General features: G+C 37.4%; 11 protein-coding genes across 14 annotated transcripts; 7 read left to right on the top strand and 4 right to left on the bottom strand.

The window, feature by feature from the left end:
- The first annotated feature begins 427 nt into the window (after window positions 1-427).
- On the top strand, window positions 428-45256 carry LOC116710396 (uncharacterized). Its single transcript, XM_032549418.1, is given in 48 exon segments — window positions 428-574; window positions 2423-2583; window positions 2689-2793; window positions 2942-3104; window positions 3181-3219; window positions 3221-3292; window positions 3885-4013; window positions 4143-4259; window positions 4371-4539; window positions 4620-4730; window positions 5413-5543; window positions 5545-5595; window positions 5694-5807; window positions 5809-5874; window positions 5976-6097; window positions 7647-7837; window positions 8364-8427; window positions 8704-8765; window positions 12867-13035; window positions 13354-13502; window positions 13650-13734; window positions 14889-15039; window positions 15692-15852; window positions 16001-16105; window positions 16235-16397; window positions 16484-16588; window positions 24635-24763; window positions 24897-25013; window positions 25127-25295; window positions 25503-25613; window positions 26803-26984; window positions 27091-27270; window positions 27349-27473; window positions 28213-28379; window positions 30145-30168; window positions 30995-31033; window positions 32272-32295; window positions 33122-33160; window positions 35293-35316; window positions 35873-35926; window positions 36302-36340; window positions 37352-37381; window positions 39364-39831; window positions 42006-42113; window positions 42260-42428; window positions 43848-43996; window positions 44181-44277; window positions 44362-45256. Coding segments are annotated over 48 exon segments (5589 nt in total). The 5' UTR covers window positions 428-490; the 3' UTR covers window positions 44468-45256.
- A 5750-nt stretch (window positions 45257-51006) lies between these two features.
- On the top strand, window positions 51007-58098 carry LOC116710797 (uncharacterized). Its single transcript, XM_032550039.1, is given in 17 exon segments — window positions 51007-51334; window positions 51629-51958; window positions 52229-52454; window positions 53854-53960; window positions 54053-54143; window positions 54356-54400; window positions 54857-54883; window positions 54886-54971; window positions 55626-55682; window positions 55778-55810; window positions 55812-55839; window positions 55937-56145; window positions 56474-56527; window positions 56628-56679; window positions 56815-56910; window positions 57324-57362; window positions 57452-58098. Coding segments are annotated over 16 exon segments (1818 nt in total). The 5' UTR covers window positions 51007-51334; window positions 51629-51850; the 3' UTR covers window positions 58012-58098.
- A 3028-nt stretch (window positions 58099-61126) lies between these two features.
- On the top strand, window positions 61127-64971 carry LOC116710116 (protein disulfide isomerase CRELD1). The gene is given in 7 exon segments (XM_075074311.1): window positions 61127-61502; window positions 61504-61537; window positions 61642-61725; window positions 62354-62449; window positions 63363-63433; window positions 63435-63504; window positions 63577-64971. Coding segments are annotated over 7 exon segments (717 nt in total). The 5' UTR covers window positions 61127-61361; the 3' UTR covers window positions 63798-64971.
- Window positions 64972-67013: 2042 nt separating this feature from the next.
- On the bottom strand, window positions 67014-118269 carry erc2 (ELKS/RAB6-interacting/CAST family member 2). The gene is given in 22 exon segments (XM_032548944.1): window positions 67014-69097; window positions 70328-70566; window positions 70667-70728; window positions 71066-71693; window positions 73474-73621; window positions 74204-74364; window positions 75429-75552; window positions 75843-75854; window positions 78415-78537; window positions 80195-80400; window positions 84582-84722; window positions 84939-85079; window positions 86009-86146; window positions 89147-89314; window positions 91651-91818; window positions 93967-94122; window positions 98446-98520; window positions 98775-99050; window positions 99052-99210; window positions 110739-111230; window positions 111232-111554; window positions 118115-118269. Coding segments are annotated over 19 exon segments (3501 nt in total). The 5' UTR covers window positions 111412-111554; window positions 118115-118269; the 3' UTR covers window positions 67014-69097; window positions 70328-70566; window positions 70667-70723.
- A 7436-nt stretch (window positions 118270-125705) lies between these two features.
- On the bottom strand, window positions 125706-221942 carry bsnb (bassoon (presynaptic cytomatrix protein) b). The gene is given in 18 exon segments (XM_032548882.1): window positions 125706-128847; window positions 130530-130665; window positions 131043-131156; window positions 132713-132768; window positions 132898-133047; window positions 133972-134083; window positions 135217-136079; window positions 136445-136502; window positions 136504-138522; window positions 140356-141210; window positions 141212-141556; window positions 141558-143114; window positions 143116-143343; window positions 143345-146656; window positions 148973-149758; window positions 184539-185378; window positions 208170-208560; window positions 221611-221942. Coding segments are annotated over 15 exon segments (11736 nt in total). The 5' UTR covers window positions 221790-221942; the 3' UTR covers window positions 125706-128847; window positions 130530-130665; window positions 131043-131156; window positions 132713-132727.
- Window positions 221943-223762: 1820 nt separating this feature from the next.
- Window positions 223763-233708, bottom strand: bap1 (BRCA1 associated deubiquitinase 1). The gene is given in 18 exon segments (XM_032550233.1): window positions 223763-224536; window positions 225494-225566; window positions 225662-225754; window positions 225924-226150; window positions 226254-226717; window positions 227435-227568; window positions 227937-228101; window positions 228103-228113; window positions 228746-228842; window positions 229021-229144; window positions 229244-229322; window positions 230278-230422; window positions 230576-230635; window positions 231575-231694; window positions 232832-232964; window positions 233103-233157; window positions 233275-233304; window positions 233516-233708. Coding segments are annotated over 18 exon segments (2184 nt in total). The 5' UTR covers window positions 233556-233708; the 3' UTR covers window positions 223763-224402.
- Window positions 233709-235496: 1788 nt separating this feature from the next.
- rad54l2 (RAD54 like 2) lies at window positions 235497-253047 on the top strand. The gene is given in 30 exon segments (XM_032549018.1): window positions 235497-235641; window positions 237741-237940; window positions 238192-238471; window positions 238565-238688; window positions 238690-238702; window positions 238791-238931; window positions 239424-239542; window positions 239544-239657; window positions 239750-239932; window positions 240025-240158; window positions 240242-240438; window positions 241324-241346; window positions 241348-241667; window positions 241752-241929; window positions 242012-242236; window positions 242331-242449; window positions 243452-243570; window positions 243813-243912; window positions 243982-244060; window positions 244062-244188; window positions 244301-244476; window positions 245605-245801; window positions 245946-246130; window positions 246266-246355; window positions 246435-246527; window positions 247464-247804; window positions 247806-247970; window positions 247972-248154; window positions 248156-248365; window positions 248367-253047. Coding segments are annotated over 29 exon segments (4464 nt in total). The 5' UTR covers window positions 235497-235641; window positions 237741-237789; the 3' UTR covers window positions 248445-253047.
- A 1041-nt stretch (window positions 253048-254088) lies between these two features.
- cyb561d2 (cytochrome b561 family, member D2) lies at window positions 254089-256393 on the bottom strand. Its single transcript, XM_032549023.1, is given in 4 exon segments — window positions 254089-254588; window positions 254590-254760; window positions 255621-255658; window positions 255751-256393. Coding segments are annotated over 4 exon segments (675 nt in total). The 5' UTR covers window positions 255884-256393; the 3' UTR covers window positions 254089-254255.
- Window positions 256394-266367: 9974 nt separating this feature from the next.
- LOC116710158 (uncharacterized) lies at window positions 266368-270710 on the top strand. Of its 4 annotated transcripts, none has more exons than XR_004337054.1 (4): window positions 266368-267736; window positions 267846-268057; window positions 268128-268231; window positions 269361-270710. XR_004337054.1 is itself a non-coding variant. In XM_032549020.1 (2 exons), exons 1-2 carry the CDS (start codon window positions 268685-268687, stop codon window positions 270431-270433), a joined length of 1152 nt encoding a protein of 383 aa, XP_032404911.1. In that variant the 5' UTR covers window positions 268539-268684; the 3' UTR covers window positions 270434-270710. The 4 variants fall into 4 exon arrangements, 2 of the variants coding, with proteins under 2 accessions (XP_032404911.1, XP_032404912.1); XR_004337053.1 differs by lacking the exon at window positions 269361-270710 and adding an exon at window positions 268377-268455; XM_032549020.1 differs by lacking the exons at window positions 266368-267736; window positions 267846-268057; window positions 268128-268231 and having other exon boundaries at window positions 268539-269512; window positions 270110-270710.
- Window positions 270711-272962: 2252 nt separating this feature from the next.
- Window positions 272963-278906, top strand: rassf1 (Ras association domain family member 1). Its single transcript, XM_032549022.1, has 8 exons — window positions 272963-273058; window positions 274776-274846; window positions 274935-275245; window positions 275897-276021; window positions 277452-277556; window positions 277892-278180; window positions 278257-278372; window positions 278464-278906. Exons 2-8 carry the CDS (start codon window positions 274839-274841, stop codon window positions 278611-278613), a joined length of 1104 nt encoding a protein of 367 aa, XP_032404913.1. The 5' UTR covers window positions 272963-273058; window positions 274776-274838; the 3' UTR covers window positions 278614-278906.
- Window positions 278907-280917: 2011 nt separating this feature from the next.
- On the top strand, window positions 280918-284732 carry tusc2b (tumor suppressor 2, mitochondrial calcium regulator b). The gene is made up of 4 exons (XM_032550524.1): window positions 280918-281098; window positions 283013-283259; window positions 283590-283710; window positions 284024-284732. The coding sequence occupies exons 2-4, from the start codon at window positions 283111-283113 to the stop codon at window positions 284087-284089; spliced, it is 336 nt and encodes a 111-aa protein (XP_032406415.1). The 5' UTR covers window positions 280918-281098; window positions 283013-283110; the 3' UTR covers window positions 284090-284732.
- The last annotated feature ends 3626 nt before the right edge of the window (window positions 284733-288358 follow it).

Genomic DNA, 288358 nt, shown 5'->3' with positions numbered 1-288358 from the left:
CATAATCGAAAGATCTAAAATACACAGAGGGAATAACTAAAAAGCCAAACACAGACAAATAAACTTATGGCAAGACGCTAATTACAATAGTGAGCAAAGATAAACGAACAGAACATGACGAGTGCCTGTAATAAAGGACTAAATGACAGAACCTCTAAACCATAACAAAGAAATCAGAACACAAACAAATGAAAATCGAAGCCCAGTCATTAAAGGTAAATTTTCAGACAGTTGCCTTACTTTCTCGATAGCATAGATTACACCCACACAAAACATTTACTATTGGATTTTACTTTGGGGGAGGGAAAAGGTGGAACTGATATGGTGGGTGGATTTATCCATGTGACTGTTTTTTTTTATATAATTTCAAACAAAGAGGAATAGGAGGGAGGAGACTAAGGAAAAATGTTCTATAAAATGTTTTCAAATAAAGTGTGTACTGTGCATTTTGACTCTGTTGGGAGTTCAGAAGACGGCTGCTTCTGTTTGAATGCGGTCCATCATGAGGAGAGGAGTGGTGCAACTCACCCTTTTTGGGGTTCTGGTGACTCTAGCTGCTGCACAACCAAAAAAGGTACAGTCTGAGGGAAGGATGACCACAAGAAAGGCAACAGAATAAATAAATGTATATATTTTATTACTGGATAATTTTTTTTACAAATTAATGAAACAGACTTATTGTTTGTTCAATTACCTCTTTTGTTCTAAGAGTTTGAATTCTGCTTCAGATAGGTAGAAAAAACCGAGTGAAGAGCCTTGTCTCTTTGAACCCTTAAGGTTGTTTTGGACTGATTGATCATCCACTGTGTGCATTGTTTGTTTATGTGAAATGAAACCATTGTATTGTAGTAGAGAACAATTAAATAGTTAATAGTTATGAGTAGAAGGATAATAATGTGCATTATGATATGATTAAAATGAAAATTCATTGCAGATTTTGCTAAAACAAAATCATAAAACTATTACAAAACGAACTGTTGTGGAAAAATCAAGACAACAGTAGATTCATTTTCATGCCTCCACTGCAAATCTTTTACTTGTTTATTGAAACAACAAAAAGAGCAGGAATAAATTCACAAGTGAAGCCAACTCTTTATATGTGACATAAAGAAACAAAAACATAACATATAAATGTCCCAATGACAAGTCACCTCCATGTTTATCACTATGATTCTTTTATTTCCAAGCTTCTTTAAGCTGTGAATATGTTCCACTGTCTTTGAATATAAACTCATAAATGTATATAAATAAAATATGAAAAGCCTTAACATAAAATGAAATACAATTTGCTAGTGTTACATTAAATAAAACATTGTTGGTAAACATTTAGCACAAGGACAAATGTGCTTGTGCTAAATGCTATTATTTTCTTGTTAAATCCCACATGTTCAATATAAATATTCACGAAAATGTATTTCCTTAAATAGTGAGAATTTACTATGTGATTATTAGAACTTAATATGGGGGACATTATTCAGTGAAGAATAAAAAAACGTCATCATTTTGATTGTATGTTTTAAGCTTCTATCTCTAGGCTTCCTTTCTAAACAGATGTTCAAAGAGCAGATCAGAGTTCGAATGTGTTTTTAACTTCACCATAAAGAAGAATTTTTATCTGTTTTTAACTTCACCAACAAATGTGGAGCGTTTATACTTGTATGTCTGAGATTTTGTGGACAAAAATGTTTTTTAAGTAACATGACGTCTATGTCTGCAATTATTGAGGCTGAGACAATGAGAAAAATAGATTTGGATGATACTATTTAAAATGACGAGTGTCACTGTTTAAATTTAAATTGAATTAAATTGTGTTTTTTGTCACAAGCAACTATTTATTTGCACTAGTTGCTAGTTGTGACTTTATAAAATGAAACTGCCCAGTTTATTCACATTAAAATGAGTCATTATGCATGTATTTATGGAAAACTTGCCCATATTTATTTATGTTTGTGTGAATATGTAGATTGTGAAGAAAAAAGTAACATTTGCTGAAGGATGTACATCATTTTGTCAAAGAAGAAGAAACGAGTTTAGAAAACTAGCTTGGCTTTATAAAAGAAAAAAAGGATTAGGGATGTTACAAAAATGTAGAATTTGTTCTCTTTTCCAGATTGTTTTGTCTCTTTAGTTGTGCAAATATTTTTCTTCTAAGTCAATTTGTATTGAGTTACTCATTAATTTTAGGTCAACCTCATTTTGAACACAAAGTACAGAGTAGCGTATCAAGTGACAAAGGTCTGTAAAACACTATTTGTATGTTTGCCATTAGGACTTGTGTATGTAGAAAATATGAACTATTAGATAATAAAGTCATAAAAATAGAGTTTGTCCACAGGAGATAAGACTTCATCCATCAATGCAGAAAAAATGAATAGTTTCTCAGTTGGGTGTCTGCTCCTGAGTTGCTGTCTGTGTTTAACAGGACGACTGGGACATTTACAGCTTTCACATCAACTCCACTGTGACCAGCCGATATGCCACCACCATCATCACAAGCCGTGTTGTGAATCGCATGAATGAATCGAAAGAAATTGAATTCCACGTTCAGATTCCCAAAAATGCCTTCATCAGTAAATTCAGGATGTGAGTGGAAGGAAAGCTTGTGACAGCGCCTGATATTTTTACATAATTATTATTTTGTGATAAATTCTTGTTAAGTTTCAAGCTATTTGTTTCTTACCTCTTTAGGCTTATTGATGGTCAAATGTACGATGGAGTTGTGAAAACTAAGGAGCAGGCTCAGCAACAGTACACTCAGGCTGTGTCTCGTGGTCAGAGTGCTGGGATTGTCAGGTAACTCAATCCCAATTCCCTCAGATAAATGTTTTTCTGGTGTCCCATACTTTCTCCATGCATGTTTTTGTATATCTGCAGCCAAAAATATTTAAGATCGATACTTATAACATTTTGCAATAATTACAGTTTCTGCTTTTGTTTTCAGCTCTGTTGGGAGAACCATGGAGGAATTTAAAACCTCTGTAACTGTGGCGGCCCACAAAAAGGTCACCTTTGAACTCACCTATGAGGAGCTGCTGAAGCGAACCCACGGCAAATACGAGCTGCAGATCCACGCTCGACCCATGCAGCCCGTCAAAGACTTCAAGGTTTTTCAATTATGGTGAAAATAACATCAGTTGTGGTGAGAAATGCTTCTAATTGCGTTTTTGTTCCCACAATAAGGCTGATGTGCACATTCACGAGAAAGCCGGCATCAGTTTCAGTTGATGTGAAAGGAGGGCTGAGCACCAACGCCTTGGCTAATGCTATCACTAAAACACATGCAGATAAACAGGTACTGTTGGTTCTAAGGCTATTTTCTCTTTTATCTTCAGCATAGCAGTTAGCTTGAAATCATAAGTAGTGAATTATGTTTTGTTTTTCTTCATTACATACATGTTACTCATGATGTGCACAATTATTTATCTTAAATTTGTAAAATTGTTAATGTATGCTATGGCACAAGAAATGAATGTCATTTTGTTTCCAGTTCTTAAAACAATTTAGAATACTGAACTCACTGGACTGACACTTTGAAAAGAAACACTACATTTCACTGTTAGATATACTGTCTTCAAGATTGTATCCTTTACCTGATAAAGTTTTGTTCTGATTATGTCCTAATCTTATTTTGAAGGAAGAACTTTGCAGTATTTCAAGGACTTTGATTTATCGGGTTTTCTTTCTCTTCTGACTGGCTCTGAAAATAAGCAAATTATGTAGTTAATTAATGAATACAAAGTCTATCACTTGCAGTAATTTAAATGATTTCCCTTTATATCATCACTTAACTATACAAAGCACTTCAAATAAATACACACATTTAACACGGTAGCACCAAGCTTCCTGTGTGACATAAGAAACATAATTCTTTTATATTGTTTCAGGCATGGGTGTATTTTTATCCTACGGTGGACCAACAGAAAACTTGTGACAGCTGTGGAGAGTGGGGTCTGAGTGGAGATTTGATTGTTGTTTATGATGTAAATCGAGTCAATGGACTGGGCGACTTCAAGGTAAAACACTCCTGAAAACAATTACTAATACAGATGTAGATATGAAGATGTGTGTAGCTTAAAACATGACCAAAAAGTTGAAATATCTTTCACTCTTTCACTCATTTACATGTTCTTACTTCTTCTAAGACTTCGGACGGATACTTTGTCCATCACTTTGCTCCATCAAACCTTCTCCGAATACCAAAGAACGTTGTCTTTGTTATAGATCGAAGTGGCTCAATGCACGGCAGAAAAATACAACAGGTAAATTATTTCAAAGGTTTGTTACAATTAAACAAACAGTGTGTGATTCACCCAAAACAAATGTTGATTAATTGTTTCTTACCTTATTTCTTATGTGTGTCTCTTCCACAGACCAGAACTGCTTTAATCCATATATTGAATGACCTGGCAGAAGATGACTACTTAGGTCTTGTCAGTTTTGATAGCGAAATATCTCACTGGAGAAGAGAACTTGTTCAGGCCACTAGAGCAAATCTAGAGGATGCCAAGAGATTTGCGTATGGTATTACTGACAGAGGAAGTGAGATTTCTCAGTACACAGGAATTCAAACATCTTGCAGCAGGATGGCAATTAATTAATTTTATTTTTACTTCTTTCAGCTACAGACATCAATGCAGCCGTGTTGGAAGGGACACGCATGCTGAATGCACATCCTAGAAAAAGTTCAGCTTCCATTCTAATACTTCTCACAGATGGAGACCCAACATCAGGTTAATTTAAAACACACTCACATGCACTAGAGCAAACACCTTCAAAATGTTAATTTAATAATGAGATATTTACTCTGTTGGTACTTAAGTCATTTTTTCATAGAATCATGGTGCACAATAAAAAAAATCCCTCTGGTAGTTCTATAGTTTTGTAAGATTACATAATTTAGTCAACAAAAAGTTCTAAAATGATCTACAGTATGTCTACATTACATCATGAAAAACCACATTACATGTTGCACTGTGTCATTATATTTAATTTTAACAAACTACAAAGTAAAACAGAAACTTAAGTGAGCCCAACAAACCAGATAAGTGTTGGATTTTGGTTAAACTGGTGAAATTGAAGTCATGAATGTGCAGCAGTTCATCAGAAATAGAATCAGTAGATGAGTTAAAAACCACAGAGCCGTGTTGTGATGCGTCAAGCTTTCATAAATTTGTAACTGATCTACACTGTTGACAGATAAGTCAACCACAAACAAATCTCCATTGGGTTTCAGTACAGTTTAGCTTTTTTAAAACTACACTTTACATTCACAGTATATCACCATTCTGTTAAAATTAGGAGTATGTTAAAAGTTTTAATCATATATTTCTGTATGTAGTCTTTTGACAGCTGATAGCTGTCTGGTTTTATTTCTGTTGGAAATATTTCTAGCAGTTTCTTGTGTCGTTCTAGGAGTGACAAATCTCGAACAAATACAATCAAATGTAAAACAGGCGATTGCAGGAAAGTTTCCTCTCTACTGTCTTGGTTTTGGATTTGATGTCAATTTTGAGTTTTTGGAGAAGATGTCTTTGGGGAACAGCTGGTGCAGCAAGACGGATCTATGAAGACTCTGATGCTGATTTGCAGCTCAAGGTATCCTTGTCCATTTCACCAATACTCTTCTTATCAATTTCCAACACTTTTATGCAGAAAACATGTCATCATCACTGCATAAATCTATACATCAACAGGGCTTTTATGAAGAAGTGGCCACTCCGCTGTTAACAGATATCGCAATGACCTATGTCGGTGGAACCAATCTAACCCAGACTAATTTCAGTCATTATTATGACGGCTCTGAGATTCGTGGTGGCCGGTGAGATCATCGACAACAACATTGAAAACTTTGTGCCAGAAGTTGTTGCCATTTCAGTAAGGATCAATCTACAATGTCTAAGTATTAAGACTTTTTTCTAGATTATTTTTAAAAGTTCTTGTGTACTGACTTTAAAATTGTTGTTGCATTATGACAGAGTAAACAAAAAGTGAAATTTTCTAAAACAAATGAGTTTGTGGATTCATCTACTGGAATTGCTGATGGACTTCTTCAAAGGGTTTGGGCCTACCTCACTGTGAAACAACTTCTGGAGAAAGAGTAAGTGGTACAATATGTCACAGTTCATTTTTTGTTTCTATTTTATTTAGGATTCAGTTTGCAGTTTTCCACTACAATTTCAATCGATGGACACAAATGGATTTTCAGTGTGAAGTTGTATTTTACACCAGAGTTAGACTATAAACATCAATGAACTAATTTGAGACTTTGTTCTTCTGCATCACAATGTTGACCCAAAACAAGATAAAGCAAATCCAATGCAGTCATTTCTGATTTCATTGGACACTTGCAGTAGTCAGACAATGGCTTTCATTACTGTTCATATATCAATTCTCATAAAATGACTTTACAGCAACCTGTATTGTTTGTTCTTTGTAACATCATTGCACTAAAGATTACAGTACAGTTAAGCCCAACATTATTCACAGCCCTGGTAGATTCGGGCTTAAAATAATCTTTTAATGAAACACAAATGCTTCTTTACTGGAAATAATATTTTTAAGTGGCTCAGTCACAGTCTTAAATTGAATCTGGCTTGAATCAAAGACTTGGAGCCCATAGCCAAAGACAATTTGTCAAAAAACCACAGAAAACATTTTAAAGGCTGACATGTAATTATTATTAGGTTTTCTGGCTGTAATACCAAGATTTTTCCATTGATTATGAAGGTGGATATAAATAATTTTCTACATACAATTTTTATTACAATGCAAACAAGAAAAGACAACTTAGTTTTTTTTCTTTCAAAATTGACATTATTTTCTTGTTGAATTACATTTTAAGTAATGCCTGTCTCATTTGACGTCAGAAATAAACTTCTTGGTTGAAAATAAATCTAAATCTACCAGGACTAAAACAAACTCGGATTGTCAGTCCATCATAAACATAATTTTAGCAAAGTTGAATTGCTCAAGTAAAATGATTGATTAGGCCCACTTCACACACACTTTTGGAATATTAGTCATGTAAACAACATCTGCTTATTAATGGTAAAAGCTTTCCCTAATGATCCACATTTCACATGAATCTGAAATATCAAGTCAGGATTTAAAGAGCAGCCATAGATCATCATAATGAATGTACTAAAACTGCACAGCAGCAGTAAAAATCAACCAAATCATAGAAACTGTTTGCATAGTTTTACAAAGGTCATCAAAGGTCTTTATATTGGACACTACGGATCTCAGTTGTTGTATCAAACACAATTCATAGCACAATTCCTATGTCTTTTTCTGAGTTTTTGTCCAAAAAAAGATAACTCAGATTATATTGTGTGAAAAATTATTTGATATACAGTTAAATTTTTTAGCAGCACTAGAAACAGACTACTGTATGGTCACCAGTGAAGAGGAGAACTCCTATGTCTGTTGCAGACACTGGTCCAGTGTGAGCAGCCACCTGCTAACCAACAGGGGGTTTATGAACTCTAGAGTTTTACATTTTAAGAGAAGCTTTCAGACAGTAATATAACATCTGAATGATAATGTTCACGATGTTGTATGAAAAGCACAAACATTCAAAGTGTAAAAGTGCCCAATGTTTTGCTGCTGTTTATCTCAGTTGTCACATTGTAGTTGTCACAATGCAGGCTGCTGGTATCTGGACCTGAGAAAGAGAAAGTGAAGAACGATACTTTGAAGTTGTCCCTGAAGTACAGCTTTGTGACCCCACTCACCTCCATGGTGGTCACCAAGCCGCAGGGGGAGGACATGGATGTCCTTCACAAACCCAAAGAGGGGGGAGTAGTTCGGTCCGACAGTCATGCCACACCAGCCAACAGTAAATATCTCCTTCCCTGCCATCTTTTTTATGGATTCAATGACAGTAAGATGCATCATAATGAAATGATGATAAAGCATTATTTTTATTTTTTAAATAATCATTGAGCTTAGATGTCCATTTGTGAATAATTGTACACACAACAGGGTAAACGTGTACCCTTTCATTTGCAAGATTAGCCAAATGTAAAACGAACATTTTTTCTGAGTCTTTGTCCAAAAAAAGATAACTCAGATTATATTGTGTGAGAAATAACTGGATATACAGTTCAATTTAACAAAATTCATCAAAAGCAAACTTCCATGATTGAACAAAGTTAAAATTTTCTTGCAGAATTTTGGATGGAATTGTATTTATGTATATTTCTACAGCAACGCAAGTAGCAGGAAATGAAATATTAAAAGTGTTAAACCCATATCACTTTGGAATAATTTGCATATCCTTGTCTACAGTTTATGTGTGTGCAGAATAAAACCTTCTCAATATAATTTTTAAATGAACATTATCTTCTCTTTGTTTTGAATAGGACATCATTGGGCTCGCTGGTCTTCCTGGACTACCTGGTCTTCCTGGACAACCTGGTTCACATGGTATAGTAGGCCACACACTGTCATGAGAAGCATTGCATAAAATCAGCGCTCTTGAGAAAGATCAGTTTGGTCGCACATGACACCTAATTTCTCAAAAGTCTGCCTAAGCAAATCAATCACTCGAGGAAAGAAAAAAGTTTCCGTGGAAGGTTAGGATTATCAGATAAAAGCAGTGAACGTAGCACACATTTTGAGATTATTAGAAATTATATCAATATAATTTTGAAATTAACGGATGCATGTGATTTAACGTTATCACCTCTTTGTTTTGAACAGGACGCTTTGGACCTCTTGGTATTCCTTCTTCATCTGGTATAAAGGCCACACACAGATTTTATGTAACGCATGAGAGCTAATTTCTCAATAAAGTGTCTAAATAAACCTTATGTGGCACCAGTGCAACCAATCACTCAAGGAAAGAAAGAAAAAAGTCTTTGCGACATGTTATGTTAATCAGAGTGAATGCAGCACAGATAAGGAGGGGAGAAATGTAGAAAAGTTGAAGCCTGAACCATTTGAAAATCATTATAATGCTCTGACATGGAGCTTTCGACCGCTGAGGTTACGGCTACTTTCACACAGCAGGTCTTGATACTCAATTCGGATTTTTGCCGAGATCTGATTCTTTGTTTTGTACAGTCACTTATACTGCTAGTAATTGTAACTAGGGCAAACCATTCACTTCTGTGTGAATAGTTAACAATCTCACAGCGACAGAGAAGAAGAAAGTAGATGTCATACAGCAGCACACTGTTTACGTAAGTAATAGTGGATGCCACCATTGATTGATTTTAAAGTTGATGAGTAATGGAGTCCGACTGATATTGTCACGAGATCATAACAAGACGAAGTAAGCTAATGAAAGGAAAGCACTATCAGTAATCGCAATGGCTTTTTGAGCATTGACATTAACCTTATATAGAAATCTGTTTGGATGCGTAGTCGGAACCAGGAGTTGTGAGTTTGTGATGTGATTCCTCACTGGAACAGACTTCTTTCATGATTTGTCTCGATTTAGGATCTAGATGCGTATCTCACATGAGTGACGTTAAAGTCAGATAAAATGCGACACTGCCATTCAGACGGCAGACAAAGCTCTCAAATACAATTTAGTATCACATTTTTGGGGGGTGAAAGATCAGAATTGGGCCATTCAGACCATCATGAAAATTTTGGAAAAAGTCACCAGCTGGCAAAAAAAATTAATTTGGGTTGTATCTCCTGCTGTGTTTGAACTGGAGACATGTTGTGCCAAAAAGTGATGGTCTACCAAATATAGATAATTGTTTTTATCTTAAATTGTGTTGCACTCCATATCTCACAGTGGTTCCATGTTGTTTTTAGAATTAGCAAGGTTACAGCATAAACACAATCAGCTCTTACCACAAAAAACATTTAGTATTTTGTACATGTAGCAGTTTTTGTTAAACTCTATACACTTCCAACAAGCTTTCTGGGAATGGCTGTATCAATTAAGGGAGACAAACCTCTGCCTAAGTCTCTGATAGACAAATCTGTGTTGTAGCAATAATATAGTTTGACCAAATTTTTAACTGCAACCCCTTCAAGTTATTTGAAACAACACAGTTATCAAGCTGTTTGCATTCCCACAGCACGCGATCCATTTATGGCAGATTATCACATTTTGGCACACCAGCAAATTTCATTAAATCACTTAAAGCACTTTTTTCAGTGTCTGGTACAATTCTGCTTCAAAAAAGAGCCGTGTTTACTGAATTGATTAATTATTTACAAATCCATATTGCTTTCATTGACAGTTAATTTAAAAAAGTGAAAAGGTAAAATATTTTTATAATTATCTACTACTTATTGTTCTAATGGTTATTGTTACTTTTGAAAATCTGATAAATGACTGTGCATAATTTCAATATTATTATCTCTTTCTTTTCAGGCTTTTACTTTGGTTCAAGTGATTTGGTTTCTTACGACTACCCTGGTATGACACATCACACAAAAGTTCTGCTATAAGCAGCATTGCAAAAAACATTTCTTGATATCGTCAATGACAAAATCAAGGTTTTCCAATTCATTAGACGAAATGTCTTTATTTTTTAAATTTCATTTGGCACCTTTAGATATTTTCTGTACATGAATTGCATGCAAAATAATACAACATGTTACATGGGCGACTCGTTTAGGGTCATGCCCCAGCAGTTTAATCAAATTCAAGTCAAAATTTTAACAAGGCCACTCCAAAACCTTGATTTTGTACTTTTTAGCAAGTCAGAGGGGGTTTTGCTGGTGTGCTGTGAATGAACTAAACTAAATTAATAGATAATAAATAATAAATGAGGTAATAAGTTTTTAGAGGGATTTTTTTTAGTTCACTTATGTTATATTTCACTGATAGTAGAATTTGTTTGTTCTGAAACCTAATTGTGACAAAAGATGGAGAAGAAAATGTGTTAACCGGCAAATACTTTTTCATATACTAAATACTAAACTGGTTAAAGCATCTCCTCTTCTCTGAGATTAAGCTTTCAATAGATCAAACTTTCTTTACAGATTACATCAGTAGTGGAAGGAGTGCTCAACCGACGGACACAGGGACACTGACACGTAAATAATTAATATATATTTTTACAGCCTACATAACTTGAGAAAACTGATTATTTTTTCCAGCTGACTGGTAGAGCAATTGGTAACCCTGTTGAAGAAATACTTTTAGACAGCTCTGTTTTATTTCATAATATTTAGCAAGCCCAAATTCAGATCCAATTCACAGTTAAAATGTCAGGTTACAGCACCTTTAATAATTATGTCTCCTCATAATTCATCAAAACTAATATTCAAGGATTAGTGCATAAGTACAGAATGGTGTGTTAACAGCTAAAGAATAGAAATAGTAATAGGAATAAAATGGCAAGAAGTTTATTAAATAGAGGGAGAAATTAGCATAAGGACAAATTGATGTGAAACTGATCATTTACTGCTGGCGAAAACAGATCCGGCAAAAACCTGGAAGGCAACACTAAAAGGAAAACACAGCACCTTCGCTTACCTCATGTTATCAGGCAGGTTCTAGTTACATGATGATTTGATTCTAGAAATCTGCCTGTAATCAGACTTGAGCACAATCAGTGAAATTAAATACACAAGCTATAAATTGGTTATTATTTAATGTCTAAACTAAATTAATAAATAATAAATGAGGTAATAAGTTTTTAAAGGATTTTTTTTTAGTTCACTTATGTTATATTTCACCAATAGTAGAATTTGTTTGTTCTGAAACCTAATTGTGACAGAAAATGGAGAAAAAACGTGTTAACCGGCAAATACTTTTTCATATACTAAATAATGAACTGGTTAAAGCATCTCCTTTTCTCTGAGATTAAGCTTTCAATACATCAATCTTTGTTTACAGGTGATTTCATAAGTATGATGGTTGAACCACCGGCCACAGAGATGACAACACTTGGTAATGAATGAAGAAATATTTTTACAGCCTACATAACTTGAGAAAAGTGATTATTTTTTCCAGCTGACTGGTAGAGCAATTGGTAACCCTGTTGAAGAAATACTTTTAGACAGCTCTGTTTTATTTCATAATATTTAGCAAGCCCAAATTCAGATCCAATTCACAGTTAAAATGTCAGGTTACAGCACCTTTAATAATTATGCCTCCTCATAATTCACCAGAACTAATATTCAAGGATTAGTGCATAAGTACAGAATGGTGTGTTAACAGCTAAAGAATAGAAATAGTAATAGAATAAAATGGCAAGAAGTTTATTAAATAGAGGGAGAAATTAGCATAAGGACAAATTGATGTGAAACTGATCATTTACTGCTGGCGAAAACAGATCAGGCAAAAACATGGAATGCAACACTAAAAGGAAAACACACAATAAATTATACAGTAAGTCATACTGTATTGAGTTTTTCCTTTTCAGTATTGAAAAAATAGAATAGCTGATCTGTCTTAAATAAATAGTTTAGAAGTAATTTAAGGAAGTTTATCCAATTTTAGTTAAATAAACAAATCTATGTAACTCAGTTACTTGTGATCAATTGAAGCTATTTATTTAAGTTAGAGCTGCATTCTATTTTATAGGAATTATAATAATAATCATCAAATTTCCATAAATGAAACTCAGATTATTTCAGCTGTAGCTGAAATGAATGACTGTGTCGGTTTATGACATCTGTTTTTTACACAAACCCTTTCTCTCCATCCAGCTCCTCCTGTTTCTCACAGATTTTTGCGGAAAGCTGAAAATCAACCTGTTCCTCTTTGCTTTGATGTCAGTAAAGCTGCCATTTTCAAACTACTTCACCATCCAAGCAAGGGTTTCGTAATATTTCTCTTTGTGCCATTTCAAGCTGAGGTGTTTCATTTTCAAAAGTTCTCAGTAAAAGTCTCAGATATTTCCATGTTAAGATGGTCTCCTCCTTTATTTGATATTCTTGGATATCAGCGGTGTTTGTAAATGGTGAGCTGGACTCACTAACAAATGGAGGCTTCGCTAAGATCGTTATTCACATCAGCGCTGACCAGCACATTGAGGTTGATCCAGAGGGAATCAGTCTTCGACAGGGACAGTCCACGACACGGCACACTGGACAGGATCTTATCACAGTTGGACGGTGACCTTCTTCATTTACAACTTATAACTTCCTTCTACTGAAGAAACAACAATTATCTTCAAATTTAATACTGGGCTTTTTGCAATAGATTTTTAAATTATAATTAGTTTCCGAATTAGAGTATGCAAAGGAACTTGATTAAAATACTACTTATTGGTACTTCTGGTGTAATTGTCATGATAAAATGACACAATAAAATGATACAATTTCCAGTCCATGAATACTCCTAAAGAGAGGTGGACCTTCTTACCAGAGCGAATGTGATTTTCTAAAGGCTTGAAAACAGAAGTTAATCTTAGGCTGTGTGCATTTTTCTAGTCTTACAGTGATCATTCGTGCCAAAGAAATAGATGTTGCGGTGGAGGATGTGCGTTTGGTTATCTTAGTGCATGAGAAGGACAGGAACAAATTCCTTTGGCCTGTTTTGCGGCAGACGCCATCTGCCGACGACATTGAAGGATTTTTAGGTGAGTAAAAAGTCAACTTATTTTTTTTCCAACTGTGAACGTTTGGAAAAGATGCATTAACTGTAGCTTGCAGCGCATCCAAACACAGTATCTCAAGATTATTCTGTGCCACCTTTTTAACACTAAGTCCTGCATTTTTGAGTGCAGCTTTAAAACCAGCAGACTATCAGGCGCTTCTGCAACAATCTGATGCGAAACTGAAGCTCAAAGACAGAGAGACTCCTGCTTCCAGGTATATTTTGTATTCCTGTTGTTTATTATAAATTTTTTTGGGCAACAAAAACAGAGTTGTTTAATTTTTTTTTCAGCTCCACTGCAACTGACTACAGCAATGCCAATCCTGTGCTAATGACCTGTTGGCTTGTGGGAGCCGACTTTGCCCTGGAGAGGACTTTGAATGATTACTTTGTTGCACAACTTTAACTGGAAGCTGTAATGAGTAACCAAATGCACATTTAAAACAAAATTACACAGCTTGATATCAGCATTCAAATGAATATTAGTCAAGATCGGTGAAAAAATTATACCTTTTTAAAGTATGTTTAAAGAAAATTAAATATAAATAAAAAAACATTCAAACCTCTAAAGGAGGTGAAAGGGGTAAAAACTAAACCCATTAATGTTCAATAACCTTACCAAACACTGTTTTAATGCATATAGATCCTGAAAGATTTTTTTCTGTTGTTATTGATTGCTGTTTATATAATTCTGATTGTGTATTAATAAAGAAATGCAGATATTTTTGGCTCATACATCCTTTCTTCCTCTGTCTTGCAAAGCTACACTTCAAAGTGATTTATCTATGTTTGATTTTATGAAATAGTATTTTGCCCATATCTTGTCTTATCAACATCGTCAAAAAGCCTTGCTTTTGCTCTTGCTTTTTTTTAACAAAAAGAAAACGTAGAAAAATACAGCTTTACGTCGACTTCTTCAGTAGTGTTCAAGTATTAGCAGGATTGAAGTAGCGCTGGAAAGTAGTCTGCTAGGTTCAAGCGAAGAAAGAAGTTCCGCTTCAAACACTGTTGAAGCAAGAACTCCTTGAGGCTTTGTTCCCCGTTGAAAATATTTTAAAGTCATTAATAAATTTTAACTTTAAAACAGTTTATCTCAGTGCCATACCTGTTTGCTTAATAAAGCTTGTGTCCTGAGTAAAGTCAAACTGTCTCAGTTATATAATTTTTGTATGTTTTCAAATGAGTGGGATGGCTGTTCACCAAACATACATGAACAAAGTCCAGAAGATGGACATTCAGAATCGATCGTAAAGGTTATGCACATAACAGGATTACGTCAAATTTCTGTTGACTGAGTGGAGGAGGGGTAGAGTTTTTATGTGTGGGTATGTTTAATTTATTTTTTTCTTTCTAGATGATTTGGCTTTTAAAACGTGCACAAACAAGAACTCACTTTGAGTTTATCGGAAAGATCCAGCTGGTTGTGTTTGAATCTGCTCCGAGATACTATGGGGAGCGCTGTGGAGCGGCTCGTCCTCTTTGGGTTTCTGCTGGCTTTGGCTGCTGCACAACCAGCGAAGGTATAGTAACCACAGGACAGAGAAACACACCGCAAAATAGCAGAATGTATGGATTACCTGTTTAAATACTATTTGTTTTTGTAGAAATTAACTGTGGGTCATGATCTCTTCCTTAGACAAACAACAACAACAGATCAACTTAGGGAATGTTTTCTCTGTGGTTAATGTTATTGTGATTTGTATTTTTGCTTTGTTCTGTGTATATGTTTGTTCATAATTTATTTAGTTATCATTGCACTGAAATGTGTTATTGCTCATGAAACCTTAAGTATTAGAGGATATCTGAACACCTTTTGAAATTGTCTGGTTAATTGTATCAGTAAATGAGAAAAAATGCAAATATATGGTACTTTATTTTGCAGTTAAGTATTAGTTCAGTAATTCAATACACAAAGTGATTACACATAGACTGTGATGAAAACTCAACATAAAATTATTTTGTATTTAGCTTAGTACCTGCTTAATCTGTTATGCAGGTAATTTGTTTAAACAATTATATTTGACCTATTAATGCTTTGATTTATGATCAGTGCTTGACTGGCAATAAGCCACATGAAATCTGAATTGTATTATTATTATTATTATTATTATTATTATTATTATTATTATTATTATTATTATTATTATTATTATGCTCTCTGGGTTCATGCAGGATGACTGGGACATTTACAGCTTTCACATCAACTCCACCGTTAGCAGTCGATATGCCACCACCGTCATCACCAGCCGTGTGGCCAACCGTATGGATCAGTCAAAAGAAATTGCCTTCCATGTTCAGATTCCCAAGAATGCCTTCATCAGTAAATTCAGAATGTAAGTTAATGGAATCTTAATACGTCAACATCTAATAATGTATTTGTTTTACTATAGCTTCAATGTTAGATAAAGCATTTTATGCAGGATTTAAGACAGAAGTGTGCAGAACTTAAGCAAAGTAAGCAAAGCTTTTTGGTGTCTGCAGGATGATGGACGGGGAAGTGTTTGATGGAGTTGTGAAAACTAAGGAACGAGCTCAGCAGCAGTACACTCAGGCTGTGCTTCTTGGACAAAGTGCTGGAATTGTCAGGTATGAGCTAGTTGATTGATTTACTTGCAGGTCTAAATTAGATGCCATTTTTGTCTTTTCCAGCTTCCACAACTGAAAACGTTAAATTGAAATTTTCGAAACTTCATGTGCTGATTATTTTTTTATTAGCTCTGTTGGGAGAACCATGGAGGAATTTAAAACCTCTGTAACTGTGGCGGCCCACAAAAAGGTCACCTTTGAACTCACCTATGAGGAGCTGCTGAAGCGAACCCACGGCAAATACGAGCTGCAGATCCACGCTCGCCCCATGCAGCCCGTCAAAGACTTCAAGGTTTGTTCATTATCCATTATAACTTTCCCTGGTAACTACAGTTTCCTTTGTATGGTCTTCTGTATTCTTATTTTTCTGACATCTAGGTGGATGTGCACATTCATGAGAAAGCTGGGATCAGATTCATTGATGTGAAGGGAGGACTGAGCACCCTGGCTAATGCTGTCACCAAAACACATGCAGACAAACAGGTACAGCTGGTTCTGATGGTATGTGTAAATGTATCCACAGTCTAGAAGTTCGGGAAAGTTAAAAAATAAATACAAAGTGTTCCCTAAAATGCTTATTGCAGATGTACAACCAGGGCCGCAACTACATATTTTTGAGGTGGATGCGAACATCATCATTGTAGGCTAGCTTAAGCTAACCTGAATATTTACAACTCTCTTGCTGATACACTGACATTTCTTACCTTCTGTCTTTCAACCACTTTGAAAAGCTTTTCTTCGTCTCTCCAACATCTTTATCCTTCCCCCTCTTCCGTTTTCTGTTTTGGGCCCCGGAGTTTTTTCTGCGCCCCATCTTTAGCTCCCTGTTGTCGAGGCATTACTACAAATTTAAAAGAAAACAAAACGCGCCTCAAGCCGCTGCCCAAGCTGCCTGTACGGGAGGGGGGCGCCTAATCAGTGCTGTTCCTCTGTTATTGATCATTTCATACACAAACAGCTGTTAAGTACATAAAATGCTGACTATATAAAAAATAAATTCCCCACATCGTTTTTGCGCCCCCTCTAGTGCAGCGCCCCTATGCGTTGCATACACTGCATAGCCACCTTTTGCGCCACTGACTGTGGAATAAACTTCACACTGGACTTCAAGCACGGTCGATTCTGTGCCTCCTACACTTTTCCTTTAGGTTCTGGGACCTTAATTCCCAAATTAAAGTCAAAATGTATTTTCATCTTTAAAGGCAACTGGGCAACTTTATATCCCAAGTATGACGCTCATGATGTTGTCAGGATTACTTTACGACTAAGAGTCGTGGCTATTATTAGCCTTTTCATGCATAGTGGTCACTACAGTGGACAGCTATCTAAAAGCCATTTTCTTGTGCTTCCTGTGGATTTTTATGTTATTAATGCACACAGACCACTGAAGTGGACACTAATGCATCATAAAATATACCATCAACTACTGGCCATCAGCTGCAAATGCAAGAAATTATTTTTGTTAAATACAATATGGCCGACAGACAAAAAAGCATGAGAACCGACCCGGTCCCTCCTTCTACTGTAGACGAGTCTTGCAAGTAAAAAAAATATTGTTACATCAGATAACCCCTAAGGAACAATACTACTGATGTATTTTTCAAATATTTGGACAAAATTACAATTGATCACATAAAAAAAAAATATATATTTTAACAAAAACAATTCCTACCTTTTAAATGCCTTAAGAAAAAAATTTAAAAAAATGGAAAAAGAATTCTGAGACAAAGGATCATAATTTATGCATGAAAGGGTTAGACTTAATAATAGCCACCTGCAAGTTGTCGGGAGGTTCGGCGTGCAAGCCAGCATGTGGAGGGGTTTAAATAAATTAGAAGATTGTCTAAAAGTTTTATTTGAATACTTGAGTTAGAAAAAGTAAACTCATTTATATATTTGATTTATGTAATACGTTATTTTTATTATCTTGACAATTATGCAGAAAAATGTTGAAGAGTTCGCCACAAAGCTCTGTATGCAAGCGTGTTAATGGAAAGTTGAGTGGAAGAAAGAAAGTGTGGTAGGACAATGTGCACATCTGTCTAGGACAATCACAGTTTTGTCAGGATTGTGAAACGAAGCCCAGTAAAGAATTTGGGAGAGATTCAGAAGGTGTAGACAACCACTGGAGTCTCAAGAGACATACAAAGTTAAATTCAATTTGAATTCAAGAATACATTATTGATCCTAAAATTAAGTAAAATATGGTTAAATATCATGTTATTCAAGGTTCTTCAAATGGTTGTTAGGAAGGATCTCTTGTAGCAGTCTGCATTACAGCAAACTTGATGAAGCCTCTGACTGAAGACTCTTAGTCGTAAAGTAATCTGACAACATCATGAGCGTCATACTTGGGATATAAAGTTGCCCAGTTGCCTTTATAGATGAAAATACATTTTGACTTTAATTTGGGAATTAAGGTCCCAGAACCTAAAGGAAAAGTGTGGAGGCACAGAATCGACCGTGCTTGAAGTCCAGTGTGAAGTTTATTCCACAGTCAGAGAGGATTTGGACAGCAACGCCATCCTGCTGTTCATGTCCACTTTGTTTTTATCAAATATAAAGTCAGCAAAGCCATCTACCAGGAATTTACTGCACTGCTGTCAGCTTAGTCCACATTATAATTCAACCAGGTCAAATTCATCCAAACCAGTTTTTGTCTGGTTTGGTCTAAATTCAGTTTAAATCAATTCAATTCATTTGAACAAAAAATACGTAGATTCAGATCCAGTCACAATTTTAGTTCATCACTGTTACAAACTGATTAGTGGATATAAATTAAGCCCATCTGATTATTGATTAACCAACAATTTCTACATCTAAAGCACGGGGCGACTGTGGTGGAGAACAACTCCCTTTCAACAGGAAGGAACAGCAGTATGAGCGTTGTGACTGTACTGTGATCGGCTGAGGGTTGAGAGGACAGAGCAGACAGAAGCACAGGTCCAGGATTACAGTCAGAGCCGTAGGCGTAGGAACCGGGGAGAACTGGAGGGGACATTATAGTACCCTAGACCGTTACTTGGTCTCTAACATTAACGACAATAAACGCAGGTAATATACTTGAAAACAAGGTAAAAACATTGTCCGTTAGAATGGATGAAAAATGTTTAGATACTTAAATAGCACATTTTTACAAGAAAAATGTCTAGCATAAGCTAAAGCTAATGTTAGCCACAAAGTTTAAAGGAAGTAAAACTCACCTTCGTATCTGTGTATAACGAGGCGAACATGTTAAAACCTTTCTCCAGCTTATTGTCGGGGCTTCGGATCGATGTACATCATTAATTGTTACCTTGGACAAGCCCTGCAGACGCCCAGTGTAAAGAGCCTTTTTCAATAGATCGGAAAAGATTGAGCCGCTTTGCCCCGAACGCGGAAGCTGAGGTGCAAAGAGCCCAACAGTTCAGAGTTTCTCATAAATCCTCTATTGTCACTATTTAAATATCATATTCATTGTTCCAGGTAGGGGAAGCCATGCTTTGCTGCATTTTACAATGAACTTAAGTTTTATATCCAGACTATCAAAGACAGAAAATAGCTATTAAAACAATTGAACTCTGTACTGCTTTGAATGAACAGTTGGGAACCGAAGCCCCGTAGCTTTTTCTTCATCTTGAATATATTTATCTGTATTTGTTTTTGTTCTGGAGGCAGAACAAATGTTTCACTCTGTCATTGTACAGTGTGTCTGTGAATAAAGTTTTAAAAAAAAACATCCCCCCCTCCCCCACACCCAACAGACTTCTTGTGGCTTTGATGTCATAGTGATGTCACTCATCCTGTCTATGACATCACTGGCGGCTGCCTTTGTATTCCCAGATTCCACAGAGAAATTCATTTGCAGTTTGAACCAGAGAGCAAAGATGGAAGAGGATAATTTTTTGTTGACAAAAATAAACAATTTACAGAAGAACCGCAGCAAGCTGCAGGAGGAGAACAAAGAGCTTCAGAAAACCGTAGAAAGTCTGAAGATTAAACTAGAGAGACTAAACAGAACGGACAAGACACACAACTGGCATGAGGAAAATAGCTTACTTCTAAAATCAAATGCATTTTACAAAAAACAAATCAGAAAAATTAATCTGGACCTGGAGGAAGAAAATGCAACTATATGCCAACTAAGATGTGATAACGAAGCCAAATTAAGAATAAAACATAAACTGGAAGAGGAACGGATAAAACAGAGAAACACTGCAGCGGACAAATTAAGAGCAAAAACAGAAAAACTCGAGTGGCTAGAGAGAGAAAATGAGGAGTTAAATAAAGAGATTGTATCTCTAAAGATTAAAAATGATAGGATCAAATCCAGGCTGGCGGAAAAAAGCAAAGATGTCCAGCAAAGGGAAGAAACACTCAGGGTACATGTCCAGGAAGAGGAACTTTCAGTATGTCAGAAAGCAGGGAGAATTTTTATGCATATGTATGATTCCACGTTGGCGTATTGGGTGCCACCCTGGGTTTTTTTTTAACAGTAAAGGATATTTTGGGTTGCTGGAAACAGGATGTTTGTGGGATAGTGATGCGTTTAAATTAATTACAAATATAAATACTCTTGTTTGCTTTTGGAATTTGTGCCTAGTGAGAGATGCTTGCAGGAAGACATCTAAACGGGTCAAATTGGAAGCTGACACCAGATGGTCTGCAGCAAGAGTGATGACTGACGGATGATTAAGGGTCGAAGTTTATGAACCAGAAACAGAGGAACTGTACATGAGACAGGGATGCACAAGACACCTCCTTGTTCTGTGGGTTCATCAGTTCCTGCACCGTTTCTACAGAAGGAAATAAACAAGAACTCTGAATTTTGCATTCTACATTACGGCAGCTTGCAGGTGCAACACACCTGTGACTCAAGAGAACAGAAGAAGCAGCTGCTATGTGATTAACTCAAGATAACCAAATCCAGGGGTCTCAAACTCCAGGCCTCGAGGGCCGCAGTCCTGCAGTTTTTAGATGTGCCACAGGTACAAAACACTGGATTGAAATGACTTAATGACCTCCTCCTTGTGTAGATCAGTTTTCCAGAGCCTTAATGACCTCATTATTCTGTTCAGGTGTGGTGCAGCAGAGGCACATCTAAAAGTTGCAGGACTGCGGCCCTCGAGAACTGGAGTTTGAGACCCCTGAATAGGCTCTGTAACTAGGACCGCCCTAAGGAAATAAAAAGAAAGTCTCTGGGAGGAGCTGTTTTAGAGCGGGTAGATTGTATCTAAAGCACGCTGCTGTCCGTTCTCCTTGCAAGTAAATCTAAAACTCACTTGTCTCTCTCTTCTTTTTCAGTTTGAGAATGCTTAGGTAGATGAACCTGACATTAATTTGGTCCTTCGAAGCCGGATCCCAAGATCCTGAAGGATTCCAGCGGGTGAGACCGAATCCAGAAGGACCGTGCGCATTGCTAAACTCTTCAGAATGAGTTTAGATCTTTTTCCGGGACTGGTATTTGGTTTACCAGCTGGAATCTGACGCTTGACGGGACTCCGTTTACTGAGAGTAAATTGTCTTTTAAAAGAAAAGCGTGAATGAGTTGATGGCGTTCGCGTTAAAAGAAATCCTGTGTAAGAAACGCTGTGAATCCTGGGCTCTAACAGCTGAAACTAAACGGCTTTAACTTTATGCTGTTGTGGTGATAATTGGATGGCGGAGTCCAGCGAGCAGCCGCTGAAATCCGTCTTAAAAGTTTCATTCCGTAAAAAAACAGGGCGGCGGAGTCCTGCGTGAAGACGCTTCAGCTCCGGAACTGAAGTGTGATTGGAGGTATAAACACCTTTAGGTATTTTATCTCATTTAAAGTAGCGGGTTTGGAAGGAGCAAACCAATTGTGGATGCAGAGGCAAGAATCCTCCACTCGTAAGAGTCCAAGAAAGGATTACCACAATTGGTATTTTTAATTGTTACCCACTATAAAAAAGAAACCAGTTTTTAGAACAGCCTAGGTGTTGACAAACTGGTCTAAATTGTTTAAAATGGGTAAAAATAGCAGGAAGTGGAGAGAAGTGTTTCAATATGTGTTCGTTTAATTTCTTTTATAAATGAATTCATTTAAATTGTCCGGAATGGTAGAAAAATAACTGCAGTACTGGAGAATACACAGCAGATGGCGGCATAGCAAACTCGCCATTAACAACCATTGAACGAATTACTGCTTTATATTTCAACAGTAAATGTAAATCAAAAGATTAACAGCAGTGAAAATATTGGGAGTGTGTTGAAGGGCAGGACCCTGATAAAATACAAAATATCTGAATAAATGGATAGTAAAGTACAGGTTAAAAGGTTAATTAAATACTAAAATAGAACTAGAACTATAGGATAAAATAAAAAACTAAAGAAAGAGCCAAGAAATTAAGGAAACAGAAGATTGTGATAACTGTGTTGGCAAATAAATAGATGACTAAATGAAACACTAACTAAATGAATACAGGAATAAGTAGATGAATATAATAAATAAAAAAATATCTGAAAACTGGAACAAAAGTCATAAAGGAAAACAAGTAACAGACAGGAATGTGAAACACAAGAAAGGGGAATATGAAAGTTTTTTTAAGAAGGAAAAGGATGAGGAAACTTTAAACAGTTAAAGTTTCATAGAAAGAAAAATAATGATGAAAACTACTAGCTCATGGTTTGCAGGAATTAATAAACTGAGTAGTTTGGTAAGTAGGCATATGTGGTGATTTAGAAATAAGGAGAAAGGCAAGGAGCAAGTGAGTTAAAGTAAGAGAATGGAAAGATGATTTGAAAAAATATCAAATTAAAATGATCGTTGTGTTCAAGTTGCTCTCATAGCAGTTTGGAAGAACTTAATAACTGGAAATAGAAAATAGACCTTATAGAGAAACAGCTAAAATGCTTTGCATGGTCCAAAGGATGTTTATAAAAATCTGAGTAATAATTATGTAGAATTATAAGAATTAAAATATTAGATAAGAATGTTAATTATTCTTTGCGCAGATTAAAAAAAAACAAGCTGCAGCTGATTCTGGACATCTTAACATTCTTTTAATAATGAACAAAACTTTATTAAGATAGAGAAATATTAAATCTACAGGACTTACTTTTAATTGATTCAGTGAAACTAAAACTAACTCTCTTATTAAATAGTAATTGATCAAACAGAGGAACACATAGCCTTCATGGATTTCAAATGCACCATTAGCTCTGCTCCTAAAACCTTTATTTTTATTGCCAATATAAAACAAAAACAAATGTTTGCAGTCCACTTTAAAGAATCCAAAACAGATTACAGTTTCTCTGGCTACAAGATCAATGTACCAATGGGCTCTTTGCACCTGCTGCGCTGACGTCACATCCTCATTCATCCGACACATTATCAGAGTCAAACTGTGTTTGCTGCAGCCAGGGCAGCAACTACATATTTTTGAGGTGGATGCGAACATCATCATTGTAGGCTAGCTTAAGCTAACCTGAATATTTACAACTCTCTTGCTGATACACGGACATTTCTTACCTTCTGTCTTTCAACCACTTTGAAAAGCTTTTCTTCGTCTCTCCAACATCTTTATCCTTCCCCCTCTTCCGTTTTCTGTTTTGGGCCCCGGAGTTTTTTCTGCGCCCCATCTTTAGCTCCCTGTTGTTCGAGGCATTACTTACAAATTTAAAAGAAAACAAAACGCGCCTCAGCCGCTGCCCAAGCTGCCTGTATGGGAGGGGGGCGCCTAATCAGTGCTGTTCCTCTGTTATTGATCATTTCATACACAAACAGCTGTTAAGTACATAAAATGCTGACTATATAAAAAATAAATTCCCCACATCGTTTTTGCGCCCCCTCTAGTGCAGCGCCCCTATGCGTTGCATACACTGCATAGCCACCTTTTGCGCCACTGTGTACAACGTGACTTTTATGTCAACCCTACACACATCAACAAAAGTACAATCATGTATGCAAGCATGGCTTCAAGAAAATTGGTAATATTTCATTTAGAAACTACCGTCAATCAAAGCAAACAACAAAACCCAGAGACCATGAAATTCAGTGTAAATCTAAAGATTTCCAATATTCATAAGAATACATTTGGCTTCTCTTTGACTAGGAAATACATATTTTCAAACAGGAAAGAACAACTTTATTTCACTGCTTGAACTTATTGAACTCCAGACAGGGTTGGTGTCCTTCAACTGTTAGACGGTTCTCTGTTTAATCATACCATATCCTGAATTAGGTCACAAGCTCTGTTGAACTTGATTTAAAGCTGACGAGGCGTTTCTACACTCTAACTGGAGGTGATTTGGACGAGGGCCTCACCTAAAAGTTGCAGGACGCTGGCCTTCAAGAACTGAAGTGTGACACACTTTTAGCTGCTATCAAACCTCTGACAAAAACATTTCACCTTTCATAGTAAAAGAAAATTAACTTTTGTGTGATTGTGGTTCAGTAATTATGATGCTTATTTTAAATGAACTGATAAATCAACAATTTAAATAAAACAGAAGTAGAAATATAATTAAATTAAAATCATAATGTTTAGAGTGTGCAACACCAGATTTATCAGTTTGTTTTTTTTCCAGGCGTCGGTGTACTTCTATCCGACTGTGGACCAACAGAAAACTTGTGAGAGGTGTGGAGAGCAAGGATTGAATGGAGATCTGGTCATTGTTTATGATGTCAACCAAGACAACGGACTGGGAGACATCAGGGTAAAATTTTATCCACAAAATTATTTTTTATTGCATTTTACATCCGACGCTATTCGGTATATGAGTCAGCTTCTTATTCTTTTTTTTTCATCAAACATACTGTTTTGCTTTTCCAAACTTTACTTACTATTAGATTTCAGACGGTTACTTTGTCCATCACTTTGCTCCATCTAATCTTCCCCGAATACCGAAGAATGTCGTCTTTGTTATCGATAGAAGTGGCTCAATGCACGGCAGAAAAATAGAGCAGGTAAAGTATTTATACATCTCTTTTTTATGTGATTTATCTCTTTCCTCCCACTTGAAGAAAAGGCTTAAGAAGACCCCAAAGTAAATAATATTTTGAATGCGCCTCTGTCACAGACCCGAGGGGCTTTAATCCACATTTTAAATGACCTGACAGAAGACGACTTCTTTGGTATCATCTGTTTTGATCAAGACATATTTCACTGGAAAAGAGAACTTGTTCCAGCCACTGCTTCAAATGTGGAGAGGGCTAAAGAGTTTGCACAGAGTATTTTTGAAAGAGGAGGTATGACCTTTCAGTAAATATGAATAATGCAAGGCTGTACAGTTGTGCAGTTGGTAGCACAGCTGCTTTTCTGCAAAAAATGTCCTGGGAAAAACCCCAGCCTGAGGTGGGTGAGTGGGATAGATGGATCCACTTAATGAGGTGATGGATGGATAATGTGACATTTTGCTTGATGATGGCAGAGAAACATCATTTCTTCTTTCTCAGCTACAAACATCAATGGAGCGGTGATGGAAGGAGCTTCGATGCTGAATGCACAAAGCAGGGAAGGCTCGGCTTCCATCCTGTTATTTCTCACAGATGGAGACCCAACAGCAGGTTAGACAAAAATAACACAAAGTAAAACAATTAGTTCTTCAAAAAAAGAATCCAAAGCAAAGCATTTCCAATGACCCCTTTTGAAAACAGAGTTTGGCCATTTTTATTGAAAGATTTGAATGATATTTTGAGTTTTTTGTGAATGACTTATGAGTTATAGACAATATGTTAAGTATTAATGTTTGTGTATAGCTACTTTGTATTAATAATAATAATAATAATTTCTTAGTGCAGCACCTGGGACTTAAAACAATAATTAGGAATAATTTCATTAGTGACCTGTATCTGCACAGGCATGATAAATCAAAGACAGATTAGAAAAAGTTTAAGTTTTGAACCAGCAGCTTTCAGTGTGTTAATGCTAATGATGACAAACCAACTCCCTCAAAGAGAATAATAGTTTTAATTATTGTTCTAATAAAGTTAGAACAATAATTAAAATCAGTTGTCTTAACAGAACAATTATGTCCTACCCACTGTGAACATTGTAGTAGAGTGGGTGTGTGATCTCTACATCAGGGCAGTAGGTGGTGGTGATTTATAGATCAGTGTCATAATTAGATGACTACAAACAGGGTCTTTGGTTATTTTAACAATCAGGAATAAGAACAGCTGCAGTATTTATTCCTACATCATTCTCTTTTCATAGGTTAAAAGTGAAAGTATATGAACATTTCTCTGGAAAGAACTAAATAATTTTAGGGGTGTCCTCATTTTTTTACTATATTATATCATATTTTGTTATTTATGCAATTTATTTGTCTTTCCTAAAACAATTAAAACTCAGTTCTAAATTGATCCCAGACTTAGATTTCCCAGTTCTTTTACATATTTTACTGCATCTTGCATTTTCACCTTGCAGCTTGATCTGTCATAACATTCTTTAACTTAAATGCAAAGTTTATAACATTACTCATGTCTAATCTTTGTCAAATAATAAAATAGTAATTATTTCTTACAATCATTTCCTTGTTGATGTTTGTGTGAGTTCAGTCCCCCTGTAATTATTATTACAATGTTGTTTACAAGGTTTTACATAACTATTTATTTAAAACCTATATATACATATATATATATTTGTATTATAGGTATATTACGTATACCTATATATTTATACCCTACCTTCAGATGCTAACTCTGCTGGTTCAGAGAATTTGAGCCTAACTTGCCCTGATTTCTGTCCTTTCAGGAGAAATTAACTTAGATAAAATACAGTCAAATGTCAGAGAAGCTATTGCAGAAAAATTTCCTCTCTACTGTCTTGGCTTCGGCTCTGATGTCAATTTTGAGTTTTTGGAGAAAATGTCGCTACAGAATAATGGTGTGGCAAGACGGATTTATGAAGACTCTGATGCCGATTTACAGCTCAAGGTATCCTCCTCCATTTCACCCGTTATCCTTACACCAACTCATTTACTAGGTTTTTACACTTAAAATTCATTCTGTATTAATTCCACACCACACTGTGTATCAACAGGGTTTCTATGAAGAAGTGGCCACTCCTTTGTTAACAGATGTGACAATGATCTATGTGGGTGGATCCAATCTAACCCAGACTAATTTCAGTCAGTACTACAACGGTTCTGAGATTGTTGTGGCCGGTGAGATCACTGACAACAACATTGAAACCTTCACTCCCCAAGTCGTGGCTTACTCAGTAAGGATCAATCCATAGTACACAATAACACTGTCCTACAAAGCTAAGACGACCATTAATAATTAATATTTTTGACAGGTCAACAGAACAGTGACATTTTCTAACACAAGTGGTTCTACGGACCATCCCAGTGAAACAGTGACCGAAAACCTTCTGCAGAGGGCTTGGGCCTACCTCACAGTTAAACAGCTTCTGGAGAGAGAGTAAGTGAGACATGGCTTCTCTTCTGTCCTTATTTTGGTTATTTGTTCTAATATTGGAATCAGGATTTAGTTTCAGTTTATTTAAGGGTTTACTGCCAAGACTGTTAAAGAGGTGAATGATAAAAATAACTAAATGAGAAAATAAATAAATGACGGTGAAATTGTAATTGACTGAAATTGTGTAAAATAATCTATTTTTTTAAATATAACACAGTTGCTTTAAGCATTGTCTATGAGACTAAGAAACCAGTATGAGATACAAATGGATTGACAGATGCTTTACAGTAGATGAATTGTATTTATTGCTGATTGATGCTACAAATACATTGAGAATAGAAAATCAGTGGTTTTATTTCATGGGAAGGCAAAATGTCATTTAACTTGTAATTCAAAATTAACTGATAAGTGGTAAAATATTTCTTTTTACATTACACACACAAAGAATAAACATTAGCTCCTATTATACTAATGTGTGAAAGTCAATAAGCTCTGAAATTTTTATCGTTGTCATCTCTTAAGCACAAACCAAAAATATTTTCAAAGGGAAAACGTTTTTATTTCAGTGTAAGGAAATGTATATATTGTTTAATAACAAAACAAAACATGAAAAAATTTGTTGTGAGGACCTTTACTCTTTGTTACTCTGTTCAACCTTTAATTTAATTTCATAAAAGTGGCCTCTGATTTTTTTGCTGGACTTTATAATGTTGTCTAATTATGACAAGATGCTGTGATACAGGCTGCTGTTATCTGGACCTGAGAAAGAGAAAGTGAATAAAGAGGCGTTGGAGCTGTCCCTGAAGTACAGCTTCGTGACCCCGCTCACATCCATGGTGGTCACCAAGCCTCAGGGGGAGAAATCCGTCCTCCACAAACCCAAAGAGGGGGTAACACCACTGTCCCAAGGTCGTGCATTGTATCAGAATCTAAACGAGTATAGTTCTTTTTCTGTTATCTTTTAGTAATCTTTTTTATGTTTTTGCCAGATATGGCAAGGGAGAGCTTGCAATGTTTGACACAGTCATTGACTAACAGTGAGCTGATAATCTGGAGTCCAAACCAATTGAGTAGACTCATCTGAATGCAGTGAAGCAGCATCTTTACTCCAAACTCACCTTAGATATGACTGTGCTTTTATATTGTGCCAATATCAGGAATATTGTTATTTTGGACATTGACAGGTTTGGGTTAAAGCCACAAGGAGTTTAATATTTAAAGTCTTCTTGGATACAAAAAACAGTAGCTACACAAACATTATTGCAGGTAACACCCCAATCTGTTTAGGTATCTCCCAGTATGTCATTCTATGTTGCATGAACAAGCCATCAAAAATGAAGTAAAATCTTTTAATTTATTTTTTACTTGAAACAGGTAAAAATATTTAGAAAAATCCAAATTGAAAGCCAGTAATAATGCTGCTGTAAAACAGCAACAGCTGCTAGTGAACCTTTTAATTAAAAACATTATTTGTGTCTATACAACATTATGAACATAAACATAAAACATCACCTAGTGCAATAAAAGTGCTCACCTAAATAATTACGATCATGTGATAACAGCAAACTGCTGAAATAAACCAAAGAAATTACATTTCAAACATGAATGTAAAAGGGCCTAATTTAGTGAGTAAATATTTTTGACTAAAAGGTTTCACAGGTGGAATAAAACTATTTATTGTGGAGTCCTCATGCGTATTTGCGCAATATAGTCCAGAAATATTTTGATTATCAGGTCAGCCGAACCGGGGTCTGGGACAAGATTAGACAGACGCCAATTCATGGCACTTTGTAGCTAGTGGAAAATTAATTAACATATTTACCTTGTAAAACTGAGTATTGCTGCATTCTGTCTCCTTTTTTCTCATTCCAGTTTCTCTCTTCCTTTCCTTTTTCTCATTTTCTCTTCCTGTCGGCTTCTTACTTTTGATTTTTGTTTTCCTCTTTAGAATAGGTTTTCAATTACATTCCTGACACTGGTTTTCCAAATCAAAAAATTATTAAATACTAATTATCTCTAAGAACTTCTTTAACAGAAGAGACTGGGGTTCTGTTTAGGACCTCTTCTGCAGGTTTGTGGTTAAACACGACAAATATTTAAGAATTGTTACAAGCAAAGCTACAATGTTGTTACTGTTATAAGGGTTGGGGTTATAAATGTGATAAAAACAAACTGTGTTGAAATAAACCAAACAAATTACATTTCAAACATAAATGTAAAAGGACCTAATTTAAGTAAATATGTGTGTCTAAGATGTTTTACAGTTAGAATAAAACTATGTATCATGAATTCTTCATGTGTATTTGCTCAACACAGTCCAAATATCATATTACTGGCTTTCAGGTCAGCTGATAGCCTATCTGGGGCCCAGGGCAAGATCCTCTTAAATGGACCCCCATTCAAGGCACTTTGTATCCAGTGGAAAATTAGTTAATGTTTACCTTGTAAAACGGATTATTGCTGCATTCTGTCTCAGTTCTTCTCATTCCAGTTTCTCTCGTACTTTCCTCTTCTCCTGTCGGCTCTTTACTTTTGATTTTTTTTTGTTTTCCTCCTTAGAACAGGTTTTCGATTGTATTTCTAACACTGGTTTTCCAAATCCAAAAATTATTAAATACTAATTATTTCTAAGAACTTTGCTTTATTCTAATATCATCTTCATTTTCTTTAACAGGAATTGCTGTGTCCTTACCTGCAGGTTTGTGGCTAAACACGACACATATTTAAGAATTGTTACAAGCAAAACCACAATGTTGTTACTGTTTACAAACAAAATCAATGTTCAAACCACTGAGAAAAATCAAGATTGATCTTTTCTGTTAACTCAAACAATGGAGAAGATTTTACTCAAATTATCATGAGGTGTTTTTTATCCTGTGTTGAAATAACAGACGTACAAGTTAAAATCATCTAGGAATCTGGATTTTATACAATATACTTTCAGACGTCGTATTGCAGAAGCTTAAAGGATGCACACAACCAGAACTACCATGAGCAGGTGTTGGCAACCTAGAACTATTGTTTTTTTTTGCCTGAGATCAGTCTAGTCTACAGAAAGTCTGTTCAGGCTAAACCGATTTCTGATTTGATTCAAATAACAAATTCATTCCTCTCATCTGTGAGAGGAATGAATTTATGAGAGATAATGACTGCTTTAAAAGCAGTCATTCTAAAACCACCCCTGAAACAGAACAATCTGGAAAAGTTGCTACTGGAGAAATTTAAGCCAATCTCCAACTTTCCATTCATCAGCAAAGTTATTGAATAAGCTGATTAGCTTCTGAACAATGACCAATCACTTTGACATCTTTCAGTCCAGTGCTGTCCTCTCACTGTACTGGAAGACCCACAGTGCTGCTGCTGTTGCACCTCAGCGCAGACACTGCTGACCGTGACATGTTATTGAAGATTTGTTGTTCTCAGTCTTCATTCTTTTCCAGTTTTTTTTTGGTCACTATGGTACGATAGTTCCTAATAGATATAAATGAAAATCATTTTAATATTCTTATCCATTTCTTTCACAGGAGCTATAGGATCTCTTCCCAATTTTTCTCCTAATCCTGGTAGGTTAAGTACAGTATGTGAATGTTGTTTTGGAATTAAAACACAGAACTTTATTATCAGCTAAAAGATCAAATTTAGGTTTAAATCAGTCGAACTGTGATGAAGAGTTTAAACATGATTTGAACAACTGGAAATGATCCAATTTACTTTTGTTTAAATTTATATAGTCAGCTTCCCTGTTTTGTATTTTTTTTCATGTGTATTTTGATTTTATGTCCCCATTACCAGATAAAATGTTTAAGTTTTTAATTCTGAAAATATGTTTCAATGTTAAGTAAAGGGGTATCAATTATCAAAAGTATTTATATTTCTTACTTCAATTATAAAAGCAAATTTTCATAAACATTAGGAGAAAAGATCATATTTTGCTTTTTCACTCTTCTAAAGAGATGTTGTGTGCGAAATGATGCAATAGCAAAATTATACACTACCTCTCAAATGTTTGGAGTCACTTTTTAATCGCCTTATTATTTGTGGCATATTTGTAAATATACTATATTTTCAATAAATGTAAATGAATTGTGACCAATAAGATCAACGGGCTAGTTTTCACAGAAGGTAAGTGCGACTCATGAAGGAGCAGACAGACTAGAAGGTTGCAGTTGTGAGTGCCTTGTAATTATAGTGTGAAAAAAAATTATATACATATTAACAGTGGAAGCATCCAAATATCTTCATGGGTGTGCAATATGGGCGCAATATAAGGGTTGGGGTTATAAATGTGATAAAAACAAACTGTGTTGAAATAAACCAAACAAATTACATATTAAACATAAATGTAAAAGGACCTAATTTAAGTAAATATTTTTGACTAAGATGTTTTACAGTTAGAATAAAACTATGTATCATGAATTCTTCATGTGTATTTGCTCAACACAGTCCAAATATCATACTACTGACTTTCAGGTCAGCTGATAGCCTATCTGGGGCCCAGGGCAAGATCCTCTTAAATGGACCCCCATTCAAGGCACTTTGTACTCAGTGGAAAATTAGTTAATGTTCACCTTGTAAAACGGATTATTGCTGCATTCTGTCTCAGTTCTTCTCATTTCAGTTTCTCTCGTACTTTCCTCTTCTCCTGTCGGCTCTTTACTTTTGATTTTTTTTTGTTTTCCTCCTTAGAACATTTTTTCGATTGTATTTCTAACACTGGTTTTCCAAATCCAAAAATTATTAAATACTAATTATTTCTAAGAACTTTGCTTTATTCTAAAATCATCTTCATTTTCTTTAACAGGAATTGCTGGGTCCTTATCTGCAGGTTTGTGGCTAAACACGACACATATTTAAGAATTGTTACAATCAAAACCACAATGTTGTTACTGTTTACAAACAAAATCAATGTTCAAACCACTGAGAAAAATCAAGATTGATCTTTTCTGTTAACTCAAACAATGGAGAAGATTTTACTCAAATTATCATGAGGTGTTTTTTATCCTGTGTTGAAATAACAGACGTACAAGTTAAAATCATCTAGGAATCTGGATTTTATACAATATACTTTCAGATGTCGTATTGCAGAAGCTTAAAGGATGCACACAACCAGAACTACCATGAGCAGGTGTTGGCAACCTAGAACTATTGTTTTTTTTTTGCCTGAGATCAGTCTAGTCTACAGAAAGTCTGTTCAGGCTAAACCGATTTCTGATTTGATTCAAATAACAAATTCATTCCTCTCATCTGTGAGAGAAATGAATTTATGAGAGATAATGACTGCTTTAAAAGCAGTCATTCTAAAACCACCCCTGAAACAGAACAATCTGGAAAAGTTGCTACTGGAGAAATTTAGCCAATCTCCAACTTTCCATTCATCAGCAAAGTTATTAAATAAGCTGAGTAGCTTCTGAACAATGACCAATCACTTTGACATCTTTCAGTCCAGTGCTGTCCTCTCACTGTACTGGAAGACCCACAGTGCTGCTGCTGTTGCACCTCAGTGCAGACACTGCTGACCGTGACATGTTATTGAAGATCTGTTGTTCTCAGTCTTCATTCTTTTCCAGTTTTTTTTTGGTCACTATGGTACGATAGTTCCTAATAGATATAAATGAAAATCATTTTAATATTCTTATCCATTTCTTTCACAGGAGCTATAGGATCTCTTCCCAATTTTTCTCCTAATCCTGGTAGGTTAAGTACAGTATGTGAATGTTGTTTTGGAATTAAAACACAGAACTTTATTATCAGCTAAAAGATCAAATTTAGGTTTAAATCAGTCGAACTGTGATGAAGAGTTTAAACATGATTTGAACAACTGGAAATGATCCAATTTACTTTTATTTAAATTTATATAGTCAGCTTCCCTGTTTTGTATTTTTTTCATTTGTATTTTGATTTTATGTCCCCATTACCAGATAAAATGTTTAAGTTTTTAATTCTGAAAATATGTTTCAATGCAAAAGTATTTATATTTCTTACTTCAATTATAAAAGCAAATTTTCATAAACATTAGGAGAAAAGATCATCTTTTGCTTTTTCACTCTTCTAAAGAGATGTTGTGTACGAAATGATGCAATAGCAAAAATATACACTACCTCTCAAACGTTTTAGTCACTTTTTAATCGCCTTATTATTTGTGGCATATTTGTAAATATACTATATTTTCATTAAATGTAAATGAATTGTGACCAATAAGATCAATGGGCTAGTTTTCACAGAAGGTAAGTGCGACTCATGAAGGAGCAGACAGACTAGAAGGTTGCAGTTGTGAGTGCCTTGTAATTATAGTGTGAAAAAAAATTATATACATATTAACAGTGGAAGCATCCAAATATCTTCATGGGTGTGCAATATGGGCGCAATATAAGGGTTGGGGTTATAAATGTGATAAAAACAAACTATGTTGAAACAAACCAAACAAATTACATATTAAACATAAATGTAAAAGGACCTAATTTAAGTAAATATGTGTGTCTAAGATGTTTTACAGTTAGAATAAAACTATGTATCATGAATTCTTCATGTGTATTTGCTCAACACAGTCCAAATATCATATTACTGACTTTCAGGTCAGCTGATAGCCTATCTGGGGCCCAGGGCAAGATCCTCTTAAATGGACCCCCATTCAAGGCACTTTGTACCCAGTGGAAAATTAGTTAATGTTCACCTTGTAAAACGGATTATTGCTGCATTCTGTCTCAGTTCTTCTCATTCCAGTTTCTCTCGTACTTTCCTCTTCTCCTGTCGGCTCTTTACTTTTGATTTTTTTTTGTTTTCCTCCTTAGAACAGGTTTTCGATTGTATTTCTAACACTGGTTTTCCAAATCCAAAAATTATTAAATGCTAATTATTTCTAAGAACTTTGTTTATTCTAATATCATCTTCATTTTCTTTAACAGGAATTGCTGGGTCCTTATCTGCAGGTTTGTGGCTAAACACGACACATATTTAAGAATTGTTACAATCAAAACCACAATGTTGTTACTGTTTACAAATAAAATCAATGTTCAAACCACTGAGAAAAATCAAGATTGATCTTTTCTGTTAACTCAAACAATGGAGAAGATTTTACTCAAATTATCATGAGGTGTTTTTTATCCTGTGTTGAAATAACAGACGTACAAGTTAAAATCATCTAGGAATCTAGATTTTATACAATATACTTTCAGACGTCGTATTGCAGAAGCTTAAAGGATGCACACAACCAGAACTACCATGAGCAGGTGTTGGCAACCTAGAACTATTGTTTTTTTTTGCCTGAGATCAGTCTAGTCTACAGAAAGTCTGTTCAGGCTAAACCGATTTCTGATTTGATTCAAATAACAATTTCATTCCTCTCATCTGTGAGAGAAATGAATTTATGAGAGATAATGACTGCTTTAAAAGCAGTCATTCTAAAACCACCCCTGAAACAGAACAATCTGGAAAAGTTGCTACTGGAGAAATTTAGCCAATCTCCAGCTTTCAGGAACAGATCATCGCTTTCAGGTCAGCTGATAGCCTATCTGGGGCCCAGGGCAAGATCCTCTTAAATGGACCCCCATTCAAGGCACTTTGTACCCAGTGGAAAATTAGTTAATGTTTACCTTGTAAAACGGATTATTGCTGCATTCTGTCTCAGTTCTTCTCATTCCAGTTTCTCTCGTACTTTCCTCTTCTCCTGTCGGCTCTTTACTTTTGATTTTTTTTTGTTTTCCTCCTTAGAACTGGTTTTCGATTGTATTTCTAACACTGGTTTTCCAAATCCAAAAATTATTAAATAGTTATTATTTCTAAGAACTTTGCTTTATTCTAATACCATCTTCATTTTCTTTAACAGGAAGGGCTAGGTCCATTTCTGCAGGTTTGTGGCTAAACACGACACATATTTAAGAATTGTTACAAGCAAAACCACAATGTTGTTACTGTTTACAAACAAAATCAATGTTCAAACCAATGAGAAATATCAAGATTGATCTTTTCTGTTAACCTAGACAACAAAGGCGATTTTACTCAAATTATCATCAGCTGTTTATTGTCCTGTTCAATGACTGTTGGAAAATAATTATTATAATGTATAATAATATAATAATAATTATATTATATTAAATTATATTATTGTATAATAATAATATAATAATGTCTATAATTAGATTTTGTACAAGGTACTTTCAAAAGTCATACTGTAGAAGCTTAAAGGATGTACACAACTAGAACTAACTTGAGCAAGTGTTGATAACCTAGAACTACTTTTTGTTTTTGTCCGAGACCAGTCTAGTCTATAGAAAGTCTGAAAGAACAATCTGAAAACGTAGTTACAGGAGAATTACAGCCAATCTCCAATTTTAAATTCATCATTAAAGTGATTGCATAAGCTATTCAACAGTCAACTTACTGACCTTTGCTATTATTTGGAGTAGGTTCGATATCAGGATATCCAATTTTGGTTGACCACCGGACGACAAGCATAGTAGGTACGATTTTGATAAATGTCTGCAACTGAATTGGACATTTGGATCAAAGTTCAAGTATTTTTTCAAATATGTTTTACCACAACAAAAAGCATATTAGTCCATTGAAAAAATATGCTACTGATGTTTGAAAGAAATGGTAGAAATTAAAGCAACACGGTTACTGTGTATAGTGTAAATACTTTGCTGTACTGCAACCTTTCTTTTTTAGCTGCTCCATTATTTTAAACATGGTCTTTTCTGTTAATGCTAAGAACGTTTTGTAAAGAAACTGCCAACTTTCACATTTTCTTGAAATTGAGGTGTGTAACCTTTATTTTAAAAATGGTGATTTTTACATATATTTTTCAAAATTGTCTCTTTGTTGTAACCCACCAGCAGTATCAAGAGATCAAGGAAGACAATTGTCAGCAGATGGTAAGAGTTTGAGAAGATGTGTGACCTTAAATACAGGGAAATTCAGACTTATGGCATGAGACAGATAATCTGTGAAAATGTCAGGCCTCTTCCCTTCCCTCCCAGTGATTCTATTGCCATCTGCAGAAATTCACCTCTCCTAGTCAAAAACAACTGATCAGAGCCATGAGGAAGGTCTAGCATTGTCAATCACTCACTGTTCAATGCGGTCATAGCAGAGGAAAATCTCACCGTTACAGGAAAACTGTTTATCTGCCATCTGCTGTCTGAAAGAAAACATTTAAGATTCAACTTAAACATTTTCTTTAACATTAAAGTTAACTGTTAAAGACAATGTTTCACTTAAACATTTTCTCATTTTACCATTGCAAAACTCCTATGCTTCTTCCAAGTCCATCCAAACAGCACCAACTTCTTATCAGGATGGTTTTTAGTGGTAGTTTTCTTCCCACTTTGCGTAATTTGGCCATGGTTCCTGCAGTGCAAATGTAAGGAAGAGAAAAAAAACTACCCTGGTGTCTATTAAATCAGTGAAAATTGTACCTTTATTACAGTCAAATCAATGTTGAAACTATACAATGTCAATTTAACATTAATCTTTTCTGTTAACTCAACAATAGATAAGATTTTACTCAAATTATCACCAGGTTTTTAATATTCTGCCTTGAAATAAGTAAAACCATCAAGGAAGCTAAGATTTTTAGAAATGTCAAGATCAAAATATCTTGATGGTAATGGAAAAATAATTGATGTTAGTTAATTTCTATGTAGCATTGTCTTTTAAATGCAATAGGATGTCAACAACAAACAGAAAAACACAGTCGCATAAACATTTAAAATACATCTGCATGACATGGTAAAGACCGGATGTATTCTTTTATTATGTCCAGATAAGTAGGCTCTAGATCAAGTGATTTCCCTCTACCGAGAGCATATTTTGTAACATGCAAAAAAATGTTGTCTTTCTCTGTAAGTTCTCTTTTAACACTGTTTTTCTTTCTTTAATGTAAGTTCCTGCTGTTGCTGCCCTTCCTGGCTCTGGTATGACCCTATCAAACACACAAGCACTAAGCTAAACACAAATAAATGTTTTTAATTGTTTGGACATAAAATCAATATTAGACCCAAAGATTATTCTGAGGTTCCTTCTATTCATTCCAACTCTTAAAGCTACAGTATGTAACTTTTATTAAAAAAATATATGCTTTTCCATATGTGTTAAAGCTGTCACTATGACAGTATGGTATGAGGCAAATAATCTGTGAAAAAAAAATTAAACTTTTCTGCCTTCTCCCAGTGTTCCCAGTACTAACTGCAGTAATACATAGCTCGGTCAGAAACAACCAGTCATATCCAGGAGGAGGGTCTTAGCGCTGTCAATCAGTCTCCTGTGCGCACCACTCAGCCTTTGCCTGGATCTCTGCTATGCTACAACATCCAACCAAAAATCTTGTTTTAGGTCAGTTAGAATTAAGCAGTGTATTTCTATTTGTTGAATGCCAGAATTATTGGAGCTGTACATCAGTTTAATTTTCCAAGTATTCTATGAAGCATGCACAAAATTAGTTAGAACGTGGCTAAATGGCAGCAAAGTCAATAATGCTTTGCTTATAGTACCAGAGAAAATCTGTGAGTAGAGCTAAAGGAGTGTGAATGCAAGGCAATCTACAAACCTGATTGAGCCACACCAATATCTCAACCCCAATGGGCCAAAGTCTCACCAAACTATTGTAAGAGCTTCTTGATGGATTCCCAAAACAATTGTCCCAAGTCATATAGTTTAAAAGACAACTGTACCAAATGCTAAGAAAATGTATTCAATCTTCTGAATTTGAAGAAAGTCATGGAAATTTCTCCCAAAGAATATTATTATTTTGGCTTTCAACAAATAGAAATCTTTTTCCTTTTGGATTTTTCCTTTAGGGTTGGCCACAGAAAGTCATCTGTCTCCATCTAACCCTGTCTTCATTGACTTCTCTCATACCACTTTCCTTAATGTCTTACATCCATAACTCTCCTCTTAGGTCTACCTCTTGACCACCTGCTTGGCATTTCCCTCCTCCGCATCTTTCTACTGTTAAATTCACCACTTTCTGTGCATGTCCAAGCCATCTGAGGCTGGGTTCTCTGACTTTATCTCCTACACATCTGACATGAACTGTTCCTCTGTTGTATTCATTCCTGATCTTATCCAGCCTTGTCATTCCCAAAGAAGTCTTCAACATCTTCCTCTGTGCTACCTGCCTCTGTTTCCTGTCTCTTTGTCATTGCCACTGTCTCTAAACCAAAGAACATTGCTGGTCTCACCACCATCTTGTACACCTTTTCTTTCATTCTCAACTCTTTTTATCACACATCACATCTATCACTTTTCTCTATCCGCTGCAACCTGCTTGGATACGTTTCATCACTTTTCCACATTTGCCATTGCTCTGGACTATTGACCATAAGTGCTGCTTTCTCTAGATCTATAAAAACACAATGCAGCTCCTCCCTCTTACATTATCTGTTCCTCTCTATCAAAGCAAAGACTGCATCTGTAGAGCATTTTATTGGCATGAAACCAGATGCTCACTTCTAGCTTCAGTCTGCTTCAACATCTCATCCACAACTTCATTGAATGACCCATTAACTTCATTCCTCTGTAGTTGCCACAACTTTGTTCATCTCTATTCTTCAAAATTGGCATCAGCACACCTCTCCTCCACTCTTCTGGCATTTTCTATCAAGAAATATACATAATTTTGGTAATCCTAACTGACTTAAAATAGGAAGGGTGAAGTGTGGTTTAACATACAACTGGTTTCTATTATTATTATTATTATTATTATTATTATTACAGGCAAATATTATTCATTTGACTGTATAATGTACCTTTTAATACTTTATAATGCTTTTTAATTTCATTTGTGTCTGTGTACAACAGTACACTTCATAAACATTTATTTTAGATTTTGTTTTACAAAACTTTATAGATCCACAAGGACTGTGCTTTATTTTTGATGCATTTATTTGTATGATAGGTTTTGGAGGTTTAGGAGTTTCCGCAATTTCCGATCATGCTGGTCCTCCAAGTCCTGCTGGTTTTGGTCCTCCAGTTTCTGCTGGTTATGGTCCTCCAAGTCCTGCTGGTTATGGTCCTCCAAGTTCTGCTGGTTATGGTCCTCCAAGTTCTGCTGGTTATGGTCCTCCAGGTTCTGCTGGTTTTGGTCCTCCAAGTCCTGCTGGTTTTGGTCCTCCAGGTCCTCCTGGTTTTGGTCCTCCAGGTCCTCCTGGTTTTGGTCCTCCAGGTCCTCCTGGTTTTGGTCCTCCAAGTCCTGCTGGTTTTGGTCCTCCAGGTTCTGCTGGTTATGGTCCTCCAGGTTCTGCTGGTTATGGTCCTCCAGGTTCTGCTGGTTATGGTCCTCCAAGTCCTGCTGGTTTTGGTCCTCCAAGTCATGCTGGTTATACTCCTTCAGGTCCTCCTGCTTTTGGTCATCCAGGTCCTCCTGGTGGGTATGGTATGAATGCCATGAAGTTAAAATTTTTTTGTTATGATCGACATTATTTAGAATGTCTTCAATAGTTTCCAGCTAAAACAACAATAAAATCATGACAGAAAATACAAGCAAACCAAATCCCAACATGTGGAAGAAAAACAAGAAAACAGTTTGCTTCCAACTTTTTGATTTTGATCATCACCAAGTCATTAGGTTCCTTGGAAAAGAAAATCATCAATTGCTGATGATCGTACTGCCAAAAGTTGAATTTTCTGGTTTTCCTAGCGGTATGCATGTCACATACAGTATATTAGCTCTGTTTTAAACACCAAACAAAATGTTCTACTGTTTACTGATAAACTTAATTTTAGCATCTGTAGTTGTATCTTCTGAACAGAAAAGTGCACCAATCAGACAAACAAAAGGCAAATGATACTTTTCTTGTGTAGCAAGTTTTTTGCATTTTTACAGAATTTCACTTTGTAAGAACTTGATCAATGTACTGTCCACAAAATGACATTTACATTATGACATTTAGGAACATTCCCGTCACTATTTCCACAGAACATATTGCTCCAAAAGACCTTATCAATGTGTATTACATTATGATGTAGATAATGACATTCAGTATAGAGAAATGGTTAAAAAATATACTTATAGTCAGTTGTCCAAAAATAAGAAAGCATGTAGAAATAGTTTATGTGTATAGAATAGAATAGAAGTACTTTATTCATCCCAGCAGGGGATAATTACTTCGCAGTTACAGCATAGAGAAAAGACAAGACAAGAGACAAGACACAATAACAACGTCCGGGTGTTGAGTCTGGAGTTTGGCTGCGGTAGAGCTGATGACGTCACAGGCCACCGCTGCATCAGCCGATGGGGGAATGCAATCAGCGATCAAAATGGCGGACGTAAACTCCCTCTGCAAATAATACAGCCTCATTCCCACAGCCAGAAGTTCAATGTCTGGGCTACAAATCTGTTCCTTCATGTTAACATGACCGGGATTACACCACCTCTCACTCACATAAAGTGCAATCCCGCCGCCCCTCTTCTTCCGACTCTTGGAAAGGAAAATCCAGAATAAGGAAAATCCTTATTCCGCTGCAGTCCGGAATAAGCGAGTGTAGCCAGGTTTCCGTGAAGCAGAAGATACGTGCACTCCATGTACTCCTTCTGGGTCCTAACCAGCGCCGTGAGTTCATCTGTCCTATTCCCCAAAGACCTCACGCTCCCCACAACAATCGCCGGTACCGCTGGTTTGTGCCGTCTCCTCTTCTACCTCCGTTAAACTCCAGACCTGCAGCCCCGTCGTCCCCTCCGCAACCCCTCTGGGACCACAGGCCTGCCCCCGGGCAACAGCAGAGGCCCACACAGCTCAATCAGCCGTTCACGACAGCAAACAATGCCGCCACTCCGTTCGGTGAGGTTCTCTGCAACAAAGAGCAGAAAAAGCAGCAGAAGAGCACGGAGAACAGCAACAGAACCACATCCAGCCACTGCGGAAAGCACAACCGACGATCCATGGGTTCTTTAAGCACGGATCCTTAATCGGTTACAGCAAATATACACAGATTAACACACACGACGGGAGCTGCGTCTGCAAGCAGCCAGCTGTGCCGGCGCCATCTTGAAAAAAAAAAAAAAAAAAAAAGCTTGAGCGTGAATATGCTGAAAATTACCTTTCAGCTTTTTGTTAAACTACTTGTAAGATGCCATAAACCTACGTGAGGATGTGGTAGAGCCACAGAAATGCAACACAAGTATGAAGTGAAAAAAAAATTACAAATAAATTGGGCAGGAAGAAGGTTGTGGAGATGCTTAAAGAAGTGTTAGGTTATAACACAATGTCTAAAGTTTGAGCTATTGAGCCAAGTGGAATTGGCAAAAAATTCACTCTACATGTGCAATTCTAGTAGAAACATTTACTCAGATATTCCTGGAAAAGCATCAACTTAGACAGAGCTAAATATGAAGGAGCATCACAATTTCATATTTGCAAAATAAATAAATAGAAAGTCATTTATGAATTTTCTTTCACCTCACAGTCATGTATGAAGCTGTGAGAAAATATCACTTCAGATCACAAAGCACCTTGAGGAATGTGGCTGTAATGTGACAAAATGTGGAAAAGTTTGGGAAGCCCACAGTTTTGTTTAATGTTGTCTCTGTCTCCCTATCAGTCCATATCAGTCACCGATTTCTGGTTAAAACTGAGAACCACTCTGCTTCCCTTTGCTTTGATGTGCCTGGATCTCATGTTCTTAAACTTCTTCATCATCCCAGCAAGGGTGAGTGTCATTTATTTTTGCCATCATGCAGTTGAATCGGTACTCAAACTGTTTTTAATCTTTAACTGTCTCTGAGATTTGATTTTTCATTTTGTTGCTGGTCTTGTGATTTAGTGTTAACTTTCAGGTTATTTCTTTCAAATCAGGGATGTACATGAATGGCGAGCTTAATCCAGTGACAAATGGGGGCTTCAAAAAAATTTTCATCCAAGTTCAAGGTGACCATTATGTTGACATCGACCCAGAGGGAATCAGGGTCCTGCAGGGAACGTCTATGACCCGGCTCACTGGACAGAATCCCATCCAAGCTGGAAGGTGACCATGAATTGTGATTATTGTAAAAGTTTACAAGTTTAAATGTTTTTAGAACCACAACTTGTGGTGTCCTTGAAATTAGCACAGCATTGTTTATGACTGATCCGGATCTTATTAAAGGCATATCTGGTTTTTGCCCAAAACTCAACAATTGAATACTGTATTTCAGATAATTATGTATATATTTTTATCACATAGCTGCAGACTGATGAGTTTATTGTTGTTAGCCCAGATTGGTCCAACTTACTGGTTATTAGCTGAAGCATCAGAACTTAATTTGGTAACTAAGATCCTAAGATAACATGTTTATTATAATACAGGATGTAGCTGGAAATGTCTCAGTCAAAGGGGAATCTTTTAATATGAGGTGAGAAAAAGGACAAGTAGTGAGCAGGCCAAATAATAACAATAAAACTGCAGGATGAGATCAGTGAAGGATGTCGCTGGTTTTTGAAGATGATTTGTTAGGAGCCAGGGATGAGAGAGCAGTCCGAGTGTTGGACTATGTAGTACAGGGTAAACAGTCTAGCATCATAGGGTGGAGGACTAGAGGAAATGAGAAGCCTTATAGTCTGGGAGATTTTTGCATGAGGAGGCTTTCATTGACAAACATAAGGAGAAAGAGCCAGGAAGTTACTCAAGACGTAACGTAGAGCCAGATTACAAGGTTAATATAAGGCTAGGAGGAACACTAGGACACTCTACAAAGAGACACAGCTGACTAAACGCCACTTCAGTTGCATTCAGGTGCTGAATGACTGGCAACCAGCTCCTCTTAAGCTCCTGTTGAAGGACTGATTAGAAGCAGCTGTGTGAGCGATCACTGCTCAGCCCTGCCACAGAAACACAACACATGCAACCAGATCCCTGACATACAGCTAATAAATAATTCTTCTACAGAATTATTTGATACATATAAAGATATTAAGACCCCAGCAGTCAAAATGCAATAAAAACTATTGTACATTTTATGTCTCTCTGAGTGAGCTCTCTGTTGTTTTGTGTTTTTGTCATGGATATGAATCATGCTTGCAGCTTTATCAGATAATCTTAATTCATTTATCTATATTGTTCTCAACTACAAATTTAAAGCAATAAAGTTTTTATTGGTAATTCTGATTTAAAAATAAGATAAAGTATAAGAGATTAAGATCCCTGATCAAACTAAACTATGAATGAACTTTTGTTGGTATACATAAACATACATAACACTTACATAACCACATTTCCATACCAGACAATATAAAAACCTTCTTTCATTGGTTGTTATATTTCATATCAGATATATGGAAAACATGCATGCCTTGGGTTTCATCCCCACTGTTACTGAGGCAGAACTGTCTTGGGATTAAAGGTGTAGGAAGGAAAAGCACCCAAACGTAAGAGCTGGTTGTGATTTTTTTTTTTTTTGTCTTCTAGTCTTACAGTGACTGCTCGAGGTCAAGAAACAGAGGTTACAGCAGAAGACTTGCACATTGTCATCTTAGTTCATCAGAGGGACGGCAACAAATTCCTTTGGCCTGTTTTAAAGAAGAGACCGACTGCCAGCAACATTGATGGGATTCTAGGTGAGTATGTTCACCCTTCTGTGTAAAATACTGATTTTTCTTTTGTTTAATAATATTTTTTTTTCAGCAGTGTTATTTTATAAATGTTCCCTGCCATTTGGCTCTTTGAAATTACACCCATGTAAAATTTTCATGATGCTTAAAGTGCCAAAGTTTTGACAAGCTTGTGTTGTTTTTGTTCGAGTTTTTATAGCTTCAACGCCAGCTAATTTTACGGTGGAACCAAAACCATACCTCACATTACTGAAGATCCCAGGCATACCTGATAGTGTAGTGTTCAAGTAAGTTTTTTTTTGTTTTTTTTTTTAAATTTGTCTATTAGAGCAACAATCAGACTGTGTTTAAACTCCTGTTTTGTTTTTCAGTTCATTTGCAACCGACTACAGTGTGACCTCTCCTGTGACTGCGCAGTGCTGGCTCACAATGAATCCCTTTGTCCTAGGAAAACCTCTGTATTTTTATGTTGTATAACTGCTCAATAATTCAATTCAAATCAGCTTATTTTATGAAATAATGTTGAAAATTATTTTAGAAATAACCAAGGCGTGAAGTAAAAAGTACCAAAAAGATTACAATCTTCTTTTTTATTGGTCAGACAGTGCAATTAAGAATAGTGAACACATTTGTGTTTTTATCTACCCCATAAACGACGAAAAGAAATGTAAACATGAACAACTTTCTAACAAACGACTTAAATGTAAAGGTTGATCGGGTCTGGTGGTGTGAGGTCTGGTGACAATCCAACAGTGTGAGTTATTCTTTGATAGTTTGATATCCTGTAATTATGTTTCAGCCTCTTATTTTGAAGTACAAAGGAAGTAGTCCTTAATTTGCTGTTTAATGTTGAAAGAATCCACTAAGTAAGACTTTTTACTAATTGGCAGTAAACAGGTTTCATTCATTTATTTGAAATGATCTGTAAAGAAAAACTAAACACAGAGAGAAAAGATACAAGGATTTGTTGGCACTGTGAGATAATGTGCCTGGCTAACCAATAAAGATGCTAAAATTAGCTTATGTTTCAAAGGCTCTTGAAGTTCTTAAAGACTGTTTTTTACAAGTCTTTAATGCTTTTGATAATCAGTTCAAAAGCTGTAATTCTTACACATAAAAAATAAGACCTTGATAAGTCAGAACATAAAAACAGTTCACAATTTTGTTCTGTGATCTACAGTATGTTTATGTTGATTTTTTTTGGCATCACAACCACTTGATAATTTGATGAGCATGACATCTGCTTTATTAAATCTGAAAAATAATTTTATTGTGTGTGTCTAAGTCACTTTTAACACACTTTGTTCATATTTGGTGAAACAAAACAAATATGGTTATACTTAGTTTTCAGTCTCGTCTTGTTTCAACTATCCATTCACGCCTACTCAAAGAGGTGAGTAAAACAGACACTCAACTAAACTATTGACAAATCAAAACCACTGACCCGACAACACGAAATGGAGAAACTTAAATATTGGTTGATTAGGGCTTTCATCCACATTTCTTTCTCTGGAACAGAGGATACAATCCTCTGTCAGAGGATAAAATAAAATATGAGATTGATAGAATTATTTGGGCAGAAAAAAATTGTTATATAAGAAAAATGCCAAATTGTGAAGTCAGTGTGAAACCAAAGCATATGCATTTTTTTAAATTTATTTCTTCTGTCTCGTCTTTACCTACTCCTCCTGTAGGTGGCATCATGGCTCTGTTTATATATATCAGTATATAATGCCTTTATAGAAGAATTAAATAATTTTATAAAAGTATATATAGTGGAGAGAAAATGGATAGATATTACTATATGCAATATATATTACGATATTATTATCGTGATAACCTATTTTTTATATTTATGTAAATTAAATAAATTAAATATAAATAAAATAAAAATAAACCTTTTTCCTCTACAGTCAACAGAGTCCCATCATTTTGCCTCTTGATGCCCATGTTTGAGTTTTGCATATTCATGCCCAGATTTGTGAATTTGAATTTTGACTTTTATTTGGTCCTTTGGTGCTAGAGTTTTTAATCGGCCAGTGAACTGGATTTAGTAACAATCAGTGGTTTAAAAGGACTGCAATGCAGAACAAACTAACATGTTTAGATTGTCACACAGAGGACAGATTATCATGGATTTACAGCATCCATTCACTGCCTGGAGGCAACCAGTTTGACTTTGTTAATTACTGTGCAGGATCCTCATGTGAAGCTTTGTTTCGTCATTCAGTCGGGGCACTCAGATGACACGTGAACAACAAACATTCCTTAACACGAAAACAACCCTCAGCAGTAGCTCTAACTACACAACATGACAGAGAAGCAACAAGTGTAATGCCTGAAAGGTCTTAATTTAAAATATCTATTGATTCAATTTTAACTCTTCTGAAATTCCAAAATCTTGCAAACGTTTCCACTGAATCTTGCACAACAAAGAAACACTCGTAGACTGAAAGGAGGCTTCTTACGTAAAATCTGACTGCACAGGTCTGAGCTGTAATTCAGTCTGGGAGAATGTGAAACACCCATTTCAGTTACTGACATCAGTCACCACAGAGATTATTCCTGTGAAAGAGGATTGACTCAGAAAACTTTGTTCTCTCATTACACCAGCTAATAAAGCTTTTATTATGCTGAGTTACCGTAAAGTTGAGGTGGTTCTGGCACCTGGTCAGGCTAATAGAACATTTGGACCCTGTGGATTATAATAGGTGGCCATTGTCCTATTTAACTTGAAATCAAAAAAAGTAATTAATGTTTTTTTTGGCACTTTCTGGTAATTTCTGTTTGGTACAGGCTTTTTATTTCATTTTTATGCGAGAGTGTAAATGATTATTAAAGAACTATTTCAACAATATCAACCTTGTGCATTTCATAATATTTGTTACCAACTCCATGCTGCAGGAGATCTTGTTTCTGTTTATAGCTTAAAAGGAATTGAATAACCTAATAACATAATTTGCTTGTGTCACCTCTTGCAGAAGGTGTAACTGCTTTTCTATGTTTTTCATTGTTCAATGTAAGCAGCTATATATTAATTTCACATTTTGTGTTGTTGGACTGAATCCAGATTCCAGATTTAAAGTGGGCAGATAATGAAGAAAATCAGTACCAAACTAAAGATTATAGAAAGAATTTGTTTTGATGTATTGAACTTTGGTTTACTTTTGTCACTTTGGGTTTTAGATAATCTAACGGCTTGTTGTTGTTTTTTCAAAGATGTGTAACTTCTGTTTACTTTTGTGCTTAGTCAGGTTCTGCTTTGTCATTGTGTCCCTTCTTTTGCGTTTCTTCTGTCTTGCTAGTAGGGCCTCCACAACTGTGTCCTACCTCCTCAGGTTATGAGTCTATCCTGTTTCTTGTTTTATCAATCAAGCTATCATTATGAATACATTTGTTATAGAAATTTTGTTGAAGAAATGCCACGTAAGAAAGGAATTATTTGATGAGGAGAATTACTTTTGCATCTTTCAGGAATTGTGCTTATGCCCTCAGTTTCAACGAAAGTGTTACAGTATTACTGTATATATTTTAATCAAGTAGCTGTTTTCCCTTCAATTGTTGAAAAACTTAAAAAAATGTTACTTCCTGATTTACCACCTTAGGTTGGGCCTTTGCCTCTTTTAAAACTCCTGCTCTTTGTGAAACTGCACCTTGAGGAAGTCATTACGACATCTATTAACTTGTTAACAACATTTTTACCAGATTTACACTGAGAAGTAGCTTATGCCATAAGCTCAGCAGATACACAGGTCCACCAGTTGTTTGCCATTTGCTGCCTGCTAGTCTGAAGGAGCTAGCCAGCAGCTCCTTCAGGAGGCTTGGAAACTGCAGCTCAGATGAGGAGCTGCACCTCAAAAGCGGTGCAGGATCCACCCAGATATTTTACACACAGCTAAATGGTTGCTAGGTGAAATTAAAGGATTTCTCAAACATGCATGAAAGAATCAAGGCAACACTCCATGTATGTTTTTTGATGAGGGGATAACATTATAGCATGATTTAAAGCTAAAAAAAGTCAATTTTACGCTTCAGCATAACAAGACATTTTGAACAATTTCATGCTCCCAACCACATGGGAGCATGAAATTTGGGTGGAAAAATTTAACTGGCCTGTATATTGTTGAATTTCAATCAGAGTGAAGCCATGGCCTCTCATCCAACATCACTGTCTGACCTCACAAATTGGTTTCAGGAAGAACGGTCAGAAATTCCCATTCATAAACTACAACAGAAGAGTTGATTCTACTGCAGCTCAAAGGTGGGCCAACAACATTTAAACACTTTTGATAAATAAGATTATTTCTGAAGTCCACATGTGCTTTGTTTCAATTTTCTTGTGTCCCTGCAGTCTTGCAACTGGTTCATCATTAAATTAACCAGATGCAAGAGCACAAACATTCAGAGTTTAGTAACGTTTTACTGAACTTTACAAGAGATAAAGTTCAGTAAAACTTTACCTCTTGTTCATGCTTGAGTTCTCCACAGCAATTTACATTTATATTTTGTACATTTTAAAAGTATTTTGCATGTTGATTGAAAGTAAATGTACCCTTTCCTCATTCTCTTGTGACTCACCTGTCACTGACTACAGTGTTGCCACTTGGAAGGACATCCCTGAATGATTTCCCCATTGTTCTGTTTGTTCTGTTTGCATAGATCAAAATAAACAGGAAATGTCCAAATAACATGTGGCAAAGTATTTTTTTGCGAATTACCTGAAGAACTTGTAGAAATTTAAAGCCATAGAAGAATAAACAGCGTAACAAACAGCTCAAACAAGACTATTACTGCAGAAAGCCTTGACAAAGTCATACATACAAGTAGCATTGAGGCTTTTGTGTAATTTAGACTGATTATTGCCCAGGTGCTGAGCTTCGCAATCTTTAAAGAATGCAGGAAATGCAACCTTGAACTACAAGCAGCAAACAAGTTGTCAATCCACAATCAAAAGTGAAAGCAAAGGCAAGTTTCTGAGAATAATATGATGTTTGTTCTGAATTGCAATGCCTTCAGGCACATCTCTTTATGTCTAACAGAAATTTAAACAATATAACGTTTGAACAGTGCCTCATGCAGCTTCTCAATAGTGTTTTAGTTTGTTCTCCACTGTTAGCTCTAAGGTAATAAAACATCCTAAATGTACAGAGTACGGAGTACTTGGAAAAGTACTCATACCTCCCAAACCAGTTTTTACAATTTCTTTCAGTCACAAACTTAAACTCTTATTAATCTGAGATTTTAAGCAAAAGAACAACAGATACATTTATCTTGTATGATGTATGCTACATGTAAGTGTAGTTTTGTACGTGAAGGAAAACAACACATGATTTTTAAGGGTTTTTTTTACAAAACAAACTGAAATGTGTGTTGTATTTTTCCACTTTAGTTTGACACTGAAATAAAAAGCAGTATAGGATTTAATCTTGGTATTAGTACAAATGTTCTATGAAGGTGTTAGACGTTTGTTATAAATATCAATAAACAAACAGCATCATGAAGACCAAAGAGCACAGCAGACAGATTAAGGGATTATGTTATTAAACAAAATTTCAAGCTTGGAACATATGAAGTAGCACCATTGAATCCATCATCTGTAGGTGGAATAAGTCTGATCCTTATGGAGAAGTTGCACAAAAAAACACATCTATTGAAAAAAGGGCAAAAGAGATCATGTTTGCAGGTGGACATAAACCAGCTATGTGATGGAGTAAACATGTGGAAAAAAGGGCTTTGGTGTAAGACCAAAATCTGAATTTCTGACAAACAATATGTAATATGTTGCTGAAAACTAACACATCAGCCTGAAATGCCACAATGGCCTGAACTTATAGATCTCTAAATCAAGTCTGAGGTCTCCAAAACACTTCACACTACATTCAGACATTCATCCATTCATGCACACATCCATACACTGATGGCAGTAATCTACAATGTATCCACAGATTCCCTGGTTTAGACCGACAGAAGGGTTGGCTGCCATGCGCCGGAGCCAATTAAAACCAAATAAACACAGCAAATGTAAAATTAAAACATGCAAATTACTCACAAAATAACCCACACATATCATTTTTTATATGTACATCTATATATATGTATATATACTGTATATAGATGTGAAAATTGAAGTGGCTTGAACAAACTATTATGCAAATAAAGGAATAAAGAGGAATAAAGGGCCTTTTGTTAACCCTCTATGGCATGGCGTTGCCCTCAGGCAACAAACCACATATCTGTACCTCACATTGCTCCTTTATTTTATTTTTTGGGGGGCATGATTTTTGACATATTTTTGTCCAAAAAAAAGTTTTTTCATGAATATAGTTTTTGTTTGATTTGTATTTCATTTCTCATAATCAGTGTAGAAAATCTTGGTGTTCTAGACCAATGTTACCCTGAGGCAACAAACCCAAATCTGGTTCCAGGAGGTGTCAGAGTCCGATTTTATGATTGACATGTAATTAGGGACCACCAAGCTCCCAAAGAATGCAGGAAAATATTTTTTCCCCCCAAAAATAAAAAGTCATGCCATAGAGGGTTAAGATCTCTCAAACTGTAGGAGGAGCTTGTTATGCTACATTTCATATTTAGTCATGGTTGACTAAACAAAGTAAATATCTAACCTATAAGTTAGAAATTACAGTAGTCATTTAAAAATCTGTAACCCCCTGCACCCTGGCTGCACTGTATTAAAAAATCTCCATCTCCTAAAAGTGACATATCCAGACACCATCAAAACTAAACATTAAGTATTTACATGGTCATTTCCATAGAGGAGAATATTATTTTGCATTTGATTCAAAGTGGTCAGACCAGTTGAGCTCCTACAGAAGGCAGGTGCTCCTGAGCAACCTCTGGCACACTCCCCAGTCAACAAACCGCCTCATAGTTAGGCTCAAAGGTATGTGCTTTCTTAAGAATGAGGACGATAAACTTGTTTGTCAGGAGACAGATTACCAAGTGAAGAGGAAACAGACTACCCACTGTTCACAAACCCCATATGAGACGCCGATTACTAGAACACACACAAAAAAACAGACAAATTAACCCATTTTTGTACTTGTGGACTTTAACCCTTATGAATCTGTAAGAATAAAGACAGACAAACAGGAAGTTCCAGGATAAGGTGACGCTTAATCAGAAACAGGATCATGAAAAGAGAGTGAAGGGAGAAAGAGAGGTGAGAGAGAAAAGAGGTGGGGCATATTCTGAGTCAGAAGAGCGACATGTTCTGTGGCGCACATTTCTTATGAGTCATTAACTTGCTAGTTTCTTGTTGGAGCTGCAAGGAGTTTGACAGACTGTGGAAATATAAATCTCATTTATCATGGATTTCTAAACAAAGTAAGTAAGAGATATTTAAACAAGATAACTTTCCTGATTTGATTTCAAGTGTTAAACTCACATTGACTCGTTACTTATTTCTTTTTTTGTTTTTCCCAATCACATAGATTATTTGCTGGAATTTTCTATATGAGTTTTAAGTGGATAAATGGCCTTAGATGGATAACTTGTAAACTTAATAAGTGACAAAGTTTTAGTCGTAGAACACATAGGTTTTCTGTTCAATATATTGCTGTGTGTGTTCAAGAAAAATAAACAAAGTAGCCTAATATGTGTCTCTTTATTCTTTCTCAGGTTGTAAACAGAGTTGAAACCCAGGACACGGCCTCAGTCTGTTTGTCTCGGTTCACTGCTTCCATAGCAACTTCTGCCAGGACTATTGCAAGTTAATTTATTACCAAAAAAAAAAAAAAAACATCACAAGGAGAGCAACAATGCACCTGCCAGACTAGGCTGCTGGAAAACAGTTTGTACAGAAATATGCTATAGGCCTCATATATGGAGCTTTGATGCAAAATGTTTCTTTTCAAATTTTCCCTCTGGTGCATCGTCTTCAGCCTGTGTTCGTCAGCCTGCGGCTTGGAGTTCATAGAATATGACAGGGATGCAGTTATTTGCCAACAGGTATTTTGTGAAGTAGCGCTTGGATGACAGTCAAGATGACACTTTTTAATTTCCTTTTACTGTCGGCATAGCTGCCTTCGACTTTTAATTTCCCTTGTCACAGATAAACTGTTTCATTAAAAAAAGTAATCAAAAACTGATAGCGAGATATAACCATCTGCTAGCATGTTGCCCTACATCAGTGTTATTAACAGAACAAACAAAATTTGCTGTCTGTTTAGTTTTATTGACTAAACATACATCTCTTCCTCTCAATTGTCTCTTTTCAAGGCATTTTCTGACTGCACCATCAGAAACGGTCTTTATGAACAAAAGGACAACCATGTTCAGTTTGAAGCATCTTTCAAGCTCTGCTGTAAGGCCGAAAGAAACTGTGCACTTTGTCTTGTGCTAGAGACAGAAATCAGCAACATCCCTATGGATAAAGATGTGGAAAACGACAACCACTCTGGCACTGATGAGGAAGATGACAATGAGGACACAACACTTGAGAGATGTAAGGTTTTATTTAACCCCTTTGCTACTCCTTAGTCTGATCTGCAAACATGTTCAATTTGTCCTTGAGTAACAATAATATACCAATCTCTATTCTTGGATTAAAATAACAATAATAATAATTGCTGCTTTTTATTTCACAACAACTCGATAAGAAAGGGTTAACTTAGATTGCAATGTGGCAAATGCTTTTAAGGTTGGCTACAAGTTTTAAACACATCAAAAGAACCTTTTTCAGTAACATTTTATTTGACGGGTTGTGAATAAGACATGTCAAGACAGTCATAAACATGACATAACACCTGTCATGAACATGAGTAAGTCTTCATGAATATTTATGACTGTTGTCATAAAGTGTCATTCGGTAAATCATGACACTTTTAATACAAAGTTGACATTATTCAAAATGTTTTTGTTATGACAACTTGTCATTAATCAAGAAATCATGACCTGACATAAATTTGTTATAAACGTATTACTGATTAAACTTTAAGCAGATCAACATAAAATACAGGCAGAAATATAGCTAAGTTAACTAATCAACACACAGTACAACAATACAACACTACAACAATGTTAAAAATGGATAAACAGGTAAATTAAAAACATAAAAATTATTTAAAACCAAGATGGTCTCGGTCTGGGACTGTGGTGGTTTGAGAATGAGATTACTACGAAATTATTAACAGGCCTAGAGGGTATTCTGAGGACCTAATATAATAATTTCAATCAGGTGAACGGGAACAGAGACAAATCTGAACATGAGGGACATCATGGAGAACCACTGACACATCTTGTAAAAGTTAATTAGTAATATCTTCCACTTTTATTGTAAGAGATCTGCAACTCCAGGACAAGCAGTCGGTAAATCATTAAAAGAAACTGGTAATTGTCATTTCCAGTGAGGCAATTTTCAGCTAATTGTCAAAGACAACACCTAAAGTGTAAGATGACTATTTTTGAGATCAGTTCTGGAGTCAAGTGGCATGCAAAACATTTGCTGATTGCAAACTGGATTTTTCAAATCCAGGTGGCAACCAGTCAAATAATCAAGTATAATTATAATATTTACATTTGGATAGAGACAAAGTTAATGACTCTCAGAGAGTTTAAATCTGGTTTTCAAAGAGAAATTACATAAAATGGGCCCTCTCTATGTGTCAACTCTCAAACTGAGTGAATTGATGTTTGAAAATGATAGATCAGAATGATTGAGTTACAGCATGTCAGCAAATAAAAAAAAGATAACTTTACTTTTGTTCTTATATTCATTTTCCACATATTAGACAAACAAAAGAAAAACAAAAAGCAGAAGTTGTTTATTGAGATATCAGTTGTTTCACTGCTGTCTCAGTCCTTTCATTGCCTCACCTTCGCTGTGGTTTTTTCTGTTGCAATAGCTTCTGTGATGGCATGTTACCATGATCCAGCCAGCACCATACCCAGATGCAAGAAGGTGGAGTTTACAGTTAATTACACCACTCTTGCTCACCAGAACAATAGCAAGGTACTGTAAATTTCCACGCAGTTTGTACGGCTGAAGAGTTTAAACTTAGGCACCTCGTTCACAGATTTTTTGTACATGTGTGATCTTGACAGATAACCATTGTGATCACAGACAAGTTTCATTTCGGAAGCCAAATAACCGTTTACCCCAACATACGACTTGATGCACCTTCGGAACAGAATGGTACAGTGTTAAACACTTAATACTTTATTTTATTATTATTTCAGTTTATGTCAAAATGTAAGCTGAAATAAACAGTTAGTATGTAGCAATACTTATGAGGGCACTGTTTCACCACCAAGTTTCAATTGCATAACAAGGAACCGGATGATTTCCTTTGAGCAACAGGTCAAAACATGTTCAGCAATATGATACACGTTTCTCTTTGTCCACAGTGTGTTCCCAGGAATCCTTCCAGCAACGCATACCCATGTGTCCAGGTAAACAAAACAGAAAAATCAAACATTAACTGAAATTAAGTTTTTATTTTTTGTACAACATATACAGCTTTGGAGAAAAATGAAGAGACCCCATTGAAAACCTCATGGTTGTTCCCCCAAATATTGATTTCTGAACTCTTCCTGAGTTAAAACATTAGTGTTGTTGTTTCTAAATTAATATGAATTGGTTTTCTTTGCATTATTTAAGGTCTGAAAGCACTGCATCTTTTTTGTTATTTTGACCAATTCTCATATTCTGTAAATAAATCCAAAATCTTTTGCTTGTAACTTCAGACATGTTGTCAGTAGTTCATAGAATTAAATAATAATGTTAATTTTACTCAAACATTTACCTATAAAGAGTGAATTCAGAGAAACTGATCATTTTAAGAGGCCTCTTATTTTTTTTCCAGAGCATGTTTGAAAACATGACAATATTTACTTTCAATGTTTCAGTGCCAAAGTTCCGCATCGAACCAGTTTTCAAGAAAATTATGTTGAGCTGCAGATTGTGGGCAACAATTCCCGTCCCTCACTCTGCATCAAATACGAGGAGAACGGACGCTGTCTGGTTAGTGTTACCTTTATGAATGGGTTCAGTTACAGGATGGGATTGGGACTATAGGTGTAAAGTCTTAAGGAAAATTGTCAAAGTAATGTTTAGGAAATATTAGTAATAATATATCCAAAAAATAAAAATAGTCAGATTTATTCATTCATAATTCATTTAGGCTTGTTGAACAAAAAGCAGAATAACAAAGCTGGAGTACATTTTAGACATTTTAACCAAAGCAATTAGAAAAAATAATTACTTTGGTTATTATTTGGTTTTCAGTTTTGTGCTTAGTGTCAATTCTGATAAACATGTTGTTTTTGAAGACTAAACTTTTCAACCTTTTCACATTTTGTCATTTTGTTCAATTTTTATTTTTAACTATGACATGGAAAAAAAAACAGAATATATATATATATATTTACAAATATCCTCTAAAAAGACTCTAGAGCATCTGTCTACTACCAGGGTGTAATCTAGACTTGAAAGCTCAGGAACTGTCAAACTGGATGGACAGCTTCTGTGTTGATTTGTTTTAAGTCCCCCAAATGCTGTGTGAATAATATGAATAGTTGCAAAAATGAATCAGCAAATTCAACGTTTGGTGTAGCCCAGACTACAATACCGGCTCTCATTAACACTGTGATGTTGTTTATTTCTGTTCCTGAATAGAGTCTGGCCCAGACCACCATCCCCATTCATTCTGTGGCACCTTGCATGTGCATACAGGTTCTCTTATTATTTTGCCTAAACCATGAGATATCAATAGTTACTCTTGTTTTTACTAATTTAATGACATGCTTTGGTGTATTTGTGATCTTTAGGTATGGGATAAAGATGATGAGGGAGCTGTGCGCTTCTCAATTATGCCACTTTGACAAAATAGGTAACATTGTCTCTTTGAAATGTTTCTCATCCTTTTCACAACATTAAGCAGAGGAGGGTAAATCATTTGTAACAATGTCTTTTTTTGTCATTTAAAGGATCGCCACCTCCTTTACAACACTTAAAGTCGAAAAACGTCTCGGTGAATGTGCGCCTGAGCAAAATGGGTGACAGAAACACAGTGCTTTTATGGAACCTTACTGCCCCCTGCAGGCTGGATGGTGAAGTGTCGCTTTGTCTCAAACCGAGCAGCAGCGAAAATCTTGCTGGTGTGAGCAAGTGGAAACAAAACAGTATGGGACTTTGGGTAAGAACAGCATTAAGTACATGAACAGTGTTGTATTTCTTTGTCTTTCTTTAAAAAGCAAAATATATCATCACCAGTTTTTGGCCTAATTAAATTATTTTTTTCCCCTGTATCATTCTTGCTCATTTCTTATTTGAATTCATTAAATACTTTTAGTGCTTAAATTTGTACAAAATTCTAACAATAACATTGCAAACATCATGAGCGCCATTATTTGCATACCTCCTGGAAATTCAAATCTGAAATAACTAGTGATATTGTAAACAAAGCTCTGGAACATTGTCAAATGCAAAGTATGACTAATACTTTACTTTTGTGTACCCTTCAGGTAAAACAAGGAGCATTTGAAAACGTTGATGAAAGCATTTCCCAGTGTGTGATGGTAAATATTTACACAAGCCCTCCAGTCAAATATCTGCATAAAGCAAACATGCTCAGTTAGCAGTGTTTAATAACTCAACTATTTTTAATTATTTGTGAAGGTGAAAATAAACAGAACACATCAGGAATTTGGTCCATTTTGCACGTCTGACAGTAAGTTTGAAAAGTTTAGCTGCTAATTCTGGTAGCAGGATGGTGTTTTTTTTCCTTTCTTTTACAATTCAGCCACAACTTTTTTTATTTGAAAATTTTGTAAAAACGTTATTTTTGAACCTGTTTCTATTGCAGCTAGCAGATGGCGCTGGACTCTCCTGATTGTCAGTGTTTTGCTGGTTGGTTGTCTGACAGCATTAATGATTCATTTCCTGCGTGATTATGTGAAGAGTAAGTTTTATTTTTTATATTTTATTTAAACCTTCCAGGATTTCTCTTTAGAAGCTTGAATTACCAAAACAAATTAACTTCTTGAGGTCATTCTTTTTTTTTTTTTTAAATGCACATGCTTAAAAATCCATTTGAAGAAATACGCACAAAAAAGAAAGTGCATAGTCCAACTTACCCACAGTATAATTTATAACTTTATGATAAAGCATTGAGTGTTTGTGTTGGAATTTGCCCCCAGCACATCTGTCAAAAGCTCCTTTCATTTGCCCTATAAACCACGCCATGTTTATTAGATTTTAAAACCTCTTTGCGTCATACTTTTTGAAGCATCAAATATAAGAAATATAGATATTCAATCAGCAGCTCTGCTAAATCTTGAAGTATATTTATCTTATTTACTCTGACTTTTGCAGAATGGGTGTGGAGCTGGCGGCACGGTGGATTCGTAAGGAGTAAGTGTTTTTTTTTTTTTTCTATGTGAAATCCTTTTGTTAATAATCATGCAGCACATCTCTGAATTTAGTTTTCTTTTTCTCTCTAGTTGGCAGGAAGGGCCATGTGGTTCTGCTGAGCCCCCCAGATTTGGATGACACTGTTTCAGAGTCAGTTTGTCTGCTGGGTTCCCAGCTCTGTAGCCAGGGCTTCAGTGTGTCTGTGGATCAGTGGTGCAGGAAGGATCAATGCACAATGGGACCTCTGCCATGGCTCTACTCCCAACTCCAGAAGCTGGACAACATGGGTGGTCGGGTTTTGCTGGTTCTCACCCAGAAAGCCTTAGAAAAAACTGAAGAGTGGACCCTCTTGAACAACAACGGAGAAGGAAGGGATCAGCAACAGATGAAGTCACCTTATTCTGATCTATTTACGGCCTCGTTGTTCATCATTCAGGCCCACAAGAGGCTGGGCAGGGTGGCCGAGCGCTTTGTTCTGGTGAAAATCGACTCCCACCAAACACAGAGTCACAGCAGCGACGGGAGACTTCCAGAGCTGCTTCAAGGGCTTCCTCTGTTTCTGCTTCCCTCTCAGAGCCAGTCGCTCACAGCTGAACTGATTGTAGAAGAGGCAGAAACGACAAGGATAGGCTGGAGGAGGAATATCTGAAGCAAGTGGAGGTTATCAAAACCATTTTGTTAAAACACCGTGGATGAATTTACAAAAAGACGTCATATAAAAAATACTGCTGCAGAATCAACATGAAGGATATGCTTATCTGGACTGAACATAACGGAGAAGAAGGGGGGCTACAAACACTGAGTCTTTGGTTTGTAAAGAAGTAGTCCTGAATTTTAAAAGTGAGGTTCTGGTGCCAGGTTTTAGGCAGTTATCTTAGATATCTTAGAGTTGCATCAGACAACTATTTTGGGTTCTTTATTTAGTATACAGCCAGGTTAGTTTGTTCTATTGACCAAATCTAAAGACTTGATTGACAGAGACCAAATCCATAACAGAATTTGGCCATCTTAAAAGAACTAAAATCTTTAAACCACTAGATCAATTTAGGTTATTTCTGTTTCATGAATCTTTTAAATTGTCCTCATGTTGTACTGGCCTGTTATTTATAGAGAAGGTGATGGTTATCTAACCAGGAAGTGAAGGTTGTAGGTAGTGTGCCTCAAATGATGTTCCTGTGTGAAGTTAGTACAGAGAAAAAAGCTAAACACATTTTTTTCAGTCAAAGTAGTTTCTTAATTGTGTAAAAAGTGAAATGTGTAAACATTTAAGTACTTAAACAGCTATAGTACTATTACTTTTAGTCTACTTTTATAGATGACAGCTACTCTGACTGAAAATGCTTTCATGTTCCATTTTTTGTACTTTTCACACAGGATGGTCATTGGTGGCACACTGTCTCTTACCTTCACTTTCTGTGTAATTAAAAACCAGCTTTTGTGTAAATAACCCACCAACTGCAAACATAGTGATGGTCTAAGCCTAACAAAATAGCGTTCCCTCAAAATGTTACGACACTTTGAGATTAAATTTGTTGCAGGATCTTGTGCTTTGCTACTGGCCCTTCTTTAAGGGGCTTGCTTCATCCTCCAGGACCAACTATTTTGGATTTATACTAAACTGACTACTACGATTTTCTACAAGTATAATAACTGCTTACAACCTTTTCACAGAACCTCATTTCAATTACACAACCAGTGCTATAATAATGTTATAATGTAATATTCTTTCTTTAAAGAAAGACTGTGTTTTGGTCTTCTCTCAGTCCTTTGCTGAAAATCTGAAATATGTTCCTGAAGCAGGTGACGTGCAGCGTCATGAATAAATCTGAAGGGCAATAAGCACATAAATATGTAGACAGGTAAATTGTAATTTATGGCTTCTATTTTTATTGTAAATAAATTGTAAATAGGGATTTTTTTTTTACTCATCTATGAATACTAGCTTCAAAGCTATAACATAACCTAATTGTAAATTTTTCAAATTGTAAATAATAATCAAATTACTATTATGTAATATAATAGAAACAGTCTTTATTGTCCTGCAAAGGGGAAATTGAAGTGTTTACACAAAAAAGTTCTTAAAGTGTTTAAAACGATATATAAAGATTGATAATAATAAAAATAATAATAATAATAATAATAATAATAATAATAATAATAATAATAATAATGACACACTGTACAAGACTATAACAGAAAGCTTCACGTCTTTTAACTTAAACAAAATAAAACTACTGGTCATGGCGCAGTATATGAGCCAGTCACACTTAGCTAAAAATAAACTTACGACCTAAAAGCGCTTAACCAGTTGCAGAGGATCTTATTGGTTCAGAGCAGTGTCCGTTTACCAAAGCAGGGATGCGTTTGTGAAGAGTTTTTATGACGTTCCGGGAGGGCGGTGTTAGGAGATATAAGTGATAACAACGAGCCCCGCTCCCTTCGGTGGTTTGGATGTAATTCGCAGTCAAATAGTCAGAGTAGCAAGTCAAAAGCGTCTCGTTTGGATTGTGTGCTTGACTTGTGTAAGGAGGAGGTAAAAATACCTCTGTTGTGCTTAAAGTGTTTTCTTAAATTCACTTTCTGTTGACTGTGTGTGTTGTTTAGCTATCAGTTTGGCAGAAAGTTAATATTTGTCTTTATTTTGAGATTTTAATTGTAGGCACTGTTTTTTTATTTATATATTTCATGCAATTTCTGAAAAGCCAAAGGCAATTGTGTTATATTGCGCAACTCTATTGTTTACAAGTACTGTTATAAATACTATTGCTGTATTGAAGATCTATTTCTTAAATAAAAAAGGGGAGCCCGGAATGTCTAGGAGTATTTAAATGTCTTACTTCGTGTTGGTGCTGATGGAAGTCATGTATTTTAAAATCTACAATCAAAAAGACAGTACAACTTCTGGCCAGACATTATAGTAGTATTCAATAAATTAAAATATTATTGGAAATTGAATCTTTCTTTCAAGAACTCAAATTGCTAATATATGTAGCTAATGACAGACTCATATTTTCAAGCCTTTGTTTCTGTTTGTTATGATGATTTTTCTGATTAAAGCTAATATAAACATGACACTTAGGATTTGAATAATTACACCAGACCAATAAAATAAAGAGTGAAGGTTATTTTAAGAAAGTACTTTTAATCTGACAAACAGCATGTCAAATAGAAAGGGCTGAAAATGGGTGACAGTTGTATTTACAGTAATGGTTATTTACTTATGCACATCTCTGGGTAAAAGCAGGACACCAAACATAAACACATTTTTGTTTCTATGTCGCTCAGTTTAAAAAAAAAAATTCTACCTTCATAGATTGTCCAATTAGTCTTGCTGATATGTGTTATATATTATCACCCTAAATAGTCTAAAAAAAAAGAAGCCCATTGTGAGCTAGGGTACTTTGTACCCAAAATGTACTCGGTGGCTGGGTGGTAAGTTTGAGGGTTTTATGCTGAAATTGCCTAGACATACTTTATTTTTACATGACTGGATACACAACTTTGAAATGGAAAAATAACTACAGATGGAAAAAAATGCAGGAAAATGTTAACATTACTTTCCTCTAGAACACGGGTGTCAAACTCCAGTCCTCGAGGGTCGCTGTCCTACAGTTTTTAAATGTGCCACAGGTACAAAACACTGGAATGAAATGGCTTAATTACCTCCTCCTTGTGTAGGTCAGTTCTCCAGAGCCTTGCTAACTGACCTAATTATTCCATTCAGCTGTGGTGCAGCAGAGGCACATCTAAAAGTTGCAGGACAGAGGCCCTCGAGGACTGGAGTTTGACACCCCTGCTCTAGAATAACTGTGAACATCAAGTATAATACAAAAATTGCCACATGATCCTACGTGAACCTTGACATTTTGACAGGCATTTGCTTACTTTTGACATTGTTTCTGTTCTGCTGTCCACTTGATGGAGATGTGATCAGTCCAGGATGTCAGGGCCTTTCTCCTAATAACAGATGTTACACTGACAGGTTTATCTCTTGCTCAGATGGAAGAGAAGTGGCTACAGAGAACGCTGCTGCCAGCTGTGTGGCTGTGCAGCGTGCTGGCTGCTCATCAGGTCAACAGCTGCCCGCATGCTTGTAGCAAATGTTTAGGACAAGAAAATGACCTTTGCAAAGAGTGCAAGTCCTGGATGGGCTCTCTATAATTTCACATGTGTAGGTAATACATACCAAGCTTTTTGTATAAATATGAGCATCATTTCTTTTAGAGTATCTGTCAACACCTCAGGTGGTTAAGCGTCTTTCTGTTTTGGTCGGTTTCAGACATCGATGAGTGTGGCACTGAGCTGGGTTCCTGCTCTCCAAACAGTTACTGCTTCAATATAGAAGGCTCCTTTGAGTGCAGAGGTCAGTTCTTTATCAGGATTTATTTTATTTACTGAATGGGTGCAAGTATCCATTCAGCAAATTAGAATATCAGTCAGATATAGAACTTTATGTTTTTAGTGAAACATATTGTATACAGGGTGGGCCATAAGTTTCCATACATAGAAAAAAAATAAACATTTTATATTGGACAACGCTTTTTTAAATATAATGTGCTCTATATGATTACCATTGTTTTGAATACACATATTAATATGTGGACCACTTCATGGCTGATCTGCAACATTTCCAGTTTTCTGAAACTTGCAAATATATTTTGCCACAGTGTTGTGTGTGACGCTCGTTCCATGTTTTCTGTTAGTTTTGTGAGAGTGCAGCATGTTAGTAATTATTTTTAAAAACAAATGTTTTGAATATCTGCTAAAGGTTACTTTCGAAGGTAATTTTATTCTGACAAGAGAGGTTAAATTACTCTAATTTACTGAAAATGAATATATGCCAAGAGTAGCCAACACATTTTTTTTTACTGCTTCTAAAGTCTTTACCTCAAAACTCATCCTATTAATTTAAGTTTTAGAATGTCGTCACTCATTTACTGTGTTTGTAACCTCTCAGAATGCAGTGGGATGAAAGGTTTTTGTATTTGCAGGCTGTGATGTGGCCTGTGTTGGCTGTATGGGTGGTGGAGCAGCTCGCTGCAGAAAATGTGCTCCTGGGTACAGACTGATGGGCTCCAAGTGTTTAGGTCAGTGCGAATAACAGAAGTAACTGCCTCTGATAAATATGCAAAAAATGCTCTTTAATCATACCTTCAATTCAAGTAGATTTATTCTTTGACAAAAAAAAAAAACATGTTAATGAAAAGTCCCACAGTATGATATGATTACCATGCTTACAGTGCGCATGATGTGCTTTGCCACAGATTTGATGGTTCTAGTTGAAGTACAGTATTATTATTTGCCAGGCACAGCATGCCATTCGATAGCACAATCAAATAACTATGTTAACTTCAGTTGTTAAACTATGCTATATGTATTCAAATATGACTTAAAGAAATTTGACTTTGTAATTGAGTTTCTGTCACTTTAAAAGCTCTTGCTCTTTCTGAAACTCCTCCTTCAGGAAGTTATCACAACATCACATCTATATTAACCTTTTAACAGCATTTCACTGAGAAGTGGCTCACATATGAGCTCAGCAGATGCACAGTTCCACCAAGTGCTTTGCAAATGTTGCTGGCTAGTCTGAAGGAGCTGAGAGGGGGATGTCTAGGGAGGGCTGCTCTGAGAGGCAGACGCTTGGAAACTGAAGCTCCAAAAAGGAGCGGCAGTAGGTCCACCCAGGCATTTTGCACAGCTGAATATTTGCCACGGGGGATTAAAGGATTTCTCAAACATGCATGAAATAATGAAAGCAGCACTCCAGGTATGTTTTTGATGAGGGAATCACATTGTAACATGACAGAAAGCTAAAAAATGGTGATTTTACTTCCCCTTTAAAGTAGCATTTCACAAACTTCACAGTGTATGATTTTACTGAGTATTTTCCTGAGCTTTAAAAATGTATTTACCTCCTTTTCCAGCATCCTCACATGGAGTTTTAGCAAGATTAACGCAAAACCATGCAAATAAATGAGCAAAATGTTTTTGTTTGCTCAGATATAGACGAATGTGGTGACAGAGTACTTGCCTGTCATGGTCTGGACGAGATCTGTGTCAACACAGAAGGCTTCTTTCCGCTGTCAGTGTGCTGAAGGCTTCTTCAGGAAGGACAGTGTTTGTTTGAGGAAGCAGCTGCCCAGTGAGTCTAATGTTGATTTTTTTATGCTCAAACACAGAAAATGAAGCTTACAACCCTCTTTCTCTCCTGCAGATGCTCAAGAGAAAGGCCTCTTTGACGATCTCCAAGACGATGAAGTGGAGGTGCTGCAGCAGATGTTTTTGGGGGTGTTGCTTTGTGCTTTGGCCACACTGGCAGCCAAAGGAGATCTGGTCTACACATCGATATTCATGGGAGCAGCAGCAGCCATGGCAGGTTACTGGCTCTCAGACAGGGGTGGTAGTGTCTTAAACAACATCCTAAAAGGGCGCTAATGCTCCAAATCGTTATAAAAAGGACACATTCAGCCTCAGATATGAAAATAAATCCATTTGGTTGAAACAACTGCTATATATTCTGGAAAACAAGCCACAGAAACACTTCAATGTTCTGATGAGCCTCATTAATCTGATTAAAAACACCTTTTGTAAACAAGCTTTAAGAAAACAGTTTTTAATTATTTCTGGATTAATGATTTCATTGGATCTAATGTAATATTGTATGTACTTGATTTATATAATGTGTTTCAGTTAGAGAATTTAGTTACTGAAATAAATGAAGTTTACAATAATATTGTTTATTTGAGATATACCCCTACATTATTGTACATAACTATTTACATTAAACATTTTTTATTTTGTATTCAAATCATCCTGAAGGCAGCCATTCAGCTTCATGGTGTGTACATTTTTCAGAGATACATTCTTAAAATATGCATTAGGTCTTTCACATCGATGAGATATTTTATGCGTTTTTAAATACACTCTGTGATGTGGTGTACTTGTCATTCACTAACTCACCCAGCACAATGACTCTTATGCCAGTGTTTGCAGGGCTGACAGTGGTTTGAAGACATAGAAAATGGCTACTGGGCTAGTGATGTAAATGCACTATTCTGTTATTGCTGTATTTATAGAAATGTAAATTTTTTTTATCTCCATGGTTTGTAAAATAGTCTATATGCAGCCATTGCTTTTGTGGGCAGCAATGGCTGCATACAAAATGAGGCACGCTGATTTTAAATCAGAGTATTAAATCACCAACAAAGACAGAAAGAAAGTCACCTTTATTTGATGGATATAAACAAGCTGGCCAACACTCAATAGTATTATTCTGATACAGCACAGACAATAGCAAACTGGGGCACTATGGACAGCCTCCTATTGTTAAAAAAAGCAAACAAACAAAACATTACATAGTATCCATGCGTCATTCGAAACTTGCCCACTTCTTTTCTTTAGCGACTGGCTGATAAAGTTCTCTTTTTTTTAAATAAATTAGTCTCTTTTGCATTGATAACACTTACACACATTCTGTTATCTGCACTCACACACGCACGTTGCTCTCTTTTTCTGAATACATTTATACCAGCAACACCCCCACACCTGGAAAAAAAAACAAAAAAACATGCTGCGCTCTCACAAAACTGCACAGGCTGTCTACTAAGGGGACACAGTAAGTGAGACACACATCACTCTCCAACACAACATCACACAGTCACAATGCACAATGCAGATGCAAGAAATGGATGAGGACTGATGCTGCATCAGCTCACGTTCACACCAGTGATCATTCAGCATGCTGGACACTCATGGAGTTTTGTTCCTAGGTCTGTTACTGTACAGCTCAAAATATTTACCATTACAAATAGTACTGTCTCGAACTGGTATTCTTAAGTAAGCATAAATGATAGAAAAAATAAAACTCAACTTAAATACAAAACTGAATGAATAAAAAAGTAAAAACTCGACATTTGCTTTGTTAAATAATAATTAAAAAAATCTGCCATTGGTCACAGTGATTTGTTCAATCAAACAGTTTCATCAACGAAATAATAAAATAAAGACTATTGCAGCAAAGAAAGAAAAAATATGGTTGGCTTTCTGTAGTTCTTTCAAAGGCCTTAAAAAATGACTGGTGAATCTACGCAGCTGCTAGGCACGGATAAAGAATCGCCTGTTAGTCTTTAGTCTGAGCACAGGAAACAATCTCCCAATCTCCGGCTTCTCCTCAGCTTTCAATGATTATATTTTTAGATAATTATTTTTTTTTTTTGACACGACAATAGAGCAATCACTGCATAGAGTACAGTAGATTATCCATACACCATCACCTTCAATTGGCACGTAATGTAAAAATCAGCATGCATGGGCACAATTAAAATGTTCCATGTTGTCTATCGTTTAAATAATGTATGCTATATCATGGTAGGAAAACTCCCTACTTCAAGTATTCAGTAGATAAGGACCTGAAAATGGAGGATTAGTACCCCCTGATGGTGAAGTGAGGATTTATGCTCCTCTGTCTGTTTGCGCTGTCTCTCTAACAATAAAAAAGGCCTTTATATCAAGATTTGTAAACAAAAACGAACAAACAACGTCTTGTACAACCTGTTGGTTTTTGTTCAATGGTGGGAGCTGCTTCTGTGGGAATGACACATGTAAAAAAAAATGAAGATTGGATCACCTTGGTTTGAGAAGATTTGGGTGAAATGGAGAGACATTTGTTTACAATAACCAACACTTGACACACAGACACCGGGAGGGTCGAGGAAGGAGGAGGGCATTAGTAACAGTCAGCTTCATTTTCTCATAATACTGTAACAACGTGATGGTTCTTCTACCTAAATCAGCTGTCACGGTCACACACACATCACCACTTCAGTTCACATGACGACAACAACAAATACACATAGGAGAAATGCATCCAGACAGAGTCACTGAAACCTCTCCTTGGAGGATATTGTGATAGTCTTCATTTACAAGTGCAAGCTTCTGCTTGCAGCAGAAGTAATCTCACTGCTACCTGTGAGAGCTACAAAACAAAATAAAAAATACTTTTCTCTGTTTAAAGTTGTCACCACAGGCTAAGTGGTCTTCAACTGAGTTGATTAAGTGTTAAAGACATAGTTAGGGATTTTTCAAAGTGGAATTCTGGGCGTTTGTTATCAGCAGTCGGAAGTTGCTTATATCCTTTTACAAATTACCGTTGTTTTTGTTTTCTATCATGTTAATGTTTTAGATCATTAATAAATCTCAATAACAAATAAAGGCAACTTTAATTTATACAAAATGCAGTTTTCAAATGATGATTTCATATACAAAGGCAAAAAAAGCTGTCCAAACAAATTAATAGGTATTGACAGACAAGTGAAAAAAGACAACATACTTAAAATAAATAAAAGTGGCATCTCTATTTGAAAAACATTAGTACTGGTTCATGAAAACACCATTTTAAAAACGTCACATTCCCTGACATGATGTGAAAACTATTTAGTACTGAAGTTGTGAATATCCTTTTCCAAATGCCTCTTGCACAGGTATATTATCCTAATCTTTATTGTGTGTAACATTAGTTTCAGTTTTACATAGAACATCCATAGAAAACTCATCTTATATCACATATAAAATAATGCAGCGTAAAAAGATTAATAAAATAGCATTCACTTGAGCCACTTATTGGTTTTGCCTAAATTTCTTAAACAGTTTATTTGTTTGTTTGCATTTTAACAAACATAATTGCAATGTCATCATTAATGAACCTCAGGGAAACAGAGCTCGCTGTATATATACCAAAAAACGTTCATGTAAACTATTGTCCCATATCTACTATAAAAGCAATGTTAATGCAAAGATTGATAAGAAAGTGCACAGATTGATAAGAAAGTGCACATACTGCTGAAAGTTAATTTGAGAGAGCAGAACAGGTTCTATGGAACTGGATCCAATCTGATCTGTTGTCATCTTGACTCTACAGTGGGAAATAATTTCCTTTCATCTAAACTGAAATTGTTCAGTAAACTACATTTGAAGCAAAATGTCCAACTGCTGATATAAATCACACAGAACCCCTCCTCAAAAACTCCCAACTATCCCTTTAAAGGAATGTAATATTGGCATCTTTTCTAGACAGCTAGATAAATTTGGACACACTTTCCCATAAACTGCCGCTCTGAACCTTATTTAATATATTTTATGTTTTTTCTTTGTCTGGATTGGTCTGTATTTTCAGACAGGGAATGTTAAGTTGCTGAAGGGTTTTATCACAGCGTACAAATCTGAGGAAAATTTCATCCATCAGCACTCTTAAATAAAGTATCTCTGACCTCGAGCCAGTTAGAAAAATAACCATAAAGGAAAAAAAAACAAACCCATATACTATATCTTATTAGTTTTAAACATTTTTGATCACATATAGACACACTCTATAGATTTCTCTCTATATGTATAATATATGCATATCTATTTTTTGTGTACAGATTTTACGAGGCACAGGCCACCTTGTTGAGTAGGAGAAAACAAGTCACTATGTGTGGGGAGGTCACACAGGCTACTGCTGGAAGATTATGAAGGAGAGGGGAGAGGACTCATCGAGAAACTGGGGTGTCACTGGAACCACTTAGATCTGCAGAGAAAACGTCTACTTAGCGTCACAGTCTCTTCTGAGGCTAATGGCAGCCAGTAGATTTGGAGAAAATGTTTAATCGTTGTTCACAAAGGACCCCTCACCCCCAAATTTTAACCAGTATATATACAAAGCAGTCTTGTACTGTTGCTTATGAAGCCCATTGTGGGACCAAGTCCCTCTACTGTAAAAGGACTAAAAGATGCTCTGATTAGCTCTTCTGACACCATTTAGTTTGAGCACCAGCAGAAGCACCATTAGTGAAAGTTCCTGCCAACACAGAGGAGGTGCATAGTCGCAGAAAATCAAAAGAATCTAATGAATATCTTCTGACCACTCTCTTGGCAGCTCTGATTGGTCAAATACTATTAGAATTAATTCAAACATACATGGAAAAAATAAAAATGCATTATCTCTATGTTGATATCTGCATAGACTGATTTTTCTTTTACTATCTCTGACTAAAATGAGGTAATGCGAAGAAAAAAAAAATGCTGAGGAGAGCCACTACTTTGAGGCAAAAATGAGACCCCAAAACCAGAGGTTTGTGCAGCAAAGGAAACACTGCAGGAAAGTACACTCAAGGCGCTCCATAGGTGAACAAAAAGTGCTTCCTTGTGCCAACAAAAAATGGCAACAGAAAACCTAAAGTGACTTAAATGTGTTGATGACATGCTAGTCAAGATAGACATCATAATAGGAAGAAATGCGTAACACGAGACCTCGAAGATAAATACAACTTGTCTGGATGTAAAAGATACCAGAAGACGCTCCGAGGATTGTTAGCGATACGTGGAGGGGTCAGATGTCACTAGGTGAGTCAGGAGGGCAGTGAGGATGAGCGTCAGGCCTAGAAGCCAGTCAGAGCTTGACTTTAACAGTCAACAAAATAACAACCATTTTAAAACAAATGATGTGGTTTGATGAAAAAAAAAACTTTACTGGCAGAATCAAAAATTCTCTGTTATGAGGATGAAGAGGGGTTATTCAGCAGGTGACAGACAGGTGAGGTGACTTCTGTGACACCTCTGCTGCAGGGTTACTGTGGTAGTCATGTCCGTTAAAGCAGCAATTTGTCTTCTGTGTCTCCATCAGCGCATCATTTTAGATGATTTGTGAACACTGTGGAGGATGGTCTTCCTATTCACGCAAAGCGAAGCCCTCACCTCACCTTGTGAGGAACATAAAAACAAAGTATGGTTGGAAATGTGATATTTATGCTAACACAGCAAGAGAAATAAGTACTGAACATGGCAATGTTTTTATCACACTATGGTGGTGACACATACAACAAAAATAAGATTTAGTCACTAAATTAAGTTGTGTGGGTTGAACACTGGGGAGTCACATGAAAGAAATGATTGCAAAGACAGTCAAGAAATGGCTGAAAATGTACAGTAACCGTTCAATATCAGTGTAAATAATTCACAGCTGGTTTAGTCCTGCAAAGGGGTTTCTCATTACAAAGGTAACACAGCAGGAGCATTTCATACAGAGAAAAAGCAAGAAGATATCCTTAAACCTTTACAGCCACATTGTTACAAAATGCACTGATGCCATTAGATGTGGCCATATTTCTAAACTTCTGAATGTTTCAGCAAATACAATTATGATCATAATCCAGAAGTGGAAAAAACATAAGACACTGTCACAACATTTCTGACAAGGAGTCACTACAATAAACAGAACTGGAATTAGCAGAATAATTTGACTACAACAAAACAAAAGGCAATGCACTAAGCCTAATGGTCTCTAAACACACTCACTGCACAACGCTCCACTGCTGAAAAAAAGCATAATGAGGCTTGTTTGAGGCTTGCTGCAGAGCATTTAGATTAGCCTGTGAAATACTTGGGTATTCTGGTCAGATGAGACCAAAATGTCTCATCTGACATTTTGTGTATGTCAAAATGTAACTCCTTGTGTATAGTAGCACAGGTTAAGTTTGACTGTCAGCACAGTCAGACATAGTTCAGAAGTCTATGTCTGAACTTAGTCTATGTCTAAGTTCAGACATAGACTTCATATAACTAATGAAAGGATAGATTGACTAGAACATTCTTGATGAGAATCTAAATATTTTCAACAAGAAAATGATGCCAACCACACTGCCAAAAAACTGTCAGATGATTTAGAGAAATAAAGTCTGCAGACGATGGCTAAGACCTACTGCATGTACGATTGAAACTGAAGATCAGAGTACATAGAAGACGACTCCTTGAATGTTCAGGGTTTATAGAGAGGTTGTGATAAAGAATGTGTCACCATCACATCTAACTGGGATGTTACCAACCTCTGTTTCATCGTCATATTTTTGAGCAAAACATTGACATGTTCAGTACTTATTGTCTCCTCTCTATGTGTTTTTATTTTCAAGTGTGCAGAAGCACATTTTAATTACCTGCTCAGCTGCCAGTCTTCATGCAGGACCTGAAAACCTGAGTACCGCCTCCTGTTCCTCAGAAAGAAATGTGCAAAACTTAACAGAACAAAAGACAAAAGTAAAAAACAAACAAAAAAACAAACAAATAAAGGTCCCACTGCTCAGAAGTACTGATTCACTGAAGGTGATAAATGTTTATTTGGGTGGTGTTTCAACATCTTGGGATGGCCATGCTCCTCCAGTAGTGACTGAATCTCCTACATGAGAGGAAATAATCAGGTATGACAGTAAAAAACACATCATTGTTCAGTTTTTGCTATATACAATGTAAACAGCTTCAGAAAGGTCTTAACTTACCCCTCAAAACAACATTAGAGCTTTGGTTGTCTCAGCTATGCCCAAATGCCCTCCTCGTCATCCTGTTGTGCAAGAGAAAATACTTAGAGACCAGATTTATTTCCTACAATGTTAGTTCTGCTGACTGATTTTACTCTACCACAAATTACACCATCACTTATGTCTTATATGATAACCTCAGTGAAAGAGCAGCATGTTTTTGCTTTAAATGCTGTTTTGCCCCCACATTAACTTTAGTCGTGTACAGTGTCTTCCAGAATGACTGTTTTTTTATGGGATGTCCGTTGGTCCTGTGTTTCACCCTGGAAAACACTTTTGATCTAAAAAGTGTTGCTCATCATTGTATGAAAGATGTGCAATTTTATTATTTTGTCATTTGCACAGTATGTGTTCACTGACCTGGTCTGGAGAGGGACGGTGACCTGCATGTGGCGGTCCACGGGCCGGCCCTCCACGATGATGAGGTGAGGGGTGACGAGGATGCTGGGCGTGGTGTGGATGTTGGGGATGTTGAGGGTGCTGAGGGATGCTGCGGGTGGGAATGCTGTGGGTGAGGTCCTTGGGGGGGAGGGCCATGTGGGTGTTGGGGGTGAGGGTGCTGTGGAGCCGGATGTCCATGTGGGTGCTGCTGCACATGCTGTGGGTGCTGTTGGTGCGGGTGCTGTGGCTGTGGGGGACGTGGATGCTGTTGGTGCTGAGGAAGTGGTTGAGAGTGCTGAGGATGCTGAGAGTGCTGAGGATGCTGAGGGTGTTGTGGGTGCTGCGGGTGTTGTGTGTGTTGAGGATACTGGGGCTGCGGTTGCTGTGGATGCGGGTGCTGTGCCGGGGCTTGTGGGTGTTGCAAGTGCTGTGGGTGTTGGGGGTGTGTGGCGTGTGGATAAGGAGACTGCTGAGCATGGGGAGGATGGGGGTATTGGGGCTGAGGCTGAGTCTGGGCATGTGGAGGCTGCGGCTGGTGGTGAGGAGCATGTGGATGATACTGCTCATCCTCATAGTTGTCAGCTATCAGCTTCATTCTGCTTTGTGTCTGCGAGAAGAAAATTATTACATCATGATTTGTTGTTTCAAGCTACCATCTCGTCACACTAACCAATGGACAACAAGCACAAAACCTTAGAATATGCTGAGGTTTTTAACATCTATCCAACTAATTAAAATTTACACTCATTTTAACTTTTTCTTTAGCAAAATGTTCTATAATCTATTATCAATCCAGCAAACACTATCATATGTTTTTCTTATTGCTTTCTACTTGTGAGGATATTACACATTTTATGATAAACATAAAATAACTTAGAGGAGTATTTTCTTCAAAAATATAAAGCACATCTCTTTTCGATGATAAAAAAGCCCAAAAGATTTGAATGTACTGTGATGCTCCGAAAGTGCCTTACAAAATTCAAACCAATTAAACCTTTTTACTTTTTCTCACATTTTCTGAAATTTTATGTGACACACCAATGTCACTCAAAGAAGTGAAAGGAAAATGGTACAGATGTCCAATTTAAAAAAAATAAAAATAAAAAAAACAGGACGTACATTCGTATTTAGTTTTCCCAAAGTTGGTTAGTAGATTTATCTTTCACTGTACTTAAAGCTGCAATTCTTTTAGGGCATCTCTCTACCAACTTTGCAGATGTAGACACTGACAATTTTGTCCATTATTTACAGTGATTTACAGTAAAAAAAAATAATGAAGAATGCAATATGTAATTTGTTGAGTGAATATCATTTCCAGGCAGAGCAGGTCAACTTGTATTATTGACAATCAGAAAACATACAGACATTAAATTTGTTTTTCTATGTTCAGACAATAACAATATGTCATAAATGATTAAAAACATGATTAATTTTGTGTTAATAATTCAAGTCAATTGATCAAAAAGTATTTACACTTCACATATAATTTTGTCGACTAAACTCGCAGCTTTAATCAACTAAAATTTTAGCATAGTTAGTGAACTAAAACTAGACTAAAACTATTTTGATGACTAAATTATGACTGAAACTAGTCAATAGATTAAGTTTATAACTAAATAAAAGTTTACTCTCAATATTAAGACATGATTCACATGGAAGTAGCTCAGACTTAGTCAAATAAAAAAATACTTGCCAGAGTGTTCAAATTTTCTTTTTAAGAATTTTTTTCTAAAATATACTTAAAACTATGTAACCTTGTTGTTTCATCTAACAATTATGTGATACTTTGTGTTGGTTTCAATTGCAATCCATATGCAATTGAAACGTAAAAGGCTAAAATTTATGGTGCAAGTGCTTACATCAGTTTAGGTCAGTGTCACTAGAGCAGACGCAAATTGAACTGAGCAACTTTTCTGTTTATTTGGACTCAGAAATCCTACATTTTCTCCAGAAAATGGACAAGCTAGAAGTTAGAAATCCTTGCAGAAATCTCTTGTATTGAAAGACATAATAAATACACATTTAAATGATCCAACTAGTCATCAGCACACATTAGGCGGAGTTAAAACACTGTAATCACAGGCCTGGATAATAACAAATGAAACACAAAAGAAAGAACAAGGTTTGCTCTTAACCTTCTCCTGGTCTTTAGAGACGGTGTCATTTAGACCCCAGGAGTTTTTTTTACTCTGTGCGCACGTTGTCACATTGACCCTGTGTGCACTTTTATGATTTTTAACAGTCTAACGGGACAACCACACTCTTCCCCACTGTCCGAACCGTGACATTTGCTGCACTCCACCGGAGCTGCAGGAGGGTCAAAAGAACTTGCGTGGCAATTTACTTCTTCTTTTTTTTTTTTTTACAATGCTTGAAATGGCACTAACGTGTTGTTTGAGTTGGTGCATCAGTTTGTCCCGCTCTCTTTTCAGGGCCAGCACCTCCTCCTGGGTCTTCTTTTTATTGGAGGCAGATAGTTCGAGTAATGCTATGTTAGCGTCTTTTTCACTGATGGCTGCCAGCAGAGCTTGTTGTCTGAAAACAAATCAAGACAAAAAAAAATGCATCACCCACACATATAAAAATTGTAGAACCTTTATCAATTCTAAAACCTGCACTGAATCTCTGCCAAATACAGTTCATATTCAAGTCTACTTCACAACTACCTGTGGGCAGAATATAATCCTGTAACAGTTCTTTAAAATTAGAAGGGATGAAGTCTATTTAAAGCACTGCTTAGTAAATTTGTAGTTTAAGTATTTGTAGCCAAGGTGTTTAACTTAACACACTTATGCAAAGAGTTGGAGGGTGAAATCAGCCAAGTTTGGTAAACCTCTAAAGATTTGACATAAATCAAGTAGTTTATGTATATTAATGTGCACATGGCAATGCATAGTGTCTTTGTATGTAGTATTAACCCTAATTTAAACCCTAAAGAGAGGACAACATACACAATAAACATCTTTATTAATGAAGTTTTGGGACTTCTGCTTTTTGATACAAAGGCTGTTTTAGAGGCATATTCTGCAATGTCTTGTCAAATAACAATATAAAATTGATACTACATATGAAATTAATTGGACAAAGTGAAACTGTCAAGTTTGCAGCAATACTGACTTCATTTCCAGGATCTCCTCCAGCTGCTTCCTGCGCTCTTGTCTCATGTTAGTAAGATGGGTGTCCCTCTCCTGTAAAGACTGCTGTGTGGAGGAGAGACGTTGCTTGGTGGCATCCAGCTCCTGTCTTGTCCTTTCCAACGTGCTCATCAGTTCCTCCAGCTGACAGACAGCACAATGAACAAAGCAGAAAACACAGTGACTCAGTGCAAACATATGAAAGTGCTGCTCAGAAGTTCAAATACGCTTATCATGGGCATGAATGTCATCTGAATTTTGAGCTTCTAGAACTAGAAGTTGGTGCATGGTTTTGAATTTAATGTGAAAGTCCTATGATTCTCACAGGGTCACAATTACACATACTGTCCCTGATGTGTATACATACACTCCTATTTATATGGGAGTGTATATACACTCCCATATAAATATACGTAAAAGTATATAAATATACTTTTATATGTATACTTTGTTTTTTAGAGAAAAAAAACACCAAAAAATGATTTTATTTCTCAACTAGTTCCTGGCACAGTTTATTTAAATTGGTTTGTTAACTGGTGTTGACCGCACTTTTAATGATCAAGGTTCTCAATATCAACGTCATTTCAGAAGCTTAATGTTAGTGTGGTTCATCATTCAAAAATACTTTTAATGGATATGTTTGGGGTGATTGTCTTGTTGGAACACCCACCATATTCAGTCATTAAAACATTTGGAGAAATGTTTTAACATACCCTTTTCACACAAATATGTTCATGTTGCACATGATCTTAATTTTAAAACTTTAAAGTTTGAACGGTGGGATTTTTAAAAAAAATAATGACCTTTAAGTGTGCTCAGTTAATCATGACGCAATTTAAACCACTTAGAGGAAAGATGTATGATGGATTTTTCTGAAAAAGAAAAAAAAAGTTGGCATTTTCTGCAAAAACTTATGCTAAAAAAAGATAAGTTCTCCGAAGTTTCTTCAGGGTATTTTTCCCAAATATTAGTAGGGTGCGTGTATATATATATAAACTTCAATTGATGAGAATAATTTCACAATAGATTCAAACTTGTGCACATTCATTTTACTATTTAAAATCATCAAGTTGTTTATTACATCATCAATGCACCTTAAAAGATGGATATTGTTTACTGAATGTATTTAAATTTATAAATGGCACTTCAGGTATTTAAACATGCATAATCAGAGCTTATTATTTATGAAAGATAAGTTAAATCCTCACCTTTAAGTGGTGACCACTTTCTAAAGAGCCTTCCTTGCGAGGATCTTGCCCTAAGCCTTTCTTGTCCCCTTGTAGTCCCAGTTTGATGTTGGAACCCTTCTTGATCTGATCTTTACCTCCTTGCCTGTAAAATTACACCACTTCTAAAACTTGTTCATACCACAACAGTAATTAAGTCAAATCTAAAGGAGCTAAGGTGTGAGAAGGGCACAATGCAAACCCATAAAAAGACAAGGAACCATAATGAGTACAAATGGAAGAAACTGTGTCAGTCATGATCTCAGTAACAAAGCATGAGCATCCCATCTGAACTGACCCTCATGTCATTGTTGGGAGGGCTGAAAGGTTTCAGTGCAGGAGTTTGGATCAACCTCAGTAGAGTTGGACTATGAGAGTTGCAGGGAAATGTCTTACCTTGGAGCTAAACTGCAGACAGGTAGATTTAAAGGTAGAAGACAATAGGATGAAGGACACGTGAAGAAAACATTGGAAGCAGGAAAAAACACACAGAAGAAAAGCAAAAATAAAAATGTAAAGAAAGTTTTCGAACCAAAATGTAAAACAAATTTTAAAAAAACACCTTGGGGATATCACACTGTGCTATAATCTTCCAACAACACTTGAGATTACAGACAAGCCTGTGACAGTCTGACACAGCTTTTGCAGGATGCACTTTCTCTGAACAACATGGAGCGCTGTGCATCTGCTGCCAAGCCTGGGAGTGGCAGACATGCAGTCAGACAGGCAAAACATTAGCCGGGCAAAAGATGAGGACGCGGAACAGGGGCAAGGAAGGAAGGAAGGAAGGTAGGAAGGAAGGAAGGAAGGAAGGGAAACTAACAGTATTTTAATTGAGTGGGAGACAAAGGGAGAAGGGCATTAGTTGAAAATGCAGGGGATTCATTAATAGAGCAGACTCGATAGGACTCCTATCCAGATCCGACAAAATACAGCATCCCCAACCTGATGGTGCACAGATTAGGAGCACAGCAGCTTTAGTCATGCAGATAATTTTTTCTCAGTATTTCCTTCAGTGTCTGTTAGGGTTAGCTAAGAAGACATCTGGAGCAGACTGGGAGGTAGAGACTGGGAAAGAGAGAAGATGCGAAGTGAGGATGTAGAAAGGAAAATGTCAATCAGAAATGCAAGTGTCACCGACAGAAAGAAATGAGGCGGATAGATGGGTGGAATGAAAAGGAGTGAAATGTGCCCATAGGAGACGGAGGTCTAACAGCTGGGGACTGATACTTTTTACAAAAGCTTTAACAAACAGCCCATAAAACAACATATAATCAGAAATGTCCTGTGTGCGGGTGGGCGTGTGTGTAATGAGTGAAAATATGCTGCTGTCCACGCTGTTTCAACTTGGTAGGAACAACGTGTGCAGTAAAATCTACTCAAACAAATAAAAAAGGAGCAGAAAGAATCACATCAAGGTCTCACAGAAAATTATTCACTTTCAAATGTATTCAGACCCCATAACAGTTTTCTGATTTTGTCAAATTACCACCACAAACTTCAATACATTCTCATTTGGGTTTCATGTGATTGAACATAGGCAAAAAATACTATGGAGAGGCACCAGAATGTACCTCTCTATGCGCTAAGCTTTTAGAGACGAAATCCAAAGGAATCAAACTCAGAGCGCTGAATTCAAATATATATTCATGGACGTTTCACAATCATGTACAACTTAGTGTTGGTTTAAGCAGATAAAATGTCCATACAATCCGTTCAAGTTTGTGGTTTCTAAGTGACAAAATGTGAAAAAGTTCAAGGCGTATCAATATTTTTTCAAGGCACAACAATAATGGGCTCAAATTGAACAGCAGCATTTTTGATAAACACCTGAATAATTGCTGGTGCCATAAATTGTAAAATGTGGTATCCTTGATGTGCAATCATTGCACTTTACACTTCATCATTGCATACGCAAGCAAAAAAGAAACAGAAATATTAAGTACTTGTTGTTACTCAGTAAAGAAAATGAACCCCACAACATGTGCAATATTTAAAATGTCACAGTCCTGTGCAAAGGTTTTCAGTCATCCATCTTTTTTAGCTGTTTCACAAGGAGACAGACTTTCTGTATTTGATAAAATTAAGTTCAACAGCTCTTCAGGCTTTCTGAAGGTCTATAATTTTCTGTCCAATAACAGATAACAAAAGTAAATTTTTAGTGAAGGTATGTTTGTTGCTCCATTTGTTAAATTAAAGAGCCCTTTAATTCTTCCTCTTTCACTGTTTTTGTATTCAGGCGTAAAAAGGGTCCTAAGCTCAAGGCAAAAACTAATGTTGTGTTCAAAGATAGCAGACAACTATGTAAAGACCCAAACTCAAATTGGATCCTTATGCACTTTGCTAGAAGCAGCCAGTCACAATGCTTTCATTTGTTATCATTTCATAGTTTGAGAAGCAGAACTGAAACTGATAAAAAGTAGCCAGACCCTATGAAAAACAGTGGATAGACCACCTAAAGCTTCGAAGAACATTGGCTGGGGGTCTCACTTACAAAAATAAAAATAAAATAAAATAAAAAATACAAGAAATTCTGGTCCTTGAGAAGAAAATATGAATAAATAAGAAACGGTTTAAAACCTTTGCACAGATAAATGTATGTTTAGTCATTATTTTTTTAGAAAACTAACATGCAACAGTTCATATGTCATGCATACGTCAAACACACACATGCTCTCCAACTAATGCCCAAGCTGAAAGAAATGCATTCATGGAGCACATGCAGACAGTCACTGAGAAAGAAGCAAAAAGAAAAACTGAATCCAGGAGTCTTTGTATCATGTGTAGAAGTAAGTAATGAAAACACAGACAAACAAAAACTGCCACTGCAATGCAAAGATCTGTGCGTTCTACAGAGAGCAGGCAGACCAGGCACACAGGTGAAACCAGATGCAGTTGCAGCAGTTGCGGTCCAAGATTTAAAATCAGGAAGCCGAGCTGAGCTGAAGTGCCAGGGCAGAGCACTCACTTTCCCAGGAAATCCCAGACCATGCCCCCTATCTGCTGAGGGGCGGCAGACACAGAAGGGAGTGGGTCAGGGGGAGCTCTGCCTCCAGAACGAGGAGTATGGCGAGGGGCAGTGGATGGGGGGCTTTTTAAAATTTAGTGCAGAAGGAAGGGCGTTTCAAAGAAGATGAAGGACAGATTGAAGATTCAGAATCCAATTTGAGAAAGAAAAAGGAGGAAATGAACAGAGGTCAAGGTTGACCAATGGTTGGGGTTAAAGAAGGGGACAAAAGACAGAAGGGATACAAAATGAAAAAAGTGGATAAGGATGGCAAAAAAAGGACAAGAAAACTCAATTAATCACATTTGGTGAAAGACTTAACAAATAACTCAACTGAGTGGGCACTATCACTGACATCTAACTTGTATCTGTGCTGAAAGGAGAGTATGTGACAGGAGAGAAGAAGAAGTCACAGTAAATCTATGTTGGGCTCAGACAATTTCGACCAATGCTTAGGTCAGTTTAGCGATCCACTTCATCAGCTGAACCAAAACTAAACAACAATTTCAGAGTCGAGTATCTGGATTAAATGTCACATAAATACAAGAATGAAAGAAGCACATTTACAGAAATCAATTGCTCTTTTCTAACATCATTTGAGATGAAGATTTCTGTTTTTTTCCAAAGAATGACTTTGAGAAATCCACAACAAATCAGCTTGTGAGGAAAATCAATCCATTTTACACTTGACACTTAATGCTGACTGGTGAATCATCAGTTGAAGCCTAAAAAACCTTCTTATTTCTGGACCAATAAATGGAAGGCAGGTCGTGGTATCATCTCTCTTTGATGTGGAAGTTGTTAAGGAGGAAAATGTCCATGTAAACTGTTTTCAGACTTTGTGAAGGATTTAATGATATGGTTAAAGTGTGGCTCTGTTTACGGAAATGAACAGAGACACTAACGTTTTGGTTAGTAATGTTTATCACAGCAACTGTAATGTAAAAATATCGATTTCAAAATCAGTTCATCAGAACTTGACAAAATCTCAATCGGTCCCAAAAGTGGTGTATCTCAAATTTAAGACAAAGTATTAAAATTCCTGGCAGATGAAATATCTATCATTCAGACATTGATGAGTTTTAATAAGAACTTCCCAGTACAGCGATGAAGCCAACTAAATACACAAACCATGGTGGTCAAGTCACTGACCAGCAAATAAAAGAAACTGTCCTGAACATCAAGTATGGAAAGCAAGAGTCCATAGGCTTTATCAGGCCTTCAAACAAACTGACTCCACACAGACTCCATCCAAGAAATAAATAGCTACGCTTGAGCAAAAAGCTGGAAGTTAAGCATAGACAAGTAGAAACAAGTAATTTATAACTTGATATCGAAACCACATCCAACATCAACAGAAACAAACTCGTCTGTGTCACGGAAACCAATGTGTTGCAAAAAATAGCTGTAACCATAATGTCTAACTCAGCCAGATTAGAATAACAAACAAGAGCATTGAGAAAGAATGGGTAACAATCAGAAACTAAGATATTAAAACACAAGCAGAAAAACAGTAAAACTGGAAAAGAGGACAAAACGTAACTGAAACCGAAGGCATACTTTGTTTTCTTTAAATAAGTTGACATAAAACTAAAACCATCTTTGATGACAGCTTGCTTTTCTTAGTACAAGACATTTATTTAGAGGTACAGATAAGAATATTTATATATTATTTTTTACAAAATCCCGAATAATTGGTAGAAGAAATTAGCCAGCATCTTCAGTCGGAAGTTTCACTCACCTTTCCAGCTCAGCAATCTTTTTGTCCTTGTCATTCTTCTCGGTCTCCACCTCTCTCAGGATGTCCAGAAGCCTCTCCACTTCCGACTGAGACTTGCTTGCCTCGTCTTTGTAATAGCTCACTTCCTTTTCCAGAAGCTTTACTCGGTCCACGTACTCTGGGTTTCCTCGGGGGCCCGAGTGCTGCTGCTCCACCTCATGAGCTTTCTGCATCCATGTACCAAGGAAAGATGCACAGAGTCAGTTCACATTGATGAGCCGAAAGAGCCATGGAGAGCAGCTCACAATATTTTACTGTGCTTTAAGGTTTTGTGGTAGATTTGTCTCTGTCTCTCTGTCTGTCTCTGTGAATGCAATATAGTGAAGAGTAGAGTAAACATTGTGAACCAGGCCATCATTACTGGTGCTGGCTCATTAGCTTTAACAGAGCTATTATTTAGCTCAATTTAAATGTCCCTCTGAGTCTCACAGTCATCTGTCACTTGGTTAGTATGCAGAGTGCATTACAGTGTGCATGTTTGTCCTACGTGGACAGAAAAAACCTGGTAAAATCTATTAAATATTCAGAAAAACAAGATGATCACAAATAACCAAAACCAAGACTCAATTTTGGTCACGTTCGACAAATCTCATCACCACTATGATTGAATTTTCAATTAAATTTACTACAAAGGTACACATCACCCTTGGGAAGCAAACAAACCCACGTATGGTGCAAAGTTTTACAGAGCCATCCGCCAAAACACAGCAGCAATCTCCACCCACGGCTCGTACAAACGCTACCAGCACCACACTGAGATAAACGAGAAGCGCTGCAACAATAACAACATGCAACGAATCATGCAAACCCAACAGAGCTGAAACAGTGTTTGCATCTATAAACTGACTGTGTGCAGACAAAGAAGTTGGAGCAATTTATAGTTAATATTTTTAGCATGTGGAACAACATTACAGGGGGATAAAAACATAATTATGTCATTGCTCATCTGCTACAATCTTTAAGTAAATTGAGATTATGCAAAAGTATTTATTGTTAATGTTTAACCCCATTTTGTCTCATTATAATGACAAACTTTAGTTCATTTTTGTGTGATTTTATGTAATAAACCAACACAAAGCAGTGGAGAATTATGTGTCTCCTGGAGGGTCTCAGGTCTCAGTTGTTTGAGGCGTCTTAACAAGTTGTCCCTCCAGGATTGGTCTGTATTTACATCCACCCATCTTCTACTTTCATCAGCTTCCTAGTCCCTTCTAAAGATAAACCCCACAGCATGATGCTGCCACTACCATGCTGCTACTATTGGGATGTTGTAGTTTTCCAGAAAGTTCAAGTCTCATGTGAGATGTATCAACAAGAAGTTTTTAAAAACCCATCCAAAACACCCTTACAAAGTTTAACATTAGTAAAGATTTTATGTGCAGGTGGATTGTATTAGAAGCAGATGGAAAATCTGAACATAGCAAGAGTTCATGAAAGCTGAGGTCATAGGTGTGTTTACAAAGGCATTGTAAACACAAAGATAGCAAAGATAGCAAAGTTTACAAATGCATTGTAAACTTTGCTATCTTTATGCAAACTGTAAAGGATCTGACTTGTCCTTGAATGCTCAAATTAATTGTGATCAATTTTTAAAAAAAATTTACAACCAGGAAAATTACAGCCATAGGTCTCACATTTGTTGTTGCTGAACCTAATTTTTTAGGCACAACATCATTAAGACCAACTAAAAATGTGCTTAAAAAAAAAACATCTTTAAAATGTTTGCTGTGCCTCCTATGTGGCTTGTGGCAAGTTGCAAACTTATGAAGAATTATTTTTGAACAAGATAATTTTTGCCACTCTTACATAAGCACATTCTTCCACCTGAGCTGTAAATCTCTGCAGCGCCTCCAGAGCTGAAGCCATCATGGTACAGCTAGTTTAATACTGAGATTAACTTACATGGACTCTATTTAGTGTAGGTGAACTCTGAAGGCAGTAGTTTGCACTACGTTTTTGTTTATGGGTTATCGCATGATGATGGTGTTATTCGTACAAAAAAAACTAAATTGTATCAATTTGCCTCCACCTTGCAATTATTTTCTACTTTATGTTGGTCAGTCGCATAAAGTCACAACAAATATTTTGTTGTGGTTGCAATGTGAAAATATCAATCAATCAATGGTGTGGATAATTTTCTGATGCAGCGTGTGACACTTAAAGCTACAGGAAACCAGACAGTCAGAGAAAGAACTCATAAATAACTGATATACTGTACATCCCTCTTAAAAACTTTAGTATATTGAGCCTGTTTTTCTTTTCATTATTTTGCATATACAGTATGTAACACAAAGGATTAAATGTGTTTTTTCCCCTCTGACTTAAAATTGCATATTTTAATGGTTATCTGGATAATTTAAGCATCCTGTTTTGACTTGTACTGAAAACTTTATAAGTACAAATAGAATTCTGCTGAAGGGTAATGTTGTTGGAATAATGAAAGATTAAAATATTAGCGTTACCTAAAACAATACCTGAGTTTGAATAAAAACTAAAGAAATAAATCCTTAGAAATGTTATTGAGTAAGGTGGGAATTGTGCTAATTTCAGGTGACAATAAATACAACAGAACAAAAAGAAAACAACTTTGACTGTGTAACACTATTTTCACACACACACCCCCACAGACATCAATCACTGTAAGAGGACATTGCACAGGACTCTTGTTCAGTTTGAAGCTTGTAATACCTGCACAGTGCAATGGGCAACATGCATGTCGATGGGGGAAAGCAGTGCCTGTGCTGGGACTCGCCATGATCACCATCTAGCATTTTTCAAATAACTTCTCAGTGTCCTCATGCTTTCAATGTGCGCCTCACAGACCTCAAGAGAGGGACTTACAGGATTGTTCATGTGACTGAATAGCTGCTCAGCTTGCTACATTGCCAACAGAGGGGGGTTGAGGAAGGGACGTTAGAAAGGAGGGGTGGGAGGGTTCAGGGAAAGTTAAGTGTTAGGGCTTAGTTTGAGCCAGAGGAGATAACAGTAGGATCAGACATAATACACGTTGATTGCAAAGTAACACAGTTTCAGCACTGAACGTGTTGTTAAAGGTTTACAGCAGTAAAACACTGATGACGACAGACGGACAGACGCTGGGACGGTCTGTGGATTATGGAGACAAAGAAGATGGAGGGACTCCTTGTTCTGCGTAGCATTGTGACAAAGTACAGCAGCTTGCAGCAGAGGAGGGAAAGTGATGGCAGCCAGGATCCTAAAGAGCTGTGATTTATGTAACGCTGGATCAAGATTCTTGTTCAGACAAGCTTTCAGTGACATCTTCCTACTCCCAAAACAGAATTAACAAATCAAACAACAGAGTTTTAAAATGTTGAACAGTTTGTAAAACAACAGTGAAAACAAAATCAAAGTACAATTTCCTGGTTTATTTAAATTTTGTTCATTTAGGGTTCTCCAAAAATTGAACAAACTTTTTTCACACTTTCTCTAATTCCATTCATTTTTCAATAAATTCAGGTCAGATGCAAAACAAGCATTATCACCAGCCCATGTGGCACAGTAGGGATGGCATGTTCATTATAATGTGCAATGTTAGTTTTCCTATATATGTAAACAAGACTTCTTGATACTATCTTATAACAATGGTTTTCTTCTTGCCTAGTTTGTCTGTTTAGGTAAGGATACTGAACAGTTTTTTATTAAGTGTTCAAAGTAGGAGTCCACCAACAAATCAGCTCCACTTTCCTTAACTTTGGGAGATCAGCGATTAGTCAATACTGACATATGAAACTGATCATGTCCACCAATCTTATCTACATTTAGATTTTATTTGTAAAAATCATGTGTCATTACTTAGCTTCACCATTATACACTACTTTGTGGTGATCTATCACACAAAGTAGAATAAAACACATTGAAGTTTGTGACAAAATGAAGGAGTAAATTTTTTGAAATGTTCATTTTATTAAGCTAACTGCACATATCTGTTTGATTATACTTAATCCTTCCATGTTCTGGCACTAGAGGACTTCACTGAACAGTTTGAAAGGAAAGAGGGTGAAGACAGAAGGAAAAGACATGCGCCAAATATTCAGACACCGCTAATTGAAGACTCCAGCTTCTGCACACGGTGCGCCCTTTCTACCAACTGAGCCACCAAGCACTCAAATCCTTTCTTTGCAAGTTTTCAAAATAGCATGTGCCAGAGGATGGTAGAGCTTCAGTTAGTGCATCTGGTGGCTTTTTCTTCCAAAAATGAGATATTTTGCATCTCAGGAAACATATGACATATGAACTGGTACTTACTGGTTTCATTAATCAGATCAACATTATCACCTAAAAACATGTTGATGAGTGAGCTTTCACTAAGATAAGGACAAACACCTACCTTTTGCAACTGCGTCTCCAACTTACTACACTCCTCTTTTTTCTGCTCGATGGCGATTTCCAGGGACTTGAGCTTTGAGTCCTTCTTGAGGCCAGAAGATGCCAGGGATGATGCATGTTCTTTGAGATCGATGAGACTAGACTGAAGGTAGAGACGTTGAAAGCACGTTTAAATCCAGCAGCCTTGCCTTGTCAGCAGGTGTGAAAGGTCACAGAATCAGAGGAGACAGCTGCTGAAAGAGACACTTAGTAGATGCACTACAGTGCTTACACAGAGGAGAGCTGGATGTTCTACAAAGCACAGAGAGAGGCATGTGGATTCACCCTGACACCCTCGCACAGACGATCTCACACCTACCTCCTTCTCTGTTAACTCTATCTGCAGGTTGTTGACCTTCTCCTTCAGCTCTTTGTTCTCCTTCTTATAGGAATCCACTTCTTCCAGACGTTCTCTGTCTTCTCTCTCTCTTTGGTCCTTTAATCGCTCAATAATTCTCTCCTAACAAAATGAAACAAAAACATAAATGCACACTAGTTAATATGATTCTAAAATAATCAGTAAAGGCAGCTTTTCAAACACTAAAGTTTGCAGTCGATCTTGTAACGATATAAAAAAATATAAAATTATGTTTTAAAATTGCTCTGAAAAGATGACAAGATAGTTACATGTTTGTTTTAAATTAAATGACTGAAACACAATCTGTCATATCTCAAAGGCCATAAATATATCATTATAAAATGATTGTGTCTTGAAATGTTCCTAACATTTTTATTTTTATTTTACTTTGACAAAGAAAATCAATGAAAGCCTGAAGCTTCGCAATTAAAGTTCTTCTATGCAAGGAAAATTTTGAATGATTATCCAACACAGTTCACAATTTTAAGCCACTTGATTCATCAGTAATTCAGTTATACAGCTCTGAAAAAAGACAACATAAGATCATCAGTTTCTCTGATTTTACTCTTTATAGGTAAATGTTTGTGTAAAATGAACACTGTTCTTTTATTCTATGAACTACTGACAACATGTCTCTGAAATTCCAAGCAAAAATGTTTATATTTATTAACAGAAAATGAAAAATGGTCAAAATAATGGAAAAAAAATGCAGTGCTTTCAGACCTCAAGTAATGCAAAGAAAAGAAGATCATATTCATTTAGCGATAGCAATGCTAATGTTTTAACTCAGAAGAGTTCAGAAATCAATATTTGGTGGAAAAACCAGGAGGTTTTCAATGTGGTTCATTTTTCCAGAGTTGAAGCTTCTGAATGTTGAACCTCAAACGAGAAAGTTTCATGTTTCCCAATATTTGCGTTTCTTGTCATAATTTCTGTGTTTACATTATGTGATCATACTGATGTGCAAGACTGCAACACAAAGAGACGTAAAAAAACCACAATAAAAAAAAAATCAGATCTCAATGTTGCACCTTCTCTGAGAGCGCCTCCTCCAGGGTGGCCAGGGCAGTGTCTGTGTTACTGGAGTCGGTCTGCAGAGACTTGATTCTGTCCTTCAGGTTTCCCAGCTGCTTCTCTTTGTCTCTCAGCTGCTCCTGCAGGTTCTCAATCTGTTTCATTCAAATAGAACAGAACTGCATTAAGTATAATATCACAATTGCACAAAGCATTATTTAAGATTGAAGTAGCTATATGTATTCAAAAAGACAATAAAAAAGCCAGGACTTTTACAATATGGCTTTTTTGGTTTAAGGGTATATATAAGCATGCTGCAAACAGGCACTTGCTACATGAATAAAACAGTACTAACAAGTATATATTAGACTTATGCTTCTGATAATGCTTTTAATAAACCTAAGGTTTGTGAAATTATGTCAAATTCAACTGGAAATAAAACTGTTGTGGTCAGTGGGTTTTAATTTTGGCCTTTGCTTTCATATCTAGCGTGCAGGTTAGTTTATTTCCAGGTTGTTTTTATAGAATTATAAACTTTTTGTTCTTTTTTTTCTTGTTTTCAGTTTCCAGTTTTTATTTGAACCAAATGTCCAAATCAATCATTGCTGCTGGTCTGGTCTTAGTCCTAAATCACGACTATTACTGCAACTTCCAATATGCTGATTGATCCCTTTCTGGTTATATTACTAAATATGCTAACATCCTTTTACGTTTTTAGTCAAGGTCATTGTTTGTGTTTGAGCTTTCTGCTTATATTTGAGAATATGTTTGATATTAATCATATGTTGGATGTTTTGGATTCCACATTCAACATTTATTGGGCCTCCATTCTTATACTGTCTCTTGACATGCAAAGAAAATATATTTTCCAGCAAATGATGTTGGAAAGAGAGAGTCTGTGAATTTGATACTTGCAACGTTTTTCCAAAAAGCAGGGACAGAATTTCTTTTTTCTCTTGTGCAAACAAAGTTATCACTATGTTACATCAGGTTATGTTAAACAATCCTGGCCACATCCAGGATGTGAGGAGACAAACCAGTTTGAATAAAGAAAGCTTTCATTTTCTTGCTAATATAGGCAAGGCAGGTTTATTCATATACTGTAGCTCCATTCGTAAGTGAGGTTATCCAAAGTGCTTTGCAGGATAACAACAACAACAAAAGACGAAAGCAAAAACAATTAGTTTTTTCTCTTCAAACAGAGCTCAGTATGCCAGCACTGAAAAGCATTTTTAAAATGTAGATTTAACAGGCTAATTTAAATCCAAATCTATTTGCTAATATAACAGCTCAATCAATAATCAGTGATCCAGCAAACAGTTCATTAGTCAGAATCTTTGGCCATGGCCTTTGAAAACAGGAAGCCAGTGCTGTGATTTAAAAACTTGTCTAATATGAGTGAGTTTGCTTGTGGCAGACAAAACTCTGGCTGTGGCATTTTGGATGAGCTGCAGCTGTCAGACCAGCAAAGATATTGTTTCTGTAATCTAACCTACTGAAAATAAACGAATCACAACGTTTTCCTGTCGTGTTTTCACAGGAAATTATTTATTGTTGTTTTGTGAAAATTTACATCTGTATCCTTTATTGGCATATTTTTAAAGTAGTTAAAACATCTGGGATGTTGTCATGTTAAAGCAAATTTCTGTTTGATTATTTTTTTTATTTGATTTGTTAAATTTCAGTTTAATTGACATATTTTTTTATTTAATCTGAATCTCTAAGATAAGAAACTGTAAACATACGTAGGTAACAGGAGACACTCAAACAGACAGGCACATAAGTGGCTGCATTTGCTTAAGGAGGGAGGAACAAAGTGTGCATAGGAATTTGATTCTTAAAACTCAAGCAAAGACAGATATACTGTTTAAACAATACTGCCAACCACAATGAAGGTCTTTGTGATAACACAGTTAGCCTGATAATTTAAATGACAAATTACAGGAATTGTGCAAGATCGTTGGTGGTACACAAACAGTGAAAAATTATTGTTGAAATGAAGTATTTTGTGAAAGCTGGGGGTAATTCACATAGATCCAGAAAAAGAGAAACAAAAACAAAAAAACACACAATTGCCCTTGTGGCTTTACTTCCTTTTCTGTTCCAGTGTGTATAGAGGGATTTGCAAATGTAAAACAATGCCCTGAAATTGTATTATTGGTAAGGTTTTCTCTATACAGATGCTGCTTGCCTTGCAAATTTCAACAAACATAACTCAAATGAATTATTGAGCAGTACAAAATCATTTTTATGTCTCTATTAGCAAAAAAATGTAACAGGATGTAATAATGGACTAGAAAGCGCCACAAGTTTTTCTTTTTTGTTTGATATTATGTAACAATGGCATTACATTCACTCTGTATGCAATAGCTGTGAATATATGAAATTTTTTCAGAGTCAGTCACTTCAAAATCTGATAAATTTCAGTCAGTTCTCAGTAGTTGCACTTTTAAACCGTCTTCAACATCTAACAATTTAAAAATACCTTCTTAAAAGTTATAGTGCAATGTTACTAAAGATTTAATGCCTCAATCTTGTTAGGGTTTTGGGCTGGTTATAAAAAGTATTTCCTGTCTCTTCTTCACACTTTTGTACTTGTTGTGGTAGAAAGACATCGAAAATAGTACAGCAAAGAAGTAAGAGGAGGGAGCAAATAGTGGAAGAAAAGTTTATCTAAAACCCTGGCTTTGTGAACTCTTCAGAACTTATAATAAGTTAGATAATAATAATAAGTTAAATAAGAAGTTAACATTTTAGACACAACTAGACTAATAAAAAAGTCAATTAGTGATCATGTTATCACAATTAGACACATCTTAAAGGTAAGCAGTTGAAGTAAATTTCTTGTTTTTTTCTTTTTTCTGGATACTAAGACCTCTCAGATAAACTCCCACTCATCTCGGAGAGAGTAAACACTCTGCTTTGTGTTTTCAGTGAGTGACTGCAGTCCAGGAAACAGTAATCTGATAAAACATCCCATTGCATCACTGTTTTTGTTTGAAATTTCAGATGACTCCTAGAGTAATACTACAATGTTACACCCACACGCCTCAGTGTGGTCAGAGTTTTCTATAGCAAAATAATATAATAGATTCAGCTATTTTTCCTCAACTTCAACTTTTAAACAGGGTGACTTTTTTCTTTGCTCCTCTCACCTTTTTCTGTAGGACATTAATCTTCCTTTCTTTAACCTCCAGCATGTCCTTCATGTCCCTGATCTCTCCAGCGAGAGTTCCCTTCTCCTCTGTCAGGTCCTGCAGCTGCTTAGTTTTCTTGTTCAGAAAGGACTCTTTTTCCTCCAGACGCAGACGTAGAGCATCGACCTAAAGAATGGCACACACTCAAATAGCTTAGAAAAAGTTACAGTGATTATTGTATTGTTTTTATCAAATGATCTTTTCAGTGCCGTTCATATTTTAGAAGAACTGTTCCAATTCATCCAGCTTTTAAATGATACTGTAAATAGAGAGTTTCTAGGGAGAGATATTTCACCTTGAAGTCAGAAAACAACTCCTGGGTTATTTCTTTAAATCAAATGTTGAGGTTGTGGTGCTAGTAAAGATGTTCAGTCAAACATTTGGTCAAAAATTATTTCCCAACAACTTTTATCTAGCAAACTGTGATCCACTGCATATTTCGACATCCTTTTTATCAGGATCAGTAATAACGTCTCCAGCAAATTGAGTTTCTATTTGTTGGATCAGACCTACGGCAGGCCAGCCTTCTCTCCCCGCATGCATTAATGAACCGTGGCCACCCTTGGCCACATTGTTGCTTTCTTGGACAAGTGTTGATTGATACTGATAGCTGCAGGACCTGGAAGACACGAACTGCTGCAGACATGAGCTGCAGTTTGGAGATGCTGTGACCCAATCACTGCTTGGTTCTTGTTCAATTTGCTTAAATCCTTGTGGTTACCAATTTTTTCCTCTTCATGCATCGACAATGAGGAAAAAACTGTTCAGTAGCTGCCAAATATATCTAACCTGCTGACAGATGTCATGATGGAGCGATAACAAGTGCTCCTCACTCCACCTGTTGCAATGTTTTGCCTGACTGGGGTATAATGAGTATGAATTTAGTTATTTTTGTTCACACACATTTTGTGACCTTGCAATGACAGGGCAGGTACAGAACCTTAGCAAGACAGAAAAGCATTAATTTGAACCCATAAATAATATTTGAGCACTAAACTAAATTTTCTTATCAACCAGTGGTTTTGTTGGCAATTTGTGGAATTATACTCACTGCACAAAGTGAGCCCAGGTCTTGGTTTCCTGGCCCAGTAAAGTATTGGAGGGACAAATGTGAGAAACCCTTTCGATCTGACTCCAACATTTGTCTCTGGTCAATTATACCATTTGTCTCAGGGATAATTATACCCACAACAAAGCAGCAGATGATGTCTTTTCTATGTAAGAAACTGGACATTTCAGATTAAAAGTTCATGTTTTTAATACAAGTAATAAAGGGCCTAATTCACTGCATATTATTTGTGTTTTATTTGTTTTTTTTTAGTATAAAACTGTAAAATGCATCAGTTACAGCTATTTGTTTGTGAATTTAGAAACACAAATACAAAACATATTACCATATCAAATTTAAGGTACTTAAAGCAAATGTAAATACTTTACCCTTGTAAGATATTTACAAATGTAAGGTATTTACAGATAGTAAAAAGTTACCTAATTATGGTTCAATCCACCAAATCTTTCTTTCAACAGCCTCTTTAAATTCCTTCATTTGTGATTCAGTTTTAGTCTCAGTTGGTCACAGCAGATTGACTCTCCGACAGTCATTATCTGAAGCGTCCATCTGAAGGTGTCTTCCTGTCAAAATGGGATTGTTCCTTCCCACTGTTGCCTGTATGCATACTCAGTTTTGGGGAAAAGCTCCAAACTCAATGGCTCAATGCAAAATGGGCTGAGTTTCCTTAAATTATAAACTTTTTACCGATCAAATTGGAATCTATATGCTTGAATATGTATCTGCCTGTAGACAAGGGGTAGGATTAAATTGGTGTTCTCTTCTAACTACTCCTTTTCAAACAGAAAAGTAGTAGTAAACAATTGATTTTGTTCTTGGTTATGTATACACTTGTTTGTCATTGTCTTACTGATTTCTTGTTCTCTTGTTTTTAGAAACCTGTTTGAAACAAATAAATCAAATCAAGAAAATAATGGATTGATTTGATTTGATATTAGTGTATATAAATTGCATTTGCATTTCTTGTATAGTGCCTTGAGGCAAGATTTACTTGGAATAGGAAAATAAACTAATTTAAAAGTTTTTTGTGAGCTTGTAAAACACTTTATTTAGGGTAAACAGCTTTCTATCTGATTACTCAAGTTACTTGTTTGCAAAAAAAAGGTTGTACTAAAGCATCAGCAGAAAAAAAACACCATTCATTCAAACTGCTTATTCGACTTTTCCTCATTGACCTGAATCTTACAACACGTATAAGCAAGACAGCAGTCTTAATACAGCCACCGTTATTTAGCTTATTTTTTTGTATAGCATGTCCTGACACGGTACAAGGTGCAACGACCGTCACCTGCATGAAATGTTTCATGTTTCATTTTAAAATTTCCCGAGGAGGAAATGGGAATGTTTGTGTTTTGTGTAGTTGGCAAACAAGTGAGGGATTTTTTTGTACTACCTCTGTTTGGAGAATGGCAGCACGTTGCTCTTTGGCAGTGAGAGACTCTTTAAGCACTTCGATATGCTGTTTGCAGTCCGAGTTCTGGTTGTTGAGGGTCTCCAGCTTTGTTTGCAGAGCCAGCAGCTCCGACTCTTTCTTTGACAGCTCCTGCTTCAGTTGGTCAATCTGTTCAACACACAATAAAAATACTTTTAGCTTGCTGACTGAACCAAGACATCAGCAATGTGACGTTTTTACCAATGACCACGTGTGTGTGTACGTCTGAGAAAAAAACTTCTGGTTGAGCAGTGAGCTATACATTGCAGTTGGACTACTATCTTCATCAACACAGTTTTCTCTCATTAAAAATGCATTTTGGGCTGACTCCCCACCATTTGTCCATATATTATACATTGTCCCTATTCATGATTGATGAAAAGAGGTTTAAAAATAGACCAACAAAACTGTGGCTGCTCTGTGACTAGTTCTGTTTTATGGGGTGCTCTTTGTAAACACAATCTGAAACCTCTAAACCAGCACTGTGCTGCCCACAGTGCTGGTCATTTAACTCCATCATTTTTTACCTGTATATTTTTGAAAACATCGAAATGGGTCCTTCTATCTAACTAACAAGTTGTCTATAATAGAATTTATTATGCTTCACCTGTTATGTAAATGTGGTTTTAAAACTTGAAAAATAGTAATCTACCACCTGGAGGTTGATTGGAGTTATTTTGGTTTGATCAGTGGGTCATATTTAATAAAAGTCAGCAATTTTATAAACGGTTAATAACCAACATGGATTAAAGAAAAAAATACAGTGGAAAAATACAATTTTCAGTTAATATTATACAATTAAATATCAGGATTTGAGCAGTTCTGGGTTGTATGGTGGCCTTGCAGCAAGAAAGTCAAGAATTAAAGTCACAACTTCTTTTTTTGCCAGAAGTTTCCATGTTGTCCTTGTGCATGTATGGGCTCTCTTTGAGTACTCCACCCTCTTCCTACAGTCCAAGAACATGACATAAAGCATGACATAAAAAAATTTAAAAGATAAAGCAAAGCAAAATACAAAAGAAAACACATGACTGGTGGGCTAAGTGGTCTCTTTAAGTTACCTTACAGGTGAGTGTGTTCACATTTGTTTGTCCTGTGTGTTTCTGTGTTGCCCTCTGATGAACTGGCGATCTATCATGGGTGATCCCCATTTCTCGTGCAAAGACTGCTGGAAAATAAGCACTAACAGATGGATTTAAGCAATTTATGACTAACTTCATAATTGATGAAAAACACCAGAGAAAAATAAGTTCATGCTCAATGATTTCATTATATTAGTACAATGTTTTCTGTTCAGAGGTATGAAGTGCAAGTAGAAAGGAAAGTTACTGTAATTATGTGGTAATGAAACGAGGACATGAATTGGCAGGAAGATAAATTGACTTGGATAAATCATCAATTCCTGCAACTGCTTCTTATATTGCACAACTGATATATAAACACTTGCAAGATTTGACAATATAGAGTGGCTTCAAAAGTGTACATACCATCTTATAATCTTGTGTCAATACTTTTGAGCAAAAAGATAAAAAAGGTCCAGATCATAATGGTGTCAAGCATCCTCTTTCACTCCAGGTGTGATTTTCTTTTAGTGAAATGTTGTTTTTTTTCTCTGTGTGAAAAATATTTGGAATCATTGCAGAGAAGCTTTCGTTTTCTTCATCATACCATAACACATTTTATCAAAAGTGTTTGGATGTTTTCCTCAAAAGAAATTAATTGTGAACTGAATCAAAACCAACACTTCAACAAAGTGTTAGTTTGAGGCTGCCCACATTTTTTTCTATCATTGTAATTTTTCTATTTCTTACATGTTTTCTCCAAAAGAAAATACTTTTCAACTAAATCATGCAGAACATGTCTTATCTTTAGAAAAAGTTTAGAAAACATGAAAGATTTCTTTGTAAATATCATTAAAATCTTGCATTGTAACTGGGATGTGTGCAGTTTTAAAGAGACCCTGCATTAATTTAAGCATGTGTTTTGAAGTTAGGTGACAGTCATAATCAGCTCTTTAAGGGGCTTTTCAGCACCTTTTGTTTGTTTCCTCTTGGATTTGTTGTGATCAGTTATTGAATTAAATTGTGCAAATAAAAAGAACAAAATGACGTGTACAAAAGTTTCCATCATAAAAAGTCAAGAGTTTGTGTTCCTCTCCTAAACCTCCAACAATAGATAAGCAAAGTTTGTGAGCAAATGAGGATCATCATCTCAGCTGAAAAAAACTGAGATTAAAGAGCAATCCTGTTTCTGAACCCGCATGCACATGGCCTCTACCTTAGTCTTCATAAACTTGGAGTGGTTCTTGTAGACCTCCATCTGTTTGATTTCCTCCTCTCGATCCTCTGTGTTTAGTAAGCTGTTTGCCTTCAGCATCTGGATCTCATCCTCCAGATCTCGAATGTTGCGCTCCAGAGAGGCAATTTTGGTATCCTGCACACAAACACGCGAAAGAGACACACCTCAAAACCGAGACCAGCATTTCCACTAGCCGAGTACTGCAAAAATAATCAGAACTACAGACAAGAGTCCACGAATAAATGTAAAGACTGAAAGCAACCTGCAACGATTTGGACAGACAGAGAGACAGAAGAGAGGTAAAAGGGGGAGATGCAGAGAGATAAAGAGTGAATGGAAGAAGCTCTCTGGTTTGGCTCAGAACAACTGCAGTATCTGTCGGGGAAATCAAAAGCTTTCTACCCAGCTCTTTGCAGCGGCTCAAAGGATTAATCACCATTGGGAAATATTGAGTGCACATCCAGCACAACCTGATCCTTCAGGAACAGAGAGAGGCATACAAAAATAAAAAGGAAAAAGTAACAAGCTCTAGCTTCAGTTGTGGAGGCTTGCAGATAAATGCAGAATCAAGTCTCTGGACTGCGACTGAGAGACCAGCTTTAGCTTCACGGCTTTTTAAATAAATAATACTACGTCTTTAAGATTAGCCATGGTTCATCTCCCTCTCCAGCAGAGCATAGAGCAACCTTGCTTCTTCCTGCCTTTCTCTCTTTTTTAATATCGTCCTTCCTTCCTCTTTGTGAACTTGTGAACTTATAGCCATTTGCAGGGTCAGCCACAGCCTGCTGAACAACATGGGTGATGAGTTGTAATGAGAAATGAATGATTGGGAGTTTAATGTCAATGCGTAGAGCGCCGCTAGTGTGCATGCACTTCGCCCAGCTGCTGCATCTCACCTTACAAGAAGAACATCAATGAAGTGACAATTCTGCAACAGACATGAGGCGCCGTACCTTCAGAGAAGAGTGATTTTATCCCACGGACCTGGTCAGTGAATTGTGCTCGTTATCTGTCCCTGCATCTGTACATCCCTCTGTCTCTCCATATCCCTGCATACTGGCCTCTCACTGTCATAAACAACCACACCTGTTTCCATGGCAGCAGCAGGCAGGCTATATACGGTGCACCGTCTCTGGTGAGTGAGGAAGAAGAGAAGGCGGGAGGGAGGGATGGAGATGAGGGGGAAGGAGGGAAGGAGGTAGGATTATTTGCGCTTCCATCAGCATCAACAGAGAACAGGAGAGAGGAGAGAAGCAGGGTCTTCCTCCACAGCTAAAGGAGAAGGAGGAGGGGGCGGGACTTCCCTCGCCCGGTATGATAATCAACAGGGTACAGAGCGCCCTGAAGTCACATGACCAGGCTGTGGGAGGCTGGGCCGGTGCAGCCAAGCGAGAGGGGCTGTGTCAGCTCGGCGATGATGTCATGATTTATTTTGAGGAAGTGATGTCAGGCCTCTGCAGTGAGGCAGGGGGTGTCTACAGCAGCTCAGTAGCTGGATGTTCCTGATATTCTCCACTGTCACAGTGATATTGAATGCCCTTTTTATTAGCTACATCCTTTTCTCCATCTGTGTTTAGTAGTCTAAAACAGATTAACGAAATAGTATGAACATGAGCTTAAATATAAGATTTGTTGTGGGTAGACTCCTGAAACTCTGATGTTTTCCTATGTTGAATAACATGTTTACATTCACTCCTATAATTAGTTTAAAAGCTTTACTACAGTGTGTTGAGCTTTTTCATATTTTGTTTTGCTGCAAACAAAAAGTTCAATTTCTTTTTAATAAGATTTTATTTGAATGAAACAATGTGGTACATAACTGTAAAGCGAAAGGAAAGTGATCTATATTTTCAAATTTAAAAAAAATAAAATTCTAAAGGTGTGGCATACTTCTGCATTCAGCTCTCCTGAGTCAATATTTTCACATCAGTCTTTTGCTGCAATTAAGGCTACACATTTTTTGAGAAATATGACTCTTCCAGCTTTGCAGATCTACAGACTGAAGTATTTGCTCATTCTGGTTTGATAACTCAGGCTATGCCAGGTTGGATGGAATGCACTGGTGAACATGAATTTTCATATCAGGTTCTCATTTTGATAAGGGTCAGGATCTTGTATTCAGCACATTGTGACTGTGTTGAGCGTATATTTGTTGTATCTTTATTTTTTGAATAGGTTTCTCTTTGCCACTTTGAAGCTCATCTGCCAAATACGGCTCCTAGATAAGGAGCAGTCAGGTCTCACAACAGTCTGTTGCCAGCTCTCACAGCCAGGCCTCATAGCTTTTTTGTTGCTTGTCCTGTTCTTGGGTAAAGAGACACGACACTCTGAGAGTCTGAACTCGAGTGCAGATGGTCCATGTTCAGTTTTTGCTCTGCTTTTGAACAAGATATTTTAATATGTGATTTTCACTTGGATAATCTTATTTTTTCATCACAATCTAAACCATCCCTTGTAGCTCTGCTAGCATGGCCATTGCTTTCCTATGCTATTCCACTTGATTCAAAACTCACTTCACTTCACAGTCTGGGCTTTCTGGGCTTGGATTCATCCATCCATCTATCCATTTTCTGTACACCCTTGTCCCTAGTGGGGTCAGGAGGGCTGCTGGTGTCTATCTCCAGCTAATCGGGCGAGAGGCAGGGTCACCCTGGACAGGTCGCCAGTCTGTCAGCAGGGCAACACAGAGACAGACAGGACAAACAACCATGCATACTCACACTCACACATAGGGAGAATTTTGAGAGACCAATTAACCTGACAGTCATGTTTTTGGACTGCAGGAGGAAGCCACAGTCCAAAAACCAGAAGCCAGAGTGCCTGGAGAGAACCCACGCATGCACAGGGAAAACATGCAAACTCCATGCAGAAAGACCCCGGGCCAGGAATCGAACCCAGGACCTTCTTGCTGCAAGGCAACAGTGTGCCACTGTGCAGCTTTCACTTGGATTCCTCTGGTAAAATTTCAACTGGGCCAATAAGAGAACTGAAGGAGAAGTTATTGTTCATGTCGGTTTTCTGCTCCATTTTAGTCTGCCTGTAGTTTTGGTAATGGCAGTGGAGGAAGTGAACGAGGACATCCAGTCCACATTGGTCATGCTTCCAAACACTGAATTAACAGCCACCTGGTTCAGCTTAGCACTTCTCTCTTTAAAGTGGAGGATGTTTACAGTGCAGTTAATTTCCGGTAAGCTTCATAGCTTCAGACTGCCACATTAAATACAGCACGGACAAGTGTTAGGGACTGGGTAAAATTTTAAACTTTAATAGAGTTCGCACCTCCAGGAAGCAATCATAATTTCTCAATAGCTAAGAGCCCAGACCCTCCGTACAAAGCAAAGTGTAGAACAAGAGGATACCAGGTTATAACTTTGTCCCTGTGTCAACGTTTTTGTAGCCTTTGAAAACCTTTCATAACATAATGCTGCCACCATTGTGTTTCACTGTCTAAAGTGTGCTCAGGGTCATACGCAGCATGACATTAAGCTGAACTAATTTATACTTTCTTTCAACAATAACCTTTGTTTTGTCAGTGTTTTGTGAAGGCAATACCCATTAAGAGAACAACTAAAATTTGCCCATTTGGTAATTTTTCTAAATAGGCAAAATTTCTTGGACTTCATCATCATATTTGGTCATTAATGTCCTTTACAAACCCTCTACTATTATTAAACAGCTGTACTTGGTGGACTCCATTCATGAAATGGGCTACTTCTGCAGGCAATTGGTAGTTGACTGTTATTAGTAAAAACTTTTGAAAATCATTTGTCCTTCTTGCTTTACTTCACAAATTACCTTGTGTTGATCTGTGCCAATAAAATACTTTTTTCTGACTGTAAGCTTACAAAAAGTGAAATAGTTCACCAGATATTACTAGGTTTGCAAGCGCTTTAATTCTAGTGATTCACTGAGTCCTTCTAGAGCAACATTACTTCCAAACTGTTCATTCCTGAGCTTTAATTTCAGATATGCATGATCAGAAAACGCACTAAAGAACCTCTATGCATCCTCCAAAAAAATCTTGATGGAAAATTTTATATAAACCTCCAGAGCTCTTGCAGAATCAAAGTCTGCTCAGTGTTTGCAGTCAGCGATGTGAGGAGTTGACTGTAAAAGAATCACATTGGCTGTCACAAACCTTTTCTTGTTTCAGTTTGACGCAAACCTCTTCAACAAACCAAACAGGATGAAATGTTGACTCTCGTTCAAGTTAGCACAAAAGCCCTGAAAGCTGATACAGCACCGTTCCATGTGTGAGAATGAGAGAGAGAGAGAGATGTCATGCCAGGCTGGTGATTGACTCAGCTGCAGCAAATTGCAGTGACAACAATAGATTCAGCAGAACACACATCAGCCTCTATGGGAAACGCAATGAAAGGCTTGAGAATGGGAGCATATGAACACACAACATTTGCTTTCACACAAATGCGGAGCTACTGTGTGTAGTCAAGTTCTTACTTTCATCTCTATGATGGTCTGCAAGGCCTTGGTTTTGCTTGGATCCTGATGAAGCTGATTTCTTCTGTGTAGTTCCTTTGGAAAACAAAAATAATTTCTAACTTTTTCTACACAAGAGCAAAGGATAAATAAAAATACAATGCAAACCATATGTGTCTGTTCTGTTCACGGTGACACATTTACAAAAGTGCTCCACAGTTTTTGTACATATTACATAATCAATGTATCACAAGGAGCAGACAGGAGTGCACTGAATTTATGATGCTGAGCACTGCCATCTAGTGACAAAGACACATACTAAATGTCAAATACTGTTTGTTACATTCTACCTCTCGCAGATGGATGTTTTCCTTCTCCTTCTGATCCAGAATTACTTCCAGGTGTCCGAGTTGGGCCTCGGCCTCAGCAATGCGCCTGGCTCTTTCCTGCTCTTCCTCTTCGGTCACCCTGCCCGGCCCAGGAGGCAGCCCTTTACTCTGCAGCATCTCCAGCAGCTTCTTAATGGACTCGTCCCTGGCACCGAGTGTTTGTTTCTGGGTCTCTATTCTTAGCTCCATCTCCTCCAGGGTTTTTCTAAGCAGGAAGAGCTCCTTGGCCTGCCTGTCAGTGCTCGGCTTGCAGCCGGCGGAAGTTCTCCTCTGTCAGCTCGATGGTGGTGAAATGCTCCGAGCCAGATCGGTTTCCGCTCTCCTGCTGAAGCAGGTGGTTGAGGTCTCGCTGTGTGCGTAGCTCATCCTGCAGAGCCTGGATGGTCATTTGGAGATGCTGCAGGAGACGTGGACAGACATGGACGTGTACACACACACAAAGACCCGAGTTGTTTAGGAATAAAACAGAATCCAATTTCATTTGTTTTAATCAAAACTAACATCAGTGACGAAATGTATAATACTGGGAAGGTCTAACCTATGACACACCAGCACTTACATTACAGCAGTCTTTAAAAACTAATTCTAGAGAATTAGCACTGTTTGACACAACAATTAACATTCTTTGAATGCCAGGAAGGGGGAGAATTTCTTGCTTTACCATTAGATACTAAGGGACAGAAATGATGTGATTCTAACCTCTAAAAGCAGGTCTCAGTTCTCAGTTCAAAACATTCTGCTAGACATGTCTGTCTAGTCTGGATATGGAAAGGACTAAAAACTAAATATAAACTTCCCATAAGTTACAACGTCTTGAAAATGTCTTGGATGTTAATTTTAGTGAAAATATCTCTTCAGGACTAAAGATCACAAAAATAAAGAAAGGAATGAATATAATAAGAGCAGAGGCAGGACTAAAATTTATCCATTAAGTTTCAGTCATGATTTTAGTTGTTTGTATTTAAATGACACAAAGAAAAACAGTATTGGTGCATCTGATAGCAGGAGCTTCAGGAACAATCAACCAACTAGTAAAACATGTAAAATAACATTCAGGGAAAGAGGTTAGTTTTCTTTTGATAAAAACTTTGATCAACAATGATCAGTTAATACAATAATTGCAATGCAAGAACTTTTCTAAAGTGATTAAGATAGTCTTTTAATAAACAGTAAGATCACAATCAATAGAAAAAATATATTTGTTGAATTTAATTGAACCAATAACTGGTAAAATGAGGGCATGATATATACTCACTGCTAATTATTAAATACACCTTGCTAGTATTGGAATCATGTGTGCCTTTAGATGTGGCTTATTTCTTTGAGGCAAGTTGTCAGAAACTTTCTTCAAGAAGTTTGGCTCACATTGACGTCATGTTGACATGCAGTTGTTGCAGATTTGTCAGCTGCATATTCATGTTGTGAATCTCATATTCATCACATCCCTGTGGTTCTCTCTTGAATAGAGATCTGGTGATTGTGGAGGTCGTTGACGTAGAGTGACCTTACTGTCATTTTCATTTCATGGTGCAATGTCCAGCTAGAAGTAGCCATAGAAAATAGGAACTGGGAATTGTAGCCTCAGTATCTTGTTTTAAACTGGCAGGAGTGAAAATCCAGAGTGGTTTTGTGCAACACTGAGGCTCCTCTATACACAATTTACCACTGCGCCACCACTGCCATCCCTGAAAGATTTACTTTTATAAACCTGTATGTACATAAGAGATTATTTTGTAATTCAACTTAAGTGATCAAATAGCCACTGGCTTACACCGTGTTCCAAATTATTATGCAAGTGATATTTTTTCCAGATTTTCTTAAATGGTCAATGCAGATGATGATCAGTATAATTTTCAAATCATGAACTATTACAGTATAAATCTAATTTTACTGAACAATGCTCCCCATGAGAACAGTATTTTTTTCAAAAATAAAAAAACTCAAAATGCACTGTTCCAAATTATTATGCACAGCAGATTTTCTAAACATTTTATGGATTATAAAGAACTGCAAACGGTCATTCTGTGAATGTGCAGCATTAAGTGGTCACATGTACTAAAATCAAAAGCTATTTCAATCAAAAACATCTTAACAGACCGAGTTACATGTTAACATAGGATCCCTTCTTTGATATCACCTGCACAATTATTGCATCCATTGAACTTGTGAGTTTGTGGAAAGTTTCTGCTTGAATTTATTTGCAAGATGTCAGAATATCTTCCCAGAGCTGCTGGTTTGATATGAACTGCATTCCACCCTCAGATCTTCTGCTTGAGGAAATGCCAAAGGTTCTCAATGGGGTTGAGGTCAGAGGAGGATGGTGACCACACCATGAGTTTCTCCCCTTTCATGCCCATAGCAGCCAATGACACAGTGGTATTCCTTGCAGCATGAGATGATTTTGCTACTGAAGGTACGGCTCTTCTTTTTGAATCATGAAAGAGAGTGATCAGTCAGAAAGTCCATATACTTTGCTGATGTCATTTTCACACCTTCAGGGACTCTGAAGGGGCCGACTAGCTTTCGTCCCATGATTTCGGCCCAAAAAATGACTCCACCACCTCTTTGCTGACGTCACAGCCGTGTTGGGACGTAGTGGCCATCCACCACCAATCCACTACTGCGTCCATCTGGACCATCCAGGGCTGCACAGCAGTCATCAGTGAGCAAGTCTGAATTAATCTTCATGTACGGCTGGGCCCACTGGACCGTTTCTGCTTGTGAGCTCTGGTTATGGGTGGCCGAATAGTTCATGCACAGCAAACCTCTGGATGAGCCTCCAGCTTGAGGTTCCAGAGGCATCAGCAGCTTCAAATAACTGTTTGCTGCTTTGTAAGGGCATTTTAACAGCTGCTCTCTTAATCCGATGAATTTGTCTAACAGAAACCTTATTCATTATGCCTTTATCTGTACAAACCCATCTTTGTTCTGAATCAGCCACAAATCTCTTCAGTACAATAACGCTTCAGTTTTTGTTAAATATCTAATGTTTTCATACCTTGTCATAAAGCACTACACTATCTGATGATTTTCGTCAGCAGAGATCCTTTCTCTTTCCCATACTGCTTGAAACCTGTGGCCTGCTTAATAATGTGGAACATCCTTCTTAAGTAGATTTCCTTTAATTGAGCTCATTAGACAAACTAATCAACCCAGCTCTCTGAAATTAATTATAGTGATTCAAAGAGCCCTGACACACAATACCATCTATAAATTTAATAGCACAACAAAAAATGTTACCTTTATGACTCAAATCCAATTTGCATAATAATTTGGAACACGGTGTAATTAATGGTTAATATATTAACTAGATTAAACTCAGCACCAGTTCCCCTAAGAGTGAGATTTGAAGAATATATTTTATGTTGTCCTGTAGCCATTGTCTGAAAAATCAAAACACGTTCTTTATTCAGAAGATGTTCTTTTGTTTTTTCTATTTGGAAATAGGGCTGGACAATAAACCAATAACAATATACATTGTGGTAGACACATGATTCATATCAATAGATAATATGTCGGATAGAATATTCAATAATTTCTATGAACTCCAATCCAGAACCGCACGGCATTCTGGGGGATGTAGGTAGAGGAAGGGTTTAGTCGCTCAACCTCTCACGGTCTGCTAACCAAGGCTGGTGGCATCAACTAATTCACTCACTATTCGGTTACCTAGCAACTCACTCACTCTTTGGTTACCTAGCAACTACCTGTTGAGTAACTTAGCAGCAGTTTAAGGTTTTGCCACCAAGCCTCATACGTGCTTAAAAATAAACAACGGTGTGGAGTGAAAGGATCAAATGAGGACAACAAATCGAGGGGATATTGTGGATAAAAGAGGAAAGGTCACACCACCAGCTTGGTAATACTTCAGATATCTAAAACAAAAAACTAATTGATAATTATCAATATCGAATGAATAAGCATTCAATTTTCAGCCATGTCGTCCAGCCCTATTTTCATGGGTGGAAAACGTCACCAGTGACTTTGTTACAACATTTATTTCCTTATGTGGATTTTGTACTCTACCAAACTAATGTTGTAGGATTGATATTGTAACTTTGACACTTTATGTTGTTACCATTTTCATGACATTTTTCACCCATGTGTATAATATTGTCTGTAAGGATATTTGTACCATGTTTCTGACAAAAGGTTTAGTTTTGCTAGAAGTATAACTTTCCTCCAACAAAGAAGTAGAGAAACAAAGATCCATCCATTTATTGAAAATGGTCCAGTTAGGTCCTTAGAGAACAGAAACAGCTTTTTCTCCTGAAATCATTCACCTTACAAATGCATGGTTTGAATTCTTAGTGGCATGGGGCAGTAACATGACTTTCTGTTTTCCAGGTCTTTGTGTTGAAACATCAGGATTCAAGGGGCAAGAAGGACAGCAAAATTGAGGGAATGAGGGGATATCATTCAGTTCTTCACGGAGGTTAAAGGGTTAGGAGAAAAAGGGATTATCGGGTATCTGGAAAAAAATACACGGCACACGAAAGGTGACTCTATGTTGTGCACACGACACGGTGCAAACATAGGGACAAACCTTGGTTCTCCTGGCATCCAGCAGCTGCAGAGCATGAACAGAATGAACAGAAAAACAGATGTGTGGTGAAAACAGAGCGTCAGAGCTTGATGCAATAGAAACGGATGATCAACATAAAGCAGAAAAGTCTTAAATGAGAGCTGCTGGTTTATCACTCTTGCAGTCAGTAAAGCAAATTTACAACAAAACTTTTTGATAGCAAACTTTTTATCTTGTTATAAGAAAAAGGACAGAATATTATGCTTTTTTAAACTATTAGCCCAATTAGTTTCAAGAAAGCCAGATTAAAGGATGTGCATAGTTTTAATAGAGCTGAACATAGACATTTTTTCTTTATAACAAGTAAAAATATCTGCCAGAAAATAGATTTTTCATTTACAAACTAAATTTTACTTAGACTGGATTACCTTTCTGGAAAGACATTTTAAAAATGGGTTGAAGTGGGTTTAGAATTTTTTCCAATAAACTGTTAAAATATATTTACTAATGATAAAATTTGTAATGAGAAGCATTAATAGTCAAGTTAAAAGTAAAAGGAACAACTGAGAACTTCTTTTTTTTTGCTGTACGATTCTAAAATCTAGCAAATACATTAATAGAAAATTAACATGGTCTATTCACATTTGCTCTACAGATTTACAGTATGCAAAAGGGTCCTATAAGTCCTACAGGGTCCTATAAGTATACAACCAACAGGAAAATTAGCAGGAGAAAAATAAAGACTAGTAAAATTCTGACCTAAAGACACAAGATTATCATTTTACATTTCCCAAGTGTTTGTTTAACCACCAGGGGACAGTGTTTGCATTTCCAGTAAAAGCTCCTGAATTTTCTGCTGACTGCTGCCATGACAGGTTGTTTCAGTCAAACACCCTCTCTCTGAGTCATTGGCCTTTGGTAGAGCAACAGAAATAATGCAGTATGAAGATGCTAAAGTATAATTTTAACATTGAGCATATTCTGCTCTTACTCTCATCTTAGAGTAATACATGAGAGTGGAAAGGAAGGATTCCTGGACAAAAACCTTAAAGTAAAAAAAAAATATTATATATATATATATATATATATATATATATATATATATATATATATATATATATATATATATATATATATATATAAACATAATTCCAAAATTTACAGAAAATATTTTGCAGGTGCATAAAAATACAAGAATATAAGTTTTTTTTACGGCAAACAAATGATGCTACTGTAGTTAGATTTGGAGTAAAAGCGTGCCCACACTGAGAAGAAACCCCAAATGTTTTCATCTTTTTTCAGAACTATCCTTCTCATTTCTGATCGTTCCTCCTCACTAATCAATAAACGTCCTGCCTTGGAAACCAAAATGCAGAAAATAATCCAGTGACTGCATCTGCATAATTGAACTGTGACTTAAAATCACTATACAGCCTTCCTGTCCGGTTTCTCCACGTCAGCCACAGCTGAGGTGTAGCTGTTTGGGTGAACTTGTCAAGACTCAGGTTATACTGGTGCTGTGGTCACGAGGGTTTTTCTTTCTGTTAGTGAACACCTTGACGGTGAGATCCCAGAGAGTTTCCCAGCACTAAACAGAGACGCTGAGCTGCTGTGCCTCCTTATCGTACTGACACCTGGGCCAGCCGGGGGTAACTGGCTGTCATAAATCTTGTGGTGCAGAAACAGGGAATCCTTTTGAGGACAACATCACACACTGACTCAGGTTCTGGCTTCTGCCATATAAATGCCTTAACAAAGCGTTGTGGTAATTTAGCAGAGGGGTTACTCTGTCTGACTTGTAGGGGGCAGTTTTACCTTTGCCAGTGTTGAGCTTCTGAGTTCCACCAAGTCAATTGCCACTGAAGATTGAAGAGGGAAAAAACAACTAAGTTAAAAACAAAAAGAATGAATGGGCACTGAAATATTTAAATTATAAATTGAGCACCAGGGCAGCATTTGACACCAGTTTTGGTTGCTTTGGTGTTTCTCATACCATCTTTACAGTGTAACATGGTGGTGGTTGCATAATACTGTGGGGTGCTTTAATTAATAGGTGCCTTTACAGAGTTTATGACAAGATGGATGGGGCTAAAAGAAAGTAAATAAAAAAAAACAACTGTGAAAATAGATAAAGGTGCGAATACTGAAGCACCAAATGCCAGAGGTCCACTGTACAGCCAGAGAGACAGTGGATTATTTTAGATCAAAGCATCAAAAATAATCCATTAGAATGATCTAGTCAAAGTCCGTACCTAAATGAAATTAGAATATGTGACAAGACTTGATAATTGATGCTCACAGGCACTCTCCATTCTAAGTTTGAACTGTTTAGCAACTAAAAAGCTGGTAAAGATATCCTCAAAGACTTGCAGATGTAATGCAATGAGACATCTTTCTACAAAGTATTGATTCAGGGAGGCTGAAAATAAATATGCAGCACAATCTTTGTATTCGTAGTTGTAAAAGAAAATAAACCATGTCTTACTATCTTTCTAATTAATAATGATGTGCTTCTTTCTTGTTGGTTTACCACAATAACTTACTCAATTCAGTAAATTATATTCCAGTTTGTGGAAAACTGGAATATAATGTGAAAAAATGTGACAAAAGCTTGAGAGGAATTAACTTTTGGATTGCACTGTACGGTGAGCAGCATTTCATGGCATTAATGCTGCCTAATTTCAAAATCTCTTATCAGGTTTTTTTTTTTTTTAATTCTTTTCTTATCTTATTTTGCATTCATCATAATTTTAGCCATTTCTGCTTTTATTCACAGATAAAAGATATTCACTGAAATTAAAGAAAAAGTGTAATTTTCTTTAACAAATATAAACTGTTAGATGTCACAGAACATCCCATCTACTTACTTCAGCCATAATTTAAATGCTTCACACAAACAGGCCATTGATACAAACATGCCTAATAAAAGGCTGGCTCCTGCACTGTGTGCCTTAAAATATTATTTTGGCCCCTTAAGCAATTAGAAGATGACCCCTGCTCCAGAATGAACCACCTGGTGACACAGGAACCAGCTGCTCTGCATGTAATGCTCTATATACATGGAAGGTAGTGTTTTTGTCAGAGTAAATGAGCAACTCCAAAGCTCTTGAGCTGCAGCAGCCTACTGTTCACACCGTTCCTAATCTCTGTGTAGTGTGTCGTGATAGCTGACAATACACAATTACACCCACACCACACAAGCAAATGCTGCATTTCATCACCTCCCCCCAGTTAGCACAAAGTTACAAGAGGGGTGCCTGCAGAAATCTGACAGTCTGAGACGTTAAAAAAAATGCCACACTGTGCACAGAAATAAACCATCTTTAAAGACGTCTTTTATATTTTTTGTCTTAAACAAATCTTATTAAAATGCTTGAACTTGAGGAAGCTGTTTATTGTATAATTACGCAGCTTTAGCAGCACTTGATAGGGGTTGCTTTGTAGGTTAGCATGAGGCCAGATGGTTCATGCAACCGCTTGGCAATCATAAGAGCCATACTGGAACCAGTTTGTATTCGATACCACCCACACACTTTGCTAGGGTTCTGCTTGTCATGAAAGACCACACCAAGAGACGACTGTCATAATGTGAAACAATCAATAAAGAACTCTGTGATTCTACACAAGTATTGATCCTGATACAACTCCCTGTGTCCTCCCATACAGTGTCTCGACTAGTGGCATCTCCAAAACTCTGGGTCCACAGTCCCATTATAGGCGGCAGCTCAAGTGGCAACATGTAGACACTGGCTGATGAAACTAGGTTCTGCATGACCACAGGTAACCACTGTGAGTGCTGGTGGCACAAAACATATCAATAGTGCTATTTTTCTTTCCTTAAGTTGTGGGTACAGATAAACTATGACTTCAGGTTTTTTCTAGTGGCCAGGTTTCCTTTGCATGATCTTAACCATCTCTGTTGTTTCCCCAACACGTGTAGATGGGTCCCCGTCTTTGATTGTGGCAACCTGCATATGGGCTTTTTTGGGGCGAGATCATCAACTCAACAATTTTGGTACTCTTGGCAGCCAGATATTTGAAGTGCTTGACTAACAGTTGTCCTGTCAACAGATTCACAACCTTAATCTCTGCAGTTTGTCCTGGATTACCATGGGCCTCTTACTGTTTGTCTGATTAATGACCCTCTTGCCTACTTGTCAGGAATTATAAACTGCCATGTTTTGGAAGAATTATATCTGTGCCATATTCATTTTTTGTTTGTTTGTTTTTTCTTGCATGTTCACTAGATGCAAATGATATTATTTGGGGATAAAACAGTAAGAAATGAATGAAAACAAATGCAAGACTCTTTTCAGGTTATTAGTAGCAAGACACCATATATTGTTTTTCTTCCACTTCACCATTATTCACAATTTAGTTTTTATCTATTGCATACAATCTCAATAAAGTACATGAAGGTTTCAACTGTTACATTACAATTGTGAACTATTTTTGTTCTAAAGGGCTGTAAGAGATACCAAAAGCTTAGGGTTGTTACGTGACAAAGCGTCATCATGTGACTGCTGTAGCTTAGAAGTTAAGTTAAGTCAACTTCCTGCACTGATATGCAGTACCTGGTTGGCACAGCTGAATTGTAAAACATGCATGTAAACAAATAATTGTGAGTTCACCTCTCACACATGAGCGGTGCACTGCTCTGTTTGATTACAGGGCTACACCAGGGAAATTACCTCTAATTAAATTTTCACTCGTCACACACCATGTATTATATAACACTCAAATGGACACAAGCGTAAATGCTTATTCGTGTTGATGATGTTACGTTATGTCTATAAATCTAGAATTTGGGTGGATACAGAATGATTTACTTTAAGTCTTGCATGCATGTGCAGAAGGCGCAAAGCGGGATCTATTTTTGTGAGAACCGTTGATCAGGGCTGACTAGGGCAGCTGAGCAGCAGTGGTCATGACTCAGTCAGATGTGGTATGCTCTAGCTCACACACTCGCCTCCAGCAGCTCTCATGCAGCTTCGGCATGACAACAAAAATTCTGCTCAATTCAATGAAAACAAAACCAGTTGCTCTTCACAATAAAAATCTACCACACAAAACGGTCTCACGCTAATCATCACTGCTAGTCATTATCTTCACTGTTTCTGATTGAGGCTCTGCAGGCTGTGGGTGGTATTTAAACAGAAAAAAACGTCCATGCTTCAGAAAGTGAATGTTATTTCAGGAGATTTTGCAAACAGAAGCCCATACACCCTGATTCTGATTATCTCATGATAAATGATGCATGGTATTTGCTGAAACTAACTGGGGCCTAAGGCACCTGATGCAATTGTAAAAAGTGGTTCTAGAAGACAGATGCAATGACTGGCTTGAAATTTCTCCATTATTAATGAGGCAATTTGCTCCTCAGTCAGCCTCTCAGTAAGCCCAGTAGGTGTGACCAAACCATCCCACTGTAAATATACACTTATGTAAGCATGCTTCGGAGCCCAGAAATCAAGTTAGAATATACCAATTATAGAAACAAGGCACATCTGCCTTTTATTAGCTGCCACACTACATTAATGAATCCTATCAGGAGGAATATAAATATCACTTGACATAAGGGGAGAGCAACACTGAGTCCTCTCTTTGATTCAAGGATGATGCCATGGAAACCCGTCAGTGAACAGCTTTCGTAATCTGCAGGACACATTCAGCTCCTAAACTCTATGAGTTCCAACAAAAAATATCACAATGAGGATTTAACAATTCTTTATAAAGAAATGTGAAAAGCTGAGTTGCTTTGGTTCTGTCGGTGACACAGCTGATTCAGCTTTAACACAGACTCAGATTTTTGCAAATCATAATGATGTAAAATACTTCTGGTCTTGCATAATTGACTGGTAGTTGGTCTAAAGTGCCTGGCAAAAGTATTCATACCTTTTAAACACTTTTTCAAGACTAACACAAAGCAGCACAAATTTGGAATGAGGAGGAAAAATTATATAAAGAAAAAAAATCTCCATGCTTTTATAATTCAACAATTTTACTGCATTTTTATATATAGATATGGGTGGATTGATACTGAGATTATATTGATTAAAAATGCACATCACACATTTTGTATATTCATCTATATAAGACGTTGAATTATTTTTCTTTCACTTCACAATTATCCATAGCTTTGTGTTGTTGCATCACATAAAATATCCTCAAAATGCACAAAAAGTACAAAAAATACTATTAGGTTAATGAAATATTGAAATTTTCAAAGGGTATGAATACTTTAGCAATGTGCAGAGACAAAACCCCATCTTTTATAAGAAGATCAACAAGTCCTGTGTGGAAAAACCCACTGATGGTATTACACAGGGACCTTTCAGGGTAGAGTAATGACTAATTGTGTCTCTTCAGTGTACGAAAACAGAGCTGGAGCAGAAACAAAGCCCTGCACAAAGAGCGAGCCAAACTCAGCCTCTAAACTGCTCAAAGCATTGCTCAGAATGCTGCATCATGAACTCAACCTTTTCTTTCTGAAAATGCATTTATACTGAAAATCTCAATCTGTATTCACAATTTACACAATATCAGAGTGTCATACATTTCCACTTGCAGCTGACAGAACCCACTAAGCCAGTGGCTATGCAATTCGCTCGCGCCAACTGCTAGCCAACTATTAATAATCCTGCAGGTGAGGTCTGACATTAATGAAAGTGATCCAGCTATTTTTTATGTAAAGACAATCACTTAAAATAGACAGAAAGATGATAAATCTTTTGTAGAAACAACTATATGAACCAAAGTAAACACTGTGAGATGATGCAGGTCAGAGCATATGAAGAGAAGGCAAAGGAAGACAGACGGGGAGTGTTTAAGTGTCCTTGACATTTGTCTCTGGGCCCTGTGCCTGCTCCTGTCAGTAAGTGATTTAACTGGGCCATGACTACACCCCCACACTGAGGTAAGCAGAAAAAAACCTTTTGACATCTCTTCCCCTGGGGCCAATCTGCTGAACCTGTGAAAATAAACCAAAATTAAGCGATATCGGGACCAGACTGCATTCAATACACCTGTCGGCAGTGTCATCATACTTTTCACTGAGCCACAAATAACTGAACTGTTCAGATTTCTGCTCTACTCTTTTTTAGTTGAAGTGCCTGCATTTTCTGTGGCTGAAGTCTTATAGATTTTTCACTGGATGAAGAGATATTTATGTCAATAAAAGAACATCTTTCCAGAAAGGTTTTACAAATCTGTAAAAAACAGAATTGACTGCTTTAATTTTCTACAGTATATATAAGAGAGGATGGCTGTGATTATTTGCAAAAGACAGCATGGCGAAAGCAGAGATCAAAGCAGAGCAAAATGGGCAGACAAATAGGCAGCGAGTGAAATTCACTGCAGCAATAAGTGGATTATGACAGCTCAGAGAGGAGTGGTCTCACCTGATTCTCCTCATGAGTGACTCTCATCTGCTCTTTCAGAATGGACGTTCGAGCCGCCTCCTCTTTCCTCATGATCCTCTCCTTCTTCAGCTCTGGGCTCCAGAAGCTCTTGATGCTGTTGGTGGAAGATCCCAACTTACTCTCCTTCAGGTCAAGCTCTCGCCGCAGAATCTCATTCTCCCTCTGCATCTCCCTGAGCTGGGCCTGCATCTCCAGCAGCTCGCCACCACTGCCCCGCACGGCCTGCCTGAGCAGAGCCGAGGGCACCCCCTGGTGGTGGTGGGCGTGCAGCATGGAGAGGGAGCCCAGGTCACTGTAAGACAGAAGGTCAGCATGAGGCAGCCCCACTGAAGCAATATTGGGGCTGCTGCCCATGGCTGTGACGCGACCCCCGTACATGGCCCGGCTGGTGGCGCGACCCAGAGTCATGGTTCCCTTTGGGTAGGTGGCAGTGGAGCCCACGCCCTCGTGGTCACTCAGGTACATGGGCCCCTGAAGTAGCATAGGCAGCGTTGAGTGATTGGATGTTCTCCATGGAGAGGGTCTTGCCCCCTGCACTACCCCCGCTCCCACTGTGTGCCCTTCGATGGCCCAGTCTGGGGGACCTTGGAAGGCGCGGGGACCGTACAGGGCTGCTCTCTACATGACCTACAGCTCTGGCACTGCCGTACATGTCCCTGTGATTCAGAGGAGTAGCCACCAGAGGGTCCTTTAACAGGGGCGTGCTCAAATGAGACTGCTCTGACTTTTTTCAACCAAACATGGATGACTTATTTCATGTCTGAATGGGTGGGTTAGGTCACATCAATGTCAGATCTGAGGAAACAGGGGAGAAGCATTTGTCAGACATATAGCATTTCAGAAAAAAAAACAAAAAAAACAGTATATTCCAGTCAAAAATCTAAGCTCTAGACGGAAAAGGAAATTTTATATTAGCTCTAAGATTTGTATTAGTCAGCTGTAGGCGACAAGCTGTCCCAATTTACGAGGCTCTATTTTCAAATGGCCTGCAGGAATTTCACAACATCATCCCAGATGTCTCACAGGCTAACATTTATCTATAGTAGATCTCAGTTACTGATTAAAATATAACCTTACAGTCTCACATTTCTCTGACCTGAATCATGATAGGCATCATTTCATCAGAGTAAACAAAGATAACCATAGAGAGCATTTTAGATGTTGAGGAACATGTTCTACAAAACATCAGTACATTTTTAATCACTTAGAATCCATCTGATTATTAATTATCTTTGTTTTCAAGCACAGATTTAGTACAACATGCCGTACATTACAGATCCAATTAGCAGTTTAGTGTGTGATATCAAGCTCATCATCATCTCCTGAGAAGTGTTGTTTCTTAAGGCACTTTGTTAATTAGCTATCATATAAATGATCAAGCAAATTTATTGGCACCCCCGGTAAAGACGTGGAGAAAGCTTTAAAACAAATCAGCTTTTGTTGCAGTAGCAATCTAAAAAACTGGGAGATGAGTGGAAACTTTTTAATAAGTCACTCATAACTTAATTTTTCCGCTGGTTATAAATATGACACAGTTTCTATTAGCCAACCCTCAAAATTGCAAAGATAATCGAACATGCAATTAAAGAAAGGCAGATTGTTGTTGATCTTTAAGGAAATGGCTACAAAGAAACAAATTCTTGTCTAAAAATTTATTGCATGTATAATCCAGGGAATAATATAAAACTTTAACAGTGTGATTAAATCTTATTGCTATCATGCACAGTCAGCATGGAAGCAAGGATGATGAAGTCTAAAATGAATAGTAAAAATAAAATAGTGTATTTCCCCCACTGACAGAATGTGTTCAAACTGAAGTTTCAGTATGAGATTATGCCACTGTAATAAACACATTTATTTTAAGCCTTTAAATAGTCCCCAGAGGTGCTGGTGCTCTGTGTGTGTCTGCACATAGAAATACAAGAAAGAAAAGTAGGGAAGAAAGACCAATAATTCTGACAAATAAAGACATACTGGACAAGAAATAAAGCAACATTTCTGCAGCACTGTCTTGCCTCATAAGCTAACTGATAAATATTTACTGACAGAGTGCAGCTCGTCACAGTATGACTGTAAGAACTGGACCCAACATGTCTTTTATCTGAGACTTATACTAGAAAGAAAAATATCAGAAACCACCACATATGTCACGCATACATTCCTTTAATGATAAAGGCCTATTCATCTTGTTATGTTCAAAAGATTAATAATATGGCAAAAATGTACAAGTTTTAAAATAAAGCTCTTCCTCCTGGGTAACAAGAAAAATAATATGATACAGGAGACTTAATTTTTAATCATGTAATAATAGCTGGGCTATTTAATGTTGTCCTTTGGCTTTAATACATTTCTAGATTCATCACGGGCTGCGATTTATTTAATATGAAGGCATCATTATTTTAGTGTGGTCGATATTTTTAGGGTATAAACTGAATGCCATTAAACACAAATGTCAAGACAAAGACACTAACCAGGGTTTTTAATTTCCCCAGCTGTCTAAGAATGAAAGATACCTATATGTCTAAGCGGTTGAAAAAGGTGGTTAATCATACACGTGTAGACTTTTTCATCTTTCTCTCCTCCTGGTGACAGTTCTCAGATTCGGTTGCCATGGTGTTTCTGTCTGGGCTAGCGCAGACAAATCACCTGTCGTCATCACATGAAGGTGGAAGAAATCTTCAAAATATCAATCAAAGAAACTGTGGCTGAATACAGCAATAGTGACAAGGGGAAGGTTTGTTTTTTTCTGCTTTTTAAGTAATTCCTGTATATCTTTAATTTAAAGGACAGATGAAGAGATTATTCATAAAAAGAGGAATCCATGTGTCAACAGGTTCCTCCGATATACAAAAGTCACTAAAATTTCCCATGACAGGCGCTTTACATGAAATTCAGAAAGTCATTCCCATCTGTAAGATAAAGTTATGCGAGCGTAGACATAGAAATGCTAAATATAAGTCAGTTGAACAACAAATTTTAATTTGCAATGAGAAAATGTTCTGATTTTTATGTTCAGAAAATTTGCATCAGAGATGCATCAGAAAAGGCCCACAGACTGGCATTTACCTTGATCTGTACTCATCTGTGATCGGTTTGTGAAAAATCTGATCATTCCTCCACTAAATGCATCAAAATTAAGAACTATTAGTATTTTAATACTATAAATACCTCAAAAATATTCTCCAATGTGTTTATTTATTTATTTTTTTAATCATATAAAGGCTGGCAACATTTGCTTTGATGCAAGGGAATAATATTCCCTTCCTGTTAGATTCATAATTACTAGAATTTACAAAGAATTTGCAGAACATTTCTTTTTGTTCTCCTTAAAATATATATCAGAAACAGTAGACCAGAGTTCAAAAATGCAGCCAGATCAGATCAGTGAGGTCTGGTGGGTAAATATATCAGTGGGAAAAGCAGGATATAGCAGGGGTTCAGACAAAACGGCATCCAGCATAAGTTCCAGCCAGCTTGCTGCACACTTCTGAGGACGATGAACACGTGTTTGCTTCTTTGATCCACCGGTAGTGTAGATAAATCAGTTCATGTGTTGGGCTGCATCTCCTGTGACGCATCTTTGAGTCAGTGTTTGTCAGCTTTTGTGTACCTCACCACTGATGGGGCAGTTGATTAAGGGAGTCACTCTGCCATTGTTGTTTTTTTTTTCTTTTTCTTTTTGCCTTTCAACCGTTCCTTTCCTTATCACAAACTATGTCAATTCCAGACTGCGCAATATATCCAACATTTTTAATGCTGTCTTGGCTATTAGTTACATAAGTGGAACAGGATTTTCAGGAAAACTGTAACTATATGGGGAAATTATGTGAGCAGAGCAGGACTCCTGAGCTAATAATCTGGGATGTGATGACGACACTTTCACTTATACTCCACTGCATGTCTTTCTCCTATTGATATTAATTTTACACTGCCTGTCAGTTTGCCTGAAACATGCAGCAACCTCCACATTTACTGACACTAATTTGAAAATTCCTTAAAGTAAATTAATTTAAAGGGTTTATTGTCGATTTCCACAAGAAATCTAGAAAAATGTTGCAGTATGAAAATCGTGGGTTTTGTAAAGTAAACAAAAGGCTTATCTTCAGGGCCTGGCCTATAACTGACTTTAACAAATTAAATATTTAGTCCTAATTCAACCTTATTTCAGTTGAATTGTGTCAGAAGTTTAATTGCACATGTACTCTGACTTTGTGTTGATTTAAAATCCTTTCATTTACTCTACTTTTTTTTAATTTAATGTTATGATTAAGTTATGTTTATAACAGCTGCTTGAACTAAGATTAGATTTTAATTAATTAATTATTTGTTCCTCTTTCCTTTTTTAAATTTTATTTATCATCCTCCTCACTGTGCTTTACAACCAGATAAACTTCCTTTCAACTAAATTTCTGATACCTTTTGATTTATGAGACTAACAAAATCTGCCTAACTTTAAATGCAATGGTTTTTTGTATTCCCCATGAAGGAGTGTGGAACAGAAATGTGCCTCCATGTTAAATCTGCTCATTTCCCCCTACTATTACTTATGAAAATGCACACAAAATTATGATCTACCTCACAGGCGTCAAACTCAAGGCCCGGGGGCCAAATGTGGCCCACCGCAGCTTTTTATGTGGCCCTTTAGACTCTAAATTACATCAATAAGTCCTTCCAGTTTTTCACAAATCTGCAAAATTCACACAAAATCAACAAATTTCGATTTTACTGCAAACTTTCTTAAAATTGGCCAAAAACATTGAATCCGTAACTGATATGGCAGGTGATAAAGAGTATCATTTAATATCATACATTACCACAAATATTGTAAAAATTCCTTACAAACATTTCTAAATGTTCACCACAAATCTGTCATTTTGATTGTAAAAAAAACCCCTAAAATGATCACAAAATTCCAGAGGAACAGCTATTTATTGATATTTTCACAGTTTCATTGGTTTTATCAATATATTCTGGCACAACCAGCCCTTTAAGAACATTCCAATTTTTGATATGGCCCAAAATGAAAGTGAGTTTGATGCCCCTGATCTACCTAAAAAAAATATATATTTAAAAAAATGCTTCAGTTACATTTGTTTAATAGGAATTGCTATGGGTGATGCTTTTGTGAGAAAATATTATTTCTTATGCAGGATTTCTTCCCCACTGAATGAATGAATTCAAATTAAAGCTTATGATTTATTTATTTTTGTTATTTTTGGGGGTTTTTTTCATAAAATGAATGAGAATCTGTTTCTGCAATAGACTAAACTATTTCAAGGCTTTTTACATATTGTCACTTCAATTGATGTGGAGAGTGCTGTAGTCCACAAGTGGTTTACTTTTGGTTCTTTTCATAAAACAACTTCATGATGATAACCTCTATAGCGCCCAAAGCCTCACTTTACAAAGCCAGGATGAAGATAGACTTCCTTTTATGATCCCTTTTCAACTTTAGCGATTAGAATATTGAGGGTTTTTTCAATGGTTCACAGTGTTACACACTCCTATCAATTTCCCACTTAAGAGTAAGGGGATTTTTATATAAATAATCAGCCAATGTGGTTATTACTGCTAACAGAGCAGAGGAGCGGGTATCTATTGTAAAATAATGTTTTAATTCTCTAATTTACAGCTTTGATTTGAAATAGGTAGCAATATTGTGTTTTACTTTGACTTCTCAGCATTTCATTCTGTTGTTTTTCTACTTTATTCCAAGCAATAGAACTGCACAAGGAAATGTAATTATCTTTGCAAGCAGTAACTAGACATTGTGGCTGAATTTGCTGTAAACCTATTTGTCAAATATTTGTCTAATGAAATTTATCACTTTTATCAATATAATAATATAAAATGCAGAGCTATAAAATGGCTAGTTACCAAATGTACAAATGCTTGTCAAAACACCAGTGAAATAAGTTGGGGATTGAATGATTTGGTTTAGGCGTCCACTTGCTGATAAGACAACAAATATTCGATGACTCTATTAACACGGCTCTGAAAATGTGAAAATATATCAGCTATTCCAATTGAACATATTAAAAACACAGCCAATTCTGAAACAAGGCCTCTGTCAAACTTGTATGGGATGCCCAAAAGTGCTACCCTGGGTTAAGGGCCACATTGACTTTAAAACTTTCTAACACACCCACAAGACAGTGCTGCCCTGCATAGTGATTTAAATTGTCCTGTAAATTGCTATGAAGTACACACAAGACTGCGGCAACCAGGGCAATGAGCTATATTGTCTTGTAACCTTGCATGCTGCACCCACAAGACTCTGCCGCCCAGAGTAATGGGCCATATCACCCATTTGTTGACTCATTTCTTCAGTTTTATGAATCTTTGAAAGCACAGTTTTGAGCGTGACTAGTTTTTTGACCTGGATCACAATGTTCTTTTTTTTTTTTTTTTTGCTCCCCACTTTCTGTATTGGAGGTGGGAGATCTGCAGTACATACATGTACATGTGATCAGCAAATGCCAGAGTGAAGGCAACGTGGAAATGAATCTGGCTGTGCGGTGGTGCAGAAACAGCAGAGAGGATACAGATGTCCTGAAACAAAGATTTTTCCACAGGCACTGCCTTTGGAGAAAGAAGCCGGTTGTTCAATGAGGCAGTCATGACATTTAAAAAGCCATCATACAAATAACGCCATGTGTGGAGTTATATGGCATTGGGGAATATATAACATGTAGGGGAATCATGTTGATATTTCAATGAAAGAGCAGCTGCAACACATCCAGCCTCCTCATCAGGCATTCTACTACAGAGCCTGACGCCTCCATGCCTCCTCCAGACTCAAACGCTTGGTGGACTGGATGAGATGTTAATGCCTCCAAATTGGCCCGTGCACTCACGTCACCAAATGCCAGCGTTAGCAGACTTTGCTGCTCAGAAATAGCTCCTATAAATTAAAATATGTCGCCAGCTTTGATCTGAAGGTGGAATTGATGGAGACTAGCAGGGCACGACCGAGCAATTGACAGCACACCGGGCCTACATGCTCGCCTGAAATATAACACTCTAACCTGTCTGTGGGGGAAATCTTTATTTTTAGGAACAACGGCGCTCTCTCATCGCCTTTTCGCGACTATAACGTAATATTAATCTCCAGGAACCGGCTGGCTTATATTGTCTCGTTTAATTAAGCGAGTAGGAACGATTTGGTTAAATGGACACAGCCTTTTCTCTTTTTTTTTTCTTTTTTTTTTTTTTTTTAGCCCGGTGTGTCGCTCATATAAACGCGCACAAAAAACGCGAGCGAACACGTTACGTATTTCAGGCGTCATTGTTTCTAACATTAAAATAGTACATACTAGTTTTTAGTGGTAAAATATCAACAGATACGGGCATACCTTTTCAGTTGTCAATTGGTCTCCTTGGTCGCTCTGGACGGCATCTTGTCGCCTCCATTCAAGCCGAACAGCCTCTCTCAGCATCCTGCGCTGTCATTGGGCAGCGGGCAGCCTCTCTCTCCACCTCCACACGGCCGCGAGCAGCATCACTGCGATACGGCAAGTGGCAGCTGGCAGGAAGGGATGGGCGGATCACATGCAGGGGGAGGAGAGAGAAAGAGCACGGGAGAGCGGCCTGCAACTCGGCTTCACGTAGGTGCTGCCGATGATAATATTCAGAGTTAGGATGCTCATCTTTCACAGATGTTTAGTCTAGGATCAACTCATACAGGTGACCCGAATTATTCGGCTTTAAAACCTGTTTTATTTAATTACAATGCTCCGCAGGAGTGTTAATACCCCTTGAACTTTAGTCCCAATTTTTATCTGTTTTTATGTAATATATGATCTCAATCTAGAGGATAACTGAACTGAAAGAAAAAGGATGGATGTTTTTTTACTGACAAAACTCTGAAAAGTGTGGTGTGTATTTATTTACAAGCCCTCTGACTCTATGGTTTGTGGAAACTCATTTATCTGCAATTACAGCTGTAACTCTTATGACATTGATGCCTACATATGGAAAATGTTGCCAGTACTTTGCAAAAACTCTCAAACTGAATCAGAGCTGATGGAAAACATTTGTGAAAATGTTTCCGTATTTGTCCAAGATTCCTATGTGAGTTTATGTTTTGATTTGAATGAACTGTAATGTATTTCCCCTTTGGGAACCATATATTTTTGAACTGAATTGTTCTGTTGTAGTTTGGTCAGTATATCACAGGACGTCCATCCCATTTTCAAGTTTCTTGCAGCCTTACACAGTGTTTTCTACCAGGATTACCCTGCATTGAACTAGCTCCATTTTCCCGTCCGATTCTGTTCCTGTTGAATAAAAGGATCCACAAAGAATGATGCTGCCACTACCATGTTGTACAGTAGGGATGTACACAGTGTTACTTTTCATTCTGCTTACTCTAATGGTTTGGAAAAGTGCAACTGAAGCTTCTAGTGACTTTATTTCAATGGTAGATTTCATAAAGCCAGTTCTCCTGAAATGTCAGAATTATGGGATTGTTTTCCGATCCATTTCACACTTATGCTACTACTTTGTGTAGTCTATCACAAGAAATCCTAACGGAAAAAAAGAAAAAAAATGTCATTTTGTGGTTGTAGCATAAAATATGTGAAGGTTCAAGGGCTATGAATACGTTTGCAAACCACTGTAAAACAAGTAAATGAGTACATATTTGTCATTGTGTTTTTTAACAATGAGTGCAACTGCATTTCAATGTTCTTTGAGGATACTGTGTTCTTTTTTCTAACAAATGAAAAAAAAAACCTACCGTCAGATACCGTCACTGAAACCGAGAGTTTTGGTTTCAGAAATAGCGAACGATGATATGAGATGTTGGGGAGCATGCAAAGGTATTTAAAACAAAGTTAAGGGACCTTTAGGTTTTGTCACTCCCTTTGCCTGAGAAAAGAAAACAGTACAGCACAGCCTGAAGAGGATATAGGACATTAAACTTTTTTATTCAGATGCACCATAGCCTATAATTCATTTTGAATTAGTATTATTTGAATTGTTTCATTTTGAGGATAAATCACAGTAGTACACTACCAGTGTACTACTCAGTGGGTACTCAGTCAGTCAGTGCTCAGTCCTGGTTGAGCAATGAAATGTATGAGCACAAATTTAGACAAATCTAAAGACTGAAGAGGCAAAGTAGTAAAATGTATCATGATAATGTATAAAATATCTTTCTTTCCAATGTTTCATGAGAATTAAAAAAATATTTTTTAATATTTCTTCTTCTTCATGTAACAGATTAGTTTGGTTTTCAGTTCAGTTGAGTAGGATTTTAGTACAATGAAGTTGGAAAAAGCTCAGAAATGATTTATTGTGGTCTCACACTTCTGTATCCCACAAACAAGGATTTTTCTCAGGGGTGGCAAAGTTTTGAGAGCCACTGAATGAAGGTGTGATGCAACCCAGAAAGCCTAGAAACTGAAGAATATTTACAGATTTTCCAACATTTCATGACTTTGACATTGTAGACTAATTTTCTCTTTTGACAGTCATGGCAAAAGATGCTATGAAAAATATTATCAACCAAGTATCTAAGCCTTGAAATGTGAGAACAAGGCTATGCGTTTTAAAATGAAACAACTGTCGTGACATTCTATCTGCTAAAGCTCCGGCATATTCCTGTAGTATTCAGGCTGCCCTGAGGATACAATAACTGTCTGCAAATCCCCTGAGCACTTTTCTGTTGTAACATAAATCTGTCTGATCTCATGACATCATAACTGCCATCATGAGAGGTGAGAGTGTCCTCTATAAATGTGTGAAGAGACAGCCCGGTACGCATTTTCAAAGCAGAACAACCCTCCTGGCTGCAGCGCTGGCTGCGATCTTCCTCCTTCCTTCAGGCAAAATGAAATTATAGGTACTCTGTGCCGTTTTATAAACACTGACTGTAAGTACAGCTGACAGGACCTAAAGGACAGACATCAGCATTTCTGAACAAACACCAGCTCTCTGCTTTTCTCTGTCAAACTCTTGTGTCATGGACACAAGCAGTGAAGGTGTGAAAGGAGTACGGTATGAACAAACGTATTCACAGTTTGACAAAGAAACTCTCTGGCCTTTGTTACTCTTGGCTTTCAATTAATACAGAGTTAGGTTAAGTTTTATATATCGTCAGCCTAATAGCATAATTGCTTAAGTCATATTTTAACATTTTCGGAAAACAAGAAAAAAATATTTTTTTAGCAAACACATTGGAATTTTGTATTGATATTCTGACAGAAATTTCAACCAGATGTGTGAACAAGTTTCCAAAGAAAGTAAGACAAACATTGCATTGACTTAGGTAATTCTGCTCTTACAGATAAACACAAGAATAACCTAACAAGTGTTGTTTTACTCTCCTAAACATAACCAAGTTGAGTTACTTTCCTTCATATTGTGGTGTATTTGCTGTCTGCGCTATTAAAATTGGCAATGAGAGTTTTTAAAAGGATCTAAAGTATTTAAAGATTTCATCATATATATATATATATATATATAAAGTTAAGCTATTAGGGAAGTTTTAAGTTGTGAAAAATAGCTGGCTTGTTTACAGAAATATATAAAAGAGGAGAGACTCGGTGAAACAAATTACCATTAAACACCATTTTTCAATTCAGCCTTACTCACTGCCATCACATCACTCAGCATGTGTGCTCGTTATTTTCTCTCCCAACAAAATCTTTACTCACTTTACCTATCCATGTCCTGCAGTTATTTTTCTTGCCCTGGTTGTTTGTGATGGTTGTCAGTAAACACATGGATGAGTGACAGGTGAGACTGGAAAACCTGAGCTGGCAGCTCTCCTTCAGCCACATTAGCTCCATCATCCACTCCACAGCCTGCAGGATTCAGGGCTGATTGGGTTATGGATCTGCTTACTGTGGCATGCTTAAGCCTTTTTAAGTGGATTCTTAATCACTTGTGTGATTTATTAGTTTATCCCTTAGATTTTAAGGAGCACAAAAGCTTGTAGTTACATCATAAAATAATGGTACAAGCTGGTGCTCGTCATCCAATGAATCCAATTCATTTTGATCCCCAATTATAGTTATCCATGTTAGTACTTTGACTGTAACAATGACAAATATCTAATTTGCAGGATAACTATTCAGCCTCAAGTTCCTGTACTTCCCATCACTTACCCATGAGTCATGAAGTTCTTCTCGGAGGTCACTGCCGATGTTAATAAGTGGTTAATCTTCAGAGGCACAGGCTCTTGTCACGGCTTTCAAGAAATGGATGAATGCAGGCACCCCAATTACAGCTTAATGACTTTACATTTATGCCTTTGATCTGAGGACACTGAGGTCAAGCAATCTAGATGATAACTGGAGACTGCTAATATATACAATCGGCTGTATATAAGCAGAAGGTTCTACCCATACAGAAATGTCTAAGAAAACTATCCTTCATGTTTTATGTTAAAGGGTCACATTTTCTCAGTGGTTTGAGATTAAATGCAAAATACAAATGTGCATTATGAATTTGGCAAATATTTAAACAGTGCAAGCTTTTTAAATGTGGGACCTGAAGAGAACTCAAGGAAAGAAAGAAGGAAATGAAGGACGGAAAATAGAACAAAACTAACAGAGGAAGAAAGGACACAAGGAAGGAAAACGAAAGGAGAGAAACAAAAACAGTAAAAAGAGGGACAGAAGGTAAAAACGGATTTGTATTGTAAAGGTTTAAAATTACACATACAATCACAAATATACAAACACCCTTAATAAGTGGTCAAATAGGCCTTGGCAAATTATACCTCAAACATTTTCATGACTAACAACAAGTTCCTGGCATGGCTGCTTCTGCATGTTTGATCACTGTTTTCAGTAGAAGAGGTGGATCCTGTTTAAATTGGGTGGATCCTGTTTAAATTGGTTGGATCCTGTTTAAATTGGTTGGATCCTGTTTAAATTGGTTGGGTTCTTGTCAGAGAGCTGATGTTAAAGCATAGTCTATACATTTTCAATAAAGTTCAGCTTTATCCCAGCTAAAAGCAGCATGATTAAGTGTTCAGGATCATAGTCATGTTAGGAAACACAATTATGCCCAAATTTGAACCATTTGCCCCAAAGAGTAAAGAACATTGATCATGTTGTTCAGGAACAATCCAGGAATCACAAAGACTCGAGTTTCATTATATTTTGGGAGATACTACACCAGTGTCATCGTCCACACCAGTTTAACATCACCATGAACAGAGTGGGTGCTGACCAATAATCCGATCTTTCACATCTCCACCAGGACGATAATCCCAAACAACTGTTTGTAGAATAGATAAATCAAACTAGCATAAAACATCTGGAACAACCTTTCTAAAGGCCCCTTCCAATCATTTAAATCACAAATCAGCACAACCAAAATACAACACAATTTAAATGCAGAACTCAAGGTGCATAGAAGAAAACAAAACAGTGAAAACAGCAATTACTAAAATATTAAACACTCAGGAATCCAATAAATACACTATATAGTTGCTACATAGTTCACACAGAGTTTTGTGCACTTATGGCTCTGGGGTGGAAACATTCTTTAGTATTTTTGTTTTGGTTTTATGTGTTTTGTACCATCTGAAAAAAGCTCAAACAGATGATGTCCAGGGTGGGAGGGGTCTCTGGCCATGTTTACTGCCTTCCTCAGGAAGTGACAGGCGTACAGTTCTTCTAGTGAAATCAGGGACAGCAGGTAATCTTCTGGGCTGTGGCGATGACCTGCTGGAGGGTTTTGCTGTTGGCAGCCATGCAGCTGGAAGGTCAGAATGCTCTGTGGGTCAAAGCTGCTGATATAACGCTATCAACAGTTTCGATTTCTCCTTATCTCATTATGTGTACCATCAGCACATAATAATTATTTTAGAAATATTTTTAATTATCCTACATTTGGAAATCGCACAATATGTTTTTTGACTTTGTGCCTTCAGTTCTGTTCTAGTCCAGTAGAGGGCAGTCTTCTTCTGCAGATGGGATTGCTGGCCACGCAAGGCATCTCAAAAGTCCTGTTATTATAGTCAAGCCAATTTGTTTTTCTACCAAAAGTGTAATGATATATTTAAACCTTGCTAGAGTAGATACAATATCAGCACTGGAACATGTTTAGTGTGGAGCAGTGTGGATGTACATCAGGTAAGGAACAACAAACAGAAAACGTCAGTGAAAATAATCCTAATATGAATCCTTTATGCATAAAGTCTTCTGACTGACAGATTATATGGCTGGATTTTATGTAGGCAGATATACTCATGTATGAAGGTAATTGTGCCCAAAACTGAGAAATAAAAAACTGAGAAATATTTTAAAGACAAAGAACAAAGAAAAGCAAAAAGAAAATAAGTGCAGTAAAAATTGTATGTACACCCATAGCATGACTACCGTATACCAGATATACACCAGAAGCTGAAATACTGCAAACAAGAAATGAACCCAGCTAAATCAGGTTTTGCATTAATTTCTCATCAATGAAACATGAATGGAACATCAAACATGGCAGCAGCAAAGATTTGACAGAAATAATGGCAATAATCCAATAGGGGACTGGGAGGGTTAACAGTTGTCTGACTGCTTTCTGATGGGGGGTGCTAGATCTCCTACACTTTAAAATCTTTTATCTAAAGGTTTCAGGTATTCTTTAAGGTTGTTGTCCTGAAGGTGAAGCTCCACTCAGCTCTTTGTTGCTCCTAACTGGTTTCTTTAAACCTTCAGTGTTTGACTCACTCCATCTTCCCCATCTCTCCTGGGAAAAAAGGCATCTTCCTGTCATGATGCTGTCACCACCATGTTTCACCACAGGGTGGGTTGGCATTCAGATGCAAAATGGTTTTTGTACTTTGGTCGAAGAGTTCACTCTTGGTTTCATTTGACCAGAGAACTTTCTTGCACCCCCTACATGGGTTGAGCAAACTGTCAACTGGAGTTCAAATGGCTCTTTCAGCAAAAACATTCTTGTTGTCACTCTATCATAAGGGCCAGATTTGTGGAGTCATGACTACTGGTTGTCCTGATATTCTCTGCACGCCCCAACCATGGACTCTATTTACTAAAGAATTTATATAGCAATTGTTGGACATCTACCAGCATGACTGCTAAGCCATGTCAACAAAAAGATGATCTGATGTCAAAGTCTCTGCTCTCATATTGTCTGTCTGCATTCTCACAATCTCAAAGGCCTGGACTGATGATAGAAAGCGGCATTCTTTAATTTGCAGCTCCATCCTCCTGGAATTAGCTCCAGAATGTGTTTTGAGGATATGGAAATATGCAGATGTTTTTATGGTTTACCCAACCTTGATTGTATTTGACAATATTAAAAATTATGTATTAAACCTTTTCCTTGACCCTTTTCCATGACCCTACTGAAAAGGGATTTTGAATCTCAATGTAGTATTTCCTGAAATGATAAAAGTGAACTAAAACTTACTAATTAGGTGACTTATGGAGGCTTATAACTCAGAGAAAAGGGGGGTGAATACATCAGCATTCCAAACATTTCTGATTTAAAGTATTGAGTGGCTACATTTTCATTATGCAATTGCCCACACCAAAGTTTGCAGTGGCAATGTTATAAAATAGTGAACAACTTCAAATACGTAGTTTTGTACCCCGTTGTTGCATTTTTACACAACAAAAACAACATAGTAATAGCACTCTCCTGAATTTTGCATTTACAAATCCACAAGCAACAGACGGAAGAGTCTGATTTCTCTTTCTTGCACAGAATCATCCTCACACCTCCATCTCTCCCAGCACATTGCCAAGCATGGCTCTTCACACTTCTCACTTTCTCTACCACCCACACTAGGATAAATCATCACCACCTCTGCAAGCAAAGCCCTCTCTTATCCGAACAGTCTCATAACTGTCGAGGTCTTATTCTTGATCTCTCTTCTGCATCAGCAGTAAGCCTTGAACAAAACTTACCTTGCTACAACCAAGCGCGAACCACACACACCCACCTTGACATAGAGTCTGCACACAATAGTCACAATAAACTTTTTTCTTTTTATTTGTTTCTCCGTTTGGAAATTGCAGGGTCAATATTTTCACATTACTTGACATGATGCACCAAAATGTACTCTATCTGTTTACAGGAATACACTGAATAGAACACAAGGGTTTCACAATGGATACACGACTGACATTTTGCCCATTGCACTTACAACAGTGAATGACATTTTCCAGATTTCTTTTTTTTTCCCCCTCGTCTCACCTCGGAGATCATATCCATCAAAACTGATAACCTTCTGTTAGCCTGACAAAGGCTTCTTGATATGATACGTAGAGAAACTCTACACACACTGGATGGGTGGATATGTGCACGAGTTTTGTTCCACTGTTGTAAAGACTCAGTACAAGTCAGTCACATACACTAGGCTTATGCAATAATAATAATCATCATCATCATTATTATTAGTTTCATCATCATTATCGTGGTCATAATAAATATTTTTTATACATAAAAGTTGGCAGCAAATACGGCATGGGGATGCACATGACAGCCGTACTCCAAACTGAAAAGCTGTACAGAGGAATGAGGTTGTATTTACAGTAAGGAATGTGAGAATGTGTCCGTCTGCCTCCCTGCTTATCCGCGTGGCTGCACTGAAGGCTGTTTTCATCGCGTATCGACCACACTGCACCTCCGCTTTGTTCTGCCGCACATCTTAACAGAGGCGCTGTTACGCAACCTCTGTTTCTGCACTCTGCCGAGCTCCACCAGTCAGGCTTGTGCTTTCCAAATGACATGCCCTGATTTGTGAATGACTGGCTGAACATTTCAACTCACTGATATTATCATCATTGGCCAGTTAGAGTCAAGGTTTGTGAGGCAAACCTTCTTAAAATCATGCTTGACTTCTCTTTTTTTAATTATTTCGACTATGACGTTCAAGAATAATCTAATCATGCACTTTTCAAATGGCTTGGCTGCTGTGTGGGTTGAGTCAACAATGACGTATATCCAATATAAACATTCCATTCACCCCACAGGTTATACTGACACCCAATATGTACACTGACACGAATTGATGAGAAGTGCTCGACCATCTGCAGTACAGGTTCATAGCAGCACAGACAGTCACTGCAAGCCAAACAGGTCAGCCAAAATGCACGACGACTGAATGAGGGATTACAAAAACAAAACAAAACCAAAAAAAACCCCATAAACAACAACCAGATGAAGCCAAGCAAAACCCCATGCTTCAAAAGCAACATGATGGTGGACATTCATAAAACTGACAGTCTACACAAGTTTACCCTTTGGCAACAAGTCCCCACCATTCCCCATTTTTTAGGGAGAGTGAGGAGGGTTAAGAACATGCCACGAAAATAAAAACAAGTCTAGATCAATACTCAGTATTCAAATTCATACAGACAAGATTCCAGGTAAAAACATTTTCATTTCACTTATTTATTTTTTTTATACCTTTTTTTCTTCATGATTCTAATATTTTGTTGTGAGTACAGCGACGGTGCTAAACTGCTTTAGAGTGAGTCACTTCCACGTTTCAAAATGAGTCATTGCATAGAACGTTTGACTTTGATAATTGCTTTTTGTCCTCTCCTGTGTCTGTGTTGTTCGGTGTGTGTCTTGCAGAAACAGAGGCAGTGGGCCCAGCTTGTTAGTGGATTGGTAACCTCATTAATCATCAAGAGGTTAACAAGTCTATTTGGTGAAAACTCAATTAGCCTTGGCTCTGAAGTGGAACTGGGATTGCAAAGTGTTGGGTGTGTGTATGAGCTTGTAACAGACATATATATAGAGAGTGTGTCGGCCTTTCTGCATGCTCTTACGCATCCAAACATTATCATGCATGTCTGTACATGTGGTGCTGTGGCTGTAAACCCTCTGACAGATTTTTATTACTGATTTTTGTTTGATATTCCCCCATCACTGATTGAGAAAAAAAAACAAAAAAAACATTTATACCATTGTGCTATATACCATTTGCTGCATGCTATTGCTTTTAAAAACCAAGAAGCAAATTATTTGATGCAATAACAGAATCAAACAAATACAAAGTGAAAATATAAACTTTTACAAAAAAAGAAAACACATAGCAACAACAACAAAAAAAAGAAATTCACCGGAGAGTGACTCATTAAATACACAAATGACAATTTACATCATAGATCTCTGATTTGTTTTATATACATACAATAGTATACAGTGTAAAAAGAAATTCATAATGATATGGACATCTTAAAACATGAGGTATACAAGTAAAAACATAAGTGAATAAGGCTCTTCCATTCTTTATCAGGCAAAAGAACAAGAAAACAAAATAAATAATAAAAGATGAGACAAATCAATAAAAAAGGATGTCCATAACGATGGCTTAGCGATGGCTGATAAAGAGCCGTGGCCACTCTTTCATTTGGTCCTCTCATCTGTGTGATTCTCACACGTATGGGCACGCTGGTAGTAAGTCCCTTCCTTTAAAAAACCAACACCTAATGAGTAGCGGCATCTTATATAAGTGGTGAAAAAAAGAACTGATATGGGCTTATTTTTTCCAGATTTTTTTTCCTTTTTTTTCCATTTGTGCGTGCATTCTTGTGTCCACATTTACACAATGCATTCTGTAGACACAGTAACAAAGAGACGATAAATTAAAAACACATTCAGAGAACGGGTCAAGCTCCCTATACTGGAATGTACTGTGGAGAAGCCAGGGTTCCAGGGTTTTGAAGGAATCTCCAAGTTGGTTTGTTGTTGCTGTCAAAAGCTTTGTCGTTTCCAGGTACATGTTGTCATTGTCGGGTAAGACTGGTTCCTTTGAGACGAGGAAAACCTACGCAATACAATCATTTTTTATTTTTTAGAATGCTCCCAAAGCATCAATTTAGAATCTGGAGTCCTTGTGCAACCTACATTCCTCAGAGGCGAGTGGTGTTACCATTAAAACTCTGCAGAGGGCGCTGTGAGGCTCCTTTTTGCTGAGCTGAATCAGAGGCGACATGCATGGACAGTTTGTCCAATATACCCCTACCCTTGCTTCTGTTAGTGAAGATTGTACTGCTTTCTCACAGAGTCCATGCTGGAGCATTCCTCTGCAGGATGAAAGAAATGAAGAAAGAAGCGCTGCTTTCTCCCAGAACTTCACCACTTCCTTATTACTCACCTGGAAATAAAAAACAAAATCAAATCAAAAATAACTGGAATGTGAATGTTGGCTGTAATCAATAAACTTCTAGCACAGAAGAAACATAAATTACAGTTTTCTTATATTGAAATGTGGTTAAACTAATATTTATATGATTAAAATTATTTCTAGATGAATTTGGGCAGTGAACCTCATCTTCACCCAACGCACTATTGAATTATTAATGGTGCATGCACAGTTCAATAAAGAATTCAGCTTGATCAAATGAAAACAAGTCGATATAAGCCAGCAGCTAATTCTGGTGCAGGAAAAAGAAAACAAACAAAAAAGATTCTTTCTAAAAAAATATATGGCAATTTCAAATTTAAGAAAAATTCAGTCTGGTTAAAATTTCAGAATGTGCTATAAACAATTTTGGCTACTCAAATTATAAGGGAAAATCCTCAAAAGAAATTAGCAGACAGTCACAGAAAGGTTTTGAACTTTTGTCATTAAAATGAGATTAATCTTGGTACACATGTTCCTAAATAAGACAACTCAAAATCAGAACGATTGATAAAGGAAGTCCATTGCGAAGCTCATCCATAGCACCTGATCTGGTTTACACAAAATTCAATTAATTAATTTATTACAACTATGTTTTTTTCATTTGATAGACCAAGAAGGACATACTTGTAATGTGGCAGGAAAATGACTCATGGTTTTCATAATTTTTACTAAAACATTCTGAACAGTGCATCGATTTTTATTCATACCACTTTGCTCTGATACCAGATAAAATCCAGCAAGATGCACTTCTTTCAGAAGTCAGCTATAAATAATTACTTGGGTTATGTAATTTTCACCTAAATTCAGCTGTGAAAATCTAGCAGCATGGTGGTGGCATCATGCTATGGGATGCCTTTATTCAGAAGGGGCAACAAAGCCAGAGTTGCCCCACATATTTTAACTAAAGTGAATAAAACAGAAGGGCAACATTTTGGCCCAAAACCTTGTCCCAAATTTTGTAAATGACCCGTTTTGGGCCTTGGGAAAGCCATCACCATGCTTGGACTCAAACATGGTTCTCCACACAATACACTACTTGTGTAAACTATGATTGTTGATTTTAATCTTAATCAACAAAACTGAAGCCAAATAAGATTCTCAACTGACTCAGCCTTGGCTTCATATATAAAATGCACGAGACGTGTTTTGATAAAAGCTAAATACGGAGAATTTAAATTAGCTTTATCTGCACGTCTGCTGCTCTGCTCAGCAGAGCAGAAATTGTTCAATCTACTATGTAATGAATGATGCGTACCATGTGTCATGATTCAAAGAAGCCACGCATTCTGTAGATTGTGCCTTTGCGTGTGTTGACATTAAAGCCAAGACGTGTTTAGCTTTCTGAGGCTGATTCCAGCACGCTTTGCTTGGTCCAGATTATTGCAGGTGTGCAGAGTGAGATGCTGTTGACTCACTCTCTTCAGGCTTTGGCCTTTCCCCTCTGCAGCCACTAGTTCCAAGCAGAGTGTAACTTTATTTTCCGGGGTTAATATAACTCTAAACTCCATAGAAACCATAAAAAAATCTAAGTAAATCTGTGTTGGGGAATGCAGATGCACACTCAGAAACATCTGCAGGTATCTTTTAGCAACTTAACATTGTTCTAATGATGCCTCAGACATCTCCACAGCTCTTTCAAAGCCTCCACTTACTTTCAGGGCTCTTCAGTCCTCCTCTCATGTCTTGCAACAGCCTGCTGACAAAGCGATCCCCCTTATTTAATTCACTTCAATCGGGAGCCCATGTCTGGGGAATTCAGTGCTGACAAGGCATCCTTTGATTCCAGCTCTGTTTGGTAATTTGGGGTAAGGAGAAAGGTGCAGAGAGTCACAGCTTTAATGAGTCATCACTTCACCTGAGTCTTCTCATTATGCAGACATAAACTATGCTAATCTATGTAAATACACATACGATAAAGCGCTAAGCTATTAATCCAAATGTAACATGATTATTTTTTTTTGGAGAACCAGATTAAACAACTTAATCTTGATTGAAGGAAAAAAATATAAAAGTACCAATATTCACCATTTTTTTTAGTCCATTGTTAAATTTTGCACAAATTAAATACAATTTTAAATTTGTAAAGTATTTTCTATATCATCATGTTTTCACCTGCTTAATGGTATAAGGAACAAAAAAAGAATAATAAAAACATCCATACTGACTGATGCATTAAGGATCATTCTTCTTTTTCATGGTGGATTTAAATATATATTTAAGATGGTGTCGTAGGTTTTCCAGCACAAAGAAACCAGTCCATCTCATTGTATTTGTGTTCTCTAAAAGAAAAAAAAACACAGTGAAGCAAGAAACCATTGTATCATTATTCCACATGCATATCATACATTATGTTCTCTGTGATGTTTGGCATCTCACAGGAAATGTATGCTTCACCCAATTCTTTTATTCCTAGTCACTTGCACATTTTGTCATGATACAATAAGAAACATCAATGTACTTTTTTGAGATTTTATGTGTTGTAGCAACAAAGTACCACATGATTGTAAAATTGGAAGGAAAAGATGGTTTTCAGCATTTTTTACAAAAATAAAAATTTTATGAAAGTGTCGTGCATTTAAATTCAGAGCACTCTTTGTTGTGAGTCTGCTGGGATATGTCTCTATTAGCTTTGCACATCTAAAGAATGACATTTTTACCCCTTTTCTTGCTCCAGCCCAGTAGGATTAAATGGAAATTATCTGTGAACATCAATTTGCAAATCTTGCCCCAAACACTCAATTGGATTTAGGTCTGATGTTTTATTGGGTGATTCTAATACATTTGGAGTGGTTATCATGACTAGAAAAGGACTATATACATTCAGTCCATTTACCAATTGATGTAAACCATTCCATCTTAGCTCTATCTCCATGTTTAGACTCATTTTCTTGCTAGAAGGTGAACCTCAGCCCCAGTCTTAAGTCCACTGCAACCTCAAACAGATTTTCATCCAGGATTGCCCCAGAGGAAATCATGTCTTACAATCATAACTTTGCCGCCCCTGCTGGGATGTTGAGTTTGGGCTGAAGTTCAGTTGCATTTTTCCACATGTAGCATTTTGGAACTAGGCCAAAAAGTTACATTTTGGTCTCATCCGACCAAAACACCTTCTGCCACATGTTAGTTGCATCTCCTATGTGGTTTTGGGCAAAGCACAAACAAGACCTTCTATTATTGTGTTTCAATAATGGCATTCAACTTGCCTTTCTTCCATAAATCACATATCGGTGGAATTCATGATTAACATTTTGCAGTTTTCCAATCAACAGATTATATAATCTGATCTCCTCAAGAGTTACAGTGTGTTAATATTTTAGATTAAGGCTGGACCCAAATGCAAGTAGATTGAGGCAAGAAATAGTTGGTGAAAGTTTTACTGAAAAAATAATAATACAAGAACTAACAAGGAGATAACAGGGAACAAAAGCGTGATATTATTGTTTTATCTCAACTATGCTATCGACAAACCTCTGAGGCTTTCACTGAACAGATGAATTTATACTGAGATGAAATCAGACACAAATGGACTCAAGTTACCATTGAAATTAGATCAATTTCAGTGGTAGGTCGAACTTTTATTTAGGGGGTTCAGAGTCAAATGCCACTCACACTTTTTAAATACTCATCTATGACAAAAATAAAAATTACAGTATGTATAAAAGTTTTAACCTTTTCTCTAAATAAAATACATTCAAGTTTGTGGTTATAACATGAGAACATGTTAAGAAGATCAAAAGGTCTAGAATCTTTTCCAAGGCACTGAAAGAAGTCTAAAGGAATTTAAGGTGTACATTGTGATCAATTTGTGTGAGAACAAAAGCTGCAATGTACTTACTCAACTCCTAGTATTTCACCAGAATGAGGTGAACTTTTTCCCAAGGCCAGACAGAGCTGCCAGATTGACAAAAGAGATTTAGAAGTACATACTTTACAGAACTACATGCAAAAAAAGTTGTGTTTTTTGCCCTAGTAATATTAAAAGACTAGTTCTAAAACAAAAGTTAAAAGAAATAATCATACCATCTCCCAGTTTTCCTGCCTGTTCGGCTGCTCCTCCCTGCAGGATTTTGGTTAGAACATTTTCCCCTTCAGGACCTGGGGGCTGACCAGCTGCAGCGCTTCCTATGCCTACAGGCTTGCTACCGATTCCAACAGGAGCTGCCTTGGAGCCTGGAAATATAACAAAATGATTTCCAACCCTACACTGTGGCTTTAAGTTATGTTCATTTGCTGACACATTAAAGAAAATAAAGAAAAACTGGTGAGCATTGGTGAAAGCGAAGTGTTGAAAGCTATATGTAGGCTTTAGTATGCTTTGAAGATGATTAAGCCTTTTTCGCAGCAAAATCATATTTATTATTGAGAAGTGAAGTGTGTTTTTTTTTTTTTTTTTCAAAATGTGGTACTGTTCATTATTGCCAGAAATCTTTCCTTTGGAGTCCAAAGTTTGGCATCATATAATGCAAGACGTTCTGGAGGTCCTGCGGTTCGTTAAAATGCAACATTGCAAAAGCAAGTTTGCTGCCGTATTACTTTCAGTAAGGAGTCTTTCTTTCAGTACAACTTCTAAGCAAGCCATATTGACGTGAACTGTAACATTTAAAATGCTAACTGAGGCATATTTAGTCTGAGATGGAGTTCATACATTTTTTTGTAATTTCTCTGAGCACTGGATGGTCTGAGCTTGAGGGAAATCTGCTCGGACTACCACTCTTCGATAGACTTACAACTGCCTTAAATGTACTTCACTCAAATAATGTTCCAATAACCCTTCTGAGATGGATAAACAGCAGAGCAATGACTATTTTTATGATAGTTGTTGATCTCTTTCCTCCTTGCAATCATGACCTTTCTCTGTAAAAGGAATCATGGCAGAAAATATAAAGAGTTTTTTCAAAACTAACTTTTCTTCTATACATCACCTCAAATCACTGCTATTTAATAACACACATGAAAAGGTTGCATATAAATAAATATCTTATAAAATTTGAAAGGTAATTTAGAGAGTAGAATAACTAATGATTAATTATCAAGTGAAAAAGCACACACAACAAGTGAAATATCTTTGGAAAAAAAAGAAGGATTTAACCTTACCGATGCCAGTTAGCGGTGGTGTGGCTATTTTGGTAGGCTGAGGTGGTGCTGCGATTCCTGCTGCAGGTTTCATTCCCGGACTAGCAGCAGTAGGGGGAGCCTCCATTTTTCCCTGCATAATGTTAAGTAGACATAAAAATGTTTAGGTGTTTTTTTGTTCTTCTTGAAAATTTGGGATTAGTGAATAATAATATAACAATGTAATTTCTTAAAACATAAGTGAATGTTTCAAGAAATTACTCATGTTTATGTTTTAATAACACAAAACAAAAACATGAGTTAGAGTAGAACAAGCCCACCCAAATTAAATTCCAATAAATATTTTTTTACTTGTATAACAACAGTATAAAAAAGTGTACAGAAATAAAGATTGTATTCACTTCTGGATCTGTTTGTCACAGTAACTGAGGTTTATTTTTTAAAGTTGTGCACTTCCTGATTATGCAGATTTCCATGTTGTTATAAAGTTCTAAGGCGGTTTTACATTGCAACATGGTACTTTTTTACACTTCCTATATTAAATACACTCTTTCTGGCATTAAAAGATGTTGAGTAACAAACAGGCTTAATTTCTAATGGACTGGTTTTAATAAATATTATTATGATGAATTACTGATAACTAAAGCCAAAGAAAAAAACAAACTTTTTATTTTTCTGAAATCAGAATTTCTAAATGGCCGCTGTTGTAATCCAGATTCTGTTGAATTCCAAAATAAGTCAGCATTCATACTGTAATGAGTAAGTTGTCAGTAAGTTGTAACCTTAACCCCTCAGCAATGTGAAAGTGTCAAAGATCATACAAAGAACATAAAAGCTGTCACTTAAGTATATGAGCTACTCTACCAAATATTGACCTACTGTGCTCTTGCTATGCTAAATCTGAATAGTTTTAGCATAGCAAGAGCACAGTAGGTGCTACTGTATGTTAACATAGCAACATAGCAATAGATGGTAAAAATCATTGTTCTTTACATTCAGTTCTTTGCATTATTTGAGGTCTGAAAACAGTATTTTTGTTATTGTTACGACTTGCCATTTTCTGCAACTAAAGTCTCAAACTAAATATTGTCAGTAAACTGTAGAATAAAATGAAAGTGTTCATTTTTAAAAAAACACATACTGCTAAATCTAAAACTACATTTGTTTTCTGCAATGGTCTTAATGTTTTCCAAAACTGGTCCTGAAAAAAATGTCACAACAAAGAAAATTAATTGATGCAGGTAAAGTAGAACCAGATCTACTTACCACTGTTGCTGGCTGCCCTGCTGCAGACCCCACTCCTGGTTGGCGTCCCTGTGATGCAACTTGTCCAGGTTTGGCTTGCTGCTGCTGCTGCTGCTGCTGCTGGTGCTGCTGTTCTGGTCCACTTCCAGTGTTTGTTACTGGATGGCTACTCTGTGGAGTCTGACTGTGCTGTGGCGGCTGCTGCTGTTGTTGCACATTCTGTTGTTGCACACTCTGTTGTTGATGCTGCTGCTGCTGCTGCTGCTGAGCCTGTTGGCTACCATCAAGTTGTTCAGAACCTGAATGTCTTCCAGTCTGCCCCTGACCCCCTGATCGCTGCTGCCCTGTGTGGCCCTGGGGTGGCTGCTGGTTCTGTGGCTTAGAAGGGTCTTGTCTCCTGCCCATTGTGCGGTCACCTTGAGATCTCTGACTCCGTCCCCCAGTGCCATGGTGATGACCAGAGACTGGCTCACGAGAGAAGTCTCCTGAGTTGCGAGGGCTATCGTGGGCAGACCGAGAGTCTGTACCGCTCCTTCTTTGTGTGGATGAGGAGGTCCTGCTATCAGTGCGACCAGATGGGTCTTTGGGGTGTGTCCTGGAAGAGCGTGAAGACTTGGGGTCCTCTGAGGAGTGACGAGAGGAACTGTGTCTGGCAGAGCTGGTGCCATGATGGCGGTGGTCCCGTGACGAAGAGGAAGGGTGACGCTGGTTGTACTCATCCTGTTGACTGTATTCCTCCGGAGGCTCATCATAGTCATGGTAAGTATGTTTATTACGTCTTCCTGTGGATGAGTGACCTCCACTCCCATGATGTCTTGAGCGATCAGAGCGGGCCTCCCGTGGTTTCTCAAACCAATCAGTCTCCTCTTGACCCAAATGATAGGCTTTTTGAAAAGCAATACACATATTATCAATTAATTGCTTTAATATGGGGATTGGAGTAGCATGCAGATTCATGTGGAAGTGAGAAAACATGCTCCACAGTCCAGAGCCATGCAGATTCCAACAAAAAAATTAAATATAAAAACAGAAAAAAAAGCAAAGACCACAACTCACCAAAAACTTAAAAGCCATGCACGCAAAACTTATGTTCAAAATATTTTGGCTTTTCATATGAATAAGACAAGAAAGAGACAAGAGAACAAAAATAATGGAGTTCTCCTTCAGAGTTCACATGCAGTTTTTTCATCACACCTGAAGGGTGGTAAAAAAAAATATATCACAGAAGAATTAATTCAGCACCAGTTACCTTCGCTATCAGAAACAGCACAGTGCATGTCGTCTACGAGATAAGGATCATCTGGCTTTATAGACGTGACTTCTGGGAAGGTCCTTCTTGTGGTGATCTTGCACATCTGGCAGCGAATGGCTGGAACCATACTGGTTTCTCACATCGTGGGCCTCTGACATGGCAGAACTTCTTCCCATACCTACAGGCTTCCCTACAGGACTAAGTGGGCTCTCCTCTTCTGAATTCTGAGTTCGCATTGGAGGACGTCCACTGCGGCTACTTCGGTGAGATCGCTCCATAGCATCTCTCTCGTAGGATTTGCTGCGGTGGCCTGTAGTGTCTCTGGAGGAAATCTTATCCATACCATATCCTGTAGATCTGGACCTTCCGGAGCTGTACATGCGGTCATCCTCTTCAAGACCCTCATGACTCGTGCCATAATATTTCTGTTGATCATATGCATTTTTCTTCATGCCGTAGGTGACATCATCTTGAAGCTTCTTAGATCTTGACCCTACTGGACAGGTGCCTGCAGTTGATGTTGTCATTGTGTAAGAAGCAAGGTCTGACTCCACATCCCTAGCTTCCTCAATAGGTGAGAATTTAGAAATCTTCTGCTCCATTCCCTGTTTTCTGTGCTTACTTCGTTTAGAGGAGACTACAGCAGGAGCAAGATTTTTGGAGGAAATTTTGTGGCCACCAGAGCGAGAAGAATGCTTATAATCATCATAGTAGTAAGATGAGCCTCCGCTCACTGTGGTGCTGGTTCGACTGTCAACTGTGCTTTGGTAACCAGCTGATCCTGTAGGTCTTCCATAAGCATCAACAGGCTCCTCATATCCAGTTACTCGCGCAGAGCCATTCTCACTGCGATACCGCCCTCCCACAGGATGACCAAGAGCATCAGTGGGCTGTCCAGTGTTGTCTTTTGTCAACTCACTGATGTCATCAATCATCACATAATTTCTTGGAATATTCTGCTCCAGGTTGGATGTGTAAAGACCATCTGAAGTGTATGCAGAGGTGGGACTGTCCACAGAGTGAGTTAGCCCAGGCTCAGGGGGGCGGTATTGTCCATATGCATTACTGTAAGCTGGTCCAAAGTTGGTATCTGGAGCAGAAGTGGCCACTGAGACTGTTGGGTTGCTAATGACTTCATAATTTGTAGGGAGTTTCTGTTCAAGTTCAGCCAAAGAAGTTTGCCTCGGTCTTTGATGGACAGTAAGAATTTCTGCTTGTGGCTGGTAGGTGAGGCCAGGCTGGTAGGAACTGTGACTAGGATAAGGAAGGCTCTGTCCTGGCATAGGCTGACCAGGTGAATGAAAGCCCTGGTGACCATGCTGCTGCATGGTGAAGTCAGTTTGATAGGACGACTGGCCATACATGCGGGAGGAATAAGTTCCCTGGTTCTGGTACCCAGGGACTGTTGGAGGATGAGGCTGGAATGTTCCAGGCTGAGGTGCAGAAGATGAAGGGTATTGAGGAGTTTGGAAACCTATTGGCTGGTAAGTAGAACCAGGCTGATGTGTAGATGGTTGAGTTTGAGGGTATGGATAGGGCATATAAGATGAGGTTGAGGGATACTGGGATGTTGCATTGAGGTCATTAGTAAACTGACTCAGTGGAGCAGTACTAGGTCTTGTCAGTAAACCATTAGCATCATATGTTCCAGTTCCCACACCCATCCTGAGGTTATTGAGCTCACTGTCTGACATGTAGTCTCGAGGATCACCCATACATCGCAGATAGGCTAACTCTCTCCTCTCCCTCTCCTTCACCATGGTTTCCTTACGCTGAGTGATGCCCAGTTCCAAATACCGCAGCTTGGCATCAATCTCTTTTTCTTCTTCCTCCAGTTCAGCCTGCTGTTTGCGTAGCTTTGATGACTCTTGCTCCACTGCTTTTAATTCGCTTAACAGACCTGCCTTGGTGACTCCTTGAGCTGGTCTTGGGAGCACCCTCTGAGGCATGCCAGGGGAGCTGTACATTTGTGCTGGAGTAACAATGGGGAGCGGAGCTTCCTCTGGAGGGGGGCTGGGAAGAGTCCTCTTTACTTTCCTCATCAGAGAGTTCTGCTGCTGCTGCAGGGAGGCCATCTGCCATGAGAGCCAGACACACAACAGCAAACACTCAGCTACAAACAATAATGCATTTATGTAAATTAAATTTCTTACTATTTAACTGATATTTGGAGAGGCCAGCACACTTTGTATCTCAAAAACAAATAAAAATCAGTCTGCAGTGTTGTCAAAAATACTTGCTGTTAAATGTCCAATGCATCAATATTTCTAATACAGTTTATTATTGTTCAAAATAAGATGAAATTGCTCTGTAATGCTTTAATTTATATCCGTTGCATTTAGGTCTATTGTAAATGTAAATCAGTTGAACTCCACATTTAAAAGTAAAAATAAATTCAATCACAATAATGTAATATATTCTATAAAGATAATTGTCCTATAAATACAAGCTATTTTTATAATACTACATCTGAGTAGTTTGGAAAGTGTTAACTGAAGCCCAAGAAATCTGACAAATTAACAGGTATATGACAACAAGAAAAAAATTATTCTCCTAAGATTTAATTCTATCGGTTAATTTCCCCTCTGGTCTTGTGATTAAATATCCTTAGTATTTAGTCTGCTACATAAATATTTGAAAACTGCATGCAGGCAAGAATTAATCAAACAATCAATATGAAAATATAATAATCCAAAAGAAATATATGGTATTGTATTACTTACAAAATATCAATGTTAGGTAGATCCATGATGATTTTATCAAGCATTCTCCATATGAGCCTTGTATTAAATACTAAGAGTCCAGATTGTAAGTACAAATGTGAAGACTAATTTCGGTCTAAGTGCAAAGCAGTATTAATTGACTTTGCCCAGCTGCTAACAATCACACAGAGAGCAAAGCAGCACCAGAATTTCTTCACATTGTGTGTCCTCTTGGCAGCACTTTAGGGGTTTTCCAGATATAGAAGGCACTGCATGAACACAGTGTGTGAGAGAGAAACAGACTGAGAAAGTATAGGGGGAAGATGAGGGAGGAGATACAGCAGAGAGGCTTTAACGGCATGGCCAGATGCTCATGTGAGAACATTCTGTTTCCTCCTTTCTTATATGCCAGATCTGGTATGATCATCAATATACATCAATGAATCTATATGAATGCCATTTAAGCTGTATGTTTGCCCATTTATCTTTACACAGTTAAATTGTAAAGATAAATTTACAGAGTACTGTACCCCATGGGAAGATGGGTTCCCATAATCCCATTTCTTAATGCTACTTTTACAAACTAGAATGTCTCTTAAAGCAATTTTATAGGACAGAACATCACAAAGCGGGGGAAAATTCGAAAGTGGAAGAAAAGTTACATTTGCTGTTTATTGTGTTGCAAATGAAATGCACTGTATTTAGCTTAATTTATCAAATTTGTTTAGCTTACTGGCCTTTTCTAATCAAATACATTAAAGTTTTGGGTCATAATGGGACAGAATGTGAAAGGAGTGAGTTCTTGAGGTATACCTACAGCTATTTATGTATTAGGGCCTTAACATCTTTCTGTTTCTGCTATAAATCTGAATATAAGTCTTAATGTAACTCAACCAAAAAAAGAAAAACATTTGTATATACATTATTCTAAAACAGGAATCCTCAAATCCAGGCCTTGCTGGCCAGTGTCCTGCAACTTTTAGATGCATCCTTGATTCAACAGACCTCAATCAAATGACTGAATTACCTACTCAGTATGCAGTCAATCTGTCCAGGATCCTGCTAATGACCTGAGTATATGACTCTGGTGTATTGAAGCAGAGACACATTTAAAACCTTCAGGATACTGACCCTCAAGGCCTGGATTTGAGGATCCCTGTCCTGGAATATATGCTTCTTATCAGACAAAACAATTTTATACTGTACCTGGCTATTGGACAGCACTTGATGATAGGGAGAGAACCGATTCTTTGTGGGATCCTCTGATGTTGGGCTGAGAGGTTTAGGATCCGACATAGAGCGTTGCACACTTTTAATGGGCCTTGGCAGCGTCTGATGGCGTTGTGGAGATTCAGCAGTGAAGGATTTCTGCTGGGGTGTAACATGGGCCTTGTTAAGCTTCTCCTGAGAGGCAAAGGTTGTCTCCAACATCCGATGAGGAGACAATGGAGAAACTGGGGAGTACAGTACTTGGGGAGATTTTGGGGGTTGGCGAGATGAAGACTCATTTTGTTGATGATGATAGCCTATTTCCAGAGGATCTGGTTTTCTCCTTTCAAACTTAGCTACTCCTTGGAGTCTGGGAGAGGCTGTGTCAGATGTATTTCCACCTACTATATGGAGACTTGTAGAGTATGGGCTAATAGTTGTAGGGACACTCAGCTGAGGGGCGACTATTCCCTGAGAATGTGATTCTGGTTCTGTCTGGCATGCTAAACTCTCACCTTTGTGAGTTCTTTCTGGAGCTGCTATGTAATGCAATAGGTCAACTTTTGAGGTCTCGGCCATAGTAATGTGGATTGCAGGTGAAACTCTGCCAAGTAGGTCTGACTCTGTTTGACATGATGAGTCATTAGTGGTCTGAATAGCTATACTTGCTGAAATTACCTTGGAAGAACCATCAGATTTAGCCTCACCACTAGATTCAGAGTGCTTGGACACACGAGATCGTCTGCGCCTTACTGGCTGTTGGTCCCATTCTCCCTGGTCTTCCTCATCAGTCTGTACACTGCAGTCTGCAATTCGTCTTGTTCTCCTACGCCTATTCATGTACCTTTCTTCAGCCATCCTCATCATCTGTTTGCACACAGCTGTCTGTAATTCTTTTGACAGAGTCCTCCTCTGAACCATCCCTCAACCGAGGCATGGAATTCTGCTTTTTCATCATCTTAGAATCACCCTGCTTGTCACTGCTTCTCAAAGACATTTCAGAGGTGGAGCTATGAATGGGTCGAGCAGCCACTACTGCTTGAACAACTTGTCCATCCTGCCAAAATTGCACACTCTGCCCATCTTGCTGAAGGACTCTACCAGTCTGATCACAGATTATAAATCCTTGAGGGGCCCCTGCTCCAACAACTACTCCTTGGATGGCACTCTGGGCTGATGTTGCTGCAGCCACTGCTGCAGGCTGATGCAGCAGCCGCCTCAGCAGCTGCGGCTGCTGCTGCTGCTTCAACTGCTGCTGTCTTTTGCCTTTTCTGCTCCTCCAATTGCTGCTGAAGCTGCTGCTGCAGGGTCTGAATTTGCTCAAGCTGCATTCTTTGCTGGGCCAACTGCTCTCTTTGCATTATAAGTTGTGTCTCTCTCTCGGCTTGCTGTTGTTGTAGGACTTGCTGTTTTATTGTCTGCAGTTCGTGGATCTCACGTTGAACAAGAAGTTGTTCTTTTTCTCTGTGACGCTGAAGCTCCATACGATCCCTCTCTAGCTCCTCTTGCAGGCGCAACTGCCTCAGCTTTTCTAATTCAACCCGTTCTCTCTCTAGCTGCAGCAGTTGTTCTTGTTGCTGATTGAGTTTCTCATCTTCCTTGTTCTTTTGTGCATCAATGGGAGGGGACAGTTTGGAACTTGATGCCTGGGTAGTTTCAGCTTGTGTCTGTCCCTGAGAGAGAACTACTGGTTGAGGCTGACTGGCGGGTTGTGTTTGAGGTTGGGTTTGAGTCAAAGATAAGGGTTCTGTCTGTGCAGGTAATTGTTGCGGCTGCATTTGAGCCTGGACTTGAGCCTGCACTTGTTGGACAGATGAAGGTTGGCCTTGAACTTGAGAGAAAGATGCAATACTTTGTGAAGTAAATTGAGATCTGTCTATTTGTTGTTCTGAGGTGATTTGTATACCAGCTCCAGGTACGTTTTGTGTTCCTGAGTGCGCTGCAGGTGGTGTCGGGGGAATGGTGGAAGCTGTTGGTCCAGATATTGTTGTTGACAGCTTCCCGAGGTATACTGGAATTTCTTGGTGAGAGCTGCTTACTACAACACTACTTCCTGTTGGTGTGACAGACAAAGGATACTGGTTTGGAGAAGGATAGGAATATGCTCCTTGTGTGGAAAGAGGCATTCTGGGAGTCATTTGAGGCAATCTGGTAAGACTAGCCAAAGGTACAGCAGTTACACCTGTAGGGTAGGGTCTGTAAATTCCTCGGGGCATGGGACGAATTACTGGGGCAGGCTGTGTAGTAATTGGTAAGGTGGAAGCTATGGGAGTGTTTATGGTGGAATATATCATGCCATCACCACCTCTCATAGCAGTAGGGTATAAGGCTCGTATACTTGCTTGCCTCGCATTGATTAAATTGGTTAAGGCTTGGCCATTCACAGCTTGTCTACTATCTGGACCATAAAGCAAATTTGCCCTTATTGATGCTAGGCTTTGTTGAAGATTTAATCTGGCTAAAGGCCCACCTCTTCCAGCACCATATGCTGCCAATTCAGGGTTATTTCCAAAACGGCTTCCTAACTGGTCGACAGTGTTAAGGGCTGCACACATGCGACTTATCTCCCTAGCAGTAGTTGCACTGTACTGAGCCAAATTGGAATCCTGTGAGCCCGTAAGATCACGTGAAGCACTGGTGTACTCAGAGTTGATATTTGACATGGAGCCATACCGACGAAGGGGTAATGAAGGGCCTGTAAAATCTCCCTGATGACGCAAATCTGTGTAAGATCCATACTGTGCTCCCATGTCCAGGGTATCCACCATCATAACCTTGATTCATACTGCTGAGATCTACAGCCAGTCCTCCCTGGAGAGGATTCTGATAGGACCCAGCATCACTCATCGAAGGCAGATTAGTGTCAGACATAGAAGGCTGTAATCTCCCTGCAGAAGCTATAGCTGGTGGATATAGCTTGTGTTCGTCAGGTAGTCCTTGTGTAATTTGAGGCTGGAGTTGTGGCTGTTGTTGCTGGAATTGGGGCTGGCTGAGGAGGGTGGGCTGCTTGAGACATTTCGGTGGTGGGACTTTTATCTGAGGACACTGTAGCCGGCTTCTGAGAGAATGTCCCTGAACAGGTACCAGCAAAGGGCAATTTGTAAACAACATCACAACAAGCCACTTGGTTTTCTTGTTTAAGCTGTCCAGTTAGATCCAAAACCTGAGGAGGAGGTGGTGGTGCAGGGGGATGCTCTTCTCGTTTTACCAGCTGAGTCACTGTGCCACTTTTGGATGTGTTATTCTCATCAAGTTGTACCATCATAACATGGGGTTTTACTGTTGACAAGTTTATAACAGTTGGCTTGTTTTTTAGCTCTAAGGCAACTCCACCATACATTTCACGGGGTACATTAGAAGTAAGGGCCACAGATGCTGATGGTGGAGCAAGAGGAGACACTCTAGGAATGGCATTAGCAGTCACCGCAGCATTGGTCAGGTGCTGCTGACCAGTGCTCGTCTGACTTACTACAAGGTCTTTTTTTATCAGCAGTGGTTGTACCTGATTGGCTAAATTATAGCGAGCAAAAGAAGACTGCTGCTGATGCTGCTGAAGCTGCTGTTCTAGAAGCTGTTGCTGCTGCAGGAGCTTCTGCTGTTGTAACTGCAGTTGCTGTTGTTGTATGCCAAGATTTTCCAGACAGGCATCAATTTTGGGTATAGTTGGATCAGTAATTGGGACTTTGCTTTGGGTTAAACAAACAGCTGATCCAACTCCCTGACCCAGATCCACACGGTTCTGCAATGGGTCTCCATATATGACAGGTTGTTTGGGTTGAGACATGAAGGTTGACACAGCAACTGTGACACTTACTGTTGTTGGAGTTGAAACAGAAATATGTGGTTGCTCTTGTGCATTGAGGTTCATAATAAGAGGCTGCACTGCTGTGTGTCTACTCGATGACTGCTCTGCTCCTAATGAATATCTTCTTGTGTCAGAAGCAAGTGATGTTAGATCCATTCCTTGATCTGTCATAATAATTGGAGCTGGTCTCATTGGAGCTCTCAGATCTACAACATTTGTGCTTTGCTGTATTTGACTTTGTCCCACAACCTTTGAAGCACGAGTTTGCGTACTTGTGGCCCCTGCACTGATACCAACATTTACTTTTTCAATATTGTGCCCCATTTGTGAAGAATGTTTAAGCTGCTGAGAGGAATGCATTTGAGGTGATGTTGGCGAACTTGTTGAAGGGGGCTGTGAGCTATATAAGGTTTTACAACTGCCCTGTGTTGGTGATGATAAGGGGGAAGTGGATGAGTTTACAGTAATTGGCTTGGCAGGGCTTGACTTTTCAGAGCCTAGTGTTATGACCATCACAGGTGAATCTTGGGATGACTGCTGTCGTACAAGACGAGGTGACATTGTCCTTTGAGGTGCTCCAGTATGGGATACTGGAGCTGTTGTTACTCCAGAAGGCAAAGATGGTAGCTGCCTGCCACTACCACTAGTGGGTCGAACAGATGGTGAATGTGTTGGACTTTTTGTTGGAGAAGTAGTGGGTGAGACTGGAGGACTAGGTCCTTTGAACATTGAAAAGACTTTGGAGGTCAAAGATGATGATCCAGGGTCAGGTGTTGCTTGTGTTGACCTCTGGGGCGCTGCTCTGTTGCCAACAGGCACTGCATTTCCTGCCTGCCGAGCTGAGGCTGCCTGACTAAGTTGAGCTTTGGTAGTGGCAACTCCAACAACTCCTTCAATTTTGGCACTCTGTGTCATCATTCTGTTTTGTGTTTCTTTTGATAAATGCTGTGCAGCATGCATGCTGCCTGATGTGGAGAAGGACATGGGTGCAGTTACTTGAGTTGGGCTAGAGCCAGGGGTTAGGGAGGTTCCAGTATCAAGATGATGGCCACTGTCTGGCTGAGAGGCACCTTTTTGGCCCTGCTTCTGCATGAGTTGTGCTTTCCTCATCATCTCTTCATATACCTCTTCTGCACTTTTTAAGGTTTTATCAGATGGCAACATTGCTGATGTCTTCTCTGTTGGTGAATAGAGTGATGTGTAGGTTGGAAGATTAAATTCATTTCCTGATTTGTAAAGCTTTCCACCTATCATCTCAAAACCTTCTGCTTCTGAGTCCATAGAAGGTGAGTATTCAGAACATGATGATCTATGAAGCTCCTCCATCTCTGCAGCCTGTCTCAGCTCCTCTGTTGGTGATGCATCCTCAATAGGGGAAAGATTACTGGGGGGAGTTTTGGATCGTTCTCTGCGCCTTTGTGCCCGAAGTTCTTCTTTATCTCTTTTTGTTTTCCGAGCAGTACTTCGAATCCTCTGTTGCTCCAGATCTCTCATCTGCTCCTGTTCTCTTAGTAGTTCTTCTTCTTCTCTGAGCTCATCCTCCTCAGAGGAGTCTTCAATTGTAGGGAGGAGAGGCCCATGAGACCGATGTCGAGCTTTCCTTTGCTGCTTTGCCTCTTCAAGTCGTGCTCTTCTACTAGGACTGCTGTCACTGTCATCCTCCATAGATGATACTGATGTGGGTGATGTTCCAGAAGTGTAGCTGGGAGTGGTGGCCGGTAGGGTGGATGAATAATCGCCCTTAGATCGCTCCTCTGGTGAACCAGTCAGACTTTCCATTTCGAGTTCTGGCTCTCGAAGGTCATGTTCATTACTGAGCTCAATGTCTCGGTTGTAGCTGTTGGTATTATTCAACTCAATCGTTTTAAAACGCCGAAGTCCTCCAGCCATAACAACGTCTTCCTCTTCATTTGCCTTGTAAGCACCCTCAGATACTTTTTTGTCTTCTTCAAAACTATTTGACTGATGAGAGAGTCGCCTTCTCTCTTTGCCCGACTCTCCACTGGTTTTATGAGTCTTCTTGGTTTTCTGGTTTCCATATTCTTCTAATTCTTCTTCATCAGCACTCATCTCCATAATCTGCCTCCTCATGTATTCTTCATCTGTTAAGTCTTTATGGGACTTCTTTTGTCTTATTGGCAATGGCGAGAGACCACTTTCACTGCTGTCTTCCACATAATCATGGCGAAGTTTACAACTGAGTTCATCTTCTGATTCATCCCTTCCTGCTTCTTCATCAGGATTGTAGTCTCGTTCTTGCCCCACAGAAAGTGAATGCGGCCTATGCTTTGGGTCTGAGGCAGTCTTTGATTCGAGCAGAGGTTTCATAGAGCTCTCTAATTTGTTGATGTCTGAAGGGATGGAAGCACCTCTTTCATTAAGCTTGATTCCCTCTTCCCGGATCTGACCTGTAATCTCCCCTTGTGAGCTGGAGATCCCATCTGAAGAGTATCCAGTGTCACTTAAGCTCTGCGTACTTGATTTATTGGAGTCCTAAAGAAAGAGAGAAAAAAGGGATGTCAGAATCTAGAAAAGGCCTTCATAATTACTCATACAAGGTACATTACAAGTTTCACTGCATATTTCATGTCGCACTATTTCATCCAGTTCATCAGTATTGACATTTTTATGCATATTGTCAGGTGATTGTACTGTAGGTAACACAATTTATTTGCAATTATTACAGATGAAATAGTCTCTAATAGTAAGATATTAGAGAATAATTACATTGGAAATATCTAACAAGGTACTTTAACACTTTAGGATAAAATCAACCCAAATATTTACTTTTGTAACATTTAAATTTTCAAATAATTAAAAAAATACAAACAAATGATATTAAATTACCTGGATATGAATAACTTTCATTACAAAATTAGGATAATATTCCATTAATTCAAATTGATTTTATCCTTCAGTGTGTTGTGCACACAGATGGAAAAATTGACACTGACAGAGAGTGAACATAAACAGTTGGACATACAAACATCTACAGACAAATGTCATTTGGTTACATGCTTGTTTGCCATCTTTGTCGCATTCTCCATTGCATTCTTCGACCCATTGAAGAATAAAGAACATGCTCGGAATGCTTAAAATGTCATCACAAAGTGTCACATTACACAAAAGCTTGTGATTTGTTTAACAAATAAAAGAACAAAAAGCTTTTCAAAAACAAAACGAAGAAATGGTTAAGTGGACAAGAAATGAAAATTAGCCTCTAAGGCAATGATAAAAAACTAAAGTACAAAAAAGCAGATGGTTTTGATGTTGATTGTGATGATGACTGTTTTAAAAAAAGATTGTAATAATGAGAAAGTTAGAATGTCAAAGACATCTGCATTAGTGGGATTATGTTTGGATAAAAGTTTGGTTTATGTTATGATAAACTAAAACATCTGATTATTATTATTTATGGATATGGCCAATATTAAAAGTAATTAAACAATTGGCCATTAAAGTAAAAATTGATACACTTTGGCTATTATAAATCTAAAGACCATAAACATATATTGAACGTTCCTTTTTGGTCACGGATTTGAAGTATTACAGCATTTTTTACCATATGTATGCGTACTCAGATCTTTCGTTTTCACCATGTGACTGCAATCCTATTAGTTATTGAATCAATGTATCAATAATGATGTAAAGCACTTTGAAATGCCTTGCTGCTGAAATGTGCTATACAAATAAAATTTGATTGATTGATTGATTGATTGATTGATCGATTGATAATGTATCAGAATTTTCAACAACTTAACAGAGAATGCCTTTATTCAGATCTCAAAATTCATGATTAGAAATTGACATAATGAGGACAAAACCAAAGAGCATGCAAGATACTTATGAATTGTTGTGGACTCAGACCTCCATTTTAACAGTTGTGAGAAATACTAATGATTCATCGTACTACCATTTCAAAAACATTGCCAGAATAAAGCGTTTCATACACACAGATAAATTGGTGCATGATTTCTTTTCTGAAGGTTATTGTAATTGTGTCTTTACTGGTCTTCATAAAATTCAATAAGGTAGCAACAGTTCATTAAAAAATCTGCTACATGAGTTTTGCAAAATACAATCCGTTCCTGTTCGTGTCACTATAAAATTTAAAGTCTTGTTATTGGTCTTTAAGGTGCTGAATGATTTTAGGCAGACACACGTCAAAGTTAGTGTGTCACTTATGAACTATCTACACTCCGCTGAACATTAGACACTCTTTCACACAGTGTTTTGGGGACCCGAACTAAACAAGGCAGAGTGTCTATGTTCCTCAGCTCTGGAGTCACTTTACTGAATAGTTAAGAAGTATATAAACTGTTCTTTTAAATTATCACTGAAATCATTATTGATTACTTCATAAAGGTCAACCATTATTTCATCCTTTTAGTTTTGTATTTTTTACTAGCTTTTCATTTGTCCTAAATGTACCGTTTAACATTTTTTCTTCTTTATGTGATGCATGCATTTCACCATTATACTTTGGATGTATTGCAATAGCTTTTTTATCTCTCTTCCTTCATTTTTACACTGATGACTTAATTGTCTTGCATATAAATATTGCAATTTGAATAAAATTTCCTCGGCCAAAAATGATGATGGTATAGTAGGAAGAATGACTGTGATAAAAAGTGTTTAAAATACAAAAAGAATAGTTTTGATGAGCTCAAAAAAATATATATATAAAAAAATAAACATTATGATTTAAAAAAAATGTTTCCAGTTATTTAAATGGAGCAAAGCAAAATAAAATGGTGAATCAAGTAACAGGAGTAACAGGTGAAGGCGAAGAGGTTGCAGGTAGCTCACTTCATGGTGTCTTGACTTCTTTTCTTCCTCAGTTATCTTGATCTCGTGTGGGGAAGTCACAGTCTCTGACAAAGCCTTCTTGGGTAAGACTTTGGCATCTTCTTTTAGAGATTTAGATGCAACTTTCATCTTCTCCTGGCTTTGTGGGGTCTGTTGTTTGCGGGTCTGGTTGTTACCTGTGGGTTTAGACTGAGTAGGAACTGGTTTTGCAGGTGTGGAAACCTTGTTATGGTTAGGAGCAGCTTTACTAGAGCTAGATGAAGCCTTGGCACCAGAAGGATGAGAAGGACCCTTAGTCTGAGCAGAGGGCTGAACAGATCCTTTTGTCTGAGTCGGCCCTTTTGCCTGACTTGGGCCCTTCACTTGGTTAGCAGGCTGTGCAGGGGCCTTATTTTGAGCATGTGACTGGGCAGGACCTTTAATTTGAGCAGGTCCTTTACTTTGAGAAGAAGGCTGTGTTTGACCCTTAGTTTGGGAGGGTGACTGAGCAGAACCCTTTGTTTGAGGGGAAGTTTGGCTGAGCCCTTTCGATTGAGGAGCAGGCACAGCCTGTTTCACATTAGAGGGAGGGCCACTTACTTGAGGACCCGCAGATTTCTGTTGTGGAGGACCTGTAATCCTAGGCCCTGAACCTTGACTGGGTGCTTTCTGCTGAGGTGTTTGCTGTTTGAATGGAGCAGGTGCCCGAGGAGATCCCATGGAAGGGGCTACAGGAGGTGGAATATCTCCCAAACTTCCTGACAGAGCCCTCTGTGTTTGGCAGTTTAAGCAGAGCCATTCTTTCTTCTGAAAAAACAAGAACAGAAGGCAGGAATCAGCAAAATCACAATAAAAAAACTAAAGTTTAAGTTATAAACTTAAATTATAAAAATCTATGTCCTATGGGGACTTCAAGGACAGAAAATACACAGAATTGAATCAGTTTTAAAGTGCAGCTGTAAAATGGTAAATGGCCTGCATTTGTGTAACCCTTTATGAACTTTAAACTTTTGGGCAACTCCTGTTTAGCTCAACAGGACAAACAGGATGAACCCCTACCTTTTGAACCACTGCTGCACATTACCAGGGTTTTCGACCTCCCCCCTGAAGTCCCGAAAGAGGGTCAAAAGACCTGAATATACTGAATAGAACTAACTAGACAGTTAGTTGGGAGTTAAGCTTTCCCCCTTCCTTTGGTGCGCCAGTAATGGCCTTATTACAGAACAAAAGCGCCTGTTCACACCTGCTTATAGGATGCTAGCTAAAATCCTTCAGGTCAGTCGACCCGTCTCTGGGCTCCAAAGGTAGAAATGTTAAATGACCCTTCTCTGGTAATGCTAGTGTAAACAATTCTCACATAGATATTTGCACTCTCTGACACAGTACTTGACTGGTGCAACTCTTACCTAAAGAACAGGGACTTATTCAAGCCAGTAGGTAACTTCTCATCAGAGCATACAGAATTGGGGTACCTCAAAGTTCAATCCTGAACCCCTCCTACTACAATAGTAGTTACCATACCTATGTAGATGTTACCCTGCTCTACCATTCAGGGTCCTTTCAAGCACTGAGCAGACGCTTATGACAAATGGTTGAAGACTGCTCGGCATCTCCAGAACCAGAACCAAAGACGGAGAAGCAGAATTCAGTTTGTATGCTCCACAAATCTTAAAGAAACTTCCAGAAAACTGCAAAACAATTGAAACGTTGAGTTTCTTCAAAATGAGGCTAAAAACCCACCTGCTTTGAGTTGAATTTTTATGGAGACTGGTTGGTACAAGAGCACAGCATTGCTAGTTTGGTAAATTAAATGTTAATGTTTTTGCTTTATAGGTGATTATGCAGGTGCCAAGGACTCAGTAGGACCCACTCTGAACAACTGCGTACCGGAAAGCCTGTCCAAACAAGACCTTTCATCTCTTGAAAAAGAGTTAATCTTTTGACAACATTAAGCACTCTCAAACAGGGTACACAGTAAAAGAGCGCAGTGTGAATACAGATGATTGTGTCTGTAGAGAGGTGCAACAATCACTAGACCTTTGATTGGGCTCATATCAAAGTCTCCTGCTTCTTGAAGCAGGGATTTGCCCTTTACATTCATCCTCACAGTCTTACATTGGACCATGGTTATAGATTCTGACACTGCTAAAAATCCAGAACAAAACCCATCAACAGTGGGATATTAACATAAGCAGATTCAATTTCAGGTCAATGCAACAGATCGATGAAACTGTTCGTTGGAATAAAACGGTTCTATTGCGAGCAATGGTACCATGTTAGTACACAGCCCTTCGTTAATGATAATCATCTGTGCCTCAGGCTTGAAGACGGAGTGTTTTCGTGTCACAGACTCGTTCAACAAAACAAATAACCTCATAAACACCTCGACTGCATGATTACCATCTGCCTAATAAATCATGTATTTTATTGCTGTCACATTTCAAAGGCATAAAAACGGAAGATTTACCAACAGGCTCTGTCAAATCTATTAAATAAAAACCATTCAGGTGTTCGAGGACTGAATCGGAGGACATTTACTGCAGTGCAAAGATCCAAAGCACCAAAAAAAGCAGAACATAAATTACTAGTTTTAAAACACCTTAAAGTTACATTCATTCAACCAAAGAGTGACAATCACTTAGTAAGCATGAACAATCCTAACATCACAACAGAAATCTTAAGTGTCGAAGATTCAGCCCCTACAAAGAGTTTATAGTAGGACAGTCTGCTTTGATTATCACCACATTCTGAACATAAGTATTAACATAAGTCAGAGGGTGTTTCCTCCTTTTTCTGAAATCTTTGTCCAACATAAATTTCTCTCTTTGTCCATGAGGAACTGTGAATGTGACAGTACATTTTGACTAAGTCTTATCAGATACAAGATGATGTGAGAGGTGGGAGATAAACCTCCAGGGTTTAGAAGTAAGGATGTAGGACAATGACAAAGTCAACACACCCCTCTTAAAATGTCAGATTGTTGTGATGTAAAAATGTACACCATTGTGAATTATTTTAGAACCACCTCAACCTTAAAAGCTACACTTACTTTTATGAAAATATGTTTTTTATATACATATAATTGTTAAAATTATCACTAGGTAGAGCAAGGAGGAAAGGGAGAGTGTTATTTACTGAGTGTGACATACACAGGTTGACGTAAAATAAATATGATTTTATCATCAACAATGCAATTTCAAACAATTTTCTTGTTGTTGTGACACCATTTGGTTATGATTTGTGTTTTGTCTTTATCCTAAATGCATCCATTTTAATGTGTACCTCCTTTTCTGTTTGTTTATTTTAGCTGTTGTTGTTATTTGTTCTCATATCTAATTGGTTATTTGTTCTTTTATAGATTAATATTTGTTAGTCTGAATTGTTTGTTTTACATGCATTAACTGGTGAATAAATTTAAAATAAAAAAGATAAAAAGAAATTGCACAATATGCTGCCTTAGTTTGATAAAAGAAGTAAATGGATGAAAAAGCAGCTCAAGTTCAAAATATTTTTTGAAATACCTTTATAAAGTCTAGAGAAATATCAATCAAAACTACCCTTAGCTTTTTGGAGTCTAAGTAAGAAGAAATTCATTGGGATTTTAGCATTTGTAAATCCCAATTTACAAATGCTAAATTTACAAATGCCAGGCAAATAGCATTTAGCCTAGTCAGATAGCAGCTTTTATTCAGATATTCACTGGCAATTCTCTCAGCAGCTGGATGTTGTACAGACTATCAGCGATGGAAGGGACTTCATTCAGGCAAATATCCTCCAGCTTCATGCTATCAGGGCAGATGGTATTAAATATTACAAGATATTTATGAACAGCATCAAATATTAAGATGAGGGTAGTGGATATATAGATACTGTAGCTTTTTATATGTTTATTTTTCTCTACATGTCACAGATATTAATGTCTGCAGATCCAAAAATGTTGTACCTGGTGACACACTTTGGTATTGGTGACAATAGTCAGACTCTGCTCTGCCAGTTAAAACATGTTAAGAGTTCATAAAAAGGAAATTATTATACAAACTGAACCACAAGTAGGATGCGATTGATAGAACACCATACCACTCTTTCCAGAGGCACTGACACAGCAAATATAGCACCTCATAAAAACTCAATTAGGCCTATTATGCAATGTCAGTGATAAATTATGCAGCACATTCCTTTAGTAATGATGTCATTTAAATATTGTATATTATGAAAATATGCATTTCACATTTGATGGTGCAGCAAAACAAAGAATGAACCAATCCATCATATTTTTAATTTCAAACAAAGATTAAATGTAAGAATCTTGAAGACTTGTTAAAGCTGAGAGTGACAGTGAGGGAGTGCTTTACTTATAATTTCGGTTTCTTAGTTTGGCAAGACAATGAGTTCAAGTTCAGTAACCTTTCAAAACAAGGTTACATTCAAAACCTTGATACATCAGTCTCTTGTATGTATTCAGTCATATCCTGAAACATTGCAGTGAAGACAATGCCCCTACACTGAAATCTTTAAATATAAATGCTATTTTTACTGACGATTTTTTTGTACAAGATAAAATCTTTCTAATTGTGTCCAAATCCATCAGAAATCTGTTGTCTCAAGTGAGACCATGAGGCGTGGATGCAGCCATTGGTTTGCCAAAGTGACAGCTTTGCTTTGTTTTCATATCTCTCAAGTGCTCTACTGAGAAGCTAAATATAAACAGGTGCAGCTCTCTCAGAAGCAGCCATCTGTTCTGGTTCTTTCATGACCAGCAACTGTGTTTGTGGACAGCTAGTTCACTATGGGACCAGCAGACATTTACTGAAGATGCATGCCAAAATTTACCATGTATTCTCACTTTATGGCCATCATAAACCAGGTTTGAACTTTCTATGAAGAATAAATTAAAATTCCCATTGTTGAATCAGTGTCTAATTAAAATACCACTTTGCGATCCTAACTTCCTTTCCGATAGAACAGCTTTCTTCCTGCCATGTTGGCTTATGCCAAAATTCCCTATTTGCTCCTGAATCAGCACAACACGATTGCGTGGGTAAAAGAGAGAGAGAACCAAGGCCAAAACGAAGCTGCAAGTAGCAAATTATTCATGTAGAGTGCTTTAGCTTGTACAGCAGTAAGCTATGTGGGCAGTGCTTCCCACCTCAACCCACACAGTGAAGAGAAAATCGTGTCTGCATAAGATGAAGCCTCTGATGCTTCCGAGATGGTCTTTCAGTGTTCTCTGAAAACAGAGCAAATACTGTAATTTTCAATATTTCACTTGGCCTAAGCCAAACGTTTGAAACAAATAATAAAATGTCCTGATATAGAAATACTTCTTTGAACTGCATGTTTATTTTATGTCCTCTACTGGGAACCTGAATTAACTCTATTTTCGCTATGTGTTAGTCACATAAAAATTGTCCAAAATTGTTTGTTTTGAAGTGAGGTATCATTTAAAAACAGGTATACCAGGGTTAGCAATCCCAATGTAATGGTTCCTCTAACTTGTCTCTTATTCCGTAAAAGCAGAAAGGAAAGAAGCAATAATATTTTGCAAAATAAGTATGTTTATTTAAATGCTTCTACTAAACTCAGCTTGTGTTTATTCCATATTTTGCTTTAGTCTTCCATTACTGTGTACATCTGTAAAAAATAAATCTTTTAAGATGAACTACTGTTTTTGCCTGACAATAAAAAATTTTATCTAACTACTTTTGACAGACGTAACATTTAATTATAGACTTTTCTGGAAATCTTAAGCAGAAAGAAGTTATTTAATTCATCATCATTAGTATATAAATGTATGTGGCTGTGCTCTCCATTACATTATATATATTTTACAGACAACATCATTATCCAGCACTAATCATAGCAGCAGCTATATATTATTATATCTAAAAATTTAATAAATATGTAATACTTGATGCTTCTTTGGTGTTTTTAATCAAGATTATCATACCTTGAAATCAGTCTCTTGTATGTATTCAGTCGTATCCCAGTAGATTAGTAATTAAAATGATTTATTCTTAATTTTATTTAACAATAATTTACATTTAAATTTTTTATTGTTGTGATCTTTTATTTTTTTTATAAAAGTATCAACATATAAGTTTAAATACACTGCTTGTTTATGTATTTATTTACTTAAACAATATCTGTTATATGTTATATTATATTCATTCATTTTTAATTTCAATTGTTATATTATTTATATATATTTATCTTAATTTTATGTTATTTCATTTTTAGCACTCTGCTAGTCTTCCTCTTCGTCAACTCAACATCACTTTTAGCAACATATTTACTGTATGTGCATCATTCATGGTTTGGCTTTGTAAGCTCAATATTTATTTTTTTGTTAGTTTGGCTTGTTGTTATTTTTTACTGCCTTCTGTTTTTATGTTCTATTTAGTGATATCTGTTGTCTAAGCTATTTATGGAAAGTGCTCTATAAATGCGGACTGATTGAGTGATTGATAAAGCGCTGCCACTGAAAGCACAATCTCTGGGATGAAGAAGATGTCGCAGGTACTTACACATACAGCATGCCTTCATTAATTCTCTTTAGAAAAGTGGTGATTACAACGTGTGGGAGTGGATGCTTGTTCGATCAACTAATATGTGGCCATAGATTCCATTTTTGAGTCCACTTTGCGTATCAAAAGTCCATTACAGACATTGGCTGGGAAACGCATCATAACAGTCTGATGTGCTGTGTTATAAAAAAATTACTACTGGTGAATTCCTTAACAGTCAGCTGATGGATAACGCAGAAAGAAGTGATGACAAAATGCAGCAGGTTTTCTTTGTTTTTGTTTTTGTTTTTTGGTGGGTGTGCCAGGAGGATGTTAAACACGACTTGTCAGGTGCACTAAACTGCAGTATTGAACTTTTATTTAAAAAAATATTTTACATATTTGTTGAAACTATCACTATGTCATGACAGTATGGTATGAAACAGATAATCTGTGAAAAAGTCAAGCCCCTCTGCCTACTCCCAATGCTAAATAGAAACAACCAATCAGAGCCAGGAGGTGGGTTTTAGCACTGTAAATCACAATCTTGTAAGATGCTGCTCATTCCCTCCCTTTCCCCATTGCTTTCTGCTAACAGAGCCTGTTGCGAATGCTCAGGCTATGTAGCATGGCTCCCCCAACACAGCAGATAAATAATTTCCCTGTAACTGAAACTTATTTCTCCGCCATTAGCACATTTAGCAGCGAGAACATGAGATTGATTGGCAGCACTAAGACCGTCTACCTGGCTATGATTGGTTGTTTTTGGTCGGGAGCGGTGGACAGCAATAGCAGAACTGGGAGGAGGTGCAGGAGATTGATTTTTTTTCTCAAAAAAATGCTGTCATGACATGGTGGCAGTTTTAACAAATATGTAAAAAAAAATACATATTCTTTATAAACATTACATACTGCAGATTTAAGAGTTTATTATGTCATTGACAGCTGGGAATGTAAGAAAGTAATGACTAAATTTAATACACCATGGATCACCTGTAGATTAACAAATACATAACATAAGCATACTGTAAATTCACACTTTTTTGTTAGTTAGGACAATATTTTTATCTTGTCAACCAAACAAATCTTACTTTTATAATGCATCCTATGCATATTAATGAGAATAAACAGTCTAAACAGTCTGTGTTTTTTTATTTTATAGTGAACAGTGTGATTTTTGTCAAATGTAAGGTTGCTCCTATTCATTTTCTGTTTGTTTAAACCTTGTTTCAAAAAACAGGTTTTGCCAATCATTCTATCAGGTTGCAAATGTTTTAGCTTAATCCAAAGACAAATCCTACAAAACACATGCACTTACAAATCTGAGTGCACACAGACTGAGATGCAGGTTTACAACCCTTAAAATGCATTTACAAATTACCTCTTCCTACAATAAGACACCCAGGGGTTGTTTTCTTTGATAGGGCTTTATCTGTTTGTTTTTCTTAGATGCAGTCTGTGGAGCTTACATAGCCCTGTGTGTAATTCCTGAGAAAACCAGCAGGAATTGGCTTGTACCCTTTCTCCAGGAGAAAACACATCAATAACACAGAAAATAACCCCCAGCAACATCAAGGTACTGGCAGAGTTTCAGTCTCAGAGAACAAAGCAGCTGAGGAGAAAGCCTTTTGTTGCATTCGATGTAATGTAAAATATCAATTCAGCTCCATGACTGAAGTTGGAAGAGCAATCAGAGTGTGATACTGGCTTGATCATGATATAAGGTGAATACCCTGGACATTTTTGTAGTAATGCTCCATCCAGATGGCTCGCAGCCCGAGACGCTGCCCTTTCACTTTTAAAATAAGGAGAGATTGAACACTGTGAATGACTAGCGGGTAAAGGTCGGAGAGATTGACCCCATTTCACAGATTGATCTCGCTCTAAAAGGAGCCTGCTGAGATATTACAGCGCTGCTCACACATACAATGTCTGTTGGCCTGCTGAGTGTGCTGATTTGAGCTTGAGTGCACATCTGACTTAAACATGTGTCTGTGGAGGTGATCGGCAAGTAAAGTATGGATCCCATATGCCTACACTGAGTTTTATAGCTTGCACTGTTCAGTTGCCTCACATTACAACTACAAAGAAAATAGATTTTAAAGGGATTTAAAGCCATAGACCATAATCACGTAACTGTAAAGTGAAAGGACGCATGGTTTTATAATATTTTCTAAACATTTAAATCTAAAAATTGTGACATGTATGATGTCTGATCTGTGAAGTGTGCGACTGATAGGTGTCCCATCAGCAGATTTCCCACCTGAGCACAAGTACCGTAGACCTTTCTGATTAATGCTCTCTGCACCCAGCCTGCCAGGTTTGGAAGATGGACAAGTTTGCAGTTGTACCATATTCTTTCATTTAGATTAGATTGAATATGTGATATGTTCAAACCTTGAGACATTCTTTTATAACCTAACCCTGCTTTAAACATCCCTAACGTATACTGTAATCCTTGGTCTTCATGATGCTGCTTGGTCATTAATTTTTTTGTTATAAATCAAGCTCTGAGGGCTTCATAAAACACTTCAAAATCATGCGCCAATGTCTTTATTGGTCTATGACAATAAAATAAATTAACATCTGCAGTAAGGTATCAAAGTGAGGAGAAAGTAAGAGGGCTATAAATCAGTTTTTAAAGCATTGCATCAAAAGATCAAAAGAAACTACCTGTTCAAAAATGTTGACTTCTTGGCAGCTTTATTAATGTTGAATAAAACAAAAACAAGTAAACATATTAAGAGCTAAATGAAAGGAAAATAAGGAGAAGCTAAACTTCAGTTTGAGTGCTACAACCCCAAACAGAGCATAGATGCTTCAAACAGTAGATATAAAAAAGTTAATACAGTTTTACAAAAACAGACATCAAGTCTCACATGAGTGTGTCTGACTGCTAGCAAGATTGGGGCACATTACAGAGAGGATTTAATTACATTTACAGCTCAAGTTCCTGGATTTCAAACCAGCAGTGGAAAATGCTTCATTAGCAAGTTGTTAAACTCTAAAATTTTGCATGACACCATTTTTTTAGCTTCTTGCTTTTTCTTGAGATGAATAGGTGTATGTGTTCTACCTGGATAAGAGAAAATGTGCAAGGAAACAACTCTTTTGTCAGGAGATAGAGCAGAGACAGAAAAGAAGAAACTCCAAAGAGAAAACAATCCTGGTCCTGCAGATGTGCTCAGTGTACTTGATTGCCAATAAGCTTTTGCTGCCATCAGTAGAACTTGGCAAGGGCACAACTTCAGGATCTATCCAGCAGGAATCTTTAGTAAGTTTATATCATCCAACAGTAGAGAGTTCCCTGATCTCATACATTGTGGTGAAACACTGACTTGCTTTTATTTTCCATACAGACTCTATATCATAGCTCAACAATTACAACATGAAGTACATTCTAATTACCAATGTTAGGTGTAGGCTTTAAAAAATAGTCAAACTTTATATTTAAAGTAAACAAAAATTTAAAATATACTTGTCTTCGCAAACCTACCTAGAGAAGCAGTATTTCTCAGCAACCACTTCCCTTTTATTACACTTCATTTGACATAAACATGCTCTTTGAAGTGCACCCCAATGGACAGCTGCTCCATTGTTGCTAGTGGTATCTTAGCATCTAGTCACAATGCAACTATTAGCAATACCTTAAAATTGAACCATCCATCCATCAATTACCCAGCATACTTATTCCTTGGGGGGTCATGAGGGCTACTGATGGAATACAGTCTGCCAGGTCACCAGTCCATCGCAGGGCAACAAGGAGACAAAAAAGGACAAACTCCCATACCTAAGGAGAATTTATAGATTAATCAACCTGACAGTCATGTTTTTGGATTGTGGGAGGAAGCCAGAAAACCTGGAGAGCAACCAAACAGGCAAACTCCATACAGAAAGGCACTGGTCTGGGATTTGAACCCAAGACCTTCTTGCTGCAAGGCAACAGTGCTATCAACTGTGTCACTGTGCTTCAATTTTATGTCCTTTACAGGGAAAGTGATTTAATTCCACTTTTGCTATGTGATGAAGCCACATAAACAATTGTTCAATACATGATAGACATCTGCCTCCCTATGATGTGTTGCATCATAGGGATGCAATACATCACTTGGATGGACAATTGCAGTTGAATGGACTCTAATTTTCCGTCACACCCAGACCTGGTGCAGATGTTTGATAGCTGAGAGGCTAAAGCTCAAGAAGATTGAGGGACATAGTGATCATGGAAGTCCACAAAATGCACCTTAACCGTAAGTAATATTATCGTCACAGTTTTCAGCAATAGTATTACAACATAGTCATTATTCTAAAAACCTTACCAAATACCTATAATTTTCTGATGCAAATTCCTTTAAAATGCCTCAGTCATTTTAATGAGATTACCAATATAGCTAAATCAGTTTCGACTGATGCAAGTGTTAAAGGCTGTTTTTTCTCTCTCTTCTTTCTCTCGCTCTAAACCAAAAGAAGAAACAATGAAAAATTGTATAGAATAAAAAATGATGGCCTCCTACCCCCTGAAAATACTGACAAAGCAGTAAAAGCAAAACAAAACCGCAAAGTCATGGGTCATAAAATCAAATCTTGCAAGGACTATGGAGGCAAGCTAAGCCAGATAACCCTTCAAAAAGTTATTTTAAACCGGGAACCACATTAACCAGTTTAAAATTCTCTTTGATTGGAATTGTAAAAGCTTTCTTTAATACAGTTTCTCTTGTATAGTCAATATTTAAAGAAGCAGAAAAAATGAGAAATTACTTCTAAAGTAAATCATTTTAGATTTGCATTTTGTTTCAATTTATTTAGTCGTGATATTATGCACATATTTGTTTCCATGTCTTGTTTCAGAACTATTTTATTTTTACACACATTGTTAACTGTCAGCAAGAAATGCAGGTTTACCAGTTTATCTTTATGAAAGCAGGTTTCTAGTAGGATATGGCAACTAGAAAAAGCCTATACTAGGATGGCTTCCACTTAGATGTTGTGATATCATTTGGTGGGATAGGTCGTGTTACCTTGCCCAAAAACGCAATTAGCTATAACATAAAAGATCATTGACATACCTCTATTATGTTAAATTGTAATACATCTTAGATTGTATATTCATGTGTGAAATTACATATGTATGTCACACATACAGTAACTAATCAGACCAATATATTAAAACTTTAAATAATTGTTTAATTTTTACAACTTTAGTCTGAAATATCTGGAACACAGGTATATCTCAGCAAATCTGAGAAATATTGAAAAGTAAATTTATTCAGTAATTTGGTTTTAAAAGTGAAACTTGTATTCAGACAGAGTATGTATATCATGCAATTATTTTTGTTAATTTTGAAAACTTTAATGTCTCAGAAAATAAGAGTATTAAATAAGAAAAATAAAGAAGGTATTTACCAAGAGTCCCCTTATTTAGGGGCAACAGCATTGATCCAAAAGACTTTGGGAATCAAAGGTTTAAAACAGAATTCAAATGGCCTATGCAGTCATGGGAATGACCGCTGACTACCACAAGAAAGTTAGATGGAGAACAAAAAGCTAAAGAAGCTGTCTATTTACAGAATGCTGTGTCCAAGCATATTAATGAAAGATTGAGAGGAAGGAAAAAGTGTGGTAGAGAAAGGCACAGAAATTATGGGAGTAACTGGAGCCTTGAGAGAATTGTGATGCAAAGTTCATCTAAAAGTTTAGGAAAGATTCACAAAGTGTGCTGCAGTTGGCCACAGGGACGGTGTCCTGCAAGTTTTAGATGTTACCCTGGTCCAACACACTAGAATCAAATGGCTGAATGCAATCAAGTTCTAGACAGTCCTTCCAATAAACTGATTTCTTGACTAATGTTTGTTGAAGCAGAGACGCATATAAAAGTTGCAGGACACCAGACCTCCAGGCCTAGATGTGAAGACCTCGGGACTGTTGTTCCGTGATCCGTAGTCCTCTTTTAGATGAAAGTCAAGTTTGCATTTCATTTAAAAATCAAGATCCCAGAGTCCATAGGAAAAGTTCAGAGGTACAGAAGCCAAGCAGCTTGAGGTTTAATGTGAGGTTTTCACAATGAATTTTCTGCTGTGTTTTATCAAATCCAAAATCAGTGCAGTTATCAGTTACCTGCCAGAAGATTATCTGGACCTTCATGCTTCCTTCTGCTGACAAACTTTTTGCACTTTTCACCTGCCAACACTGCCACAAACCAATACCTGTTTTGATAACCATTGTATCAAGCTGACCTCTTGATACAATGGACACACCAGGCTTCAGGTCGCTTTTAAATCAACCTCATCTTATTTAACACATCAGCAGAGCCACAGGCTGATCACCTCCATATCTTGCAGCATTGATCCAGTAAATTATGCAAAAGGAGCCTCAACCAAGTATTGATTGCATACACTATGTAGTACAAGGACATACTTCTACCATTGGCCAACATTTCTGTATTAAAAAAACTTATTTTATTGATCTTACACAATGTTCTGTTTTTTCTAGAATATTTGGTTTTCATTAGCTGAAAGCTTAAATTGTTAAAATTTATTGAAATAAACACTTGAAATAACTATACATAAAGTATCTGCAAAATATGAGTTACAGCTTTTGAATTTATTTACTGAAAAAAATTCTTGTTCGAATTTCAGATCTAAATCTACCCATTGCTATCCAATTACAGAAGTGAAAATTATTCTGTCATTTTTAGTGTTTCATTAAAACTTCCAACTTAAAATGCTGGCTATTAACTAAAATTGAGAACCATTTTCTTCAACTTCAAGGAACAAAGACAAAAATATCTACAAAAAAGTGCACAGATTGTTGTCCTTCAGAGCCAAAGTAAGAGAATGAAACAGGCTTTACCACTTCCTGCCCATGGAGGGAGTCAGAGAGTTCACTCACAAAGAGACTTTGGAAGTGTACACACATGCTCACACACGAACACACATCAACGTGAACCCCAAGACCTATAGACCAAACACTATATTCTTAAAGTCAAACTTTTACATACACATTTAACAGCAGACTTTCAAAATCAATTTTAGTTTGCATTCTTCATACCACTGCCCAATTGTACTTTTAACACATACAAACATATTTATATTTTCTAGCCCAGAAAGTCAAAGAACTCATGTACAAGCAGCGCTGTGAGCAAGCTTCACAGCCTCAGTTTTTGCCCTCTTACTGTCAGTCAGCTCACAGCGAGAGTCAGTCCTCCTCATGGTGCCTTTGCCAGGACCTGACAACAAGCTGTGAGCAAGAAATGTCAGCCATCATTAAAAGCAGTCACAGATCTCATTGAGATATTGTATTTTAGGTGCAGGGAAGAGGGAGGTCCTTTCAGTTTGAGGTACCCAATCATTGACACTACAGTGCATTTAAATGTTATAATGCTGAATGTCTAAGAATAAAATGTTGGTTGGAATAAGGTGCAACATTTTCTGTACACACATAAGTTATAGCTGGGGTTGTCATATTAAAAATAAAATAAGAGATGTGGGACTCTGACAGTTACAGTATGCACAGTCGTAATAAATCATGTGCAGCAGCACAGTCATACATCACATGTCATCCTCTAGAGCCAAATTTATTTTGTCTGTTCTCCTTACACTACTTACCTGCAAAAATACAACAACAGCCCAGTTATCTATCCCATCAACACAGCTTTGGTCATCCTGTTGCCTGAATATAAATCATTTTGGACACGGCAAAAACAAAACCTGATGCCACGTCCACATCCTTTAAAGGAGCAACAAAGCATAATTCAAAGGAGCGCAACGGTCCTTTGTAACACCAAAGGCAGAAATCATAATTTTAATCCTCCGAGTTATGTCCCTCACAGTGATTAATGAGGCATACAACGAAGGAGGTCATAATTAATTTGTAATAAGTGAAGGTCAGGGGAGCAGAGGGTCAGTGTGAATTATTAACTAACACTTGCACATGGGTGTGACACCAAACAGGTAGGAGTTTTGGTGAGGAGGAAAATATCCCAATGTGTTTTTGGCCCAGAAAGGCATCACTGCGGGAAAGAAAAATATGATTCCATACCACATGGGTGTATATACACACATACGTAAAAATAGAAAGTAGAGAGGTTGCATTCTGTGTTTTGTAAATTTACAATCAATAAAAACATGGTGAATATTTCAAAATATAGTGTGTTGGAAAAATATTCACCCCTTTGATCTTTTCCACATTTTGTCTTGCTAAAACAACAAACCTCAATGCCGTTTAGTGGGATTTTATTGAGGTATTGCAAAACAAGTTAGGAGATAATTATAAAAACAAAGAAAATAAAGGGCATAAGGCCGCAAAAGATGTTTGTCTAAAAATATGCTTCCATAATTTCCTATCAAACACAGACTGGCAGAATCTGATAGGCGGCCAACGCCCCAAGGTGTGGCAGCCAATGTTTTTTTAACCTTTTCTAATAAGAAGCAAATAGTGCTGATAAAACTGCGCAATGATGAACTCCAATGATGTGTCTTGTTCTGGCACACTTTAGAACAATGCATGTAATGTGTGTAAAAGGTGTCAATTTATGCAATTTTTGATTAAGTTCTGCTAGCAGTTTCCCACAAGCCATTGGCCCCTGAACTATACAATAATACATAGATACAAAATTATAGTTATGACAGTAAGCAAACATGCACACCACCCTGAAAACACAGCAATGGTAGCATCATACTGTGGGGATGTTTTTTTTTTTGTCTTCAGCTGGAACTATTAGGGCTAAATAGAGGGCAATTATGTAAAAAAAAAAAAAAAACCTGTAAGCAGCTGCAGACTTGATAATGGGACAAAGGTTTGCCTATGAGGTGACTGACAACCTTACAAAATTTTACTGCTGTGAATTGTAGCTCAATAACATAATATTTCAGTGACTCTGAATTCAAATACACATCACAGATTAAAATTTTCATATCACATCACTTATGAAAACCATGTGTCATTTTTCTTCCACTTTGCATGTTCATTTCTATGAGTATAGCACTTAAAATATAATAAGTTACACTGAAGATTATAGTTGTAATATGACAAAATATAGAAATGTTCAGGTATACTAAGTGGTTTTCAAGGAACTGTAAATCAAAATGGATCACTACATATTTTTTGTCAAAGCCCTGTGAGAAACTATTAAACCACTGCATCAATTTCTATTATGCAAGGCTTGAATGAGCAGTGGTTTAACACAGCTAAGTGCACAGCAGGAAGCATGACCGAGCACATGTCTCAGCAGTGTGCCAGGCTGAACCACGGCATAGTTGTGACAGGTTAGTAAGAGTCAGCAGGTATATAGGTCAATCCCCCGGTACTCCTTCAATGGGGACACGTGGTAAAGACTCTGGATTAGAGAGGAAATGAAGGATCATCCACTGAGCAAGCAGGACTGGGATATGGTCACAGACACTCATGTACAGTCTGATGAACCATTCAAGGAGTGATTACACAATAGATTTAGAAGACAATGACAAGTCAATGACACAAAGTGAAGTGGAGATAAAACTGTCAGTATCTTTTATGGGATGTTCTTCCCATCCAGCAACGTCAAGGTCACAGGCTAGGTTATTTATAGGCTATTGAGTCAGTTTTATTTATAGGCACTGAGACAATGTTTATTAAAGTAATATTTTCAAACTAGTATCAGGGTAAATGCAAAAATATGGTTTCATTCTTGATGTTAACAGAATTAATTGAAAACAAAAAGTTTTATATAGATAGGTGTTAGAATTTTCCCTTTCCCTTGTTCTAAAATGGCAATTACAGTGTACTAATAATAAGTCCTGTCCAAAGGTGTGTGCAGTCGCAGATTAGATTAGAGGTTTCCAAAACAGTGGCACTCTGCACGTGATATATGTGTGTGTGTGTGGGTGTGTTGGGGTGAGTCCACCAGTGTGTTCCTGCAGGTCAACAATATGTCATGGGCGATTAAGTGTGCGGGTCTCTGCTGTCCCTTCAGGGTCAGAGTAACAGAGGCTCAGGTCATGTTCTCTGCTCTTTATTTACATATTGTGTCTGCTTCTGTTTGTTTCAACGTGGGCTACAGGTGCCCTCTTTTTGTCCAGTAAACACATGTGGCCTGTCCACACTGGGGGGTAAATGTCTTGTCTGTATAAAAGGAATCTCAGTATAATTAGAAACCATCTGGAGAGCGCTGAGATATTTTAAACCTTAACAGAAGAAAAGAATCTATTTTTAGTTACATGTGAAGATATAAATTAGATTTTACTGGTCCTGTTTTATATTTGGGCACAGTTTGTATATTGAAAAATACTGATATTGTCCTTATTAACTTTCTACAGACCAGTGACTGCTTCTCTACTATAATGAATCAACAATATTTAGCATACCTTGCAAAGTTGTAAATTAAAAATGTATTTGGTTAAATATAAAAGTTGAGGGGTAACACTGCATCAGAGCTAAACATTGTAAAATATTTTCTTGACAGGCATCACTTCAAACTAAACGTAACATTTATATATACAGCAACAAGTAAACAGTACTGGGGATTATTAGTTAGCTATTGCAAAATTTAATATATCACAGTGAAAAAGGATTTGTCCCCGAACAGATTCTGTATTTACTTTTCTGTAGGACTTGCATGTTTCAGGTCATCAAACCAATTTAACATCAGACAGAGATAACCCAAATAAATTCAAAATCTAGTTTTCAAATAATGGTTTCAATTATTAGGGGGAGAAAAAATCTATATACACATATTGTCCTATTTAAATAAGCCTTCACCCTCTGGTAAATCAAAACTTAACTCTGAAAAAACATTTTTTTATGTTGAAATTCACAATCTACATTAGGCTTTTTGAATCAATATACAGTATTACTTCAATAGAAATTGTCGACATCAAGCAGGATGAAAGATATAAAAATGAAAATATGTTGAATTTAAGGAAGTTTGTGAAAATATGAGAAAGTCACAGACACCTTTCAATATAAAAAGGATTGCACAATTCTTAAGGCTCCTGGAATCCAGTGAAGTATAATGACAGCCATTTTACATCATAACAAAAAACATGGAACTGTGGTGAACCATCTCAGAGGTGTCTGGTCTAACAAATTTACCGTAGGACTGCATCAACGTCTCATCCAGGAGGTCACAGCAAAGGTCACAGCACTGCATATGCTCAGTTAAGGTCAGACATGGCTAAGGCCAGTGTTCATCATTCAACATTAAGAACGGGACTAAGTAAAAATGGCATCTAAAATCAATGGTGAATGTTACATGTATGTTAAAAAACATCTTGATGATGCTAAAGACTACTGGGAAAATATTCCCAACTGAAGAGAAGAGCGGTAATTTTAGGAAGGTGTATGTTGTGTTTAAGCTGATGCAACAATAACACAAAAATAAATAAAACTTTATCGTTACAGTCAAATGTTATGGGTGTAGAGCTACCATGAAGATACCATGACGGAGAGATCTAGTCAAAGTCCAGACATACATTTAATTGGGATGTTGTGACATGGCTTTATACAGGCTATTTATAGTTGAAAACTCACCAGAGTGTCTTAAATAAAACAATTCTGCAAAGAAGTTTCCTCATGGCAATTTAAATGCCCTGTTCATTTTTTTCTTTTTAATCCAAAGAAATCATTTAAAAGGGTCTGTAATGTACTCAAGACAAATCTATTTAAATAAGTACCACTCACAAAATGACACAATTCATTTTCCTCAAAAATTGGAAGTTGGGGAGGATCATAAAGCTCTAATAAGGTTGTCTTGACTATGATGGGTTTCAGTGCAAAACTTCAAATATTTTTCTTTCACTATTCTGTTGTAGATATGGAGCAGGGTTAAGTATATTTGTTTTGATGATCACCCTGGTTTAGTTGTCGGACTTATGATCTCACATTTGATCTTAAAATAAAGATACAGAATGTCGGATCAACCCTGTGACTGCAAGGCATCTAGGGACTTTGGCTGTAAAACAAGGCCCAATCATAACCCATCTACCACCAGAGTAGACAGTTGTTATGACGTGTTTTAGTGGATATGCTGTTTTTGGTTTTTGTGAAATGTGGTGCTATGCATTGAGGCCAAACAACAAGAAAACTCTTTTTGAACGAATTGCAAATAATCCATAGTTGTTCACTGAACAGATTCAGGTCTCACTGAAGCTGAGGCTGATATGAAGCTGTTGGGTTTTTACAAAACTCTCCAAGTAATTAGACTTCGGGTTGAATTTGTGGAAACTCTGTTTCTGGAAAGATGAGCTACTATTTAAAATGTATTAAATTTTTTGAAAAACATTTCTCAGTGTAGAATACCAAGTCAAATTGTATGATATGGACTTATAAACTGTTTTGAACAGGTAGGTAGCATCAATTACCTTCTAATGTCACTGCTGATGTCTTAGCAATTTCACATCATGTTAACACACACTTACTTAATCCAACCTTGATGTGTCCCCTAACAGCACCTACAGTCTATGCTGGCAAGACTATTTTGACTAAAAAAGTTTATACATGATCTTTTGACTCCCTGATACAAACACCATGGCTTAAAATTACAGGTCAACATCACAAAAAGTGTATAGTGCCCAATCCTAATTTCATAATAGGAACATTCAAATGTAAACCTACATTTTTTTCTGTGGTACCTTTTCAAACTGCAGGTAAGATTTGCCCTTGTGTTTGTATCTTCTGGCAGATCAAAGTTAGACTCTTCTTTCTTGCTGAGAAAAAAAAAAACATAGAAGAATGTGGCGATCTCAATGTTCTTTTAAAAATGCAAATGATATCCTGCTCTCTCTCAAAACTATTGCTCTTCAGTTTCAAATCATGTGAACACCTTTTGGGTAGAATAGGTTATTTGGATTTTGGCAAACCAGATTCTCTTTGTATCCATCATTTAGCAGCCAAGGCTCTACATACGCAAACATGTCTAAATTAAACCTGAGACTTGGCACATTATTTTAAGTATCCATTATGTAACTCAAACTGAATGTGCTGAAGCTCAAACTATGAATAATCTAAACTGCCAATATCAGAATATCTGTTGTATAAACTATAACAAAAGGTAGGAGGTACTTCTATGAAAGCCCTTATAGAAACTCATCCCCTCTTTTACTGTTGTCAAAGATGCAACATTTTTTATCATAGGAACAGCATATCTCAAATTCTCTGTTCAGACACTTAATGGACTTCAAGCATTTTGACATTGACAGATACTGCTTAATGCTGACTGCTTTCAGGGTTTTTTATATTATTACTCATCTCTGCTAGATTGGCCAGGAAAAATTTAAAAAGTTAAAATTATTTCTCCAAAACATCTCCACAAAAACTTAAAAGCTCTTTTGAGCTTTTAAGTAACAGCAGTAACAGTAGTAACAGTAACAGCATAAAATGCCAGAGAATACACCTTTTTGTGTTTTGCTTGACTGCATAGTTTTATTGCCCATTTCATCCACTGATCTCCAGATTTGCAGGCTGTAATTTACCCACTGACCTAATGCCAGTGAAATAAATGAATACAGAAATGCAGTTTAAATGAGATTAAATCAGATACAGAACATGAACAGGTTGATAACAGTGCATCTTATTTGGAGAGTCCAATAGTAGATTAGTAATCCCATGCTGAGTGCTTTGAACAATAGCTCCCCTCCAGTCGATTTCTTCAGTTTTTTTTGTTTGTTTTTGCTTTAATTATCACACCAATAAGTTATAGATCATTAACAACATGTTTAAACCAGACTATGATAACCCAGGTATATAAAAATGCACTTAACAGATGATGATTTAATTTAATAATGAAAAAGCTATGCAAACCAACCTGACCTGTATGAAACATGAAACATACTTGTGCCATCCTGTGTGGCAACAACTGCCATCCAGTGTTAATGAAAACAGACTATTATTCTTTTACATACAGATGAGAAGGGATTGGCACAAATTGTATCACCCCCCCCAACATCTGCAGAATCATATAGCTAATAATAAGTAAATACCATGAGTAATGAAGACTGTGATTTGCATCTTGCAAAAGTTGTCCAAGCCAAAATCATAATATGGACAATGTCCCTAATAAAAGGTATGCCTGTTATGTACGTCTGTCATGCAGGAGGACAATGAAACTGCAGTAAACACAGCTAAACAAGTACACTTTACACTGCAAGCAAAGTCTTGTCAACCCATACATCTCATCTTGTCACATATGTCAGTCTCAAGGACAAGTTAATCAGCCTTTCTCCTTTGCTCTGAATTATTTTAAAGTTCTGCCAAGAAAAAGCTACAACCATGAGCCAACAAAATACAATCCACAGACTGCATTGCAGAAAACAAGACAAGTTACACAAGCTGTAACCTATCACCAGAATGTGGTAAAATGACAACTTTAATCCAAGTCTGGGAGTTTCACAGAAATGTTTCTTATTACCCCCACTCTATGCACACATGCTTATTTAAACTGCAGTCTATAGGAGAGCTTAATCCAACTAACCAGAACAAACAGCAAATCTACAAGCTGGATACTCAGTTCTGGTCTAATCTGAACAGAACACCTTTTTCCATTATATTTCATGATTCCATTACAAGGCATGTGGGAAACTGCAAACTGAGCTTCATATGGCTTTCTTGCAACAGGGACAAATTTGTGGAATATGTTAATAACTATGCTACTTCAATTCAGCTGTGGATGTCTGCAGTTCTTCTAAAGTTGAATACATTGGATAATGCTCTTCTTGTCCAAGGTTACAGTTCAGATTGATGGTAATATCATGGTAGTTTTGAAGTTGTGCCAAGGTTTTGTGTTTATAAATTATAGATTAAAAAGATCTCTATGAGATGTCTAAAGCTTAGCAAAGTGTTTTATAACAAACCTGCTTTAAACTTTTCCACAATTTTATCCCTGACACATCTACTCTGTGCATTGGTCTTCATATCTGAATAAAGGGATAATAGGAATGTCAGATTTCTGTTTGTAAAACAATTTGAAACCATTTAACTTTTTTTCATGCATGTGTCACTTTGGATTACTTTATCAAATACAATTTCAGTAAAATACATTAAAGTTTGAAGTTCTAATGTAATAAAAATAGAAAATTTTCAAGAGGATAAATACTTCGCAATGCGGGGAATATTTACAGTAAGACTGCTGGAGGTGGAGCTGCAGTGCCTTCACTAATGGAGGAATGGGAACACAATCTTCCTGGTTTCATATAAAAAGTATGCAGCCATACTTTTTATAGTAATGCTACAGTTGTGAGGCCACTTCTAAGGTCAGGAGCTCAGACTTTCACCAACTGATGTGATCCTCTTTATTCCTGAATGACAGCTGCAGCAGTGTGAAGATTACAAGGAGTTAAATGTAATATCAGAGCAATCTGTGAGCTTCATCTCTTTCATTTTGTCTCTCAATCTCCTACGTGTTTTTGTATTTCTCGGCATACAACTGCTCGTCAATAATCTCACATTTGTCTCACTAGCCTTGTAGTACTTGCAGAGCGCTTTCTCCTAACTCTCAGCCCCAATACCAGCCTTAAGGAAAAGCTGCATGCCTGAGGTGCTGCACGGCCAAGAGGAGAGCTGGAGCACCAATGAGGCGGGTGAAGTGATGTGCTAAGACAGAAAGGCACAGTTTTAGTAGTGGGTAGACTGCACCAGCCCACCTCTGTGATTCTGTCAGGGAGGATAGACATTACACTGGCGGGAGCCCCTGGAGCATAGCTAAAGCTCGTTAGCGTTGCCACCAGGCCTTGAAGATGATGAGTTCTGAAGAGGTGATTAAGCCAACGCTAAGGTCACTTGCGGGCCTCGAAGCACATCTACTCAAAAGGTGAGAGAGACAGGGTATTTGCAGAAAAACAGGAAAGAACTAGAGGGGTAATTCAATTTCAGTCTGGTCTCTGTCTTTTTCAGGTAGTCATTCATCAAGAGCACTATTGGTGCTGCTTGTGCACCAACAGGGTCAGGGAGGATCTCATAAACATCTTATTCTACATAACAGAACCAAAGTTCTAATTTACTTTTTTCATTGTTTGGCTGCTCCTACGACTAATAGTCATTTATATATATTTTCCCTCTTCATGATGTAGTTTTAGAGTGATGCGTTAAATGTTAATTCATACTGATGAATATGAATCCAGGAGCTAATTGTGGGCTCAAAGCAAGATGGCTAAAGCTGGAGGTACGAGTCCACATATGGGTACTTATTAAAGAACATGGTGCCAGGAAAGGCTTACAGTTCAGTTACATCTCCATGTACTGCTAGTTACCAAGAAGATGAACAAAAATGGCACTGCAGGTGGATCTATTTTTTATTACTGTTTCATGCAATGCAACTGCTTCTCTATTACCACGGTTTAACACTGCATGTGTCTCCACTCTGCTGAACCCTTTACTAGTGGTGCAGAGTCGTTCCTGACTACCTTGATTTAGAACATAGTGTGTCAGAAACTCCCAGCTGACTTAAAAGCCAAAGTTAGGGGTTTGTTGAAAAGCAGGTAACTGAACATGTGTCACCGGATCATATATGGAAGAGGTCCCACTCATGTTTGACAATTCCTCAGTAATTGCAACTTATTTATCATTTTCCCCTCTTCATGATGCATTCCTTGACTAATGTGACTAGTGCAACTTATTTTCCGGAGCGACTTATTGTCTGGAAAATCCAGACTTATAATTTGAAAAGGAAACAAAATATCTGAAAAACTTAAATGCAAAAGAGAAGATGCTTTGTATTTCATCTGAACAGAGAAGTTAAGTCCAAGAGCATGCAACTTAGTCTGAGCCAAGAGCTCAATGCCAAAACGAAGGTCCCACAGAGGAGAGTGAGTGGCATTTAAGCCTCCAAACCAGCATGCCATCTGTGCTGGGTGCCACATAATCTCAACAGGAAGCAGTCATTGCTGCACGTCGTCTTCCTGTCACAAGGCAGCACAATAACACACTAAATGTTATTAATTGCACTGAATAAAATTCAAACGCTTATCAGAAATGAAAGGACTCATGATATTTCCATGTTTCAATTTCTCCCAAGCTGATGTGGTTATCAGCTGAAGCCAAAATGCCATTGTCTCAGTTTAATTATCTGACGTGTCTTACTATTCTCAGATGACATTTATTTGTGTGGGTGAGTCCTCACGATGATGTAGTGGGGTTAAGCCCTGTACTCAAGGGGATCACTACGCTTACTGAACATGGATTAGTAACACTCAACTATTAGCTTTTTCGTCAAGATCACCCCTCCCCCATCCTCTCTACACACACAAGTGCAATGTCCTCATGTGGACTGTCCCTTGACATTATACTATATGTTCCCGAGCTTCTTGTTCTAACAGTAAGATTTAACAGTTACAAATAAATGTCAGATTTTAACCTCTAATGTACTCATAACCAATCTCTTATTTCTAAAAAAGTTCTTAGAAATCTAATTTTATTTGACTGGACTGCCAATTGGATGCCCACATTTACAAGATGTATTTAGCTAACAAGTAAAACTTTATTTATATAGCACCTTTAACGATAAAAATCACAAAGTTCCTTACAAACAGAAAAAAAACCCATCAAGACACATGAGCAGATTGAAAAGAATAAGTATTTAGCTGGTTTTAATTTCTTATCTCTTTTTATGGTTTGAGTAACATCAAATTATGAAAATAAACTTTCACAAATACATAGATGTTCACAAGTCTTTTGTTAAGTCCAGGTTTCAAGTCTTTGAGGAGCAAGACCAATTAAAGCCAAAACTTTAAACTTCCAGTTCAGATTTGACTTGGCAAGTCCAAGTCCATACTCAAGACTTTTTGGGGAACAACCAAGTACAGTAAATCTCAAATAGACAAGGGGAAACTCCAAGTCAAGTCGGGTGTTTAAGATAGCTTTAAGCACCGCTCAGGCTTTAGAGGAGTATTTAAAGCTACCGTAACAGTGACAGGATATGATGTCAGAGATAATTTGAGGTTTTGAAATGGATTCTAAAATTATCCATATCATTTAATACATAGTTCAGTTTAATATCCACATGGTCATTATCAGAAAGCTATCACTAACACGAATTGTTATGAATTAGTAATAGCCCACGGTTCATGAAGGTCCCTGACTAATAAATGAAACGTCCTTTCACAGAGTATGGACATCACCTGTCAGAGCTGTGGCATCAGTCTGACATGATGGCTTGCTTTCAACCATGATTACATGAGATAAAAATATTAAATGGAACGTGAGTCCCAGACGTCTAAGTCCAGTCTCAACAAGTCAAGTGTGAAGTCTTTCGTTTTCCAAATAAAGTGGAACTCTTGCCTCAAGTCTGTGACTCTGGTCTCCATCTTTGACACACAAAGAAACGCTTTCCTTGTGTCACTTGTGAACACTCTGCCTTCTTACCTGCAAAGCCTAAATCAACACAAATCAAAATTGCTCATAATTAGCACATAAATCAACATATTCCCAAAAGTGCTAAGTTGTACTCTGATGGCTTAAACCGTAAATACTTGCATTATCTATAAACACAGAAACCAGCTTTAAGTCGTTTTCAACAAACTCGCCACACAGATGACCAGAAAGCCTGTCTGCATTATTATGTTCTGGGCAGGACTGACATATTTTGGAACAATTTTATCATCTTTACCAAAATCTAACAATGAAGTTTTACTGTTGTAAACTATCCTAGATGACTGAACCTCTGTCTGAACATTCATCGATGGAGACTTAAAGTCTGATGCAAGCAGAAAATCTTTTCAAAGTGTTATCAAGACCCAGTCTCAGGTTGATAACCGTCTTTTTCTCCAACAGCTTTCTAGCCATCTTAGAAATTATTTTGGTTTCTTTTATTTTGATTGACATGTTTTTGTATGTGTTATACTTTCTGTGAATACTTCATTTTGGTTTTGTTTTTGAGCTATAATGACACTCTATGAATACGTTTTAAACTAATAACCAAATATAATATCGGTACAAATTACTTTTTGTGCAAATAACTATAATAATGTTCATGTTTCCAGACCCTCTTGAGAGGAAAAATGAATCTACTATTGGATACTTATTCATTAAGTTGTATGTATTGTGTTTCAGTGTGGTAAACAGACTTCTTAAAGATATATTAAAGTAATAGAAGGAAGTACCCAGCTGATTGGGAGCGGATACGGGATTGAATTATGTGACGGGGCATTATCGTCACTTTGGGAGCAACCAGCATGAACACGGCAGTCTTGGATGCCTGATGCCACCAGCCATCTGGCTTTCTATAAGGCTCCTGAGGGAGACAAAGGCTGGTGCCAACATTCAGAAAGCATTCCCAGGACATTTGAGAATAAGAGTGACATGTTCATCCAAACTGAGTCTCCATCTAAGAGATCTGCGCACATTCTACATATGTTCTATAAATACCTGCTTTATCTGCAAGGGCATTCAGCTCTGGTGGAAGAATACAAATTAAAAATTAGAAATCCTGAATATATGACACCTAGATAGGATATACCTCTCTCAGTGACATATAAACTGAGCACCACGCTACTTTGCACAAAGAAATGTTTTCACGGTTGAACGCTTTAAGTGGAATTTTTTGACAACTTGTGAAAAAAGCAAAACGTCTCTCACAGCACATATAAAAATGAGTCGATATAGCACTACGTTACTGCAGACAGTGTGACTGAAGTTATAAATATACATTCCTAAGCATAGTAATTGCTGCCGCTCTGCCAAAGATGTGCATATGACACAATGAGCCCGCTTTTGTGTGCCACTATATAGATATTTTCCTCTGGGTACCAATGGCTGGATCTTACAGTAGGAAAGCGAAAGAATGAGTCACTGACTAGTTAGTGAGTTGAACTCAGATTATTTTCAGTGAGTTTACTGTGTAGATGCTCAGCATAAAGTGCATCTATTCATAACCCATGAATCTTTTCTCATTTTCTCACCATACAACTCCATACTTTGACGTGTTTTACTGGGATTTTATGTCATAGAGTAACACAAAGTACAAGATAAATGAACTGAACTCATAAATCACTTTAGAGCCACATTCACACAATGGAACTTACAAACATGCATGCATGTATACTAATGCACAAATTGGTAGGCAACTTGGAGTGAAGTGTCTTGCTCACGCACACATTAACATGTCACAGGAGGAAGCTGGAATCAAACCCCCAACTTTGGGATTGCAAGTCAGCTAGACTGAGTCTCTAACTGAGCAACAGTCTGTACACAACTGCACAGTAGAAAAATACAGCTCTGGAAAAAATTGAGAGACCACTTAAGATTATCAGTTTCCCTGATTTAACTTTTTATAGGTATTTGCTTGAGTAAAATGGACACTGTTCTTTTATTCTATGAACTACTGAACTACCGAAATTCCAAGCTAAAGTTTTGTATTTATTTACAGAGAATGAGAAATGGTCAAAATAACAAAAAAGATACAGTGTTTTCAGACCTCAAATAAAGCAAAGAAAACAAGTTAATATTTATTTAGAAACAGCAATACAAATGTTTTAACCCAGGAAGAGTTCGGAAATTAATATCTGGTGGAATAACCAGGAGGTTTTCAATGGGATTCAGTGCAGTGGTCTTTTTTTTTCCAGACCTAAATATAAATATTTTTTACAGTTTTAACCAGTGTGTCTATTTCTTCATCTGATGACCCTAAATAAACCCCAGTGCATTCAAAGTAAATAACTCAGTAAAAAAAAAAAATGCCTGTGCTCAAATATTTATTTATTAGAGAAATTTTATGATTGCATTGTGACAAAATGTGAAAAATATCAAGGGGACTTACAACTCTGTTATAACTTAAATTAGTCTGATAAATCTTAATGTCTCCAAGCCATAGAAGTGTCCAAAGTCACTCCTCAAGCCATCTTGAATGTTTTAGTTTTCTCCCTTTTGGTAGTTACATCTCCTCAGCATGTCAGTGTTATGCAGAGGCCTGCTAACAAGCCATCATTTGTTCCAGGTGTGTTGAACCAGGGAGAGAACTAAAACATGCATAATGCCAACCCTTGTGAGGATTGACTTTGGACACCCCTGCTTGGATCTGCACAGATCCAAGTAGAAAAACAATAATTGTATGCATGGTGTTAAATGCTCCCATAAATCTTATGCAACAGTTAAATTAACAGCTTTCCACGGACTCATGCAAGTACACGTGTGCATTTCTCTTCAGAGATATATGCATGGACGTATACAGCTCACTCAGACATCAAAGCATACTGACCATGTCTGACATGTGGAATCAAACAGTTCTCTTACTGTTCCACACCCCATGAACTATTTACAATGACCGTCTGAAATATTGATGAGCTATGTTTTCTGTTTCTCTACACCTTTTCTAGAGTTCTGTGAAAAGCTCACTGCTTTATTTATGACCCACTCAGGGCTTCCACCTCATTATAAACAGACGGCAGGCTTCTATATCATAATAATAGACACACAGAGTCAAAGCACACCGCCTGCCAAACCATAGGGACGAAAAATTTAGCCACATAGGAAAACTGACAAGGAAAGAAATACTGCTATACAGTTTGCCACTGCTGGGCTCTGAGGGATGATGAATTACAACATTCCTCAGTCTATCTGTATGTACTGTTGAGGAAAAGCTAATGTAGAGAACCAACCCAGTAACTCTGTATTTAGGCTCCAGTATAAAGGGAAATGACAGAATAATAAAGAAATTTAGGAATGAGGTTTGACTTTAGAGTGCTGGAAATCAGACTGAGCAGCAGACACATCAGTAAAAATACCGTATGTTGTATTTACAGCCAAATCCAAGGGGAAAAGCAATGACACTCTTTGGGTTTTAATCTACTTGAGAAGCATAATATGAGAGTAGAAGTCCCAAAACAAGGACATCTTATTTTCTCAAGAGCCAAACATGAGTTGCAGCTCTAATTGATGTGAAATATTCTGCAATGTGACAAACATTTGGTTTCCATTCGCTCATTATCTCTGATTCTCACTTTCTCCACAATCTTTCACCTCATCCCTTCCTGCCCCCACCTTCTCTGTTTCTTCCACTCGTTCTCGCACAGACGCCGCCACTCGTCAACTCAACCGAGATCAAAAAGGAGCTGACTGTGTTTTTATACGGCTCAGCCTGATTCTCTTCAAATTAATTATGCATTGTGTCACCAGTAACATGACAGAAAACAAAGTTTTATACATATTTCTAGTATAATCTGATTCTCATATGCAACAAAACATCACAAGAAATGATGTGCTAATCAATTCTCAAATTATGTGGGCGGGCTAGACACTGAAAAAGAGCATAAATGCTCATTAAATCAATGTTTTTAGAAGTTATTATACACTGATTTATTTCACACACAAAATAACAAAGTTATGGGCCTTTTAATTCAGCCCACGCTCTTGCTGCTTTCTCTCAGTTAGCAGTGGTATTCTCGAACAAAACCATTTTCTTAGCTGTCAGCTCTCAAAGGGAACCTTTTCTTTTGCTACAAATCCATTTTTGTGAAAGAAAGGAAAAACATTCAGTAGCATTGAAATCAGTTGTTATTTTAACTAGATATTAGAAATTTGTGTTGAATAAATACATTTTTAAAAAATAAGTCATTTTGAATGTTAATGAGTTTTATTTGTTTTAGCGTCAAGAAGTTGACAAATTAAAATAAACATTTCTTGCCCAAATCGGCTACTAAATGCAAAACTAACATACCAACACACTTCCCACATCAACAGCTTGTCAGAAAAATAATGTAAAAAATTGATAAATGTCATCATTATATGATGCCAAAATTTTGTGTAACAATAAACCAAACAAATGTCTGTTAGTGCAGTCTTTAATTTAAGCACTTTTTCTGAACAAATTATTCATTCTGTATTTGGTTTCACACTAAGAGTTCTGTGAAAAACGATTTACTCCCTCACCAATATATCTGAGATATATATCAGACAGATACACCGTGAAATGTACAGAAAGTAGTAAAATTTGGGAAAAAAGCTACCTAAACAGCTTGACCGTGTGAAACACTATAGCCTCTCCTTAATTGATTAATCATGAATTAATTGTGATAACATAATTTTTTGGAGAGCCGAGGTAAGTTTCACCACACCCAAGCCTGATTCCTTTTAAACCTGCACAATCAAGAAATTAATCAAACTGAATATTTCTAAAAGATCCCAAAAAGCAACAGATCATGTCCAAATCTAAAGAAACTTAAGATCAGATGAGAAACAAAGTTAATGACGTCTATAACTTTGGAAGGGTTTATAACGCCACTTCAAAGTCATTGCTGACAAATAGAGAAAACAGAGAACAGTGAAGAACCTTCCTAAGAATTTTTAATGGTGGTTTGGATCTTTTTTTTTCCTTTAAAAATTGCACTTTTGTATTTGCTCAGGTTTTAAAATTTGTTAGATATGCTAAAACGTTGCATTGCAAAATAAAAAGCTGAAATCTGTAAGCTGGCAATTACTTTGTGTCAGTATATTTTTAGACTGGACTACCAAAATCAATCCACTTTTTGATGATAATCTAGTTTATTGAGATGCATTATTTACAACCACATTTTTTAGATATTCACAGCTACTTTTTGTTGCCTTTTAGTGCATTGAATAAAAGAGAAGAGGCTGATGGTGTTAAAGTGCAGAAAGCAAACCTCTGCTTGTACAATGACTTGCACAGAAGTGAAATCAACATCGATCCAGTGCTCAGTGAAGCAGATGAGAAACAAGGTGCAAACATTGATGGCATGATTGATATCACAGGAGCTGAAAACAAAAATATTGACAACTCGCATCATCAGCATCAGTGTTGACGGTGGTATTCTGTCACTGATATTTTTCATCTCTTACTGAAACAAGCATGAAGCGCTACCTTTACTTTTTCCTTAATACCTTAACAGAAGCAACATTGAGTTTCACATTCAGAGACAAATGTGGCAAATTGGCTTTATACAAATAAACTGAAGTGACCCGAATTTAATTGAACTGAACTGAATATTTTTCAGCAGTTAAAACAGATAAACACAGTTTGGGTGTGTTTCTCTGAGAGAAACATCGCTCTTTAAGTAGCTCTTAAATAAAAGGGCTGCTACAGCTAGCAGCTTATACGTTGAGGCATAATAAAACAATACTATTATGTTGTTTATGCCAAATTCTGATCTTACCATCTGAATGTTGCAGCTGAAACTAAGAGTCATTGGACCAGGAAACATTTTTCCACTTGTGGACCAATTTTTCTGAGCATGTGCAATTTGGAGCCTCAACTTCCTATTGCTGATTGAAGTGGAACCTATTGTCATTTTGTGGTTCTGCAGCCCATGTGATTCAGGGTTTGATGTGTTGTAGGTTTAAAGATGGTTCTGGTATGCACTGCCGCTCACTGGATATTTTCTCTTTTTCACACCATTTTATGTAAACCTGAGAAATGAGTCCTAGCAGATCAGCAGCTCCTGAAATATTAAAACCAGCTAACACATACCTACATGCTATGTTCAGACTCATTTAAAAACCCTTTTATTCTCCATTGTGACGCTAGGCTTAACTTGCTTCCATGTAATTGGCTGATTTGATATCTTTGTTAATTGTTGCTATGACTCAATACTTTGTGCAGCTTTAAAAATAAATGATATTGTTTTACCAGTAGTGGTAGTACTGCTTGCAATTATGTTTTTTAAAAGAAGGCAGTTTACGTGTTAATACATTTATTTAATGTTATTCTGCAATCCTGTCAATACTGGTGGTATTTTTGCTTGAGGTTATCATATCAACAGACTTTCAGACCAGCCTGAGTCTGAATGTGACAAATATTCTTTAAACCCAAGAGAAAAAGCAGAAAAAGTATCAAACACAGCAGTAGATCTGGTGCATCTTTTTCTGCTATAGCTACATCACCACACCCACATTAAAACTAACGAAACACTGCCGAGAAAACAAGGTGAGAAACAGAAATGAAAAAAAATTATGAACGAATGGATGAGGATGAGGAATACAGTATTTCAAACTGACAGTCAAAATATCACTAACCAGCAAAGATAAAAAATAAAAAGTCTTAGAAATGTTCAACATTTTATTTCACACTCTTGAGCAACCCACCTGAAGTTTGCAGGAGAAAAAACAACAAAAGAAAATGCACCTTATGTTGAAGCAAGTAGCCAACCGTATAGCTCAAGGAGCAGAAACGCAACACACCCAACAAATGCGTCTGTCTTGAATACAGAACAGTGCAGTGTGAAAGTTTTTGGAGACATTCTGCATCGCAGCAGCCAAGCATGAAAGGGGATGGCTGACAGACAAATTATCTCTCTGTTTCCATAGCGATCTATGAATGGCCTCTGCTAGTGCCTGTGACAACCAGATGCCTGGAAAGACAAGACATTCCCATAAAAAGCCAGCGCTCTGCAGCAACCCTGTTATTACTGCTATCATTCAATTGGACTTGATTTGCATAATTAAAATCTGTTATTGCCTGGCTCTGGAAGGTATTGCAAGACCCTGTTTTTACCAACTAGACCCCCCCCCCCACCATGAAGCACAATAAGAAGGCCCTTACAAGAGGAATATAGCCCCTTTGTGTTCAATAAATACAAAGATAATCTATTTAATTGACCTTAATAAGGCTCTTTTTTCTGCAGACTGGTCATATATTTTGTGCTGCCCCAGGCCAAAATCACTGATGAGGTGAGTCAGAGCTTGGACTTCACTCTGTTACCTAGATGAAAGACTCTGACAGCGCACAACTCAGCAGGTGCTGACTAAGACACACTGAAAGAGGATGGAGAAAGTTTTGGGGGTTTTTTTTCATGAAAACCTGTTGTGATTCTACAGTAATCAGCATAACTGATATGGTGCTCACACCTCAAATAGCAGTAAATTTTCTGTGGAAACATCCATTGCAATATTTTTAAATGATCAGTTCTAATCAAACACAGTGCAACACATCAATACACACAAATATGAGGAAGACTGCTGACATGACAATTGTACAGTAGAGTCACTGACTCCCTCTGCAAGGGCATTGCTACGAAGTTAGTAGTTCATAAGGCGCTGTATCCAAGAATGTTAATGGACAGATGAGAGAAAGAAAAAGTTTAGCAGAAAAAGGAACACAGGTAGCACAGATAATAACAGCCTTGTGAAGATTTCCTTAAAAATTAAGAATAAAGAGGAAGAGAGAAGAGGCACAAAATCGAGGTTTGTGGAGATCCTGCATCAAGTTTCCCCTCTAAGCAATGATTTGGGAAGCAACGGCAACTGCTGTGAATAGTTTGAGCGGGCCTGACCTAAAACCTGTGGAGCATTTGTGAGATAGGGAATCATTGTGAGGAGCTTCGCAGGAAATTTGGCAAGCGTAGGAAGACCAGCAACCAATCAAAGCTCTTCAGAGCAGTGCTTAAAACGCATCACAAGCACCACTTGTTCAAACATCATTACTACACCAAGTTAAATTGATGATATCAGTGCAACTGTTGGCAGGGATACTGGATAAATAATACAATTTTGTAATTAAAGTGTCATCCTTCAAGAAAACTACTAAAGCAACCTTCTCAACACCTCAACTGATCACTTCAGTGTTACATCACATGGACCTTACCAGAGGGGCCGCTTTTCATTGGCTGATGCCCATTCTACGTGGTCACGTGCCTGGCCGTCTCACAAACACACGCTTCCCGTTAGCTAAGTACAGCATAAAGGCAGAACTGATACAACTTCTACACCTTGAAGCCTGTCTGCTACACAGTCTTACGTTAGCTAAACAGATCAATATGCAATGTGTGCTGTATCTGACATACACTAAAGATTTTATTTTAGCAGAAAAGGCTTTGGACTAAACTGTTACTCGTGTTAGCCACGCTAGCACCAAGTACAGCTAGTCAATCAACCATCGCTGTGTTCAGGGAAGCGCTGATTAATAATCGAGAAATAAATATCAAACCTGGAAACTTGATATCCTAACGGACTGAATGTTATGTTATTAACGTAATCTTTGCTCGTCTTGCAGGCGGTTGCCACGGTAACAGGTGTGCTTAAACTACAAAGAGAGAGAGAGAGTAAAAAGGTAAGAGTGGTTTTGAGTTGATCACCTGTTCGAGTTATTTTACCTTTGTTTACCTTTGCTGTGGCGCATTACAGCCGCTGTAGTTTCTAAACGTTGGACTAATTACCTCGTTCGTTTGTGAGTAAACATCAAATAGAACAAATATATTTCATACAATGGCTTCTACCGCAGTAATTATGTGAAATTAAATTAATTATATCCCAGCTTCTGAAGATTTGCCTTTACCTTTACAGAGCTCTTTGGTTCCTCCTATCAGTCTGTAGCTTCTCATATTGATGTCATCAAACCAAATGTCAGATCTACCATAACTGACTGACACCTGCTGGCCTCAGGTTTGCAACCAGCTTGTGACTGAGAAACCAGTAACCTCCTCCCAGATGATGACATGAACTTGTTAGTTCCTCTGTCCATTGTAGTAGCTGATATATTGTGAAAATCCGGTAGAAATTATCAGTGTTGTATAGTAACGAAGTAAAAATACTTCACTACTTTACTTAAGTATATTGTGGAGTACTTCATACTTTCCTGGAGTATGAAAATGTTTGATGACTTTCACTTTTACTTCACTATTTTTCCGAACTTAATTGCGTACTTTTACTCCGATACATTTTCAATGTGTGGTTTAGTTACTCGTTACAAAAAAGCGAGAGAGAGAAACAAAGTGTTTTGACCCCACCTACTGATTAGCAAGTAGCAAGCAGGCTACCGAACAAAGTCGTAGCCTGCTTGCCTGGGCTTGTTCATCACCTCCAATAGGATACACCTGTTTCGCTTCTCCCATTGTTGGGGAAATCAGAAATCGGAACAAGTTACATTGGATGGGAGGGAGGGTCGTACAGAGAACAGTGCTGCCCGCACTGACGCGGCTCAGGGATTACGTGACACGCAGCGCCGTGCCCTATAATGCACTGTAAGCTATGTAATGTGTTTTGAGGCAATTGACCAAAATCCCGGACAATTCTTAAATTCCCCCCGGACATCTTTTTAGGTCTGAAAAGTAGGACATGTCCGGGAAAAAGAGGACGTCTGGTCACCCTAGTTCAATGGGGGACAGAAGCCATAGCGATAGCAATTTAGACTAAATGTAACGAATATAGGAAAGGCATGCAAGTTCAAAACCACAAACCATTAACATGTGCTACTCTTTAAAACTGGAACAATTTATTAGCAGGTTTCATTCTGCCTGCACTTGGTTGGGTACATTATTTTATGTTTATTTGACAAGTTTACCAAAATATCAGACATGTCATTCAAACTTGCCTTGTTTTACTTTTTACTTGTACTTTTCATTACATTACTTGAGTACATCCATTTTTACAGTAATTTCCATACTTAAGTACAAGAAGTTTCAGATACTTTAAGACTTTTACTCAAGTAACATTTCAGTCAGTGACTTCGACTTTTACCAAAGTCGTATTTTGGAGAGGTACTTGTACTTTTACTTGACTCTGAGATTTCAGTACTTTATACAACACTGGAAATTATGCACTAATCCAGTCATGTTTACATAGAAACAACGCGCTGCGAGACTTTGCTTGTGAGACTTGCGGTCACGTGGGTCGGTTGTGGGCGGAGCTTGGTAAGGTCCAGGAGTCCTGACCAAGTATTGAGTGGGCCAACTTTTCTGTTGTAAAATTGCTTTTTCATTGGTCTTAGACTGAATTTAAGGTTTTTAGTAGCTGTAAGCTATAATCATCCCAAATTATTGCTTAGAAAATATCCCTTTGTGAGCAATGAAGTTGAACATTGTGAGTTTCACTTTCTGATTTGAATGACTAAACTAAATAAGGACCTCAGCACAATTTGAAGTAAAATTAAATTTGTTGAGATTTGCCTGTGAATGCAAAGGTATGAAACAGGATAATGATAAAGAATCTTAAAGATCTTTTAAAAATATATATTTTCTGACCCTTTAACAGCATTTGGAGTAAACATGAACAGGAAGAGGATGCAAACTCAAGACAGAAAAGCTTCGGCTGGGATTTACACCTTTTTGCTGTGAGCTAACAACAACAACTGGCTCCACCGACAAAAACAAAACAATAAATAATTTAATGAAGCCTAACTTTTGCCTGTGGAGTAGTTGAAAAACAAGAAGCAAAGAAAAATTGACTCAGAGCCTTACCTCAACTAGGTGTGGAGTGGGATTGAATCCACACATGTTGCACACCTGGGAGTGGCACTGTGTGCAGGTGTTGTAGTTGGGTTCCTCAGTGGCGTTGCCGATATTAAGGTTAGTCTTGCAGAGGGGACAGGAGGCTCTGGGTTTAGTAGACTCAGGGGGAGCATGTCGTTGTTGCTGCTGAAGTGGGGGTTGTGGCCCTTGTTGTGCAGGAGGTCCCGGAGATTTACCTGCTCCGGGTCCTGGACCAGGAGGCCCCCCAGGTTTGGGAGCCGGTTTTGGGGGCTGCTGTTGTTGCTGGGGTTGAGTGGTCTCAGATATGAGAGTGCTGGCCTGGTTTAGAAGGGAAGCGCCAAAGCCAAACAGCTTCCCAAATGTCTGCTCTGGGGGAGGGGGCTGTCGTGATGGGGAGCTTCCAGCACTGCGAGTCTGATCCTGGCGGGGTTGCTGGGGATGGTGGGCAGGCGAGCCTCGAGAGAGATCTGGCTGGGATGGGGCCTTGGCCATTCCAGGGAGAGGGACCGCCCCTGGAGGCAGTTTGGGTTGTTGATGACCAGGACCACCTGCAACAGGCTGTTTGGTAGGGCCAGGTGCTGGATGTGGCTGAGCCGGAGGCTGTTTCTGAGGAGTGGGTTGAGGTTGAGGTTGAGGTTGAGGCTGAGGCTGAGGCTGAGGCTGAGGTTGAGGTTGAGGCGCGGGCTGATTGGTAGCTTCAGGTTTGGGCTCAGGTTGGGTTGGATGAGAAGGAGAGTGAATCTGCTGCTGACTCTTGGAACGTGGTGTGGTCATATCCATCCCCAGCGCTCTCTGCATCTGACAGTTCAAACATAGCCATTCTTGTACCTGAAAGAGGAGTAAATTCAACATTAAGCCACAAAGCTTTCCAACAATTTAGAGCATCTGTTTGGGTCTGCAATTTCAATAACACATAAGACATTAAATCATATTATCTTATATTTGTGAGTACAGTCAAATCCAGCTGAAAAACATAAACACCTTTTCACTTTAGAATTTCTATTTTTTACATATGCTTATATTCATTTTTATGTATAAAAGTATTGCTCTACTAGTCACATAATGTAACGTTTTGAGAAATAGGGCAATACATTTGAATGAACTTTATAGTGCAAAAAGAAAAAACTTCTGACTTGAGGACTCTGCGTTCAAGCATAAGTTCAACACTCAAGTGAAATGCAATAAAATCAGCAACTAAACAGTAGTATACCTTGTTGCTCCTAACTTAGAACCTCTAGGTACTTACTTTTTTAATTGCACTAGTTGTTTTATTGCAAATAACATGTCAATTTTTGCAATTTATATGCTGGCATTATAGATTATTTGAATTATTTTTGCAATATTTTCCACTGAACATTTGCAAATTGTGTTGCACAAATACCCTTACTTTCAAGCTTTTTTCCCCCTGAAATGGATGTGAATATTTGAAACTCAGCAAAAGAGACCTCAAACAGCAGGTTTTCTGAAGTGTTAAATTAGTCCTCTCATTGTGAGAGTTATTAGAAAAGCTAAACTAGTGGAAATACTGCAGACAATAAAAAATGCAGGAGATTATGAGAACAAAAAAACAAGACTTACTTAAACAGACACAGTAAATTATCCTCAGTGCTGTTTGAATGCTCTCCTACTTTCCCTCGGGTATTAAGTAAACACCCCACTTTCTCCTTGCTGTCCAAAAATATCCAAGAAAGTTAAACTACAAAGTAAACTACAGTCAATGTGTGGTTTTTCTTTGCTGTAATGCAGTATGCACGTTTAATTGTTTGTCAGACTGACTGCCTGTTAACCACTCATTCAGTGCAGCTGAAAAAAACCCTTCAGTCTAAATGAATAGGGGGAAATTTGTATGTGGAAAATGATTGAAGTGATTCATAATTGGGAATGATGTGAAATGTCTCATTGAGGAGGGATTTAAGCATCCATAAAGCTCAGCATCACCATTAATTGGTAAACACTGTTTACCCATTTACAACAGCATGGCAAATAAATGTGACAGATGGTGACAACTTTGGACATCTTTAATAATGCAATACTGACCCTCATTATACAATTCCCCCAAATGTATTATTGCACCTCTTGCCTTTCTCCTTTTTTTCCCATCCTTACTGTATTAAAATTCTCTAAACAATCTAATCTACTTTTTTGTAACCAGAATCATTTCTTCTTTGTTTCAGACTCTTTTGCTTTTTCTGCTGCCTCTTTTCTTTTTTCCTTTTTTTTTTTTTTTGCACCATCGAGGTGTATGCTGAAGAGAAGGCCAGTGAAAGGTGTTAGTGATGGCACATGGCCATAAGAGGTAATTGGCATCCTGGTGCTTTGACAGCTGCCACACTATTGTAGATGTTGTGGATTCATGGTCATTGCATAATGTCTTCATGCATTATAAATGCAGTCAGAGAAAGGCTGTGAGAGAGCAGGGGATCCCTTAGAGATATTGGGCACAAAGAGTGATGCTACAAGCCTGTTGTTTGCTTTTTCTTAAATAGTATTAGGTCAAAATGCATCTTAAGCCAATTTTGGGTCATTTATAGATTAAAGTTTAACGTTTGCTCTAAAAAAGGTAATTAAAGACTTTTTTATAAGTGTGAAATTTAGCACCAATCTTTACATAGTGGTGATTAAATATTAGTAACCTGCAAGTCCCAATTACAAAAGAGTTAAAACCTGGGACATCATGGGCAGCAATGTATCAAGCAAAAGTAAAAACAGTAGAAGAAGAATAGAAATGTGATTCTGCATTCCAGGTATAAAGTGGTCGGAAAAGCCAGCAAACTCATTTAAGACAAGAAATGAACTCAAAGCTAAATAGTTTTTTTTTAAATGACAACTGCAGCCAGAATGTTCTGGATTTTAATTGTGACCTGGGATCTTTCTATAGGGAGTTTGAAAGGTTTTTTTTCCCATGTAAGAATTCCTTTTCTCTGGAGATATAGTGGCAGGCAATAACCAGTCAGTGTTTTAGTCCCAGTGAGGAGTGGGGAATGGTCACATGACCCTCCTTTCATTCCCTATTTTTTATAGTTTTGATCTTTTCATACCAAAGACTCCTAGATGTTTCATACCCATACATCCAGGGACTCAACCCTTTTACCTATAGTAGTTACTAAAGTGCAAGGCCTTTAAAAGTCCCACCTTTTTGTATGTGTGTTGGAGTTGATGGTACACTTGCATAAAAGTCACATTTTTGGACTCTTGTTTGCCCCTACATTCAGGGCTACCTACGTCAATCAGTGTAAGTTCACAAACCCATTCTTCAAACATTCTTCAAATGGGAGGCACTAAGACAGAAAGGCTAAACACCTGACAAATATCTTGTCAGTCCTAGAATAAGATTCTTCCAGGTAAAAAATATTTGTACCATCAATAAATAATATGACCAAAGAGCTGAATGAGGGATGAAGAGGACAGGAGCACGTTGCAATAGTGTAGCCAATATAATAGATTAGAAATAATGTAACATAACAGACAATGTAACATTAGTTACAATATCTTACATCCAATATGTTGTATTATTTATTTGTCATGTACATATTTATAGTATAAATTCTTGTTTTCACCTGAGACCTCAAAACTCTTTGAAAAGTGCATGGTTAAAAAAAGCTAAATTTCCCATTTGTTTTCATTCTAACAGCTGATCCAATACATTTAGGGACAAAAGTACTGAATGAGGTTTTAAGTCATGCATGAAGGAGTAAAAGTAATTTTCTAAATCTATCCGTCCCTACTGTAAGGATTATCAGACTGTAGTAAATAATATCTATCAGCAGGAGATCGCTCAGAGTAATTTTGTGTTGATAGGGGGTCGTCATCTGTTGTCTTACACAAGTCAGTCGGCCTAAATTTGAAACAGAATTAGAATTAATAGAAATATTAAGTAATATAAAGACTTCCGAAGAAAACTCATGCACAATTAAGTGAAATAAGTGAGATTTTGCTTCTGTTATAATTAACTTCTATTCAAAAATACTTAACTAAAAGATAAATAAATTGAAATGCAATGGAGGAAGGAAGGGATGAAATAGGGTGACACAGCAGTGAAGAGATGATCCACCTTTCATGCACAGTATTGTTACACTTCTTTTGTAGTACAGAATTAAAAATACACATTTTATTTTCAGAAAATACATGTTTTTGTGTGTTTTGTAATCAACAAAAATAGGACCCAAACAATGCAATTGAATATGTGCCCTATTACCTTAAATTCCAATATATGATAATGACTTCAATGAACTATATCAACATTTGCCAATTACAAGACCTCTTATCATACCCTCTAAGTTTATTTGTGTGGTGATTTGAGTTTTTCTTTGTGTTTATTTTAGGTTTCTGTGTCTATTGAGTCTCCGTGTTGTCCTGTCTACCCCTTGATTGTTCCCAGCTGTGTTTGGTTCCTTGATTACCCTCTGTGTATTTAATCCCACCTGTGTTCCTTGTTTCTCTTCGGGTCCTTGTCGAATCTGTTTCATCTTGTCGCGTCAACTCTGTATTTTTGATTGTTACCAGTTGCTACCAGTTGTGAGCCTTAGCTTTCTGCTCATTCTGTGCTGCCTGGACTTTTGGATTATTTGTGCTTTTTCACCATTAAATCATCATTTATTCACTCCAACCCGGGCTCTCTGCGTCTGCCTCACCATCTCTTCACCGCAATTCATGACAATTTGGCTCTCTGTGTAATGAGCTGCTGCAGAAAGCTGATAATTGTACAATAAACTTAATATTGTACATTATCATGATACAATTACAGATCAAAGTAATTATTATAACCTTGCAGGCATATTATCACTTCACAGCTTAGCTACAACAGCACGAACCTGGACCTTTTGAATTCTTGAATTACTGCACAGCGCAGGGAACAAACTATCCACTGTGCTGGGATCTTGTAGCGACACAAGAGGCTCAGAAACTCCAACCTGAGCTGATAACATCTAATTTACACTGTAGCATAATAATCAGATTGCACACTTATTTCTTTTCACTTAGTTATTCTTTCCCAACTGCTCAATGTTTGGATCAATGTGAGAAAAGAGACATAGACAATGAGTCACCGGTATCAAAGTAGGATGGCTTTGCCTTTAGGGCATCAAATTCATAATTTAAGTGACGTAAAAAGCTCATTGTTGTATGTTTTAAACAAAATGGGTGACATGACCCAATTTCTAGTATTCAAAATGGAAAGCAGCACTATTAAAGCTATAATAATATGATTAGTCAATTATTATAAACACAAAAATGTCTGAAATGTTTGTGTTTCAAAATCAAAAATCAAAGCAAATAGTTGCTTTGATTTAGATACAGAGAAACAAACAAACACATGTTGGAGTGTTGACAATCGATGTATAAGGATTTGCAAATCAGTTTGATTCAGGAATACGGATATATTTTAAATATTTTAAAATATTTATTTAAATTTTCTTAAACAGATTTATGTAGTGGTGGAAGACCAAAGCAAAATGTAACATGAATCCCCACTGGATTTTGTATCAGTTCTTCATTAAATCTACTTATTATATGTAATATTTCCTGTAATTAATGTCTGTATGCTGTCAGAGCAAAAATCATATGAAGCTGAAGTTACATTTCTTGCTTGTGGACACAGTGATGGTCAATAAAGTTCTTTCTGATATTAGTTCTTCTTCTCCTGTTTATAGAGTAACGATGCAAATCTAGCAAGTCAACACTAGCTGGTTAATTAGCTGAAACATGGGATCTTATAGCTAGCCTGCTGTCTGCTGCTTACCACAACTTATGCTCTAGCATAAAATTGGTGTTTGAATTACACCAATTACAGTAATTGGTGTAATTCAAACACCAATTACTGTTTGAATTCCCATTCAAACAGTAATTGGTGTGGCTCATTTTATGTCCACACAATGATGCAACAAATAACATATCTTCTAATCAGGACAAACCAGTGTGTTCAGCATAAGGAACCCCAGTCTTTGGGTTTTGGTCTTCTTTGCAATGTTTTAATATTCAATACTGAAGCTGATTTAGTATTGAATCAGCTTCAAATTCAAATCACAGGAACTGTGTTTCAACAAGCAGTCAATCAGAAAGTAAACAAGTAAAACTTTATGTATTTTTAAGACAAAATGTACAAAATGCTTTAACAAACAAAATAAAAGCCCTAAGGACACACTAAACAAAAGCAGATTTAAAAACATAAGTTTTAGCTGACTTTTAAAGGAAGCCACTGAATTCACTTTTCTCGTTGACAGAGGAAGAGAGGTCCTGAGAAGAAAATGATGTTTCCTTCAGTTTTCCGATTTTTATTGGGGATTATAAGCAGCCTTTGATCACAGGAACTCAAGGACCTGATGGAGATGTAAGGATCCAGCAGTCCACTGATGTGAACTGGTGACTGTCCATGCAGAACTCTCCAAGTCAAAACCATCTGAATCTGGAATAGCACTCAAAAACCTAGCAAGCGCCAGTGTAGCTGCATTAGAGGAGAATGGGGGAGTGCAGACGCACACTGATCAGATTTCTCATATTTTAAGAGATGTACAGCAATGGGTAGTGAGAACTGCGAATATTGCCAATACTGCTCTGACACACATCATCGACTTGTGTTGTCAGAGTCCAAGTATAACTCTTCAAGAAAATGATATTTATTGATTGCAGTGACTGCCTTAGCAGGGATAATGTGACCTGAAGCACAGCAAGAATCCTCTGAGAATGTAAAGAGCACAACATCTTGGCTTAGCTCCCAAAAATTAAATACAATTAGGGGATTGTGGAAAATTCTGGAAAATGACATCTGATCAATGCACATCCCTGCTCAACAAAACTTAGAACTTGAAGGATTAATGATGACTTAGGTGCCAGATATTGTGGAAAAAGCTGAGTTGAGTCCTTGTCTTTAGAGGTCAGCACAGTTTTAGGAGCCAAAGGAGGAACTACGCTGTAGTATGTCGTTTCTACAATGTCACAGCTTTTTAGTGTATGTGGGCATCAAATACACCCACATATACCATGTACATGTACAAATGTGACGCCAATTTGTTCCAATTGCTGTTCTTTAAACCCTCACACCCACATGCTGTCACTGTCTGATGTCCACACACCCTCTGTCCAGAGACTACAGCTGAAAACTATAAAGGGCAGGAAAAATGAGAGAAAACAAGCCAGAACAACAAACTCACATTTCCAGTGAGCCTTATTTGTTACTTTTGTACCACAGTATTGCACTTATTGTTTTGTATTTGTTGTACTTTGCAAAACAAGTTATACTTGCTGAAGTTTCTAATATCACAATGACAATTATTATTGTATTTCATATAGATTTGTGTGATGTAATCACACAGAGCAATGTATTATTGTGAAATACCTGGTATTCAAAATTTTAATTCATATGAAATATATGAAAAGTGTAGTAGGCATTCGCATGCAGTTCCCTACACTGTGAAACTCCTATAAACAAAATACATTTCTACCAAAGTGACCAGGAAGTAATGCAATTACTAAGCAGAGTCCAAATATGTGGAATTTAATCTCAATATAAATACGGAGGTTCTTTACAGATTTCAGAAGTTTGTTAGAGTGCATTAAGGAACAAATAGTATCAAGGACAAAGTTGCAGAGACGTTTAAATTGGGTTAAAAACAACATCTTAAGCTCCGAGTATTAAACACCATCTTTCCGTACAATACCAAAGCTACAAAGACATGGCTGCCCACCTGAACTGAAACGCTTGGCAAGGAGAACATTAATCAGAGGAGAAGCAACTGGTAACTCTAGGAGAAGATGCAAAGCTTTGAAATCTGAAATAATAGATATATTAAAAACTATTAAAATGAGATGTGAATACTTTTGCAAGGCATTGTAAATCTGATCAAACAAGAGTTTTCAAACTATAGTGACAGCATTGAAGGTTTCAGCACCTGCTCCACCTGTTATATGGTAAATATTATTAAGCTCTCAGTCAATCATTAGGTCAGTCTGTCATTCAGTAACAGACAGAGCATGTCATAGGCTCAACAGGACCTTAGCCTGGCCTCCTGCCAGTCTGTACAATAAAGAGTGATGACGCCCACATGGTTGTCACTGTAAGTCAGACAACCAGAGATGGCAAACGTCAAAGTAATATGAATGGTGAACAAATCAGGGCAACTCCTAACTTACACCACACTTCATCCAATCGCTGATTCAATTAAAATTTTATTTATAATGTTATAATGTTATAATGTTTCCTTTATATCGTTTTCCAATCCTCTTTCTTTCCAAATTACAGTTTGGATAATCATATAAAGCTCAACAGGAAAAACACAAGCCGGAAAAACAAAGAGAGCATCTGCAGGGAGGGCAAGCAGCTATTTATCAATTTCTTCATGTCTCTGTTTGCCTCTGCCTCATATCTCCATCTCATTCCTCTCTCCATCCCCTTGTTATGAGGCAGTCATGTGGATCTTTATGAAATCTGATCTGTATCAGCAGAAAACAAGCACACTGCACACTCCATCTCCTGTTCTGCTCCTCTATCAGCTCACTGAAACACCAATCATACGCTCCTTTTGATGCCTTTATTTCTTCTTATCGGATTTTTTGTTCTATCTATCCCCCCTTCCTCTAGCTTCATTTTTAAGCTTATAATCATATTCAGTTCTTTTTTACCAGCTCTCATTCAAACATAGACTCCATTCAAACTCTATCTTAGTAGACAAGAGTGTTCTCTGGAGAGTACAATGCATCTGGAGAGTACAATGTTGATGCATGTCAAAGGTTATGAGTCAGGACATGGAGCCAAAAAGATGCTCGGGACCTTCATGAGGAACTCGCTGTTAGTACAGGGGACCCACTAACAGTTGGTTATTAAATAATAAAAACAAAAAAAGATATCAAATAATAAAAACAAAACAATTATTGGCGATATGTGCAGGTATTTCCAATATATATTAAGTCTGACCTTGTATATTGTTTTTCTTTGAAATATTTTAATTATTTAGTCTATTACATCTCTGAACAGTGAAGTAATAATATATTTATTATTGCAAACACAGTATATATAACTATAGTCTTCTACTTCTTCTTAAGTCTTGACCAACATAAGGAGTTCAATGGCAACAGATTGTAGGTTTATTGCCACCTAGTAGCACCGATTTGAATCTATGGAGGGTAATTTTAATAAAGCACAGTAAGACGTAAACGAAAGCAGAGTTTAAGTAATTTTTTTTCTCCCCTAAATATTTTAACCATTATATAAAACATTTGAATCAACACAATATGAGTTATTACATGAGATTGAGAACTAAAATGCATCAAATCTTTACAAATCAGCATTGTCCAGTTTCTATTTTTCAGGTTTAACACAGTTTTAAAGAAAATATTTAAAAGTTACTGCACTTTTATGTACATTTTAAATGGCATGATAAGGATACTGCAGGTTTTCTCTGGTCATGAGCCAACAGACATCGTCAAGTCAAGTCTCAGGTCACTAGTCCCTCAACTTGGTACTGACCCTAATGTGTGCTTTTTCAAGGTTTCTTTGTGTAGTTTCGGAAATAGAAGATCTAATTTGACAATCTGATCTTCTGTCTGAATGTGACTTTTTCCTCGATCCTCCTGAGCATTGCGATAAGGTCGCAGGAAGGGTTAAAAACATACAAATTTAAAATTTTTATCCTTTTCAATAAATTTAATCCAGTGTGAAAAATACTGTTAAATGCTCTGAGTTACTTTAAAAGGAGGGATATAACTGAAATGCACATTCACTGCACTAAAATATAAACAGTTAAGTTTAAAAACCAGTAAAAATTGGTTAACTCCAATTAATTTAAAATTTCTGAATGAATGAATCACTAAGTGTTTTAATTTTTGAAAAAGCATCATTGCATTAAAACTAGTCTACTAGAAAGTGACATATGTGAGGTAAATTAAGATATCACTGTTCTGAATCGATGAGAGTAATCCATGTGATCATCATTATGATAATACAGCAAATGTTTAATGTTGAGCCAATAATAGCATGATCTGCAATGGTTCTGGTTATTAAATCAAATGCAGAAGGAAAAGTAATATCTGTCAGAGATGTGGTCTGTGCCTCACTCACTGTAAATACACGTCCAATAGCATTATTAAACACAGATGAACCTGGAAGCTGCCATTAAGTCTTTTTACTGCCACATGCTGTCAGGGAACATTACAGATATAAAGTGACCTGACAACCTGTCATTTCTACACAGTGGTAACTCAGAGGTACAACATTAGTAATTTACTCAAATGATCTACACATACCAAGTCACATTTACCCTTGATTACATGGGATAAAAATTGTTCATGAGTTAAAACCTAAAGTCTCAGTCGAGTCGTGAGTGTTTAGACCCAGAGGCAGTGTTGACATATAGATGAAGGTAACTGATACTCAAGTCAGCCGTCTGGGATTCGACTCTCAAATCTCAAACCGTTGCTGCATGTCATCCCTCCTTCTCTCACTACCCTTTTCCTATCTGATCTGCTGCAAATGAAGATCACTAGAGCTCAAAAAATCTTGACAAAAGAGTGTTTAGAGCACGAGTCTGATGTCTGAACACCTTAAGCCCTTCCTAAGTTTCAGACTGTGATCGCTATCTCAGTGTGAAAGACAAATAGAAACTCCTCCTCCCCATTTGGTTCCAGCAAACTGTCAGTCAGCTTGTATTTGAAGAACAGGAAGTTACATCATTATATTAAATAATTTATATCTCATGATATGCAACACTGATGTTTTGCTCAAAATTGTGGCTCCATCAGAACCTCATTTGAGCCTATGGCTATTTTAGATTCACAGCCATACAACGTTCTCTAAGATGAAGTTAGTTTCCCACCTGCTATTATTTGCTGACTGATGTTAAATGCAATGCAGTACATTCCCTAAAAAACATTCCAATCATCAAACTATATGTGATCACGATGAAGGAAGAAGCTCTGCTTAGATACCAAGGTGGGGTATCTCCCTGAAGTGCCTATGGTAGCTCAGCTGACTGCAGTTTCACAATCAGGATGATTGAGATGCAGTGGTTTAAGAATTCTTTGCAAATTGGGCCACAGACATTGAAATTCCTTTCATTGCTTCTCTCTCGGTCTATTTCTCTCACTCCCTCCTTTTCTTTCTCTCTGAGTTTGTCTATCTCTGCTCGATTCAAATCCGGCCGGCACTACAAACAACTACTCAATAAATGCTGTGGCTTTACTCCTGAATGTGGTCGAAGCAGCTAATGGAGTCCATTTAAACAAACTCAGATGAGTGAGAATGTTTTAGTGGAGTGTGGAAACGGCTGATGAATTTCTTTTCATTCTGCTTATTGAGAGCCTCTCACCAGGTGAGCTGGTGCAGTGTTAGCCGCAGCAGGGAGCCAAATTGTTAATAGGATGCAGGAAAGTAGTGCGTACTGACTAACATTAAATCCTGAAACACACTGCAGAATCTCAAAGTTAAAACATGTGCATTGCAATGACTTTTGCTATAATCTGTTATGCTTGTGCAGCTTTTATAATTCAAGTGTTATTGAGTTCATGGCACCAAAATATGGGCGTTATTTAATGTAATAATGATTATTTACATCAAAGCTGCAAAGCTGAAAGAGATTTATTAACTATTTTCTATTACCTTAATTTTAGGTACACGTTATTGTGGAATTGCAAACAGGATAACCTGCGAAATAAATCTAGTTGTGATGAAATTACACTGCTCAAAAATAACAAAAGTAGTAACCAAACATTTTAAAAGCAGGAATGTGTCATAGGAAGTGTTGGAATTGAAATGATCACGTTAAAGTAAATGTAGTAATGAAATTAGGTGCCGTTTTTAGCAGTAATCAAGGAGCTTGTCAAGCAAAATCGATCTAATAAGCATGTATTATTTTCCTCCATGTGCTGACAGTCTGCTCATTTCTGTTGTTCCTTATTGTAGAGAGAAGCTAAAGTGGTAATAACAAGCTGGGACTTTAAATGAGGTGAACTATGGAGTAATAATTAAATCAGTGTCCCAGATTTAGTTTCTGGCAGCTCTTATTGCAAAATATTTTGGTGTATGCAAATATCAGCTTGTATGTGCCTCGGCAGGATTCCTGACCCAGTTCCCACCGTTTGTCAACCTAAAGTTCCGGTTAATAACTGCACCCAGAAGCGTTGTGCTGAAAAGCATTATGGAATGATTAGATAGGAATATTTCAGATAGAAAGGAAAATACAGCCTGCCACTATTGTGTGAGACTGCAATACAAGCAAATGTTTACAAGTTTTCCCAACAGAAAGCACATCATTAACATGCACAGGAGGAAATGGTGGAGTTTTACAAATAAATGGCATTTAAGACACTTTAGTTCAGCCTCCATCCACACTCTGTATATTTTGAAACATATTTTTTCTGGCTGTGTAGTTTTTATATATAGCAGAAACAGATGTAGACAGGCATTAGAAAAATATCAGTTCAGTTTTTTCCTGATTGGGTCCTACAGTAGCGCTCAAAAGTGTAGGAGTCTATCAACATGCCACATCTTGACTTATCAATATTTGCCCACTCTAACTACTGAAAGCTTTCCAAAACTCTGTGATTAGAGGGAGATCTCTTATCTACAGCCCTCTTCAAATAAACCCACAGATTTTCCATCAGATTTAGTTAGGGCTGAAAAGATTAACTAGATTAATTCATGAGTAAGTGATTATTGAAATATTCATCGACTAATTTAGTAATCAATTAATTGTTAACTCTATAATACAGATTCAAAAAAAGTGAAATTTGCTGAAAGAACATACTGCAAGTAATTAAGCCAAAACTGTACAAAATATACACATACTTTTTACATTTAAGATAAAAAAAAACCTTTGACTGTAAATATGTTCTGCCAATAACTCCTCAAGTGGCATAGTTTTAGTTTCACCCAGTTCAAATTCTATAAAATCTATCCTAATTAAGCACCTTTTGCAATCCAATTATTAATCAGTTAATCAAAAAAATAATCAACAGATTAGCCCTCCACTGATGTTAAGGAAAGCAGAAAGTGCTGAGCTTTTCACATGTTGATGTTTGACTGAATTTTCTTAACAGCAGATGAATTCTTTGCCACAAGTGATCAAGTGTACAGAAAAAGGAGAAGTGTGTTATTGCACTTTTGGCAATAAAATATTTATATTCTTATTTTAAAAAGCAATCAAATTATCTGTTTATTTGCTTACACTTGAAACATTGTATAAAAGGTTAAATAAAAAAATGTGTTAATACTTTTTATCTGATTTGTCAATAAATCATCAGAATAATTGATAAACTAATTGATTACTGAAATAATTGTTAGTTGTTAGATTTAGTTCAGAAATCTTAGTCTACCTGTCCAAAACCTTATTTTTTATCTGGTGAGGAGATATAATTTTTTGATTTGGAAGAATTCTTAGACTCGCTGTGTAGGAGGAAAATAAAATTTACCTTCATCTTTCTGGACACTGGAGGTTTCGGATAAAAACTGACTGAAAAACTGACAATGAAACCATTGTTTCATTCATTTCCATTTTTTTTTTTTTTCGGAATGCACATTGTTGTATTTCTGTCAAGCATACATTTTGGAATTGTAATGCAATATTGTCATTTTCTTAGATCATAACACAAAATAACACATCCTACAAAGTTTGGGTGGATTTTAGCAAGGCGGGAGTTTTATTTTATTTTATCTTTCATGTACTGTAGTCTTGATCCTTCATACAGACATATGGAGAAGACAACCAGTACTTGGCAGAAATCCTTTTTTTCCTGGCAGAAAATCTTGCAGCTCCTTCAGTGTTGCTACTGGCCTCTTGGCAGCTTCCTTGACCAGCTTCCATATTGTCTTTTCATTAATTTTGGAGAAGCATCCTGTGTCACTGCTGTCACAATTTTTTCTCAACTAATTGAGGCCCATTGTATAATCAATTCTATGAACTTTTGCTATTTTTTTCCTAACTGATAACTTTGTCCTTTTGTCTGCAAAATACAGCTTTAATGGCCAAAAACATTCCTCTACAATATCTGAACTTATTGTAAGTTTATCAAGTTCAAATCTGTGTTTGAAGAGAGATGTTAAGTCAAATAGATTAAATGCCAAAATTTTATCAAAAATGTTTCAAGAGGATATTTATATCAAGGCTGTGTGAACACTTCCACAATCAAAGTATTGTGCATTTTATATTTTTGTTTCCGTTGTGTATTCCTGATAGCCCTCATCTGTCTATGATCACTGAGTAACAACAGAAATTTCTTCCAGGTGTTTAACATGTTTCAAATTTTCCACCCCTAAAACATTTATTTGCTTTTCATCTGAATTTTAGAAGTAACAGACAAACAGAGAAGCTCCCAGTATAAGGCATACAGCACTCTTGAAAAGTTTAGAAATAATCACAAGTTGAAGTTGCAACCGAGATCAATACCATACCCAGGACGCTCACTGCCTATAAAGTTTACTTCAAGTGCCCTTACTAAAAAATTACAGATTGTTTATTCATGACACTGTGGACAACTTGCTCTCCCAAGTTAATGCTGCTGTGGAAACTTGAGAAAATCAATTTTGAGCCTCAGGATTACAACCTCGGCAGCATTGAAATCAGTTAAAACAGCCCTATCTTTTACTGGGGAAACTTACTACATACTGTATGTCCTTATGTCACAGTTTTGGCATTAGGTCCAGAATTTAAAAGATGCAAAAAAAACAAAAAGACTTTAAGACTGACTGTGACTCATTTCCAGAAATTGTAGTTACTTGTGAAACCTCCAGAGAGGTCACATCCACAACTTTAAATTTATGTTTCTGCTGTGCATTTGCCATAGGCTGCAGTCAAAGGCAAGAATCAAAAATTACAAAAAAAAAAAAACAATTATAAAACTTGCACTGACACTGGTCTTAGCACCAATTGGACCAACTGTGCCTCACAGACAGAGTAGAAGCCACACAGTTGGAAAGTCATGGGTTGAACCTCAAACTGGCTACTGATCTGTGCATCAGCTTATGATCATGAGTGTCTCTGGTATAAAATGTTTGAAGTGGTCATTAGTGGTCATTATGTCACTCTAAATGACAGAAAATTGGTGGGAACAACCCATGAGCACTGAGGATCAAGCCAATTAACTGGCAAAAGCCTGAACACCAGTGTTACTGTTCACTATGAAGTGAGTTAAGAAAGAAAAAAAAAACAATAAGAAGATGTCAATCAAGAAAAAAAGCCCTTGCTCTAAAATTGACTAGAATCATCAGCTGCCCACATGGACACAGCAATTACTTTCAGGAGACAAAGACTGAGTTGTTTCACTACAATGACTAAAAATATGTTTAGATGAATCAAAATGAAGCTTTAAGACCTAAAGACTTTTTAATACGTACCAGGTATGATGGTGTTAGCATGATAATGAGGGCGTGCTTTGGTGTCAGTTACTGTTGCATTACATAAAGCAGGTGGAATAATTTATTTGGAATTAGGCCTCCAAATTGTTAAGTATTATGTTAAATCTACAGCCTGAAAATAATCCCAAACCCATATCAAAACTGGTTTTAGATTGGTTTTAACTGGCTAACAGTCAACTTTTTGACTGTCAAACCAACACGGGGGACAGGTAGAGGTAGGTAGGGGTCCAGAACTGGGCCCTCCAACCATCAAATTATGGTCAAGATTATTATTATAACTATTATTTTATTTCAAAATAGGCCTGTAGGATTATTTTTTAATTTACCATAATACTTAAGTAAAAAACAAAAAAATCTTTTATTAGGCTTCTCCTTGCCTCTATATTAAGATTCAGGAAACTTCTTATCCCAAGCATAAAAATGGCTTAGCTGCTGACACAACTTCTGACTTTGAGTTTATTAAGTCCACACCGTAAAATTACATAAAATACTTGGTGCACCACAGCTCCAATCTGTTTTTCCGCTTTGGCTCAGGGAACTGGCCCATCGCTTTGATATAAAGAAACAGCTCCGCTACAGTCACCGGAGGAACATGCCTTGGTTCGCTCTCCAATTCTCTGTCACCTGCAGCTGGACCTCTCTCATCTCTGGGTCTTCTGCTCTACTGGTGCTGACAAGCTCAGCAGCTTCTGTCAGAGACCTGTGTATTTTTACCAGGGGAAGTTATAATTATAGCAGGTCCGATTGGCTACGTTTGAACGCTGGCAAACATTAGTTCTGCTGTTTTGTAACTTGCGCTAGAGTGACGTTTCTACCAGGTGCGTCATCACTGCTGCAGACAGGATTTGACTAGAGGTGAGAAGCTGTGGAAGAAATGAAGATACACGTGAACCTTTAGCTGTTAAACAAGGTTTGGTCCATGGTTTTTAGGTTTTAAATCTAAACATCTAACACAGGAGACTAAAATATTAATAACTTAGACCACACAACCTGTATGGAAATCAAAGAGTGCCACAGTTCTACACATAAAAAGGCTTAAAGTAACTTTTTACAAATGTGAAAATTGGAATATAAAGGGAGCTGTATGCATCAAATAAATTTATCTGTCTTTATCTTAAATATTCTCTTATTTTTCTTCACAAATTACAAAGCACAATTACTCAGCAAGTCAAGCACTATTATAGAAAAGGTTGTAATAGTAGTTTAAATTGGTTCATGATGAACTGTAGTACAAGAATCAAAAAACTAAATTAAAACAGTAACATTTTTATGTATGATTTTAATATATATAAAATTTTAATTTAATTTAATTTAAATAAAGTGAAATATTTAAGGTATAGTGAAAATAATTACTATATCTGTCCTGTAAATTTTATATGTGTTGCTGATCCAACACACAAATGGCTGAATCACCTCCTCAGGATAAAGTCAAGTCATTATTTGATTATATTTCATTTTCCACTAGTATTAGATACTGCGAGTACGGACTCTTGTAAAACAAATACAAGTAATATAATTCAGACTAGAGTGCAAACTGTTAGTTAGAGGCACAGAAATCCTGGCCCCCTGTGTTGAACAGTGGTATGAAAGATGCTTTGTTGAGCAGAAAGTTAAAAGGTTAAATACCTCCATGTGCAAATATATTATAAAAAACTTAAATGTCAATTAAAAGTTATTGTCTTCAAAAAGAAGGCTGACATTCAGTTCTTGAATCTGACCCAATATTTATAGAGGTAATCTTGAATCTGCATTTGAAAAGAGATTACTATGACTGCTGTCTGCTGCAAGTTAAACACTGACAACTAATTACTCTCCATGACCACTTTCAAAAACAAAACCTTTTATGGAGACATTATGATATGTCTTTGCCTTTCCTATGTCTGCTCCCCTTATTCTGCATGTGTGTATTTAGAACATCCTTTAATGTGAAAAAAAGTCAGGCCTTTTAACAATAGAAATAACTGGAAAAGGTGTTAAAATGTTGTGGAAATCTACAGGAAATTGCAATGATACATTTGTCAGTTCATCAATGAGTCGTCCAGTGTAAGTAAAGCGATACGCTTTAGCAATTTTTACTAGTCTGACATGTCTTCACCATGCCTGCGCAACGTCAGTTTCAACCTTGCTTCAGACAAACTATTCTGACATCTGCAGCTTTAAATCCAAGCAATGTGCTGCTGCCTGTTTTTATCACAAGATGACTTTATCTGCCTCCGTTCTCTATAATAGGTGGCAAAAAAGACCTTGCCTGGAAGCTATACATAAATGGGTGAGTGTAAGTGGAATAAAAGACATTCTTTGCCCTCTAACTTCATCACTGATCATTTTAAACATTGATAAAGCTGAGCTCACAGTGCAATGGTTAAGCTTAACTTTTATAGTTTATACTTTTCATGATCATATCGGAGCACCTCAAAGTTATAAAATAAGACTTTTAGCTCTTCTAAGACAAGAGATAAAAAAATGTCTTGAAGGTTACAATCAGTAAAAACAAGGGGTAACATAAATACTTAAGTGCCCACCATAATTACTGGCACCCAAAGTGAAAAATGCATAAAGAGCTTTTACAATGAAATATTCATTTATTGCAGTAGCATAAGATGAGTAAAATATTGCCTGCAATTCTTGACCAGTCAACTTTAGAGATTTTTATCCCTGTGATTCTCATTGCTTATGATGGCATGTTTGATTCTCATCCAGCTGGATTTTAAATTATTGACCTGAATATAGATATGTTCAAGTTCAGACAAGTAGCTATTTTTGTAGGTTGATTCCGTCATGCAGTTTCTTGTACAAAAAAAAAAGAAAGAAAAAAAGGATGAAAAAAAGACACAGATAAGTTTAACTCATATTTTGTGTCACATTGCAGGGTTGGTATTTATGCAGGACATTCCAGGAGGTATAAAAGAAATAATTATTTTTGCTTTGTTTGCTGAATGTGATATGTATCAATACTCCTGCCACCTGAATTATTGTGTGCAGAAAAGTAGAACCAGTGGGCACATGTGTGGGGGTGTTTGTTAAAAACAAGCCTCGGCTTGTTTCATTGTTAGGTTAAAAAAAAAGGATTAAAAGACCTCCAAGCTCTTCTACAGATTTTGAAATTGAACTATTGAAATTTTGTCAGTTTATGTTTTAAAATTCCTGTGGTTTATGGGTGTCACCAGCTCCTTTATGGAGAAGCAGTTGGCTCTGTGCAAAAATTATTTGTTTTATTTATTTGCACATTTTGTATTTTCTACTCTTCCCAGGTGCTGAATCGTTGTACAGTTGCTCTGCCGTGTTATAAACACTGCAGCTATTATGGTTAATTTATGATGATGGTTTTCTCTCCTGTTCCATCTCCTCCTGCTGCTACACAGCTTTTTCACACTGCTCTCTCCTTTCAGCTGTGGCTTCTCAGGACCAGGCCGTTGCTGCAGACAGAAGGAGGGTAGGCTCTATAAATAGAAATTGGACCAATTATAAAGCAGATGTTCTCCTGTATGGTGGTGGGAGAACGGTGTCTGGGGAGTGTCTGTGGTATTTTCACTATCTCTCACTGTGTGTTCATGTTCTCTGTTGTTTGAAGGCTGTCTTCAGACAACCTCGTCTTTCTGAACCTCTAGCTCCTCTTCCACAACATCGCTGGTTTCTCAACTTCTTCGTAACTACCTTTTTTTAAAGCACGGAGCATATTCATTTCTATTCCCAGTTATCTCCTGCAGAAGATTATCACATGTGAACAGAAGTCAACTGCATGATTGCTTGCAGGTCTCAATTGTCAGACTAAATCTGTAAATAAAACAGTTCCTTTCAGCCTGACTGACAGCCCCGTAACACACTGTGGCACATGACATCCATTTGTTGTTTGCTGTTTACATCTGAACTGCATTCTCGCCATTAAGTTGCTTGACACAACACTGACTTACTGTATATTTCGAGAATAGTCTCCCAATTCACTCTGCGTAAACAAAGCTAGCCCTTAATATTTTAAATGAAAACAACATATTGTACTAAGTGTTTTAAATAAATCATTAAAATCTTTATGCTTAATACAGAGACAGGTGGGAAAATCTTGTGTTTGTGGTTAAAACATCCACTTTATCTCAGCAGTTACTAGGTAAAGTTGCAAGAAATGCAACAGAAAGGATTACCTGGCAGTGATTCAAACCAGGGAAATAGTTTTCCAGTAATTCTATAGTTCTATCATCCCATCAAATACAAGTCACTTTTGTGAAATTTTTTTAATGTACATATTTGGCTGCTTTTACTTTTTTTATTTTTATGTATATGCTTCTTCTGAATGGAAGAAGAAAAATTTTTCAACTGATTTTTGAGATAGGGTATAAATATAAATAATTTTTGTAATGTCATTTTCTAATCCAATTTAAATAATGAAGGAAAAGCTTTAATTAATTGGTACTCCTCTTAAAATTGTATAATCTTTTGAGAGATCATTTTCATTTGCTATCAAAAACAAACTTTTGACTGAGTGATATGAATAATTTGACCTTAACTCTAGCTTTTAATTATCATGTTTTTTTAATCTATTCTTGAACATCTCTAGATCTGAAGTTGATATGTTGCTTTTTAAGATCTGTTAACCTTGTTTTTAAGTTATTTTTTATTTAAAGGTCTTACAGTGAACAGCATTTGATTTGGGTTGGAAAGTGAACTTGGTTTCCAAAAATATGGTTAATGAAATGTTTTATGCATATTAGATCATTACTGTTTTCCAACATTGCTTTCAATATTTTTTTTAATTAGTATTTAAAACCATAAAAACAAAATTACATTCTGTTGATATCAGTAATACAAAAATAAAAGCAAGAAATCTATAATCAGTCTGTAACAGATTCTACTCTTATTGCTGTGATCTGGAAGAGGTAATTTAGCTTGAGCAAAGCATTTGTTAACAAACAGACCTCTTACAAACAAGACATGATGTCTGACTAAACATGTCAACAAGTGAGTAATCCTGGCATGAGTAAATGCTGTAAATGTCCTTGAAAGTCCAGAGAGAATGTGCATTTTATTATGATAAGGACAAATTATGCTCAAGACCTTTATGACCTTGAACAAGTAAATTGTAAGTATTTGGAATCAAGAAGATGTTAGTTTAGTTCATTTTAGCTTAGTTTGCCCAATTGAAATATAGATAAAATATTTATATAAAAAATAATAATTTATAATGCATTCATCCAAATAGCATAGAAAAACATATAACATAATCTAAGAGGACATTCCTTCATCAGTTTATCATAAATTTGTGAAATACAACCATATAGAAAGAAAATCTGTCTGCTCCAGATGACCTTTTCAGCTTGACTATCCAAGCCAGCCACCATCACTATTATCGCAGTTCGACTCATCATCATCCTCGATAACACCATCACGTTGATCTGCCTGTAATCAATTTCCCTTCTAAGCGATAAGGCGTATTTTAGATAGGCTGCAGTAAAGCCGAGGCTCAGTCCATGTTAACTAGGTTATGGGGGTAAATCTTCAGGTCTCCGGAGGCCGAGCGCTTTCCCTCAACGTCTCTCTTCCTGTCAGCATCTGTCCAGCTCACTGAGGCTGAGCTGAAAAGTACCCACCTCTGCTGTTCTCTTTACTCCCTCGCTCTCCTTCACTCCCTGCCACGATCCATCCTCCGCTCTCTGTCTCCGCTTTGGTCCACGAGGTTTTTTTTTTCTTGTCCTTCCGATTCCTACGCCTTTCTTTTCTTTTCCTCTAACATGGAAGCCTCCAGAGTTATGCTACCCTCATGCATGAAGGCACCCAAGCCTAAACACAGCTATTACCCAGTGTATGTACATCAACGCTCCATTTGTACAAAAAATAAGCATTTACTCTCGATAACCCAGAACATAATAAGCCTGCGGATCCTCTTGTAGCCTGTAGGCCAGCTTAACTAACGTTGCATTGTTGCAGTTCTGCCACATGACTCATTGAAGTTGATGTGAAACTTTATGACAGATGACACAGCCACACTTGATTCACAGTAACACTGTGGAATGGCCTAATTCATATTAGCATTGTGATTTATTTTAGGATCAACGCAAAAGGCTTTCTCAGCTACCTGTTCATTAAAATAAATGCTTAGATGGACTTAAATTATTGTTAATGGCAGGGAAAATATATTGAGCTGTCTTCACAGGAGTAGCATCAAGTATTCCTAAAATCCTATCAAGCTTTTATGGAAGATGGACATACAGCTCCATCATTTTCACTGGCAGCCCTAGTAAAAATTAATAAAGTCTTAAAATAAATTCAGGCCCAGTATTTATAATCTTCGTCAAGATGTCCTTAGGATACTTCAGTCAGAGTGGAGGGTGTCTCTTCTGAAGACATGGAGGTTGTTTTTTTTTTCTTGATTTACGACATTTTAGTCTATTTAAGTGTGGAAATGAACAATGCAAATTAATTTGATTGATTGATAGATTGAGTGATTCATTCATTCATTCATGTGCTGATCTCTGGTAATTGTCTCCTTTCAGTCTACAGTTTCTGACTTGGCTAGGTCATCTACAAGCATCATAGCATCTCTTCTGGGTTATCAGCTCTTGATAGTTTTTTTCAGGATCTTTTGCTTGGTGCTTCTACTAGGCCTATTTTAATTGCTAAAGCAGGAATGGTTTCTGGTTTGGGCAACGTGCAAAAACTTGGGGCATTAGACTTCCCCCTAAATACCAGCCTAAGATGGCCTGGAAATCAAGCCCTTAACTCTAAAAGTTACATTCTAGATTTTATGTTCCTTAGCACAATTCACATTAAATATACAAAATGGAAGTTTGCATTATACATAATTCATATACTTTCACTCTATGACAAATTGTTTTCCACAAAGCACACTTCCTTTTTTCACATGTACAACAACATACATGGCAAGATAAAAAGTACAGTCAAAGTTTGGAAATAGCTACCAAAATCATCTTCTTCTCTAAATGCATTGATATCTACAATAACAGTATCAATTAAAAGTTTAATATTGACTAAAATTGTGACAATTAAGGCTGAGGTTGGATGAAGTTTATCTTGCCACCCCACGAAGTGAAGAGGATAATGAGCGAGGTAGAAAAATATATTTGAATGTCACTTTGCAGCAATGTTTTGTGTGTGAGATTCTGCTACTGTAACAAAAAATGAATTTAATTTGAGGCTTTCTACCTATTTTTTAATGTTTACAGTGCTTTACGTCACTAAACATGTACTGTCAAGATTAAATTACAAGAATATCTTATATTGTTTTAATTAATTATACAACCTGCTTAATTAAGCTTGTGGTTTTTTTCCCTCAAATTCTGTTATTCGCTGGTTTCTGTTCACAAATACATTTTATGATTGCAAATTATATCCAACAGATTAAAAAAATCAAGACAAGTTGTTGTTGGAACAAAAGGTTCACAGCTCTCAGTCAGCATGTAACTGATCTCTCATGTTCCCTCCTGTTCAGCTGCTGCATTACAGACTGTGAAGCAGTCAAAGCCAACTCAGCAACAATAGTCATCATCAAAGCTGCTCTTCATCAGCGATTAGAAAAATCTTTCCACAGAATGAAAATTTAATTAAAATGTTTAAAAAAAATAAAAACGTCATTCATTTAATATGATACTGATATAATACTTTTACTGTATAATAAAAAAACACCAAGATGCAAGAGGATGTTTTTACCAAACAGAAATAATTGTTGTCAGATTGTCAAACAATCTCTGATCCCTTTTTTAAAAGCATTTCAAGCATTCAACAGTTCTAAGAATGTCCTGTAATTCAATTAATCAAGGACAGGCTATTATTTTACATTTTTATACCTGAAAATTACAAGCCAAGCAATAAAAAGTCAACTTGGTTCTCCTCTTCATTCAGGCAGTCTCTAATTCTGTATGCCTCAAGCAGTTGAGCTGTCAATTACACTATTCTTTATAACAATATTTCCCATGTGATTGCACAATGACACACAGTCAGCATTTTTTGTTGCTCATAACTAAGTTACATCATATACTACCACATACAGTATATTAAAATTCCTATTAAAGACATTTTAATAGAAGACATTTATATCAATGTTATGATTTTTACAAATATCTTATGGGGTTTTTGTTAACTTTTTTTATGTATTAAACTGTAATTAATATATTCCAGTAGTATGTTTTTGATGAAATAGTATTTTGACTCTTTTCTGTTGTTTGCAACCCTTATCTACCACTATGTGCACCATATGAATAAAGTTTGTCAAACAAACAACAATAAAACAAGCTTAAAAAATAGTAAAAGAAATCCCATAACTGAGCACTGCCTACCTCTGTGAGGTGAGGGTTTGGGTTGAAGCCACACTGGTTGCACACCATGGAGCGGCACTGTGTGCAGGTGTTGAAGTTGGGCTTGTCGTCCCCAGTGCCCATCAGGTCGGTGGTTTTGCAGACAGGACACAGCTTGCTGCTGGGCATCGGAGCAATTTGAGGCACAGAATAAGGAGAGGTGGGGACGCTCCCACGGTCCGGGGACACAGAAGGGGACCTTCCGGTTCTGCCGCCCCCCAAGTCAACCTGCAGATTCTTCCTGGATGCATGTCCCTGACCCTGGCCTCCTGGAGGCGCAGCATGCTGACTGGCATCATGGGAGGCCAACCTGTCGCCGGGCCCATGGGTGCTCTGCGCTCCTGCTTTAGGCCCGGGGTCTGATAGAGGTGGTCTGGAAGGGAGGGAGGAAAAGAAGGCATAAAATAAGTTAGATAATTAATTTGAGTCATGATTTTAATGTTTTATTCCTGCCAAACTGGAAATACTTCTCTCAGGGGGCAAAATAATTGCTTTACACTTAATATTACAATTTCAGCTAAAGGGAGAAATTTCTACTTTTTCAACCTGAATATTTCATTAACAAGCTCATATTGATTAAAATTCTCTAAAGATTATTTCAGAGCTGTTCTGTCAAATGAATATTTGCAAGCACTGATAATTAATCTTCATCTAATTTGCACTGTAGTATGCTGTTGTGTAGCTGACTAACAATCAGTATTGGGGTGATACTTACAGTATATTATTTATTAGATATTTTACTACTCACACTGTCATTTATTTTATTAGCAGCAAATGTAACACATTCCAAGTAAAATGCATGCAGCCACTTTATATCTGACAAACAATACCCAATTTAATTTACAGGAGTATTAGATCTTTAAATATAGAAAAACATATCAAAGTCAAACTGAAAGCTCTCCAGAACCACAGAAGACAGTAACTAGCATTTTCTTATTGATTTGTCCTTATAGAATAATGCTCAGCAGTATGTTTTTAATCCACCACTAAGCAATAGATTTGATTTTATTATTGAGTCCACTCAAAAAAGGTTTATATGCAGTATAGTTAAATAATTTTAAGAATCTGAAAGTCAGTAAATCATACAAATTTCACTGAAAGCTAAAACTGAAATGTGACATCTGCTTCATATAATTCAGAATAATTTAACCAAAGTCAGTAAAAAAAAACATGACTGGAGCACATGGAAAGTGACTCATGGAGTAATTGTGAATTTTAAGTCACGCTGCAGTGTGGCATGCTTGCAACAAAGCAGGTCCTTACTTCAGTTCCTGACAAGAAGTAGAGTCTTTTTTTAAATTTGCCACTCACTGCTAAAACTGTCGACATGTAGGCTTAAAAAAAAAACTTATTAACCCATTTTATTTTACTAAACATCCAATTTTGGACCACGTATTTCCAAATTTTAGCTGAGACACTTCTGGACAGGTTGGACATATCTTCAAACCAAAATGATCGCTTGTTAATTAGGCTTGTGTCACCATGCAGTAGCAATCACTGTGCACCATAACCACGCAAATCTTTCTACAGTGAATGAGGGACAGATTGAGGAGGCCGCTGAGAGAAGAATGAAGGAATGGTGACAGTTATTATGGGAAAGAAGAAGTTAGTGATTGAGGGGGATGATGGGCATAATTACATGATGAATAAGTGAAGAAATACTATTTCTGTTCTATACTTTTAAAATCTGTACAGTAATACAAGGAAGATAGCTTAAAAACATTGAAGTACTTTATTATTTGAATAGTCAAGATTTTATATTTGTATTTAAATCCTTCTGTAAGTATATTAAAGCATGCATTAAGATTTTATTATGCCTATTTTAACATGTTTCACTAGACAGTAACTGTTGTTAACCAATACATCCAGTGATACACAATGCTGGGTTAGCATGAAGAACAAGAGACAAGATTTTAGAAATATTTTCTGGAAAAGGAAGAATCACCACTTATTGTTTTCACAAATAGAGTCAACAGGATTTTAATTTATCCTTAATTAGTGTAGAATAATTCAATTGAGGTTTCAGTCGTCAATTTTCTGCAGTTTCTGAGCTTGTCTGAAACTAAAGAAATATCCCTTTAGTTCAAACAGGAAGCCCCGAAGCAGATGCCAACATCAATGTCAGAAGAAGCAAACATTTAACATTTAACTTGTTGGTGTGTTGTCAAAAAGCTTATAAATGATTCATGTCTTGTCACAAGTCTCCCCGAAATGCTGACAAATTGTTTAGAAGTGGTCAAGGCTTCTTACGCGTTTATTAAGCCAAGAGTTTAAAGGCAGCCTGATGAAGAGTCTTTGTCTTAGCTGACTCTTATTAACACATAAAAAAATATCTCCATGGTCAAAGATCTGTAGTTTCAGATCAGTTGACCAAAGAACATGCTTCCAGTATGAATAATCTTTTGAGGATGCAAAAGGATGTCTCCTTGGAAGACATGTTTGTTCATGGTTTGTTCTAATGATTGTAATCTTGCCAAGTCATTTGCTAACATCTTGGCAGTAGTTCTGGGATAATTAGAGACATCTCGCACTAGTTTTCTTGAAGGGTCTTTGAAATCTTTCACTTGGTAGCTCCAGCAGTCTGGTTCTGTGCTGTGTGGTTCTCTGTAAATTCCAGTCCAGCACTTAATACTTAATATAATCATTCTCCTGCTTTTTGAGAATCCGCAGTTATTTTTGTCACTTGTACACTAAATTATTTGTTTTTTGTCAGCGAGTTTTCCCAACTAACACCTAGGAATTTAACTGTATTTTTATACTGTGTGTAAATTGAGAGAAAAACATGTTTACTGACCAAGGGCTAATACTACTGACACTCTTTTTTGGATTTTGTGGAATCATTTCAAATTTGAGTGCAGAGTAAGAAATGTTAGGATCAATTAGAAACAGGACATTTGAAAAAGCTAAATCCTTTATTTGTTATAGGTGTTTCTAAGCTGAGACAAAAAACAGTGTAACAGTATTTTAAACTTCCGTTTTCACACCCACTCAGACCTTTAGGCGTTAGAGCAGACACTGAAATATGAGCAGCGAATTTCCACTGTCATAACAACTTATACCTTGCTTTGTCAAGCCTGTCGTCTTCAAAGACGGTCCCAGCAGCAGCTCGGCATCCAAAGCAAAGAGAGAGTGAAACTAAAGGGAGGACTAAAAGAGCTGAAGTACATCAAATGTTAACCATTGTGAGTCATTTCGAAATGGGCTGAGCTGCTGCATATCTCCAACCTTGGTCAACTCACCACTGGAGTCCAGATTTCACTGCAGTGAGCTCATCTGCACTATTAGTCTGTTACACCTGAAAATCAACACAAGTGTTCACAGTCCAGGGCCAACCTCTCTCTCCAGTCTCATCAGTTATGCACTCTGTACTTAAGGTGTAAGTATAAATATTATGCTCCTGCTGTTCTCACAAAGCATCAGGTAGTTTCACTTAAAAAACCTCCTCTTGAACAGCTCAGACATCAAGTCTCCAATGACTTATGCAAAGCCTGAGGCTTTACTTAATGAGAGCAACAAAGAAAAAGTGAAAGTGGAAGACACCTTTTCATAAGATTCCTTTAGATACAGGCAAACAGGAATCTACTGAGAACAACTTGTAGACACTTGTCGAAGACACAACAAATTGTTCACATTATCACAAAACGAGTAGAGTCATTTACACAACAACAGCTCATCGTAACAGGAAGACTGAGTAAAACCTCTCATTGTAAGGCAACAGAGAGATGCTTCCACCCTTCACTGTGGCAGCAGTACATTTAATAAGATCACGTTGTCATCTAAATTAAACTCATTAGCATCACACCTGCAGGGCAACATGAATCTTTAAAAGGAGTTCAACATTTTGGGGGAATACGTTCCATCAGTCCTAGGAGTTGGATGAGAACCATTCACACCACTCTCCTATTTGAACAGCAATAAGGGAAACTAGTCATGCATAACTGAATGTGTCAACTGTGGAGAATGGTCCCACTGCACCGATCAACTATTGAGTTTTAGAGTATCTTGCAAAAGTAATTTAACAAGTCTGACACTGATACCTCTAAATAAAATCTGAAACTCATTAGAATTCATCTAATTAGTAAAAAGAGTCCATCTGTGTGTAATTTATTCTCAGTGTATACACAGCTGTTTTACTGTTCCCTGAAGAGCTTTTTAGAGAGGGTTAGTGTACAGAGTACACCAATTCAATATAGTCCATTATCCAAAAATATGCACTCCACAAATCTGGCAAGAAAAAAAAGTCACTGTTCAAAGAAACCCAGAAGGAATTACATTTAAAGTTTACCATAAGTCAAGCTGGGGGTACAGCAGGCTCTGGTCAGATGACACTGAAATCTTACTTCCTGGCTTGCAAAACAGAATATGAAAAGGAAAACTCATACTGCACCCTGAACACATCAACCCCATGGTAAAGGTGGCAGTGGGAGCATCATGCTTTGGGGTCAGAGTACCAGTGTGGTGACTTACATTTCCAGCAGAACATCTACAAATAAGCATACAGCCAGAGCTACAAAAACCTTTTTTGTCATTTGTGTCAAATGCACACCACACCTTTCAGATAATTACACTTTAAAAACAATGCATCCTTTTTCTTCCAGTTCACAATCAAGCATTAAGCTTTATGTTGCTCTGTCACATGAAATCCCATGTTCAGTTCTGTTGTGACAAAATATGAAAAGATTCAAAAGATATGAGTAGATTTCAGAGGTACTGCAGGGGATAGACAGCTCTTGCTAACTAATGCTTAGACCAGAATGCAATGATGCCCTTGCTAATTAGTTAACGAGGTGTTGGTGTCAACAGCTGGGAAAACAAGAAAGGTGTCACAGTCAATGTTTATAACATTTTCTCCTACAGCTCCTGCAACCATTTACTGAACAATCCAAGCAACTGAGTACATACTTTCAGTACGAATGTTGTCATCATCAGAGGAATGCTTACATTACTTATTTTTCTTAAGCACGCTGACTCTCATATATGTGACATGTTGTAAGAATTAAGGATTAAAAATCAGCTACTTTTGTATCTAAAACAGAGAGCCCAGCAAAGATCCAATTTTAAATTGGATTTTTACGCGCTTTGTTTCCTGCAAACCGTCACAGGAACACTTCCTTCATTGGCCGAATTGAAGGCAGCTTTTATTATGCAGGAAAATGTTTTGTCATGAACATTGGTTGTTTGAGTTTTTAGGGGGTTTGGTCCATTTTTGTTGGAAGTATTCATCTCTGTTTTTTATATATATCCTCCTCAGTCTCCTTTGTCTCTTGTGTTGTTTCTGAGTTCTTGTAAGTCTGCGAATTTTATTAAATATATCTCACTGCATGAAGATCTCTGTGCCTCAGTCTTTTCATTTCCTCAAACCGTGACCTGTTCTGTTACTTTTATTATTTTAATTAAATATGATTACTTATTAAAGTTCCTAAGACAGTGAATTAATTGCTCCTAAAGAACAAAATTAAATAATTTTTTGCTGAGTAGAATCTGGCCGAATATTAGCTGCAGAGGCCCAGCCCAATCCATGACTTTGACACCTATAAAATTGTATTTTAGGACCAACACAGTGATTCCTAAAGGGCAAATATCTGAAAATATGACACAGTGTAAATGGTTTAAGTAAAACACAATGTCTCTCTCAGGTCCTTGCTGTCCAGCTGCAGTAGGCAGCTTTTTAGGTCTGGCACTTATTTTGTTCTCCACTTGTTAAATTTATACATTTGAAATTATACATTGTGCAATATGCTTTTATGATTGGCTCTAAGAACCAGACAGTAATTTTGTGAAAAAGCAGCCAAAGTCCAGAAAAATACAACTTCAAAAAACTTGAAGCAGTTTGAAACAGAAGAGAATGTTTTTCCTTCCAAGCAAAGTAAGCAATTACCAGATGTGCCAACTTTTACCCTGCATAATAAATATTTACACAGATATTTCACAGGCAAACAATTATACTAATAATCATACTTCAACCTTTGATAACTGCTATGATAGGTTTGTAGTCTACTGTTTTGTTTATTAAATAGAATGTATATTAGATTAAAGATGATGCTTCAGAGAAATGTTTTCCAATTTAATTTAGTCTTTCACTGGTCACCGGCCTTATATTTTCCTTGGCAGAGTTTCCAGGTGGTTTTGTTTTTGCTTTACTGTGTATCCTCAAGCTGCACACTAACAAGCAAGCAGTGGACATGATGAGAAACAGACAGTAGTGCTGGAAGCTTCAAACAAGAAATGTGAGACCAAACAAAGTTATGAAACCCAGAAAATACGTTTTGTAGCAAAGAAGGAAGAGTGTCTCCTGCCAACGCAACTGTTGTTTGCACAGGTATTAATCACGGTGCAGAAGTATTCCCATTGCCTAAACTATATCACATTTTGTCATGCTACAAACACAAACATGAATGTATTTTATTGGGGATGTATGTAATAGACAAAGTCAAAAGTTCAACATAACTGTTAAGTGGATGGAAAAAACATTTGGTTTTCTAAACTATGTAACTCTGCAAACCTTGAAAGTGAGCTGTCCATTAGTTTCCTCTCTTCTACGTTTTATAACATGAAATAAAATCTGTGTAAATTCATCTCAGTATAAATCCCACAGAGGGTGAAGGTCTCGCAGGTTTGCAAGAGAACATTTGAGCACAAACAACATCATAAAGACAAAGGAACACAGTCAAGGGTAAAAGTTGTGAAGTTTAAAGCACAATTAAGGTATTAAATAATAGAATAATGGACTAAAACTGATAGATGCTTATTTTTGTGTCAGTCAAAAGTCCATTTGAGAATCTGTGGAAATAAAATTCATGTTCACTGATGTTCTCCATATAGTCAGACTGATGCTGAACTTTTCTACAAGAAGATATTTTATTCTCTTGTTTCGACTTACAGTTGTACAAAAGGTGCAAAATTTGGAAATTTTTGAAAACTGCGCATACTTTTTGATCCACTTCACAATCATAGATTATGTTGTGTTTGTCTATCACATAAAATCCCAATAACATAAACTGAATTTGGTGGTTGTAGCAAAATGGCAATGTATTGAAGGAATATGCATACTTTTTAAAGGATGCAATAAATGTTCAATTCAAAAGCCGCTGTTGCTTCGAAGACTTTCATAAAAGGCTCCTGAGCAACGTAATCCAAACACATAATAACAGAAGATTTTTTGAATAGCAAAAATTATTTGTTTCACTAAAATCTAATTAGCTAAATGTATAGTGTTACTCTTTTATCCTCCAAATGGTGTTGCAGACTCTTTTCATTGAAAATATTAACTATGTTAACAAAAACATAAATCCAGGCTTTCTAAAGCTTCGCCACATTGAGAGTCCAGACAATAAACTGGCTCATCTGTTTTATAAATGAGGTAAATCTTTCCTTTCAAAATATAAAAAATGTATTCTGCAGCGGTAATCATAATCTGATATGTGTGCTAAACCTTAGCTGGATACTGTATATCTGCATCAATGTCTTTTATGTGCAAGGCTACATGTTTCTTATTGATTTGTACATCTTTCACTGTAAGCGAAACAGGCAGATTGAGGCTTTGGATTGAAAAGCTATCCTGTGCACTCCATTTAGTAATATTTAAAGGTCAAAGCAGAAACGTATCTCAGTTGCATGCGGCAGCGGCATTCATTGTGAGTTTTAAAATAAATACAAGAGATTTAGTCGACACCCTAAATCTGCTCAGCAAACATAACATCAGCAGCAGGATATATTTGTTGTTTGCACATTCATTAAATGTCACATCAGATGAAAGCATTTTTTTACCCAGAGGAAAATACTTTCAGCTTCGTAATTAACCAGCAGGACTGATTTAATTTTGTCCTGCAAGTAATTGTGGAGAGTTAGACATTAGGAAAAAAAACACCCCGAGAACATTTTAGTTACAGCAAAACAGAAAACACGAATGTGCCTTCTGTCTAACAAATAAATGTGATTGAAGAGTGAAGGCTGAGCAGCCGGCATCTATTGATGTCAAAATGTAGGAGAAAACAAACGTTTGATTTCATTTCCTCACCAAGACTGTTTTAATTTGACTGTGCAGTTCATTTAACAAATATTTAAACTAAAAAAAAGTCATTTTTTAAAAAGTATTATATAAGTCAAATATAAACAAACACCAAAAATAGCATCAAATTACAGTCTTTAGCTATTTCTGTCAAAAATAATGTTTATGTGTTGCTATATATATCATAAGTTATGCACTATTACTTTCATTGACACAAGACGGTAAGAAATTAAACACATAAAGTTAAGTTGTACACAACTGAAATTCATGCCAATAATGCACTCATGTATTTTGCATTATATATGCATTATACACATCTCCCCTGCAGTTGAACACTAGCTATATTTTTTGCTATTAGTCTTAAGTGTTAAAAAGTCTATATTAAAATGGCACAAGGGAAATTAAACTAATCATTATGTGTTTTAGAAAGTGGATAGAAGTGCTTCAATCATCACCAAAACATTTTTAGTTACAGCTTACCACACTTTTTATATTTATATAAAGACTGTTTTAAATCAGAGAAGGCAAGTTTGTTTTAAAAAAAAAACTTACATTACAGGGAGTGTAGTGGCTGCTTTCCGAATCAGTGGCAAGGTATATATCATCTGTGCACATCAAAATAAATTCACCACTGTAATTATGCAGACGAAATACTCAATGTGCTGCATGAAAGATGACCAGAGTTCAGATTAAGCCACAGCATTTCGGAGCCACTTAAAATGCATAAAATATATGAAAATAAAACTCCAGAAAAAAACATATAGATTATAATAAAGACTCCACAATCTTTTGTGTATTTTAGATTTTTTTTTTTTTATTCCAACAAGGGATCAGTGTCAGTATGCTGCCAGTCTCTCCCAGGTACTGTAGGTATTGATTTTTTGCACATAAAAGCATCGTAAATAATGAGAAAGAATTGCTTTTCAAATCATTTATGTGAGGACACCATAAACATTCCGCATGTCAAGTCTATGCAGGCTGCAGTCCTCTCACTGCTGAAGGTAAATTAATCATGAGGACGTACTGCCTGAGCATTACGTCCTACAACATGAAGGCATCTATTATTAACACAGACATGTACTTTTGTATCAGTTTAAAAAGGTATAAATGCTCCCAACATAAGTATGACAAACAAATGTATCCTCGTAAGACTCCACTCTTGCAACATTGTGACAAAAGCACCATCACTTGCTAATTTAGCTTAAAGTCTAGACAATTAAAACAACTGACATGTGTAAAGCATTGGTAATTATCTGTTTTTAAGACAATTTTCTGCAAAAATAACCTTAGAATTAAGTGTCATAAAAACTCGTCCATGTATCACTCATGTTAACGTAGCTGCAGATCATCCACAACTCCTCATGGAAACCACACTCAAGGGAAATGCACATGAGGAGAGTTATGGTGTCCTGAAGCAGCTGATGTCCATCAAATGTCACCTCTAAAACACTGGATGTGTTGTGCTGAAGTGCACCAAGACAGAGCAAATTACTGAGCTCTAGCTGTGGCTAGTTTTATTATAAGTACCGATGCTTCTGAGTAGAACAGATTCCAAAAGGGTCATCTGTAGACCAGATGTCACGGGTGGCTGATTTGTTTTTAAAATAAAAACATAATAGTGGCATATTTTTTATTCACATCATGATGCTAATGTCTGGTGCTCTTTAGTTTCAGCTCTAGTGTTAAACCAGAGCTGATGTTGCAGCCAAAATGTTCACTGGCTGTATTAAAACGCATCAAGAAAGCTAGAGATGTTTCACGTTGTAAATTCACTAAAACATCTCTTCTGGTAAAATGGTTATTCCCTCCTCAGTTGTATCCTGAACACACTGAAACAGATTTCCTAATATCACTATCTCCACCTATAAACACGTTTTTAAGAAACAAAGTCAATGTTTGCAAACACTGTTTAAAATCCTCACTTGCTGCAGTACTGAAAATGGAAGGCAAACCAATTTCAAACGTGATTTATTAACATGATACAGCAATATAAAGTCTGACAGAATTTATAAATTCAGTTAAAAAATCCTGGACGAGTGCAGTGTAAGGGTTTGAGAGGATAGAGATGCACCAATCAACCAGCCAGACATCATGATCAGCCCCTTTTTCCCTTGATCACCTCAGCCTGGTGATTCACCAGATTTCTTAATCAGATTTTTTTTTACAAATTATTTAAGGAATTCAACCTATTTTTAGGCTAATAAGATCTGCCTACAGCACGTGCTTGATTCCCTGTTTTGAGTAAAAATCAGGTACAACTTAGGAACATATGCTAATGAGAATCTCAAAACTACTACTTGCTTCAGGGAGCCTTTTTGATTGCTATAGTGCTTAGAAATGTTGTGGCAGATCGGTGCAGCAGTACCACACTGAGTATGTTGTTGTAAACAGGAAATATGTGGAGCTTGTGTCAGAATGCTCTTCAGTAATGGTCAACGTTGGGATGACTGTGCACTTAGAGAAAGCTGTTATGATAAGAGTAGAAAACAATTATTGTGGTGCTCACTGGAGCAGACGGGTAGGCCAGATATGCCAGAAGAAGACTACTGGAAAGGACTCGGATTTAGCTCTCTTACTGTGACTGAATGTAATGTAATTTGGTCTAACACACAGCAAAAAAGTCCTGTGGATCTCACTTTTGAGTGAAGGTAATATAAAAGATATAATATCCCCATTCGCATTACCAGGCAACTCATTTCAATTAAAATGAAAGTCGTCTATCAAGTCTACAGCCAGACACTGTCTTAATGCTGCTGAAATTCTTACGGGTTCCTTCACAAAGGAATATGTTAAAGCCAGATTCATGATCTCAAGAAAACCATTTAAATCAGCCATGTGCTTCGATGTTACTCTCTTTCCTTCTGCTCATTTCTCATTCTGCCTCTCTGTTTGTTAGCGCGCTCAGTCTCTGCACTCTGTTTATGAGGATCCTAAGGGGGGACACTAGAAATCGAGATATAAAAAAATCATGAGATAACAAGCAAGCTATGAGCATTTAAATCTACCCCACACAATACACAGGCAAGACACAGAGATCTTTTCTACAAAGATACGGTACAGATACTTGCAAAAGTATTCATTCCATGGATTTTATGTGGACTGACCATCATGAAGAGGTGCACAATTCATGCAGAGGATGGAACATGATCTTTAAAAATATTTTTTCACAATTACAAATCATAACATTTTCATGAAGATCAATGAACATAGCAGACAGATCAAGGATGAAAGAAGGGAATAAATTGAAGCAGGGTTCGGTCATAAAAACATTGATGCATTCAAAGCTTTGAACATCTCACACAGCTCTGTTCAATCCATCCTCTGAAACGTGGAAAGAGTATAGCACAACTACAAACCTATAAAGACATGGCAATTTGCATTAATTGACAGGCCAGAAAAGAGGAGCAGTAATCAAAGAGGCAAACAAAAAGGCAACTCTGAAGGAGCTGCAGAGAACCCCAGCTCAGGTGGAAGATGCAACTGACAGGTGTCAAAGAGAAAAAAGGTTTTTTCTAAGTAAAGACAGGGTAGTTTAAAGGAAGATAGACATTACAAAATATGGAGCAACAATGAAAGAAAGCCTGCTATAGCTACAAAAAACTTGAGCCTCAGGAGGAGGCTCATCTTCCAGTACAACAAAGAGAATAAACGTTTAGTTCAAACCATTTTCATGAGCTGAAAATTGTTCATTTCCTTCTGATCACAGATTCCAGTTGAGAATTTGTGACCAGACTTGAAAATTGATATATGCAGAAACTCTCAGTCTAACTGAATTAGAGCTATTTTGAAAAAAAAATTAAATGAATAAAATAAATATCAGTCCTTAGATGTGCAAAACAGGTAGAGCTGGTTTACCCAAAATGTCTGCAGTTGTAATTACAGCAAAAGGTGGTTCTACAAAGTATTGATTCGGGGAGGCTTTAACGCATATCCACACCACACTTTTCAGATTTGTAATTCTGAAAAGGGCCAGGAAGCTTTGTTTCATTTCCTTCTGCTTCACAGTTGTGCACTATTTTATGGTGGTATGTTAGATACAATGCCATAATATATTAAAGTTTGTAATCCTAATGCAACGATGTGAACAATTTCAAGAGGCATTGCAAGACACTACACATAAAGGCAGGTTTTCATAAAATGTTGCACCTCAGAATTTCTCCCTCCCATAAGTCATAGGTCTCAAACAAAGCATCAACTCTTCACCTTGTAATTTAACCATACGACGGAACGCTTGCAGCAAATCTATAAATCTATTTGCACGCCAGCCTCAGAAACTGTTGCACAGAGACTGCAAGCAGGTGTGGCAAATCCACGATGCAGCAACGTCTGTGTGTGTTAAGGTTTACAACTGTTGAACTGTGTAATTAGGCAATATCAGATCTTGTTAGAAGGGTAATCCCTAACACACCCACACCGAAAATACTGACATCCAAGCTGCCACATGCGACCACAGACATGTTCCCTGTTAGTAATTGATCATTTTACGCTGCATTATCTTAAGCCATCAATGTGGGTTTAAATATGAGAATGCTAGTAGGAGGGCAGTGTTGTTACAAATATTGAAATGGCACAAGATTTCTTTTAGGGAGGAGATACAACAGCACTTTCTCTAGACTAAATGACCCATTTCGGACCAGCTGCAATTTTAATCTCGCAGCATATTAATTTGAGAATGAGATCTGGTAACTAAGACGGCAATGGCATATGTTTTGGTCCTGCACGCTCAATGACGTTGGTGATATCTGATGGGAGCAGTGACATCCTACACAACGCTGTCATCAGGGAGACAGACGTCTACTGCTGGCAAGGAGGAAGGTGTGTTTTTCAGAATGACCCTGTATTTACTGGAAATCACGTCAAAGAAGCCTGTAGTAGAACCGACCCACCCCTCTAATACGAATTGGAGACACTTTGCATTTTTTTTCTCCGCCTCATTTTATTTGTATTATTAAATTCTGAAATTCATCACCTTGAATATGAGGTGAAAATTATGCTTCTGAGATTCAAGTTGTAGCACTCGGTCCTGCCTGAAATTGTCGCTTTCATTCATGATACTGAATCCTCTGGGCAGACATCGTAGAAAAAAGGGCGTAGAAATTCCTGTTGAAATTGCTTAAAGCTACATTTACGTACGATTGCTTCCGTTTACTTTATCGATTTAAAGCAAATCGACAATGACAGACTTGATGCCCAAATTAAAGAGGTTTCAAGAAGAGGTTGTTAATAGTGTTGACAAGGGTATTGAAATAAATAATTAAGCGCCCATTCATGTCTATCTACACGCAGTCGGTTGAGCCTATATCTACGCTGCTGGTTGAAGTAATGTACGCTACAGCACGCTGCCATGAATCCTCCCTGATTTCGCTTCATTGCCCACACTTTGGATAGTGAAGCCTCCCAAGCTATCTCGGCTACCTGTTAATCCCCGGCCCGGACGCAGTCCCACTTCCTCCGGCTGGCGCTCCATTGCTGGGCTTGATGAGCTGTCCAGAGTCCGGTGGTGCTGAAATGGAAGTCGGAGCCCCCGCTGCAGGGACGGCGGCGCCGGGCTGTCCCGCCTGTCCCTCCCCCTCCATGCTGGCCTCGTTCCCCATTGCTTCGGGATAGGTCTCGACGGAGAGAAACGGTGGTTGTGGGTGGTTTTTACAGCTGGGGTAAAAACTCGGATGGAACTCAGCGTCGCTCCCCTTCCGCCATCATCACCTACAATCCAGCATCCCGCACGGAGCACGCGCGCTGACGGCGAGGCCGAAGGAGCGCGCTGACGCAATGGGTGGTGACTTGCAAGGCTCATACGTGCGCGTTCACAGTGATCAGCTATCTTAAACAGCACGCAACCACCCAGCTTTCTCAACCACCTACATCCGGATTGAGTGCCATTTCATTATTAAAATTTTGTAAATATTATAATTATGAATGATATGCTAAGTTTTCACAATAATAAAAGAACTTGCAAAGTCGGTCTATAAGCAGAATTTAATTTATTGTACCATTATCAGTAAATCACCACCAATCGCAGCATCCAATTGTATCTCTTTGAAATAGTCCAAGCTTGATTCTTTGCGTATTGTGAATTTAACACCTCTTAATCATCTTAAGAGGTGTTAAGGCATTCCTAATAATAAGCAGTAGAAATTGTGTTCTGGGAGCAAACAGAATGATCATAATTTTATTTAGTTTTTTTGTCCCACCATGGAGGTAGAAGTTCAGTCCTCAAGAGCTAGCATCTTGCAACCCTTAGATCAGTGGTCTCACACTGCATTCTTCTGGGGCAAGAATCCTGCAACTTTTAGTTGTGTCCCTTCTTCTCCACGCTTGAATCAAATGGCAAAGCTGAGTCATTAATATACAGTACAGTCAAGCTTTGCAGAGTTCTAAGATGGAGATTAACACTGTCAAGGACTGGATTTGGCCACCCCTGTCTTATGGCATCGCATGCTGACCAAGTCAAAGACTACCACTAAGACTGGCAGGTGTGTCTTGACTACAGTATTAATAGATTAGACTCAGGAGCGTCTGGAAGGAGGGACCAATATAATTGGTTGTGCTTACAAGCACACATGGAAAATTGCCATTCATTGATTAGCAAATTTACAGTTATGGCATGCATAAATCTGACTCCAGCACAGACACAAGTGGTAGAAATAAATTACTAATGATGAATTACCAGCACTAAATAGAAAGTAAATATCAAACTACAAATATTGTCCTCTGTATCATTACAAGGACATTGTTCAGTTATAACATATTTTGAATAATTTATTACTCTTTTACATGTGCTGCTCACATATCTATAGAGTTAACAAATTCAGGTTCATTCTACATACACATAGCTCCAGATTTGAAGTTTTGACATCTGTAATTCATGAGAGCTAGCCTGGAGGACCTAAGCCGCATCCCAGACCAGATCTGACAGTACAGCAAGAAGACAAACACTTCCTCTCCTGTGTGTTAAAGTTTGTTAAGTTTTGGGTTACACTATGCTACAAATTTCTTGTGTCAGTGATCTTTTTCGGCTTACTAAACATTCTGTCTATAAATTAACACTATGCTAGATTAAAATGTCGATGTTTGGTTTAAACTTTGCATTTACACAAAACTAAAGCTTTCTACCTTTAATAATTGTAAATTAATATCAACACAAAAAAATATACAGCTTAGTATTGATACTAATTTAAATAGAATAGTTGAAAAAAACACCGCTGTGTTGCATAAACTGACAAACTAAAAATCACTCAGAAAATTAAAAATAGAGGAAAATTAATGACAAAGGGAGCCGCTATTTACATGTAATCGGAACAAAAACTAAATTGGAAGTTTTAAAAATCTGCCCAAGTGATCAATATTTTTAAAAAATATGAATAGCTTTAAAGCAAATAGATCTGAAATGGTCCCACTTGGTCTGAATGATTACTCTCCCTAGTGTACGGCTACTGTCACTACAACCGATTCACAAAATCACCCAGTGTACAAACCTATAAAAACTCTTCTGATTTTTTTTTTATCAGCCACTGCTGGGATGACACATTCAAAACTCCAAAAGTCAAAGAAATTTGGCTTAGACTGATGTGCTTTAATAACTAACTTTATTTCAGAATAAACTGGCAAGCACAGAGAATTACCAAATTTAGTCTACGGGCCAAATAACATGTAAATATATACAAAAATATAAAGCAGCACAAATTCAACTTAACTCACTCTGAGATCCAAAACAGGTACAAACACAAAACCCGTGTGTGTATATCTGCAGAATCCCCTAAAGACACATAAACAAGTAAAGACCTTTAAAATAAGAAAGGCATTTCAAACCCTTACAGAGTCATATTGTCAGTTTTAAATAACATGATAAATTCCTCCACTGAATGTGTTGACGCAGAAATTTACTGAAAGAGTAAAAAAACGAAAAACTGTATTTGACTAAAAAAAACATTCAATACTTCATTGGCACTGAGAAAATATTGACTTTTAGTTAACAGTTCAGTTGAAGAGGTTTTGAATAAGCTCAACCTGCTTGAAAGTACTGACGATAAAAACAATGCAAGCATCACACGAACAAACATTTACGAGAGCACGACCAAAAACAGATTTCATGAAGCACAAAAAAAAATACAGCACAATACTGTCGAAAGGAATGATTTTCAGAAGTGAAGCAATATAATTTTATTCCTAGCAGTGATTGGTTGGTGTTCATTTGACTTTGACTGTGATTACTGGCGTTTGGCTTTGTAAGGTCGGGAGCGTTTCCTTCGATCAGGCTTCCTCTGCTTGTGCAGCCGGCCGATGCTCACTCCCTGCCGGCGGCGCACAGAGATGTTTTGCTCCACGAGGCTGGCCAGCATGCCTGTAGGATATGCACCGAAATATCAGGGAAGGTAAGAGGACAATATTAGCATAAGTGAAGGTAGTTTGTTTTTTTTTTGTTAATCTTAGGTCAAACAGATGGAGAGGGACAAAGGTTTATCTAGTGTGTGACAGATTTTTTTTTTTGTCCAATTGGTGAGATTCTTCACAGCTCAAAAGCTTAGGGCAGACATCCAGACATCACATAACAGGTTTCAGTGTGGAAACATCCAAGAGTTTGACAATAATGGTTTAACACAGACCTACAGGAAAATACACTTGGTCCTGGGCTTGTGGTCAATCTGCATAGCTAAGCAATAAAAACATTAACTGCCTAAGAAGCACAATGTTAAAGATCAACACTTGTAAAATATATTAACCACCCACCCATCCAATTCCATCTTTGTCACTTTTTTGAATATCTTTTTATTATTTCTGACATGGAAATAAATACAGATATCCTGACCTAAAAGGTCAAATAAATAGAACTGTTTGTAAAACATTGTAAAAAAAAATAATACATGTCCTGTGAAGCCTTTCTGGGGGCATGAGATATGTGAATTTTCTATATGGTAGGTTAAATGAGCCTGAGGCAGCTAATTTTTTAAGGATTTTTATAAGAGCGAAGGTCCTTACAAGCAAATTAAGCCCAAGACCAACACATTATTACAATTTAACATTAAATATCCTGAAGATTGGGGAAAGTGGGGCTTCTTTAATCTTTTTTAATACACCAAATCTCATAGAATAAAAATAACCACCCGATCTTGTTTAAAATATTGAAAATGTTCTGTTTTTAACCTTGAGCCAACAGCCTAGAAGCAAGAAGCTGTGCAAAACTTTTACTAACTTTCATTAATTAGACCACAAGAGGGTTTTTAATGACATATTTTAATAAGAGGGGGAAGAAAGATTAAAAAACAGCAACAAGTGTCAAAAACGACTATTTTTTCTTTACCTTCTTGGGCCAACATTGATATAAATGTACAGATAAACTCGTCGTAATTGTGAGTCCTCCTCTGATCATCTATCTGCACAAATAAAATAAACATTTAGACTCAAAGTCAATTAAAACAAATTTTGACCAAAAACAGTGAATTCAAGGTGAATTAACAAATGCACTTACTTTGAATTTCTTTCTCTTTTCTACTTCCTCCTTTAGAAACACCTCATAATTGGCAATGTCAGCTTCTACACACTTGAGTAGTGCAAGCAGCTCCTGCAAAAGGCAATGAGGTGACTCCCTGCTTGTGTTTACGTGTTTCTACCCATCACAGGCATCAGCTTTCTTACCAGCAGCACAAGCAAAAAAAGATCTAAAGGTGCTATACAGTCCAAATATGCCCTGTAAGGATATGTAGTGCAGCACTTTACAACAAAGGACTTACTTTTGGAGAGTACTTATCCCCTGGTGGCTTGCTGTCTGCTCCAGACTCTGTAACATTGAGCTTTTCCTTGCCAGGTTTCAACTCCGCACCATCTTCGTTCTCGTCTTCTTTCTTCACCGCTACAGATGGTCCCTCATCTCCTTCTTTTATGGCATCTTTTTCATCTTCCTTCACTTTGAGTTTTACCTTCTCAAGGGTGCAGAGCTTCGTGCCTTCAGCAGAATCTCCTGTACAGGTAATGAAGACAGATGCAGCATGTGGTTTACAAATTAGGAACTCAAGTTTTACTTGAGAAAACTAGACTGCAACGTTCACTTCCTGTTCTCTCACCAGATGGAGGGAGAGCATAAATGACTCCGTCGTCTTGTAAGTGCAACAGCGATGCACTGACTGAAGGTCCCAGTTCTCTTACGGCGCGGTTATGTCTGGAGTCCAGCCTCAACATTTCATCCTCTCCGAACAGCACACGGGACAGATGGGAAGCGACTGGGCTCGAGGGACGCGTGGCCGCCTGAGAGCGAGCCGGCGAGCGCAGTGGGGAGTTGAAGGCGCTGCCAATTTCAGAGGCCGTGTCTGTGCTTTCGTTGCTGGGTGTGGGGGAAGGCTGCGAGGCGGACGTGATGCAGATCCCCCCGGTGCGACCTTCAGTGCGCACAGACAGCGGGGTGTTTACACCATCTTTTCTTTGAGCTTCCTTCTTCAGTTTCTCTGCCAAAACATTGAGGGCAATCTGGCTCTCCATCCCAGTTCCAACCCGTCCCTTTCTGGACCGCAGGCTCGCCTTCCGTCTGAATCTAAAAAATAAAATAGAAAAGAAAAATATATTTTAAAGATCTTATCAAAACAAACGGATTCATTATTCAAATATTTAGAATTCTCTTTTAACTTTAACACTTTTTTTCCCCACATCGCAACCACAAACCTCTGTGATTTTTGGAAGGATTTGTCTCATTTAAAGGAAAATCTTGTTTGTAAAAAAATATAACAAAGTTAAATTTAAAAACTCTGGTTAACTCTGATTTTGAGTGCTTCACTTTCTCATTCAGACACCTATATGGTAACCTTGATGTGGTTACCAGAATGTTTCACAGTGGGAGTAATTTGTTCAGAATTGCATCTATTCTTATCAGGGCCAAAAAGTTACATTTTGTCTCCTCTAACCACAGAATCTTGTTTCACGTTGATTGCCGTTTCCCCAACATGACATGTGGCAAAGGGCCATGAAGATTTCCCAAGGTTGTCTTTGACTTTCTTCCTGCTGCTCTTCTATGAAGACAATTTTTGTGAAGCGCATGACTAACAGTTGCTCCACAGACAGATTCTCCGCCCAGCTATGGATCTTTGCCGCTAATTACCAACTTTTTCTCTGACCTGGCTGCTGTCGTCCTTCCACTTCAGGGTACCGATTGTTCAGTTATGTTCTCTAACCAACCTCGACCTCTGAGACCTTCACTGAACAGCTGGATTTATATTGAGAACAAATCAAAGCTTGTAGAAACTAAAACTCTTGCCTGCTGGAAGCACTGGCAGAACCTGCTGCTTCTTCCTCGTCTTCATCAAATTCGTCTTCATCATCTGAGAACGGTGGCTGAGGAGGGCCAGCTGTCCGAGAGCGTCCGACACCAGCTGCTAGATCTTCCTCCTCCTATGAATCAGAGCAAAAACGCTTATCGTCAGGGAAGTTTTATTTCCGCATCACACCAAAATACAAAAGGAAGGACTTTGAAGGGTAATTGTTCAGAGTTAAGTTTAAATAAAACTTTCACTGAAGGTATTGAGTTTAAAAGTTATTGTGTTTTCAATTGAAGATAAGAGGTTTGCAGAGTTTTTAAAAAAGCAATACTGTGATATATTTCAGTATATTTTTTCGAGACAGCTCAACATTTGATGGCATTTTCCTCACAAAACTCCAAACCCAACAACTCCCTGATTAATCCATGATTGATGACAGAAAGCTGTAATTTCATTTCATTACAATTGAAGCGCCTGGAATATCTTCACGCTCGTTCTCACCTGCATCGGGGACTTGGCGTAGTTGTGGTTGTCGAGGAAGGCAGGCAGGCGCTGAACGATGGGGTTGACTTGCTGGGCTCCTCCTCCTGTGGGGGCAGCGGGTTTTCCCATGACCTTTGAGCTTCCAGAGGGGCCAGCTCCATCCTTGGACTGAACCCCCGACTCAGTCCACTGAATCTAGAATTAGAACTGATTGAGTTTCACGTTTCTGAAAAACCCAGACATGGATTATAGGATGTGAGACAAAGACAGATGGCACGGAAGATGGAGAGGGTTTATGAACATGCAAAGTCTTGTCAAAGATTCTCAATTAAATTTAAGTCTGGTATGAATCTTCAGAAGTGAGCCAGATGCAAGTCTGGCTCACTCTGAAGAAAGATTATGCTTTAATCTAAACTCGTTCCCTGTAGGTCAGGCGGCATGTTTAAGGTCATCATCCTGCTGGAAGAGGAACGTCCACCAGTCTCCTGTCCTATGCAGACTTTACAGGTTTTCTACAAAGACTGGCCTGTATTTAGCTCCAACCAGCAACGATGACCAGCTTCTATTTCCCCTTCTACAGACAGGCCTCCTCACAGCATCATTACCAGGTTTCATTGTAAAGGTGTAGCTTTCCATTACAAAGAGTGTTGGATCAAGACCAAAAAGTTAAATTATAGTCTCATCTGATTAGAGCACATCCTCCTGTTTAGCTTGTTGAACACTTCAAACAAGATGTCCTATGACTTTCCTTGAACATTGGCTTTCTTCTTGCCACTGTTCCATAAAGACAAGATTGGTGAATTGAAAGAATGGAGTCAGCAAAGTACCTGCATCTGCTTCTTTCTTGATGGTGTTTTCATCTGGAGACGAAGCGTTCTGCTGCTTCTTGTCGTGGACAACCTCAGGCTGAGTGAGCCGGATCATCTGAAGACGGGACATCATATTTTATTAAATTATTATTAGATTTTCATTAAGACAAGGACCTGAATCTATAGGAATGCTCAGGAAGATTTTGCTTGGGTAAAGTTTGACGTGACAAATGCATTTCCACTGAGTCAAGAAGCGATTTAGTATTGAAACTTAGTTCGGCTCAGTTCCTGACCTTCTGCAGACCCTCCAGAATGATCTGTCGGTTCCTCTTTAGAATTTCCAGCTTGGACTCATACTTCATTCTGCGGTCAGGCACCACTGCCATCAGGTTGAAGCGGATATCATGGTACGGCTCACTGGAAAAAGGAAGAGGAGCAGCAGTATGAGATTTAAGCCCGAAGGGCTGGCATAGAAGGTAAAGCACTACTGCTTTTGCTAAATGGTGCATGACTCACCCAGCAGTGGCCAGGCCAATCCTCTCCATAATAACACGGCGAGCCTTGTCGGTCCATTCCTCATCCTCTCCCCAGGGCCCTAAAGGATTGTGTTATAAATCTACATCATTTAAGAGCAAAACAACTCCAACAGCTCACAGAACAACTCTAGATGTGATAAAAAAGTTCAACTAAAAACATAATTTATAAGGTGAATAAATGCCTTAAGTTAAAATAAAGGTCTACTATATTTCCAGACAGACTGGTCTTTTATTTTGTATTTACCTTCGACACCGAAATTCCTAATGAGACTACACATGACTTCAGTTAAAATTGCTCATAAATAGTTTTGTTTTAGTTTAACGTTGAATTTGGTATTGCCAGTATTAATGTAGATAACAGAGTGAATGATAAATGAAATCATAAATTTTGAACTACATTACTTAAGACAAAAGAGCTATTCAAACCAATTTGGACCTAATGAAAATGTTATTTCTCTCAGAAACTTAGAAACCAGCAAGTCTTTGTTATTACTGACTTCTAAGCGTTAACAGCTTTTTAACTGTGACATCTTCATTTCATTCAATTCTGGACTTTGACTAGGCCACTCCGAAGCCTTAATTTTGGTTTCAGATTTTTGTTGAGTCCAGGAGTTATATAACCCGGGTACACTCGAGCTTTACTTCACAAACTGTTACCTGGACTTTCTTAATCAGGCTTCATCATCCATTCAATTATGACAATTCACCCTGAAGAAGTAAAACAGTCCTAGACCGTCTTATTAACACCTGCTTATGCCAGATGCAACAGGAAGCTCACTTTCCAAAGCATTTTGTCTTGTGAGTCCATAAAATGTTTCATCAAAAGTCTTGAGAATCATCGTGATGTTTTTTTAGGAAACTGTGAGTTCAGCTTTTATGGGATTTTTATTTTGTTCTGCAATGTTTATCACCTTAGAGTCAGACCTCAAGGACAGTGTGTAAAAGGAAGTGGAGCACTATGTAAAGTATATAAGGCATATATATACATATATATATATATATATAAAGTCTCACCATGATCAATGGGGTAAGCCTTGAGCCCATCAAGCTCAAAGAGGCGGTCTTTGATTGGCACATAGCTGACAAAGTGGAAGGCCTCCATCGTCCGCACCGCACTGATCCCGTTCTGTTTCTCCGGAAGGTGCCTGGGTTCCGGTCTCCATGGAAACATCAAAACAGGGAGTTTGAGAAAGTGATAATGTACAAAAGCATGTTATGTTACACAACATGTCAGATCAGAAAAGGATTTTTTTTTCCCCCTCTTCAGACCCAAGGCCATCTGAGAGTTTCTAAAGTAAGTGTAACCTACCTAGCAGTGGCTGTTGTGTGCCCTGGCGAGCTCTGGAGCATTTCCTATCGCGTAGCCTTTGCTCTGGAAGCAAAAAAATATATACAATGTGAAAATTTTGTAGAGAAAATACAGAATGTGTTGAAAGAAAAGGAAACACTAAACAGAACAAATGTAGCTAAAAGAGTTTCACACAAAACATTTACTTAAGTATCATTTAAAACAAATAGGACTAGTATTAATGCATTGTATTTTATTAACTTCTACTTCAGAAATATCTTGCAGAAAGTGCTATGCTTACCAGAGTACAATTTCTGGCTATTCTAACAACCTCAGGTTACTCCACAGAAAGACGAACAAACACATTGTAACCAAAAGTACACGTGTCTGGTGAGACACCAGTTTTATTGTTCTACTTTTTTCCATCTTCTGAGCCTGTTGTGCCACTTGGACGTCAGGTGAACATACAGTAGATATAGTCACTGGGTGTACTTTGCACAGTTCTAGCATTTATATTTTACCCACTGTAAGCAAGAGTTTAAAAAGTTCTTTATTGTGGAAAATTATTTTTGTAATTATGTAATTTATTTTATTTTTTATTATTACTCTAAATGCCAGAAAATTTACAGAAGTTTCTATCTTGTCTATGAAAATTTTGTTTTCAGAAATTAAATCAGATTAAGCAGAGCTACTTAAGCTGCCTTTTACCAAATACTTTTTTTAAAGTAATGTTTTAGATGATCACTTTTTACTTGTACTTCAGTAAACATATAGTGAAGTAGCGTTACTCTTACTTGGGTACAATTTCTCACCTCTGGTTATGCTACAAAATAATAGAATACCATAATTAATATTGTGTATTGTTTTAATGTATATTTTAGTAACATTCATATGAAAAGCTGTTCATGCTGTTTTATTTAGCTGTAAGAATTACAATATTTAACAGCTTTTTTAAAAAAAAAACATGTGGAAAACAAATCCTTTGAAATCAGAAGTTAATGGTTGAGTGGAGGAATAACTTACCTCAGGACTGAAGCCTTTAGTAAAAGCCTTTATGCGACTGAGGGTGGTGCCGAGTTCGACTCCACTGCAGTTGAGGAGAACACTCAGCAAGGCATGAGTGGCACATGAGTTTGGTATCAGCTAGAAAAAGGCAAACGGATAAAAATGTTGAATGACTTTATTATTATTTTGGGCAGGGGGTGGTTTGTATCTACATGTAGAAAGGAGCTTTTACAGTGGATTTTTTTTTTTTTTACATGTTACAACCCCAAACTTCAGTGTGCAGCTGTGATCTCTATAGGTAAAGTGCTTGCTTATAAATCACAAGGATGTATAAATCTCATGTTTGTCTGTTTTTTTTTACGTACATCCATTTTTGCCTTTTGATTGTACCTACACATTTTAGTATGAATCCTACGCACATTGACTTTGGTGCTATAAAGCCACTTTGTAAATAATTTGATTTCCAGTGTTAGATATAGTAATTAACCAAGAATCACTAGGACACAATCTTTAACATCCTACCTGACATTGGAAGGTGTTGCTTAGATATTTCAACATAATAATACAATCTTTTTTGTGAAGTGCACTGGCCCATATTGCCCCAGTCAACGGTAATGCTCCCCAGACCGCTACCTCACAGATGTGATGGTGTTCTAAGGCATACAAGCTTCTCCCTTTTTCCTCCAAATGTAACAGCAACTGTTGTTGGTAAACACTTTAATTATGCCTGTTTTATTATTCTGACATTTATCAAGTAGAAGTTATCCATAGTAGGAAAAGCTTAGTTTGAATTAATGTCAGACAGTTAGGGAAAAAAAAGTTGCCTTTTTAAATATTCTGTGTAATCTTCAGTCATTAACTCTAACAAAAATCAACCTATATGAGCATCTACTTTTTTAAACAAAATAAATTTTACGTCCATTGTTTCAAAATACAGTAACTGTTCTGATTTTTTAACATGGATGCATGACTTCAGCATTATTTCAAAGTATCAACTATTTTATTGAATGGTTTACTTAAACTCCAAAACTTCTTTAACTTCTTTTGCTGACAATGAGTACCGAAATTGTGACATTAAACATCTTCAATTTACAACTACTACTATTATTGTTCTACTCAGACATACATACTTTCCATTTAAATATGTATATATAGATGTGTCATTTTCATTCATAGTAATCTACACAAAAATTCAAGAATTACTTATTGAGAGAAACACATAAAACAATGCTACAATGATAAACATAGGGTTATATCCATGTATAGAACAGTTACCTGATGAGCAAAGAACATGTCATTTACAATTTCCTCATCTATAACTGAGGTCTCATCCACCAAGGTGTTGACTTTTCTCCTCGACCGACGCTCTTCAATCCACTTAAAAAGGAAGATGAAGCCATAAACAGGACTGAAAAGGAAAACTGACACACGCTTTCACTGCTGTCAAAAAAAATGCATGAACACCTTCTATGTTTTTATATGTATATATGAAATGTGTATTCTAGAAAGGTTGTTGTTTTGCAACCTAACTGACCAAGCTACACACCTGTGACATTTACTTTGTAGATCATAGATTTCCTCAACTTGGACGCCTTTGACACCTACAGAAACGTCCCAAAGAGAAACGTTAAAAAGCTAAGATTTGTTTTTTATATTTGTAAAGAGTTAGTGTTTGTAGCAGCTCTGTGAAAATGTTAGTCTATAAACTAAAGGCTTACCAAAATCTTCCACCAGCAAAGTAAACAGTCCTGCAAAAACAAAACAAGTCAGTTGAAACTGCAAATAAATACACTGAAAAAGCTATAAAAACAAAATATTAAACGTTATTTTACATGATAGTTGTTTATTGTTCCACATTAAGGCTAATTTCTAAACGTTTATATTATAGCTGCACTGCCCAGCTGGCTACATGTGGTAAGCTAATGTTTGTTAGCCTAAATATCTACCGATATTTCTCACCTGGATCACTCTCCAACTCCAGCCAGCCTTTGTTGTTCATTTTGAGCGTGTGGAGAGGAGTCTAATATTTAAGATACATTCCAGTCCATGTCCAGAGGCGGCTGAAGATGTTTTACAGCTGAACTCAGCTTCCTCTCGCGTAACAAACGAAAACAGATCAACATAAACACAATAGGCAAAACTGGTCGCTGACTAGCTACGTCATCAGAAGGCGACAGATGGTTGTCACACAAAAAAACAGTCCGACCTAACCGGGATTCGGATCACCTCATCAAAAAGAGCATGAATTTTTCTTCTCCCAAACGACTCTTACAGAACAAGTCAGGAAACAACTTACAGCACATGTTGTGCTTTGGCATTGGAACATTTCTGGTGGAAAAACCCCACAAGCTTCAATGCAAAAATTTATTTCCAACCTCAGTTTCTAAATCCAACATGGCTTCCTCAAGCATAAAAGGCAGCTGTAACACCAATAGTAAAGTTTTGTTTGCCACCATATAGAATAATTATTAGTGTATAAATAGTTAGTTTAATGTAAAACAATGATTCACAAAGAATGCTTCATGCAGCATTTCTATGAGTAAATTCCCACATACTAACTGAATATCCATATTTGATCATAAATATCTCTTTCTGTGTAAATACATTCTATTAACTGGTAGCGATTTCCTGCTTCAATTTCAAATGTTCACAGATTGTATGTATATGTCTGATTCACAAAATGTAATTTTGTGAAACTTTACAAGACAAAAGTCTTGTCAAAACCATTACCAAGAGTCTTAACAGCCATTGTTTAAAAAAATACATAAATAAAAAGTGTCGGTCTAAGAAGTCAGCATTATTCTATAAAATTAATTTTTCCACCTGTCTGTTTTCTGAGTAAAAATCTGACAATAGCAAAACATTTATTGCATTGAATAGGCAGATGTGAAACAGTCCCTCATGCTGAACAAGCTTGTGGCGACAGTGTGAATGAAGGAATCCCTTTCAACTGTAAGAACCTCCAGCAGAACCTGGCTCAGTGTGGACAGCTTTCTGTCATGACCAACTAGAAATCTGAACTAAGTACATGCAAAAAGGTCAGAAACATTGGTCCAGAAGCAATTTCTACATGTTGAAGAAAAAGAAAACCGAGTTAAGGGCAGCAGTAGAACTATATCTCCCTGACTTTTCTAGCTTGAGCATGGCTCACACTATGTATTTTCTTATTTATGTACTTTTTAATCTATGTAGAGATTCTGTATTTCATGTTTTTCTCTCATTTGTTCAATTTTTCCCTATATTTGTCTATTTATTAAACACTGTTGACTAGTACTTTCGGTTACTTTTGGTTATTTTTAAAGTAAAAATAATAAAATTAAAATAAATGTTGGCTTAAATATTCTGGAAAAAACTGCAACTTATGCCCAGCTAGGACAAGAAAAAAAAAAAAACAGGATGAAGAAAAAACTGCTTGTACCCTGCAAGCAGTTTGAGGTAAAAGGCTGTCTTTACATTGTGCAGTTAGGCATTTAAATATTTTTTAAATATCCTTATGTGTCTTCAGGCTGGAAGTACCATTTTGGGGTGGCAAAAGATTCTTTTGAGGGCAGAAAAAGATTTTCATCAAGAAGCCTCCAACCAAAGAGCTCTGCACTAATGCTAAATCTTCAAAAATATCAATGGAGACATTTATAAATCTGGTTGGCAATAATAAAAAGGTTTGATTACAGCAAATAAATATTTTTTTATTAAGCATTAACAGTAATTTTTTTTCCCACTGTCCTCTTATTTGTTCCTAAATAAAGTTTTCAAAACGTGCCTTCTTTTATGAACTTAGAAAATGCAAGAGCGTATAAACACACTCGTCAAGCTTGATTACTTCTGTTGATATTTACAAGCGTTGTCGGAAGTGTAATTTGCTGATACAAATGTAAAAATCTGCATCTTTCTCCATCTTCACTGAAAGTAGGGCCCAGGAACCTTCGTTGGAGTTCCGTTTTCGGGGGCAGTATTTATATTCACACTGGTAAAAATGGAAATTAGCAACGTTTATCGTTTCATTCACACAATCACTGTACTTTTCGACTGAATGTTGGTTGCATCTACTAGCAGGCTGACTACCCGAATGGCAGAGCGCACAGAAGGTGAGCTCTAACCACACCTGGATATTTGAGGGCAGCTGATGCGCATCAATTAGCCGAGCGTGTTAGCCTCGCTGTGTTTTAGCTTAGCTTTAGCTACGTTACACCCACACATTTATCAGATTATTGTCTAGCAGGGACATCCAACTGGTACATCAATATTAGTGGGATAATGTATCTCTTCTTGTAGCTCAGTGTGCAGTAAAACATTGCTTCTCCAGCACACGAAGAGCTTAGCTGTTCTCGAGCGGCTGAAAATACCTTTGTTGTTTAGTAATTAGCGAGCATAGAGATTTAATTCAGCTTGAGAAAGCGCCATATGTCTGCACGCAGCGGTGTTCCTCGTTGAATAGCGAATCAATTACAGATAGTATGGTGTTTTTTTTGCACAACAATAACAGCCATACAACACAGCAGAAGTGATTTAATGCTAACTGGTAGGTTTCTCATTTATCTCTGAGGCAGTGGGTCTTAGTGTAGTGACCCCACTGAGAGAAAGGGCCAGAATTGTGTCTTATTTGTGTTAGCATATGTCTTAAAAAGTTAATTTAAAATAACATAACGAGACATTTGAAACAATGTCAAAATTAAGGATGTTAGCTAAAAATTCAGACATACAGCATTTAAACACATAGTTTAAGCATAATGTACGTCCATCAAAAATCAAATGGAAATTATGTTTTGGTTTTTTTGGGGGGAAATATTTCTAATCATACCAGTTAGCTTTTGTTAGTCTATAAAGATCAGAATGGCAAATATATTTAAAGCAATAAGAATGTGGAAAAATAAATGCTCAATGTTGCAGTTATTTAATGAAACATTTGACTGAAGTCCATGTATCAAAATTACAGCTGTAACAGTTATAAAGCTACGTTGTTTTGACTTGAGTAGGAACAGTTGTTGCCCTTCTGTTTTAAACGAAAACTGATAAAATCGTGTTATTTTTATTTTATTTATTTTGTGCTAATCCTGTTATATCATAAAACTGTGGTATTTTTACTGAAGGAGATCATAGAATCTCATATCAGGCCATGCCTACTTGTAGTAGTCAGCCAAGATGTTTTTTTTGGATAAATAAATAAATAGTTTTTTATTATTGCTAAACCTGTTCAAACAGCAAGATAAAATAAAATGAGGATGCATCAGAATGTCTAATCAATGAAAATGACAATAAAGTTACACAATATTTATTAAGCCATTTTTTTACACTTATGTTTGACTTATCCATTTCTGGATTTCTTCTGTTTAGTGTTTTGTTTGTTTATGCAAAACAAACTCTCCGTATCAGTTGATTGGACAGTAACAGTTTGCATTTAATGGCATGAAATGCAGATGCAGCTCCCGTCGTGTGTGTGTTAATCTGTGTATAAAAAATTCTTGCTGTAACTGCGAAATAATTTCCCTGCTGGGATGAATAAAGTAATTCTTCTTCTTCTTCAAATAAGAATTCAATAACAAAGACTTGTTTTGATGAGTAGTTTCCAGAACAAAAGTAGTGTAGTTTCAGACTTTGCTCATTTGAAATTAAGATAATATTTTCAAATCCTGTGTACCTTTGATAGGAATCCTACATACTCAATTGACATGTGTAGATGACATGAATTAGGAAAAAAAAAAGTTGCTTTCTGGAACAATGAATAAGTGAATGAGTTTAGAAAAAGCTTCAGGTTATTTATTGGAGAAACCTAATCTGATATTTACTATTTTACTAACTGTAGTAAATAGTTCATAAAAATAAACCCACCACATGTCTTGGCCATCAAGTTATAGTAAAATTGTCAGAAATCTTATTTTGAATATATTTTAACATAATTGTAAATGTTACTTTAAATATTCTTACCAGACTTTGAAAGTGTTCCATTTTCTTCCTGTTAGGCTGGAAAATAGTTGCACAAATTAAAATGTTTGTGACCAATTTGTAAAGTATGTGATCTTCAAGCTCTGAGAAGATAAATTTTTTAGCTCCTTATTGGTCAGTCACTTACTTTGAATGTTTTCAGATTCACAGATTCATTAATATTCACAGAGGCCACTGATATAAATCAAATTTCTTTTAGATGCATATTACTGGGACAGAAGGGTAAGACTTTTTTTCTCTTAAGTTCCTGATGAAGGCGTGTAGGTAATACTTTGACAGCCCTGGAAGGCAACATGTCTGAAGAGGCAATTTCAGAAAGTGACCTGGAGGGCAGCATTGACAGCGAAGAGGAGTGTATGGAAAATGAGGAGGAGGAGGAGGATGATGAAGACTTGGAGGAAGACGAGGAGGAAAATGATGGAGACGACGAAGATGATGGACTTGGTGAGTGGCAATATTTTGTATTCATCCATAACTCCTTAAAATAGCTCTTAATCAAACCGTATTTAAAAAGGACTTTGTGTTGCAATGGTCTAATCAAAGTCATACCCTCAAAATGACTAAAATTGTGTAACACAAATTCCCTTGAAACAATGGAATGGGTTTTAATTTAACTGTCTTTTGATCTGAATATATATCATGTAGACTTGGATAGTTGGGAGTTATTAACTGTAATAAATCTTTTCTCGTTAAAGAGCGACCTGCAAGTGCCCAGAGTCGAGCCGATGGGGATGGCAGGGACTCCAACTCAACTACCTCTGGAGAGCCTTCCTCAGAGCCTCCATCCCGGCCGTCCTCCAGACCCGCCTCTCGATCTCAGCCTCCTGCCAGTGCGGGGAACTCGAGTGAGAGCAAAGTCGCGTCTAGAAAAACAAAGAAGGACAAAGCTTCTAAGTTAACAAAATCACTCAAATCTTCAAAAAGCTCCAAACCTCCAAAACCAGCCAAGCCAGCTCACATGAGGAAGAACATCAGGTATGTCTGTATGAGTGTTTTATGTTGAGGTGAGCTGTGTAATGTCTTTTTCAGTGCATGAACAGGTTTGTTTCTTTTTATTTCTGCTCACAGAAAGCTGCTGCAAGAGGACCAGCTTGAGGCTGGAACTAAAGCAGCTCAGCTGGAGGAGATGGAGAGGCGGAAACGACTGGAGCAGCAGAGGAAAGACTTTCCTACTCCGGCCCCATCTCTCGCAGGACGCTCAACTGGGTGACTGTTTGTAATCAAGAAATTGTTAATGACTGTCCTGTAATATTTTAATTGTAAATCTCCTGTTTTCTTCCGATTTTTGCAACAGTGGAAACGGCAGCTTTATTAGCAGAAGTATCTCAGTTGGTTCCTGCTCTCCAGGGTAAACAGGATGTGATCTGTCTGGATAGTAGTGGCGAGGAAGATGAAAAAGCGGATATAAATTTGCCCGCCCTCGCCATTGGGGATGGTGAGTACATACTGCAGCTCTAACCAGTTTCAAGCAGTATGACTAGGGGTGTGTATTTAAAAATGTGTAATCATGATAAGAATTTTGATTTATCGTTGTCTCAATAAACATCAATTAATGATGTTAAATGAGAATTCAAATGAACTGTATTATCAGAAATGTTATTACTATTTTCTCCATCGTTTCATGAGAGCATCAATAAACATCACTAAATTTGTAACTATAATTAAATGCAGTCACTGTGCCAGTCACTTTAACTAAGTGGCGTCTTGAAGAAGCCTGTTTTTTAAATTGGAATGTTTTTCAAGAACAATATGTGTGTTTGTGGTGCCATGCATTCATAGTCATATGGTTACCTGAAAAAGAAGTAATAACTAGATTGTGTCATAATTTCTGTCATTATCACAATGAAATTCTAAGTCCATATCGCCCACCTTTCAAGTGGGTTTTGATGACGCACCAACGGTGTTTATTTCCTTAATGATGTTGCAGATATAATTGAGCTCAGTTCGGGGGACGAAGACACCCTGCAGATAAGCAGCGAGTCGGCTGACGAGGAAGCCGATGCCGCCCACGGCTCGGAGGAGAGCAGCGGCTCTCACATAAACGACTGCGCTGAACTTGCCTGACGCCCAGGGTCGAGTCCTGGTGAACATCAATCACCCTCCAGAGGAGAAAGATGTTTACCTCACCCCACAGCTGGCCCGAGCTGTTAAACCTCACCAAGTATGACTGTGACCTCTTTCTACTCTTCTTCATGTAAAACTTAATGTGTAACTCGCAGGAAGTGTGTGGTAAGCCTCATTTTTCCTTTTAAGATTGGGGGAATCCGGTTTCTCTACGATAACCTGATCGAGTCTTTGGACCGGTACAAGACCAGCAGTGGCTTTGGCTGCATCCTCGCTCACAGCATGGGCTTGGGCAAAACTCTTCAGGTCATTTCCTTCATTGACATTCTTCTGAGGAACACAGAGGCCCACACTGTTCTGGCTATCGTCCCTGTAAGTAATGAACATATTTTAAAACATTACGTTCTTGTTTTTTCTGTCTTCTGAGTTTCACCTCTCAATGTTTTTATTTCTCCGCACACAAGGTGAACACGCTCCAGAACTGGCTGACAGAGTTTAATCTCTGGCTCCCACCCCAGGAAGCACTTCCTCCTGACACCGACCCTACGTTCATCACTGGCCGCACGTTCAAAGTTCACATTCTCAATGATGAGCACAAGTACGTAACGTGGCGACCGATGTACCGGTGTGATCCGTTTCCGTTGAAATATTTTATCCATTAATTGTCTGTGTGACCCTCAGAACCACGATGGCCAGGGCCAAGGTTGTGGAGGAGTGGTCCAGAGACGGAGGTGTGTTGTTGATGGGCTATGAGATGTACCGCCTGCTGTCCATGAAGAAGAGCTTTGTGATGGGGAAGAAGAGGAAAACAAAAAAACCAGCTGGGCCGGTTATTATTGACCTGGATGAAGAGGACAGGCAACAAGAGCTCATGAAAGGTAACCATGACGATAAGTAATGTGTGTAAATATACAGTGCCTTGCAAAAGTAGTAATGTCACTTTAACATTTTCACACTAGAAGGATAAACATTGATGTAGATAAGAGATTCTGCCTGATAGACCAACAGAGTCTTGCACAACTAGTACCATTTGTAGACATCTGAAGACTGAAAATTATACCCAGAGGAAAGACGTTAGCTGCTCAAGCTAACCCAGCTAAGCAAGATTGGTGGCATCAACTATCTCGCTCATTCTTTGGTTACCTAGCAACGACCTGTTGAGCAACTTGAGCAGCAGCAATTTCCGGATTCCATGTCTCAGTGACAGTTTTAAAAAAACGGCCTGGATAAAACGGTAAAAATCACATTACCAATTGGCAGTATTTAACATATTTAAAACAAAAAAATAAACAATCATTATCGATATTGACTGATAGCAGTTGTTGCTGCCAAGCATTACCCAAGCACTTACTTATTAAGTGTTTAAATTAAGAGTAATTTAAACACTGATTTTTTGTTTTTACTTTTGTTACTTTGACTAATATTAAAATTGGTTTGATGTTCTGAAACTCTTAGACATGCCAAAAAAGAAAATCAGGAAGGATTCAAACGCTTTTCACAGGTGAATTTTGGGATCAGTTTGTTGAACAGGATTTTATTTAAGAGCATCACAGTAAAGGGCACTGAATGCACATGCTTCACTTTTCAGATTTTTAATTGTAAATGTTCCTCAGAACATGTGCTACTTCTTGTTGTTTTATCACATAAAATTCAAATGAAATGGTTGAAGGTTGTGGTTGCAACGTAACAAAATACAGAGAAGTTCAAAGAGGACGAATGAATTAGACAGCGATTGTTAATAATTGCACCGCCTCATCCACCAGGGATTGAAAAGTCAATATCACGGCCCTGGTCCTGACGTGGTGATCTGCGACGAGGGCCACCGCATTAAGAATTACCACGCCAGCACGTCGCAGGCCTTGAAGAACATTCGCTCCAGGCGCAGGGTGGTTCTGACGGGCTACCCGCTGCAGAACAACCTCACAGAGTACTGGTGCATGGTGGACTTCGTCAGACCAGACTTTCTAGGCACGCGCCAGGAGTTCAGCAACATGTTTGAGCGTCCCATCTTGAACGGTCAGTGCGTGGACAGCACACCCCAAGATGTCCGCTTGATGCGCTATCGTAGTCACGTGCTGCACAGCTTGTTGGAGGGCTTCGTTCAGAGGTAAGCCTTTGTCACTTGGAAACGCTTCCCTGAAGGGTATTTATTATTACATCTGTGTGTCTGTGTCGCTTTTGTCTTTGGCAGGCGAGGTCATGACGTGCTGAGACACCACCTCCCAAATAAGGAGGAGTTTGTGATCCTGGTGCGGCTCTCTCCCATTCAGAAGGCGCTGTACACCGAGTTCATGAAGCGCTTTCGAGAGGCAGGGAACAGCGGCTGGCTCGGCCTCAACCCACTTAAAGCTTTTTGCGTCTGCTGCAAGGTCAGACTGTTTTTGTCTCATTTTGAGAGCTACCTCCATGTCGTATTCCTTGATAAAGCTTTAACTTGTGTTTTCTGGACAGATCTGGAATCACCCTGACGTCCTCTATGAAGCCCTGGAGAAGGAGAACCAGGCCAATGAGCAGGATCTGGACCTGGATGACATTACCTCGGCCAGTAACCCACGCTGCCCTGCTCCCAGTGCCAGCCTGAAGACCAAAGTGGCCGACTCAAGCAAAGGCAACAACAGCCTGCCGCCACTCAATCCGTCTCAAGATAGAGCCAATCAGGTCATCACATATGAATGGGTAGGTCAGGACCAGGCCAGGCATTTAGATGCAGCTAAAGAAATGCAAATACAAAGGAAATCCAGACAACTTTCTGCACTTAATTCTTCCTTAGGCAAAAGACATCATGTCAAACTACCGGACGGGAGTTTTAGAAAACTCAGCTAAGATTGTTCTGCTCTTCCACTTGATTGAAGAAAGTGTCAGGAGAAGAGACAAGATTTTGGTCTTTAGGTAAGTCTTCTGTCCTGCATAAGTGAGAAAAAAAACATTCATGTATCTATACATAAATCTATTTTCTTGGACAGTAAGTGGAGTGTAACATGGTTACTGGGCAGAAAAAGTAAGGATTTGGTTTTTAATCAATTTCAGATCTGAAAAAGTGTGAAAAGGCATTTCTGTTACTCCTGTTTTACATCTAAAAAAATAAAATATGATATTCTCTTAAAACATTTTGCATATAAATAGTTCTCACTACCCCCTTTACTCTCATGCCCCGAATGAAAATCAGCCAGTCCAGCCAGTTGCCTTCAGAAATCATATAAAGAGTCCATCTGTGTGTTACATAATCTGTGTATAAGTACATCTATCCTTTGAAGACGTTAGTTAACAAACGACATCAAGAGAAACAAAAAAGTACAGATCTAAATTAATTCAAGAATCTGTAGAGAAACTTGAAAATCAATCATACACACCGTCTCCTTCCAGCCTGACCGGATCTTGAGCTGTTCTGCTAAGACAAATAGGCAAAATATTTAGTATTTTAATGTGAAAAGCTGTTAAAGACAGTATCCTAAAAGACTTGAAGTATTTTTTCACAATTATCCACTTTTTTGTGTCAGTTTATCACATTAAAATCTCCCTAAAATACACTGAAGTTTTTGATTGTAATGTGACAAAGCGTGGAAACGTTTAGAGGATAAAAAGAATACTTGAGCAAGATGCCCAAATCACCGTCTTACATACCAGATGCATTTTAAGAGGAAAGCAATAAAAAAGCCAAAAAGTAAATCCTGCTTCATAATAAATTGGAAAATGTTTAGAAGATGATTGCTCAGGATTTTAACTTTTAAAATATGTAATTCAACATTCCTTCAGTACAGCCCAGTTTTTGGAACATACAGATATTAAAAGTCCTCACAGTCCAGTCATTCATTGCATACGACTTAAATAATATGATGCCTGTTTTGTTGGCTGCACCTCTGAGCTTAGTAAGTGTTCTGATGTGTCCAACAGCCAAAGTTTAAACACTCTGACAGTCATCGAGGATTTCCTTTCAAAGAGACCCATGCCCCCCGGCATCGTCCCCAGCGACAGCCAAAACCAAAACTGGGTTCGCAACCTCAACTACTACAGTAAGCTGTCCAACTTTTGCTTTTTTTTTTTTCCAGACTAGTCAGCTAAGCATGGAGCGTTTTGCACTAAAATCTGCTATTTTTCTCACATTTTTGCTTTCACTTCACTTTTGCTAATCTCTGATCACTTTTTATTTACATAGCAAGTGATTATTTTTTTCTTTTTCAATATTTCATCTCTGTTAATGTTTTCTGAGTTATATAGCTTGTTCAGTTGTTTCAGCGCTGATGTGTGTCTGCAGGACTGGACGGGAGTACATCTGCAACAGAGAGAGAACGTCTCATCAATCAGTTTAATGACCCAGAGAACAAATTAGCGTGGCTGTTCCTGCTTTCTACACGGTAGGCCGCTTCGTCTTGTAGCCGGAGCTCGTGCTTCTTCTCCATGCTAAATGTCGTTGTCTTCCGCAGAGCGGGCTGTTTGGGGGTGAATCTGATCGGGGCCAGCCGTGTTGTCGTCTTTGACGCATCGTGGAACCCGTGTCACGACTGCCCAGGCGGTGTGTCGCGTGTACCGCTACGGTCAGAGGAAGCCTTGCTACATCTACCGCCTGGTCTGTGACTTCACCCTGGAGAAGAAGATCTATGACAGACAGGTCTCCAAACAGGGCATGTCGGGTAAGAGCTTCACATCTTTTGATGGACTATTAACTCTTTCACAGCTTTCATCCTTCTTAGAAAGTTGCCATTGTTTTCTGAAACAGAACTCTCTTATCTTTCTTTTTTAAAGACCGGGTGGTTGATGACTTGAACCCAGTGCTGAACTTCACCCGTAAGGAAGTTGAGTCGCTGCTGCACTTTGTAGAAGAGGAGCCTGAGGCTGAGAAGAGCTCACTGGAATCGCAGAGAGAGTTGGAGTCGGTGATATATCGAGCTTGTGAGCTTTACCCAAACCTCATCACCAAGGTAGAGTTACTTGAAAGGCGTTACTCTGTGTAACAACTTCAGAAGCTTCAGGCATTTTCCAAGATTTGTTGCTCCTCAAACATAACAGGGAGGTTTGGGTGTTTTGCTGCAGAATGAGCCAAGGGGTTCAAGTCCTGATAGGCTGAGTTGATGCATCTCTTTGTTTGAGGAGCGCAAAAACACACAGATATCTAAAACATCTCCAAACTGAATAAACAAGGAGGACATTTTCAGGTCTGCAAAATTTACTGGAATGTTGAAGTCGACGCTGCAGAAACAAAGTCAGTCAGCTCTTGTTTTCTTTCAGGAAACAAAGCATCTTTTTTTTGATGGCCTCATTAAATAAAAGTCTTCACTTCGACAAAATGTCCAAACCTGAAGTAGAGGGTATGTTAGTCTGTGACTTTTTGTACTTTTGGGCACTAAGGTAACAAACACCAACTGTTCTTATAATTAATTAAATCCAGAAATGTAATCGTTTTCAGTTACAGATTTAAAATATTTGAGCTCATCAATAACAACAATACAGCAATTGTCCAACCCTGAATCTGTCTGTGCTGAAATATCGCTGGCAGAATTATGTTGCTGTTCTGTCAAAACAAGTCAGTCTCTAGATGTATGAGGCTGGTAGAAACTCAGAGAGCTGTGAAAGTATTGAATACTTTTCAGATTTTGTTAAGACAAATTTTTTCTTCTTCACAACACTGCACTGCTTTGTAATTATCACATCAAATTCAAATAAAACACATTAATTTTAATAATACATCATTTAAAAATAACATTATTTTTTGTGTTTTTCCTATTTTTATGGAGAGAAAATTTACTTCTAACATTTATTTGTAAGTTCTGATAATGCTTGTATGTTTTATGTGAAGCACCTTGCATCTTTAGTCACATTTTTTAGTTTAATTTGGCTTCAAAATAAGAAATGGGTTGTAAGAGCACGCAACATTAAAAAACACACATTTCTCCAGTATATCCAGTAAAATCTCACATGAAAAGATTTTAGGTTTTGTGGTGGTGAATAAGTAAGTAATCTGAAGTCTCCAAACATCAGTAGCTTTAAATCCCTGATGTCTTTCCTGTGGAGCTGAAGTCCATCTTTTTCGGTCTGATGTGTCCCTTTAGCCACCTTTCCACCATGAGTCGCTGCTCATGGACCGTAAGGAGTCGAAACTGACCAAAGCAGAGAAGAGAGCTGCAAAAAAGAGCTACGAGGACGAGAAGCGAGCCTCTGTACCGTACTCCCGCCCGTCGTATGCGCCCTACTACCCAACAAGTGAACACTCGCTGGCGAGCATCGCAGCGTTTAACCAACGCGGCTGGTAGGCTTCAATGTTTTCAGTTGATTATTTTATTTTTAGATAGTTAGATCTGTAATCCATTAATCTTTACACTTCTTATCACATAATCATTTATTAGTCATCTACTGTTGGAAGTGCAGCTCAAGTTTGTGTTTGTATTTCCAGGCGCCATATAACACGGCCAGACGACAAGCCAGTTGCGAGTGTCAGGCCCATCCAGTCGACCCCGATCCCGATGATGCCTCGGCAGGTCGGCATGGGAATGGCCGGCTCCAGCTCTGCCGGCAGCCTTCCTCTCAACTTCCTGCAGAAAGCAGGAGTTTACGTGCAAAGGATTGTCACCACAACGGGTATTTAACAAATAACTATTGCAAATGAAAGATTTATAGCAATTCGAGTGTTTAAGACGTTACCAGCAGTAAAATGTTTAACACACTTTGAAGTTTAATCACATTATAACGTACAACTTTTACCTGGATCCACAGACATTGTAATCCCAGGAGCAAACAGCTCCACAGACGTTCAGGCTCACATCAGCGCAGGAGAGAGCATCCACGTCATTAGAGGATCGAAAGGTAACATCTTCATCAAGAAACCTCTTCAAACAGAACATTTTACTGGACCTTTTCAGTCGTTAAATTTTCCCTAATACAGGTACTTACATCAGGACGAATGATGGAAGGATTTTTGCTATTCGATCTGGAAAGATCAGCAGACCGGCAGCTGGAGCGTCTGCTCCATCTAGAGGTGCAAAACATTTTCCTGTTTCATCGACTTCTTCCACATCACTTCGCTTTTTAATTGTCAAAAGGGATTATACTACACACATTGCTGTAATCTTAAAGCTCTTTCCTTGCCATGTACATCAAGTAAAGCCTGTATTAAAGTCTTAATCACTGCAGCGTGGGGGTAATGAGTAATGATCCTCTGCTCATTTTTGTAAGTTTACTCACCTGGAAAGAAAAATTAATCCTTAATTCAATGCAAATATTTTTAGGGTGATTTTATTTGCTGTACAGAGGCAGAATATCATCAAAACTCTAGAACAAATACTTTACATAAAAGGGAAAAAATAAGGTCATGTGTTCCTGTAAAATAGTAATAATGAAATCCCCTTCAGACAACCAGGGTTCTGAATTGATCTGGTGCTCAAGTGGAGCACAAATACTACTGATTACAAGTTGCGTGTGTAAAACACACTCCTCCATGGAAACACTTTCTCCACCTTTTTCTTTAACATCAGTTGTGGAAGATGCTGCTAATGTTCCTACAAGACAGTAAACACCTTACTGCTCTGCAGATAAACAAAGCAAAGTTATAAGTGGTGTTTTGTTTGGAAGTGATCTTTGTTTCACCTAAGCGATTTCTTTATTATTTTCATGGATTTTTGGGGGGGATTTCTAACAGATATTCTGTTTCTCCATGTAAAAATAAAAGCTACCTCAGAATGTTAGAGATTGTTTATATCGCAGGGGAACAAACAACGCAGCAGCTAATCAGATGTCTCTGTTTCTGCTTTGAAGAAGGTTCTTGTGATAGACACTATCAAGTTATGCTTTCTATATGGGCGTATTCTACATTATTTATATTAATATGTAATTTCCTGCCATTATCTGACTTTTTTTTTCAAAGTAAACTGGGGTTACTACCACATCTTCTTCAATATCATCTATATCTCTTCAGCAGACACCCAAGGCTCCCTGATCCACCCAGTGAGCAACGGTTGCTCGTCTCCAGTGGACCAGTCGCGGCGATCCCCCTCCGCCGACCAGCGGCCCCCGTCTCCTCTGAGCTCCGATTTCCTTCGAGAGCTCAGCCATTATACGTCGTCTACAGGCAACGTCACTGTCGGCAGGGCGAATGAATCGTCGTCACTTCTGGATTTGCAGTCTGCAACAGCGGGGGACGAGGGAGGCTCTCAGACCAGCGATCAGTGCCGACAACTCGGCAACGACCTGCTGAGTTCAGCCGCAGAGGCGCAGCGCGGCGGCAAACGGAAGCGTGACGGTGGCCAGGACAACACTGCAGACGGGAGGAAAACACACCTCGGTCACAGCTCATTTCCCCGGATTGTCGGTGAACTCTGGTGGGCTCAGTTTCCCACCGGTAGGTCTGAACCTGGGGAACCTGGGTCATGTGAGTCAGCCGCTTCTAATGCCTGGGGGAGGATCTTCATTCCTCCAATCTCCAGGGACAAACGCTGGCCGACCTGCAGTCCATGTTCCCCTCGGTGAGCTCGGACCTCCTGAGGCAGCCGGCTGCGGGGAACGGACACCTCCCTCCCTCGTCCTCGGCGTTCTCTGCCGCCTCCTCCACCATTCCCATGTCATCGACAGCAACCTCCTCCTCCCTTTCTTCTGGCACTTTGCCTCCAGTACTTGATGAACCCCAACATGGCCGGCCTGCTTTCTTCAGGTTTTCCTCTCAGCTACAGTCAGCCACTCCTCTCCTCACCAAGAATGTTCCCCAGCCCTTTGCTCTCAGGGTCGGGGGGCTTCTCCATGCCCAACTCCAACTCTGCGACGCCCAGTTTCCTCTCTCATTTTACCAACCCCACCTCCAGCCTCCTGGGGGCCGCGCTGACAGCAGCCGGACAGACACCCGAGCGCGGTGAACGGCGGGGACAGCTCTGATGATGACGTCATAGAGGTGACGGGACAGTAGGACTTCAGAAAGTCCCACTACAGGTTTTTTTGTTTGTTTCTAAACAATTTTACAGTCAGAAAATAATCAAAATACATTAAAAATGGGAATTATTATACAAAAACGATAAAACTGAGAGGCGAAAGGCCTGGAATAATTTTATCCATCATGGTTTGAAAGTGTTTTCAGAATCCAAATGTGACCAAGAAGAGGAAATGTGAAACTCAGCTCTGAGTTTACATCTAAAATGGATTAAATGTGAATAAGTTATTCCTCAAACATAAAGTTGGCTACTTCTGAGCCAGTTCTTTGTAATAAGGAGGTCACACAGGTTCTGTTTTACCCGGTGCCTTGCAGAAGTTTTCATACCTCTTACAGCCTTTCACATTTTGTCATTTAATAGTTACACACCTCAATGTATTTCATTGCGATTCTATACAATAGAGACACCCGTTTGCATAATTGTGAAGTCGAAGGAAACTAAAACGTGAATTTGTTTTTACAAATAAAAATCTTTTGAAGTGTGGTATGCATTTCTGTCCAGCTCCCTCAGAGTTAATACTTAGTATTTCCACCCTTATGAGCGATTACAGCTTCAGTTTCTTTGACTGTTTTTCATATCAAATACTTACGTTCTTGTCCATTTTTCTATCTTTCAAAATAGCTCAAGTTTCATCAGAATGGATGGACAGTGAACATTCCCAATTGGATTTATGTCTGGACTTTGACTAGGCCTAGACCTACATGATTTGATTTAAACCATTCCATTCTAACTTTTGGTCTGTATTTAGCTCCATCCATCTTCAAACCAACTTGGATCAACTTAGTAAGTTGATCCAAGTTGATTTGAGCTGCCACTGTCATGTTTCACTTTGAGGATGGTCTGTTTAGGGTGTTTTCTGCCTTAAATAACATTTTGCATGTTGTTGCAAAGTTGTTGACCAGAACAACTGGTCAACAACTGATCAGAGCAGTTGATCAGTCTGATCAGAGCACCTTCTTCCACATTGTGGCTGTAGCGCCTTCCGGTCTTTTTATGGTTTTCTTTCTGCCTGTTCTTGCCAGCCTTTTGTTTTTTGGAGTCCTGTCAACAGATTACCCTAACTGAGTAGTGGATGTCTCCAGCTCCTCCAGAGTTACTATGAGTCCCTCTTTTTGCTAAAAATGTTGAAATCTTTGGCTGTTATCTCACAACCCTGATTTAAAGTTCACACTTTTCCCTCCGACCTGTTTGCTGTGTTTTACTAATCGTAAGCTGAATTTACAGTCTGATTAAATTCCACGCTGTATTTACTAATTAGGTTTCTTCTGAAGACAATTAGCTGTACTGGATTTTATTTAACGGTGTCAGAATGAAGGGGAGCTGCCACACTTTTCAGATTGTCATTAGGGAAACTTTTAAACCTGCATTATTTTCCTTCCACTTCTCAATCATTCACTATATTATGCTGGTGCGAAACACAAGATCCCAATAAAATGCATCAAATGTGTGGTTGTAAAGTGACGAAATGTGAAGAAGTTCACTAGGGATGAGTAATTCCCATTTCTAATGCTCTTCGTCAGTCAAACACACACACTGATCATTGTCCCGAAATACGAGAATCAAACCGTAAACCCTACAAAGTGCAACAAAATCCTTATGCTGAATGTCTGCGTCTTGGTCAGCGGGAGCGTCGGGAACAGATGTGTCAAACAAGTACCAGTCGAATCTTTCTGGGGTTGACTCTCACAGCCTCTGCTACATTTTTACACAAAGTGTCGGCGCTCAGTTTTTGTTCCTAACATTTTAAATATGTGACGGAAGCTGCTTCCTGTTGGCTTTTCTCACGATGAATTGTTGTAAAACAGTTGAGTGTGGACAGGTTTAACACTCTGCTGCTGAACACTAGTGTTCTCCATTATCTCTGTAGATAAAGGGATCTTAGCGTTTGTCACAAAGTACACAATCCAGTGTGTATACACTATAAAGATTACCTTGAAAAGCAGAAATTTTAGGCATATTTTAGTCTTTAGCAGTTTGATAGACATTGTAGCAACCCCCTGTTTAAAAGATACTTGTGACACTGTTATTGGAAATGTGGATACTTTGTAAATAACAGTCTTTATCATTGTTTATATTGCAAGTCGATACCGTGCAGTGTGTAGATTTCGGTCGTAGAGCGATTGTTTATTACAACAGTGACCATAATGAAAACCTCATCCCGGCTTTGATAAGTGAGGATAAAAATTAAATATTTAGGATTTTCTTTGTTTCCCTCCAAACTGAAACGAATGTACTTTCATGTTGTCAACAACACAGGGGCGGGGACATGGATTTGTACCGTGTAAACTCTTTCTTTGTTATTTTTATTTTATTTTTATTTTCCTTTATCAGCCCAAAACGGTAATGAGTTTTGAAATGAATAGTTAGCTAATTGTTTTTATGTATGCGACAGCTGGCGTTGTGAGAACAAGCAGCAAATTTGAAAGCCAAATGAAGCTCAAACCAAGGAGTAACGTTATTAACTCATTCACCTTTACCTTTTAGTTGTGGCATTGGTCAGAAGTTCACTTGCACTCCTCATCAAGATGGACATAATACATACTTAAGACGTTTTTTTTTGGTTTACTTGTACTGCTTTTTTCAGCGAGCGATAATAATGAAATTATGAACTCTAAGGTTTCACCTTGACCTCATGCTTTTTGCAGCCATAAGCAAGATTCAGTCATAACTCTGTCTGGATATTTGACCACACTTCTTATTAAAAGTTGTAAAAGTTAATTAAATGATTTGGTTAGCATCAAAGTCATCCCAAATGTTTAATGTTGGCCTTCTTTATTTATTCCGAAACCAGTTTTGATTTGTGCTTGCGATCATTATCCTTACTGTAAAATGCGAAGTGTATAAAGTTTTAGCTTTTCATTTCAGGTGATGTTAAAAAATATTGAAATTGCCACCCATGTACTTACAGCAAAGCATCCATACAGCATGATGCTGCCGCCACCAGTTTATGGTGTTCTTTGTTTTGAAAAGTCTCACCTCCGCTCCTCTAGATAAACCTCTTCTCAACAATGGTTGGCAGTTTTAAACAGGGTACAGTGTTGACGGTAACACTGGTGTTCCAGCAACTTTCAGTTCATGAGAGAACTGAGCTTTGGTGGTTCCAGTGTTGTTTTTCAACATCTGAACCAATTTTACTTCACCTGAGCAACTCAGTTTTAGTCAGATGGTTGAAATTTGGGTATTCCAGCAGGAAAATGATCATAGACGACAAATAAAAATGTATACGAGAACTGATGAAGCAGACTGACATTAAGTGAGTACAATGGAATATGCTTAAAAGTCAAGTCGAACCCTGTTAACCAAATAATTTTACTCTTATTGAAAATGTGGTAAAATATCCATTTTTAAGTTTGTTGATGGTTACAAAAATGTGCGTGGTTTCTCTGGGTGTATGCATAATTTTGACCTTGTGTGGATTTGAGATAATCTGTAATATACTTATTTTTATTAACTCATTAGAGGTATCTATCATCAGTCTGACCAAAACATAAGCAGCTTCAAATCATTATTAAAGCCCATTCCTTTCACACCACAGAGTGTACATTTCTGACCAGTTCTAGTCATTTAACCTAAACCCAACATTGCAAACTGAGGCTTTTATCTACAGGAGGTCTGTTGGAACAAATATTACCTTATCTTAGAGGAAGCATTGAATCGGCACAGCTTGAGTGAACGAAACCTTCAGTCAGTGTCGCCCCCTTCATTTGAACCTGATGACTTTTCTATATCAGTAAAACTGCCGGTGAGAGTGGCTGAGCCAGGTGAGTTGATGCGGTGGCCTTACAAACTGACAGTGCCGTTATGTGATGATCGCCTGTTAGATTCTGTGTGCGTAGCTTCTGTCAGGAGTGTCACTAAGTGTCGGTTGCTTTATGGCTGTTTAGGTCCCGTTTTCTGTATCTGTTTCTGTGTCACCTTCGAGGTGTTTAGATGTAGGAAATGTCACTTTCCTCTGCTGGTAAACTAGGTTAGACTCAGTGATTATTGGCCTTTAGGAAACACTGGATAAGCTGAGACAACAGATCATTCCCCATTGGAGTTGCATATTTCAGTTTTCAAGTATGGGATCCTGCGTCCCTGCAGTTTCAGTACTGTTTGATTTCTGTCGGCTGCTGGCTCCTCTGTCTCCTCCCGGCTGCTTTATTTCAAGTCTGTCAGAAAGATTATGTGGATTTTTTTTCCTGCATGTCACGAGAACCTGTGATTTCCGATTTAAAAAGTGGAGCTAGCACTTTGCATAAGGAACATTTCTTCATATTAACTGTGCGAGGTACATTATACTGACCCCTCTCTTTTCTTTTTATAGTTTATAGAATATTTTATTACAGAATAGTTTTTTTTTTTCATGATGTCTAATTCTGATTAATCCACTTGACGATCGAGTTCTTCATTTTGATGTCTGAAATGTTCTTATTTATAATGTAAAATATGGTTTTGTAACTGCATTTTTTTGTTACCTTTTGTTCACTTTGACCCATTAATGGCTGATCCAGTAAAAATTTCATACATGCAGCCTAAATCAAATAAAAACTATGTGATATCAATGTTATTTCAAAAATAAAATAATCTTCTAATACAGTCTGAATTATTTCTAAACAGTTTTATTCTAAGGCTTACATCCTGGTATAGCAACCTGCCACCAATTAGTCATTTCAGTATAGTTGTCTTCACATTGTTGGGAAGAAAATACACAAAAAATTAAAATGTGAAAATATATTCAAAATGTAGGGGGGAAAAAAACAACTCTCTCAAATGTGACACACTTAACACGCCAGGAGCCAAATGTAATTGAAAAGCAAGATTATGCTAAAAAGCAGAATCTGTAGTAGGAAAGCTAACAATTTATTTTGGATAAAACTGGGTTAAAAAAAAATCTATTTATGAACATAGGTTTGGCATATTATGTTCAAAATGGAAATGATTGTCCAACCATATTGAGTTGTAAGTTGAGGGAAAAGACACCTGACAAAAAATGTCCTGAACCTGAGACCTTTCAGAGAGCAAAATAGGTTTTCTAAATTTAAATATTAAATACTTTATTTTCATTGTTTATTTAAAATAAATATAAAAGAATCACACTTATGACAATAAAATGTATGTACATTTTATTGTTATACGTAACATGACCGTTTATGCTATAAAAGGTCTCAACTAAAAGGGACAAAGTTCTAAGAGATTAATTTATTTCATTTAAATTAAAAGTTTTCTATATGAAGTGCATTCAGTAGGACCAGTGCTGTATGTTGTGTATATATGTATAAGTGTTAGAATATGCAAGAAAAATAAACAAAGCAAAAAAGTGAAGTATATCTGGGTGAGAGCAGATTAGTCAGTATTCCACCTTTAAATAACTATCTCACCAATTCCCAAGTAGATTCAGCAATAATCAGTAACAGAAATACTTGCAGTTATTACAAATGTTTTTATTTTTTTCCACTTTGACCACCAAAATTGTATTTTTGTACTTGAAAATGATGTAGATATTTCTGCTTTTTCATTTTTTATTTGAATTATTTGTTCTGCTTGCAGAGCATACTCGCAGTGCATAATAATGCTAAAAAAAATGCATGTTGCTTTATAAGAGCATGTACTAGTATGCAAGTATAAAAAGGACTCTTGTTCCTCTTCTGCATATTTTGACTTTTTATTCATTCAAGCATGGAAAGATCACCAACAAAAAATTGCATCAAAAATCAAAAAAGGCAGGAAAGTTTGTGAACTGAGAAGTAATATTTCAGTCTTTAAAAGGAGCACAGTGAGCTTAGCTCTGTTCATCCAACGCACCTCCATCAGGACTGCAGCCGCTTTTTAGCAACGTAAGCACTGGAGACCTGATTCATAATGATCAGAGCGCTGAGAGCGGGGCAGATTGCTGCCAGGTACCAGGCGTACCCCCCTACTGACGCCGTGAACCAGGAGGAGCAGAGCCCGAGCAGCAGGCTGGTGGAGCCCAGCAGGAAGGTGACGAGTCCCGACGCGGCGTGGTAGCGCTTCAGCTTGGCGAGGGACCAGTCTTTGGCCAGAGAGTGGTAAATGAGAGGCATGGCTGCCAAGGACTGCACGCACACAACACACACTGTGATTAGTCCCAGCAGGCCGTGCCACGAAGTGAAGTGGGCTTTTACCGTTCAGATTTTTGTTGTAGTAGACGGCAGCCAGGCCCAGAACGGCACAGGAGCCACAGAGGCTCTGCAGGATCCAGTGAACACGGCCTTTGGTCTTGTGTGGAAACCTCTTGATGAAGGAGCCGTGGGGCGAAAAGAGCAGGATGGCTTCCGTCATAAAGAAGCCAAACTAAAACAAAAAGAAGAAAAGTCATTATTGACTCATTGTAAGTTAGAAAAGAGGTGGTATACAAATCAATTAAAATCTAAATAACTGTACCAATAAAAATTTGAAACATTTGTGCAGAGCAAGTTTAGCCAAGAACTTAAAGAAGCTGTCCAGTGATTCATCTAGTTCACGGGTCTGCAACCTGCGGTTCAAGGGCCATGTGTGGCTCTTTGGCTCCTCCACTGTGGCTCTTACAAAGCCAAAAAGGAAATGTTTTTCAGAGATTTTCTGTAAGTTTCTTTGCTAAATCTGAATATAATAATACCTACAAGTCTTCATTTTCAATATTTATAGAAAAGGCTCACCTCATTCTATAATGTTTAATTTTGTTCTAAAATCTGAAAATATTAGTATATTTTAGTTTAATTTGCTAGCTTTCATAATGATACATTTTATGCAAAATTATGTTTTGCCGCTCTAGAAGAGTTTTATTTATTAGCGGCTAAACTTTGAGTGGAAAAGGTCGCTGACCTCTGATCTACTTGGTGCCTTACATTAACCGTCCTACATACTGTAATGTCAGAACTTCAACTGTTGTGTATTCAATTAGGTTTTTGTTTGTAGTAGTGCACAATTAATGACATTCAAAATGTTTGATGAACATGCATCAAAAAGTAACTGATCCCCCATTACTCTAAAACTCCCAAATAAAATCCACTGCAGTCAGCTTCCTTTGAGTCAGTTTATAATTATGAGAAGAAGGTAGAAAAATACCCTCCAACTTTGTTTCTACTTCACAATCAAGCAACCAGTCATGTCCCAATAAACAAAGTAAAGTTCGTATTGAGGCTTTTTGAGTTTATAAATTAGGTTCAACTTACAGCTACTGTCATCAGGAAAGGATGCCATGAAAACACACCTGAAAGAAAACATGCGGGGTTAAAGATCAACAAAATGATATGCAAACTGACGTAAAAAAAAAAAAAAGACGTCAACTTTAACCACACTCACTTGTTCCGGGTAGGGAGAGAAATGCAATAAAAACAGGAAAGGCTATGGAGATTATGTGAGTCAGTCCTACAGAGACTGCTCTAATAAAACCGTAAAACCGAGTTTCAGATTCAGCCTCCTTGTTGTGGATCATGTTATAAATTATCACGTCCGATTGTCTCCAACTTAATGAAAGCGGAAGTGACGATAATTAAAAGTCCTTCCCTGACTGTAGCTCAGCTCTGCTTAAGATCATCAGATGACCATCGTTATTAAATCACAGTCATATAACTTTAACTTGACAAAACGTCCAGTGTCTGGTACTCTCGTACACGTCGCCGTGATGTCCCGTAGCAGGAATGGGAAAACCCAGCTTCCGTTTAATCTTTTCAAAATAAAGGTCGTTTGTGTCTTCACTTCCTTTCCTTACAATTATTTCTGTAAGGAATTACTCGCCTACATTTTTTTAAATAAAAAAAATATATATGTTGATTTTTCTTTTAGACACAAATGTCTCATTTAGACACAAATGAGTCCATTTTATTTCATTTATTTCGCACAGATTCTCAGAAAATTCCAATCTAATGAAACCAGTAAGATTCAAATCCAATTGCAACTGTACTGCTGATTACTCCGGTCAAATATGTCCTTCATATTAACAGTCCACAGTGTAAAGAAAATAATTATTGTTTGGTGCTTAATATAGCTAATTCACGACATGTGTAAAGGTATAGCCAACACTTTAATTTGGAATAGTTTTCTGTTGAACATTTGGGAATTCAGCTGAAGAAGCAGGCCAAAGCAGGGCCTTTTTTCCTCCCCCGCTGACAGACACCAAGCTATAAAATTTACACTCTGATAGGAGTTACAGACTCTTTGGCGCCTCTCCCCGTACCTGGCGCGGCCCAGGACGAAGTCGTCCGCCCTTTGACTTAGATAAAAGCCAGACATCGGAGCTGAGATAGGGGGAGTCCCAGGATCTCTGGGTGTTGAGGGAGTTTCTGATTGGTCAAAGAACGGAACGCCTTGACTGCATATATTAAATAGGGAAACACCTCTTTCATTAAAAAGTACAGGTCAGCAAGCCAGAGAGAGAGGTTTTTTTTTCCATCTTTTCCTCCACATTTTGGGCGCCTTTGTCTGTCTTTTGTGTTTCGTGTTGTCTGTCTCTTGTCTGTATAAAATGTATATCTCTGTACCTCTGCAGCTTTGTTGTCGATTGCTTTGTATGAGATTAAACTCCGTGATCTGTGACGTCAACACGTTTTGTTGTTGTTTCGTTTTAATAGCACGCGGTTGCGGGTCGCTCATGGAGAACGCCGCTCGATCCCGGGCAAAAGGAAAAGAGGAAGGATCCAAAGGTTTTGTCCAAAGCTAGCATTTAATGATCCTCATTTTTTAATATTTGGGGGCTTCGTCCGGTTCTGGAATCTTGGCGGGTGGCGGTCTCTCCCCGATCGATCCGTCCGGCTGGTGCGGTAAGACGTTTTTTAATTACTCTTTTGTTGTGCGCAGCCACGCGGAGTTTCGGAGCTGCAAGGGTGGATAGTTTTGCTCTTAAAATAGTCTGTTGTTAGTTATAATTGGAATTGAACGATAGCCTGCGGTAGGCTTTCAGTGTGTGGTACACTGTATGGAAATACGCATGTACAGCGGACCGTAGCGGGTTCAGACTGAGGATTTTGCGCTCCCTCAGTTGTAAAAGCTGGGTTTTCTTAAGTTTATGTCTTTTTCCCTGGAGACCCATGGCTGTGCTCCTTAAAGAAAGAAATTTAGGAATTGTGTATTTTGAAATAACCTGGGGTAGGTTTATTCAGTGTGTGGGACACTTTAAAAAAATGGCTTGCGGGAAGCTTTGACAATAGTCTGAGGTAGACTGTTAAGGAATCAAGTATTAGTGTTTGGCACACTTTAAAAATAGCTTGCGGGAAGCTTTGACAAATAGTCTGCGGTAGACTTTATAAACGGCCTGCGGTAGGCTTTGATATGGTGCATTTTTTATTTTTTGGCCGGCATTTTATTTTTCCCCGTCTGTCTGTTACGTTTGTCTGAAAACGTGTTTGTGTTCTCTCTGTGTGTGCTGCTTTGTGTGCCGGCTGCCGTGGAAGTGCGCTGTTTGTCCTCAGAGCTTTGTGTGTGTGTGTGGCCGTGTGTGTGCGCGTGCACGAGTTCGGGCTGGCTGTGTGTTTCAGCAGAGTGTTAAGTTGTTTGGATAGCGCTGTGTGTGTGAATTTGCATTGATTTTGCTGCGTTTTATTGTGAAGTTATTATGGACACTGAGTTGCTACACGTGCTGTACGCTATTTTATGGTCGGGGTTCGTTGAAGAGTCGTAACGGGGAAAGTAGAACGATGGCGAACACGTGGTCGTTTAGTTTAAAACATAAATAAATAAATAAAATAAATAGGAGTTCAGTACATAAAACTGGTACCAGAAAACAAAATTATTGGTTGTGGTTTGATTTTAACATAACTTTGAGATGTCTCTCTTTTTAAACGTGCACGGGGATTTAAAAGGTTACTGACGATTGGGGTTTAAAATTAATTAAATTGACACATGACAACATTGGACAATTTCTGAAGCTTCAGTAAATTTCATATAAATTTTAGTAAAATTGATATAAATTACAGTAAAATTTGATAGAATAATGACCACAGACTGACACTTGGGGACTGATGAAATTTTGACTGACTATAAAACCTGGCCAGATGTGTGTGTTTTGTGTTTTCTGTAATGTGTTGTGTGTTTTTGTTTGTGTTATAATTCATGTTGGTTTGACAGAGTGTGTGATTGGAGATAAAATACCATTTGGTATTTTATGTCATATAACTACTGAATTTTTCTCAGTGCTGTTTGATGGTGCAAAATTTCTAGTTTTTACAAACATCCTCTGTGTTAAATTGAACTAACTTCTTAAAATTAAATAATAACAGCAGTAACTGTGACCTGCAGTGTACAGTTTGGAAGGTGATTAAAGGATAGAATCTTGATAAAATACATTATCTGAACAAATTGAAATTACAATATGGGTTCTACGGTTAAATAAATGAATAAATAAATAACGAAAGAAAGAATAAGCCAAGAAAATTAGGTCACAGAGGATTCTAGAAATGCTGTCTTGGCAAATTAATAGTTAAATACATAAATATGCTGAATGGATAAATAGATAAATACATAACTGATTAGGTACAGCTATGAAATAAATTAAATAAAAATTTATATAGACTTGAGAACTGAATAGTGGATATAATGTTAATTATTCCTTCTAAGGCTGTGAAGGTAGTAGGAAAATGGAATAACATACAATGAGTAAAATAGGATTTTTTTCATGAGTTGAGGATAAGAAAAAAAAACGAAGATTTTTAGAGAAACAGGCTCTAACTGTAAGAGGTAATTGTTCAGATAACAACAAACTGCAATATACAACTGACTCTAGATATTTTCACAATCAGTCTTTTTCAAACAGACCAAAACTTTAAGATAGATAAAATATTGTTAAATCTACAGGACTTACGGATAATTAGACAGGATAAATTAGAAGTCACTCTCTTGTTAAATAGAAATTGGTTAAATATAGAAAAGTTTGCTAAAATTTACAAGATTTGTTGTTGAAGGATAACATTAAGTTTGAAATAACTTATTGGTTAATAAATAAAAAAGATTATATGGAACTATTGTAGAGAATCAATATTAAACTGTAATACGAGATGATTCAATACTGCCTATAGACAGACGAGAGGGCTTCGAATAAAATAAAATAAGAAAATTAAGTAAAATAAATACATAGAACAAAACAAGAAGAAGCGACAAGTATGTTTATTTAAGATATGAGAATAATGGAGCTCAGGGAGGAGTTTCAACCCCCATTCACAGAAGTTCAGCACGGGAGAACAAGCTACAGCTGTGCTGTAATTTCTACCCCCACTAGATTCCACTAATTAACATGTGGAGCCTCTTTGCATACCACTGTAGAGTATAGGAAGTTGTAGAGAGTGTTTAGCGTTACACTACGCAGGATTTGATATAGTTTGGTTTCCTAGATTTAGTGGACTGTTTTCTCTAAAATTTGTTTTCATTGGTTTGACTCCCATTTAGTTAATTTTAAATGTCAGTTCTTTATATTTTGTTAAATCTACCAAATTAATTTCTTTCTTTTGAGTTACCAGTTTCCTCTTGACCCGTTCGAAAGGGGGAGGGGGAAATTCAGTCTTCAGTTTAATTTCTTTCATTTGTTGATTTGGTAATATTCTGACCAGTATTTTTCGAAATTTATCATTTTTAGATTTTCTTAACTAAGACTATATTTTTTTTCTTTCAACGTCTCTCTGGCTGGTTTATGCATAACCTTCACTGAGTTTTTAATTGGTATACACGTTTTGTCAAACATTGCTGAAAATTTTTGAGAAGTTTCTACGACGAATTATTTGAAATTATGAGAGGTACATTGAATAATGAGCTTTAAAACTGGAATCTGAAATATTTTGGGAAAATAGCAATCTTGAAGGTTTAAAGCGTGCTACAATAAATTGTTCTGTTTGTTTTTGAAAGGTTTACTTTTTAGACAAGGGCAACATTGCATATCGGTGGGATTTTCTCAGCTTAAATAATAACCCTGTTTCATCATCATCGTTATTTCACATAATAGAAATATGATACATTAGCCAGTAATGTATCATACAGGGGGGAGAATATGTTACGGATTTATTTTTATTTTTATATTACTTACGTAATTTACTTTTATAATACTTAAACAAATTTTTGAAGGACATGTTTGATCTGTCTTACACATAAAAAGTGGAAGGAAAATATTCTCTGGTAATATATGTGCTTATTTTAAATAGGTTTGAGTTGTTCTCCATTAAAAGATGTTCTGATAAATGGGCTAAAGTATTTTGAAATCAATAGAATAATTTATAGTGATAATGAAGCATATTTTGGTTAATTACCTTGGAAAAATAACTATAGAAATTAAAATATTATTGTGTCAGCCATTTTCAGAGCATTAATTTAATGGAGCATGAATGTTTTAAGAAATGTTTTGAAGAATCTGTCATTGATTAAAGTTATCATTAATCAGGAAACGTACACAGGCGGGATTATAATGATTTTTCTAAACTTGATTTTGATTTTTTGATTTACATCCATTTAAAACGAATTTGGATAAAACTTTAAATTCGACGACAAGTCTAAGCCTAGGTACAATTGGTGTATTTTGAAAATGTCTGGATTTGTTTCATTATAATTTCTCCAAGTCTAACTTTTGAATTTTGTTTAAGGAACGCATGTAAAATGATTTACACAGATAACCAATAAGATCTAGTTTGTTCTATGAAAGTAATTTAAACTGGACTGTTTAATTCACATTGTTATTCATTTTGATGGTAAATGTAAGCTTTACAACTACATTTTTAAGTTTTTGTTATTGTTTTGTTTCGTTTGTTTAATCCTATTTTTACAAGATTGGTTTAAGAAAAGATCTGCATTTGTTTAACATTCTGGGAACACGTTACTTTGGAAACATGTCTTTTGAAGCAAATGATTACAGGGTTTTGGTGTTTTCCATCGGTTAGGAGCTATAGTATATTATAATAGAAACGTAAATTGAAGGGATCACATCCACCATTTGATGAACAGAACTGGACAGAGTAGGAGATAAGGTTTCAAGTGATGTGTTGCTCATGGTTTTACACACAGACTGCCCTGGAGCTCGGTGCTCCAGGACTCTGGACTCTGTCATACAAGCTGTGTCATGCGAGGCGGGGGTGGGGCTCCTTGGAGAAGCGGCTTCACACTTATTTCGAAGATAACAGCCACAGAGCCACGAGCGTTGGAGGATTCACTTGAACACAAAGTGAATTGAAGATGTTTGTGTTGAATTACACAAATGAATGATGCCTTTGGATAAATCTGATCTCTGTCTTGTCATTATAGTTTTGCAGCTGGTTTCCTGGTGCCCTGCGGATGTGGTCTCCTTCAAAGTCTGCGTTCTTTGATAAAAAGGATTAAAATAATTTCCCTGGATGGAAAATAACAAAACAAATTTATTTTTAGGTGAAACCATCGTTTGATTATGCTGACTGTAATGAAGATGATATTAAAGAATGTGGTAATTGTGTTTCTGATGCTAATGAAATTCATGTTGAACACAAAATGTCTGTGTAATGACCTGTGACAGGTCGTTTCTTGAGGTTTCCAGTCGAAGAAGATCAGGCTACAAGAGGATCATCATCGACATTGATTTTTATTGCGTGTTTTTAGTTCGTTGGGAACTTTGAAAAGGACTTTCGTTTTGTTTTTTGCGCGCATTTTTTGAACAATTCCTGACGAAGACTTCATATTTTTTAAGAGACTGTCGATGGACATTTAAAAAAAAAACAGACAAGGACGAGCAACAGATTGTAATTTTGTGTCTTTCTCATTTGACAGGTTGTACTTGGGTGGTGAATGTTGTCTTTTAAGTTGCAGAGCATTTCTTACTAATTTTACTATGTATGTCCCTGTTTTATTTTTTTATTTTTCATTGTGCACTTTGGGTTTTGTTTATCCTGTGTTTTTGTTTTATGATTTTATATTTCTGTAAGGATAAGTCGTTTTTACCCTTGGGTTTTGTTTGAAAAGGGGGAACTGTATATAATTAGGCTACGTCAACCTTTTGTTTTCTATTTTTTGTTTTGTTTTATTTTTTTAATACATAGTTTTGGTTCTGCATTAGAAGGCTTAATCAATTTTTATTGAGGTCTTTTTGAAGACCTCAAAAGGGGGAACTGTAAAGAAAATAATTATTGTTTGGTGCTTAATATAGCTAATTCACGACATGTGTAAAGGTATAGCCAACACTTTAATTTGGAATAGTTTTCTGTTGAACATTTGGGAATTCAGCTGAAGAAGCAGGCCAAAGCAGGGCCTTTTTTCCTCCCCCGCTGACAGACACCAAGCTATAAAATTTACACTCTGATAGGAGTTACAGACTCTTTGGCGCCTCTCCCCGTACCTGGCGCGGCCCAGGACGAAGTCGTCCGCCCTTTGACTTAGATAAAAGCCAGACATCGGAGCTGAGATAGGGGGAGTCCCAGGATCTCTGGGTGTTGAGGGAGTTTCTGATTGGTCAAAGAACGGAACGCCTTGACTGCATATATTAAATAGGGAAACACCTCTTTCATTAAAAAGTACAGGTCAGCAAGCCAGAGAGAGAGGTTTTTTTTTCCATCTTTTCCTCCACATTTTGGGCGCCTTTGTCTGTCTTTTGTGTTTCGTGTTGTCTGTCTCTTGTCTGTATAAAATGTATATCTCTGTACCTCTGCAGCTTTGTTGTCGATTGCTTTGTATGAGATTAAACTCCGTGATCTGTGACGTCAACACGTTTTGTTGTTGTTTCGTTTTAATAGCACGCGGTTGCGGGTCGCTCATGGAGAACGCCGCTCGATCCCGGGCAAAAGGAAAAGAGGAAGGATCCAAAGGTTTTGTCCAAAGCTAGCATTTAATGATCCTCATTTTTTAATAACAGTTACTCTGAATGGCTAAAACTCCTCCTAGACCTAGAGCAATCCAGGTTTTAGTTGCTGCTTTGCTCCACCACACCTGAGTCAAATAATCAGGTCATTAGCAGCACTGTGGAGAACCTGACAGCACTGAGGAGGTAATTCAGCTTTGTGATTAAGATGTGTTGAATCAAGTACACATCCAGAAGTTGCTGGACATCGACCCTCAAGGCCTGAATTTGAGGATTCCTGATCTAGATTGTAGGAGCTATTTCTCCATTATTTTCAGTTAAAGTTTAGAATGTAGATTATTTAGTTTATTTTTTTGTTTTATAGTTGATTTATAATTAGACTGTTTATTTTGTTGTTTCTAAATAAGTTTTTGGTTAGTAATTCACTTAATTAGTTAATTGATTTCAGTTTGGGAAGTGGGTGTGTTTCACAGTATAAATACGTAGAGTTTAGATGAGTCTTTAGGCACATGGGTGGTCATATGGTTTTTTACCTGTCTGTCATCAGTCAGTGTTATCAGTGAGAACAGGTGCAGGAGTTAGGATAGGTTTATCCGAAGCCTGTAACTTGTTTTAGCAAAAGATTGAATAAAAGTAAACTAAGAGCATTTTGACTGTTTGACCTTTGTTGTACTGCGTAAACCAGAACCCATGATGCCCAGTATTGACTGTTTGAGTTTATTTCATTTTGTTTTGACCACTTTTTGAGATTTGAATTTTTTCGATTTTGGAATTAAGTTTTCGGGACAAATAGTCAATACATTTCAAGTAAAAAACCTGACCTTGGCATTTTTTGATACGATAGCAAGTAAGAAAGACGATCCTGGAGTTTAATCAACCGTCTCAAGTTGGCGGATGGCTCCGTAAAGTTTGGAGGAACCACTTCCTTTGTTCTCTGGACGCCGAAAGCTGGAGGAAGCGGCCACGCCCACAAGCCATGAAGGTGCTTCACCTCCAAGCTCTAAACGCTCACGTCTTTCTTCAGTGACAGCGGTATGTACAATGATTGCTAATGCTGTAAAGGAAAACGGCCAAACGACAGGAGTTTGATGATAGCGATCAACGTTACCGTACAAGTTTGTCAACATGATGAATGAAAGACTGAGTTAAAGCGCTGCACCTTTACGCACAGCCAGTGACTTTTAAAGAAAAAGGAAAGTTATAGACAAAACTGCAAGCAGTTCAAAGTGTTTGGCTAAAATGTCTGATGTATTGAAAGCACAGTCATCCAAGAGTGATTCGGAGATTTCATCTAAACGAAGTATTAAAATGACTGAGAAAGGCTTGATGTCTTATATAAAAATGTGCCAAAATAAAAGAATTGCTAAATTGAAGCAAGCAAGACGAATAATGGACGATTTAAATATTTTGATGGAGTCAAATGATAAAGCTGACTCAGTGAATTCTCTTCTTGCTACATTTATTCAATGTTCTCAGGATGCAGAGGCGTCTCATAAAAACTTAGCAAGTTTGCCACTCCCCTCTGATGAACTCATGAAACAAAACGAACATTTCCAGAATAAAATGAGTTCTTACCACGAGTTTACTGAGCTTGTCAGGGGCTGGTTATGTGAACGGGAGACGCCCTTTGTGCAGCCCAGTGCAGATGATTACGATCAAGACAAGAATGATGTTAACGCAATTAATCCTGAAGACAGCGCTTCCAATGTGCGCTCTGTAAAGTCTAAGTCAGGCTCTCAGGTGTCCCGTGTCTCTTCTACATCTTCGGCTCGCATTAAGGCGGAGGCCGAGAGAGCGGCGCTGCTGGAGCGCGCTGCAGGACTCAAAAAGAAACATCAGTTGGAAGCGCAGGAGGAAAAGCTAAAACAAGAAAAAGAGCAACTAGAACTTGAGACTGAGTTAGCGGCTGCTAACGCGAAACTTCGTGTGTTGGAAATAAATTCACAGTGTGGCTCAAAATGTTCTGATGGCATGAATTCGTATATTGAAAAGCGCAATTCCAACATGGCGCTTGATCCTTGTGCCAAAGTATTCGTTCCAGAGAGAAATATGGACGATTTTAAAATGGCTTCTGCCATCGCTGAGCAACCAGTTGTTAGGCTGAAACAAAAGCCACCAATTCAAAGTGTTGATAAGCCACAAAGTGTCTGTGATGAATTAACTGTTCAACAAATCAGTATTATTGACATCATGCAGCGGCAAAATGACATCACTGCCATGTTGGTTCAGCAAAACCAAAACTCTGTCTTGCCACCAAGAAACATCCCTGTTTTCGATGGTGATCCTCTTCAATATGGATCATTTATAAGAGCGTTTGAGAACAGCGTGGAGGCCAAAACGTCTAATTTGAGTGACTGTTTGCACTTTTTAGAACAATACACTAGGGGGCAGCCTAGAGACCTTGTGCATAGTTGCCAGCATTTGCCGTCAGAACTGGGCTATCCTAGAGCTAAAAGTCTTCTTTCTGAACATTTTGGAAACGAATATAAAATTGCGCAGGCCTACATGGACAAAATTAACAACTGGCCAGCTATTAAAAATGAGGACATTAAATCACTGCAAGCATTTTCTCTGTTTCTTAAGGGATGCTCAAATTTAACAGAATATGTTACTCATTTGAAAGAATTGGACTTGCCATCAAATATGAGGAGCATAATCCTAAAGCTTCCCTATAAAATGAGAGAGAGCTGGAGAAATGTAGCCTGTGACCTGCAGGAACACAGGGGTCAGAGGGCATTATTCATTGATTTGGTTGTTTTTATTGAAAAACAAGTTAAAGTTGTATCTGATCCACTGTTTGGTAACATTATAGATCTTCAACAGCTCAACTCTAAAAACACCCACAGCAGCTTTACCAAACAGAAGAAAAGGGGGAATAGTTTTGCTACAAATGTTCTTGCAGTAAAAAATGAAGATCTATCTGAAAATAAGAACAAGTCCTCAAAGGGTTATAGCTGTTTGTATTGTCTCCTAAGTAATCATACAATTGACAAATGCTTTAAGTTTAAAGACAAGTCACATAAAGATAAAGTGAACTTTATTAAGGAAAAGGGAATGTGTTTTGGCTGCTTGAAGGTGGGTCACATAAGCAGAGAATGCAGAGGTCGCTTGGTCTGTTCTGTTTGTCACCAGCAGCATCCCAGTGTCCTGCACATCGACAAGGAGAGTACAGGAACTTTCTCCAGACATCCACAGAATCCTCTGAATACCACCTCCACAATGACTCAGACCTGTGGTCATGTCAGGGTCTGTGATGAAGATAACTCAAACCTTTCTATTGTTGCAGTTCAAGTCAGGAGTCCAAAAACCAACATCACTGTGCAGACATATGCATTTTTGGACCCAGGAAGCACAGGAACATTCTGCACTGAAAGTTTGGCCCGGAAGCTGCAACTGAAAGGTAAAAGAACAAGCATTCAACTGCAAACAATGGGACACAAAGATATTGTGAGTACAAACATCATCTCTGGACTTCAAGTGGCAGCACTTGATAGAAATGATTTCATTGACCTTCCAGATGTCATGACACAGAAACTAATGCCTGTTTCAAAGCAAAATGTTCCACAACAGGAGGACATCGACAAGTGGCCATACCTGCAAAGCATCAAGCTCCATGACATAGATGCTGATGTAGATCTGCTCATTGGCACAGATGCACCTAAAGTAATGGAGCCATGGGAGCTGATCAACAGTCAGGAGGAAGGCCCATATGCAGTTTGGACCCGAGTTGGATGGGTCATCAATGGTCCACTCCGGAGTGAGAGGAACAAAACAGGCTATCATGCTTTCACTGTAAACAAGATTTCTGTTAAACATCTGGAAACAATGTTGATTGAACAATACAATCATGATTTCAATGAAAAAACATCCCAAGAGCAAATTGAAATGTCTAGAGAAGACATCAAGTTCATGAATATCATGAATAATTCGGCACAATTAAAAAATGGACATTATTGTATTGATTTGCCTTTTAAATCTGAAAGTTCCGTCTTGCCTATTAATCGTTGTGTTGCAGAACAACGTCTTCTGAGCCTGAAAAGAAAGTTTAACATGAACAGCACCTTTAAGAAAGATTACATTGCATTTATGAATGACATGCTATGTAATGGATATGCTGAAATTGTACCTGATGATCAATTAATGGGCAATGAGGGCAAGGTGTGGTACATACCCCACCACGGTGTTTATCACCCCCGAAAAGGCAAATTAAGAGTTGTTTTTGACTGTGCCGCAACATTCAAGGGAATCTCACTGAACTGCCAGCTGCTACAGGAACCTGATCTGACTAACTCAGTTGTGGGAGTTCTTCTGCGTTTCAGACAAGAGCCAATAGCAGTTATGGCAGATATTCAAGCTATGTTCCACCAGGTTCATGTTCCAGAGAAACACAGAGACTGTCTTCGCTTCCTCTGGTGGCCCAATGGTGACACATCGCAAGTTCCACAGGAATATCGGATGACAGTACATCTGTTTGGAGCAGTGTCCTCCCCAAGCTGTGCAAATTATGCATTAAGAAGAACAGCAGAAGATAATGCTCAGCAGTTTCCAGCTGAAGTGGTCAGTACAATCAAGCATAATTTTTATGTGGATGACTGCTTAAAATCTTTGCCTACAGAAGTGGAAGCAATAAAGTTTGTTCAAGATTTGACATCTCTTTGCAATAAAGGAGGATTTAAGCTCTCAAAGTGGCTCAGTAACAGTCCCGCCGTTCTGCAAATGGTTTCGGGCAACACCAAAGCAAAAGAAATGTTAGAAATGGATTTGGAGCTTCCAATGGAACGTGCACTTGGATTGCAGTGGTGCCTTCAAAGTGACTCCTTTAAATTTAAAGCTTCCCTTCCAGAGCGGTCTCGCACAAGAAGAGGAATACTGTCAGTGGTGAGTTCACTGTATGATCCCTTGGGGTTTCTTGCTCCCTTCATCATCACTGCTAAATTTCTTTTACAAGAGCTCTGCAGGAGAAACTTGGGCTGGGATGATGCAGTTCACCATCATTTTTCCAAACAATGGACCGACTGGCTGGATGACCTGAAGAGGATCTCAAAGTTTGAAGTGAGTCGCTGCATTAAACCTAAAAATTTTTGTCCTGTTACAGCACAACTCCACCATTTCTCCGATGCCAGCCAAGTGGGGTATGGTACAGTGTCGTATATAAGATTTCAAAGTGAGCATCATGTGCATCTGGCATTCCTCCTAGGAAAGGCCAGAGTTGCTCCCCTCAAGCAGACAACCATCCCTCGACTGGAGCTCACTGCAGCTGTCCTTGCTGTACGACTGGACCAACTGCTTCATAGAGAACTGCATCTTCTCTGTGAAGATGTAATTCTGGAGGCATCTGTTTTTTGGACAGACAGCACCACTGTCCTAAGATACATTTGTAGTGAAGCAAAGAGGTTTCATACCTTTGTTGCAAACAGAGTGTCAATCATTAGAGAAGCTACATTAGCTAACCAGTGGAGATATGTGAGTTCCAAAGACAATCCAGCAGATGAAGCATCAAGAGGGATGAGAGCAGAGGACTTCTTGGAGCACAGCAAGTGGATTGATGGTCCTGAGTTTCTGTACGACTCTGAAAACAAATGGCCTAAGTTGGGTGTAAAGTATGACTCACTTCCTGTTGCTGATGCTGAAATAAAAAAGGATGTGATTGTTAATGCTGTTGTTGAGGAGGCTAAAAACCCTACCAGTTTTTTCATCTCCTACTTCTCATCCTGGATGAAGCTAAAAACATCTGTAGCCTGGGTTTTAAAGCTTAAAGAACTCCTTCTTCAACTGTCTCAGAAAAGAAAAGAGTTTTCTGACATGATGCATGAGTCTGCAGAAGATGCAAACATTAAAGAGCAAAAGGTGTTGCAAAAGATGCAGCAGTTTAAAACTATGCTAAAAATCCAGTGTTTAACATCTGAAGATTTGACTGCAGCAGAGCATTTCATTATTCTCTTCGAACAACATCACAGGTTTGAGCCAGAGATAAGCGCACTCAGAGCCAACAAGACAGTCTCCAAAGACAGCCAGCTGTATCGACTCGATCCAGTGATCGATGATGGAGTCCTCAGAGTGGGCGGACGTCTTAAAAAAGCTGCTATGCCATTTGAAATTAAGCATCCAGTCATCCTGTGTAAAAACATGCACGTGGCAACGTTAATTCTGCGTTACATTCACCATCTGCTTGGTCATGCAGGAAGGAGCCACATGTTGTCCAGGCTGCGTCGGAAATACTGGATAATCAGCGCAAACTCTGCTGCCAGAAAGATCCTGTCTGACTGTGTCACCTGCAGAAGAAATAGAGGAAAGCTTCTAGAACAAAAAATGGCCGACTTGCCCCAGGAAAGGGTAAAACCAGACAAACCTCCATTCTTAGATGTATGTGTTGATTATTTTGGCCCCATTGATGTTAAGAGAGGCAGAAGTCTTCTCAAACGTTATGGAGTCTTATTTACTTGCCCAACTAGTCGTGCCGTCCATTTGGAAGTGGCTCATACCCTTGATACTGATTCTTGCATTAATGCAATCAGAAGATTCATCTGCAGGCGTGGTCCAGTCTCTTCTATCAGATCAGATAATGGCACAAATTTTGTGGGAGCCAATAGAGAGCTAAAAGAAGGTCTGGCTGCATTAAATCAGAGTAAAATCCAAAAGGCTCTGGTCCAAGATGGCATAAATTGGCATTTTAATATACCTGCAGCTTCACATCATGGTGGCATCTGGGAACGTTTGATTCGTTCAGTCAAGAGTGTACTCACCTCAGTTTTAAAACAGCAGGTTTTAGATGATGAAACTTTGCAAACTGTTTTCTGTGAGGCTGAAGCCATTTTGAATGACAGACCCATCACTTTGGTCTCTGATGATCCAAACGATTTAGAAGCCCTCACACCAAATCACATCCTGATGTTAAAGAACCAACCTGTTCTGCCACCTGGACTGTTTCAGAAACAAGATCTGTATCTCAAACGCAGATGGAAGCAAGTACAGTATATGGCTGAACTCTTTTGGAAAAGATGGATCACTGAGTATCTGCCCTTACTGCATGAAAGACAAAAATGGATGAGACGGAAAAGAAACATCTCTCCTGGAGACATTGTCCTGATCGCAGATGCTACTGCACCCCGAGGATGTTGGCAGATGGGGAGAGTCCTGGCAGTCAAAGCTGATGGAGGAGGACTGGTTCGTTCAGTGCAACTGCAGACCAAAACCAGTGTGTTGGAGAGGCCAGTGACGAAGCTCTGTCTGCTCCTGGAGGCATCTGCAGACTAAAGACATTCTTATTCTTTCTACTCTATCCTATTCTATTCTTTCTTTTTTCTCTTGCAGGTTCGTCATTATGGAAATGAAGGACAAAGAAGAATTTATGTCTTTGCATTAATGTAGGACAATATTGAGGTTGTTAGAATAGCTCCTTTAATTAGAGATTTAATTGTGATTTAATGCACAATTAGGGGCTGGAGTGTAGGAGCTATTTCTCCATTATTTTCAGTTAAAGTTTAGAATGTAGATTATTTAGTTTATTTTTTTGTTTTATAGTTGATTTATAATTAGACTGTTTATTTTGTTGTTTCTAAATAAGTTTTTGGTTAGTAATTCACTTAATTAGTTAATTGATTTCAGTTTGGGAAGTGGGTGTGTTTCACAGTATAAATACGTAGAGTTTAGATGAGTCTTTAGGCACATGGGTGGTCATATGGTTTTTTACCTGTCTGTCATCAGTCAGTGTTATCAGTGAGAACAGGTGCAGGAGTTAGGATAGGTTTATCCGAAGCCTGTAACTTGTTTTAGCAAAAGATTGAATAAAAGTAAACTAAGAGCATTTTGACTGTTTGACCTTTGTTGTACTGCGTAAACCAGAACCCATGATGCCCAGTATTGACTGTTTGAGTTTATTTCATTTTGTTTTGACCACTTTTTGAGATTTGAATTTTTTCGATTTTGGAATTAAGTTTTCGGGACAAATAGTCAATACATAGATTATATTCTAGAACATAGTGCCCACTGGCAACATGGTGCTTTTGAAGACTGTATAAGTTTGTGGTCCTATAAATACAATTATTCATATTGAAAGCAAGCTTGGGTTCTTTTTGGGGAGTGGCTTTAGATTCATTTACATCCATTCAACCGAAGTGTGTACAATCTAAGAATACCATCATGAACAGTTTCTCATATTTGGACCATCAAATCCACCAGACACAAAGTTCAGTGCACTGGTTATTGTGCTCCAATTACTCTCTAATAAGCTTGTGACTCTGCAGGGCCTCCACACAGACACGCGCACATACACACCCGCGCGCGCACCCCTACACACACACATACACCCCTACACCCACACACACACACCCACCCACACACGCACACACACACTGGGGCTCATTCATTCAGGAGTTTCTTCTCCTTTCTCCTTTTTTTGCATATTAATGTGAATAAAATGATTTTAAAAAATGTATGTGCTTTTTTTGTTTTTACAAATACACTTCTGTCTCATTTCAGAAGTAATTTATGGGGTTTGGAATTTTGCATTTTGTTAATAAATAAAAAGTCTTATTTAATCATTTGAAACTATTTTTATGTTTCTCTCATTAACATGAGCTGAAGACACATGGACACATTGCACACTGGCCTCCAGTGTACAAACTCTGTAATAAACCTGCTGAATGAACACAATCATTTTCTGCAGGAATAAAAAAAAGGGCTCCCAAACCTTCCAACGGACTTTCTGGGAATTAATAACCATATGGATCAGGTAATTTGTCTATAATGCTTAGAAGAGAATTTTAGTTAGTTTTTCATGTTCCAAACCAACTCGAACTGATGAAAAATAATTTTTTCTATAATTATAACTGATCTAAGAAAACATATCCTCTTAACTTTTGTCTTGCAGTCTTGTCTGAAGCAGGAGTTCAATTCTGAATCAAAATTCTGTCACAGCCAAAGACTTTTCTAAGGGCTTAGAAAAGCTTACTCCCACACAATAAATACCTTCTTCTTCTACTACTGCTGCTGCTGTGTTAAAACACTAATTTGGTTTAAGTATTGGAGGTAAAATATAGACGCTGATGAAAGTCTGATTTGAATGTAGAAAATAGGAAGACCACATTTTATTTTTTCATTAGCCATATTTTAGCCTGAGGGCTTTTTCCTCATTGAATGATTTCCACATATCCTTAATCAAAGATTTAACAGCCTTCTCGCATAAAAGTGGGCAATTTGGAAACAAAAATGTCTCGTCCTGTTTTACTTACATGCAAAATGAACTGTGTATGTTCTGTAAATACTAGATTACGTGAAATTTAATTCGTAAATACTGCATGTATTTATTTTTTCTTCATTTAAAATAAATGACATGAACCCTAAATTAATAACAATAATAGACTTTATTTATAATGCCCTTTATAGTTGTAGATCTCAAAGCGCAGAACAAATAAGTAAACAATAAATCAATAAAATAAATTTGAAAGACAAGTCTAACCATGAAACAAAACATAATCTACAATTTAATCAAGTAAATGTATTTATTCATCACTGAAGTCCCGAATTATCTACAACCACAGTGAATGGTTTTAATTTAATTTAATTTAATTTTTTATAAAGTGGTATAAAACATCAGAAGCTTGTCTCCTCAGCCCCATCTATTTAAATCATGTCTCTGTGTACATCATGTGATGCGTGCAGCAGAGATGATTCCTCCAGCAGCGCCTTCTCTTCTCTCTGTCCACTTCTATGCCACATTTTGGCTTAAGGGATAATCCCAGTCTCACAATGTGCATGCGCAAACCCAAAGTGCGTGCAGGGAGATGAGGTGGGGGACGCTTCGCTGATAACTCCAGGACAAAAAGTGCGTATATTATGCAGATATCGCCATCGAACAGCTGCGTGGATGGAGTGATCGAGGTAAGGGGGTTTCTGTGAACAGTTAGTCAGGGTATCTGTCCGTGGAGTTTATCCCTGTCCCGTTCCCAGACTCTGAGCTGCGGGATTAGACCGAGTTGTCTCGGCTGCTTTTAACGACTGAATGTTCAATTAGTGAATAATTTATCACGTGAAAATATTGCAGGCACAAGTCTGAGCTGAGAAGGTAATAAACAAGTATGACACCATATAGGCTTAAATGATGTCGCTTACAATGAGTTGTTGTTGCCCTGCGTGGATAATTGCACCGTGTGGTGACCCACTTGGCAAACACAGCCCCGGGTTGTTCTTATTCTAGTCACAATAAGTTTGCTCCAAAGAGAAAATACGTTCACTACAGTTTTAGATGCGGCTGTATTCTCCTATCTTAATAAAAGAATGCTGTGGCAGCAGAGAAATAATGAATTTATTCTTCCTTGAGAAACTGAGTGGAATTTGCTGCATTAATTAAGAAATATTTTTTGGCTTTTTACTCATTTTCTAGAGGAAACCACATCCCTCCTCACCCAGACTCTTAAATCCTCCCTACACCTGCTGCAGAGAGAAAAGAAAATCAGGTTTTCAAAACCTTCATGAATTTGCTTTGTCATTCAGTTTTTTTTTATCATTTATATTGTTATGACTTAAAAAATTATGTGCTGTCTCATAAATGATAAAGTCCGCCTTACAAAAGTATTTGCATCCCTTGAACTGTTTTACTTTTTGTAACCTCATGGTTTATTGCATTTTATTGGGTATTTATTTGAGAGACAAACATATAGGGTTGTTGTTAAGCAGAAAGAAAAATAATTCTTGATCTTAAAAATGTGTTTCTTAAGTAAAAGTCTAAAGGCTCTTTACCTTCTTTTGGGGTATGCATCTGCTTTACAAGTTTAGATATTCAAATTTTGCACATTCCTTTTTGCAAAATAGCTCAAACTCAACCAAATTGGCTTTGCAACAAATGTGAATATAAACTTTCAAATACACGTAAGTTTATTGCCGGCTGTTTCAATACATTATGTTTAATCTAAAGCATTTTATTGTAGCTCTGGCTGTATGTTATGGATGTCCTTCTGGAGGGTGAACTTCCACAACATTCTTAAGTCTTTTCCAGGTTTCCAGGACTGGACTCTGTTTCACAATATCTATATTACCATCAACTGTTCAGTTTTCTGCCTGAGTTGGACTGACTCAGTTTTTGTTGCTCCTGTTTGCTACATTTTGTAAAGAACAGTGTAAATACTGCCTGAGGGATAGATCTGGATTATACCCATCATCTTGTCCCACATTTTATGTAACTGTGTGATTCCTGGCATCAGATGACAAATGTTAATCCTTTGTTTTTCTTTTTTTAAAGATAGAGTCAGAAACAGGTTTACGTTTGTTCTTTATGTTAACTGTAGGTGCAGTGACAGTCCATTTTATGTTTAATTGTTATAGACATGAATATAAATTATTTTGAACTTTTAAATCAAATAAAGACACAAAAACAGTTTATAACAGATATAGAATTTGACTGCAGACAAGCCAAAGCTTCATAGTAGCAAATGTTGTGATTGAGATACAGCCTTACAAGTTAATTTGACCGAATATTTGTGAGGGTGTCATAGAGTAATAAATATGTGATGCTGTATGTAAATTTCTGACACTGTATATTAGAGAAAAGTTGCTTTATCAAAATCCATTACAGTCTTTTTTGTTATTTAATGTCTTGTAGCTTCGAACTGTGACGCTACCTGACTCTGGAAGGGGACTGAATCCAAAATGATGCTTCAGTCTGATGGAAAGGTGTAAATCCAACTCTGCTGCTTCCTCATTTGGCTCCACACACACCTGCACGCCCTCATGAACACCCAGTGTTTGCATGATATTTCAGTTTCTGCATCGAGGACAGGATGACTAACTGTGAGCTGATTGAGCTGAAGGACCTCAGTGTGAACGATTCCATCGAGCTAGCCGCTCCATCCTCACACATCGCCTGTGCCCCTGTCAATCCGAGCCAGCCTGGCGCTGGCCGCGTTGTCCGTCTGGTTGGAGGCAGCGTCAGCATCGAGGGACCGGTCCGTCACTTGGGAGAGGGGGCAGTGGGCCATGACTTCCAGCCCTATAGCTACACACACCTCAGCTGGTGTGACCTGTGTGGAGAATTCATCTGGGGTCTCTATAAGCAGAGCTTACGCTGTGCCAGTGAGTACTTCTTCTAATTTTGATCTATTTTAAACTTAAGTCTATTTTAATCTGACCAGCAAAAGTGTCAGATTTTCAGGCTTCAAGCAAATTGAAAGCCTGATGCTTTACATCCTGTTCCTATGTTGTTTCAAAGCTTTTGAGTTATTCTGCTGGACCAGATCTAAACAAATGTATAATTGATGTCTGCAAGTAATGGTTGCTGAATACTGCAGTGTCTGTCTATTTATACAGACTAAACTTGGCTTTTTGCTGTTTCTGTTCTATTTTAAACAGTTTTGAAGAAGAATTATTGCCAAAGTCACATTGGAAATGGATGTTTATTGTCATTTTGGGCTGTTTCTGTTTTATTCCTCAGGATGTTAGATTTCCTCTCCAAGCCATTTAGCTTATCAGTTGGAAGTTCTGGCCTGTTTCATCTTTCAGCTCAGTGTTTTTTGTACATATAGGGTCTAGGATTGTCTTTGCCTCTCTGTTTTCTTTTACTTCTGGCGTTTCTGTTGTACTGTCAGTCACATGCAGTCTCACTCACAGTGGTGACAGCTCAGTGGGACAGTACAGGAACAGATACAGATTGGCAACACCCAAAGTTAAAGCAAAACAGAGGAACCAAAACCACACCTTCTTTTGATATCTGTTTCTCTCCTTCAGACTGCAGCTACACTTGTCACTACCGCTGCCGACCGTTTATCCAGCTGGACTGCAGCACACAGGGGAGTGTGTTAACGGAGAACACAGACTACAGTGAGGACTCCATCGAGACGGACACAAATGTGGTAAAATGCGACACAACTCATAAAACAGAACATAATAATGAACATTCCAGAATAACATTCACCCATTAAGTGTTTACGTTTTGCCAGCTAAAACCTTTCCATGTATTTCATTTTGATGTTAGATCAAAAATTAAAAAATGGTAGTGCATCACCTCCCTTGGTTGCAGCTTAATAATTGACCAGTTTATTTACTGTTTATTTGTCATTGATAAAAAGACATATTGTCGTAAAGTGGTGTTATATTTTTAAATATATATTTTTACTATGTAACTATCTGCTTTTAGTGTCGTCTGTGACTATGTATACAAGCTCAACGATCAGCTCTTTAGTTTTGAGAAACAAACCCAGCATTTGGTTTGTTGAAATCCATCCAGATACTTAAGACGTGGACTTTAATCAAATTAGGTCACTTTCTACAGTTGTGATTAGCCTTTTATTCCCCTGCTGGGATTAGAACGGGGGTCTTTTTGAGAAGCTGAGGATACTCTGGAACAAGTAAAACCGGGAATTAAAGTTCAGTTAAGAAAAAAACTAGAACCATACACTTCCGTATGAAAGAAAGGTCTTTCCTTGTTGCTATTTTTTCCTCTTTTATTGGAAATTGTAAGGAAACTCTATGATACATCAGGTTTAAAATAAAAATACAAAATTTTCAGAAAATAATATCCTAATTTAAGAAACTATAAATGAGATTTGAGCATTTTAAGGAATGTTTTTTGGTTGTAGAGCAGACGTCCCAGGGATATTTGCTTCATTTCTTTCTCCCTTTACTCTCCTGTGTAATTACTGTCAGTGAAGGCCACTGAAGCCACATCTTAAAAGGAATCTAATCTTTAGATTTGAGATCATAGTTGATAAATGCATTACTGCTAGGGTGAATTAGGTATGCAAAGGGTTTCTGAGCTGGTGACTTTGAATTTAAAAATACATTTAGGATTCAATTTTGATGTCCTAAGGTTTTAGATTTATTATATTTAATTCTTGATAAACGCTTCATCAAAAAGGCAATGAATCAAAAAATGAATTCTCGAAGTTTTCTGTGCAGATTAAAAAAATAACCTCAAGTGAAACTTTGGCTGTGGAGGTGAGTGGAGCTGATGGAGACACTGAACGGGAACAGAGCAAAGAGAAGATAGATTAGGGAGCATCTAGAGAAAATCCTTGCAAAATAGTGGTGACAATATTAAAAAGCATACTTGTCCAAATATGTCACAGGAAGAAATAAATCAAGCACTTCATTTTACTTTCAGGGACCAAACTGTTATTTACAGGCTTACATCTTTCTTTCACAGATGTGCAACCATGAGCCTTCGAAATAGTTATCTGTCTTTTCCATTTTCCATTCTTTTCTGTTGCATCCCTCCATCCTTGATTCTTCTCAACCGATTTCCTTTGACGTAACTGGTTCCAACATTTTCGTCCCTTTTCAGGATGACCAGACTGAACCGGGTAAACAAGAGTTAAGTGTTGGTAAGATTCAGCAGAAGGTGAAGGAGTACAACGCTCAGATCAACAACAATCTCTACATGGTGGATGTGAGTCACAGCAAACTTGATTCTGGCTTATGCTAAGCTTGTCCTGGTCCTCTTAGAAACATGAATGTTGTATAATTATGGGTTCTTAATGATAGCATCTGAATGTTTTTGATGCCATCAACAAGCTTCTGGAATAATTGTGGCTGGATTTTTGACTACATTTCTTTGCAAAGTTGGTAGAGGTTCTTTAACTCAGCTGCATTTATGCATAGTTATGTTTTTATTATGCCGAGGATGTGTTTATGTGAACTTCTGGACAGTTTTTACATAATATCTTTCTAACTTGCCGATTTGTCTCCAGAAATGACACTCTAGTGAATCTGTATTTCTAACAGAATAAAGATGGGACGTACACTGGTTTCATAAAGGTCCACTTTCAGTTACTCCGCCCCATCTCCCTCCCACCTTCTCGGAACCAGAGCTGGACAGAGGAGGACGATCAGCAAGAAAGACTGACAAGGCGGCGGACGTCTTTCTACCTCCCCAAAGACGCAGCAAAGCACCTTCATGTGAGCTCAGAAACCCGAGTGCGAGAAGTCATCGAGGCGTTGCTGAACAAGTTCACTGTGGTCGACAATCCGGCAAAGTTTGCCTTGTTTGAACGTGCTGAAAAGCAAAGTCAAGGTTGGATTCCTCACATCAGGATTTTGTTAAAGCAGAGAAGAAAACCATTGATTATATTTTTTGTGCTTTCTTGTAGTGTTCATGCGCAAGCTGTCTGATGACGAGCGCCCTCTGTATTTGCGCTTGTGTGCTGGACCCAGTGAATCAGTCTTGAGTCTGGTTTTGAAGGAGAATGAAACAGGAGATGTAAATGTGAGTTTTCTGATCAGATATTAGGATCAGTAAACTCTTTATTTTATGGGTGGTTTGTGTGATCTTAAAACAAAATGTCTTTCCTTTGCAGTGGGATGCCTTCAGCTTTCCTGAGCTGAACAACTTCTTGCGAATCTTACAGCGCGAGGAAGAAGAGCATGTACGGCAGATTGTGAATCGCTATGCTCATGCTAGAGACATGATAAGGCACGCAATGGCCCGCGTAACTACCCCTGGTTGACAAAGAGTCAACCTTGGCGTTCAACATTAGGAATAATCTTTTCATGCCACGGAAATGGGAACCTTTACGGGTGACGCAAAAGGGAAGGAGAGAGCTCAGGCAATGACAATGTTTCAGATTATAGTTTGTTAATGAAGCAGAAATACATGTGTTTACATTTAATGTGAGCTACTGAAAGCACCAGACCATGCTGTCTTTTATCACATACTGGCACTTTAATAAAGCTGTGATTTGGAGTTGAGTACGTGTATTTATATGCAAATTATCTAATAAACTGATCACAATAAACTACAGGTCATGTGATGTTAAGTTTATGATCCTTTCAAAGTGTATGCTTTGCTGCAAAGTTTTCCCACTCACATATTTCTTCTGTTGTTTTTTTTAATTACAACAGTGTTATACATCATTAATGAAACTTTAGTAAACATAGCTTGAGTAAATAAATCCAGATTGTAATTGAGTCCATGTTCTGTAATTAGGGGAAAATCTATCCAAATCAACCTGACGTTAAGCAGAAGAGTATTTCACCTGTAAACCTAATAACTGGATGTACCACCGACAGCTACCAGCGTCTGATGTATCAGGAAGCACACACTCCAAAAAGTTCCTCTTCTGTGTTGTCAGTCTACAGAAATATTTCCCAAGTAATGTCGCGATGGTTTTTTCACCAATGTGAGACATGTCTTTGTGTTATTTTTGGTCAGCAGTGGTTTTGACCCTTGAATTTTTCTCATGGATACCATTTTTGTCCAGTCTATTCCTACTCTTCCAGCTAATGTCATAAACTCTGACTTTAGCTGATCCAGTTGAGTTCTGTGGTCCTTTGGGTTCTTCTGAGCCCTCTTGGATGAATCGTTGCTTTCTTGGAGCAATGCTAGTAGACTGGCCACTCCCGGGAAGGTTCACCACCATTGTTTTCTCCATTTGTGGATAGTGACTCTCATTCAGGCTGTTTGGAGTCTTACTATCTTGGAAAAAGCATTGTAATCTTTGCCAGACAAATACATGTCAATAATCTTGTTTCTAATCTATTTGGAAATTTCTTTATTTTAGCTTTGATAAATTTATAGATTCTACAGCTCTGTAGAATCAACAGTGTAATCAGGCTTTATGTGGCTAATGAAAATGCACCTTATGGGTAATATCAGTTATTGCTACTTTTAAAATGATTTAATGAGGGGAGCACTTACTTTTTCACTTAGGGCCAGCTTGGTTTGGACAGGTTTTTCTTCTGACAAGTAAATTAATGTTTGAAAACTGCATTCTGTATTTACGCTAGTTGTCTGACATGGAAATTAGCTTAATAATCTTAAACATTTAAGTGTGACAAAAAAGCAAAAATAGATACTCTCTCATGGTACTGTAATTTAAAGGAATAGCAAGAGGGCCATTAATTGCCCTTAGCCCTATACTTTGTGCTCTACTTGGATCCCTAAAATGCTCCTTTAAAGATTTCCATAGAAATAAACATTTCCAGGCCTCACCATACAAAATCTATTCATGTATTTTCTTTAAAAAAAACCCACAATTTTGTTTTTTTTTTTGTCATCCTGGTAATGTAAAAAAATCAAGAGGCAACACATGTTCTAATATTTTTTTATTTTGATTACCCCCACCCCAACCAACCCCACATGATGTGCAAATATGTAGATTTACAGTACATGAAAATATGCTTAAATATAGTGGAAAACAAATTAAACATGATGTTTTGAGACGTTTGTAACATCAAGGAATGAATACAAAAATCAGGAATGAAAACTAATTGCATTAATGGTATGTTCAAAAAATACAATTTAATGTCATGTAGGCCACTGATTGCTCTACATTACATTTTAATTTTAAGTTATATTTTTTTCTTGAAAAAGTATTTACAATTAGCATTAATAGAGTCAAAGTTACATGGAAATAAAATAAACATGCCCAGAAACCTAGAAGGAAAACTTGGGACTATCTTCCCCACAAAGCAAAACAAGGAGATTGTGGTACTGAATTAAAAGAGGAACTTATTGTCCTGCTTTTATTAACACGGGAACTGCCAAAAAAATCCCTCCACAACTATAATGAAAAAAAAACATTCATTTAAGTTTTTATAATTGATAATTAGTTTGATTTCTCTGATTTTATTGATCCAAGCACTCAGATAGAGAATATGACCAATATAAAACCTATAATTTCATGAAGCAATTATCTGTGTGACCATCTTTACACACCAAGACATCTGTCCTTGTTATAAGAAGAGGACATCTGGATGGAGCTGGTAAAAAGAAGACGACCTCCATTTATACCTCCCGTCCACGTGGTGGCAGGTAACGCACAGAACAATACGGGGAAGGGCAGCTGAAGAAGCAGTACCGTTAGCACAAATAGCTAATGTAATAGCTGTTGATGTTACGAGCTCTTTGGTCGTTGGTGATATTGACAACTCATCCGGACAAATTCATCAGAGGAATATTTGCCTCTGTGAACACAACGCTCTTCGGTTTAGGTAGGTTTACAGCTACCCTGAAACTACCAACAATAGCTAAGAAATCCGCTAACGTTAGCTTTCGTCAACGTGGGTGAACGTTATGTTGTTTAGAAGCGTGTTGACCTAGTAAATGCTAGAAAGAGCGCTGGTTGTCTTTAGGTAACAGCGATGGGAGCTCTCAGGTCATAAAACAACATTAAAGCTGGTCTACTTTAAGTTTATAGAACAGTCTCTTAACTGTTTTGATAAAGCCGCTAAATAAATTAGCTACTTCTTTGCCAATGTTAAAGACATTTATTTATGTTGTTCATCTTTCTTCGAAGCACGTAACTTGTATTTTATAACCACATCATTGCTACATTGCGTGGCATTACACAGACAGTTGTCAGTGCTTTGCTTTCTCAACATATTGTGGCTTTAATAGGTTGCATTGTCACGCTTCTTGGCCCGTGTGTGGTTTCTTGGCATATTTACAGCAACCCTAATGACGTCCTCTTGTGCCTTTTGTCTTATCCATAAGGAAAATAAATCAGAGGCTGTTCTAGGCGATTAGAGTTTTATTACTATGTGGCTCTCTATTTTGTATATTGCTTTTTCTTACTATATATTATGATATATTGACTGGATGCAAAGAGAAAAATATAGAAATATATGCCTATCATGTTATTTTTTTTCTTTTCTTTTTTGTTTTATCTTAAAGAGATGGAAATTTGAAGTATGATACCTAAAAAACAAAACACTAAAATATATGATCTAAAAATGTTGCACAATATATCATTTATATATTGTTATTGAAATATTAGTGTCTGCAATATTCATGTCGCAAAGGACTATTTGAAGAGCAATAATTGTTGATTAATGTATTCCAAGTATCATGAACTTGCGTTTCACATGCTAATGTATTAGTTAACCAGTTGGATAGAATCTCACAGCAGCAGGTGTTCACACCACACACAAACAACATTGACGTCTCATCTGAGATGAGAAAGAGAGGAACGAAAATAGCCAAATATCACACTGAATATTGTAATCAGAATATTTATTGTTATTATTGTCATTGCAAGAACTAATGTTAACTTTTCTAGAATACCTTTAAGAAATAAGAGTATTTTTATATTATTTGTGAACTTAACAGTAACATAAAAAATATCAGAAAGAAAGAAGAGGCTCCCTACCAGGGGAAAAAACTGTGGAAGTACAAAAAGTGAGATAATCTGCCAACATATGTTTGCTTCCAAATTTTAAAATCAGTGCAAAAAGCAATAAATCAGTACAAATGTCTTACCAGGTAGTGGGTAAAACAGAAAATCAAAAAATGCTTTTTGGGAAAGGAAAGGAGTAGCAGAAACTAAAATGTTAGGATGGGCAATTTTCCTTTTTGTCATTATCAGAGACAGGAATGTTGATAAGAAATATGTCTCTAATTTATGTTTCAGAACCTAAATATTCACAATATAGTTGAATTTGTTACTTTTGCTGTTGTAATTTATTTTTCCTCTGCTGGTTTTATGAGACTTGTAGTTAATATTAATATGCAGTTATTTTGTGTTGGAAATTTGGGTGTGAGCAGTGTTTGTGTTTTTAGGCCTCCGACAAGTATGCAAACTCCCAAAAATGCACAATTTTAATATTCTTTTCTTTTTCTTAATTCCCAGCTAAATATTGACAGTGGTGTCTCTGTGGACTTTTGAGATTTGCTTCAGTTGCACTCTTGATGGAAGCAGCATCTATTTGCTTCTGTAACTTGGTGGCCATAGTTGTTTTGAATGAACATTCAGTGGCTTGCATTATTGTGTTTTTATGACCAAACCACCCACTTTCACTGATCTTTATCTAAACCTTTACTCTTTAATGGTTCTGTTTTTACAGAATAATTGTCCTTGGTGTGCTTTCTGCTTCAAGTGAAACATTTCAATCTCTTTTTTTCTTTAGCTATTCCACTCTGAAGACCCAATTTACTCCCGTACGAGAACAGTAAATCACCACTGGCTGCCCTGTGAATCAGGGAAAATAATGTGCTGCAGCTGAAGATGGGGGGTAGTGGCTCCAAATCCAAAGGATTTTGGCCTTTCTCTGGCTCAGGCAACGGGGATGATGCAGCCAAAGATGGAAACGAGCAGTCACTGGCTAGAGTACGAAGTTTCCCTGGAGCGACTCCCTTCGTATTTACCAGACGGAGGTAAATATATGCTTAGTGTCCATAAATGTGAGGAATCATAATGGAGTCATAAACTGAGTTGGATTTTATAATCAAATTAAAGTGAGTTCAAATTTTGAGAGTCAATATTTCTTTATTAAAGAGTTCAGTAAGTTGATTTTTTTAATGACCTGGTATAAATAAGTTAAGCTAATATTTCCTTTTCTTGCTCTAAGAAAAACTGATTATGTTTTCATTGCAGTCACGTGTTTGAGACGGAGAAAAAAACTATGTTGATCTCAAGAGATCGACTACAAGGCCAATATATGTATGTATATATATTGCCATGTTTTTGTTTTTTTTTTGCTGCAGCTCTATGTACTTCGATGAGGACGGTGACTTGGCTCACGAGTTCTACGAGGAGACAATTGTGACAAAAAATGGACGTAAAAGAGCCAAACTGAAAAGGGTTCAGAAAAACTTAACACCTCAGGTGACAGAACTGTATTATAAGCAAATGAGAATTCACTTGTATGCACTTTAAATGCAAGATTCAGACTTTCCCTGACTGCTGGAGAATAGTTTTATTTTCTTTGAAGTCTTTGACCTGCCTAATTTGTTTCTTATTTTTAATTCTAGGGACTGTAAATTTAGTGAATAGTGGAGGAGGAAAATACTGTTTTTGCCTTGCTGACCTTTGATCAGAGCTTATCAAGAGAAAATTGGCCGATTGATTTGTGCATATTTAGTAGACACTAGTTCAGTTGTTGTTGCAAATCATTTAAATTCCCTCTGTGTCCTTTCAGGGAATTGTAAAGCTGGACTTCCCGTGCATCCATGTAGATTTCCCCGTTATCCTCTGTGAAGCCTGACGGTCCTTGAGGGACTCGAATGAGCCGCTGAGTCAGCTCCGTCCCGGCTTTCTTGTCTTTCTTTCCCCCTGCAGACTGGAAGCCGGAAACATCTCTCAATAACGTGATCTCCTAAATTACCTGAAGCCCCTGTGTGGAGCGGCTGATGCATTGTGTGCCGAGCCTCTGCATGTGACCTGTTTGTGGCTTGTGTGCAGTTAGACACGGGATGGACCGCCAGCTGGGATGGAGAGGAAAAGCTGAATCCTCTCATTTCATGGAGTTCTTGGCTTGTGTGCATGTCAGTGTGAATGCGTTCAGACAAAGGATGAAACCTTTTAAGAGTTCAAAATATTTTTTTGCTGCAGGTTGTTTTCTTGTATGATTCATTGAACTCAATGAGTTTAGAATAAAAGCAGTACTTGTTATGGTCTTATCTAAAGTGGGGAAACCTGTTTGTGCACATTTAAATTTTTCTTTTGACACTATTTTGTCTTGCTTTGTTTTGCATGGAGCAGGAGGTTTGGGCTGCGGCCTTTGTGAGTTGGCAATCAGTAGCCACCCAAACTAATCTAAGGAAGGATTAATATCATGTTGTAACATTTGAAGGACTTGTTTCAGTGACTTCATACTACACATGTACACAACAGCATTGAGTCAAATAGGAGATCCTGTTTTTTTTTTCTTTGCTGGTTTGGCAGGATGTATTTCACATTTAATTTATTAAAACAATTTTTTTAATTACAAATTCAGGTGTTGGTCTGTTATGTTTCTGTTCTTAAACTACTGAATCTCAAAAGGTTATAATAATATTGAGAAATCTATTTATTTAATTCATTCATTTTATCAAGAGAGTCTTGTGTACTAATTTATTACACAGCCATATAGCCCAAGTAATTTATTTTTCCACTAATTCTGATGATTATGACTTACAGCTCATGAAAACTAATTTTTCAGTATTTCAGAAATTAGAGTATTACACAAATACTGCAGTTCACTTTTAATTTGAAAATAGGATATTGAATCTCTGAGCAGAAGTCCAGTCCTTTTTCTCTTTAGTCCACGTAAGAATTTTATGTTTTTCTGGTTAACAAGTGTTTTCATGTGCTTTTCTTCACAATCCTATTACGGCTGTGGTTATCCCTGCCGCTGGTGCAGCTTTTCCTACCCCATGTTTTCCTTCCACTGACCTTTCCGTGAATATGCTGCAGCACTCTGCCGACAGCCAACCAGCTTACTAAGGCATTATGTTTTTGTGACTCATCCTCCCTAAAAATGTCATAACAGCTGTTTCCTAAAGGTTGTGGAGGCAATGATATATTTGTATTTCAAAATTCTCTCTTTGATCTGGCCCATGCAATACTCAGATTTTCAGAGGAACTGAATTTTTGATTTTCATAAATTATAAGTCATTATCGTCAATGTTGTGACTTACATATATATATATATATACAGTATATATATATATATATATCCAGATAGATAAAGAGATCATTTCTGAATTTAATTACTGAAATAAGCTTCCCAATGATGTTCTAATTTTTTGAAATGCATATCCAAATTCATGTTCAAAGGGTTAAACATTATGACATATTTACTTAACAGTCATTTCCACTGGGAGCAGACAAATATCTTTTTACACTAAAAATCTTTAATGCACTTTTTCCAAAAAAGTTCAAATAAACATCATTATGCATAGTATAATCCATGTGGTTAGTTGTTTGTTTTTTTTGGCCCAGTAGTAAATTTGGCAAACTTTGCAGCAGTTGTCAATGATTTATAACAACAGAACTCAGCATTTTTGGAAATGGGTTTAAAACAATCAACAAGCTGGACTTGCAGTGAAAACAACACTTTTGACCTCCAGCTGAAGGGGGAAATTGCTGAGGTAAACCACTGTGTGCATAAGCTTCTGCTAACAAGGTCTGGATGAATTTAAGAGGGAACTTTGGGCCTCCTGTGCTCGGTATGGGAAAGAGACTTCTACAAAGCTGGCTGATATTGCTCTCCCTAAAAGACAAGAAGAGATCTTTGCCAAGATACACTTCATATAATTAATTCTTTGAACCAATCTTACTTTGCGTGAGCCTTTTGCTTTATTCACTGATATTGGGTGATTGTGACTTTATGACTTGGGGAAGATGTGAGTGTGCAATTAAGCTTCCTTGTTTATTTTCTGACAGCTGAAATAACAGAGTTTTCTTTTCGTTAAAAATGGCTTGGGAAACCACCCATCCTGGCTTTGCTGACCAACGTATGGACATCTGAGGAATGGGATCTGGTTTTATTTGAAAGCTCCCCCTCATAGAGAGGTTCTGAGCTCATGTACCTGAAAAAGGATAAGAATCAGCTATGAGTCTTGTCCATGTTTTCTTCAAGTTGGACTCAAATGAAGACTGTGGAACAGAATCAAGCCATTCTCAACCTATTTAATATTGCTCCAATAAAAAAACAACCTAAAATGGCCTTGCAGAAGTATTCATTACTCCTGAACGTTTCCTCACTTTGTTGCTTTACAGTCACAAACCTATATGTTTTTTATTGGGATTTTCTGTGCTAGACCAACATAAATCAGTGCATACTCAAAAATTATACAGTGTTACTTATTTTCTTTTCACAAATTTAAATTCTAAAAAAGTGTGATATACATTTGTTTTCATGGCCTACTTACCTCTAAGAGGTTTGTTAGAGAATATTAGAGAACAAAAACGGCCTCATCCAGATCAAGAATTATGACAGGTATACAAAGGTGTAGAAACACACAAGCAGAGTTACAATTCAATGGTTTTAATAAAAGTCTAGTCTTATTTTATCAAAGCCAAATCAAAACCAATTGAGAATCTGTTAAAATGACTTTGATTTTAGTTTCTCTCCATCCTGTGTAACTAAGCTGGTATATTTGAGACTGTTCCTTGACAACAAAAAATACCCAAGGGGTACAAAATACAGATGGACATTAAATATCACTTACACCTGATCAAATTTAATTGAAAAACATGTCTCTCTAGATGATTCAGATAGAGGCTCTCTCACAGGAAGTAAAGTGCAACTTTTATTGATGGTATAACAAAAGCTTAACCTCTTCTAAATTAAGCGCCATACATCTCCTGGAAAACAGTCTAAAATAATGCTGTGGGGGTTTTTTCTCTAAAGTTAAGCCAACATGATCTCAGATAACAAAAACAAAACTCACTGTACTGATATTGATTTAACAAATTACTAAACCAAAATACAAAGGGAGGGCATGAAAAATGTTAAACACCCAATGATTCATTGGTATGATATGGCATGAGGTAATCATCTTTATAAATGTCCCTCCAATTTAAGACTAAAGATTACTTTTCTAGAATGTCATCATAAGTAAAGTACGACTCAAGGGTGGACTTACTTTCCCCTATGGCTAAAAGTGAAATGTTAGTAATTATGTTATATTTTTCTTTTGCATGTGTTTGTAGAGGTCAAAGAGAGGAGGAGTTTCCTGAGTATTTAAACGGCATGGTGAAGAGTTTCAGGGCAGAAGGAGTTGCTTTTTGACAGAGCACCTCCAACTGTATTTATTTGCTGTAGATAGTAAACAACTATTCATCGTGACTGAGTTTCTTCAGAGGCTTAAAGAGGAACGTATGGCTGGTAAGACACATGATCATGACTTCACTTCAAATTATTCAGTGTTTCCCAACCCTGATCCTCAAGGCACGCTGTCCTACATGTTTTAGAGGTCTCCCTGCTTTAATGTGCCTGATTCAACTGACTGCAGTTCAACAAACGCCTGTTAATCAGTCATCAATTGAAATCAGCTGGACTGAAGCAAGGAAATACCCAAAACATGCAGGGCAGTGTGCCTTGAGGACCGGGGTTTTGAAACACTAATTAAATCTACAGTCAGGGTTTTTAGGCAGTCATACAAACTAATTTCATTGTCAGTCCTCTGTGTGCAACTGGCAACTTTAGCAATGACCTTATATGACTTGAGCTCTCCTTGTGAAGGGAGTCAATGACTTTCTATTGGACAACTGTCAAATCAGCAGTCTTCCCCGTAATTCTTTGGTCAGTAACGTAGCATTTTTCTACTAAAACTACTTTTTGTAAATATTTAATATTTTTGATAAACTGTTTTATAAGTTGCAAACCCTCATAATACAAATGAACAAATATAACTACTGGAAATATATAAGTCTGTGTATAATAAATCTATACAATCAACACAATTTCATCTTATTAATTAAATACCTGAAGTAAATGAACTTTATTTTAAATTTGTGAGATGCACCTGTGTCAATACATTTGTCC

Source organism: Xiphophorus hellerii, chromosome 20 (assembly GCF_003331165.1).
Source record: "Xiphophorus hellerii strain 12219 chromosome 20, Xiphophorus_hellerii-4.1, whole genome shotgun sequence".
NCBI lineage: Eukaryota > Metazoa > Chordata > Actinopteri > Cyprinodontiformes > Poeciliidae > Xiphophorus > Xiphophorus hellerii.
This window is presented reverse-complemented; position numbering and strand designations above follow the sequence as displayed.

Coding starts and splice junctions, on each gene's coding strand:
- tusc2b (XM_032550524.1), top strand. CDS start 283,111: ATGGGGGGTAGTGGCTCCAAATCCAAAGGATTTTGGCCTTTCTCTGGC. Junction 283,260..283,589: donor TTCGTATTTACCAGACGGAG/GTAAATATATGC, acceptor TTTTTGCTGCAG/CTCTATGTACTTCGATGAGG. Junction 283,711..284,023: donor AGAAAAACTTAACACCTCAG/GTGACAGAACTG, acceptor GTGTCCTTTCAG/GGAATTGTAAAGCTGGACTT.
- rassf1 (XM_032549022.1), top strand. Junction 276,022..277,451: donor TCGAGACGGACACAAATGTG/GTAAAATGCGAC, acceptor GTCCCTTTTCAG/GATGACCAGACTGAACCGGG. Junction 277,557..277,891: donor ACAATCTCTACATGGTGGAT/GTGAGTCACAGC, acceptor TATTTCTAACAG/AATAAAGATGGGACGTACAC.
- LOC116710158 (XM_032549020.1), top strand. CDS start 268,685: ATGAGAGCAGAGGACTTCTTGGAGCACAGCAAGTGGATTGATGGTCCT. Junction 269,513..270,109: donor CCGACTTGCCCCAGGAAAGG/GTAAAACCAGAC, acceptor GGACTGTTTCAG/AAACAAGATCTGTATCTCAA.